The sequence below is a fragment of the Strongylocentrotus purpuratus genome, unplaced genomic scaffold (genome assembly GCF_000002235.5).
Source record: "Strongylocentrotus purpuratus isolate Spur 01 unplaced genomic scaffold, Spur_5.0 spur5_scaffold_17, whole genome shotgun sequence".
Lineage (NCBI taxonomy): Eukaryota > Metazoa > Echinodermata > Echinoidea > Camarodonta > Strongylocentrotidae > Strongylocentrotus > Strongylocentrotus purpuratus.
In genome coordinates, this window is record NW_022145602.1 from 20,591,219 (window position 1) to 20,879,576 (window position 288,358).

The following is a 288,358-nucleotide window of genomic DNA, read 5'->3' on the forward strand; positions in this document are numbered from 1 at the left end:
TTCTTCTTCTTCTTCCTCCTCTTCCTCTTCCTCTTCCTTTTCCTCTTCCTCCTCATCTTCCTATTCTTCCTGGGACGTAAGAGTCTCCAAAGAAAAAAAATATACTCTTATCACTTGTTTAGCTTCCAGGTAAGGACCGAATCGGCCTCGATCGCCCCGGCCCCTGCCCTTCGCCGCCTAACAATTATTGATGTGCTTTTGTAATTGTATGTGATTGAAGCGTCTACTTACATTAAGTCTGTCTTACATGACAAACTGCTCCTAACTCTATTCAAATGGCGAAAATGGAAGAAGAAGAGAGAGCAAGAGAGAGAGGGGATGAATGAAGAGAGAGAGAAAAGAGGAAATGTGAAAAACGCGCTTTGCAAGCCATGACTTGTCAACTTTTCATACAATTAATTGCAATACAACATACGGCAGATTAATTTTGTTCAAATATATATTCATGTATTAACCGAAAAATGTTTGTTTTGTTTTTCAATTATTACGATGCGGCAGCCACATCAATAATTTGTCAACATGAAAACACTTCTTGCTTTATATTTCAGAAAGTGCTTCTTTGATGATTGAGTAGAAGGTATCCCTCCCTCTGCCATCGACGTATACCGATATTGTTTCGTCCTTTCAGATATTTGTCCCTTTAAAGATTCACAAATTATGGGTCATCTTTTAAACGTTTATATATCCTTTTTAATCATATAAAATGACACAATTTTAAGAAAGAAACCTTTATCTACCGTAATAATATTAATAATAATACAGCATTTATTATGCGCCATCGATCTAGTAAACTATTCTGAGGCGCAGAGGGATCGAATTAGAATGAGATACATAGAGAAATGAGAAGGGGGGGGGGGAAGAAAAGAAGAAAAATGGATAGATGTACATTCAACATATAATTAACTAAAATAACATGCGAACATGTATGACTTTAGATTCGTTTTAAATGTTTCTAGGGATTCTAGTGATCGGATCCTCAGTGGAAGAGCATTCCAAAGAGATGGCGCTGCAGAAATAAACTTCTTTTCTCCCAGACTAGACATAGTTCTTTGGGCTGTTAACTGTTTAGTGTACCAGAAGAACGGAGATTTCTACCTGGGACATATTCTGTTTGTGTGTGTGCGTGTCTCTATCTCTCCCTCTCTCTCTCCCTCTCTCTCTTTCTCTCTCTCTCTCTTCTCTCTCTCTTTCTCTCTTTCTCTCTCTCTCTGACTATCTATCCCTATATCTTTCATTCCGCCACGTCTCTTTTTCGCCATCTCTCCCCGTCACTGCCAATAAACCCAATTTATCTTATTACTTCGTGTTAACATCGATCAATACTAATTTTGAAATTACGGTATTTTTAATGCTTTCATCTGATGGCATCCGTGCAAGCTGCTGTTCCGATTGTTTACATTGGACACAACGCAGCGCCATTTTGCTTTGATTGACAAGCACAAAGCGGGAAATTGCATCAGAGTGTGTCCAACTGAGTTTGCCAGTCGATTGGCTCTGTGCTAATGGAAAATGGGAAATAATACAGATATTGACTATTATAGCGGGATGTGGAATATAGCCGTTCTTTGGACCGCCGAAGGGAATTATTTTTTAAATCCCAAGGAAAATATGATGGCGAGGCTGTTGCCCCCTCCCCCTCAAAAAAAGATGTTTGAATTTATAACCAAATCACTAACTTACATTTATTTATAAAAGTATAACTAACTTAAATTTGGTAGCGTGTGGTTAACAAGGCCATTATCCATGTGACGTTGAAATCTGTTTCATGGTAAACAATGGCGGATCCAGGGGACCGCAAGCCGTAAAGGCTTCGCGCGCTCGCTATTTCGTACATTCACGTCCCCCCCCCCCCCCCCCCTTTTTTTTTTTGTTATCCGGGATCCGCCCCTGGTAAAGGGAAAATTGTTTTCGTCAAAATAATATATGGTTCCCCATTCACATTTTTGTTTTCTGCCACGGATGACTTAGCACCGTTTTGTTGTCGTCAAGAGCTGTAAAAATCTCCTTGTACCACGTTTAGGCTGATGCGCCAAATTTAGGGCCAACAAGTTAAGTCTTAAATCCTAAGTAAGATTCTACTTCAGTGCTTCATTGCTTAAAGCAGTGGCGGATCCAGGGGGGGGGGGCCCGGGCCCCCCGGCCCCCCCCCCCCCCCCTTGAGAAAAAAATCATGTAAAATCACGTGATTTTTACCTTTTTTGGGGGTTGGGCCCCCCCCCTGGCGCTCAAGGGGGGGGGGGTGCAAATTGAAATTCTTTTTGAGGATCAAAAAAAAAAAAATGTGCTCACTACCCCCCCCCCCCCCCCCCCCCCCCCCCCCCCCCCCCCCCCCCCCCCACTGAGCGACTTTTCGGCCGGCGCGATTTTCAAATTTTCGGGAGCAAAAAAAAAAAGAAAAGTTGGGCCCCCTCCCCTAAGAAATCCTGGATCCGCGCCTGGTTTAAAGTATTCCAACATTACGCTTTCACATGACCTTGTTTAATCCACAGGACAAACTGTATACAGCCTACAATAACTTCTTGCCTCACGATATTATGTAAGATCTCCCGCTCACTAAGTCCATTGAATCATATCAAATAATTTTGCATGAAGTGCATTCGGCGCATAAATTTATTTTGTCTCAAGTTCATTGTATTAACCTTGTTTCTCTGTAAGGCAAGAGAGAGACGACGGTAACCGAGCAAAATAATCAATCTGCGCATGTGCAAACCAGAATTTTCTCCGTCTTGTTGATTTTCACGACCGAGCTCAGCCATAATATAGCGTTCGTTCCCTATATTCGACTACGGAAGAGCTGTATCGCCGTACAATAGAGTGCCTCAATACAAATTATTTCATTCACCCGATAAGAATAATAGTATTTCAATAGACGGAATCCGAACTGCATACATTATTATTTTGATCTCGGTTGAGTGAATTCTCCCGTCCTCTTTGCCTTCCGTCTCGTTACTAAAGCGCCCTACTACCGTATTACACCGGCTCTAGGGCCCGCCCCCCTCTAACTCAGTGTTATTCAGGGTACGATATGCTTGTTCCCTCTTTTTGAAAGCACCCCCTATCTGAGGACTGCCAACATTTCCGAACCCCCCCCCCCCCTTTCGCGGGCTTTTCCTGCCTTGGAGACCCAATCATGAAAAATGCTCAATGTACCCCCCTAAATTCGGAATAATTTTTGAGGAGTCCAAAGAGATGAGAGAGAAAAAGAAAAAACACCCCCTTTCTAAAGAAATTTCCGGGTGAAAAGTTAATACACCCCTTTTTTTGATATTTTGAATTGGTTGATGTGTTAATGTTTGTGAAACGGACCGGTTTGGCCGGTGGCAGCCTACAACCTAGCCCGTGTAACGTCCCAGAGACGAACAAAGTCCAAACGAAGAAATGAAAGTTCTCGACAAAAGTCAAGTGTTAAAGTGAGTAGTGCATTTAGTACAAATAATTACATATAATCACGAGGAATCACGAAAACACGAAAATTTTTATCAAAATGATAAAAACTTTGGCCCAGTCTTGGTAAAGTCACAAGCACTGTACACAGAAAGATATTGATATGGGACTACACAAACATATGGCAAATCAAATCAGGCCTCATTTTAAAGCCGTTACTTGTCATACCTGGGATATGAAGTCATTTGAAATAGATTTTCAGGGAATAACTTTTTTCTTTGATGTTCTTCCACACTTGCATAACAAGAATGATAACAAACGCTCACAAATTATTGTTCACCTTTCCCCAGAACTCAACCTTCTCTTTAATTGATGTAACATGGTCGGCTTTCTGCTTTTTATCGGAGTAACAAAGCTGCTTATTGATTTTCTCCCAGACTATTTTATACCGCAATAGTAATCGACAATATTTTATTGGAACGCGCGCACTTCGGGAATGTGATGGGTTAGCATTGATAACATGGCTTTCTGCTTTGTTTCAGAGTATCAAAATACCAAGCCAACAAGAAAGTGGAATTGTCGGAAATATGCATTTATTGGAAATTACATATAATAGTAGTCATTGCCACGCAGTTAAAATGTCCAACAATCTTCAAAAGTGAAGGAGAAGTGGGGGGCGGGGGGGGGGGGGGGGAGGTTCATAGATATCTGATCCTATTTCGGGGGCTGTACTGACTTTTATTTTTATTTAATAATTACACCATGGAGCGACAACTCAGCCTATAAAACATGGCCAAACTTCTCGATTTTAGAAATCTTTTTCCCCAGAAGTTTGCTCAGTGTACTAGTACCATTTGCTTTTACAAAAGCATAATATACCAGTATATAAATATTGAATAAGGCAGACTAATGGGCAGGGCTCAAATTAATTTTTTGTCCACGGGGGCTCTTCCCCCCAAAAAGAGCCCCCGTGAGCCTTCTCACGGGGGCTCTTTTAGTACTGACGGGGGCTCTTTTTTATACAAATTTCCATTGAATTGGTACCTATGATACTCCTTAATTCTTTGCTATTTCATTATAATCAGCATTTTGCCTCTTACAAATTTACAAGCTACATGTACATAGCTGTTACTGACTTTCTTCTCGTTCTGCACATTACTTCCTCCTCATTATTCTGAGCAACCTTTACATTCTTTCTTTACTGAGCGATTCTGTTTTTGGTGCTTTTTTGTACAGGCGCGGATCCACGGGCCGATTCTAACGGCCCGCCCCCTAGCCTCCCAAACCGGTAAAAAAAGTAGGATAATAACGTAAATTTAACTTAACAACCCCCTCCCCCTGACCTGCCAGTGACGTAAATGCGGCATCAAAATATTTGTGCTTCTCTGACCGTAATTAAATGCCTAAAACCCCTGAGCTTCCGGGGCTCCACCCCCTGAGCCCCCCACACCAATTTACGCTCGCTACCCTCTACCTGATCGTAAATACTTTTTAGCCCCCCCCCCCCCCCCCCCACTTTGATAATCAATTTTGGCACAAAAGTCGTACGGGGGCTGTTTCAGTGACATACCGTACCACACTATGACATATCTTCTTCTCCCCTTGCATTAAAGAATGGAACAGTCTGCCTGATGATATAAAAAAAAATAGTACTGAAGCGATCCACGGCGAGACGGCCCGGTGGCCAAAGCCGCCCCGCCTAGTACCGACTCAGAAAATGTTAAAGTATAACTTTAGTTCTTGAAGTGTAGAAAACGAAGATAAATCAAAGTCACTAAAACAAATTCTTGATTGGAGTTGAAGATTTATTAAAATAAACGTAGAATTAATAAAATCACGAAGTTCATGTTTTGGGGCTGTGCAACCCAATTGAAGCAAATTAGCAACTCATGTCGGAATCGTAACGGAAAAGAGGTCCCGCTCCAGAGACGCAACTCGGTTTTTATCCCCCCGAACTGACACGCCTCGTCCTCCCAAAAATTGAGGCGTGTCACACAGACGCTTTGCGAAATATCAATTCACCCATAATTAGTTTCCGTAATAAAAGGTCCTATATTTCTTGGCGAATTTACCCCCTCGGATATAAGGCGCTCCGGATGATCCGCATCTCTATTCCTCACATACTTCTTTCACGCACCCACCTGTGTCTCTTACATTCTAATCTTTCAAACAAGAGATGCAAATCACCCGGAGACCCAACAACCCTGGAAATTAATTCAATCAATATAAAAAGGGATAAATGTTGCTATGTCTGTCCACACTAGCGAGCCCACATGCTTCTGGCTATATACACACCTGTAATCCTCACTTCCTCTCTCATACTATTTCGATAGTGTGAACAGACCCTGCAACAAGGAAAAACCCTTCCAATACCCCATTCACAGTGGCCTCAAACACCGCGACAGCAGCGGGACTGTCCCGCTGCTGTCGCGGTGTTGTCTTCAGTGTGAAGGCTCGGACCCGTTATAAACTATCGCGGGATAACACCGCCTAGCGATAACGCCGACACAAACTATCGCTAGGGACGCCTAGCTACAGCAGCGGGACAGTCCCGCTGCTGTCGCGGTGTTTACTCAGTGTGAAGGCTCTCCGCTATAACACCGCGACAAACACGTGTGATTTGTTTACTTACCTATCACTGACCTCTTTTCTACAGCAATGGGGAACATAAAGTGAAATAGAAATAAAGTAACCAGTGGATTCAAATTGATTTTATTATTATGTAGGTATTATAATTATCCAAATAAAAATATTTCACACTTCAAAAAATTAAAATATTCTGACTGGAAGCAATAAAAATGCTAGTTTTTTTAAAAAGTAATATGATCGAGGATACAAAAAGCAACTTGACATGTTTACCGCGCAATTTCAAGCAAGTATTTCCGGTCATATCGGGGTCACTCGCGGGTCATGAGCCATGCATACACGTGTTTGTTACGGAGGTAATAAAAATCACCCGCTGCAGCGTGAATGGGTACATGATATTTATCCCGCTGCTGCAGCGGGATAACTTTTCTACTGTGAATGCATTTGTAGCGGTGTTATGGCGGTGTCGCCGCTCCGCTACAACGCCGCTACAAATTTCAAAACCACTGTGAATGGGGTATAATTGTAATACAAATCTATTTCCCAAATTTGCCTAATTAAATTTAAGTCCACTGTGGCGACACGCCCAGCGACACCTAATCCAATCGGCCAAGCCGAAAAAGTAGAGCCAAAATTAAGAGCGCAACGTCTCGGAACAGGTGTTAAAAATAGCATACAAGAAATTCACCATGTATGTTTGTAAACATAGTTCTAGCGAAATCTACCAGGAATTTGCCTTGTACATGTACGTCAATGAACCTTTGAGGAAAACGTAAACACGAGAATATCCATATCATTACAGTACAACTCTTTCTAGGTTTAGAAGGTTATCTAAAACGTACCTACTTGAAAGACTGACATAGTTTTTATTTGCATCTTAGTATTTTCTTATTCTGAAATGTTTTTTGACCACTAAGGACCTACTTGTCAGTGTGTGTGTGTGTGTGGGTGTGTGCGTGTGTGTGTGAGAGAGTATTTGTATGTTCTATATTCTGTAGCTTAGTATTTTCATCCATGTATAATCATACGTAACATTCTTTTTACTGTAAATGTATGTACTTTGTTGACTATAGAGCCCCGCTCACAAGCTTAGCTTCTAAAGGGGTCCTATATGTAATCAAGTTAGAATATGTTGATTGATGTACTATTACCAGTCTCTTTATTATGTAACAGATTATATCATGCTTTGTGTGGTTTTGAATAAAATGAACTGAACTGAACTGGAACGAGCAAGAAAACAGATCATTAAAAGGGATTAAGCGACAAATTATGATTGTGATTCAAATATTTGTTTGAATAAGCACTGCTATTCACCAGAATCTTCTTTGTAAAAACAACTTTTACAAATCTCAGCCATGCTTACTGAGTTGAGACGTTCCATTCAATTTAAAATACTCATTGAAGAAATACACTTCTCCTAATGTGAAAGTGATCTTACAACACAGTGGCAGAATTGCATGGCTGAGATTTTTAAAAGTCATTTTTACAAAGAAGATTCTGGTGAAAAGCATTGCTTAATATTAAAAAAAAAATCCTTGCATCAATTTGAATCACAATGATCGTTTTGTCCCATGATCCTTTTATTAAATAACCTTGTTTTCTTTTTTGTTTGCAGGGGGAGAAGAAACTATGTCACGTTAAGAAATCACAAAGATCAGTTGTATTATGCGTATATACATATGATAACAGAACAAAATGTTGATTATCAGAATGTCATTTTGGAATACCTCTATACAAATACCCGATCTTACTGTGCCGATACCGGTTCTAGGACAACTACCCCCTGGGCAATCACCCCCCGGAAAATTACCCCCCGGAAAACTACCCCCAAAGGACAATTACCCCCTGGAATATTACCCCCCGGAGAATCACCCCCCGAGGACAACTACCCCCCAAGGACAATTACCCCCCGGAAAATTACCCCCCGGAGAATTACCCCCCGAGGACAATTACCCCCCGAGGACAACTACCCCCCCGAGGACAATTACCCCCTAGGACAATTACCCCCCGAGGACAATTACCCCCCGAGGACAACTACCACCCGAGGACAATTACCCCCTAGGACAATTACCCCCGTGGACAATTACCCCCCGAGGTTAACTACCCCCCGATGATAATTACCCCCGAGGACAATTACCCCCCGATGACAACTACTCCCGTGGACAATCAGGATTCAATAGCAAAAGACGATCTGACACATTCAAATACTCTAGCACGTTGTCTTTCTCATTACTACACATTTCCCTTTTATTATAATTTATGCAACGCCAGCGCGGTTGCTAATTTCCACGAAGGATGTAAGTTTTAGGTAATTGTCCAGCACTTTTCTAAATGCATAGAATTACATTTCTCTGGAGCAGCGTTATTTTAGCTTTTTGTTAGTCACGGTACCCTCTTAAGAAATGAAAAGTTTCTCCCAAATCCCAAAGTCTTTACAGACTATTAATTTTGCATGACTCTGGCTCTCGTCAAGTACTATGCACACACGTATGGGCACATTTAGGAATAAAACTGGTAAAAAATAGTTTGTAATCCACACACTAGAAATTATTTAAAGTACTGCATGCGGGCACCTTGCCGCACTGGCGTACTGGTGGGGGGGGGGGCTTGGGGGCGCCAGCCCCCTCCCCCCTCCAAATAAAATAGAACCATGACTTATTTTCAATTCCATATACAAGTGATGTATAAATGTTCGTGATATCACATGGTTTTCAACAAAATGTGCGTTTCTCCATTTCTGTTGCAAACTGACACATTCCCAAATGGCCAGGAAGAGCATATGTGTTTTTTTATAGTCACTAAGGGGCCGTGGCCACTAACAGTAACACTAGTAAAAAAATCCTTTCCAGAAGCAACTGTGACAAGCACTGCCGGGCGTTCCATACTTACATCATGTAACACTGCACATATGTACCGTTAAGGGGGCCCAGTGGGAAAATTGAATTCAGACAAGATTAAGAGTAGTAAAAGGTACAACGAATCGTTTTCCTTCTTTAATAATTTAATGAAGTGTCAAAGCTCCCGCGCTTTGCGCGAGATGGGCGAAAATGAATTGAGACAAGGATTAAGAGTCGGAACCGGTACAATGAATCGTCTTCTTTCTCTAATAAGTTAATGAAGTGTCAAAGCTTCCGTGCTTCGCGCGGGAGGGGGGGGGGGGGGAACTGAATTCAGACAAGAACACGATACAACGAATCGTCTTCTTTCTCTAATAATTTAATGAAACGTGAAAGCTTCCGCGCTTCGCGCGGGATGGGCGAAAATGAATTCCGACAAGGATTAAGAGTAATAATTTAATGAAACGTCAGAGTTTCCGCGCTTCACGCGAGATGGGCGAAAATGAATTCAGACAAGGATTAAGAGTCGGAACTGGTACAATGAATCGTCTTCTTTCTCTAATAATTTAATGAAACGTGAAAGCTTCCGCGTCTCGCGCGGGATGGGGGAGAATGAATTCAGACAAGGATTAAGAGTAATAATTTATTGAAACGTCAAAACTGCTTCGCGCGGGAGGGGGGGGGGGGGGGGGGACTGGATCCAAACAAGAAATAAGAGTCGAGAACGGTACAATGGATCGTCTTCTTTCTCTAATAATTGAATGAAGTGTCAAAGTTTCCTTTTCTCTAACTTCTAACCAATAAGAAGGCCTCATTTTTTCCAGAAAGTGCCGGTGGACATTAATGCGCCAAATGTGGTTCTCAAATTGCAAAAGATCCCTACTCTTGGAAGGGGTAGGAGAAAGCAATTTTACGTCATATTACTCCAGGAAGTGCCTAAAAATGCATCTAATTTGGTTCTAAAATTTCAAATGCTTCTTACTCTGGGAGGGGGCCAGAACCCACTCCCAAACCAACCCCCGCTTGGTCGCTCCGCTCCCTCGCCGCTAAAGCCTCGTTCTGTCGCTTCATCGTTTTACATATATTTAACCCCATGCCATTTGGTCCCCCCCCCCGGTAAGAAATTCCTGGATCCGCCACTGATGCCCATACCCCTTGAGCTTCGGGGGCTCCGCCCCTTGACCCCCCGCCGGGGCTTTGCCCCTAGACCCCACTTTGCGAAACGTTCAGCGGGGCCTGCATGTTAGAGTGGGGTGCTGCGGATTTTTTTGGTCAGCCCCCCCCCCCCCCCCAAACGTTTTTGCTCATTACGCCACTGCCGCCGAATGTACATACAAAAAGTGATATATTCGGTCATGACCTTGATACACTAATATGAGGATATTCGGGCCTCTAGTTGCCCTCATTTGCCTTGCTGTCAACAAATTGTCAGCGAGCGAGGAAGGAAGACACTTTAGTATCTTCCAAATTTTATTTTCTCTTGTAATTACATATTTTAACCGTTTCTGGTATTTGATTTTTTTTACAAAATCAACGTTTTACAAATCATTCTCTTGCGGCACCCCGGTTGAAAAACGCTGCGCTAGAGTAACAAAATCAAATGAGATGAATTACCAGAGAGCGGATATTTATTTTCTTTTGACAGGGCACTGTACATATAACTTGAAGGCAATTTAACGTACACGAAAACATATTATACTTGTCCTTGGGGTTGTTATCCTCGAGGGTAATAACAATAATAATAATAATAATAACGTTTTATTTACCCAGGGTAGCCACTTCAGTTATGAAACTGCTCTTCCAGCGGGCCCTGCATAACATAACATAATTATTACTACCCTTCTCCAATCTAATATGCTGAGCGCCTAGCTAGAAGGCAAAAGGTCCCATTGTTATAAGTCTTTGGTATGACTCGGCCGGGGTTCGAACCCACGACCTTCCGTACATGAGACGGGCGCTCTAACCTCTGAGCCACCAGGCCCAGTAGTGTCCATGGGGGTAATTGTCCTCGGGGGTAGTTGTCCTCGGGGGGTAATTGTCCTCGGGGGTAGTTGTCCTCGGGGGGTAGTTGTCCTCGGGGGTAGTTGTCCTCGGGGGGTAATTGTCCCCGGGGGTAGTTGTCCTCGGGGGTAGTTGTCCTCGGGGGGTAATTGTCCCCGGGGGGTAATCGTCCTCGGGGGGGTAATTCTCCGGGGGGTAATTTTCCGGGGGGTAATTGTCCTTGGGGGGTAATTGTCCTCGGGGGGTAATTCTCCGGGGGTAATTTTCCGGGGGGTAATCGTCCTACGGGGGTAGTTTTCCGGGGGGTAATTTTCCGGGGGGTGATTGCCCAGGGGGTAATTGTCCTGATACGGCCGATACCACATTGTATTTAGCCCGTATCAGTATTAGTATGAGCCAATTTAAAGTTATTATTCTTTATTCAGTTCAGTATAATGCTTTTCCTCAAAAATAGTTTCGCTATTTTTTTAGGGTTGAGACGCTAAGAAATGGTTTCAAACGTACATTACACAAACCCTGAACCATTGCATAATGATGGTGGTTCTCTCTCTCTCTCTCTCTCTCTCTATTTATTGTAATCATGCATTATCATCTACATATAAAGCAGCAACACAAAACTTAGGGTTATCTGGGATAGGTGAAAGTGAGAGTTAAAAAAAATAAAAAAATTAGTGGTCCTCCTCTCCAGCATCCCCCCACCGCTTTAATATTCACCGGTCGCCTGAGTCTGCTCAAAAATGTTAAACCCCCTAACCCCCCCCCCCCCCCCTGTAGATCTGCCCATGTTACCATATCATTCAACAACATCTTGGTCTTCCTCTTCTTCCCAACAGGGACTTTTAGATTTGCGTGGACGTGTTACGTCCTTTTAAGGCACTGGCAGTCACAATCATGTGACGTCCTTTTAAGCACTGGCAGTGCCTTAAAAGGAGGTCACACGTTGCAGTCAACGTTCTCGTCGTGCAAATCTAAAAGTCCCTAATTTTGGTTTACTGGTCGAGGTTCACTATTTGCTGGTCATTTGAAATCACCAGATTTCAGCGGGTATACGCTTTTCACGACGAAAAACTTCTCCATGACCATGTTTCTGCCCTTGCGCGATCGCCTCCAGCTCCAGCAGATATGGGGCGGCAGCGTGAACACGTACCGTTACTAACGGCGCAGTAGGCCTATAACCACTGCTGACTGCAGCACTGCACTGCGAGCTGAATCGTTAATAAATACTCATATAGAACGAGAAATCTTGCACGCTAATCTAAGTTCCATTTCATTGGTTTAAGGTTTGAAAATTGAAACTCAATATTGTGTTAAAGTTATAACAGAAAAGATAATCTTTATTTTATAATTCCACGGGGGCGATTTTAAATTTTGCAATCGCCCCCGTGTATTTTGAGCGCTGCTAATGGGACATGCATGGTTGCTACTCCGAGTTTCACGCCTTGCAAGCGTCTGATAGCATTCTTCAAAGTACATGATTCCTCTGCAACCTTGGTACAAATACACTCAAAATAAGACTTAACTAATACAATACCTGAATAAAATATAATAAGAATTACTCATGAGTAATTCTAATTGTATTTTATTAGTTAAGTCTTATTTTAGGGGTATTTGTACCAAGGTTGTATAAGATAATCATGTACTTTTAAGAATGCTATCAATAATTGCCTGATGATTGCTTGCAAGGCGCGAAACTCGGAACAGAAACCATGTCCCATTAGTCTGCCTGCTCTGCCTAGGCATTGACCACTGTTCAGAAGGATATATAGCAAAGCATAATATAAGAGGAAGGGGAGAGCAGCCGGGTCACCGTGCCCCAGAAGAAGAATACCCCCCCCCCCCCCCCCCTCGTCTTCCTTCGGCAATAATCGGGCAAAAAGTCACAATTTGGGACCGAAAGGTAAATAAATTTTAACTGGGAAAGTAGAAAATAAAGCAGCGGTGAAATAACGACTGCAGAATATCCCTCGCTGTTCTTTTTCGATAAGCCTAATATATGGCCCGGGTGTAACCATAACAAACTTGCCACATGATTTTGTTTTTATTTTATACCTCTCAGGCGCGGATCCAGGATTTTCCAATAGAGGGGGCCGGACATTTGAAAATTGCGCAGACCATTTTTTCAAGGTCATATTAGAAGCACCATACCGGTACAATTTTTGACATTTTCATCGGGGGGGGGGGGGGGGCTATAGCCTCTTGCCTGAAAAAGTAATTTTCTGATTTCACAATTCGGCTAGTGAGCGAGCAACAATTTGAGCATCATAATGTGAAAGTGTTATTTATCACCAAAATAAACGAGAAAAGATATCAAAAACGCATATTAGGGCAGCTCGCTGCCACCCCCCCCCCCCCCCCATTATGCGCGAAGCGCGGAAGCTTTGACCTTCCATTAATTATTAGAGAAAGGAGACTATTCGTTGTACCGTTCTAGACTCTTAATCCTTGTCTAAATTCAGTTTTCCCCCTCCTGCGCGAAGCGCGGAAGCTTTGACGTTTCATTAAATTATTAGAGAAAGAAAACGATTTGTTGTACCATTCTCGACTCGTATTCCTTGTCTGAATTCAGTGTTCCACCTCCCGTGCAGAGCGCGGAAGCTTTGACCTTTTATAGTTTAATGAAATTATTAGAGAAAGATGATTCGTTGTACCGTTCTAGACTCTTAATCCTTGTCTGAATTCAGTTTTCCCCCTCCCGCGCAAAGCGCGGAAGCTTTGACGTTTCATTAAATTATTAGAGAAAGAAGACGAATCGTTGTAACATTCTCGACTCTTAATCCTTGTTTGAATGCAGTTCTCCCCTCCCCCTCCCGCGCAAAGCGTGGAAGCTTTGACCTTTCATTAAATTATTAGAGAAAGAAGACTATTCGTTGTACCGTTCTAGACTCTTAATCCTTGTCTGAATTCAGTTTTCCCCCTCCTGTGCGAAACGCGGAAGCTTTGACCTTTCATTAATTATTAGAGAAAGAAGATTTGTTGTACCATTCTCGACTCTTATAACTTGACTAAATTGAGCCGCCGCCCTCCCCCTCCCCCCCCCCCCCCCCGAAGCACGGAAGCTTTGACCTTTGATAGTTTGATGAAATTATTAGAGAAAGAAGATGATTCGTTGTTTCATTCTTGACTCTTAATCCTTGTCTGAATTCAGTATCCCCCTCCTGCGCTTTGCGCGGAAGCTTAACGTGTCATTAAATTATTAGAGAAAATAGACTATTCGTTGTACCGCCATCAACTCTGCATCCTTGTCTGAAATGAGTTCCCCCCCCCCCGCGCAAAGCGCAGAAGCTTTGACGTTTCATTAAATTATTAGAGAAAGAAGATGATTCGTTGTTCCATTCTCGACTCTTAATCCTTGTCTGAATTGAGTTCCCACCCCCCTCCCGCGCGAAGCACGGAAGTTTTGACGTTTCATTAAATTATAAGGGAAAGGAGACGATTCTTTGTACCATTCTCGACTCCTTGTCTAAATTCTATTTTCCCCTGCGCTGCCCGCGCGTAGCGCGTAAGCTTTGACGGTTCATTATATTATTAGAGGAAGAAGACAAATCGTTGTACCATTCTCGTCTCTTAGTCCTTGTTTGAATTCAGTTTTTTCCCCTCCCGCGCGAAGCGCGGAAACTTTGACGTTCATTAAATTATTAGAGAAAGAAGATGATTCGTTGTTCTATTCTCGACTCTAAAATCCTTGTCTGAATTCAGTTTTTCCCGGCCCGCGCGTAGCGCGTAAACTTCTGACGTTTCATTAAACTATTAGACAAAGAAGACGATTCGTTTTACCTTTCTCGACTCCCAATCCTTGTCTGAATTCAGTTGCCCCCCCCCCCTCCCCAGCGATGCGCGGAAGCTTTGACATATTTTCATTAATTTATTAGAGAAAGAAGACGATTCGTTGTACCGTTCTCGACTTGTCAGAATTTTCAAAAATGTTTCTTTGTCTGCTCCTTTTTCGTCCTATGTCATCTTACTGCCCCTACCGCCCTTGGCTACGCGCCTGCTTTAAAGGGAAAATGAAACAATCATGATTGTGATGGCACACAATTAGGTTAGTAGAAATGAAATGGAAAAAAAATCTATTACAACAACCATGGATAAATCACGGCCGGGAGCATCATAGTTTTGTGTTATCGGGCGAGGGCCGGGGCGTAGCGACCAAGCGAGATTTTGCAATGCTGAATGCTGAAATTATGCATTCTAGAAAATCCCTGAGCCCAATATGTACGTTCTTTCCGCTATATTTCTAAATTTCCTGGGGGACGTGTCCCCCTATCGGGCCCAGGATTGCCGCCCCTGTCCATGATTACTACCAACATGAGTTCAAATACAAGCACAAGCGAATTGGTATATGAGCTGAATCCAAATGAAGGGCAAAATAAGAGTTGTGAAGCGGCCCTACCGTTAATTTAAAATTTGACTGTTGAGTATATAACTTCTATTTAAAAGACACCCAAAATATTGTGCCCTTTTCAAATTTCTCACTAAAGAGTGATGACCTTTGTAGCGCAGGGGCTGTTCTTAACGTTTAACTTTGAACCCGCGGCTCGAGATTTTATGCGGCCGGCCCGACCCCCCTCTATTCAATAATTTCGTTATCTTTTCTCTTCTCTTTTCTTTTCTCTTCTTTTTTCCTTTCTCTTCTCCTTTCTTTTCTCTTCTCCTTTTTTTTCTCCTCTTCTCCTTTCTTTTTTCTCTTTCTTTTTTTTTCTTCCTTTTTTTTTGCGCCGCCAATAGGGGGGGGGGGGGGCCGCGGCCGTTTCGGCCCCCCCCTGGATCCGCCACTGCCTCTAACATTTATACCTCTGACATTTTTACCTCTGACATTTTTACCTCTGACATTTTTACCTCTGACATTTTTACCTCTGACATTTTTTCCTCTGACATTTTTACCTCTGACATTTTTACCTCTGACATTTTTACCTCTGACATTTTTTCCTCTGACATTTTTACCTCTGACATTTTTTCCTCTGACATTTTTACCTCTGACATTTTTACCTCTGACATTTTTACCTCTGACATTTTTTCCTCTGACATTTTTACCTCTGACATTTTTACCTCTGACATTTTTTCCTCTGACATTTTTTCCTCTGACATTTTTTCCTCTGACATTTTTACCTCTGACATTTTTACCTCTGACATTTTTACCTCTGACATTTTTACCTCTGACATTTTTTCCTCTGACATTTTTACCTCTGACATTTTTTCCTCTGACATTTTTACCTCTGACATTTTTACCTCTGACATTTTTACCTCTGACATTTTTTCCTCTGACATTTTTACCTCTGACATTTTTACCTCTGACATTTTTTCCTCTGACATTTTTTCCTCTGACATTTTTTCCTCTGACATTTTTACCTCTGACATTTTTACCTCTGACATTTTTACCTCTGACATTTTTTCCTCTGACATTTTTTCCTCTGACATTTTTACCTCTGACATTTTTACACCGAGCCCAGGTGTCACATGCACATTCACCTTTTTACATAATAGCAGTGAAGGGATGTTCCTTTGTCTATACCTGAGGAACTGTATATTTTGTCCGCTTTCTTTGTCGTCATATTCATATTAGGGACTTTTAGATTTGCGTGGACTGATACGTGTGACGTCCATTCAAGGCAGTGCATTAACAGGACGTCGATCGTAACAATCTCCATTGTCTTCGTGCGAATCTAAAAGTCCCCAGTGTCTGTGTATATGCCCGTGGACGAGTCACGCGTCGATGCATCCCGGCCCCGCCCCCAGCCCGGCAGTGCGCCCAAGCAGCGGCCAGCCAGGGCATGTGAGTTAAATTCTCACCTCCCTGGGCCAGCGCTACCTAAATACCTGGTCCACAGAGCACGAAGCTCATCTCAGGCGCTATTGCTATCTCACAAGTTACGAAAATACGACTCGACTATCTCCTGATCAAACTTAAGAACCAGACTCCCGGCCCCCACTCAGTGTTATTTAGGGTACGCATATGCGTGTTCCAACCGACCCCCCCCCCCCCTTTTCAGCAAAAGTCCGGTGTGTAGAGTCAATACGGCCCGACCTTTTTCTTTTGTATACGAGCTTTTTTCAGCGCCCCCCCCCCCTCTTTTTCAGCAAAAGTCCGGTGTGTAAAGTCAATACGGGTTGACCTTTTTCTTTTGTTACGAAAAGGACATTTTAGCAACACGCATGGGGTCCGTCCGTTCTCGGAGTGGGTGGGCGCGGCCGGGACCAGACTACGCGCGTAAATAGTCAAATTTGACTGAATACCCAAACTACAACCACCAACAAGCAACAGAAGTTGTTAGGTCAATCAGGGAGTATAGCAGGTCCATATAGTATCTACGCCCGGTACTCGTACGGGAATTATTGGCGAGGACTAGTACTGCAGCTGGCCGCCCATCCAGCAGGCAGCCAACAGGTTGATGAACTATGGAAGGAGATGAAGTATTCGTGTCACCCATGATGGATGGAAAACAAGGACTCGTTGCTGTGGATGTCGTGGTGTTGGTGGTATACTTTGTGCTTGTTCTTGCTGTTGGTTTGGGAGTGAGTATCAATTTATTCTGCTTTTATTTATTGTTATGTTATGTAGGCGAATTAAGTTTTAAAAGCGCTGGTATGACCATATTGCCTTGCTCGTGTGGAGTACTAGAAAATGGTATCTTTATATGGGCCTGGCGGAGCCGGGAGCTACGTACGTTAACGCGCGTTGTTGCATATGCCGTATTGTTGCGTGCCTCAACGAATTGGGTATCTGGAGAGATCATATTTCATTTCATACAATTGTGGGTGATGCATATATTTTTAGTAAAATGAATCGGCAAAGTGAGTCATGAGGACATAGCCTACTCCACAACAGTTTTATTAGTTTAGTTAGTGAAATTTGATGCTACAAAATGTAATTTAAAAAGGATATATAGGGTATAGAACTTGAAGTCTACCAGTAGTACAGTACCTCGATCTATTCTAGATCTGTTTGGTATTTTTGTTTGTTTTATGTGTTGAAAGAATGAAAATCACTCCCACCGGTGAGATTGTCACTAAATATCTCTGAAACTTCCTGCTATCATCTAATGTATGTATGGATCAAATGAATGTTTCTGTCAAATGCCAACTTCCAGCAGCCTCCCCCCCCCCATCACCCCCATTACCCCCCCCCCCCAATTATCCCCCCAATCATCCCCCCATCATCCCCCATCACCCCCCATCACCCCCCCCCCCCATCATCCCCCCATCATCCCCCCATCATACCCCCCATATCACCCCCATCATCCCCCATCCCCCATCATCCCCCATCATCCCCCCATCATCCTGATTATCCCCCCTGCCCACATCCCCTGGGTCATCCCATCTAGCTTTTAACATTGTTCAATGTCCGTCCGTTTTTTACCCCTCCCTCATTTTGACTCCTCCCTCTTTTTGACTCCTCCCTCTAACATCAATTTTTAAAAAACATTTTAGTGTCAGTGGTGATATTTCTTAATGTCATTAATTGCTTTCATTGGAATTGATTGTCATGACCTTTGTGACTGATCCTCGAAGATGCTAGAGGCTGGTTGACTCATAATATGTGGGGTCAGATATTGTATCAATATTCGATTCCAGCTGCATTTAAAGAACAATTATTACTTAATTTCTTAATTATTTTTTTTACCTCTGATAATTTTACCTCTGCATGACATTTGACCTCTGATATTTGATGATTTGATCACTGAAATTTTAACCTGTAACATTTCGACCTCTGATTTTTTTACCTTCGTCATTTTTACCTTTGACATTTTCACCTTTGATATTTTTACCACTGATATTTGTATGCCTCCACCCACTGAAAGGGGTGCCAGAGGCATTATGTTCTTATTAAAGCGATATCTCAAGAACCACTTGAGATATCAAATTTGAATTTGATGATAGTGTGTTTCACTGTATGAAGATAATCTGATTGGATTTTGGGTTAGTGGGTCAAAGGTCATAGAGGTCAATTTCTGAATTTCCAGCTATAAGCCTCCTTATATCGCACATACTCTAGAACCATTAGAAATATGAGGCTCAAACTTGGTGATAATATTACTATAGGAAAGTGATAACATTACCATAGGAAGACGATATGATCAGATATTAGATTAGTGGGTCAAGGTCATAGAGGTCAACTTCCAAATTTCCAGCTATAAGCCTCCTTATATCGCACATACTCTAGAACCATTAGAAATATGAGGCTCAAACTTGGTGATAATATTACTATAGGAAAGTGATAACATTACCATAGGAAGACGATATGATCAGATATTAGATTAGTGGGTCAAAGGTCATAGAGGTCAACTTCCAAATTTCCAGCTATAAGCCTCCTTATATCGCACATACTCTAGAACCATTAGAAATATGAGGCTCAAACTTGGTGATAATATTACTATAGGAAAGTGATAACATTACCATAGGAAGACGATATGATCAGATATCAGGTTAGTGGGCCAAGGTCACAGAGGTCAATGTCTGAAATTCTAGATATTCGCAATATCTTAAGAACCACTAGAGATATGAGGCTCAAACTTGCCATAGGAAGATGATCTGATCAGATTTTGGGTAATAGGTCAAACGTCAAAGGTTACAGATGTTTAGATCAATACACCAGTTTACGGATCCATCAGTGCGCATGCGCAGACATGGGCGCCATTTTAATTGACGAGTAAACAAAGCCAATGACCTAGAGGTCAGTGGTATTTATGCATAAATTAAGATTGCGCCCATGCAAATGATGATGTGCGCGGACAACACAGCGCGCAGGCAGTGATTTCATCATAATTTGCATGGGCGCAGTCTTAATTTACGCATGACCTCTAGGTCATTGGCTTTGTTTACTCGTCAATTAAAATGGCGCCCCTAACTGTAAACTGGTGCATTGATAATCTGAATTACATGTATGTGCATTTTATTGTAAAACAGTAATAATTATTGAATTTTGTGAATCACAAAGATGTTACACTCACTTTGAATGTTATCATTCCAAGTGCCAATATGCTGAGAACAGCAATCGTTTACCCTTTTATCCCAATAATGGAGTTTACAGATAGCACATGGTACAAATGACCCCAAATATGTGCGTACCTCCGTTCCCGGAATGGGGACTGGAAGACCTCTATTCTACACTCCAGAAAAATAAATGATAGTAAAATTGCACCCTACCCATAAATATGCAAACAAATGAGTGCTTGCGTTAAATCTCATTTTACTTGTTTTGCATATTTTGAGTAGAAAAATATTTATTAATGTGACTCTCTAATAACACTTTTGAGTAGGGAATTTTGAATCTATTGTTTGTTTGTCATAAAACATTGATTTGTATTTCTTGTCCATGTTATCTAGTCGATGTGTCGATCCAATCGTGGTAGCACTGAGGGATATTTCTTAGCTGGCGGAGCAATGCTATGGTTTCCTGTGAGTATATGTACTTTAGTCTCTTCTGCCTGTAGCTCAAGTTCAAGTTCATTTCTATCAATACTTTCATTATAAAATAGAAATATACAATGGTTGCAACATACAAATGATATTGATATATTGCATGAAAATAAAACAGAAGAAAAAAGAAGAAGTTACACACAAACAGTAAAAAAAAAAAAAAGGGAATATATTTGGAGACAAGACAGGAAGGCCTGCCCTATGGGCAGGGGCGTCGCTAGACCTTTTTCACTAGGGGGGGGGGTGTAGAGGCCACCAATTACCAACAAATACATTAATGCCAATGTACCAATGTCTGCAAATTTAACCCTATGGACCCAGGGCCAAGTCAAGTATTAAATTTCTTACAAACTATAAACCCACGCTTGCGCACATGGTCATTTTCATTTACCTCATAAATATCTGCTTAATCTTCTTCAAGACTAGTCAGCATCGTACATGTAGCTATATCACAATGGGCAACTATGCGGTGTAGCGTGATCGGTAAGAGCGCTGCGGTTGTAGACAAATCTCCCAGGTCAGAAGCTTGATAGGGTGACTTTCGAACCCTTTTGTTTACATTGATTTTTAATGATTCAAGTACTATAAATCTCTCTCGAAGTTGTCACAGCCGATAAAAAGTCAAAATTTGTCGGGAAAAAAAATTTGCCGGCCATGCAACCGACCGACATTATACATCTCACTGAGTTCAAACTTCTGCATCAATTTAGTAAACAAGGATCGAGCGAGAATGCCTACACAGCTGACCAGACACAGCATTGAGCAACATGTCTATGCGTATCTTGACTCCCTCGACGAGATGACTTCACCCAACAACCCCGCCCTATTTCTCTCTCTTACTTACTCTCACCCCTCCTCTCTCTTACTCTCACTCCTCCTCTCTCAGGCTCTTACCCCCCTCTCTCTCCTCTCTCTCATCCCCCGTTTCTTTTGTTTCATTTTCTCTTTTTTTCCTTTTTGTTTCCTTTTCTCCTTTTCTTTTTTTTCCTCTTTTCTTTCCTTTCCTTTCCTCTCCTTTTTTTCCTTTCCTTTCCTTTTTTTTTTTTTCCTTTCCTTTTTTTTTTCCTTTCCTTTCCTTTTTTTTCCTTTCCTTTTCTTTTTTTTGTCTCCTTTCTCTTTCTTTTTTTCTCTTCTCTTTCTTTTCTTTTTCTTTCTTTTCCTTTCCTTCTTTTTCTTTTTTTTTTCTTTCCCTCTCATTTTTTCCCTCCCCCTTTTATCATTTTTCCAGATGGCAGTGCAGTTTTACAGACAAAATCCTGATAGGTGGGGGAGGTGCTTATGGGTAAAGGACTGTCTTCACTGATTATATCCAAATAACTATGTACATGTACATCATTCAAAATATTACATATTCAAATTATTACTTATTCAATAGAAAAAGACGGAAAAGAAAAGGACAAAGCATAATGAGACTTGATTAATATGTACCCATTCCCCTACCTGACATGGTGTTGTAAAGTCTGTTAAAACCAAACAAAGTAAGACTTAGTTATGTGAAATGTAAGCATGTGACTACTGACTGAATTAAAAGACTACAGACCTGTACCACATAATTTGAAGATTATGGAAAGGGTTGAAAACCAAGAGAGGAATACTACATATGGCAGGGCTTAAAGGTAAAGACCAGTTATGGTCATGCGATTGCATTGTGAAAGAAACGTTGTGGAATCGATCAGAAAAGGTTGATCATCTAGCATCTAGCATCTGCAAGGTTCTGGAATCGTCACAATAATAAGTAATTTGGCCCATTCTTCGTAAAGTTACAAGCACTATACACAGAAAGATGTATATGGGACTACCCTATATCTCTCACAGACCATGAGAGAAATAAATTTACCAAATATATGAATTAGTAGGCGGTTTCGCGGCAAATTTTTTATCATCATGTATTAGTCAAAACATATTCTTTCACAGTCATGATTGGTAATGAGAGCTTCCATTTCATTTTTTGAAATTGGGGCGTTTCCAATACTGGTCTTTACCTTTAAAGGGATAGTTGAGTTCTGTTTTCAGACCGCAAAGTGCATCGTTATTGCTCTTATTCTTATCTATGACATTCCTAGTGTCCTTTTAGAACCTAAAATTGCTATGAAGGTTTAGACCCCAAAATGTGTGAAATTTAGCCAATACGATCATACCAACTCAGCTCAACTTTTGCAAAAATATGGTGACCGTTAATTATTTAATCAAAAATAACAATACATGGGCCGGCTGGTTGTGCGTAATATAACCAACACGAAAATGCCTACAAAAAAGCCAACATCAGCATTGGCTGAAATATGGCGTAAAAGGGGCTATTTCGTTTTTTCGACGGCTTTTTCAAATGATCCAATATTTGTGGTGGTACACAAGTATTAGAAGTCATTATATCTATGGATATTTCAGCCGTCTCTGAACTGATTTTGATCAAACAAAGATGATTTTGTCATTAAAATTGTATGTTCTTTCAAATTTGACACTCAGTTTTTCATTATCTCACTAAAAATTATTTTGTGTAGCGCACTTTGCAACAGAACTCAACTATCCCTATAAACAAAATATCCTGATAGAAATGGTTAAACGAAGAAAGGAAAAATACTTTGGTCATGCACATAGACATCAGACTCAGAGTCTCTTGAAAGATTTATTGGAAGAAAAAGTAGAAGCTACCAGACCAAGAACCAACTGGGAAGGGAACATTAAAGGTAATACAAAGTTTTGGTATGGGGCCATGAATTTGGTTCGAATGAACATATCGGAAGCATATGCGATCCTACAATATAAAGTGATCGTTGTCGCGGTTGAAATCGAGTCTAAAGTTATGAAATTGTAAATAATAAACTCTTTATGTTGTATAGCTCCCTCTCAAGGTCAAAATATTAATTAAGCCATAAAACATTGTTTCTTGACTTAAATCAACCGATTGGCTATTCCCATTTGGAAATTATATATTACAACTACATATTCTGAGATTTTTATGGTCGCAGCTACCATAGTATGGCCGTAAGCGCTATTTGAAATTTATCAAAATTTACCGGGAGCACCGGTAAATTTCAATATTCAATTTTTCTCGAAAGCAGAAGTGTTTTAGGAGCTGAATTTTCTAGTGCTTATAATACATCCACGTGGGATTCCAAATATATAAAAATTGTGAAGAATCACTATCCAGCTAATTTTCAAAATTTCCCTAAACTTTGTATTACCTTTAAGACATGGAGTGGAATATGACACTGCAAGAGTGTACTACAGTAGATAAAATGGAGATGTGTTTGAAAATGTTGCAATCAACCTCCGAGCTTAGCAGAAGATACCTTGATAAAGTGTTATATAGTAGTTGTATCACTCCCCACTTCTCTCAGTCATTCACCTTTCATTCACCTTTCTCCCACCTGCTCCATGACAAAACATAACCCCATTATCCCATTACTTTTTATTATAAATAATTGACCATTAATGACCATTTAGATTCAAGGATCGAACCACATTCCAATAACTATGACTTATAGGCCCAAACCCCAGTCACTTACACTCTCCATAGCCATGACAACCCTGACCATTGACCAATGATAAGCATGAATAAGTCTCCCCTCCCAACATTGTTTCTCTCCCCAAACTTTCCTGAATGTAAAGTTGGATAATGATGGGGACTTTGGTTTCAGCCATCACACGCTGAACACGGGTTTTGAGATAGACTAGCTACAGGCATAGGGAGAGATAATATTGTGTATCTCGGATTCTAGAGTCGTCTACTAGAGAGTCATTGTGTTATGTACTTAAAGATAAAGTTGAGTTCTGGTCATGCGATTGCATTGTGAAAGAAACGTTGTAGAATCGACCAGAAAAGGTTGATCATCTAGCATATAAGAATTTGTGTGTATTGCAAGGTTCTGGAATCATCAAAATGATAGGAAATTTTGCCAAGTCTTGGTAAAGTTACAAACACTGTACACAGAAAGATGGGACTACACAAACACATGGCGTAAAAAGCTGGCCCCCCCCCCCCCGATTTTTACGATGTTACATGCATATTTAGAATATGAAGGCATTTGAAGAGCCATGCTTTTCAGGGAACATGTCTTATCTGATGTTCTTCCACACTTGCATAATAAGAATGAGTAACGCTCACAAAATACTTTTCACCTCTTCCCAGAACTCAACCTTCTCTTTAAGCAAGAAGATTGAATAAATGCTGCTGAAACTGTAAACAAGCTCCTCGCCTACAATCACCTATCCCTACACGACAAAAGATCGAGGCGATCCTGTCTCACAACAAAACTTGTATCTCTATCTCATCAAAACATGTACAGTTCTAATTGACTTTATAGTTATATTGTCAGACTTTCTGCCTATAGAGTGAACGTTTTAGTCTTTGTCTGAAATACCATGAAACCGGCTTTCCTTATAATGTTTAGGGTAATGTGAAGTACGGTTTGTTTCTCTCTTTATCTCTGGTTTAACAATGTCCATGTGAACATCCTGTAGAATATGACTATATCAAGTCGGAATAGAAAACACTTCCATGAGGGCAATCAAACCAAAACAGGGCATGAACCCTGAAAGATTGGTTTGGTTTTGTTAAATATTGATCACAGATGCCGATAATCATCAATAATACCATACAGAAAATGTTAATTTGCAGGATTAGGGTTTCTACCAACCTCAACAATTTGTAAAGTCTATCTATCTATCTGTATGTCCTATAGCTTGGACGCCATTGGGGCAACAATGAAATGGCCTTTGAGACACAGGTTCTCCATAACGTTCTGTCTTCAGCTGTCCTAGCTGCTTTTTGCTCAGTTTTCATAGCATTGAACTACCCTGTACTATTTTTTTCTCCCCTTTTCACAATCGGTTTATTTAGCCCCCTACTATTTACCTAACCCAGGCTAAGGAAACCCATGCTGTTTTCACTCGAATAACTAACCCTGGATTATATCTGATTGGACCCGGCATTTCCGCCTTTACCGGTTATCAGCGTTCTCCTTCGCCCCAGACTATTTTGACTTCTAATCTCACTCGAAGGCCTGTATTGCAAATGCACAGGCACATACATGTGTCATAACATTATTATCTTGAATACATTTTCAGTACAGCCCTGAGAGAATTCTTGATTGGTAGACTGTTTTGAAAGCCCATTTTTTGGTACCCATGTTGCAAAACATATTTGGGATGATATAGCTGAGTATAGCTAGACTCATAATGAATATTTTGCAAATGAAACAGTATGATTGCTCCAGCCCCAGCCCCAGCCCCAGCTTTTCACCTTCCCAGCCAAAATGCCAGTGCAAAGCTGAACCCTTTTCCTAAAAAGCGTGTGAACCCCTTCTAATGTTTTATTTCCATATGAAAATGTAAAGATCAATCATCAAAATTTCACTGCTTGAAAAATTCAGTACAATCCAAACGATCTGCTTTTAGGTAGGTTTAATAGCAAAATATAGTGACTTAAAAAGGTGCGTCCGGCTTCCCAAGTGCCAATTGCACATTTATTGAAAATCGTAATTTATCACAATGTGGTAAATGTAGAAGCAGATCATTCGGATATAGAGCTGGTAAGTGCATCTCGATGAGGCTTAATGTTAGCTAAACTTAAATTCAGATACCCTGGTTTAATACCAGGACATGTAGAAAAATAGAAGTTGTATTTAATAGACACCTCTATCTATTATTCAAATTTGCGCTCCAGATGTTTCTTTGTGCATGCAACGTTCATTTTGCCGAGCTACCTTACTATTTATTTTCATGAAGATTGAATACAAATTTGAAGTCAGATCAAGCGAAATAGTCTTTTAGAAGAAAATTCAGATATATATAAACTAATTAAACTTGAGTTCTGGTTAAAAAAAAGAAAATTAATTCTCACAGAATCAAACAAAACTTACACTGAATGTTCAAGATTACAAATAAATGTCGTGTGCCAAACAATTTTGGAAGAAAATGTATGCTGGCTGAGTAATGAGCATAGAAAGATGAGGAAATCAAGGTAGGTAGCCCGAAACTTTTTGTGTAGTCCCATATACATCTTTCTGTGTACAGTGCTTGTTACTTTACCAAGACTGGGCCAAATTTATTAAGATTTTGATGACTCCAGAACCTTGCATGTACACCAATACTTACATGCTACATGATCAACTTTTTTTGATCCATTCCACACTTTTTCTTTTACAATGCAATCGCATTACCAGAACTCACCTTTACCTTTAACTTCTTTTTTGTGGATACAGGTAGGAGCTTCCTTGTTTGCAAGTAACATCGGGAGTGAGCACTTCATAGGACTTGCAGGGTCAGGAGCATCATCAGGTCTGGGTGTGGGAGCCTTTGAGCTCAATGTAAGTCTCTCTCTAGTATACAGTAGGCTTGCGGGTGCACCATGTGAGAGAGAGAGAGAGGATTGAGGAGTCCTGAAAAAGGACTCTGACTCAGTAATCTTTCTTCGGGGTGTGTAGTCCTGAAAAGGACTGTTTGTTATCTTTCTTAGCTTATAGTTCTAAGGAGAACTATAGCGCTTGGAGAGGATGAGTGGTTCAACGTTTCGAACAGGTTGACTATCCGTCGTAAGGAGTGGAGAATAGCTGGCGTATAACTTACGATTACTCAATGTGTATAATAAAGAAAATAGCCATATTTGTATAGCACTTAAAAGTATGTTTGTATTCGCTTTCATCATAATTATTCTCACCCCATCATTTTAAATCATAGAATTCCACTGTTCCAGGTATTAGTTTTGTAGGTTGATTTTATACATTCTAGCTATAAAACATACATTGTATTTTCAAGTGATTTGTACCCTTAACCAAAACAGTGCGACAGGGAAAAAATTAATGAAAACATTTCGGGGGCTACTTTTCAAACTTGCTTGCATGAAAATAACACTCTTTAATTTGTTTTGCATTGAACTCTATGCAAATTTTTTGGGCTCTTTTTTTACTGTCGGGGGCTCTTATGGGCATTTCGGGGGCTAATTTGCCCCGATCCCCCGTGTATTTTTTCCCTGCAGTGTGATATTAATACACCACCCATGACGTTTAATCATTGTTGTTTTGTTGCAGGCCCTTATCTTGCTTCAAGTGATGGGATGGATCTTTCTACCAGTGTACCTTGCTTGTGGTATCTATACCATGCCTGAGTATCTGCAGAAGAGGTTTGGAGGCAGGAGGATCAGAATGTACATTGCTGTTGTCTCACTTATCTTATACATCTTCACCAAGATATCGGTAAGAACACTGTCTTCCATTGCTGTGCTTTCAGCTTCAATGTTCATTCCTCTTCACTAAGATAGCACCAATAATAATAATGATAATAATAGTTCGTCCTTATATAGCGCATTGAGAGGGCCTGAGTGATAGCTCAGTCGGTAGAGCAGTGGTCTCGTTATCCGGTGACCCGGGTTCGAAACCAAGTGATGCGCTAGTGCCCTTTGGTAAGGCATTAATCCTCATTACCAGACCCCTAGGAGTGGACCTTAAGCCGTCGGTCTTCTGGTTGCTTACTAACAAGCGTTTATTGCTTTCTTAGCTGCCAGGTAAAATAACCACCGCTATCACTATCACAAATGTGTTATTCTTGTGTCTTTAGGTTGATCTGTACTCTGGAGCTTTGTTCATCCAGCAAGCCCTCGGATGGAACCTCTATGTGGCCATCTTCTCTCTACTTGCTATCACAGCATTGTATACAGTGACAGGGGGGCTGGCTGCTGTCATCTTTACAGATACTTTACAGGCTATGGTCATGTTGATAGGGGCACTGTGGCTTTGTATTAAGAGTAAGTACAGACCTCTGCAGGCTGGTGCTTTTAATAGAGACCTTTTGGCTTTTATGTTTGGAGTAAATAATAATAATAATCTTTTATAGTCCACTCCAAAATTTATTAAGTTAAACCAAAAACGGAAATTCTTTTTGCCCAATTGATCGTGAGCCCGGCAGCCACTGAGCAGCGCCAGATCGACGTTGCTCTATCCCTTATTGTTGAACGCCAAACAAGGTAGCAGCAACTCCCATCTTTTAACGTCTTTTGGTATGACGTGGCCTTGGTTCGAACCCATGACCTCCTGGTTGTGAGGCGGACGCTCTACTGACTGAGCCAACACACCTCATATTCTGGTACTCTGGTCGTTTTTGATAGAGACTCTTGATCTTTATTGAAAATATTAGAATCAAGTTCAGTCAAACATGTTTTAGTGGCCACCTCTCTATAAAAGCCACCTGTCTATAATGGTCACCTGTATTGCCTCCCTCTAGAAGGAATTGTGTGTTGAAGGACCTGTCTAGAAAGACCACCCGTTATTAGTGGCCACTGTTTGTGTTTCCTGTAGACGGAATTGACTGTATAGTACCTTAAAGATTTATTTGATCCTGGTTTTGGATTGAGAGTACATGTATTAAGTACAGATCTTTGCAGATGCTTTTGATAAAACAACAGTTCTTTATTGAGAACAGATACGCTGCAGATTATGGATAGATTACATGATTCCATTGATTTTCATGTTGGAATACTTCTTTCATAATATTAGACTAAAATATTATTTCTGTAAGTACATTCTCTTGTGAGTATAGACTACTCAATACCGTCGTACTTGGTCTTATAATATAGGGCCCGCACAGAAACCTAAGTCAGACTTGAGAACCACATGCACATGCAGTTTTTATTCTTTATTTTCCCCATACTCCTTTAATATTATCCATAATTTGTTCACATAGAATGTCAAGTGACCTTTTGAAAGGTTGATTTTATACATACTAGCTGTACACAATTGATTTCTTAGGTGAATGATGGTTATATTAAAGTAACACTTTCTGTGTATTTTGTGTTCGTTTCTTTCACTGTCTGGTGTTGTTTCTATTATCCCCCGGTGGGATCACTCAATGTGACTTAGGGACCTCTTGACCGTTACCAAAATCGTGGAAAAAGGGGTCAATTTCATTAATTGATTAATAGGGGTCAGGAAAAGAGAAAAAAGAAAACCGGAAAGAAAAATTCTCGGAGCTGATTCTTGTCCTTGAAATATGGTAAAATAGGGGTAAATATGCGAAAGTGTCCTTCCAATCTTATAAATAGGGGTATTCCAAAGTACGATTTTGTCCTTGTTTTGACGTAAAAAAGGGGGGGGGTAAATTTCACAAAATGTCCTTGAAATTGACGCAAAAGGGGGTTATTTGCATTCGTGGTAACGGTCATATGTGTCACCCTCTGCGGAGGAGTGACCCCACCAGGTATTATGCCCCTTTTTCTACACTGTTTACTTTAGTTGTTCACTGTGTATTGACATTATTATTCTCTCAAGGTTTTCAGGCAATCGGTGGTTACCAGAATCTTGAACCACTGTATGCCCAAGCCATCGCCAATGATACCATCGTGTCAAACAATTCTTGCGGTCTCCCTAGAGATGATTACTTCAATCTCTTCCGTGACCCTGTGACCTCTGACCTTCCATGGCCTGGGTTCATCTTTGGACAGACCGCAGCTTCTCTCTGGTACTGGGCAACTGATCAGGTCTGTTTTATTTTCATTCTTGCCAGTCCAATGGGTTCAAATCTATGTATCATTTTCACTCATACTGAAAACTGTAAAATCAAGACCCATTTTTCCCCCTTCTCATAGTCTAGCTGTTACAGTTCATTTAACCTGTAGCAGATCAGGGATTTCTAAGAGTCTAAATTGATTAAATTTTCCTCCTCAAATTGACAATAACGTTTTATTCATAATTGATTATTTATATACCGGTATATATATATTGCAGCAGAAACAGGCTTACATTTCCAGTGATTTTATGCATTTTCTGCTAAATAGTAATTTCACAATTTGTAATTCCTAGCATTTCTGGATCAATAGATGAAAATGAAACTTGACTAAACTGTTATAATAATAATAATGGTGGTGGCTTCTTATAAAGGCACATGTCTATCAGGTCATCGCTCCTGGCGCTGCCCCGATCATTACCCTGGCTATAACAAGGCAGCCATTACGGCGCTCTAGCATTTCAAGGAATTAATTTCTGCCAGCTAGTTAACTACTTTGTTAACTACCAGGTTATGGGTTAACTACTTTGATACAGCACTAATCCATATACTAATCCTTGAAGTTCCACTCTGTATGCATTCTACAGAGATGGACAATTTAATCTTCATCGATTTCTCTAGTTGCCAATAATAGTTACATTAAGCCCAGTAACCAGTTTGTTCAATCTATGATGAAATGACAGAAACATGTTAATTTCTTTGTAGACATTTAGCCTTAGCAAACTTTCTTCAGGAGAAACCCTAGAATTTAATTTAAATGTCCATTTATATGGAAAATATGAATTTTCTAATATGACAAAAGCTATTTTGCATTTTATGTGCATTTAGTTGCTTTACCGTACTTAGATTTACCTAAAAATGTTTGTGGTTGTTTAGATGATTTTTGGTAAGACCACTGCAGTAAAACAATTTTTTGTTGCAAATTGTTTTGGGTCAATTGTTATTTGGGCTAGACTACTGTATGTTGCTGATTCCTGGAACTTGCTCAGAAGTCAGAAAAGCCACCCTTAACAATGACTTTTGTGTTGTGCACAGAACCTTAAAGCTAATCTTGGGCTCTGGTATGGGAATCGTATGTTGAGAGAACATGGCTATTATTCATTCTGGATTGTTTATCCTGCAGTAGATTGTTTGTTTGAACTGGTAAAAAAAAAAAAATTGCTGGAAACCATCTTCAATAAAAACCACAACTCTCATTTGCACGTAGTGACCTGTTTTTATGTGTCGGGTCTACTAAACTTAATTTCCTTATCTTTCTATGCTCATTACTCAGCCCCTATATATTTTCTACCAAAATCGTTTGGCACGTGTCATTTATTTGTAATCTTGAGCATACAATGCAAGTTTGTTGGATTTTGGGAGAATTTTTTTGTTGTTATCATTACCAGAACTCAAGCTTATCTTTAATGTCTTTAGATGTCAATACTCCGTTTATACACCATGCTCTGGTGATAGGAAAACTGTCGGTAATAAAACCTAGAATGTAATCATGATTTTTATGATAACAGAGTTCATGTTTAATCAGGTAACAGGCTATCATGCTGATTTTGCAGTTAATGCACAATCTGACCTTCATTATAAATGTAGGTTAAGCTTGTATTTTTTCCCCAAATTTTATTTACTTTGAGGCCATTAATAGATTTATTTTCTACCATTAAAAAAAAAAAGCCACATTCAGCATTATTGTGTATGCACATGATAATAATGTTTGTCTAGTATAAAGGGTAATGGCATATCAGTTGGGAGTGGAAACACAGGGTATGTGCCCCAGTTGGCACTTCAATTCAATTCAGTTTATTTGGCATCATAAAAACGCTGAAGGGGATGTGGGAAATATATTATGCGAAAGAGAGGAAGAGAAAGGAGACTAAAAGAAGAACACTAAAAGAAGATCCTCAGTGACAGGAGTGAGAGGGTTCACCGTGTGTCATATTTGTAAAACCTGGTTACTTTGCTTTCTCTCATGTAATTTTCATCAGGAACTTGTTCAAGAATTCAATTCAATTCAATTCAAATCATTTATTTCAAAATTCCAACATGAATTAAAACAATGTGTACAAAAACAGTCAATGGGCAATAAAAACATTATAACAAATATGATATTTCAATCAAATGATGAAGGAGATAAAAAAAAACAAAAAACAAACAAGAATAGCATTCAATGAGAAACAAGGTGAAGAAAGGATGAAAGTTGACCGTATAATATAAAATTCAGTATTAATAGTCTACATAAAAAACATAAGTGGATAATTGAAAAATGGTGAACACAATGAAAGCCGGGTTTGTGGCTCGTTATTTTGTGTGAACACCTAGTTTATGTATTTGTTTTCTTTACATTATTATTATAGAATTTAGACATTGGTCAAGTAATACATAAAACATAGAACATGAGAACATGGAACATAGACATTAAAAACATTTAGAAAAACATATAAGAGCATCAAACAGTATAGTATGGTTCTACATGATGATTTTTTAAAAGATATTGAACAAATTAAGTAAAAGTAATTAATATGAGCAAATTTAATGTGTCTTATATGTTGCCTCCTGAATGTATTATTAAATGAATTATTGAATTGTTCACAATTTACATTATTCCAAAGAAGTGGACTCGAATGTCTCAGACCCGGCCCCCCCCCCCCACTCAGTGTTATTTAGGGTACGCGTATGCATGTTCCCTCCTTTTGAAAACACCTCCCTAAGTCTGGTGTGTAAAGTCAATACGGTCGATTTTTTGTGTGTTAAAAGCCAGACTTTGCTGCGTGAAATGTACCCCTTTACCAGACATTTTTGGAACATGCATGTGGTCCCCTCGTTCCCGGAGTAGGGGGGGGGGGGCGGGGCGGGGTCTCAGAGAGTATCTTGAATAATCATTATTATAGGTCCATCGATGAAATTTGTTTGCATTTCTTGTAGGATAACTATGAATCTGAGAATTTAAAGAAAACATATTCATTAAATATGGAGACAAAGTGTGGGTATCGAATCTTTGCATAAGTTTTTTATATCTAATAACTTCAGTGTACATAATTTCTTAAATAGTGGGGATGAGGGTGTCATATAACTTGAATTAGTACATATATGTATTGCTTTTTTCTGTAATATAATTAATTTGCGTTAGTGTGTACAATAAATATTTTCCCAAACAGTATTGCAGTAACAAATAGTGGAAAATAAACGTATTGTAGATACTAAATAAGACATATGCAGGTAAAATATTTGTCAATCGATACATAATTTCGACATAGCGTGCAACCTTTAGGCATACACAAGTAACATGATCCTTCCAACTCAAGGATTCATTCAAAGTAACACCCTAACAAAGTACACTTTCACTTCTTCGCAAGAGTGTATTATCTATCTATATTTTTATGTTTCTACACTTGATTTCCTCTTTTGTGAAAATAATTATTTTGCATTTTATTGACATTTAATGATAAGTTATTGCACTTAAACCAAGATGATATTTTAGAAAGATTTGCATTTAAAAATTGAAGTAAAAGATCAATATCATAATGACCGGATAGAATGGTTGGGTCATCGGCATATAACATTAAATCACATCCAGGGCAAGAGTTGGTAATATCATATATGTACAATAAAAAATAATAATGGTCCTAAAATAGATTCCTGAGGTACTCCTGTTTTAAAATATGATGTACAATCATTAAAAACAGCACACTGTTGTCTATTTAAAGGGATCCGGTAACTTTGTCTCAGATTCTGAAACAAAATTCTGGATTTAGTTCATGATGCAATGATAATTATAAACCTTTAGGTCAGTCAGGAACCCCATGACTTTTACAAGCCGATCGCCTGTCTGATTATCAAGATATTTATGATTGGAATTACAAATTTTGAAAACCGTTCGCCTGACGGTTTTCATAACACTACAGTCTATTGGGGAAAACGAGTATGGTATAACCGGTCACTCAAAGATTTTTACTTTTTTGAGGCACTTCTTGATCATTTTGAAGCGCGATTTTTTTAGGGCTTCAACGTTACACCATATCACAGACACTGATAACATGTAGGACCGTGTATCTCAGATTTAACATAATATTGTTAAATGATCCCTTTAATAAGTAAGATTCAAACCATTTAAAAGTTGTGCTTCTTATAAGATAATATTGCAAAGAAAGCCAATCAATGGCCTTAGAAAGGTCCATAAAAACACCAATTGCATGCATATTATTATTATTATGTATTATTTTATCCTGTATTTCAGGTAAAGCCATGTCAGTAGAGTGGTTTGAAAGTAGATACATGTAGGTAGGACTTTTTTTTGAGGATTAACATAATACAAAATAAATTAATAATAATGCTAGTTGCTTTATTTTGTAACTAATTGGTTTTCATCAAGTTCATGTTAAATTTCAGTTTTGGATAAAGGGCAGAAAATAGCACTGTAGGTTCACCATTTGCAATTTATAATACAATTTTTAGTGCCTTGCTAAATTAATTTAATAGACAATTGCTTCAGTTAAATCCTTATCCCAAGATCATGGAATAGTTATATAGAATTTTTTTAGAATCAAAATTAAGAAAACACTTCAACTAAAGCTTAGTTGCTGTGCCCCTTTTCTACTTGTGTAAATATGCTGAAGGAAAAATAATGATGTTTTGTATTTCAGGGCTAAAAATGGCCAAAATATGTATTGTCGGTCGCTTTGTTTTCTTTAGGTTCATAGTACCAAGCTTTGGTCATCACTGTAGAAACATAAAGTACAAGCCATGTTAAACAACTTCCAAGAGGTACTACAAGTTCTGAATTAAAAGAAGGAAATAATCTGACGTTATGTTTTTTAAGTGATCATATATATTTGTCTCGCCCACCAAAGGTGGAGAGGAGACTCATTTCTCCAAATTGTGTCCATCCGCGTCCGTCCGTCCGTCCGTCTGTCATCTGTTAAAAATTTTAAAGTTTACCTGCAAGACTCTATTGTCACAAATAACTTCACTACCGTCAATCCTGTTGAAACAACCTTGGGTCACAGACACACTTGGGGGACTTTCACACTTTGGTGCTTTCAAGGGTCACATGCTAAAGTTCAAAGGTCTTTTGAGGTCATATAAATAACCATATTATTATTATTATATGTTAAAGTAGAATTTCATTGCAAATTACAAGTATGACCAGTAACTGATCACTATATATAGAAACCAGGAAACTTGCAGATACCGGTAGGACAATTGTATAACATCAACTGCGTATCTGACAACAACAGAATTTACACAAATTAAATCACCTCTCAGGATCCGGGATATACAAGTGCTTTAAAAAAATATCAGCAAATCCTAAATGTATAGCTAATAAACATATGTCAGAACAATTTTTTCAATAATAAGAGTTTTATTGACTTTAAACATGAACATATTTCACATCATTTTAACAGGGAAGTGATGCTGATTTTGATTTTATCAAATTTGTCTTGTCTCTTTTATGTAGGTGATTGTACAGAGAGCTCTATCAGCTAAGAACCTCTCGCATGGCCAAGGAGCAACGCTGTTTGCTGGCTTGTGTAAAATCACACCAATGTTCTTTATTGTCATGCCAGGAATGATTTCTCGTATTCTATTCCCAGGTAAGTTGATCCATTTATATGCTTTCAGAAGTATTTCATTCTCTTCTCTGGTAAGTTGACCTCTTGACTTCCATGATAAGTTGATCACATGACTTCCATGGTAACTTAACCACATGACCTCACTGGTAAGTTGACCACATGACTGCCATGGTAAGTTGATTACCTGACTTTGATGGTAAGTTGATCACATGAATTCCCTGGTTAGTTATTCACATGACTTTCCTTGAAAATTGATCACATGACTTCTCTGGTAAGTTGATCACATGACAACCATGGTTAGTTAATAATTGTTTTTTTCTTTTCTAGAAATTGATTACACTATCTACTCTCAAAGGGATTGCATTCTGTTTCCTGGTAAATTCATCCCTGACCTACTCTTTAAAAAAGAAAAATCTCTTTTAGGAATGTTGATCATGTGATGTATTCTCTACCTAATAATATTCTCATCTTAATAGTAAGATTGGCACGTTATAATATTCCATATTTTCCCAAGCATGCAGAGCTTTATGCCCTTGAAAGAAACATATTTTAAAGTGGGTTTAAGAATGTCAAATATCATTTCTGTTTTCTTCTCTAGATATTGTAGCCTGTACTGATAATTGTGAGGAGATTTGTGGCTCTAAGGATGGCTGCTCAAACCTCGCCTATCCTCTACTTGTTATGAATGTACTACCACAAGGTTTGTATGTCAGGCTATCATCACTGCTTTTAATCATTCATTACCATATTCATTCCATCTCATTCACATGTACATAGGATATCTATTTTGATGCTGTATATGTTCAGTGAAGATACTTAGAAGCATGTAGATTTGAAATGCTGCAAAATATATTGTTGTTATCATCACTGGATTCACACAAAAATTCCATGATGGATTGTGTTAAATGATAACAACAATGTAGCTTGCAAGATTTCACTTCTGACTTGTCCCCATATTCAGGTGTACTACATATTCCATGATTACATATCAATGCTAAACTTTTGACCACATAATTAACATGGTTCATTTAAAACAGGGCAGTGATGATGAATCAAGCTTGATTTGAGGTATGTATACTCTCTTAAGTATGGCACTAGTAGGCCTACATGTCATGTGAAGGTCTGTTCCAGATTAAGTTGAGTACTGGTCATGTCATTGCATTGTGAAAGAACTGTCTCAAAAAATTCAGGAAATGGTGATTATGTAGTGCTCAAGAAGAATTGTCTGTTTTGAGGTTTGGGGAGTATCGAAATCATAAGATGTTCTCTCAACCTTGCTGAAAATCCCATACACTGAAAAGCACTGCACAAACAAATGAGTGAGTGTACATGGATATATGCGCACATAACATTGAAACTATTAAGACTTGGTTTTTGCTGATTGTAATATTTAAAATATGGGACATATTTCTAGAGCAACCTGTTCCAGGGGATATATCTACAATCACATCTTTCCACGTAGGAACTAAAAGAATGAGCAAGCTCACAAGTGATCATACCAGAACTTTACCTTTTCTCTAAGTTTCTATCACGTTGCTGCTATGTTTAAAGAGAAGGTTGAGTTCTGGGAAGAGGTGAAAAATAATTTGTGAGCGTTATCATTGTTATTGTGGAAGTGTTGAAGAACATCAGGTTAATCATGTTCCTGAAAAGCATGGCTCTTTAATTTCCTTCATATTCTAAATATGGCGTGTAACATCGTAACAATCGGGACAGATTTTTACGCCACGTGTTCTTGTAGTCCGATATACATCTTTCTGTGTACAGTGCTTGTATCTTTACCAAGACTTGGCGAAATTTCTTATCATTTTGATGATTCCAGAACCTTGCAATACACACAAATACTTATATGCTAGATGACTAACCTTTTCTGATCGACTCCACAACGTTTCTTTCACAATGCTATCGCATGACCAGAACTCAACTTCATCTTTAATGTGCAAGTGAAACTCATTCAAGCAATGTCTGTCATAGAGCTTCAACGCATTTCTCGGTCAAAGATACTACGTCCCTTTTGCAGCCAACATCAAATTCTGTAGAACTTTGCAGGAATTATGAATATGTCATGTACCGGTAGGTCCTATCTGTGAAACTTAAATGTTAGCAGTGTCATAGTATTTAAATTATACAAGGAAACCTGTTTACTTTCAAGACTACACTGTCAGACACTATTGAGTGACTGACTGACATCTTTTTTTCCTTGGTAATAACATACATAAAATGAGCTGTAACAGGTACATGCACATTTGTCTACATCAATAACCCACTACTTGTAATGGCCAAAATTAAACTGATTGAATCTTTGCGCAGCACAAAACGTACGGCCATTCAGTAAAAGGGTCTGAAAATCAGACTATTACTTAAGTGATTGCAAATGGGACATAGTACCTTTAAAGCGTGCCAATCACCTAAAAAAGAAAAAAAAACTAAATTCCTAGCCCTCTATGGGTTCATGGTTAAGAAATATGACAAAAATGAAGAAAACTTACATGAGATGATTGGTATTACAAAATATAAGAATCAACAACGGATACAAACATTTTTTATACAGCTTTTCAACTTTCACTCATCTGAATAAATTGCTAGAATAAGCAGAAACCAAAATCGGACAATATGAACTTACGTTCCAAAAAAATAATGGGCTGTGATTATCTGATTTCAGCTTGATGTTCATTCTTGCGATTTACTCTGATGAGTGCGAGACAAAGAATTTCAGTACCAGTACATGTATGTCTGTGTTCTTTGTTATTCTTCAATAGCATAAAAGCTTGTGCATGGAACCAAACTTGAGCATGCATGCGTATGTTTGTCTATTAGTCTTACCAATTGCTTTTATGTTCATTTAGAATGCATTTAAACTTGAAATATCTCCATGAAGAAATAATATTTGAAACTCTTACTTTGATTGTAATACAATAAAGACATGGTGCCCTTGAAATACAGAACAAAGAATTTGCATGTGCTTAGTACAGTTTGCACATTGTAGAAGTCATGTGTTACTTGATTATCATTGTGTTTGTTATCTTTATTGGATTGTAATAATAGGGAGCACTGGGTCCCTCCCTATAGTCATACATTACTTGATTGTTATTGATTTTGTTATTTTTATGTGATCTTCAAGTAAAACAGATGTAAAATGTTTTCTATTCGTCAAATAACATTAACACCACTGATAAGCTACACCACAAATTCCATAAAATTTATTATAAATGTATTATATGACTCTTCAACATTATCTGAAAAGAGTACATTTGACAAGTCTATCTTACCTAGATCAGTAGTGAGAGATGTAATGGAGAAAGCTGTGATATCATGGGAAAAAGATTTATACTCGACATACTAAAATTCATACAAACAGGTGATATATGAAAGACGGGAAAGTGATCACTTATATCAGTAATACAAATTCCTGAAAATGCATCTTGATTAATTGAATTATTGAAAATATTGTCTAACAGTGTAAGCAGAATTATTAAAAATACGGGTTGGTTTATTAATTAATGGATACAATCCTAACGAAAAAAAATCCATTTAAAAAATCACTAATATAGTTGATGATTTATCATATTCCAATAAATTCAGATTAAAATCACCCTTAACATAGTTACTTGTATATTACTTGTGCATATTGTTTGCATAAGTAAAATTAATAAGTAAAAATAAGTAAAATAAGTACAATTAGTCGAGTTACTAGATGGTTTACGATAAACAACCCCTAAAATTACGTATTTCTTTCCACTACGTGTCAAATTTGAAAGAACATAATATTTAATTGACAAAATCATCTTTGATCAAAATTGGTTCAGGGGCGGCTGAAATATAACAATTTCTAATACTTGTGTACCACCACAAATATTAGACATTTTGAAAAATTTGAGAAAAAAAATGTTGAAAAAACGAAATAACGCCTTTTACGTCGTATTTCAGCCAATGTCGAAGTTTGCTTTTTTGTTGGCATTTTCGTGTTGCTTATATGACGCACAACCAGCCGGCCCATGTATTGTTATTTTAATTTAATAATTAATTAACGGTCACCATGTTTTTTTTAAAGTGAATTGGTATGCTCGTATTGGCTAAATTTCACACATTTTGGGGTCTAAAATTACCTTCATAGCAATTTTTGGTTCTAAAAGGGCACTAGAAATGTCGTACATAAGAATAAGAGCAATAACCATGCACTTTGAAGGCATTTGCGGTCTGAAAACAGAACTCAACTATCCCTTTAATGGGTGTACAAGTCTCAAAAACAGCGAACCCATAGTCCCATCAAGAAATACCCCTCAGAGAGTCTTCGGGTGAGATAAATGTAAGATAGTGACTTTCCCATTAGGGGGATGGGTGAAAAATGACTATTTAAGGCCCGTTGTTCATAAAAAAATGAAGGCTAATCCTGATGATTGACAACATCTGTTATACACCTGAATGGTGTTGAATTCCCCTTGAGATCGAGCCCACTTCTATGCAGACACTGTACAGATGTTTGAGTGCTGGCTCTTATATTTCCTACACCCTATATAGTATCATTTCCTAACACATGGTACAATTTATTTGTATGAAAGCCTTTTCTTTGAGTGCTGTGATTAACATTTCAAACCAATAGTCCTTTCGCTAGCTATAACCTGCATGCGTACCTTTGAGTATGAAAATGAACAAACACTTTGTTGTGGTAATATGAACCTTTGAGTCATGCGAAGGAAACTGAAACTATTTAGATTTAAACTGTTTAAATTCAAATAATCAAAATAGAAACGGATTAAAAATTAAATAAAACTAGTTTTTACCTAGACTTGCAGATCAGGCGTTTATAATAATTAAATCTATTAATTATTTCAATTAATATATGTCAAGTAAAAATAATATCCATTTCTTTCTATGTATAGAATTCATTTTTTGATGTAAAGTAGTCATACATTTATCTTTACAAATGAAATAATAAATAAATAAATGAATTACGGAGTAGGCCCATCGCCTTAATGCTTTTCTGAATTCCATACATAGAAAGAAATTGATATATTTTTTGTTATTTTAGTTAATAAATGACTGCTATGCAAGACTAGGTAAACACCTTTATTTGACATTTTTAAATATCAAAGTAAATTATTTGATTGTGTTTGCTGTTATTTATTGATTTAATTCTTATAAACACCTGATCTGCAAGACTATGTAAAAACTAGTTTTATTTAATTATGCCTCCGCCACCGAAGGTGGTGCCGGAGGCATCATGTTTTCGGGTTGTCCGTCCGTACGTCCGTCCGTCCGTACGTCCGTCCGTCCGTCCGTACGTCCGTCCGTACGTCCGTCCCGTTTGACCGTTATCACAATATCTCAAGAACCATTTAAGATTTAAACTTAAGACTCGGGAATAGTATTTATCACCATAGGAAGACGATCTGAGTAGATTTTGGAGTACGTAGGTCAAAGGTCACAGGTCACAGAGGTCAACTTATGAAATTCCTTGTATTGAGTTTGTTAGCGCGATATCTCAAGAACCATTTGAGATTTAAACTTCAAACTTAAGGATAGTATGTATCACCATAGGAAGACGATCTGATTAGATTTTGGAGCACGTATGTCAAAGGTCAAGGGTCACAGAGGTCAACTTATGAAATTCCATACATTGAGATTGTTATCATGATATCTCAAGAACCACTGGAGATTTAAACTTCAAACTTGGTGATAGTGTGTATCACTATAGGAAAACAATCTGATTACATTTTGGAGCACGTAGGTCAAAGGTCAAGGGTCATAGAGGTCAACTTATGAAATTCCATACATTGAGATTGTTATCATATCTCAAGAACCACTGGAGATGTAAAAACTTCAAACTTAAGGATAGTATGTATCACCATAGGAAGACGATCTGATTAGATTTTAGAGCACGTAGGTCAAAGGTCAAGGGTCACAGAGGTCAACTTATGAAATTCCATACATTGAGATTGTTATCATAATATCTCAAGAACCACTGGAGATTTAAACTTCAAACTTAATGATAGTGTGTATCACCATAAGAAGACAATCTGATTAGATTTTGGAGCACGTAGGTCAAAGGTCAAAGGCCACAGCGCACATTATGAATGCAAAAACAGCTTGTGATCGCGTTATCTCAAGAACCGATTGATGGATTCATGCCAAAATTAGGTCATGTTTGTTACTTGCAGAGCCAATGAACTGAGTAGATTCTTGGTTCATAAGGTCAAAGGTCAAAGGTCATGGGCCCATTATGTATGCAAAAATAGCTTGTGAACGCATTCTCATTAGAACTGACAGATGGATTACTATTTAACTCAGAACATCTTGCAGAGCCAATGAACTGAGTAGATTTTATGGTCATGAGGTCAAAGATCAAAGGGTCATATATGTATATGAGAAATTGCTTGTAATCACAATATTCTGAGAACCTGTCAATGGATTACCATTGAACGTGAATTCAATTTTTTTTTCTGTTTTGGTTTGTAAAATTGCTCTATAACGGAGGCATCATTTTCGACTGCGCGCAGTCGAATTCCATCTAGTTTTTAATCTGTTTCTATTTTGGTTATTTGTTGAATTTAAGCACACCCTTTCGGCACACCCGGGGGGGGGGGGGGGGGGGGGCTTTGGATGAATGGTCGCGCGTTCATAGCTATATTTTCTCGTTACCCAGGGTATTGATAAAGCATAACTTCCATTCCTTTTTAAATACATGTGATCATCGTCATTCTTTTTTTTTCAAACCAGTATGTAGGTACTTTTTTGTGATGTAAATAAATGTTTCTTGTATTGCATATTTTTTTCCTGTTACTTCCTACACCAAGCATTCAATGCCCTTTTTATTTCATTCTGAATATAAAACAAGTATTCTAAAAGTCTAGAATTAGAAAGTGTATGTGCATGTGCTAACAGTATTTTTCATATGTTTAGAAATTTATGATTTTGATTAGAAAAAAGCAAAAAAGCAAAAAAGTGAGGCCAAAATGTTAAATATATTGTAATTATAACCACTTACAGGGTGGTCCGAAAAGAAATGAAACCATGTAAATTACAACTTGGAAGGAATGTTGACTGATGTGCACTTCTGAAGAGCACAAAGCATCAAGTCCCTTGTGGTTGGGTTCCTGGAAGCTCTGAGGTTCTTCAATGTTTCTAGTGCAATTCATTTGAGCCATATTAGGCATTTTCAAACAAATTTTATGACTAATATTTCATAATGATTTTGGTTTAGGATATAAATTGATCTGTCATTTCGCACCTGTCATTTCAAAATTGAAACCTATTGCTGTCACCTAGTATCAGATTGATTTTGATGTGATGCCTTTTACAGCTAGGCTTGAAGGCAAGGCGATGCTATAGGTCCAATATGTATTTGAGGATGGCCTGTATGCATGTAGCACTCAGAATGCTTGAAGGCAAGGCAAGGTATTTTACTGACATCGCTACCCTGCTTTAATGTATCTCAATTGCTTCATCTTTCGTCAAAGGCATTCATAGAGCGATTTCCGGTTCCTATACCCAAGCATCCTCACGCTGCATCATTCTATTTGCGATGCATTGTGGGACATGGCTGTCAACACATCCCCACATTATGAACAACAGATGGCAGTATACTGAATCCAAAGTAGTGTCAGTAGAATACCCTGCCTTTAAAGAATTCCAATTAAATATATATAATGCATCTTGGCTGAGAAAAAATTATTGTAGATTTGAATGCCTTGTTCTGAACTATCACTATGAACATGACAGACAAAGAAAGAGGACAAAATATACAATTCCTCATTCTACCCTCAACAATTGCTATGGTAGACAAGGAACATCCTTTCACTGCTATTATTTAAACATGTGGAGAACAGGTGTCACATGCATATTCACCTGTTCTACGCATTTTTACATAATAGCAATGAAGGGATGTTCCTTTGTCTACCACAGTAATTGTTGAGGGTAGAATGAGGAACTGTATATTTTGTCCAATTTCTTTGTCCGTCATGTTCATAGTGTATGAGCCTCTGATTGCAAATTTACTAATAGGAATATCGGTTTTATTATTTGTTCCTTTAATACAGGCATTCGTGGCCTAATGCTGGCTGTGATGCTGAGCGCTCTTATGAGTTCATTGACATCCATCTTTAACAGCGGTTCAACGATCTTCACTATGGACATCTGGAGATTGATTCGTAGGTTTCCTACTGACCAAGAGATGACTCGGCTGGGCAGGAAACAAAACAGGAAATACGAGCTTGAACTCATGATTGTGGGACGGTAAATCTTGACTTACACTATGAACATGACGGACAAAATATACAGTTCCTCATTCTACCCTCAACAATTGTTTTGGTAGACAAAGGAACATTCCTTCACTGCTATTTAATTATGTAAAAATGCATAGAACAGGTGTCACATGTTCTACACATTTTTACATAATAGCAGGGAAGGGATGTTCCTATGTCTACCTCAGCAATTGGTGAGGGTAGAATGAGGAACTGTATATTTTGTCCATTTTCTTTGTCCGTCATGTTCATAGTGTAATAGACCCCTTTCTCATGCACTCACTTCCTGGACCAGTCTATGCTAGGCTGGTTCAGGGACCGGTTCAGCATGAAATTTAAAGTTCTTCTCCCTTTTTTTTAACAAGCACATACAACTTTTCCTTTATAGTACAATAACTTGCAGTAATGGTGATTTTGCACATATTCCATGAGGATTCAAGCCATATTTTACATTCCCTAATCGGAAAAGTAATTTTTAAAGTTAATTTTATGTATAAAAAGGATAGAGTGAAATTGAGGGGATGACATCACTGACTTGCCAATTTACATACAGCTGATGTGATGCATACATGTATCACTGCTGCATGGCTTCATGAAACTATGTGAAACTTTAGAATTCCATTACTTTCTCTTTTTTTTATCCAATTTTTTTTAATCCAATTTTTGACAAAACTTTCACTGTTTTTTGTTTGCTAAATTTTTCTCTCCCGGTATTTATTCAATTCAACTTGCAAATAGGCTGGACTTTCCCCTTTAATAATATGTTATTTATTCAAGAGCAAAATTGTAGGTGAATTGAACTAAATATTTCAGATGTAATAACAGTTTCTCTTTCTTATCCTTCTTTTACTAAATGCATTTGCACAATTCAACACCGGGGTAATAGTTTAAAAACACTGTTACGTAATGCACAAGGAATAGGAACCCGGCCCCCCCCCCCACTCAGTGTTATTTAGGGTACGCATATGCCTGTTCCAACCGACCCCCCCCCCCCCCTTTTCAGCAAAAGTCCGGTGTGTAAAGTCAATACGGGTCAACCTTTTTCTTTTGTTACGAAAAGGACATTTTGGCAACACGCATGGGGTCCGTCCGTTCTCGGAGTGGGGGGGCCGGGAATAGGAACCTTTTATCTTTTCAAAATGAACAAATGAACAGATGTTTGTTTATTATTTTGGTAAAGAAGTGTGAAATCAAATTTTCTGTCTGTTCTGCATTATAATCATTTGCAGAACAGTCGAGCTGAAATTTGCAACCCTTTTTACTTGTTATCAAAGCTCACCCCGACATTATCTTGGCTAAATAATAGTAACAAAATCCTCTAACTCTGACACGTGAATGGTGGTGGATATTTTACCTGACTCCTAAGAAAGCATAAATGCTTGTAAGTTAGCAACCAGACGGCTGACGGCTTTAGGTCCTCTCCGAGGGACCTGGTAATGAGGATTAATGCCTTACCAAAGGGCACTAGTGCATCGCCTTGGTTTCGAACCCGGGTCACCGGATTACAAGACCACTGCTCTACCGACTGAGCTATCACGCCTCCTCTAATATTGAACAAAGATTTGATCTTTTTGAAAAGATATACCGGTACTACTTTAGGTAGATTATTTCCAGAATGGAATAATAAATGAATGAAGTGATACATTTTGTTTCCAGGGTGTTTGTGGTCATTCTGGTTGGTATCAGTGTGCTCTGGGTTCCTATAGTGATGAGTGGAGAAGGTGGACAGCTCTTCCATTACATACAGCAGATCACCGCTTATCTTGCTCCATCCATTGCTGGTCAGTATAGATTTTCATTCTATTCACCTCATATTGGTAGTTTGGTGTTGAAAAATTAGTCCTTTCTTCCAGGCCGGATAAAAACCTGAATTTAAATCGGTTTCCTGATTTTTTTGATTTTTTTTTCCCAATTTTTTTGTTTTTGTTTACCTGATTTGTTTTCTTCCCGATTTTATCCTGCTTTTCTCCTTATTTTCTCTATTCTTTCCTATTATTTCCCAATTTGTCTTACTCTAAAGGGGGGAATGTTGTTAGATGCCCTCTTTTTTTTACTCAAGGGGGGCATGATTTAGGGGAGAATTTTTTTTAAATTTTTTTTAGCGTCTACTGTCACCCCCTTTTCTTCACAATCATCCAAAAAATGACCTGTTTCGACACGATTTCGCTTGCTATCCTGCAAGCTTCTTTAGACCTATGTCGTAGCTGTTGCTGAGGCAGCTAGTGCAGATGCAGTACGTGTGGTAGAATGGGAACGTACGTTGAAGAAAGAGTATATTGTCTTATGTCTTCGTTCATGGAATTGTCATGCTCTGGGGGATGTGTATATGGACTAGGTTATCAATCTGGTGAAGCTTGCAGCACAACGAGTGAGAGTTAACCAAAACAGATAATCTTTCCTCTAATTGTGAAGAAACAACCAATTTCAAGTTATGTCATCACCAATCAAATGGACATATTTAGTGATTTTTTTTGTAGTTCAATGGCTGTTGTTTCAAAATCTCATTTAATCAGATTCAGAGAACTGGCAATTTAAAGGTCCTATGCAATGCAAATGCATGTTGACTTGTGTCGATTTGTAATACCCTGATCATCACTTATGTCGCCAAAACAATATCTAAACATGTGCCATATATTTTATAATAATTGTTCTGCTATTTTTCTTCAGATTACTTTGATCCGCCCACGAAAAAGCTTCCAAACCAAGATTCTGCTGATGACATCTTCTGCCAATCACTGCTAAATTACTAATTTGATTAACAAAAAACATTAGAATGCACCTCCCCCTGAACTGAGCATAACTAGCATGTTCCCTCGCTACTAATATGAATCATAAAAGACAGTGCATGGCAACATGCAGGTTATGTTCAGTTCAGGCGAAGGTGCATTCCAATGTTTTTTGTTAATCAAATTAGTAAATTTAGCAGTGATTGCACATGTTAATATAACTGTAACATTGTTTTTTGTTTGTTCCGTAGGGCTGTTCACTGTTGCATTGCTATGGGAACGCATCAATGAAGCAGGTGCCTTCTGGGGATTAACAAGTGCCTTCATCATTGGTTTGATACGTATGGTGCTGGACTTCATCTACCCATCACCTGGTTGTGGAGAGGAGGATCATAGACCTGACGCCATCAAACATCTACTCATTCACTACATGTACTTTGCTCTATTCCTCTATCTATGGACTATGCTGATTGTCATCAGTATCAGTCTCTTCACCAAACCTATACCAAAGAAATATGTAAGCCTTTCAGTTTTTATATCACAACCAATCTCAAACCACATGACTCCTGTTTTAAAAATCATAACATTGGGTTGTAGACCACTGATGTTTTAAAACTCATCTTATTGAGTTGTAGACCACTCTTGTTTGAGAACTCACCTCAGTGGGCTGTAGATCACTCTCGCTTAATTTAAAAACCCCTCCTGTTTTAAAACTCATCTTGTTGGGTTGTAGACCACTCCTGTTTTAAAACCCATCTCATTGGGTCGTAGACCACTCCTGTTTTAAAACTCATCTCATTGAGTTGTAGATCACTCCTGTTTTAAAACTCATCTCATTGGGTTGTAGACCACTCCTGTTTTAAAACTCATCTCATTGGGTTGTAGACCACTCCCGTTTTAAAACTCATCTCATTGGGTTGTAGACCACTCCTGTTTTAGAACTGATCTCATTGGGTTGTAGACCCCTCCTGTTTTAAAACCCATCTCATTGGGTTGTAGACCACTCCTTTCCTAAAACTCATCTCATCGGGTTGTAGACTACTCCTGTTTTAAAACTCATCTCATTGGGTTGTAGACCACTCCTGTTTTAGAACTTATCTCATTGGGTTGTAGACCCCTCCTGTTTTAAAACTCATCTCATTGGGTTGTAGACCACTCCTGTTTTAGATCTGATCTTATTAGGTTGTAGACCACTCCTTTCCTAAAACTCATCTTATAGGGTTGTAGTCCCCTCCTGTTTTAAAACTCATCTCATTGGGTTGTAGACCACTCCTGTTTTAAAACTCATCTCATTGGGTTGTAGACTACTCCTGTTTTAGAACTGATCTTATTGGGTTGTAGACCACTCCTTTCCTAAAACCCATCTCATTGGGTTGTAGACCACTCCTTTCCTAAAACTCATCTCATTGGGTTGTAGACCACTCCTGTTTTAGAACTGATCTTATAGGGTTGTAGACCACTCCTTTCCTAAAACTCATCTCATTGGGTTGTAGACCACTCCTTTCCTAAAACCCATCTCATTGGGTTGTAGACCACTCCTTTCCTAAAACTCATCTCATTGGGTTGTAGACCACTCCTGTTTTAGAACTGATCTTATAGGGTTGTAGACCACTCCTTTCCTAAAACTCATCTCATTGGGTTGTAGACCACTCCTTTCCTAAAACCCATCTCATTGGGTTGTAGACCACTCCTTTCCTAAAACTCATCCCATTGGGTTGTAGACCACTCCTGTTTTAAAACTCGTCTCACTGGATTGTAGACCACTCCTTTCCTAAAACTCATCTCATTGGGTTGTAGACCACTCCTTTCCTAAATCTCATCTCATTGGGTTGTAGACCACTTCTTTCCTAAAACTCATCTCATTGGGTTGTAGACCACTCCTTTCCTAAAACTCATCTCATCGGGCTGTAGACTACTCCTGTTTTAAAACTCATCTCATTGGGTTGTAGACTACTCCTATTTTAGAACTCATCTCATTGGGTTGTAGATCACTCCTGTTTTAAAACTCATCTCTTCTTCTTCGGGAGTACTCCTCAACGTTCCGTTAGGAACCAAGCGAGGAGGAATGAGGGGGTGCGCACTGTGCTTGTTTAGTTCTTATTGCTTGAGTCTTGGTTGCGGAAAAAGTTGGTTGCTTGGAGTTTGAAGGTGTCAATGTTCGTGGTCCTTTGGATGTCGGAGGGTAGTGAGTTCCAGTCCTTGATGGTACGTGGAATGTAGGAGTGTTTAAAACAATTGGTGCGGGTGGAGTATTGGATGAAGGAGTTGGGTTGCAGACCGCTTCGGTTTTAAAACTCATCTAATTGGGTTGCAGACCACTCCTATTTTAAAACTCATCTCATTGGGTTGTAGACCACTCCTGTTTTAAAACTCATCTCATTGGGTTGTAGACCACTCCTGTTTTAGAACTGATCTCATTGGATTTTAGACCACTTCTGTTTTAGAACTGATCTTATTGGGTTGTAGACCACTCCTTTCCTAAAACTCTTCTCATTGGGTTGTAGACCACTCCTTTCCTTAAACCCATCTCATTGGGTTGTAGACCACTCCTTTCCTAAAACTCATCTCATTGGGTTGTAGACCACTCCTGTTTTAAAACTCGTCTTACTGGATTGTAGACCACTCCTTTCCTAAAACCCATCTTATTGGGTTGTAGACCACTCCTTTCCTAAAACCCATCTCATTGGGTTGTAGACCACTCCTTTCCTCAAACTCATCTCATTGGGTTGTAGACCACTCCTTTCCTAAATTTCATCTCATTGGGTTGTAGACCACTCCTTTCCTAAAACTCATCTCATCGGGTTGTAGACTACTCCTGTTTTAAAACTCATCTCATTGGGTTGTAGACCACTCCTGTTTTAGAACTCATCTCATTGGGTTGTAGACCCCTCCTGTTTTAAAACTCATCTCGTTGGGTTGTAGACCATTTCTGTTCTAAAACTCATCTCATTTGGGTTGTAGACCACTCCTGTTCTAAAACCCATCTCAAACCAGACTATTCCTTTTCTAAAACCCATCTCAAACCAGTCCATGCACTCCTGTTTTAAAACCCATCTCAAACTAGACCACTTCTGAAACCCTTGCAACGTCATGCCACAGGAAATGAAAAACATTCTATCCCGACAACGGATAGTCAACCTGTTCGAAACATCGAGCCTCTCCCGCCACCCATCCTCTCCAAGCGCTATAGTTCTCCTTAAAACTATATGCTAAGAAAGATAACCAACAGTCCTTTTCAGGACTACACACCCTCAAGAAAGATTACAGAGAGTCCTTTTCAGGACTCCTCAATCCTCCCTCTCTCTCACATGGTGCATCCGCAAGCCTACTGTATATTCTATTCAAGAGTTGTAAATTTGTGATACCAGTTCACACGTTTAAAGGTATTACAAAGTTTTGGTATGGGGTCATGAATTTGGTTCAAATTAACATATTGGAAGCATATGCGTTCAAACAATATAAATTGATCGTTGTCGCGGTTGAAATCGAGTCTAAAGTTATGAAATTATAAATAATAAACTCTTTATGTTGTTTAGCTCCCTCTCAAGGTCAAGATATTAATTAAGCTATAAAACAATGTTTCTTTACTAAAATCGACCGATTAGCTATTCCCGTTTGGAAATTATGTATCCCAACTATATCTTCTGAGATTTTCATGGTCGCAGCTACCATTGTACGGCTATAGGCGCTATTGGAAATTTATCAAAATTTACCGGGAGCACCGGTAAATTTTTATATTCAATTTTTCTCGAAAACAGAAGTGTTTTAGGGGCTAATTTTTTTGAGGGCTTATAATACATCCACAGGGGCATCCAAATATATCAAAATTGTAAAGATTCACTACCCACCCAATTTTCAAAATTTCCCAAAACTTTGTATTACCTTTAAGGGTAACAGGTTAACAGGTTATATAAATTGAAAGGTGCTTTGTTTTCTTGATTGATATTCTTCAGCTGTATCGTTTGACGTTCTGGACGAGGTTTAGCAAAGCTGAAAGATGGGACATCATGGCTTACCAGGCAGGCACGGAGGAGGAGGAAGAGGTGGATGGCAGTACACGCACCAATGACAAGTATGCACCTTTAGAGCTTGATGATGAAGCAGGACATGAGATCGACCCACAAGACAAGAATGACTCTCAAGGTTAGAATCATAAATATAAATATAATCACTTTGCATCAAACTATTCCAGATTTTCCTAACATATTCTGATAGATTATTGCACTTTTTATCCAGTTAGGATTGCCTCTCAAAAAGAAAATACATTTACAAAGTACCAGTTAATGGAACATTTTGGCAAGTCGTTGCCATGTTTTGCAGAAAGACACTTTTTATGCCTCCGCCACCGAAGGTGGTGCCGGAGGCATCATGTTTTCGGGTTGTCCGTCCGTACGTCCGTCCCGTTTGACCGTTATCACAATATCTCAAGAACCATTTAAGATTTAAACTTAAGACTCGGGAATAGTATTTATCACCATAGGAAGACGATCTGATTAGATTTTGGAGTACGTAGGTCAAAGGTCACAGGTCACAGAGGTCAACTTATGAAATTCCTTGTATTGAGTTTGTTAGCGCGATATCTCAAGAACCATTTGAGATTTAAACTTCAAACTTAAGGATAGTATGTATCACCATGGGAAGACGATCTGATTAGATTTTGGAGCACGTATGTCAAAGGTCAAGGGTCACAGAGGTCAACTTATGAAATTCCATACATTGAGATTGTTATCATGATATCTCAAGAACCACTGGAGATTTAAACTTCAAACTTAGTGATAGTGTGTATCACTATAGGAAAACAATCTGATTAGATTTTGGAGCACGTATGTCAAAGGTCAAGGGTCACAGAGGTCAACTTATGAAATTCCATACATTGAGATTGTTATCATGATATCTCAAGAACCACTGGAGATTTAAACTTCAAACTTAGTGATAGTGTGTATCACTATAGGAAAACAATCTGATTAGATTTTGGAGCACGTAGGTCAAAGGTCAAGGGTCACAGAGGTCAACTTATGAAATTCCATACATTGAGATTGTTATCATAATATCTCAAGAACCACTAGAGATTTAAACTTCAAACTTAATGATAGTGTGTATCACCATAGGAAGACAATCTGATTAGATTTTGGAGCACGTAGGTCAAAGGTCAAAGGCCACAGCGCACATTATGAATGCAAAAAAAACTTGTGATCGCGTTATCTCAAGAACCGATTGATGGATTCATGCCAAAATTAGGTCATGTTTGTTACTTGCAGAGCCAATGAACTGAGTAGATTCTTGGTTCATAAGGTCAAAGGTCATGGGCCCATTATGTATGCAAAAATAGCTTGTGAACGCATTCTCATTAGAACTGACAGATGGATTACTATTTAACTCAGAACATCTTGCAGAGCCAATGAACTGAGTAGATTTTATGGTCATGAGGTCAAAGATCAAAGGGTCATATATGTATATGAGAAATTGCTTGTAATCACAATATTCTGAGAACCTGTCAATGGATTACCATTGAACGTGAATTCAATTTTTTTTTTCTGTTTTGGTTTGTAAAATTGCTCTATAACGGAGGCATCATTTTCGACTGCACGCAGTCGAATTCCATCTAGTTTTCTCAATTATCTGATTTCTTCATTTTCCCATCACGTTTTATGTTTATTTAATTCATTTTTTGATCTCTTTTCACCCAAAAGATTATGGTTTCACAGTGGTACTTTTACCAGTAAAAATGTAATTGATGTATACACTGCACATGGAACTCAACTTTTCTCCTTTTTTTGTTTTATTTCAAAGGTTCAGATGAAGATGAGAGCTGGTGGCATAGATCTTTTAATTGGTTCTGTGGCCTCTCCAATCGGGAGTCCACAAGCAGCGTTCAGCTTAAAGCTCGGGAGTCCTTACAGATGGCAAAGATTGTTCAGACCAAGAGAGATAAGATTATTCTCAACGTCACATGTGTCTTTGTTCTCATGATAGGAGTAGTTCTATATGGGGTTTATGCTTGATCAGTGTGTATGTGTGTGTGTGTGTGTGTGCACACTGCCATGCACAAAGGAGACACTAGCTTGTTTTTCTGAAGGTTCATAAATCCAAAGGTTTGTGATACCGAACTAGAATTTTACCATAGGAGGAACCGCAATGGTTCAATGCTAAGCATTGTTCCCAAGTTTGAAACCAAGTCTATGCTCTAGTGCCCTTTGGTAAGGCATTAATCCTCATTACCAAGTCCCTCGTAGAGGACTTACAGCCTTCAGTCCCCTGGTTGCTCACTTACAAGCGTACATGCTTTCTTAGCAGTCAGTTAAAACAAACCATCAAACCATGAATATGCTAGGACTTCATAATTCTGCTTAATTGTTGCATTCTTCTGGTCCATAATTCCAAAAGTAAAATGGGTTTCACTATTCTGAGGTTTCGTAATTTCAAAAATGAAATGTGGGTATAATCCGGAAAAAAATGACACAGGGTTCTCCGTCTCTTTCAGTACTGTGAACCATTGGAATTATGAACCGTATTTCATTTTCGGAATTATGAACCCTTTTTCATTTTTGGAATTATGAACCCTATTTTATTTTCGGAATTATAAACCATGATCCTACAAAATGGTGACCTGGAAAACAACGAACCTTCGGTATTATAAACCTTCGTGAAAATGACTTACCCCATCACATGATAAACTGTCCAATGTTGCAAATTACATGTATGAAGTAAATAGCAAATTGAATTCTGTAAAGAAAAATTGATATTTTCAAGCCTTCCTCCATTTTTGACTACTCTTGAAAAATGTATAGCTCAGTATGGTATTAAATACCTCATTGTATAATGCAAGGAGGCTGTGCATTTGTCTTCCCTTGAAAAAAAAAAGTTTATCTTAGTTTTACTATGTGTTCTTGTGGGGCAATATAATATTTCAATATATATATATACGTATATATATAAAAGTGCGGCATTTTCAACTCTGACATATAAATATATAACATAACTAAAGCAACCACGGTTGTAATATCCTACTAATCATCTTTAGGCATGGTCATCTGTATTGACATTTTTTCTCTCAATTTCAAATTTTATAACTTTAGTAGAATGTTGCAAATTATGGCCTGTGAAGCACTGTTATCTCTATAACATCTTTTATTACTTGAGAAATGTACTGAACAACATTGAACTTATATTGTTGTAGAACCCACAATTCAATTAACTCTAAACTTTTGGATGTCAGGATGTATTGACCTTGACACCTAGAAATTGTTTTATAAAACTTGTTATCAAGAACAAGTTTCAATAACTTCAAGTTCAAGTTCACTTTATTCAATACTTTCATTAAAAATATACAAAGGAAAACAAACATATAAAAGTTAAAATATAATACATGTATCAATATATAACATCAGAATTACACAAGTGGAGAAGACATGAGGAACAAGGGGAAAACATTCAAAACATGTACATTAATGAAAGTATTTGGAGACTAGACAGGAAGGCCGGGTCTTATGTAAAAGTATGTCTCCAGGAATTATATAAGAAACTAAGTACATTATTTAAATTTGTTATTTGTTATAAAAGGAAGAAAAAAGGAAATAATTTGCATTCACACATACACTCTCTCCCAAACACACCAACACACACTTTTCTGTCTAATGAACATTAAGAATATTAGGTTATTGCACTATTGAGTATTGTCTTAATAAGTACAGTTTAAATTTTATTTTAAAACTATTTAGTGATGGGCTCAGTCGAATATCTATTGTTTTGTCGTTCCAAATTTTGGGACCCCTGAAAAAAAAATTGTATTTTGGGAAACTAGTGTCTAACAAGTTGTCTAACTGTTATAAGCTACTGAAAGTGTTGCATTTGATTGGCTGAGAACATATTTTTGTTATAGAATTGTAAAACTTGTTATCAATAACAAGTTGCAATAACTGTTATAAACTACTGAAATGTTTGCATTCGATTGGCTGGGAATGTTGGCTGAGTGTTGGCTCAGTCAGTAGAGCGTCCGCCTCACAACCGGGAGGTCGTGGGTTCGAACCCCGGCCGCGTCATACCAAAAGACGTTAAAAGATGGGAGTTGTTGCTACCTTGTTAGGCGTTCAACAGTAAGGGATAGAGCAACGTCGATCTGGCGCTGCTCAGTGGCTGCCGGGCTCACGATCAATTGGGCAAAAAGAATTTCCGTTTCGGTTTAATAAAATTTGGAGTAGACTATTAGGCTATTATTATTATTATTATTATTATTATAAATGTGAAACTTGTTATCAAGAACAAGTTTCAATAACTGTTATAAGCTACTGAAATAGTTGCATTCGATTGGCTGAGAATGTATTTGTTATATAAATATAAAACTTGTTATCAATACTGAAATGAGGCCTAGAGGTTTCATCATCTTTCTTTTTCACTGATGGTCTGTATTTACATTTACAGAGCAAGCTATTAATACGTTTTGATATGGCCGGTACATGCCTTAGTTTACATCTCATTTCAGAAACGAAAATGGAAATGTTCAAAATGTTTTAGCATTTGCATGTATGGTACATGTGTGCTAGAAGGTTAAAGATATGTTATTTTAATACAATTGATTTAAAGAAAGTACCGGTAAATATTTAGATGTGCCACTTCTACCTCTTGAATGCAATGCTGTCATTGTCCATTGCATACTAATTATTTAAATTTCAATATTACGTGAAGCACTGTATTTGTTTGTGCCTTTCAGGAGAAAATTATCAAGTCTGATAATCTTTAATTGTAGCAATTGCAATTGTAGTACTTTCATATATTGTAATATGTCTTGATCAAATATTCTTATCACTGATTGTAAGTTTTTTCCTTTTAATATTTTTTTGTGAAGCAATGTATTTTTGTTCCTTCCCTTCAAAGGAAATGGGTATATATAGAAACCAAAATCAAAACTATTTCTTCTTAGTATGTCTAAAAGCCAGAACAAAATGAAGCTTGCAGACATAAGGTATGGTCGGTGTGTTTGTTTATTCGAGACTCTGCCTGTGTCTCGTATATAGTACAAGGCTTGCCTGGGAAGCATGTGTATTCATTCATGCTACAGGTCTTATATTGAACCTCTCATGTATTAATTATAATCAGGTGTAGATGCACATTGTGCAGGAATAGGGACTTTCAGATTCGCACGACGGATAACGTGGACTGCCCTTTTAAGGCAATGTGACGTCACTGCCAGTGCCTTAAAAATATGTCACATTGCCTTAAAAGGGCAGTCCACGTTCTCCGTCGTGCAAAATCTAAAAGTCCCTAATGAATCTGAAGACCGGGCCAATAAAAATATCCGATTCTGTAAAGTGCTTTATATAGAGACGGTATTTCGTATTGGGCGCAATATAAATGCAGTTTTATTATTATCATCATTATTATGTGCTAAATTTGCTTTAGTTAGAGGAGTACAGTGTCTTGGTTTGGGATTTCCGTTTGACCCATGCAGTATTCACCAGCCAATAGTATGCTGTAAGATAGTTGAAACACTCTGTTTTGGTGGAGAACTTAAAATAATTATACAATGTCGAGTCACCTGTTGTTCTGAAAATTCCCACCCCAAACGGGAAACGTACTTTAAAAAATTCAGTTAGCAAGCTAATGTACTGTTTTGTTTTTGTGAAACTCAGTATATGCAAATAAACACACTGCCATGACATATTTTGAAATATATATAACAAAACCTGTATTAGTGGCCTCCTCTCTATACAGGTCACCTATCTATAGTGGCAATATATTTTCACTTTCAAATACAAAAAAACGTGTGTTGAAAAACCTGTTTAGTAGGGTCACCTGTTTACCGTGGCCACTTCTTCTGTTTGTCTTCAGTGACCTAAAAAGACAGGTTGGACTATACTCTGTAAATAGTACGTCTATTGTTCATCTTGGATTCTAAAACAGTAAACAAAAGCGGAAAAGAACATGCGCTAATTGTGCAAGTTCGTCAGTATGCTTGTATAATTTTTTTATTTTTATGTGACTCAGAATGCTACACATATCTGTTTTGCTTTGTTTTACATTGTAAAATGTTGTAACACATGGATTAAAGAGTATCGTTGGTATATTATTTTATTTGTGTGTAATGTGTTCATTGTTCCTTATTTTAGCATGACTCTGAATATACCCAATTTATACATTCGTCCTTTGGTTTAAAAAGTTTAAAAGTTGTTCATCAAATTCAGAGTGCAAAGTCTTCTAACAAGCATTTATGCTTTCTTAGCAGTCAGGTAAAATTACCACCACAACCAATTAAGTTACCATCACAAAGTTGAGTAATATTCCATAAAATAGAAGTGAAATGAAAGACGAAGCATCCACACCAACCACCGAACATGCACGCACGCACACACACACACGGACGCACCCACACATACGCACACACAGCGCATGTATAAATTACATGTTTGAGAATGCTGTGCTAACTGTTTTGGAGGTCAGATAATGTCCTACAAAATAATCAATTTAGACGTAATGTGTACACTTTGCAAATGGCAATTACATAACTAACAGCTTGTAAATGTTACTGGAAAAATACAAAAAAACTTATGACAAAATTTACAAGCTGCTAACTATTGGGTGGGGCTAAATCCCGGACCACGGAAAGTAAAAATAGTCATCCCATGGACTATGAAGGCTGGAATTCGTGATATGTTAACTGATCTTTAAGCTTCAAACATTTATCAATTTTATTATATAATTATCTGTCGGAAGTCATCACTAATATTGTTTTCCTTGCAATTCTCCTTTCCTCCGAACCAACTTTTTTTTTTGGGGGGGGGGGGGGGGGGCATGCAATTCGTGAGAAAAATCTCTTTTTTGTTTGTTTTTTTCTTCTAAATTTATCTGCATTTAGTATGTACATGGAATTCAGGGGCTCAAACAAGGCGAAATTGCATTATAGTAATGATTTGAGATAACTTGTGACAGACTTGATGTCCTCAGATTCTTGTTTGTTTGATTTCAGAACAAAAATGTCTAATAACAACAACTGCATAACTGAGGCGGGCTGAAAAGGGGGGAAATGAGGGGGCGAGAAACTGGGAATTTTTGTTTTCCTTATTTCTCACCAAATATGAAATGACTGCATAAAAAATCCCAATGAACATTCTAGGTTGACTTATTGTCGTGTCGACATATTTCACGGTGTGGTTAACGAGAACAAAGAACTATCACGAGGAATTGAACCACCCAAGCACCGAGAAGAAGTAGTTTGCCATTTTCCCCTCTTTTTGCACTTCCTAGCTAGCTTTATTCGACACTGTCCTTTTGTTTCCTCTTTGTTTGCTCGGTAGTGCTCCAAACCTTCGCTTGCATGTTGACATCATTATGTGTGTGCGTGCACCAGTGAATAACAAATTTCCGGAAAATCATGTCATTTCAGCAACATTTATTGTTGGGTGTACTTTTTGTTCAATTCACATGCACTGTATACCGTGTAAACCAGCTATATTAGGGCCATTTTGTGAGGCATAAATCCTCAATACTGTCAGTTATGACTTAAGGACGTAGGTCCCCCAGTTGATTAGCATAGTAGCGCACACATGCTTTAGCAATCACGTAAAACAAACACTTGCAAACTATTGTTCAATAACATCATAGAAGGTATACTATTATTTAGATCTATAAGGAATAAATCATTGTCAAAATCGTTCCATAAATTGGGGTAAAATTTTGTTATTCCACCATTATGACCAACAGTGTATATAATAGGTTTGGATGGGTGGTAGGAATATGGTAATCCCTATCGCACTTCAAAATGCTCAAGGGGTTACCATTTAACAATACGTCTTGTTTAGGAGAACACTTTTGTGAAATACCCGTTTAGGATGTGATTTCGGGGAAAACCACGCGAAATCCTCATTTAGGGTGCATTTTGGCTTTAGAAGAAATCCTCGTTTAGGGGGTGTCTGGAAAACCTGTGGTCACGCACGCTTACAGTATTTCTACATGACTGAGGCCCCCGGGGCTACATCCTCATCCCTGTATCAAGGGGACCGAATATATGAAATTTGTAGAGTCATGTATTCAGCAAGGTGCCCGCATGCATAACTTTATATCTGTCCTTGTGTGTAATGAATACAAAATAATATTTGCACATAACAAGTGTCATTCGTTTATCACCCGCGAATGTAATGTGCGTGCCCGTACAGGGGCGGCGATCCCGGGGGGATGGGGGACAAGCCCCCCCCCCCCTCAATTTTGTTTAGGGGGGATCGCCCCCTCCCCCTGAAAATTTGAAGTGCACACACAAAATTTATAGCAAATACGGACTAAAGGCTGCAACGTACTTTTAGGCTCTGGAGGGCCCAAGAATGCAGCGTTTAAACAATTAAAAATGCAAAAATCTTCTCACTCGGTAGCTATACGCTCCCTCGCATAATATCCTTCAAAGGTTGTAAAGATTGTAGAAAAGTGAGGTGTAAACAAAGTATTTTGCTTGTCTTATTCTATAATTTTGCTAAGGAATGTCATTTTTTCATACAAATAACTTCAAAAACGTGTGAGGAGGTAGTCACTTCCGCCACATACACCCATCTCGTTCACTAGGCTCCTTCGCCCTTGCCTACGGATGGGAGGGGGTGGGAAGGCTTGGGGGCAGTCCCCCCCCCCAAAAAAAAAAAAATAATTCGATACCAGTGATTTAAAAATGTTGCTGAAATGGCATGATTTTCCACTGAGCTTCCGGGGGCTCTGCCCCCTGGACCCCACCAAGTGCCCTAAGGCGGGCCCCTGTATGGATGCTCATCTGACCTTTATTAAATGCCTAAAAGCCCTGAACTTCTGGGGGCTCCTCACCCTGGACCCCAGTCCAACCTGGATGCCAGTGTCACAAATAAGGTATCAACATATGCTCATCTGCATGACCGTCATTAAATGCCTGAAACCCCTGAGCTTCATGGGGCTCCGCCCCTTGACCACACGTCAATTTACGCTATCCACTTGCTTTGCTCGCTTTGCTCTACCTGATCGTAAATACTTTAGCCCCCCCCCCCCCCAAACAAAAAAAAGGTTTTGCTCATTACGCCACTGCTCCCTCGTCCCTCGCGTTTCGTCCGTACCCTGGTAGGTTCCATTGTGGAAGGATTATGGTTCCAGGGTCGGCCAAAACAAGGAAACTCTAACAAGGAAACTGACGTGATCCTAAGTCAGCATATTATGACCATGGACGCATTGATTATCACGCGTCGATGCATCCCGGCCCGCCCCCACGCCGGCCCACGCCCCGGTCGCGTCTTTTTTTCCCGTAACCTAGCCATCCTAGAATGCATATTAATATTTGAATATATAAATGTTTGCGTTGGTACGGTGTGGTGGAGATCAAAATTAAATCAGCCAGTCGATTCTTTACTAAACCAGTATGTCGCAATGATTAAGGACAAGTTACGACCTGGGTAGTCATCATTCGTTTACGGTAAGCCTCCCGATTTTGTCGCAATGTCATTTATGTTAAGTAAACTTAGCTTTGCACTTGTAATTTTTGTATGAAATCTTATATTTGATAAATTATCGCGTCGGATTTTGTGTGCGTGCGTATCATGGATATTGATGACTAGCGCATGACGTATAGGTCATATTGAGCCAATCAAATGCAGCGACAGGATGTTAAGTTGCCCCAGCGCGCGAATTTGCACAGGCGCTTTCGCACAGATCGAGCTCTAGCTCCAAGCTACGAAATATTACGACTCGACTACAATATCTCGTCTGATAAAGAACCAACCAGACTATGCGTAAGTAGTCAAATTTGCCTAAATGCCCAAAATACAACCACCAACAGCAACAACAGTTATTAGGTCAATCAGAGAGTAACTACGTTGGTCAATAGTCAATGCAGTATCCCCGGGACGTGTTACGGAATTAAGAGCGAGTTCGGAGTTTATAATTGGCGAGGACTGTAGCAGGCCGCCCATCAGACAGCCAACAGGTAGATGAACTATGGAAGGAGATGAAGTATTTGTGTCACCCATGGCCAGCATGGATGGAAAACAAGGACTCGTTGCTGTGGATGTCGTGGTGTTGGTGGTATACTTTGTGCTTGTTCTTGCTGTCGGTTTGGGAGTAAGTATCATTTTCTTCTCTTTCTAAAAATTCGTATATGTAGGCCAATTATTATTTTTTAAAGTTCTGCAATGGCCCGGGCCGTGCGGAGTAGAAAGGGGTAGAGCTTCAAATATAGTCATGGGAGATGTGATGGGGATGTATGCAGTATAAATAAATAGAACAACCGAACAAGTAAATTTTCATTCAGTTTTATGCATCTTTCGAAATATATGTTGACGGTATAAATGAGATATAAATTGAGTACATTGTAGGTGAGGCTTAATTGATGCAATTATTTTTTGGTAAAATCAATCAGCAAAGTGACTCAAGATGACATGAGGAGATAATTGAGGGCATTCCGAAACAGCTTTATTTAAGATTTATAACAATAATAAGTTTAAAAAGTAATACTAATCATGTGAACTTTTGTGCTACATATTGTAATATAAAAGGAGGGGCCTGGAAGGGTAAACGTCTACCAATATATATCTATAGTTTTGTTTGTTTGTTTTGGGTAGTTTATTGTTTAATGTGATGAAAGAATGAAAATCACTGATTGTCATTAATATCACTGAAACTGTCTGCTATCATCCAATGTAGAAATGGATCAAAACAACGTTTTGGTTGATATTCGTTATGTATATCTTATTTCTGAACTATGATATGATATTCATTGGTACATGTGTTCAAATATGTTATTTGGAGATTGATCTTCAATAAAATGGCCTTGTTGGATGGTCCAAAAAATGAAGAAGAAAAAAAATAAAACGTTCCCGCCAAATGTCAATGTTTGCATGCACAAGTGCCAATGTGTCTAGATCAACAAGTGTGCAGATACCCAATTAAGGCTATTGCATATTATGTATTTATAATTGATGAGAAACCTTCAAAATTTCACTCCAGACCTCAACTCTATACTCCAGAAAAAATACATGTTAAGCACCCGTCCTACCCATACAATCATACGCAAACAAATTACCTTTTTTTCTTGAGTGCTTGCGTTCTCAATATACTTGTTTTTATACTTCTTTGAGTAGACAACATTTTAAGTAGTGTGTAGTTGCTCTCTAATAATATTTTTGAGTATGGAATTTTGTATATATTGTTTGTCCGTATGTCATGAAACAGTGATTTGTATTTCTTTTCCATGTTCTCTAGTCGATGTGTCGATCCAATCGTGGTAGCACTGAGGGATATTTCTTAGCTGGCGGAGCAATGCTATGGTTTCCTGTAAGTAGTACTTTAGTCTCTTTTGGTTTTAGCTCAAGTTCAAGTTCATTTTAATCAGTACTTTCATTAGAACTAAATGCTATCAATATATTTAATATAATCCGATCGTGGTAGCACTGAGGGATATTTCTTAGCTGGCGGAGCAATGCTATGGTTTCCTGTAAGTAGTACTTTAGTCTCTTTTGGTTTTAGCTCAAGTTCAAGTTCATTTTAATCAGTACTTTCATTAGAACTAAATGCTATCAATATATTTGATATAATCCGATCGTGGTAGCACTGAGGGGTATTTCTTAGCTGGTGGAGCAATGCTATGGTTCCCTGTGAGTATTACTTTAGTCTCTTTTGGTTTTAGCTCAAGCTCAAGTTCATTTCTATCAATACTTTCATTAGAAATAAATGCTGTCAATTATATTACATGGAAATAACAAAAACGGAGAAGAAAGAAGAAGAAGTTACACATATACAGTAATTATAGTACTGTATGTATTTGGCGACTAGACAAGAACGCCTGCCTTATGGGTAAAGGTCTGTCTTCACTGATTATATCCAAATAATCATGTGCATTATTTAAATTATTACTTATTCAAAGGAATCACTTCCTTGAAATGCTAGAGCGCCACAAAAGTCTTGTCTGGACGGAGGCAAGTTACCATAGGGTAAAGGTGTCGGGGTAAATATGGCGGGGTATATGGCGAGCCAAGCATGCCACTGTCCGTACAACTATACAACTATACGACTATACGTCTATCCAGCCGGCCAATCAGAACGCAGGAAACTGTACATCTATACAACTATGCTAGTGGCGGATTCAGAGGGGCACAGGGATCACGTGCCCCCCGGTAAACAAAAATGGGGTGACGGGCGGAAGGGGGGAAAGAAAAAGGAGGGGAAAAAGAAAGAAAAGGGAAGAGAGAAAGAAGAAGAAAAGAGGGAGGAGAGAAAAGGGAAGAGGAGAAAAAAGAGGGGGAAAGAGAGAAAGGGGAAGAGAGAGAGGGGAGGGAAAAGCCGGAAAGGAAGAAAGGGGGAAAGACGGAGAAGAGAAAAGGGGGAAAAGAAAGAAAAGGGGATAATATTATAAGAAGGTTTTTTTCCGGGAAAGGGCAGGGGGGGGGGCACACAATTTTGCAGTGTGCATAATATGGGGTCCCTCTTGCCAGGCGTATAGCCCCCCCCCCCCCAAAAAAAAAAGGGACAAGAAGAACAAAAAAAAGATGGAAAAAAGTGTTGAAAGAGAGAATTATTGTGAGTTAAAGGAGAAAGAAAAAAATGAAATAGAATTAAACAACGATAGAAGAGAGGTGTGAGAGCATAAAGAATTGCAATTCTTTTAAAAGAATAATGGGATAACAACCAAGGAGTCGCTAAAGGGGGGTGTGGGGGTGTGACACCCCCTCATCTGTCAGGATATTGTCGGTAAAATTGCGCTGCTGTCGGGAAAAATTAGAAAAGGGGGGAGTGAGAGGGAAAGGGAAAGAAAAAAAAGAAAAGAAAAAGAAAGGAAAGAAAGGAAAGAGAAGAGAAGAAAGAAAGAGAAAGGAGAAAAGGGGGAAGGAGATGAAAGAAAGGAAAAGAAAGAAAAGGAAAAAAAGAGAAAAAGGAAACAAAATAAACGGGGATGAAAGAGAGGAGAGAGAGAGCTAGGGAATAAAAGCCTGAGAGAATAGTGGTGGGAATAAGAGAGAGAGGGGGGATGTTGGCTGGAGTCGCCACGTCGACGGGGTAAGAAAGATACGCATCAGAGAAGATGTTTGTAATAAGATTAAAGCGAAAAAAAATCCCTGGAAATCCAAACATTTCCTCTGGATTTATAAAAAACATGGATATTTTTCAGTGAATTACCCTATAATTTTTTTATGAAGATTGTGTTTCTATCCATTTTTATTCCATTCATGCAATGAAATGAACTATCAGGAATATGTGAAAGCAATTTCATGTCAATAACTTAAAAAGTCCATGTTAAATTGAAAGATTTATCAAAATAAGTCACTTTTGCACTAAAACTGTGAATACGTAAGATTTTGCTGTTTTAAGGAGTAAATTAATACCCTTATTGTGTATACTGAACATTTTACTGAGGTATTCTTAAATGTATCATCTTTCAACAGGGCAAGAAAATAAATGAATAAACCACCAAAAATGAGTTTTGGCGCACTTTGGCTCTCTCGGTAAAAAAAAACACCTTCTCATAAAATCATCCCCCTTTCTTTCTTTTCCCTTCTCATTATTCTCCTTTTCTCCATTTCTTTCTTTTCCACCTTTTTCTCTTCTCTCCCTTCCCCTTTCTCTCTTTCCCCCTCCTTTTTCTCCTCTTCCCTTTTCTCTCTTCCCTCTTTTCTTTTTTTTCTCTCTTCCCTTTTCCTTCTTTTCCCCTCCTTTTTCTTTCCCCCTCCTTTGTCTCCTTTTCTCCTTTTTTCTTTCCCCCTACCCCCTTTTTTTACCGGGGGGGGGGGGAGGGGCACGTGCCCCCTGAATCCGTTGGTATAGTTGTATAGATGTACAGTTTGCTGCGTTCTGGTTGGCCGGCTGGATAGACGTATATTCGTATAGTTGTATAGATGTTCGGATAGTGGCACGCTTGGCCCACCATATTTACCCCCTACTAGCTCTTAAAGATAAACTTGAGTTCTGGTAATGCGATTGCATTGTGAAAGAAAAGGTGTGGAATGGATCAGAAAAGTTGATCATATAGCATGTAAGTAATGGTGTGTAATGCAAGGTTCTGGAGTCATCAAAATCATCATAAATTTGGCAGAGTCTTGGTAAAGTTACAATCACTTACACAGAAAGATGTATATGGGACAACACACATGGTGTCGGGGCTAGTACTACCCTGATTTCCTTATCTTTCTATGCTCATTACTCAGCCAGTATACATTTTCTTCCAAAATTGTTTGGCACATGATATTTATTTGTAATCTTGAACATTCAGTGTAAGTTTCGTTAGATTCTGTGAGAATTCATTTTCTTTTTTTACCAGAACTCAAGTTTATCTTTAACACGACCTTTACCCTAGGGTAACTTGCCTCAGTCTGGACAGGACTAAAGGCAGCCATGCTAAAGTCGGGGTAATGGTGTAGAGCGCCAATAGTGACAAGTCTGACACACAATAGGGACTTTTAGATTTGCACGTTGACAGCTTTGACTGCAACGTGTGACGTCATTTTAAGGCATTGCGCATGCGTTACGTCGTCTCAGTCGGCGATCGAGAATGTGTCAACCTTGATTTTCCTCAATCTAGTACCTACATACATACACATTGATATTTATATAGCGCCTTTACATGCTCAAGGTACTAGTATGCCGCGTGTGCATAAAATATACAGTTCCTCAGGTAGACAAAGGAACATCCCTTCCCTGCTATTATGTAAAAATGTGTAGAACAGGTGTCACATGCATAGGCCTATCACCTGTTCTACACATTTTTACATATCAGTGAAGGGATCTTTTGTTGAGGGTAGAATGAGGAACTGTATATTTTGTCCTCTTTCTTTGTCCGTGATGTTCATAATGTTACTTCCTGCATGCATGCATATCGTCGAGTGCAATCTAAAAGATTTCTAATTGTAGTCAACATGGCAGTTAAGTACGTTGACACGCATGATCAGTCGGCGTTCGTCGTGTTCTCGTCCACTCATTCTAAAAGTCCCTAATAGCGCTATACAGGAACCCAGGGCAGCGTTTATCGAAACCGTCATAACTACAAGTTCACCGACATCCCATTGAAACGCGTGTTAAACTTAATACACGCCTTTCAATGGGATGTCGGTGAACTTGTACTTATGACGGTTTCGAGAAACGCTGCCCAGACAGACAGAAATTCCTTTCAGACAATAGAAACTAGTTTCTTTGTAGACAGTACGTGATCAGAATTTTTAGATCATCGGCCTGAGGGGTGTTTTATGAAACAATTAGTCGGTGGTTTTCACCGACTAATATCATTTTCACCGACAATTTAGTCAGTACTGACTAAATTTGACCAATCAGAGACCTGGAAAATAGTCGGTGACAATAGAATTGTCGGTGAAAATGATATTAGTCGTTGAAAACCACCTACTAATCGTTTCATGAAACGCCCCCCTGATTACTTTTTCGATTATCTTAGCTATTTGATGTCTCTACGCCATGTAAAAGAATTTACTTTGAAATTGGATTTAATTTTTGTGACAGAGTGATATTTTAATAGGGTGGTTACATGGTTTTAATGAATTTCAGCAGCGTGGTGAGTTAGGTCAATAGAATAGCCCTGGGGGCGTTTCATTAAACAATTCGTCCCTATTTTTACGAAGTGACGGTAGTGAGGAAAATCGTAACGAAAAGTATATGCAATTTTCATTTACTACCGTCACTTCGTGAAAACAATGACAAATTAGTTAGTGGTTTTCAACGACTATATCATGTTCACCGACGATTCCTTGTCACCGACTATTTCCAGGCCTGTGATTGGTCAAATTTAGTCAGCGCTGACTAAATTGTCGGTGACCATGATATTAGTCGGTGAAAACCACCGACTAATTGTTTCATGAAACGCCCCCCTGATCTGGTGCAAGTTAGGCATGTCATGTAATCACAGCCGGCGAAGAGAAAAGTCCATCTTGACCTGTGTCAGGCGTCAAGATGTCCTGGCACTACTAACATGACGGACAAAGAAAGAGGACAAAAAAAACAGTTCCTCAGGTAGACAAGGGAACATCCCTTCACTGCTATTATGTAAAAATGTGTAGAACAGGTGTCACATGCATATTCACCTTTCTACACATTTTTACATAATAGTAGTTAAAGGATGTTCCTTTGTCTACCTGAGGAACTGTATATTTTGTCCTCTTTCTTTGTCCGTCATATTCACAGTGTGGTTTCATGCGGGTTCGGGACGTGTCAGTGGTTGGTGACCACTAGTAGGCTTTTTACTTTGGGGTTCTTCATACATGTATGCAAACTTCAATAAAGACTTGAAGCAAAGATCTGTTGTCCCTGAGCTCCCTAACATGGTCCTTCCCGGGTATCTCCTTCCAACCCACTACACAACATTATTATTATTATTAATAGAAGAAAAAAGGGAAAACAGGACAAAGCATAATGAAACTTGATGAATGTGTATTCCACTATTAACAGTTAAACCTGACAGTTTGTTTAAAGCGTGGTGTAGTAAAGTATATGTAAACAAACGAAGTGAGACTTATGTCTCAGTGCTTTTGTTAAACTAATTTTATCATGTGACTGAATAAGTAGACTACAATCCTATATCACATCATTTTAAAATTGGGTGTACAGGAGAATGATCGATTAGAATATCATGGAAAGATATCTATATGAAAACATAGAGAGGAATACTGCATATGGCAGTGCTTATACAAAATATCCCATAGGAATGGTTAAAGAATGAAAGACGAAATACTTTGGCCACATTAAGACATCCAAGTGTCTTGAAAGATTTATTGGAAGAAAAAGTATAAGGTACCAGACCAAGAACCAACTGGGAAGGGAGTGAAATGACACTGCACAAGTGTACTAGGATGGCAAAAACAGAGATGTGTGGAAAAATGGTGCAATCAACCTGCGAGCTGGGCAGAAGATAACTTGATAAAGAGTCAATCCTGTCTCAGAAAGAAAATGTTATCTCTTTCTCGACAAAACATATACAGTTCTAATTGGCATTCTTTAGCCTGACTTTCTGCCTATAGAGTTCAAACGTTTTGTTCTGTTTGTGAAGTATCATGAAAACAGCTTTTCTTGTTATTTACGTTAATGTGAAGTAAGGTTAATTTCTCTCATGATCTCTGGTTTAACAATAACAATCTGAACATCCTGTAGGATATGGCTGTATAAGGTCGGAAAAGAAACCACTTCCAAAATAGGGCATGAACCCCAAGTTATATGTTTAGTTCATTAAGAAGTGATTACAGATGCCAATAAACTATCAATAATACTATACAGAAAATGTTCATTTGTTGGAATGTGATTTATGCCTCTACCAACCTTACCAATTTTTTTATCTACATGTATCTATCTATGAGCCAGAGCTTGGAGGCTGTGAGGGCGGCAATGGCATTGCCCTTGAGACACAGGTTCTCCATAACTTTCTGTCTTCAGCTTTTTTAGTTATATACTTTTCACACTCGGTTTTCGTAGCACTGTACTATCCTTCGCCCTATACTATTCCCCCCCCCTTTAACACTCGGTTTTCTTGGCCCCCTACTGTTGACATTCTAACCCAGGCTAAGGAAATCTACGCTGTTCTCACTCGAAATCCTGGACTATCCTCGAAATCTTAACTATCTCTGGTTACCACCGTTCTCCTTAGCCCCGGCCGGGCTATTTTGACTTCTGATCTCACTTGAGGGCCTACTTGTAGAATGTGCAGGCACATACATGTATCTTAACATTATTATCTTTAATAGATGTTGAATACAGCCCTAAGAGAATTCTTGATTGGTAGACCTTTTCGAAAGCCAATTTTTGGTACCTACAATGTATGCAAGACATTTCGGATGGATGAGTATAGCTGAACTCATAATGATAATTTTGCAAATAAAATAGAATGATTGCTCCAGCCCCAGCTTTTCACCTTCCCAGCCAAAGTGCCAGTGCAAAGCTACACCCTGTCCCTAGTAAGCGTGTAAACCCCTACTAATGGTTGATTTCCATATGAAAATGTAACGATCAATCATCAGTAAAATTGTAAAAAATCAGTACGATCCAAATGATCTGCTCTTAGGTAGTTCATCAAAATGAAGTAGCATGAAAAGATGCTTCCAGAATGCAATCAGTACAATTGTGGAAAATCACAGTTTTATCACACAGCGATTCATGTAGAAGCAGATCGTTCGGCTAAATGTTAGCTAGACTTTCATTCAGATACCAGGGTATGTCAAAAAAGAACTTGTAATTAACACACTTTACTAACTATTATCTTATTTGTTTTTGTCTCTTTGCATGACACTACATTTTGCTGAGCTACCTTACTATATATTTTCATGAAAATTTAATACAAATTCGAAGTCATATTAAGTGACATAATTATAGCCTTTTAGAAGAAAATACAGATGGAGTATATATGTATATATATATTCTTTATTTTGTGGGTACAGGTAGGAGCTTCCTTGTTTGCAAGTAACATCGGTAGTGAGCACTTCATAGGACTAACATGGTCAGATGGAGTATATATATTCTCTTTATTTTGGGGGTACAGGTAGGAGCTTCCTTGTCTGCAAGTAACATCGGTAGTGAGCACTTCATAGGACTAACAGGGTCAGATGGAGTATATAAATATTCTCTTTATTTTGTGGGTACAGCTAGGAGCTTCCTTGTTTGCAAGTAACATCGGTAGTGAGCACTTCATAGGACTAACAGGGTCACATGGAGTATATAAATATTCTCTTTATTTTGTGGGTACAGGTAGGAGCTTCCTTGTTTGCAAGTAACATCGGGAGTGAGCACTTCATAGGACTGGCAGGGTCTGGAGCATCAGCCGGCCTGGGTGTGGGAGCCTTTGAGTTCAATGTAAGTCTTCTCTTCCAATTCAATGCCTAGATCTACTGAAGTCATACTGCAGTGTGTGTGTGTGTGTGTGTGTGTGTGTGTGTTCATGTGTGTGTGTATGTTTATGTGTGTGTGGGTGTGTGTGTGTGTGTCTGTCTGCCTGTCTTTGTTCAATGCACTGTTTTATTCCTCACCCAGTAAGTTGGCGCAAGTGAAATCTGGCAGTCTTGTAAAGATTGTCTGATGTTCAGTCATGCGTGAAGGGATTCAAATGAAAATGGTACCTACATTTACTGGGAGGATAACTCTATCAATTAAGACATATCATTTAACCCCTAATTAAATATTCATACTTCAAACAATACAACTTTTAAAAAATGGGACATTCTTTCTGACTCACCCTGTATAGAATAGAAGGTAATGTTTATGTAGGTTAATTTTATATATTCTAGCCATAAATACATTGTATTTTCAGGTGAATGGTACACTTTAACCAAAACAGTGTGCTATTTAATACAACACCCAAGATGCTTGATCAATGTTATGATGTGTTATTATGTTGCAGGCCCTTTTCTTGCTTCAAGTGCTGGGATGGATCTTTCTACCAGTGTACCTTGCTAGTGGTATCTATACCATGCCTGAGTATCTCCAGAAGAGATTTGGAGGCAGGAGGATCAGAATGTACATTGCTGTTGTCTCACTTATCTTATACATCTTCACCAAGATATCGGTAAGAACACTGTCTTCCATTGCTGTGCTTTCAGATTTAATGCCCTTTTGTCTTTACAAAGACATCAGTAAGAACACAATCTTTCATAGCTGTACTTTCAGATTTAATGCCCTTTTGCTTTACAAAGACATCAGTAAGAACACTATCTTCCATAGCTGTACTTTCAGATTTAATGCCCTTTTGTCTTTACAAAGACATCAGTAAGAACACTATCTTCCATAGCTGTACTTTCAGATTTAATGCCCTTCCGTCTTTACAAAGACATCAGTAAGAAAACTATCTTACAATGCTGTGCTTTCAGATTTAATGCCCTTTTGTCTTTACAAAGACATCAGTAAGAACACTATCTTCCATAGCTGTACTTTCAGATTTAATGCCCTTCCGTCTTTACAAAGACATCAGTAAGAAAACTATCTTACAATGCTGTGCTTTCAGATTTAATGCCCTTTTGTCTTTACAAAGACATCAGTAAGAAAACTATCTTACAATGCTGTGCTTTCAGATTTAATGCCCTTTTGTCTTTACAAAGACATCAGTAAGAACACTATCTTCCATAGCTGTACTTTCAGATTTAATGCCCTTCCGTCTTTACAAAGACATCAGTAAGAAAACTATCTTACAATGCTGTGCTTTCAGATTTAATGCCCTTTTGTCTTTACAAAGACATCAGTAAGAAAACTATCTTCCATAGCTTTACTTTCAGATTTAATGCCCTTTTGTCTTTACAAAGACATCAGTAAGAAAACTACCTTCCATAGCTGTACTTTCAGATTTAATGCCCTTTTGTCTTTACAAAGACATCAGTAAGAACACTATCTTCCATAGCTGTACTTTCAGATTTAATGCCCTTCCGTCTTTACAAAGACATCAGTAAGAAAACTATCTTACAATGCTGTGCTTTCAGATTTAATGCCCTTTTGTCTTTACAAAGACATCAGTAAGAACACTATCTTCCATTGCTGTGCTTTCAGATTTAATGCCATTTTGTCTTTACAAAGACATCAATAAGAATACTATCTTCCATTGCTGTACTTACAGATTTAATGCCCTTTCGTCTTTACAAAGTTATGAGTCAGAACTAAATGTATCTTTCATTGCTGTGCTTCCAGTTTTACCAAGATATCTGTAAGAACACTATATAATGTTTGCTTTCTGTTATCTTTACAAAGAGATTACAAAACATTCTATTATCTTGTATAGACCAAGCTTATGCCAAATTTTAGATTTAGCAAAATTTAAAAAAAACATTATCACAGATGTGAATTACCGGTAAGTAATTTGATAGAAAGTTCACAGTCACTTTTTTCTCATCAGAAATTGATATTATCAGAAATGACTTGCCTTACCGGTTTAACCACGGAGCCATAAGCTGTTTGCCAAGGTACTATATTTAAAGGAAAACATTTTAAAAAAAAATGTTTAAATATAGGTCACTGAGTTGCCATTTTGTGTTTGATTGATTGCACCTTCGAAATATTCGAAAAAACTTACTTTTAATTAATTTTTTTTCTCAAACTTTCACTGACCTGTTTCTCTAATTTGTCTGCGTCTTTAAAAACCCATTTGATATTAGGATGGACTCCTCCTTTGACAGTTTGAATAAAAAGTACCACAGTAGCAGGTTTTAGCACATTTGTAGTCTGGATATTTGGCTGTGTGAGAGACTTGACTTGGTGTGATGTGTTATTCTTGTGTCTTTAGGTTGATCTGTACTCTGGAGCTTTGTTCATCCAGCAAGCCCTTGGATGGAACCTCTATGTGGCCATCTTCTCTCTACTTGCTATCACAGCATTGTATACAGTGACAGGGGGACTGGCTGCTGTCATCTTTACAGATACTTTACAGGCGATGGTCATGTTGGCAGGGGCACTCTGGCTTTGTATAGTGAGTAAGTACAGCCCTCTGCAAGGTGGTGCTTTTGATAGAGACCTTTTGGCTTTGTGTTTGGAGTATATTCTGGTACTCTGGTCGATTTTGATAAAGACACTTGATCTTTATTGAAAATATTAGAATCAAGTTCAGTCAAACATATCTTAGTGGCCACCTCTCTATAAAAGCCACTGGTCCATAATGGTCAACTGTATTGCCTCCCTCTAGAAGTAAATATGTGTTGAGGAAATTGTCTAGAAAGACCACCTGTTAACAGTGGCCACCGTTTGTGTTTCCTATAGGTGGCCTTAATAGACAGGTTTGACTATATACTACCTCAAATATTATGGGTATACTTGTATACTTTAGTTGTTAACTGTGTATTGCCACTATTATTCTCTCAAGGTTTTCAGGCAATCGGTGGTTACCAGAATCTTGAACCACTGTATGCTCTAGCCATTGCGAATGATACCATCGTGTCAAACAATTCTTGCGGTCTTCCTAGAGATGATTACTTTCATCTCTTCCGTGACCCTGTGACCTCTGACCTTCCATGGCCGGGGTTCGTCTTTGGACAGACTGCAGCTTCTCTCTGGTACTTGGCTACTGATCAGGTTTGTTTTATTTTTTATTCTGGCAGGTCCAATGTGTTCAAATTCATGTATCATTTTTCACAGCAGACTGAAAACTGTCAAACATGTTTAATCAGGTGACAGGCTATCATGCTGATTTTGCAGTTAATGCACAATCTGACCTTCATCATAAATGTAGGTTCAGCTCGTTATTTCCCCCAATAATTTTTACCTGAGACCATTAGTAGATCCATTTAAAAATAAACATATTGAGCATTATTGTGTATGCACATGATAATAATGTTTGTCTAATAATGGCATATCAGTTCGGAGTGAAGAGAGGGGGTACGTGTCACAGTTGGCACTTGAAGGGGATGTGGGAAATATATGGTTCTAGGACAATTACCCCTGGGCAATCACCCCCCCCCCCTCCCCCGGCCAATTATCAGCAGGACAATTAGCCCCCAAGGAAATCACTCCAGGAAATACCCCTCGAGGACAACCACCCACCCCCTCCCCTCCCAGGACAATTACCCCCTAAGACAATTAGCCCCCTGAGGAAAATTACTCCTCGAAAGAAAATTATGCTTTAAAACCAACTTGTGCTTTAAAACCAACTTATTAACAGGGTAGTAGACTTCCCCTTTTAATGAAGAGAGGGAGGGGGGTTGTTGTCCTTGGGTGTAATTTTTTAGGGATGGGGGGGGGGGGGGGGAGGTAAATGTCCTTGGGGTCGTTGTCCTTGGATGTTCTTATGGGGGGGGGGGTAATTGTCCTTGGGGGAGGGGTGGTTGTCCTTTGGGGGTAATTTTCTGGGGGTAATATTCCGGGGGTTTATTGTCCTGATACAGAATTATATTATGTGAAAGAGAGTAAGAGAAATCTTAACAATAATAATACAATATTTATAAAGCGCATAATAAACGGTCTATTTCTCTATGCGCTGTACAAGCATGAATGACAATTTGAGAAACATAATCACAAAAAGAAATAAAAACAGAGAATACAAAAATCTTATAACTACTAAAATGACTAACTTAACATTATAACTAACATAATCAAGTTTTTATAACGTCACATTAGGGACCAATCCTGCGTAAGCAAACGACGTCCTATAACGAATGAACATATTTTCAGTCCAATTATTTCTTAATTGTAAATCAGAGTTTGATTGATGTTACACATGACATATTTCACACCATTTTCAAAGGGAAGTGTCAGATGCTGATTTGGATTTGACCAAATTTGTCTTCATTGTGACTGCTATCTAGGTGATGGTACAGAGAGCTCTGGCAGCTAAGAACCTGTCGCATGGCCAAGGAGGAACACTGTTTGGTGGCTTGCTTAAAATCACACCAATCTTCTTTATTGTGATGCCAGGAATGATTGCACGTATTCTTTTCCCAGGTAAGTTGATCACATGATAATGATGTGCTTTCAAAAGTATTTTATTCTCTTCTCTGGTAAATTGATCACATGATTCCCTAGTTAGTAAATCACATGACTTCCATGGTAAGTTGATCACATGACTTCTCTGATAAATTGATCACATGACTTCCCTGGTAAGTTGATCACATGACTTCCATGGTAAGTTTATCACATGACTTCCATATGGTAAGTTGATCACATGACTTCCATATGGTAACTTGATCACGTTACTTCTCTGGTAAATTGATCACATGACTTCCCTGGTAAGTTGATCACATGACTTCCCTGGTAATAGTTGCTCACATGACTTCCATGGTAAGTTGATCACATGACGTCCATGGTAAGTTTATCACATTACTTCTCTGGTAAATTGATCACATGACTCCCTAGTTAGTTAATCACATGACTTCAACGGTAAGTTGATCACTTACTTCTCTGGTAAGTTGATGACATGACTTTCCTGAAATTTGATCACTTAACTTCCCTGGTAAGATGATGACATGGCATATGACTTCCCTTAAATATGATCACATGACTTCCCTGCTACATGTAAGTTGATCATATGACTTTCTGGATGACTGCATTCCCTTCATTGATAATTGTATCACATGATACCCTCCCCATAGCATGGTGAATTCAGAGTCAAAAGGGCAATAATTATGTGGTAAAGGACATGAGTTTAGTTGTAATCCTAAATGCTCTCAAAGTGAATGTATTTTCTTATCAGTAAGTTGATTACAGACTCTCAAAGTGATTTCATTCTTTTTCTCTGAAGTTTATTACACCATTTACTCTCAAAGTGATTGCATTCTCTTTCCTAATAGGGGATTGCACTATTAATTTACTCTCAAATTGATTGTATTATCTTTGCTGGAAATTGATCACGCTTCTGTTTCTACTCTCAAATTGACTGCATTCTCGTTTATGGAAGTTAATTAGATTATCTACTCTCAAAGAGAGATTGCATTGTCTTTCCTGATAAATTGATTCCTGACCTACTCTCGAAAAAATTGTAATCTTCTCTTGGAATGTTGACCATATGATGTATTCTCTAATTAATAATATTCTCATCTTTAGTAAGATTGGCACATAATAATATACCATATATGCCAAAGCATGTGGACCTTTGTGCATGCCCTTGAAGTAACCATAATTTGAAGGGGGTTTAAGAATGTCCAAACGTCATTTCTGTTTTTTCTCTAGATATTGTAGCCTGCACTGATAAATGTGAGGAGATTTGTGGCTCGAAGGATGGCTGCTCAAACCTTGCTTATCCCCTTCTTGTTATGAATGTACTACCAAAAGGTTTGTATGTCAAGCTATTATTACTACATTTAATCATTCATTACCATATTCTATCTCATTAGCATGTTACATGGGATATCTATTTTTATTTGGTATATGTTTAATAGTGAAGATACTTTAATAGAAGCATGTAGAGTTGAAACGTTGCAAAATATATTGTTCTTGTCAAGAGTGAATTCTTCATTTTTTTCCAGGATGGATTGTGTTTGATGATTAAAATAATGTATTTTGCAACATTTCACTTTTGACTTGGCCCCATATTCAGGTGTACTGCATATTCCATGATTACATATCAATGCTAGCTGTTTGTAAACTTTTAACATGGTTCATTTAAAATAGGGCAGTGATGATGAAGCAAGGTTGGTTTGAGGTATGTATACTCTCTTAAGTATGGCACTAGTACATGTCATGTGAAGGTCTGTTCCAGATTAAGTTGAGTACTGTTCATGTCATTGCATTGTGAAAGAACTTTCTCAAAGATTTCAGACGAAAATTCAATTGAATCCCCATTGAATGTCCCCATCGAATCCAAATTGGCAATTTGGAGTACATGGAAAGTGAAACAGTGGGTACCTATTAGAACCAATTAGCAATTGGTCTCCATTGAAACCAACTGGCAATTGGTCTCCATTGAAACCAACTGGCAATTGGTTTTCATGGGGACCAATTGACAATTGGTTCCAATGGGGACCAATTGCTAATTGGTTCCAATAGGTACCCATTGTTTCACTTTCCATGTGCTCCAAATTGCCAATTGGTATTGAATGGGGATTCAATGGGGTTTCAATTTGTAAATCGATCCAGGTAGAAGAACCAGTGGTAAACTGATACTTCATAATCGATATTGGCAACTGTCCACCAATTAGGTACATTCTAATCTCAAATGCATCAACTCCCTGACATAGATCATTTGAAGTGAATTTAAGATTAACTTTTGAACAGATATAGGCTCGTACACACATATACAATGAACATACATATTTTTTTTTTGGTTAGTAATCATATAATCAATATATCTATTGCTAAAACGTGAATGTAATTGTCACATGATCAGACAAATAATCTATTGGACAATAATTCCTGAAGGAAAAGAGAAATCACAAAATTGATGTGCATTGTCATAATTTGCTTAACAAATCATGATAAATGTTTTCATCTGACCGAAGTTGCAAAATAACCCACTATTTTAACTAGCTAATTTGCGTCTGAAATCAGCCTGCAGTTGCAAATTAGCGGGATATTTGGTCGAGAAAATATCACGAGAAATCTTGGTCTTGTTTCCAAAATATCCCGCTATTTGGGCAATAGCGAGCGGGCTAGTTTGCAACTTCGGTATGATGAAGGCAGGTCTATGACTTTTCTTTGATTGCTGTGATTAACATTTTAACCCATAGTTCTTTCGCTAGTTAAACCTGTATGCGTAACTTTTGAGTATGTAAAGTAAACAATTAAACACTCTGTTGTGGTAATAAGAACCTTATATACATATATGTCATAATCCTTATTCTATTTTTTCTTTTGCATGTACTTTTTTATGATGTAAATAGATGTTCTTTTGTTGTATATTTGTTTGCCATTACTATGTTTAAGTGCTTTTACATAGACATTGCCTGTAAATGCCCATTGTATTTCATTTTGAATATGAATCAAAAGGTTTAAAAGACTAGAAAAAGTAGAAATAGAAAGTGTAGTGCACGTGCTATTAAATAAACAATATTTCCCAAATGTTTAGAAATTTATGATTTTGAAAAAAATAAACAACAAAAAAAGTGAGGCTAAAAATATGAAATATGTAGTAATCATAACCACGTACAGGGTGGTCCAGCAAAGAGAAAAACATATAAATTACAACTTGGAAGGAATGTGGACTGATGTGTGCTTTTGAAGAGCACAAAGCATCAAGTCTGTTGTGGCTGGGTTCCTGGAAGCTCTGAGGTTTTTAGATGTTTTTAAGTGCAATTTGAGCCATATTTAGAAGCATTTTCAAACAAATTTTACGACTGATGTTTCATAAATGATTTTTGTTTTTGTTTGAGGATAAACTTTAATATGTCATTGCACAATTGAAAACTGTCGCTTCACACATTAAAGGCATCGTTTAACAATGTTAAATCTGAGATGCACGGCCCTACGTGTTATCAGTGTCTGAGATATGGTGTAATATTGAAGCCCTAAAAAAAAATCTTACTTCAAAATGATCAAGAAGTGCCTCAAATTATTACCAAATAGGTATAATTGTGTAACAATCTCTTATATTTATATGATAATCAGTTACACGACAATCTCCATTTATTTGTAAAGTGCAAGCACACAAGATTGTTTTGGTTAAAATTTGGAGACATAATTCGAAAACTTTACAACGTTAATTTTTCTTTTGACAAGTTCGTTTTAATTGAAGGTTATAAATTGAAAAACAAAATATTTAAAACTTTAAATTTTCTTATCATATATGCAAAATACGCAGTTTATTTAATATTTATGCAAACAGAAATTCGCAAACTTATGTTTCATGAAGGCTCTATACTTTGTATTTTCAAAAGACTAATCCACAATCGATTAAAGATCGAAAGGAACTGTAAAACAAAAAAGATATGCATTTTTGAAAACACTGTTATTCAAGAAAACGAAACATGTTTCATTTGAACTATGCTAAGATGCTACGATATTATTTCAATTGATTGTGTATGATTGTTTGATTTGTTCAAATGCATATATTTATCAATAAATTCATTTTACAAAAAAAAGAAGAAAAAAAAGAAGTGCCTCAAAAAAGTGCAATTCTTTGAGTGACCGGTTTTACCATACTCGTTTTCCCTAATAGACTGTAGTGTTATGAAAACCGTAAGGAAAACGCAAAATTTGATTTCGATTTCCAATCATAATTATCTTGATAATCAGACAGGCGATCGGCTTGTAAAATTCATGGGGTTCCTGACTGACCTAAAGGTTTATAATTATTATTGCATCGAACATGAGCTAAATCCAGGATTTTGTTTCAGAATCTGAGACAAAGTTACCCAATTCCCTTTAAAACCTCTGTGGACCAACCAGAATCAGATTTAGGTGATGGGATGCCTTTGACAGGAGATACTGTACCCGGTAGGTTTAATATCTATTTGAGGGATGGCCTGTATGCATGTAGCACTCATAATATTTGGAGGCATTTAGGCAGAGTATTTTACCGACATCGACCACTGCTGTAATATATTTTAAATTGGGCCATCTTGCATCGATGGCGTACTTAAAGTGATTTCCGGTTCTTGTACCCATGCATCCTCATGCTAGCATCATGCAATTGATGATGCCTTGTGGGACATCAATGTCGACAAATCGAGACATTGTGAGCAGCATATACTAGATCTAAAGTAGTGTCAGTAGAATACCCTGCCTTCAAATATTTCCATATGAAATATATATCGCATCTTGGCTGAGAAAGGTGATTGTAGATTTGAATGCCTTGTTCTGAAACATATACCTCTGATTGCAAATTGACTAAAAAGAACATTGGTTTTATTATTTGTTCCTTACAGGCATTCGTGGCCTAATGCTGGCTGTGATGCTGAGCGCCCTCATGAGTTCCCTAACATCCATCTTTAACAGCGGTTCAACGATCTTCACTATGGACATCTGGAGAATAGTTCGTAGGTTTCCTACTGACCACCAGATGACTCGGCTGAACAGGAAACGAAACAGGAAATACGAGCTTGAACTCATGATTGTGGGACGGTAAATCTTGACTTAGACCCCTTTCTCACTCACTTCCTGGACCAGTCTACGCTTGATCGGTTCAGTTTGAAGTTTAAAGTTCTTCTCTCCTTTTTTGGACAAACACATACAACTTTTCCTTTATAGTACAATAACTTGCAGTAATGGTGATTTTGCACATGTTCCATGAGGATTCAAGACATTTTTACATTCCCTAATCAGAAAAGTAATATTTTTGCTAATTTTATGTACAAAACGGATAGAGAAAAACTGAGGGGATGACATCATTGACTTGCTAATTTACATACATGTATCACTGTTTAAGAAATTATGCGAAACTTTGATATTCCATATCCTTTCTCATCTTCAACTGATTTTAACAAAACTTTCACTGTTTTGTTTGTTCCATTTTTCTCTATTTAATCAATCCAACTTGCAGATGGACCTTTTAATATGTTATCAATAAAAGAGCAATACAGTATATATGCACATTAAAACAATTATAGATGGTTATTGGGATTATATGTTTTACATGTTTTACAAGTAATTCTGCACAATTAAATACCAGGATAATAGTTTTACAACACTTTTACGTACACTGTACAAGGACTAGGAACAGTATATCTTTTCAAAATTAACGAATGAACAAATTTTTGTTCATCATTTTGGTGAAATTTCACGTCTGTTCTGCATTATTTTCATTTGCAAAACAGTCGAGATGAAATTCGCTACCCTTTTTACTCGTTATCAAAGCTCAGCTTCACATTATCTCAGCTAAATAATAGAAAAAAATCATCTCACTCGGGCACATACCAAATAATGAACAAAGATTTGTCCTTTTTGAATAGATATACTGTTTAGGGTAAATTATTTCTAGAATGGAATAATAAATGAAATGATACATTTTGTTTCCAGGGTATTTGTGGTCGTTCTGGTTGGTATCAGTGTACTCTGGGTTCCTATAGTGATGAGAGGAGAAGGTGGACAGCTCTTCCATTACATCCAACAGATCACTGCTTATATTGCTCCGTCCATCGCCGGTCAGTAACGCTTTTCATTCTATTCACCTCATGTTAGTAGTTGTATGTTGTAAATTAGTACTTTCTTCACAATTGGTGGAAAAATGACCGGTTTCAATAAGCTTTCACTTGCTGTGCTGGAAGCTTCTTTAGACATTTGTCTTTAAATAGCTAGCGCTGATGCTGATGTAGTACGACAATGTGGTAGAATGGGATTGGACATCGAAGAAAGAGTATATTGTCCTAAGTCTCTGTTCATGAGATTATAACGTTCGGGCGTATAAGTATGGCCTTTCTTATCCATCTTGTGAAGCTGGCAACACAGCAAGTGAAAGTTTTAACTCATAGCCTGCTATAAGGCTGCATGCACGCTATTGTTATAGTGCTGTGTACACGCGAGCGAGCTACTGTTACTCTGCTTCTTGCATGATTGCACGCATTCGAAATAGCAGTTATTGTTCATGCATATTGGACTGTGGCTAGTGTTTTGCACGCGCTATTGGTAGTACCATCGCGTTAATCCGATTATCTTGTTATAAATTTGGCACTGGGGGTTTGTGGCTTAGCACAATGGGGATAAGCCTTTTGGCAGGATAAGAGTTAATACCAAAACAGGTAATTTTTCCACCGATTATGAAGAAAGAACCAATTTTCAAGTTACATCACCAATATTTAGTGATTTTTTTTGTAGTTGTGTGGCTGTTGTTTCAAAATCTCATTAACTCAATTTAATTTAGGTAAGCAAGGATAAGTTCTGAAAGAAAATTCTTTGATGTTCTGAATGCTGATGTGACTAGATAACAGAAATCTTGATTTTTTTTTTAAAATGAGAAAAGGGAAATGAAAAAGAATGAGAGACTCTGGTTGGACTAGTTATCAATAACCAAAGCTAAATTTCTATGACAAATTTGCTCTCAGCCAATCAAATGCCAATGTGGTGTCAGTAGGTAAACAGTTATTGTAACTTGTCATTGATAAAGAAAGTTTATGAAACAGTGCCCAGATCAGATAGCAGATTGACCGTTCCCTCCTATTGGAAATTAGGTTGGTCTGGAGCCCTGACTGCATAATTGTTAAAAACCACACAGAGGTAGAACCGCATCATTAAGAGAGGAATCAGAATGTGGAGCTGGTAATAATACATGTACCATCTCAAAGAGGTTGAATGTTAGCTAAATTTCAATCAGATATGTCAAAACGGAACTTGAGTAAGTTAACATCGCTAACTATTATGCAATTTGCGTTCTGAACGCATCTTTTTGTGCAACTACAGAGTTATATAATTGGAAGATCTTCATGAAATAGCAGAATTTTTTTCATTGCAGCATGAGTTTCTCCTTTTTTTTCTCTCTTCCTTTAATTTTATATTGCAGATGTTTACATAATCGTTACCACAATGTTCTTGTTTGCTGTTGTTCCGCAGGTCTGTTCACTGTTGCGTTGCTATGGGAACGCATCAATGAAGCAGGTGCCTTCTGGGGATTAACAAGTGCCTTCATCATTGGTTTGATACGTATGGTACTGGACTTCATCTACCTATCACCTGTTTGTGGAGAGGAGGATCATAGACCTGACATCATCAAACATCTACTCATTCACTACATGTACTTTGCTCTATTCCTCTATCTATGGACTATGCTGATTGTCATCATTATCAGTCTCTTCACCAAACCTATACCAAAGAAATATGTAAGCCTTTCAGTTTTCATATCACAACCAATCTCAAACCAAATGACTCCTGTTCTAGAACCCATCTCAAAGCAGACCATTCCTGTTTTAAAACTCATCTCATTGGGTTGTAGACCACTCCTGTTTTAAAACCAATGTCATTGGGTTGTATACCACTCCTGTTTTAAAACCAATCTCATTGGGTTGTAGACCACTCCTGTTTTAAAACCCATGTCATTGGGTTGTAGACCACTTCTGTTTTAAAACTCATCTCATTGGGTTGTAGACCACTCCTCTTTTTAAAGCTCATCTCATTGGGTTGTAGACCACTCCTGTTTTTTAAAAATCATCTCATTGGGTTTTAGACCACTTCTGTTTTAAAACTCATCTCATTGGGTTTTAGACCACTTCTATTTTAAAACTCATCTCATTGGGTTTTAGACCACTCCTGTCTTAAAACTCATCTCATTTGGTTGTAAAACACTCCTGTTTTTAAAACTCATCTCATTGGGTTGTACACCACTCCTGTTTTAAAACTCACCTCATTGGGTTGTAGACCACTCCTGTTTTATAACTCATCTAATTCGGTTGTAGACCCCTCCTGTTTTTAAAACTCATCTCATTGGGTTGTACACCACTCCTGTTTTAAAACTCACCTCATTGGGTTGTAGACTACTCCTGTTTTAAAACTCATCTCATTCGGTTGTAGACCCCTCCTGTTTTAAAACCAATCTCATTGGGTTGTAGACCGCTCCTGTTTTTAAAACTCATTTCATTGGGTTTCAGACCACTTCTGTCTTAAAACTCATCTAATTGGGTTGTACATTACTCTTGTTTTAAAACCCCTGTCATTGGGTTGTAAAACACTCCTGTTTTTAAAACTCATCTCATTGGGTTGTAGACCACTCTTGTTTTTAAAACTGACCTCATTGGGTTTTAGACCACTTCTGTTTTAAAACTCATCTCATTGGGTTGTAGACCACTCCTGTTTTAAAACTCATCTCATTGGGTTTTAGACCACTTCTGTTTTAAAACTCATCTCATTGGGTTGTTTAGATCACTCCTGTTTTAAAACTCATCTCATTGGGTTGTAGACCACTCCTGTTTTAAAACCCATCTCATTGGGTTGTAAACCACTCCTGCTTTAAAACTCATCTCATTGGGTTGTAGACCACTCCTGTTTTTAAAACTCATCTCATTGGGTTTTAGAACACTTCTGTTTTAAAACTCATCTCATTGGGTGTATAGACCACTCCTGTTTTATAACTCATCTCATTGGCTTGTAGACCACTCCTGTTTTAAAACCCATCTCATTGGGTTGTAAACCACTTCTGCTTTAAAACTCATCTCATTGGGTTTTAGACCATTCCTGTTTTTAAAACTCATCTCATTGGGTTGTAAACCACTCCTGTTTTAAAACTCATCTCATTGGGTTTTAGATCACTCATGTTTTAAAAACTCATTTCATTGGGCTGTACACCACTCCTGTTTTAAAACTCATCTCATTGGGTTGTAGACCACTCCTGTTTTAAAACTCATCTCATTCGGTTGTAGACCACTCCTGTTTTTAAAACTCATTTCATTGTGTTTCAGACCACTTCTGTCTTAAAACTCGTCTCATTGGGCTTGAGACCACTTTTGTTTTAAAACTGATCTCATTGTGTTGTAGACTACTCCTGTTTTTAAAACTCATCTCAATGGGTTGTAGACCACTCCTGTTTTAAAACTCATCCAATTGGGTTGTACACCACTCTTGTTTTAAAACCCCTGTCATTGGGTTGTAAAACACTCCTGTTTTTAAAACTCATCTCATTAGGTTGTAGACCACTCCTGTTTTTAAAACTTATCTCATTGGGTTGTAGACCACTCCTCTTTTTAAAACTCACCTCATTGGGTTTTAGACCACTCCTGTTTTAAAACTCATCTCATTGGGTTTTAGACCACTTCTGTTTTAAAACTCATCTCATTGGGTTGTTTAGATCACTCCTGTTTTTAAAACTTATCTCATTGGGTTGTAGACCACTCCTCTTTTTAAAACTCACCTCATTGGGTTTTAGACCACTCCTGTTTTAAAACTCATCTCATTGGGTTTTAGACCACTTCTGTTTTAAAACTCATCTCATTGGGTTGTTTAGATCACTCCTGTTTTAAAACTCATCTCATTGGGTTGTAGACCACTCCTGTTTTAAAACCCATCTCATTGGGTTGTAAACCACTCCTGCTTTAAAACTCATCTCATTGGGTTGTAGACTACTCCTGTTTTTAAAACTCATCTCAATGGGTTGTAGACCACTCCTGTTTTTAAAACTCATCTCATTGGGTTGTAAACCACTCCTGTTTTAAAACCACATCTCATTGGGTTTTAGACCACTCCTGTTTTTAAAACTCATCTCATTGGGTTGTACACCACTCCTGTTTTAAAACTCATCTTATTGGGTTGTACACCACTCCTGGTTTAAAATTCATCTCATTCGGTTGTAGACCACTCCTGTTTTTAAAACTCATCTTATTGGGTTTTAGACCACTTCTCTCTTAAAACTCGTCTCATTGGGTTGTAGACTACTCCTGTTTTTAAAACTCATCTCTTTGGGCTTGAGACCACTTTAGTTTTAAAACCCATCTCATTGGGTTGTAGACCACTTCTGTTAAAAACTCTTCCCAAACCAGTCCACTCCTGTTTTAAAACCCATTTCAAAGCAGACCACTCCTGTTCTACAACCCATCCCAAACCAGTCCACTCCTGTTCTAAAACCCATCTCAAACTAGACAACTCCGGAAATCCTATGCAACAGCATTATGTGCCACTGGAACTTTAAAGCATATTCATACATGTAAATATTTTCCGATTCACATCATTGTAGATTGAATATAGATGAATTAAAACAAACATACATGAAGAAATCCATTCAAGAATGGTAAATTAGTGATACCAGTTTGAACGTTTAAGCATTACAGGTTATATGAATTGAAAGGTGCTTTGTATTCTTGGTTGATATTCTTCAGCTGTATCGTTTGACCTTCTGGACGAGGTTTAGCAAAGCTGAAAGATGGGATATCATGGCTTACCAGGCAGGCACGGAGGAGGAAGAGGAGGATGGCGGTACACGCACCAAGGACAAGTATGCACATTTAGAGATTGATGATGAAGCAGGACATGAGATCGACCCACAAGACAAGAATGGCACTCAAGGTTAGAATCCTGAAACATGAATATAATCACTTTGCATCAAACTCTTCCAGATTTTCCTAACATATTCTGATAGATTATTGCACTTTTTATTCAGTTAGGATTGCCTCTCAAAAAGAAAATACATGTACAAAGTACCAGTAAATGGAACATTTTGGCTAATCATTGCCATGTTTTGCAGGAAGACACCTTTTTTCTCAATTATCTGATTTCATCATTTTCCCATCACGTTTTTATGTTTATTTAATTCGTTTTTTGATCTCCTTTCACCCAAAAGATTATGGTTTCACAGTGATACTTTTACCAGTAAAAATGTAATTGATGTATACACTGCACATGGATGGATGGAACTCAACTTTTCTCATTTTTTTGGTTTTATTTCAAAGGTTCAGATGAAGATGAGAGCTGGTGGCATAGATCTTTTAATTGGTTCTGTGGCCTCTCCAATCGGGAGTCCACGAGCAGCGTTCAGCTTAAAGCTCGGGAGTCCTTACAGATGGCAAAGATTGTTCAGACCAAGAGAGATAAGATTATTCTCAACGTCGCATGTGTCTTTGTTCTCATTATAGGAGTAGTTCTATATGGGGTTTATGCTTGATCAGTGTGTGTGTGTATGTGAGCGTGCATGTCCGGTGTTATGAACGGTGGTCACTCCACGGGGTATTTTGAAATAGAAAGAGGAGTAAGGCAAGGAGATCCATTATCGCCACATTTGTTTTTTGGTTGCCATCCAAGTTTTGGCGCATGCAATAAGGAGGGACAACGGTATTAAAGGGATTACATTTGGAAAATCTAAAATTAGGCAAGTGTTATATGCAGATGATATGACAATATTTTTGAAAGATATTGATTCGGTTAGAAGGTCGCGATATATTATTGAATCATTTGAACAAATTAGTGGTCTTAAAGTGAATAAAACAAAGACACATTTTATGTGGATGGGTGAGGATGAAAACAAACCTGATGGGCCTTTATTTGGAAATTTTGTTAAGGAAATACACATTTTAGGGGTTAGTTATTCATTAGATGGAAGATTAAAAGATGATTTGAATTATAAAGAAATTCTAAGTAAAATAAAAAAATTGCTTGTATGGTGGAAACAAAGAGATTATAGGTAAAATACATTTCTTAAAAACGTATGCGCTTTCAAAATTAAATTATATTTCATCTCTCATCTTATTGTCCCTCATTGGGTATACAAAGAAGTTGCAAAAATTTCATTTGAATTTATAGGGAGGGGGGAAGATAGAATTAAGCTGGCAATAATGTATCAGGATTATGACTTTGGAGGATTAAGAATGATTATTTTTGAAATGTCTGTTAAAATACAGCGCATAATGTGGATAAAACGTCTTTTATATGGAGAGAAAAATTTGGGATGGAAATTGTTTTGTGATCATTGCTTACAGTTTGTGGGTGGTAGATTTTTTTTTTTATGTGATTATTATTTAAAAAAGATAAAACCCTTTTAGATATTCCACCATACTATATGGAAATGTTGCAAGCATGGCAAGAGACAAGTAATTTAAGATATTTGGAGGGTTATATTAATCCAATTATTTTTAATAATCGGAATATATGTATAAATGGAAAGAGTATATTTGATAGATACTTGTTTGAAAGAGGGATAGTTCAACGGAATCACTTGGTTGAGAAAGGCCATGTTAAGTCTGTTAAATATTTTATGAACCTCGGTATGAAAGGTAATAATTTGTTTATGATTATTGATGTTTATGATGCGATACCCAGGTTATGGAAGGATGATTCAGGGTTAATACAATTCCTCGAGGTTGATTTGATAAGCTTTAATACTTATTTCCATATTTCTAGTAAAAAAATACAGTTTGTGGATGTGGGTTCAAGAACAATTTATGATTATTTTATCAAAGCACTGCAACAAACGTATGATTCGCAGGTAAGGGATGGGCAAAATGATTATGATTTTTTAGATAAAGAATTCAAAGAAATATTTGTTAGACCAAAAATGACTATACTCATCAGAAAACAACGAGAAAGTCAATTTAAATTATTGCATGGAGCCATATACACTAATGAGCATCTTCATAGATTTGGTTTTGTAGGTGATAATTTATGTTCGTTTTGTAAGCAGGAAATAGAAACATACAAACATTTATTTTTATCTTGCGGGAGCGTTCAAAGGCAGGCTTTAATATAACTTTTTGAGTTAGATGAAATTAAAGATTTAGAATGGCGAGATATATTTGTTGGGTTGGTAGGTACTTCATATAGAAGAAAAATGTGTAATACTATCATTTTCATGGTGAAGTATGTTACATTTATGTCAAGATCGGGGGGGGGGGCGAGTACCAACTTTAGAAAAGATGAACAAAAGCATTTTTAAGTGTATGGATGAGGAAAAGAAAAATAGCAATTAGAATGGGAAAGCTGGGATCACATTTTTGTAAGTGGGAGCAGCTTAAGATTAATTAAGATTTGTTTTCTTCTCCACCGTGAGCCTGTTAAAAGGGTAACTCTATTTTGCGGCCTGGATAACTTATTTAGTATATTTTTCTTGAGTTGAGAATGTTAGCAGACATCTACTGAGTGAGTAGTGTGGGTGTGTGGGGGATGAGTGGGTGAGTATGTGTGTGGGTGGGTGAGTATGTTTGTGTGATGGAGGGGGGCAGGGAGGGGGCAGGATTGTTCCAGTAAAATTACCTCCAGATTTGTTTAATTTTTTTTTTTTATATAAGTGAATAACATTTACAATTGACACATTATGTTTAGGTACTTATACATTTACTTTGTTGCTAAGTTATATATACTGCAAATAAGTTTGTGTTTAATTATGTTTATGTAAAAGCATCAATATTGAACACGTTTATTTTATTCAATTGTATGTTATGGTTTATATTACACATTTGGAGAAATAAAACAAAATTGTTAAAAATTTAAAAAAAATCGGGGCGGGTGGTGATGCTTCGTCTTTCACTTCATTTCTATTTTACGGAATATTACTCAACTTTGTGGTGGTAATTTAATTGGCTGTGGTGGTGATTTTAACTGACTGCTCAGAAAGCATAAATGCTTGTTAGAAGACTTTGCACTCTGAATTTGATAAACAACTTTTAAACTTTTTAAACCAAAGAACGAATGTATAAATTGGGTATATTCAGAGTCATGCTAAAATAAGGAACAATGAACACATTACACACAAATACAATAATATACCAACGATACTCTTTAATCCATGTGTTACAACATTTTACAATGTAAAACAAAGCAAAACAGATATGTGTAGCATTCTGAGTCACATAAAAATACAAAAATTATACAAGCATACTGACGAACTTGCACAATTAGCGCATGTTCCTTTCCGCTTTTGTTTACTGTTTTAGAACCAAGATGATCAATAGACGTACTATTTACAGAGTATAGTCCAACCTGTCTTTTTAGGTCACTGAAGAAAAGCAGAGGAAGTGGCCACGGTAAACAGGTGGCCCTACTAAACAGATTTTTCAACACACGTTTTTTTTTTATTTGAAAGTGAAAATATATTGCCACTATAGATAGGTGACCTGTATAGAGAGGAGGCCACTAATACAGGTCTTGTTATATATATTTCAAAATATGTCATGGCAGTGTGTTTATTTGCATATATTGAGTTTCACAAAAACAAAACAGTACCTTAGCATACTAACCAATTTTTTTTTTAGTACGTTTCCCGTTTGGGATGGGAATTTTCAGAACAACAGGTGACTCGACATTGTATAATTATTTTGCAAAGTTCTACACCAAAACAGAGTGTTTGAACTATCTTACAGCATACTATTGGTTTGTGTATACTGCATGAGTCAAACGGAAATCCCAAACCAAGACATTGGACTACAGATCTGACTAAAGCAAATTTAGCACATAATGATAATAATAAATCTGCATTTATATAGCGCTCAATACGAAATACCGTCTCTTAGCACTTTACTGAATCGGATATTATTATTGGCCCGGTCAACATGGTGTTTTTTTGTATAGTAAATAGCAAAAGGATTGTTCACATTTTGCTTCTATTTTGATTTAAAATGTTTACAATTTTGTTAACACATGTTAAAAATGAACACATGTTCCTACCGTTCAATGGAAAACGATTTAGACCATGTTCTTAGTTACAAGTATATACAGTGTATATATATATATATATATATATAGTTATATCTTTCCCTCTATCACTCTCTTTAATTTTCTTACAGAGTAACAAAATATATATATATGTATATATACGTCAGAAATCTATAGATATTTTTTAACAAATCTCCCATTCCGATTGTATGAGTCGCTGTCTTTAAAAGGACAATTTCTTTTAAAGAAAGAAAAAAAAAATCACATGTAAATCAGGGTTGGGAGATGCTTCCTTTCCTTAGATGAGAATCGCTTGAACCCTTTGGAACCCACTATCTCTCCTCCTCGATCTCATCCTAGATCTCTCTTTATAGTGTTCGTGTCATGTTGACGGTTCGAAGGAGTGTACCTATCATGTACCTCGTGAGAACTATAGTCGGGTGTTTACAGACCCCGAAGTTAATACAAACCGAATCCCTCTTTTTTTTAACTGCGCAAGCTCGGGAAAAACTTGAATTGAATGCCATGCAACAATCCGAAACAACAACATCAACGACAGCAGCAGCAACAACAACAACAACCACAACATTAACTACTATAACTTGTACTACTACTCATAATTATAATAAAGATAACAATCCTACTACTATACTACTACTATTGCTACTACTACTACTACTCCTCTACGTATTATACTACTACTTCTACTACATCACATTATATATCACATTTACATTCAGCTTTTCAACCCCCTCCCCTGCACCACCCCCCCCCCCCCCCCCCGGTGTCAAAGTGCATACGAGACACAAAGACACTATTGGTCAACATGCAGGTAACAGGAACTGCCCAGATGAATTTCAACTCCTTCCACTGTTTATCACATTAGACACTTTATTGGTGCATGATCATTGCATTGTCGGGCATTATGATTTTGTTGCATTGACATATTTCCAAAATAACAAGAAATATTCAAATTGTAAAATTCCAAAGAAATTAACACACGATCTACTTTAATGTTCTAAATAAAGATACTTTATATATTGGAAATTATTCATGCTGGTACTTTAATACCACTCCTACATAAAATACCAAATATAGTCAAAATGTATCGTTATGGACTGTATCAAAAGAATGTCACTTTATGCTAATATGTACAAGACAATTGTGGTTGTAACCGATAACAATATGAACTAGAAATGCAATCGTGTCACAACGATGTGCGTGCAATGACGCCATGTTTCTACGTGTCAAACGAAAGAGCTTCTCTCGCCCTATCCAGAGCAATTTGTACGAAGTCTGTAGCTTCTGTGATATTGGAGATAGGTAGGGCGAAAGAAAGGCCTCAACAGTGACCTTGATGGGATGGTAGTGACCAGTGGCGTAGACAGGTTTGTACATCTGGGGGGGATGACTCAGGGACGGATCTAGCTTTTTGCTAAGGGGGGGGGGTTGACCAAAATAATGACGATGCGGAGCATCGTCCACGACGAGCCGCGAAGCGGCGAGCCGATTTTTTTTGGGGGGTGTTTATTTGAACCCCGTAAGTGATGTTTTCCTGGCATCTATTAACACATGGAGACCATAAAAAGCAGTGCATGATAACGTCTTTTTAAATCAAGTAACAGTTAAATACACAGTTATATCCAGAGTTATCATGTGTTTGGTTAAGTTACCAGATGAGTTGAATATCTTCTCACAATATTTGCACTTGAAATGGTTTCTCTCCAGCGTGCGTTCTTTTTTTTTTTTTTTTTTTTTTCTTCTTTTTTTTCCCTTTTTTGTTTTGTTTGTTTTTTGGGCCGCCCAAGGGGGGGTTTAAACCCCTAAACCTCCCCCGTAGATCCGCGCCTGTTTAATCTTGTGGTTATCTTGTGGTTTCCAAACCACAAGATAACCACAAAATACTTGTAAGATTTTCTTTTTCTTACCGTCTGAATTGGCTTTCACCTTGTGAATGCGGCTAATAACAATAAACACAATTACAATAATGATGAGGATTATTATTATCATCATCATAATTATTATTATTATTAATATTATAATTGTTATCATTATTATTATTACTATTATTATCATCATTATAACTTATTAAGTAAGCAAATATCATTCCCCAAAACCTGGGGGGGATGATTGTACATGCCATCCCCCCCACCTTGTGAAGTGGGGGGGATGCATCCCCCTCATCCCCCCCGTTGTCTACGCCCTTGGTAGTGACTATGCCTACGAAGTTTGAAAGAAATTGGGATATGGGAAAGGACGTGGAAAGGGCTCGCAAGCACTGCGTGCAAAAACCAAGGGGATTTGGTGCATGTTCGTCATTGCAATAAAGATCGTTCTGGGGGTCAAAAGCGTGAACCCGATATGCCCCATAGACAATGCGTGTAATGCATGAGCGGAAAACGTACAGGATCTGTATTATGACCGGAGTTAAATTGTTTTTTCTCTCTCTCTTTATGTCTCTTTATGAGCCGTATTTGGTATCATTAGAAAGAGAATTTCATGAATGTTATTGTAAACCACTCTCTTTTTTCCCATGATAATCCTATCGAAACACGTGATGTAAAATAGATTTATAGGACAAAATGGCGTCTTAAATAGCCACATTGACCAATTTTAAAAATCCGGCCATGAGGTGCCCTGCGTATTGGAACTCGGCATGTCACTGCAAATTTTCAAGGAAAAAAAAGGACGTTTAAGGGGCGAAAAGCAGTCTGAAAAAATGACGTCATAGCCGATACGTGTTAGATTCGGGCGGAAACTCGGCGGAATTCGTGTAGTGATCTTTGTTCAAATGCGATTTATTCACAATTTTCTGTGTGAACATATACTATACTTGGTATCATTCGAAAGGGCACTTCATTGCGGTCAGTTTGACACCATTGTTATCTTCGCGCAATGTATTGCACGCATTTAACGCGCTATCACGCAATGCATAGTAAATACATCATTTTTTGAGATAACTTTGCGCTGACATAATCAAATTTTACCAAACTTTGCGGACAGTTGTCACGTATATAAATACATGTGTGTGCCAAGTTTTATTGACGTAGGTCAAAGGATCGTAATTTTAGAGCAAGTTGAAGTTATTTTGGAATTTTCTTGAAAATGGCGAATTTGGAGGGCAATTTTCTCAAATTTGGTCAGTGATAGGGTATATAATTTTGTATATGGCTGGAAAGGGCATATCTTCAAGTATCTAAATCCAAAAAAGGGTACGGGTTTGCCAAGCCATTATGGAGATACGGCCACAGAGAGAAAGCCAATTCCCAGAACTTTAGAGGGCGCTATTTATGTTGTGCAAAGTCATTGGAGCGTGAAATTTGGCATGGCTATGTGCAATTATGAGATAAGGATACTGTGAGATTTAAATACAAAACGGAATTTATATGAGAAAGTTATGGCAGTTTTAGATTATTTAGGTGTCAATTTTTCAAGAATTTGAGAGATAGTTGACGGAGTCGGTTTCAGATTTGAATTTTGAGTATGAAGATGGCATTTTGAAGGGCAGGTTATACGTCGCAGATAAAAGAACATCTCTTAGACTATCTAGAGGAATTTGTTAGAAATGTGTAGGATCTAGGATAGTGGAGATAGGAAGGAAGAAAGAAAGGCCTTAAAATGGACCAGAAACGGACAAAATGGCGCCTGGACGGTTATGCATGAGTGATTTCGAAAATCGAAGAATGTAGTGACCTTGAAGGGATGTTAGAGACTATGCCTATGAAATGTGAAAGGAAAAGGACATGAGAAAAGCACCTAACTAGGAATAACAAACATTACGTGCAAAACGAATGCGATTTCCTGACGATAAGGATAAGGATAAGGAAAAGGAAAAGGAGGAAAAGGAGAATACTAGAAATGCAATCGTGTCAGAACGATGTGCGTGCAATGACGCCGTGTTTCTATGTGTCAAACGAAAGAGCTTCTCTCGGACTATCCAGAGCAATTTGTACGAAGTCTGTGGCTTCTGTGATATTGGAGATAGGTAGGGCGAAAGAAAGGCATCAACAGTGACCCTGATGGGATGGTACTATGCCTACGAAGTTTGAAAGAAATTGGGATAGGGGAAGGAACCTAGAAAGGGCTCGCAAGCACTGCGTGCACAAACCAATGGGATTTGGTGCATGTTTGACATTGCAATCAAGTTCGTTCTGGGGGCCAAAAGCGTGAACCCGATATGCCCCCATAGACAATGCGTGTAATGAATGGGCGGAAAACGTGCAGGATCTGTATTATGGCCGGAGTTAAATTGTTTTTTCTCTCTCTCTTTACGTCTCTTTATGGGCCGTATTTGGTATCATTAGAAAGAGAATTTCATGGTTGTTATTGTAAACCACTTTCTTTTTTTCTATGATAATCCTATCGAAACACGTGATGTAAAATAGATGTATAGGACAAAATGGCGTCTTAAATGGCCCCCTTGACCAATTTCAAAAATCCGGCCATGAGGTGCCCTGCGTATTGGAACTCGGCATGTCACTGCAAATTTTCAAGGAAAAAAAAGGACGTTTAAGGGGCGAAAAGCAGTCTGAAAAAATGACGTCATAGCCGAAACGTGTTAGGTTCGGGCGGAAACTCGGCGGAATTCGTGTAGTGATCTTTGTTCAAATGCGATTTACTCACAATTTTCTGTGTGAACATATATAATACTTGGTATCATCCGAAAGGGCAATTCATTGCGGTCAGTTTGACACCATTGTTAACTGCGCGCAATGTATTGCGCGCATTGAACGCGCTATTACGTAATCCATAGTAAATTCATCATTTTTGGCGATAACTTTGCGCTGACATATTCGAATTTTACCAAACTTGGTAAACAGTTGTCACGTATATGGATACATATGTCTGCAAAGTTTCATTGATGTAGGTATAACGATCGCCATTTTAGAGCAAGTTGAAGTTATTTCTCAATTTTCTTGAAAATGGCTTATTTGGAGGGCAATTTTCTCAAATTTGGTCAGTGATAGGGTATATAATTGTGTATATGGCTGGAAAGGGCATATCTTCAAGTATCTAAATCCAAAAAAGGGTACGGGTTTGCTAAGCCATTATGGAGATACGGCCACAGACAGAAAGCCAATTCCCAGAACTTTAGAGGGCGCTATTTATGTTGTGCAAAGCCATTGGAGCGTGAAATTTGGCATGGCTATGTGCAATTATGAGATAAAGATACTGTGAGATTTAAATACAAAACGGAATTTATATGAGAAAGTTATGGCAGTTTTAGATTATTTAGGGGTCCATTTTTCAAGAACTTGAGAGATTTTTGACGGAGTCGGTTTTAGATTTGAATTTCGAGTATGAAGATGGCATTTTGAAGGTCAAGTCATGCGTCGCAGATGAAAGAACATCTCTCAGACTATCTAGAGGAATTTGTTAGAAGTTTGTAGGATCTAGGATAGTGGAGATAGGAAGGAAGATATAAAGGCCTTAAAATGGACCAGAAACGGACAAAATGGCGCGTGGACGGTCATGCATGAGTGATTTCGAAAATCAAAGACGGTAGTGACCTTGATGAGATGTTAGAGACTATGCCTATGAAATTTGAAAGGAAAAGGACATGAGGAAAGCACCTAACTAGGTATAACAAGCACTACGTGCAAAACGAATGGGATTCCGGACGACAAGAAGAAGAAGAGGAAGAGGAAGAGGAATAAGAAGTAAGAATATTAATAAGAAGAATGTGAACGAAAACAAGGCAATGACGAAGGTTCGTCATTGCAATTAATGGGGCAGAATGTGAACGAAAACAAGGCAATGACGAAGGTCGTCATTGCAATAAAGCTGTGAAGTCCGCATAATATATTTATACATGCTGATAATGTTCAAGCATACCAGGCGAAAAGAAATATATCAATACCAATCACACACACAGCTACGATATCAAGAATGATGACGTCACGCCTGGTCTGGACCACCTTCTCCATTTGCTCTTGCTCTCTTATCTTGATATCCTCATCCGAAATCGTCTCGTCGTTCGTAGAAAACCCACAGAACCACTGATAGGCACGTTTCCAACGCGACTCGACCTTTATCGGTTCTTCACCTAGATTAATGAGCAGTAACATAATATAATGGTAAAATAAACATTAACGGTCGACAGTAGGCCTACCTTATACATGTCAACTTACGATGATGGGGAAATAACTGTGGGATAAAGTTCCGAAGCATTTCACCTAACCGATATCATGAAGCTTATTATTTTTTATCTAGAAAACATGACTGTGTGTCTAACAGCTTACTAAGCATTTGCAGGTAATTTAACTGATAGTTTAGATAGAAGAGAAAGCATAGGAACTGGATCTGGATGAGTCATGTCATGAGAAGAAAATCAAACACTGAGCATCCCAAAAGTAGCCCGGCAGGGAACATAAAGTAGGTTGAAAAAGTAAAGAGGATGACCCAGGAACCACCTGGCGTCGAACCTTAGAAGATGAAATGAAGGTAATCGAGCCTGACCTGACCTGGGAAATTACCCAGAATAAAGCCGAAAAACAGACAAGAGTGGAAGACCTTCGTTGCTGCTCTTCATGCCAGGATCGAGGCATAATGGGCAGTAAGTAGGTACGTTTTTCAGTAAGTCAGTCAGTAAGTATGTAGGTAAGTAGGTAATGAATTAAGTCAGTCAATCAGTCAGTAATTATGTAAGTAGGTAATGAATTAAGTCAGTCAATCAGTAAGTAATTATGTAATAAAGTAAATAAGTAAGTAGGCCAATCAGTCAGTAAGTAATTATGTAATTAAGTAAACAAGTAAGAAGGTAGTTAGATAGGTAATTCAGTACGTCAGTCAGTCAGTAAGTAATTATGTAATTAAGTAAAAACGTAAGTAGGTAGGTAGATAGGAAATTCAGTACGTCAGTAAGTAATTATGTAAGTAAATAAGCAAGTAGATAGGTAGATATGTAAGTCAGTCAGTCAGTAAGTAATTATGTAATTAAGTAAATAGGTAGGTAGGTAAATAAGTAATTCATTAAGTCAGTCAGTCAGTAAGTAATCATGCAATTAAGTAAGTAGGTAGGTAAGTAATAATTAAGTAAAGTAAGAGAGCAAGGTAGTGAATAAGTAGATAGTTAAGTAGGTAAGTCAGAAATTAAGTAGGAAGGTATAGGTAAGTCAGTAGATAAGTAAGTCAGTATAGTTAGTCACTCATTATGTAATTTAGTCAGTAAATAAGTAGATGGAATAAGAAAATAACTATGATAAAAGACAGTAATAAAGGAGATGTGAATGCCCAATTCCTGATTCAATTGGCTGATGATAATCCTATGATGATTACATTACCTTGTCTCATGATATGCTGATCATCAGGAGATGTCTTTTTCTCTGACATTGTCACTGAGAGTTTAGTTTCATCCATAGGACCAGGCCGCGAGATCTGTGCATTCAAATACAAACAATTCAATGAGCTCACTTTCACACACTGTCACGCACGTTATAACGCACACATTTTGTGTAGCTCTAGGTAGATTTATCTTCCTATCTCTAAATAAAATTATGTTTGCACCCTTGTCGTTTAGTGGCTAGGAAAGGTAAATTTTACTCTATTGATTTATTCTCAATTAAGTATAGGTTTACCAACATCAGACTCGATATGATTCAAAATCATAGACAAGTCATATTACTTCTGGAGACAGACTAGGCCAACAGCTTTAAAGGTACTATGTCTCATTTGCAGGTCAAACAAATGAAAAGGTTAAAGCCCAACGGCATTTGAAAGACAATACTAATTTAAAACTTCCCTCAAAACGAAAGGGCTTGTACACGTCTTTAAGTTGGGAAATAAAGACAATTAGACTTTAGTGATTGCAATCATTAAAGTAATAGTCTGATTTTCAGACCCTTGTACAGAATGGTCGCATGTTTTGTTCTGGGCAAAGGTTCAATCACTTTATTTTGGCCATTACAAGTAGTGGGTTATTGATGACTGATGTAGAAAAATGCTTATTTACCTCTTAGTATGTTACAGCTCATTTTATGTATGTAATTGCCAAAGGAAGTCAGACAGTGAAGTCTAGAAAGTAAACTGTTTTCTTGCAGAATGTGAACACTGCTAACGTATAAATTTCACAGATATGACATACGTGACATGTTCATGATTCTTGCAAGGTTTTACAGAATTTGATGTTGGCTGGAAATGGAACATAGTACCTATAATGGTGTTTCCGCCAAGTCTCCATGGTGTCGGCGTATTATGCCCTACTCCACATGGAAATTGACTACCATTTCCGTCTAAGGCTCTGAAACACTGTTGCCCGGCCGTTAAGTTGGAATAATTTTAAAACCCGTTTTCATGCAATGATTGTGACAATATGGTTAATTATCTACTCAGAACTTTATTGGCAGGAATTAATTCCTTGAAATGCTAGAGCGCCGCAGTGGCTGCCTTACTAAAGCCATAGTAATAATCGGTGCAGCGCCCACCAGGAGCATCACAACGTGACGGACATGTGCGCTATATAAGAAGCCACCATTACTATTATTTATCAATATTATCAATAGCTATAACTCTTTTGATTGATCAACACATTTCTGAGAACATATAAACCTTATTTATACAAAAAATTGTCATAATTCTAACAATAAATTTTCATGCGAACCGGAAAATTATTCAAACTTTATTCCAACAGTGTAGCGCAGGAATTAAGTGAACAATACTTATATTACAATTGATACTCAATCACGTATCTGACTGAGGCAAAGTAATATTTATTATAAGTTATTACTTATCAAAATAGCTGACCGGTAACACTGTCTAAATAATTATATCATCAGCGACCTATTTTGAGCCACGTGCTTACCTCTTCTTCGATTGGTTGCTCTTCGCCCATGATATAAGTTTCTTTCATTGGATTGTTCTTTCCTTCTAACATCTCGTTTCTCTTCATATCACTGATGTTCTTCCTTTCCTCTCGATTGAATCGTGTCCAGAACGTTAAGCGATACAGCTGAAAGTCGAATAATAATAATAATAATAGTTAAACTTTGTGTTGTAAAGCGCATAACACATAGGCATTAGAGGTGTTGTGGTCTAGTGCATAAGTCACCCGACTGCAGATCACATGGTACGGGGTTTAAATCCCAACCCGGCACTATCTACATTTGCTACTCTCCGCCAGCTGTTAAAAAGGTACCCGGTAGGATGCTAAATTTAATGAAGTTCGCTAAGCATTGTGAGCGTCTGTAAAATTAAGCCTGACTGGGATGCTCCCCAGGGAGTGGTGAATGTGCACACATTGTGTGTGGGAAATTAAGCCTGAATCCGATGACCGGGGTAATAGTATATCTGTAAAGCGCTTAGAGACGTCGTCGATGTATCAAGCGCTATATAAATGCGGAATATCATTATTATTTTGATTACTTGCATGTCCGCTTTACAGAATAGAACATAGAAGGAGTGGAAATGGTGCCCTGGGCTCATAATTGTGAGATCTTACAAAATGGCAAACTAGATATATTTCCAAATGACTTCTAAACTTGTCATATCTTTCTATATTTCTAAGGTATTCTGGAACTTATTCCATAAAACAGTGACTGCATATGAAAATAACTTTCTTCATACGATTTTGTAACGGTTTGTGGGATATACAATAAAGACTTTTTACTTGAACGCAGCATTCTTTCTTGTATATATTTTACTAATATTTCAATGAGATATGATGGAGCAAATTACATGATGGAAACATTGACAAGTTAATCATAGTACTTTAAATTTGATGTGGGACTCGATAAACCATCATTTAGTGCATCACATCAAGGAGGTAGTACAACTGGATTTAAAGCCATGAGCTTGTCTTTGAAGTAGCTTCAAAACCGCCGCAACATGCATTTAATGCAGCTCACAGTATGTTATCATTGTTGGAATGTTGCATGCAACTTCCAAAACTATTTCATCTAAAGTAAAGTAAAGTCCCGGCCCTTTTCATTTTAGATAAAGTAAAATAAATATATGAATTAATTTAAAAAACTGCTACTTACGTAATCTTCTGGAATGGGTTGCGTTAGTAAACTAATGATGATAATAACTATTACAGTCCACCAGAAGAGAAAGAGTGCAAAGTACATGTAATGAAAGAGAATAGCGGCAGCAGCTTCGGGTCTCTCATCCGGCTCACCGCATCCCGGTTTCGGATAGACGAAATCGAGTACCATCCGAATAAATCCGATTACTAATGCACTCATCAACCCCCAGAATGCTCCGGTTTCATTCACGCGCTCCCACAGTATACCGACTAGAAAAAAAAACGAGAAATTTTTATACAGTAGGCTTGCGGGTGCACCATGTGAGAGAGAGAGAGAGATTTTTATATTGAAAAAAAACTTAATTTATAGCTTGAAATGAACACGTTTGGCCAATATGGATAGCTGTTACAGCATATGAATATAATCATGTTACTACCAGGGATCTATTTCGGCGGATTTTGTCCAACGCCAGGACGTTCATATTATGCAATATAATCAGTATGCCATGTCTAACACTAGGCCTTATTTTTTCAAATTGAATCGCAATTATCTATACAAATTCCTACAAGAGGCATGTAGAAATTGAACTCCATCTAAAATTGAATTATTTTACACGACCTTAAACATATGAGTTTTAAACAATAACTCGGATGGAGCTTCTCAGCAAATTTATTGCAATATTTACACTGAATTGTTGGCACTTTCTATTAAGGAACAGAAAATATATTACATTTTGAACAAGAAACAAAAAGGATAATGTTCAGGACCTGACCAGATTCCAAGAAACATTAAACAAAAAAAATCAAATTTGATACTTGTAAAAAAAAAAAAATCATTGTACCAATCAACTGTAAATCTCTTGCGACATCAATTTATATTTATTAGTTTCAAAGTTTAATCCTGAATATTAATCTGTGTTAATTGAAAGGAAAAATTACCTGTATACACTGCAGCGATAGAGGGAGCTAGATATGCAGATATTTGCTGGATATAGTCAAACAGTTTTCCATTCTGACTATTTTGAACAACGGGAACCCATAATACACTCACGACCACCAGAATTAGCACGAAAACTCTGCGCCATACAAAATGAAATAAAATGGCATATGTTTTATGTATTAGTGTGATGTACGAGTAAAATTAGTCTGTATGACTATTTATATGTGATTTTAAACTTAACTAAAATAATAAAGAACAAGGAAATGCCTAGCTTCATTCCTCTCTGTTTATTTTTGCACTATAATCATTGAAAAAATATGCTTTTCTGCGATTAATATTACATTCCAAGTCTGCACGACATATTGTAAATTCCGGTCGCTCCTTTCGAACTATAAATAAACCTTCGAAATTTGAATTTTATGGTCTGTGACCAGACATTCACTGATCTTCTTTAAAAATCCTAAATTCACTAGATAAAATCCGCAATTATGTTAACACTGTGTCTACTGTAGAAACGTGCGAGTTGAGCCTGTTAGATCTTTTTTCCATGCTTGTAAGAATTCGGAGAGAAAAATATACAACGTTTTGAGAATCTGAAAAAATTCCTGTGATCATTCATGATTAATCCAATGGTCAATCGGCCTTTTTTGTTTTCCTCTGATTTTTAATTGAAATATACAAACCTGCCAACGATCATAAGTTCGACTTCGTATTTTCTTTTGGCCTTTTTGTCCAGTTTCACCATTTCCTTTTCATCCGGGAACTTTCTAATGTGGCGCCATATATCCATGGTAAAGATGGATGACCCACTGTTAAAGATGGACGTCAGTGAACTCATGAGGGCGCTTAACATGACAGCTAACATTAAACCACGAACACCTTTAGGGGGTAGTGAAAGGGCAAAAGAGACTCGGTAAAAAAAAAAAAAAATTAAACCACCCACATGAATACATTTGTCCAAAAAAAATTATCTAAAAGTAGCAGGCGTATGGAAAATCAGCCTGCAAGAAGAACGAGGCTTTGAGAATGTATGTCTGGAGCTATATTTATGTTTTTAAATGAAATTTGTTTTATCGGTAAACTGAAATTATCAAAAGATCATCCGCAACATGCTGTTAACGCCAGGGTATACACTACTTTAGATTTACGCATATCGATCTGCTGCTCACAATGTTCCGATGCGTCGACAGCCATGTCCCACAATGCATCACCAACTAATAGACCAGTTTCGTAATGTAGCCTAATACATGTACAGTTAATTAATTTTTTGTGGAAAGTGCCTCGTTACAAAAGATTTCATTCACCTTTGTAAATGCCTCCGTTTTCGTTGAGGGACTGACGTCTTTTGCTAGAATATCAAATGTCCAAGTTTGCGAACGAGCAAAGCAAGTGAGCACTCTTTTTGCCAAAGTATTATAGTGTTGTGTAGGGGAAGTATAACCCCTACAGCCGACAGCAATTTACTCTCCGATCTCATTCGTTTAAGTCTCAATAGTCAATTACTTGTTGCTAGGTATGGCAGACATTATGGCTCCCTGAGGAGTAGAATAATGACTGAATAATATTTACCATCAGGCAGTACGTTCATAACCATCAGGGGGTAGGGCAGACATTATGGCTCACTGTGGAGTAGAATAATGACTGAATAATACTCACCATCAGGCAGTACGTTCATTACCATCATGAGGTAGGGCAGACATTATGGCTCACTGTGGAGTAGAATAATGACTGAATAATACTCACCATCAGGCAGTACGTTCATTACCATCAGGGGGCAGGGCAGACATTATGGCTCCCTGGGGAGTAGAATGATGACTGAATAATACTTACCATCAGGCAGTACGTGCATTACCATCAGGGGGTAGGCCAGACATTATGGCTTCTTGGGGAGTAGAATGATGACTGAATAATACTTACCATCGGGCAGTACGTTCATTACCATCAGAGGGTAGGGCAGACATTATGGCTCCCTGGGGAGTAGAATGATGACTGAATAATACTTACCATCAGGCAGTACGTTCATTACCATCAGGGGGCAGGGCAGACATTATCGCTCCCTGGGGAGTAGAATGGTGACTGAATAATACTTACCATTAGGCAGTACGTTCATTACCATCAGGGGGTAGGGCAGACATTATGGCTTCTTGGGGAGTAGAATGATGACTGAATAATACTTACCATCAGGCAGTACGTTCATTACCATCAGGGAGTAGGGCAGACATTATGGCTTCCTGGGGAGTAGAATGATGACTGAATAATACTTACCATCAGGCAGTACGTTCATTACCATCAGGGGGTAGGGCAGACATTATGGCTCCCTGGGGAGTAGAATAATGACTGCATAACATTTACCATCAGGCAGTACGTTCATTACCATCAGGGAGTAGGGCAGACATTATGGCTTCCTGGGGAGTAGAATGATGACTGAATAATACTTACCATCAGGCAGTACGTTCATTACCATCAGGGGGTAGGGCAGACATTATGGCTCCCTGGGCAGTAGAATGATGACTGAATAGTACTTACCATCAGGCAGTACGTTCATTACCATCAGAGGGTAGGCCAGATTAGAGCAACCATCTTTAGATCCACAAATCTCCTCGCAGTTATCTACACACGCGACTATGTCTGTAGATAAAGAAATAAAGAAAGAAACATAGACAGGGAAGATAGAGGGAGAGGGGAATATACAAAAGAATGAAAGAGGGAGAGAGAGCAAGAGAGATAGAACAAACGAGAGAGATATAAAGAGAGAGAGAAAGAGAGATAATGAGAGAGAGAGAGAAAGAGAGAGATATAAAAAGTAAGAGAGAATGCGAAGGAGAGGGGGATGAGAGAGAGAGAGACTGGGACAAACAGACACACAGAAAGAGAATGTGTCATGTTTAGAGAGAGTGTGTGTGTGTGTGTGTGTGTGTGTGAGAAAGAGAGAGAGAGAGAGAGAGAGCAAAAAAAAGGTAGATAAAGGCAAATAGAGGGATAGAGAGAAGAAAAGAGCACAAAAGAATAGTGTTAAAAATGACTGGAACCACGCTACGTCACAGTTTAGGTGTGGAGTGGCAGTACGGTTATCATGATGCAACCGATTAACCGATTGATGTATGATAGCATTGCATAAATTTATAAATGTCTAAATGAGTCAGAAATATTCTCCTCAAATGAGCTCCAACTATTTATATTTTCAGATCTATTACAGTTTTTTTTTAATGGAGAAAAAGCTATGCGGATGACTAATTAGAAAAAGAAATAATAATAAAATGACAATTTGTACTTAAAGGCCTAAACGTGTTTTGGTTATATTAAGTTAAAGATATATTTTTTTAAATCCTCTTATGAGGAACTCCATTTGCTCATATCATGAAATAACAGCTATTTACAACAATGTTTATTTACAGAATTCATTCAATTCGGTGTAACATATCATATATAGTACAAAACATGAAATTAATGTGACATATTTTTGTCACTTCTTTTGTATCGAATTTCTTTTGATTACATTTCATATCGAGCTGGTGCGAATTTCTACCTTTAATTCTTGTAGCAAATATACATGTGCTTTTCACTTCCCAAACATTTTTTAATTTTGTTTCTATAGATAATAAACTGAGCAAAGTATTAAACAAAATAAGATTGACCAGATTCATTTCTCTTCTCTCTATTTCATGACCTATTAAAATAGTTTTTCGTTCAAAAAGGCGAAACCTTCTTACAAGCCAGAAGAAGGTGGTTAGTTGTATTTGGGATCTTACAGATATCACATAGATTATAATGTTTAATCTTCCATTAACATAAATTCTCTTTACTGGTCAATATTCTATCAATAGATTTACAATTTAAAGGTAAAGACCAATTTTTGGAAACACCCCCTCTCAAAAAATGAAATGGAAGCTCTTATTACCAATCATGTGAATGTATATGATTTGACTAATACGTGATGATACAAATTTTTCCAAGAAACTGCCTACTAATTGATATATTTGGTAAATTATTATATCTAGTTGGACCGGATAGATATCGCGCACGTGTCACGTAGTCCAATATACATCTTTCTGTGTACAGTGCTTGTAATTTTACCAAGACTAGGCCAAATTTCTTATCATTTTGATGATTCCAGAACATTGCAGTACACACCAATACTTATATGCTAGATGATCAACCTTTTCTGATCGATTCCACAACGTTTCTTTCACAATTCAATCGCATGACCATAACTGGTCTTTATCTTTAAGAAGTTAAAGATATTATATACCCACCTGGATATAAAATCCTGGAGATCATTCCGGGCATCACAATAAAGAATAGAGGTGTAATCTTAAAGAGTCCCGCGAGGATAGTTGCTCCTTTACCGTGCGATAGATTCTTAGCTGCCAAGGTTCGTTGTACTATCACCTGAAAAACAACAACCACCAATCAATTCAATTCAATTCAATTTATTTCGCAATATAAAAATCAAAGTATATAAAGTAACAGTAAATTGTAACTATATTTGCAAAGGTTATATGCAGGGCTTTCCATGAAGGTTGCGAAAACATGTGAAGTTGGATCGCCCATTACAGAATGAAAAACAAAAATTCAAAATATTGTAAGCACACAACAATAAATCAAGTAAAATAAGGAAAGTACAAACACTTCAACTATGTATAAGACGAGAGAGAGATTTTAAAGCGGGAAAAGAAAACAACAATGAAAGGGGGTTCAGATATACAAAATCAAAGACTGTGATGATTAATAATTATTTAGTAGTAAGATTTTATTTTGTTTTCTAAAGGAAGATATGAATTGTGATTTCGTTATTACTTGGGGAATCATATTTCATTGTTTAGGACCTAGATACTGCATTGATTTAGCTTCATAACTTCATCACATGCTTGCTGTTATCACTGAAAATCCAAAGGATTCAATTCAATTTAATTCAATTTATTAATTTCATAAAACTTAAGGATATAATATATACTACAATTGTGCCTGGGAAATAGCATTAAAAAGCCGGTGGCTTGTAATAAAACATAGCGATTCCCCTTACCATCATAGTTATGAAGAAAACGAATACAAAATGCTACACCCTTCACCTTGATTTCAAGGCATGAATGAGTAAACTTAGTGCCAATATTTGCTGCTAATTCCTACGAAATGCTTTTTCTTATAAATTATTATTCCTAGACCTGTTGCACAAGAAGCGTTATTATCATATTGCGCCATCAATCAATAGCCATTTTTTTTTTAAAACTGTAATAAAGTTTTATATATAATTGTTTGTGAAGTGCCACTGTACATAATACTTCTTTCACCTGTTTCGAATAATTGTCTCTCGACAGTCAGGATGTGAATTTCATACAGTAAGTGCTGCTAGGAAGGACAAACATTATGGCTTGTCCTACCTATAACAAGACCGAATGATTGCAATTCGTATTCCGACTATTAAAATACAGTTATTCTTAACAGGTGTATTATGTAACATGGCACTTAACGAAGATTTATATATCAAATTGGATTCCATTACGATGGGTCAATTGGTTTGCATGAGGGCTCTGATGTATGTTTCTTTGTTTTATTTATACACCATTTAAAATAATTGCTTACAGATAATACAATTCAGTGGGTTACATCGAGATAAAATACATAGTAGGAACAGTGCATAAACAAAACATGTATGAAGCGCAACGTCCCCAAGATAATATAGTTGATATTTATTAGGTTGAGATAGAACATGGCATAATATAAGACGTCGTTTTGTGATGGTGGTTATTTTACCTGACTGCTAAGAAAGCATAAATGCTTGTAAGTAAACAACCCGACGGCCGACGGCTTTAGGTCCTCTCCGAGGGACCTGGTAATGAGGGTTAATGCCTAAATTACCAAAGGGCACTAGCGCATCGACTTGGTTTCGAACCCCGGTCACCGGATTACGAGACCACTGCTCTACCGACTGAGCTATCGCGCCGTTCTGTCGTTACAACAATAAAAACATATGTACCTGGTCAGTAGTCCAGTACCAGAGAGAAGCGGTGGTCTGACCGAAGATAAACCCAGGCCAGGGTAGATCTGAATCTATAGGGTCACGGAACATATGAAAGAAATCATCCCGAGGTTCTCCACATGTGTCATTACCATACTTGGTTTCATTGGGAACTGCTTCACTGTATAAAGGCTCCAGGTTCGAGTAGCCACCGATCTCGTTGAAACCTGAAATAATGGAAAAAATAATATCTCTAATTAACTCTAAACGTTATCATTCAATAGCCTCCTAATTTGTACATTGTAAATATATTTCATGTTATGTCAAATTTTATCATGAGAAGGGTTTTATTGAATTGAGTTGAATTGAATGAATATTTGACATCTTATGATTTTTGTTTCAATCGTTGAGCAGAATAACAACAATCTGTATTTTGTATATTGGGCAAACTATTCCACAAATTTTGCATGTTGGCTACAATGTGACACCTAAAAAGAACAAACACCCTAATTAATATTTGGCCCAGCAGTTTTCATGACGGAATGATGTCGAATAAGAAGTAAAGATTTTTAGATTTAAGAATTTGATATCTTTACAGATATTTGTAAAAATTGGAGAGATTTTCCATAATACTAAGATAGGCTTACGAGCATGAAAAACCAACAATTTTTTTTTCAAAACTAGCCTGTGTAATTTACACGAGCTTTCAGATATTTAAAAATGTTCAAAACCGCTAAAAAATGATAATTCTAATAATAATAGCTTTCATGATGATAATGATAATAATAGTAATGATAATAATGATGATTATAATAATATCAATACTTATTCTTCTAAAGTGCATTATCATTATCTTACCAAAGCTTTAAAGGTACTATGTCCCTTTTGCAACCAACCTCAAATGCTGTAGAACTTTGCAGGAATTATGAATATGTCATGTACGTCATATCTGTGAAATTTAAACGTTAGCAGTGTCCTCATATTCAAATTATGCAAGGAAACCCGTTAAATTGCTAGATTTCACTGTCAGACACTATTGAGTGACTGACTGGCTTTTTTTCTTCTTTGGTAATTTCATACATGAAAAGAGTTGTAAAGGGTACATGAGCATTTGTCTACATCAATAACCCACTTCTTGTGATGGCCAAGATTAAACTGATTGAATCTTTGCGCAGCATAAAACGTATGACCATTCTGTACACTTGTCTGAAAATCAAGACTATTACTTTGGGGCTCTATAGCCCTAAAGTCGATTTGACAACTAATAGTCGTTATTTTCCCACTTGAAGACATTTTCAAGCCCCACCTTTTTTTAGGGAAGTTCTAAATTAGTATTATCTTTCAAATGCAGTTGGAATTTAACTTTTTCATTTTTTTGGGCCTGCAAATGGGACATAGTACCTTTAACAGAATTATTATTCCATCACCATCAACATAAAGACAAATTTATTTTCTTACTTGCTATGCACAGCCATAGTGCACCTCCAAGCATGATGAAAGCTTGTAATGTATCAGTATAAATGACTGCTGCTAGCCCTCCCGTTACAGTATAGAGAGCAGTGATACACAGAAGTACAACGATGGCAACATATAGATTCCACCCCAATGCTTGTTCAATAAACAAAGCTCCAGAATACAGATCAACCTGGTACAAAATATAGAATATATTAATAATAATCTTTTTTTTTAAAGTCCACTCCAAATTTAATTCAGTTAAACCGAAAGTGGAAATTCGTTTTGCCCAATTGATCGTGAGCCCGGCAGCCACTGAGCAGCGCCAGATCGACGTTGCTCTATCCCTTATTGTTGAACGCCAAACAAGGTAGCAGCAACTCCCGTCTTTTAACGTCTTTTGGTATGACGCGGCCGGGGTTCGAACCCACGACCTCTCGGTTGTAAGGCAGACGCTCTACTGACTGAGTCAACACACCGGTATAACATTTACATGTAATCTTTGAAGGCTTCCATGAAGAAGGTTTGCGGTGACACATCGTATTCTTTCGAAAGGGTACATTGGCTCTGAAAGAGTATAACATTTACAGTTTTTAAATTTCATATTGTTTTATTCCAAAGGCAATCGAATAGTTGAAAGCCTCTATAAAATGAGTAGGGGAATGTCGATGAATCCTGTTCTCATTTTGTGCTCATTTGTTGTCACATGTTTTATTTTCATCTTCAAAGAAGTGCAAATTACAACAAAAAAACCTGTCTCTCAGTTTGCAACAACCATCTTAAACAATCAGATATATTTTGGATGATGTATATGGAAAGTAAATGAACATCAATCAAAATAACTAAAAAGATTATTCAGTACATCCCATTTCTAAGTGCTGAATATCTCGCTCCCTCTAACAAATTAAAGATAAACTTGAGTTCTGGTTTAAAAAAAAAAAACAATCTCACGGAATCAAACGAAACTTACACCGAATGTTAAAGATTACAAATACATGTCATTTGCCAAACAATTTTGGTAGAAAATGTATACTGGCTGAGTAGTGAGCATAGAAAGATAGGAAATCAAGGTAAGTGGGCCCCCGATATCATTTGTGTAGTCCCATATACATCTTTCTGTGTACAGTGCTTGTTACTTTAACAAGACCGCGCATGACCACTCATATGATTAGGATCTGGGAGTGAGTTGTATAATAAATATTGAAATATAGAACGAGTGACAGTGCTTGTTTTTCTTACAGATATCTTGGTAAAGATGTACAGAATGAGTGAGATTGTAGCTATGATCATTCGGATTCGAATCCCTCCAAACCGTTTCTCCATGTACTCTGGTAGAGTAAAGATTCCACTTGCGAGATAGACTGGTAGAAAAACCCATCCTAACACTTGGAGAATGATGAGCGCCTGTTGATATAATCAAAAGATATGTTACCATACAAACGGCAAATATATATATATATATATATATATATATATATATATATATATTTGTTTTAATGAATTATTAGGAAAAATAAAACAAAAGCAAGGAGCAAGAAATGAGAGGAAATTTCTGAAGATTCTTTTGATCAATGTAGGCCTACATGAACAAATCGAGAACTTACATGACATTGTCACGTTTAAGCATGCATGCTTGTCAAGCAATGAGTATAATTGTGCCATATACTTTTTCTCGTAGGCGTCAATCGGCTGTTATTTTTGTGTTTTATTTTTATGTATTTTTATCCAATATGTGAAGTTAAAGTGACGCCATATCGAAGATGTATAGACTAGTGACTGTGACTCTAACCATCGCTCTCGGATAATGATAATTTAACAGATAACCCCCCTCCTCAAAAAAAGGGGGGAGAGAACTATTACGATAAGTATTAAATAATATGTGATATTTGTTTTAAATTGCAACTTCCTTTGGATGTGTATGTTATGTGGGTGCATGTGTGTGGCGTGTGTGCGTACGTGAATGATTTCCTAAACACACCCGACCTACTTTAGGATAGTAAACCGAGAATTTACGAGATTAAATATTGATAGACGAGTCGGATTACAGCCTATTAACTGTGTTGACATGATCGGTCTCTTTACAACCCACACGATCTACTTGGCCTATAATTACGACATCACCACTCCACTACTCTTGAGCCCCGTTCAGATATGACGAAGCCAAACCCACGGCGTTTTTTTTTTGGTAAGGTTTTTTATGATGACGTAAAGAATAGCACGTTTCACATTTCTCACTGTGAATATGACGGACAAAGAAAGAGGACATAATATACAGTTCCTCATTCTACCCTCAACAATTGCTGTGGTAGACAAAGGAACATCCCTTCACTGCTATTATGTAAAAATAAGTAAAACAGGTAAATATGCATGTGACACCTGTTCTACACAATTTTACATAATAGCAGTAAAGGAATGTTCCTTTGTCTACCACAGCAATCGTTGAGGGTAGAATGATGAACCGTATATTTTGTCCTCTTTCTTTTTCCGTCATGTTCACAGTGTCTGTTTCTTATAACACAGAGCTAAGTGAAAACACGTAGGACCACTGTTGCGCGCTGTTGCCATTTTTTGTCATTCATTTAAACGTTGAAAAAAACATTTCTGAACGAACCTTAGAATGGGTAATTGTCTGTGGGTGGTACAGGAACTGGGCGGGGCGGGGCGGGGAAGGTATATGACTTGTTGTAATAAACTACTATTATTGCCATGACTATACTTAGAACATGTAATAAAATATTATAAGCATTCTTTGGTCTTACATTGAGTTCAAATGCTCCCACAGCTATGCCCGACGCAGCACCAGAGCCGGCTAACCCGACGAAGTGCTCACTTCCGATGTTACTCGCAAACAGTGACGCACCAACCTGTTTTTATGGATAGAAATACAAGCAAATAAATCACTCCACATTTCAAAATGTAAACTGTAATATTTATAAAAGTAGATAGTAGACTCTTTTTTATCAGTAGCTGCAATCAAACATGAACGTAAAAACACCTTAATAGCGCTATGCAATGTTGACATTGGATATTTTTTTTGATAACGAAAATATTGTCAGGATATTGGTAGCAATAACGTAGTAAATCTTATATTACACATTAAAATGATTATTCAGAGTTCATAGACGTTAGTCGAGGTTTAGTTCAGATACGGAGAAGGTGGTCAGTCCTCTTAATAATGAGGTTTAGGGTTCAATCCAACGCTCGATACTTATGCCATTTAGAGAATGTATTTTGTCTTCACGTGTGTCTCAATGGTTAATCAAAAAAGCAAAGGCTAGAGATAAAAACCTACGAAATAATAAAGATGTTATACATTATGAAAATCCGAACTCAAACCCAAATAGTAAATGAGCTGTGTGAAATTGACATGACAATTTTAAATTTTATTTGGCAGTTATTATATCAATAACGGTTTTTGTTTAAGTAAATGAAAAATATCTTGGTATAGTCTTAACAACATATAAGGCAGCACGAATTATGCCAAATTCATTCACTTTTTAATAGTAACGAAAAGCAATATGCAAATATAGTGATTGAAGAATAACTTACAGGTAACCATAACATCGAACCACCAGCCAGAAAATAACCTTCTGCACTGCCTCGATTCGATCTAAACATAGACTGAAAAGAAAAATTATTATTACAAAATAATATATTTACCTTAATAGACGACAATCAATATTATTGCAAGATCTTTAAAGTATTACTTTGAAAAAGTGAAAATCGTTTTGTCCTATGTTATTGCATACTTAGTATATGGGGTTGTAAAGGACCATTTTTGCGGCCCCTTTGGATTTGGGGGTAAATTCATTAATTTTCTTATCAATCACACTAGACATAAATGAGATAAATTATTGGTATTGGTAATTGGTAAATTATAGAGTTATATTGGTACAGAGATATCGTTTTAACATTTTTTGTGTGTGTGATTACATTAAACATAAACTCCCCATTTAACGTTCTGAAATTCAAGTTTGAGCGTTGATATATCTCATGTCACTATAATGTCATACTTGTATTTGGTATGACGCCCCATTTGTATTGATTATGTAATAATGTGACATCCACTACACCTGAATATAGGGCTAAGTCAAAAGTGAAGTGTTGCGAACTGCATTGTTATTGTCAAACGTGTTTTTGATACCTTATTCAAGTATGATGATAATAGAAAAAGGGATATATCAACATTCAAACTTGGTTTGCAGAAGTTTTGTTGAGGAGCTAAGTTTTAAACGCACACAAAAGAGTAAACAAATTTGATAAAGTTTGCACTAAAAGTCATATTTTTCAAATGGCAAACACAGTAATATTGTCATTTTCTTGAAATGAAATATGTTCAGAGTGACATGATCTTGATTTTCATACAATTTGCATAATATAATAATAATAATACAATATTTATAAAGCGCATAATAAACATATGTTTTTCTATGCGCTGTACATGAATGACGAGAAATATAATCACATAAAAGGAATCAACACAGAGAAATATACAAATCTTATTACTACTAAAATGACTAACTTAACATAGTAAATAACATAATAAAGAGATAGCTAACATGGATAGAACAAAGAACGTAAGTAAGGATAGTTTAAGCTAATTAATTAAGGCCAAAAAGGTGCGTTTTTCGTAAAGATTTGAACGTTGCAAAAGTGGGTGCCTGTCGTATGAAATTGGGAAGATTGTTCCAAAGGTTTTGTCCAGCAACTGCAAAAGATCTGCCCCATAGAATATAGTATTGGTTTCTGGTACACAAAGTAATAAGTAAGCATATATAAATAGTGTTACCAGGTAATTAATACCCCCTCAGGTTATATAAGAAATATAGCGGTTTTTAGGCATTTTTGGTGTGTATGTTAAATGAAACAAATTGAGGTCAAAGGTCTTTTTTTTGTTCCCTATATAACAGATAAAATTTTGTCAAAGATGATATGAAACCTAGACATATAGCATTTACATAAAGTACAATGTTGCCCTTAAGTCCCATTTGCAGGCCAAAAAATGAAAAGGTTCATTTCCAACGGCATTTGAAAGATAATACTAATTTAGAACTTCCCTAAATAAAAAGGGGCTTGAAAATGTCTTTAAGTGAAAAAATAACGACTATTAGCTGTTGAATCGACTTAAGAGCTATAGAGCCAGTAAGTAATAGTCTGATTTTCAGACCATTGTACCGAACGGTTGTAGGTTTTATGCTGCGCAAAGATTCAATCAGTTTATTTTTGGCCATTTCGAGAAGTGGGTTATTGATATAGACAAATGCTCATGTACCCTTTACAGCTCATTTTATTTATGTTATTACCAAAGAAGAAAAAAGCCAGTCAGTCACTCAATAGTGTCTTACAGTAAAAATCTAGAAAGTAAACGGGTTTCCTTGCATAATTTTAATACCGGGACACTGCTAATGTTTAAATTTCACAGATAGATCATACATGACATATTCATTATTCCTGCAAAGTTCTATATAAGTTGATGTTGGCTGCAAAAGGGACATAGTATATTTAAAGGAATTATTTTTAATTTTTACCCTGTCCATGAAATGATAGTGACAATGTGATTCATTCTTTGATATATTGTGGTTTATGTCTTCTCAGAACCTTTTGATCTAACTTTATTGATCAATATTTATTGAACAGTAGAGCTCTGAGAAGTTATGAATTTTTATTATCAGGGACCCGTTTCACAAAGCCTTTTTTCAATGACAAATGACAAATATCAGAGACAAATTTGTTGATAACCAATCAAAAGCAAGAACTTCAGTAGCTTATAACGACAAATGTCATTTGTCACTGATGACCAGTTCTGTGAAACGCCCCCCAGGAATAAATCATACTGTCACAATCGTTCCATGAAAACAGGTTAAAAAACTATTTCAACATTGTGAGCAATAGTGTAAAATATATGGGGGGAATCATTGCAAGATCGAAGGATATTAAACATCAAAATGAAATGAAATTTAGAGAGAATAACTAAGTTTTCTTACACCAAGTCCCACAGCTAGAACGAAGACAAAGTATATGACAAGGATCCCCATATCAAGGGGAACGAGCTCCTGACTGATACCCGTCGTCATCGTGGCCGTACGTGATGTCAACGTCCAGATCGTGAAAAACTTGCCACTTCTATTTCCTGAGTGAATCCAGAACAAAAGAAATCCCTTGTTCTTCCTCTTAGTTCCTCAATTTCCTAGAAAATGTGCAATAATTGATGTTTCATCAAAGCTGTTCGAATAGTGGACGACCAAAAATTTAAGCAGTGGCTGGAGCATAAAAACATGTATCATCGTGTATTCAGTATTCATCAGTATTCGGAGCTTTTTCGGTAGTTTTCAATGGACGTAGCTCGTCAAATTTGATTCCTTTTTTTGTTCTGGTAATTAGAGCATTGTATAACACAAGCACCACAAAGTCACTGCAATCGCACTCTTGGACTGGTATTTACTTCACAAATTCGGGGTCAGCACAAACAATGCTGTTACAGAAAGATCCGAATAGAACATTAGATAATGATGTTTATTTAATCAGTATAGAAGATCGCCGTTCTAGAAACCTGCCCAGTTGGCTCGCCCGAGAATGAAACGCAAGGTTTAGGCTTCAAAGTGAGGCTTATTCTAAAGAATAGTTACGGATATTTCCAGAGCTACGAAAGAAGTCCACATAAACTAATAAATTCTCCACATGGTGCCCTACAAATGCAAAGTCGGGATCAATATATTGAATGACTATTAGAAGCACACGTGGTCTTTGTTATTGCCAGGCGTTCAACGAACTATCGTCGTGCAGAGGCGTTATGAGCCAAAGAAAATTGAAGGGGCTAAGCCATCGCCAGGAACGCAATACAAACCACTTGTGTATCACTCCGTAGCATCGATGGTGGGGTGGGCTGGGGTGGGGGAGGGGGGAGGGGGGAGGGGTACCACCCTAAAGAATACATCTTTGCATATACGGCTAAACTACAGTCTGGATGAGGTTAAAAACCACCACTCTTCTCTAATTCTTTCATGGGGATATCATTATAATCACGAGACAATATTTCTGGCAGCATTCCTATTTGATCGTGACTCCTCTATTTGCATGTGATTTGATATGTTATACCTATGGTTTACAGATCTTCTTCATCTCACAGTAAACGTGTTTTATGCGAGAAGCGTAGGGACCGGGCGCGAAGATTTTTTTTTTTTTCATTTTTGAGCAGTGAAACTTTTAATTTTAGAGCACTTCAAAGTCTTTTCCTTCTTTCTCTCCTTTCTCCTCATTTCCCATTCCTTTTCTTCTTTTTGTTCTTTTCCCTTTCCGGCGTGGGACTTTAGGGGGCAGCTTTCCCCAAGCCCCAGTTAGCCCCTCCCCTGCCACACACACACAAACACCCACCAGTACGCCAGTGTCGTCGTGTATAGGATCGAACCATGTCAGGTGTTTATTATTGCCGTTAAGTATATTTAATTAAGGAGAGATAATTACGACCAAACCACACGAATTACACACACTCCAATGGCACACCAGGTACCCAATAATTTCAGAAAACTATATTTTTCGCCGATAATTAATGTGGATTTTTTTTTTTGATCGATAAACTGAGCTTTTTGCTCGATAAACAAATAGTTTTTTCGTTAATAATCTCTGCTCATCGAAAAATATCTATTGTGCGAAAAACACTATTTATCGGCTACCATAGTTATTTCTTTAACTTGGTTGAGCAATTGGCGTTCGTGCTATACACACCTATTCAATGGTATTATCTGATTAGTCATGCTTGTTTTATCGCTTGAGCCTTACTTGAGATACCAATGAAAGAATAATCATATCGTGTATAAAAGTAAAGTTTTGTTTATCTTCTTATGAAATATTAGAACAGTACAGGACGTACGTCCCAGGTTAAGTCTGATTGTCATGGATTAAATATGTTCACAAAACACACCACCAATTGAGGCTTATAGTAACACGTGCATCGGTAACTATTAAGACGGAAAATTTTCCATTAATGACATTCTTTTTTATTTGAGGAGATCACGCGGCGTGGTCTGGAAAATAAATGATATGTTGTTGGATATAAATTTCCCATAATGCTCTTTGAGATCATTGGAATGTTAGTCACATATATATACGCCTATACGAGCTTACTGTAGAGAAAAGGGCATGGCCAGGACTATGCCCCAAATAATTGCCCTTTAAAAGTCGACTTAATCTGTGACATGCTTATATATTTTGTATCCTAAAATGCTTTTATTACTTATCGACATTTAATGTTGTTTAAATACAAATAATTTTCTTTTTCTATGTTTTATTGCAAATGTCATTTTATATATTAGTTTTATGAAAGCACTTATTTGATGTTTTTCTTTTTTTTTGGATTGTGTTATGCAAATAGAATTATTGAATTGAATTGAATAATGCTCCTGCTGTTTGCTAGAGTTAGCACGATATATTAACTATTCGATTATAGTTTCCATAATTCCTCAATCCATAATGATTACACATACCACATGTTGTATTTATAATAATGCCTTCCCCCATGCAATCTCCAAACGGCCCTTCTCTCGAATCTGCACCTTGGTAACATACTTTTAGTTTCCTAATACCTGGTTGTTTTGCAACCCCCCCCCCCCCCCTAATCCAAGGTACGGGTACGCTACTACGGAGATGGTGTGTGTCAATATTTGCTACATTCTGACACACCCCTTCATAACCGGGGTCAAAGTATAAATGCCTGGAATAGAATCGAAGATAGGTGAGCGAAGTTTTCACTACAGTGGTCCGGTTACATGGAATAGGTTAACTTGTCAGTGAATTACGCTGTAGTATGTCAATTGAAGTACAACTGCATTACATTTTCTATGATATTTTTGTTGAGTTTTAATTCATTGATGTGTTTGTTTTATAAATCAGTTGTAAACGGGATATAGCGCTATGAGAAAAACAATATAATTATTAACCAATTCAGATTTACGAGTTGCTCTAAAGAGTGCCTGGAAAATCGATAAGGGAGAGGAGGGTAACAGGAACAGAAACCATATCAGGGGAGTGTTTCACAAAGACTAAGATCGACTTTAAGTTGGACTTAACTATGACAGGCCGTTCATGCCACTGTACTGTTTGCTCTCACCGTTATGATCTTCTTCTTTTTTCTAACTTTTTCCCTCCACAGGGATTTTATTGATTTTCATTTGCAACAAGTTAACAAACATACATTCGAGGTAATTAATATTTATGAATTATGATCGTTAGGCAATATTTTTTTCTTCAATAATGACTTATCAAAAAAAGTAAATGCTATTGTTTTGTGACCATGATTTGTACGTCTCTTGAGAGACCTATGCCAGTAAATGATGAGAGCAAACAGAGGCATGAACGGCCTGTCATAGTTAAGTCCAACTTAAAGTTGATCTTAGTCTTTGTGAAAACATCCCCCTGTTCAATGAGACTTCGAGTCCCCGCCATTTTTTTAAGTACCCCAAAAGTGCCTTTTTTCTTTTTAATAAGTGCCCCTTCCCCTTATCATGGGTGATACTTTTCCTCTTAGCAGGGTAAGAAATAAAGATAATGTTATCTAAATCAAACATGCCCGGCAATGGGCCTTGTTTGACCTGTTAAAGGAAACCTCACACCAAAGAAAAGGTGAAAGAGATATATGAATTAAGATATTCTTGGCATTAAGTAATATCTTTTAGCATGACACGTGTGCTGCCATTTTCTAGATAATGGTATGTACTAGGTAGACTTGAGCATGTATAATGAACCAAGTTCAAATGTGCCTCATTTATTTAAAAATAATAAATTATAACAATTGACAAATGTATTTCATCTATGAATGGGCAGGAATACAATAAATCTCTCAAAATATCTAAATTTATTTCTTGTGGTGTTATTTGGTATGTTAATTGTTATCCTAACCGATATAAATACACACCAATACAAATCTTCTTCTTCTTTTTTTTTATATCTTTGCTCCAATGGAATTTTTATTTTTATAACAAACAAAATAATCACATTAACATTTTATACAACCAATATCGAAAACAATATTTGTATACATCACTCAAATACATGCTTTAACATAAGCCATCTTAAAGTGAACTCTTTTCTTTTGATTCTGGGGCCCGTTTCATAAAACTTGTTATCTATAACAAATGTTAGATTTCTATGACAAATTTGCTCTCAGCCAATCAGATGCCATGATTTCAGTAGCTTATGACAGTAGCTTGTAACTTGTTATTGATATCAAGTTTGCTCTCAGCCAATCAGATGCCATGATTTCAGTAGCTTATGACAGTAGCTTGTAAGATGTTATTGATATCAAGTTTTATGAAACAAGGCCCAGATTGAACACAATAATAATAATAATAATAATAGCCTAATAGTCCACTCCAAATTTTATTAAACCGAAACGGAAAATTATTTTTGCCCAATTGATAGTGAGCCCGGCAGCCAATGAGCAGCGTCAGATCGACGTTGCTCTATCCCCTTATTGTTGAATGCCAAATAAGTTAGCAACAACTTCCATCTTTTAACGTCTTTTGGTATGACGCGGCCGGGGTTCGAACCCACGACCTCCCGGTTGTGAGGCGGACGCTCTACTGACTGAGCCAACACTCCGGGATACTAGGCAGATCAAAGGATGAAGAAAAAACTATACGACTCAACCAAATAAAAAGAATTGGGTCAAGGTAAGTTAAGATTTATCAAGGTGTCATTCAGCTTAAATTCATCATACACAAATCAAATATTTGACTTTCTTCCAATATCTGCCCAATTTGGCAATAAGCCTCGTTCAGATATGGCGGGAGTGGTTAAGATGACGTAAAGTGTATATACGTTTCACACTTCTTGATCTCATAACACAAAGCTCAGTGAATACGTTTAGGACTTGTGTTGTGTGTAGTTACCATTTAATAAAACGTAAAAAATGAAAAGAAATGAAAAATAAAAAACTGCGACGGCTTTTTAATTTTTTGTTGCGGCGGTAAACCGAATCATATCTGACCGATATAGTTAAGTACCAACAGTTCTTGCCAAAGACAGGGAACCAGACTCGACTAGCACTTGATCTAACTTCTGGTACCTCTTCTAACAACAAAAGTGTACACATAATCTTTTCTTTCATTTGTATATAACATACTTTGTAAATAATGTTTATCTTATTCATGTGTAATGTTATTTACCTTGTGTTATATTGTTATATTTTATGTAATCATGATTGACACATTATGTTTTACTTGTTCTTATTGTTGTTTTTAATAAACTCAAACTCAAACTCAAATCTAAGATCGGTGTCTTTATAAAATCGTAGAAATGAGCAAAATGTATGTATGTCTTTTTATTGTATTGTATTGCACATACTCCATGTTCTCACTACTTATCAATTTTGACATTTGAAGATAAAGAGCATTTAATCACTGTAAGCAAGCGAAGGACAGGGCTATTAGTCTATAAACATTTAACACGATCATGGAAGACCGCTGATTATTCTTCACTCATTTAATATGAAAAATATGGCGTATGAATCCAATGACCGGGGTAATAATATACTTATCTGTAAAGCGCTTTGAGAGGGCCTCCGGTCCTGAAAAGCGCTATTTAAGAACGAGCTATATTATTATTAGTAGTATGAATAATTCTAACCGTTTTTTTAATCACACAGTGAACAAGTATGAACGCGACCAGTTAACTATATGGCTTTAACCATACAGTGGAGTAGCCCTGTCCTTACTGTACCAACAAGCAGACGATTGTTGTAGTAAACAGCTGAAGAAGACATCGAGATGTTCAGACCATCTTCACTATAAATCTCCTCAAGGTCAAAACTTTGGTAGGGCTCATCTGACTGGTTAAACTTGATTCGTATAACCTAAAATAAGAGGGGAATAAGATTTAGCATTACTTGATGAATTGAAGAGTATAGTTTCAGCTCAATATTCAGATCAAGAACATTCCAGGTCAATATGGAAATCCATGTTGATGCAAAGTTATGAACAGAATGGGAGGCACTCATCTCCCCGAAGGTTCGGGGTTCCGAAGTATTATATAATAACAATTTGTACCATGAAATTCAATGTTAGAACGACAGGGAAATTATTCATTCAATATCACTGCTCTATCAAGTGGAGAAGAAAGCATTAGAAAGCATTTATCAAATTCGTGTTCTCTGCAATCTATGTGTTTCCATTTCAACTTACTTATTTATTAGAATACCAATAAAAGACTAATAGCTTCCAAATATCAGGTGGTCAACAGTACGTGTCAAAAAAGTACATACTTCGAACATATTCCCCCAAATTACAATTCCAAGATATCTGCATGATTTTTTTTCTTATAAAACCAATTTCCACGAGTCTTTCGAAGTTAGCCAGTGCTCAATCAAGCGTAAAATATTGCCAATGCTTTAGTGTTATGCGATTGAAGAGACTCTCATCTATCATGTCAAAGGTTGCTTTCCTGAGGCCATCATCACGTAATTGCAAGCTCTAGCTTAAGATAGCAGTCCCCTGCATTTTCCAATTTAGAAAGGATTTGTCAGCTATGTTTTTTTTAAAGGTATGATTATTTCATTGATTTGTATTTCATTATTTTGAGTATATTAATTTTGATTAAGTTGCAAAATGCAGAAATCAAAAAGAAGGAATCATCCAGATATCGTGAAAATTATAATTCTGGAGGATATTTTAAAACTTAGTACTTTTTGTCTTCAATACGCACTGTATACCCGTTAAAGATGATGTGATGACTAACCTGTGACGGTGCTATGTGTTTGGTGTCTTCCATATGTAAGAGAGTTCTAAAGCCTACAGGATGACATCCTAACCACAGATCACCTTCATCATCTACAAACACGTTATCTGGTGCGGTCCCAACGTGGATGCTCTGTATGGGCTGCAGAAGAAGTAAAATCAAATTAGAATACCAAAGTAAAATCAAAGTAGAATAATAATCAATTATTTTACAAGACCCTCTGATCTTATTTTAGTTCCCCTTTTCTCATTTTCGTCTGGTAAATTTGGTGTCTTTGATACTGTTAACATTTTTATTTGCATGTAATATTGTGTATAATTGTGTAATATTGTAATGATTTATTGTTTTTATATGAAGATGGAAATAAATAAATAAATAAATTAAATGAATACTTCTTGCTTGCTATCAATTCATCCGTAGACTTATCAAATACAGTATAATTATATAGCTTCGACATACAAGACGAATAATATATTATGCATACACTATTAAAGGCTTTCGACAAAAAGAACATCTAGTCTATGTGTATATATATATATATATATGCTCCACTCCAATAAATACAGTACACATGTATACTTATAAATATGATAGGGTTTTGTGGGGGGGGGATCGGGGTAGGGTTTGCTTCTTTTTAAGATATTATTATTTTCATTATTATTATTATTATTGTTATTATAACTTTAACTACTATTACTATCATTATTATTATTATCTTAATTATCTTCATCATCCTCATCATTGCAGGGAAAGGGCTATATCAAAATCAGAAACCGGAAAGTACAGAATTGTGTTACTTAACAAATATGGCAGCACTAATAATCTTTCCCATGTGTAATTTAAATGAGGAGCAGCATCAACGGTAATAGGTCTATGTATTTCATAACATATTACAGCTGTATTCTTCCTTAAGAAAATTTGTATAGCATAAAAATTGTAATGATTCTTTGTGTACAAGTCAGAACATGAACATTCTTTAATTGACATTATTCCACAGATCTCGTTACAATAGACCAATACCTTAGTTACACCACCGAACCAACTCCAAACCGATTCCAAACGGCTTACTTTGAATCATCGCGTCTTCGCGTCTGGTCAGGTGGTCGCGTTACACGACCTTTCGTGAAACGAAAGCGGAAGATCACGCGACCTTTTGTAAATTTTCCGTAGGGATTTCGCAAAGCGTCGGGTAAACTGGCCAGACCATTTGTAGGTGAGAGGGGTTTATTTCACAAACGTTACCCCCGACATTTGAGAAATAAAGGGGCAAGTTTTCACAAAAGGTCGGGTAGCGCGACAACCCGACCCGACGCGATGTTCCGATGATTCGAAGTAAGCCCCCCAAGCTGACCGATAGCCGTTCCGGGTACTAGCATATTTTGTTCAGTATGTTGCCGGTCTGGTATCGGACTTGTTTGCGTGACTCAGGTATAATTATACAACTTGTGGTTAAGAGCTATTAATGTCATTGCTCTGATCATTTTGTCACAAACAGGATGTAAACATAATAGTAGCTGGTTGACAAACCTTGTTTGTTTTTAGTCTCCAATCCTCTCTCTCATAGATCTGAATTCGTTCCTCGAATGGCTGTGAGACAATCACATACCTGGACGACAAAAAAAGTTCATATCAACCAAATGGCAATTGGCTGCAAGCCCTTTGTATTTTCCAGAAATGAATATAATGTATCACTTATCAATATAACTAAAAAAATCATGAAATAGATTTTACAAATCATTGTTCCATTTTTGGGCTAATCGATCATCTTGAAGGATTGTATGGCCAATTAACAAAAATGAAGTCTTCCTCGCCCGTCTTCCTTTTGGCCGCCATTTTCCTTTTTTTTATACTATTTACAATTCAGGACAAAAGCCCCCCCCCCCAAAAAAAAAAAATAAATAAATAAATAAATAAAAAATAAATTAATTAATTAATAAATAAATTAAACAAATAAAAATAAAAAATAAATAAATAAATAAATAAAAAAGCAACAAAAAAGCAACAAAAAGGAACAACAAAAAATATTTTTAAAAGCCTGTGACATTTGTGTTTAAATAGCTTCTAAAGTGATACAAATCATTTGTTTTGTCATACATTGCATCAGTATACTCACATAGCACAATATCTGTGAATAAAAAGGCTTGGCCAGCTATAATTAGCATGGCACCATCTTGGAATAAAATTGCAAAAAGTGGCATACAAGTTCCAAAACTAGTAAATAGTAAATGCCCTACCTCCTCCTACAAAAACAAGCTATGCTTTCCAGTAGGTTCCTGTTTCATTTCATAATTTTGAACTAACTTTGTCAACTGTGTTCTTTATTGTGCAAACAATCGATTTAAAATGGAATAAATTCGAATCAATCAATCAATTCAATCTACATTGTAGGGAGAAATAGACGTACCGTTGATCACGTGATAGCTGGATTCCATTCGGTTCTAGCAGTGGCTCACCGACCTGATCACATGATGTAACGTCACAATAGAATATTCCACCGGTTCTAAATCGTAAGAGTTGTTCTATAAGCCGGATACCTGGACTCAAACTTCGTCCATCGTTGGTAAAATAGAATGTGTCCTTGCTTACCGCGACGACGTCATTTATACTAGATTGAATAAAACAATCCTTTACATTATCATTCTGTGCAACAACAACAACAAAAAATATCATTTTTAATTTTTAGCCTACCATTCTTCTTACCTCATGTCTATGCAATGAACGAAGACTTTTCATCAAACAGATTATCAGAACCTTGTCTGTTTCATCAAGACTTAAAAGCGATCCGATCAATTATTATATAATCTACAATCTATTTCAGTTGATGAAATAATCCATATATTCCTCTCTTTTTTGATAATAAGCGGCAATTTTTATTTACATACAGTGACAAATTTATGAATCAGCGCCTGGCAATCATATTTATTACTTTCGTGTAGAATAAAAAAAATCCTATGCATTTTTTGTCATCATTCATTCATTGCTTGCAAAAAAGGGTTGGATTTGATTCTACGGCAAATTTAACCACTTTAACTACAATAAGTCCCCCTTAAAATCATCCACTAGGACAGGTATCCCCGGACAAACTTCCTTTCCAACAATATTATTGAGCCACTCCGGAGAAAGCCCTTGTACAAAATGACCCCAAAGTATTCACATATCTCTTACACATGGGGAAGTCACACGTTGTGCATTGGAATTATCTCTGCCAAATTGATTGGAGGTGCTTCATGAATACCTTTCGTTCGCCCTCTTGGAAAGAATCCTTTCACCTGTGCGTAAATGTACCGCCGGTGAAAAAATGAATTAAATTTCTTGAACCCGTATCCAGCACTTGTCTCGATAGGTTTTACAGTTTTGTACAAAGTACCTTTATTCTGCCAATGCGCAGATATAATTTTCGAAGTGGCTTATTAGTATATTACCCCCTCACAATTTAAGTGCAGTGGTGGGGCTCGAACCTTCGTCCTTCGCACGTAATGTTAATTGTTTGAAACCACTCGACCATACGACACCACTTACCTTTTCATGAGATGGTCATTGACTGTTCTAATAAATTTCAATGTCATTGACTGACGATGAAGCTCAAAGATCTCAATAACATCGATGACGCCATCATTTACAAGATGGTTTACAATGAGCACAAACGTTCTTCCTACAATCAAATCAAGAAGACATTAATATGTTATTATTATTATTATAATTATTATCATCATCATCATCTTTGTCATCATCATCATCATTGTTATAAAGTATTTGGCGTCAGCTGTGTCTGAGAGGTGAATCACTGTAACCCTAGGGTCTCTCCTCCTGGTATAATTGATTAGGGGTGTGCAGGTGGACCACTACACCGGATTTCCCCCTACTCGTATACGATCTATGCAATGGGTTTTTATCGTGCAAAGGTGATGACTTCCCTCTACATGGGACCTCTATTTAACATTTATCCGAGGGACGGAGTGTTTCTCATATAATATAGCATGCGTCTATAAAACAGGGAGGAGTACGTTGACACACAACGCTGGCTTCAGTCACCCGCCTAGGATCGATTCGAACCCATGCATGGTCTTGACTCGGCGACAGGCAGATGCTTTACCGAATGATCCATTCGCCTAATACCAATATAGAAAAGTCATCAACATTTTTGTTGATATTTCTGCATAACCAACCACCATGCAAGAAGATTGTCTATTCGATATAGGTTTCCGTGGCACGTTTTTTCCAACTTCTTCAGACGGACATCATTATTTTCTTTGTCATTGTGACCAAAAGGAAACGGAGAGGGCTGCAGTCCTATTTCCGACTCGGATGGTTCGGGATTTTTTTTTCTAAAGAGTTCCATTTATTTTTCGGAATTGTGAATCCATCATTCGGAATAACGAACCTTGATAGGAACGAAACTTTAGATAGTGATAGTGGTGGTTATTTCACCTGACAGCTAAGAAAGCAATAAATACTTGTTAGTAAGCAACCAGAAGACCGACGGGCTTAAGGTCCTCTCCGAGGGACCTGGTAATGAGGATTAATGCATTACCAAAGGGCACTAGCGCATCGACTTGGTTTCGAACCCGGGTCACCGGATAACGAGACCACTGCTCTACCGACTGAGCTGAATGAGCCATGGAAAAAAAAGGCCCTCACCATCATAACTACATTTATTTGATTCATATCCGAACATAAATGTTACCTGTATCCAGATCTTCGAACGAGCTGATTCCATGGGGGCGAAAGTCATCGGGGTCATAGTTCCCTGTGATCTTTAACCTTTTGACCTTGACGTCATCATCGTTTAGGTCAAATGCATAGATATGACCTCTGGGTGAGGATGCGACGCGATTCTTTAAGGTTGGGTACCCCTAATAATGAGAAGATAGTTGTGTTAATGTTCTCAAGAATCCCCTCGAATGGATGTGCGAAATATTAAAACAAAATAATATAATATTTTTGGGGATAATTATATTCGTCGACGTTACTGATGATGAACCGACGAATCCGTAGAGTCATATATATGTATTATGACGGATTATCCGGTTCATAATAACGCTGACGTATTGTGCAATTGCGAACAATAGCCAGTTCAGGTATCAACAGATAATAATTAGGGACTTTTAGATTTGCGTGGACTGATACGTGTGACGTCCTTTCAAGGAAGTGCATTAAAAGGACGCCGATCGTAGCAATCCACGTTGTCCTTGTGCAAATCTAAAAGTCCCTATTGTTGATAGTTTGTCACACCGGCAGTCCCTGTTATTAAAGATAAACTTGAGTTCTGGTAAAAAAAAAGAAAATGAATTCTCACAGAATCTAATGAAACTTACACTGAATGTTCAAGATTACAAATAAATGTCATGTGCCAAACAATTTTGGAAGAAAATGTATTCTGGCTGAGTAATGAGCATAGAAAGATAAGGAAATCAGGGTAGTACTAGCCCCGACACCATGTGTGTTGTCCCATATACATCTTTCTGTGTAAGTGATTGTTACTTTACCAAGACTCTGCCAAATTTATGATGATTTTGATGACTCCAGAACCTAGCATTACACACCATTACTTACAGGCTATGATCAACTTTTCTGATCCATTCCACACCTTTTCTTTCACAATGCAATCGCATGACCAGGGGGGTGTTTCACAAAGATCCTAAGTAGAACTTAACACTAAGTTGGACTTAAAAATTATGGACAGCCATTGGAGCCTTAAAATGAAATATATTCAAAAGCAGAAATTCAAGTATTTTAGACTTTTTATAAATTCCACATCAAGAACATAGAATCTCCCATGATAATAGAAAATATGAATGATTTGAATCAACATTTTATGCCTTTTAAAATAACTTTTACAAAATGTTTTCAGGGATGCTAATGGCTTTCCATAATTTTTAAGTCCAACTTAGAGATAAGTTCAACTTAGGATCTTTGTGAAACACCCCCCAGAACTCAAGTTTATCTTTAAGGGTAGTCCAAAATAGGCCAATCATATTGATTCCCTGCTCCTCGATCAGACCATAATATATCCCTAATGTATCAATAAATAAAAGTAACACAACCCACTGACTACTGCATTATCATATTACCACCCAAATCCAGTATAGGTGATGGGTTTACATTTCTAACACAAGACATGTAACGTAAGAAATAGGTGGAACATACAAGGTAATTATATGTGGTGGTATTCTCATCAGTTAAGCAGGATCTAAGTCCAGACTAAACAAGAATTTTAGTTTACACTTCCATGGAATGCTAGGTGTCATCTTCCTCCTTCAATATTCAGCTTGTCCATACACAAAAACAAATTTATGACAAAGATAATCTACCAAAGACTTTGTTGAAATTCAGTTCATACTCATATTATCTTTTTCTTCCCATTACATTGCAGAATAAATTTTTGGACACTTTTCATTGCAGGATTAAAATAATCTGTACAAGGTAAATGAGTTGGCAACAGGCACTCCATAAAAGTGTGGACATAGTTAAGCCAGGCTTGACTTAGTACGCGCTATCGGAATACCACCCATGGGAGTTTTAATCAGAGAAAGGCGATATGGGACGACACCAAATGATGTGATATTATTATTGATATGAAATAACCATGGATGTGAGGTCCACCGTCCATTTAATGACTTACAGATGAAATCAGGACCAGACCGTCTGAAAGAAGCTCCAAATCTTCTGATCCATTACCTGTATATTTGATATGATAAACATGTATGACATTCGTAGTAAGAATTACTAAAGTGTTTCACATTATGGGCAATTCAGAACTAGTCATTTTTACCCTCTTTTTTTTTTTTTTTTTTTTTACTACTACTACTACTAGACTACTTCTACTACTACTTCTACTACTATTACTCCTATTACTACAACAACTACTACTACTACTACTACTACTAGATCATTAATACTACTACTACTACTACCACTACTACTACTAGATCATTACTATTATATTCCATATACTAAGAATCTTGCTCTACGATAGGTCAAAAGTAAATCACGTGATGAAAGATAGTTCGCCCATTATTGATGGGAAAAGCAAAAAGTTCGTTACACTGTGTAGATAGTACCACTATCTACACAGTGCAACGCACTTTCACTGAAGATACAGGTACTATCTACACAGGGCAACGCATTTTCACTGAAGATTATCCAAAAGCGCACTAAAACAGGCGTAATTAAGTGCGCATTACCAATGAGCGCAATTAAAACAAACACATGCGCGCACCATACCCTCAAGGGGGTGGGTTAAAAAATTTTGATGTGAATTCGGGCATGGTGTCTTTTATGTAGATGGCAAGATGCATACACGTCCTTTTCTTTTTGTAGTTAAATTGTTTTAGATGTGGAATATAAAGCAAATAATCACCTTTTGGTTTCGGGCGATGGCAAACTATCACTTTCTCGTCGATCAGAATGTATACGCTATCTTCCTCAGCTTCGCTTCGGAAAGATATAGTTAAATCCAGATCGCCTCGGAAGTGATAGTTTGTCCCATCACCTTCACCAACGGTAGTTATTTGCTTACTAATTACTACTACTACTACTACTATTACTACTACTACTATACTACTACTAATATTACTACTCCTTCTACTACTACTTCTACTACTATTACTCCTATTACTACAACTACTACTACTACTATAATACTACTATACTACTACTACTACTACTTCTACTACTATACTACTACTACTATTACTACTACTTCTACTACTATACTACTACTACTATTACTACTCCTTCTACTACTACTTCTACTACTATCACTCCTATTACTACAAGAACTACTACTACTACTACCACCACTACTACTACTAGATCATTACTACTAATTACTACTACTACTACTACTACTACTACAGTAGTAGTAGTAGTGTTTGGTCAGTGGAGTGTGATGTAGTCACAGACAAGTCTCCCGTTTGTGGTGTCAAGAAAATATCACTAATTTTGTTTTTCCTCTCAACGCCTTCTCCCTTGGGGCACTACTCAAAATACTAAATAGATACCACGTTGATTATAGGTCCTTTAAAAACGAAAAGACATTCATGAGACATACACATGTACATTTTAGTAATTTGTCTGCCACCACATCACAGTGACAATAACCGATTCTGCCAATTTGAAATTCCCTCACGTATAGTGATTACAAATTTCAAAGATGTATGACTTCCTTATTGTTTGTCAACTTCCGTTCAAACTTTCACCAATCTGCTCTTCTTATTTTATCACGCTATATCTTTAAGAGCATCTTGCTTTAGAGGAGGATTGTCCTTTTTCTAAATTAAAAATATTTCTAGTAGGCCCCTCCTTTCTAACTATACTCACTTATCCCTGGTACGAGTGTACATTCTCCGGGTCGATGGTTGTATACAGTCTTGTGAAATCCCAGTGACTTCCTAAAAAAGAACACATCAATATTTTACTTAAATTAAGTTATTATATTATTCCTTGTGTTTAAACAATGCTATTGCGATATTTCTCTCATATTATTTTTTATATAATAATGTATCTATTCATCTATTCAAAATTGTCTGGATTAATACAACAATCGCGTTTCGTACCAGTGTAACATTTGTTTATTTGCACATATACATGCTATCAAATATGTTTTTATGATTGTGTATTTTTACTTATATTTTCTTTATTTACCTCCTTAGCATTTTATCGAAACTTCTCTTTTTTTGCTTTTATAATCATGTTTCTTATTATATCTGTGTATTTTCTTCAATACTTGTAATCGGAAATGCAGCCTTTTGTTGCATCCCTACACTGTCTGAATACAAATACTAATTACAGACCGTCAAATTTTATCCTTGGCCTACGGTGTGATCAGAAAGATCTCATGTATCATCATTATTTGTATTCGATCGTTGTTATTTTTTCAATGTCATCAATTTTGAAATAATGACACCTACTCAAGTCTAGGGGAACCACTTGGGATTCGAACAATAATAATAATAATAATGAGATTAATAATAGTAATAGTAATAATGATAATGATAATAATAATAATAATAATAATAATAATAGTAATAATAATAATAATAATAATGATAATAATAATAATGATAATAATAATAATAATAATAATAATACTATTACTACTACTACTACTACTACTACTACTACTACTACTACTAATAATAATAATAATAATAATGATAAAATTAACGATGATAATATTGCTAATACTTAAACTACAATTACAACTAATAATAATCATATGGTAATAATAAAGATAAGTCTTGCAGTAGTGCATCCAGAGACGAATTGGGGAGGAGGATGGGGCCACGTTTTCACCGGGGCGCATTATAACCCCCCCCCCCCTCTCTCTCTCCCGATAAAACTCAATCTGACGTTCCAAAGTACACAACGGCATTTTGAATAAACGGGAAATGTGCGTATATTTAGAACGTGTGTCCCAAGTTACATTTGATAACTTCCTTTTCTTCCGTCTATTTAATTTTAATGCATTGAATTGGACATTGGACTTTTCGTTTTTAAAGGCTAACGGTAAGGCAAACAGACTCAGCTAATCCATTGTCACAGTTTCTATGAGGCCTTGCAGTTTATATATTGTGTGAAGGCGTCGGGGGGGGGGGGGCTTTGCTTCAATCATACCTCCCTTTATATTGTCACGCAAAAATCACTATTTAATTTTCCACACCCCATCATTCTTCAACTTGGCGGGAGACAAATTTTTCAAATCGTTCTTCTGAAAAGTTGCATTCTAAATCACAATAACGCGCTTCTGGGGTGCATGGATGCGATGCTCATATGGGACCACAATAATCTAAATGCCTCGAACGTACTACATACATATGGTCCTAATAATGTGAAGATAAGAGCACCAGGGGGGGGGGGGGTAAAGAATGAACTTCTAATCTCACTCTGTTTGAATGTCACACGACTTCACCAACTTTACTAAACACTCCAGTTGGAGAAATAGGGAGACAATTATCAAATTCTATTATTTGATGCATCGATCTTCAGTCGTTGCTTTTATACGATCTAATGAAAAGTAAAATATTAATTGGAGCCAAGAAAGAAAAAAATAATTCAAATACATCCATTATCTAGTACCTTCATACAGAGGAACACGTAACATGAAATACAAATCATCTTTATTCTCTTGAATCGCTTCACAATAGTTTGAAAAACGCTCAACCTATTAGAAGAGACTAAAATCATCCGACAAATATACTGAAAGACCACATTCATAATGGTTGGATGCCCCTATTACCTTACTCACAAGGGGGTGGATCGAGGGACTTTGATAAGTGACAAAAGAACAAATGCTATATGTTATGAAGGGCAGTTTCTTCGGAGATCACGAAGGCCGCATACAAACCAGGGTTGGCTTCTCATACACGAACATAATAAGTATGCGAATTTAAAATACACAGTGTTATCCTAATGGAATTATGAGACTAGTCTACATAATATGAGGGAGGTCGCACCCCCAGAGTCAAGGAACTTTACACGCGTTAAAGGCAAGTCCTGCAATGGTACGAAACTGCTTTTTTGTACTATCAATATATTCACGGTTATATACTTACATGACAATGAATACATGTCGAAATACTAAGGCTAGCAATAAGGATAGTACAAACATACGCCAAGTCATGTTTTCGTCTCGCTTTAGATCTGATATAATGTGATCAACGGCCAATTACTGTAAGTCTTTGTTACGTGCCTCGTTATGCTTTGGTAAAAAAAGTGATCTATTGGAGCGGCATATCCCCGTATATCCTAATTTGTGAGTACCCCCCCCCCCCCCCGGGCAGGCGCGGATCAAGGATTTCTAAGGAGAAAAGTGGGTTATAGACAAATGCTCATGTACCCTTTACAGCTCATTTTATTTATGTTATTACCAAAGAAGAAAAAAGCCAGTCAGTCACTCAATAGTGTCTTACAGTAAAATCTAGAAAGTAAACGGGTTTCCTTGCATAATTTGAATACCAGGACACTGCTAATGTTTAAATTTCACAGATAGATCATACATGACATATTCATTATTCCTGCAAAGTTCTATATAAGTTGATGTTGGCTGCAAAAGGGACATAGTATATTTAAAGGAATTATTTTTTATTTTTACCCCGTCCATGAAATGATCGTGACAATGTGATTCATTCTTTGATATATTATGGTTTTATCTCTTCTCAGAACCTTTTGATCGAACTTTATTGATCAATATTTATTGAACAGTAGAGCTCTGAGAAGTTATGAATTTTTATTATCAGGGACCCGTTTCACAAAGCCTTTTTTTCAATGACAAATGACAAATATCAGAGACAAATTTGTTGATAACCAATCAAAAGCAAGGATTTCAGTAGCTTATAACGACAAATGTCATTTGTCACTGATGACCAGTTCTGTGAAACGCCCCCAAGGAGGAATAAATCATACTGTCACAATCGTTCCATGAAAACAGGTTAAAAAACTATTCCAACATTGTGAGCAACAGTGTAAAATAATATGGGGGGAATCATTGCAAGATCGAAGGATATTAAACATCAAAATGAAATGAAATTTAGAGAGAAGAACTAAGTTTTCTTACACCAAGTCCCACAGCTAGAACGAAGACAAAGTATATGACAAGGATCCCCATATCAAGGGGAACGAGCTCCTGACTGATACCCGTCGTCATCGTGGCCGTACGTGATGTCAACGTCCAGATCGTGAAAAACTTGCCACTTCTATTTCCTGAGTGAATCCAGAACAAAAGAAATCCCTTGTTCTTCCTCTTAGTTCCTCAATTTCCTAGAAAATGTGCAATAATTGATGTTTCATCAAAGCTGTTCGAATAGTGGACGACCAAAAATGTGGCACCATTTAGGTTTAAGCAGTGGCTGGAGCATACAAACATGTATCATCGTGTGGCACGCTCATTTTCAGTATTCGGAGCTTTTTCAGTAATTTTCAATGGACGTAGCTCGTCAAATTTGATTCTTTTTTTTGTTCTGGTAATTAGAGCATTGTATAACACAAGCACCACAAAGTCACTGCAATCGCACTCTTGGACTGGTATTTACTTCACAAATTCGGGGTCAGCACAAACAATGCTGTTACAGAAAGATCCGAATAGAACATTAGATAATGATGTTTATTTAATCAGTCTAGAAGATCGCCGTTCTAGAAACCTGCCCGAGAATGAAACGCAAGGTTTAGGCTTCAAAGTGAGGCTTATTCTAAAGAATAGTTACGGATATTTCCAGAGCTACGAAAGAAGTCCACATAAACTAATAAATGCTCCACATGGTGCCCTACAAATGCAAAGTCGGGATCAATATATTGAATGACTATTAGAAGCACACGTGGTCTTTGTTATTGCCAGGCGTTCAACGAACTATCGTCGTGCAGAGGCGTTATGAGCCAAAGAAAATTGAAGGGGCTAAGCCATCGCCAGGAACGCAATACAAACCACTTGTGTATCACTCCGTAGCATCGATGGTGGGGTGGGCTGGGGTGGGGGAGGGGGGAGGGGGGAGGGGTACCACCCTAAAGAATACATCTTTGCATATACGGCTAAACTACAGTCTGGATGAGGTTAAAAACCACCACTCTTCTCTAATTCTTTCATGGGGATATCATTATAATCACGAGACAATATTTCTGGCAGCATTCCTATTTGATCGTGACTCCTCTATTTGCATGTGATTTGATATGTTATACCCTATGGTTTACAGATCTTCTTCATCTCACAGTAAACGTGTTTTATGCGAGAAGCGTAGGGACCGGGCGCGAAGATTTTTTTTTTTTTCATTTTTGAGCAGTGAAACTTTTAATTTTAGAGCACTTCAAAGTCTTTTCCTTCTTTCTCTCCTTTCTCCTCATTTCCCATTCCTTTTCTTCTTTTGTTCTTTTCCCTTTCCGGCGTGGGACTTTAGGGGGGCAGCTTTCCCCAAGCCCCAGTTAGCCCCTCCCCTGCCACACACACACAAACACCCACCAGTACGCCAGTGTCGTCGTGTATAGGATCGAACCATGTCAGGTGTTTATTATTGCCGTTAAGTATATTTAATTAAGGAGAGATAATTACGACCAAACCACACGAATTACACACACTCCAATGGCACACCAGGTACCCAATAATTTCAGAAAACTATATTTTTCGCCGATAATTAATGTGGATTTTTTTTTTTGATCGATAAACTGAGCTTTTTGCTCGATAAACAAATAGTTTTTTCGTTAATAATCTCTGCTCATCGAAAAATATCTATTGTGCGAAAAACACTATTTATCGGCTACCATAGTTATTTCTTTAACTTGGTTGAGCAATTGGCGTTCGTGCTATACACACCTATTCAATGGTATTATCTGATTAGTCATGCTTGTTTTATCGCTTGAGCCTTACTTGAGATACCAATGAAAGAATAATCATATCGTGTATAAAAGTAAAGTTTTGTTTATCTTCTTATGAAATATTAGAACAGTACAGGACGTACGTCCCAGGTTAAGTCTGATTGTCATGGATTAAATATGTTCACAAAACACACCACCAATTGAGGCTTATAGTAACACGTGCATCGGTAACTATTAAGACGGAAAATTTTCCATTAATGACATTCTTTTTTATTTGAGGAGATCACGCGGCGTGGTCTGGAAAATAAATGATATGTTGTTGGATATAAATTTCCCATAATGCTCTTTGAGATCATTGGAATGTTAGTCACATATATATACGCCTATACGAGCTTACTGTAGAGAAAAGGGCATGGCCAGGACTATGCCCCAAATAATTGCCCTTTAAAAGTCGACTTAATCTGTGACATGCTTATATATTTTGTATCCTAAAATGCTTTTATTACTTATCGACATTTAATGTTGTTTAAATACAAATAATTTTCTTTTTCTATGTTTTATTGCAAATGTCATTTTATATATTAGTTTTATGAAAGCACTTATTTGATGTTTTTCTTTTTTTTTGGATTGTGTTATGCAAATAGAATTATTGAATTGAATTGAATAATGCTCCTGCTGTTTGCTAGAGTTAGCACGATATATTAACTATTCGATTATAGTTTCCATAATTCCTCAATCCATAATGATTACACATACCACATGTTGTATTTATAATAATGCCTTCCCCCATGCAATCTCCAAACGGCCCTTCTCTCGAATCTGCACCTTGGTAACATACTTTTAGTTTCCTAATACCTGGTTGTTTTGCAACCCCCCCCCCCCCTAATCCAAGGTACGGGTACGCTACTACGGAGATGGTGTGTGTCAATATTTGCTACATTCTGACACACCCCTTCATAACCGGGGTCAAAGTATAAATGCCTGGAATAGAATCGAAGATAGGTGAGCGAAGTTTTCACTACAGTGGTCCGGTTACATGGAATAGGTTAACTTGTCAGTGAATTACGCTGTAGTATGTCAATTGAAGTACAACTGCATTACATTTTCTATGATATTTTTGTTGAGTTTTAATTCATTGATGTGTTTGTTTTATAAATCAGTTGTAAACGGGATATAGCGCTATGAGAAAAACAATATAATTATTAACCAATTCAGATTTACGAGTTGCTCTAAAGAGTGCCTGGAAAATCGATAAGGGAGAGGAGGGTAACAGGAACAGAAACCATATCAGGGGAGTGTTTCACAAAGACTAAGATCGACTTTAAGTTTGACTTAACTATGACAGGCCGTTCATGCCACTGTACTGTTTGCTCTCACCGTTATGATCTTCTTCTTTTTTCTAACTTTTTCCCTCCACAGGGATTTTATTGATTTTCATTTGCAACAAGTTAACAAACATACATTCGAGGTAATTAATATTTATGAATTATGATCGTTAGGCAATATTTTTTTCTTCAATAATGACTTATCAAAAAAAGTAAATGCTATTGTTTTGTGACCATGATTTGTACGTCTCTTGAGAGACCTATGCCAGTAAATGATGAGAGCAAACAGAGGCATGAACGGCCTGTCATAGTTAAGTCCAACTTAAAGTTGATCTTAGTCTTTGTGAAAACATCCCCCTGTTCAATGAGACTTCGAGTCCCCGCCATTTTTTTAAGTACCCCAAAAGTGCCTTTTTTCTTTTTAATAAGTGCCCCTTCCCCTTATCATGGGTGATACTTTTCCTCTTAGCAGGGTAAGAAATAAAGATAATGTTATCTAAATCAAACATGCCCGGCAATGGGCCTTGTTTGACCTGTTAAAGGAAACCTCACACCAAAGAAAAGGTGAAAGAGATATATGAATTAAGATATTCTTGGCATTAAGTAATATCTTTTAGCATGACACGTGTGCTGCCATTTTCTAGATAATGGTATGTACTAGGTAGACTTGAGCATGTATAATGAACCAAGTTCAAATGTGCCTCATTTATTTAAAAATAATAAATTATAACAATTGACAAATGTATTTCATCTATGAATGGGCAGGAATACAATAAATCTCTCAAAATATCTAAATTTATTTCTTGTGGTGTTATTTGGTATGTTAATTGTTATCCTAACCGATATAAATACACACCAATACAAATCTTCTTCTTCTTTTTTTTTTATATCTTTGCTCCAATGGAATTTTTATTTTTATAACAAACAAAATAATCACATTAACATTTTATACAACCAATATCGAAAACAATATTTGTATACATCACTCAAATACATGCTTTAACATAAGCCATCTTAAAGTGAACTCTTTTCTTTTGATTCTGGGGCCCGTTTCATAAAACTTGTTATCTATAACAAATGTTAGATTTCTATGACAAATTTGCTCTCAGCCAATCAGATGCCATGATTTCAGTAGCTTATGACAGTAGCTTGTAACTTGTTATTGATATCAAGTTTGCTCTCAGCCAATCAGATGCCATGATTTCAGTAGCTTATGACAGTAGCTTGTAAGATGTTATTGATATCAAGTTTTATGAAACAAGGCCCAGATTGAACACAATAATAATAATAATAATAATAGCCTAATAGTCCACTCCAAATTTTATTAAACCGAAACGGAAAATTATTTTTGCCCAATTGATAGTGAGCCCGGCAGCCAATGAGCAGCGTCAGATCGACGTTGCTCTATCCCCTTATTGTTGAATGCCAAATAAGTTAGCAACAACTTCCATCTTTTAACGTCTTTTGGTATGACGCGGCCGGGGTTCGAACCCACGACCTCCCGGTTGTGAGGCGGACGCTCTACTGACTGAGCCAACACTCCGGGATACTAGGCAGATCAAAGGATGAAGAAAAAACTATACGACTCAACCAAATAAAAAGAATTGGGTCAAGGTAAGTTAAGATTTATCAAGGTGTCATTCAGCTTAAATTCATCATACACAAATCAAATATTTGACTTTCTTCCAATATCTGCCCAATTTGGCAATAAGCCTCGTTCAGATATGGCGGGAGTGGTTAAGATGACGTAAAGTGTATATACGTTTCACACTTCTTGATCTCATAACACAAAGCTCAGTGAATACGTTTAGGACTTGTGTTGTGTGTAGTTACCATTTAATAAAACGTAAAAAATGAAAAGAAATGAAAAATAAAAAACTGCGACGGCTTTTTAATTTTTTGTTGCGGCGGTAAACCGAATCATATCTGACCGATATAGTTAAGTACCAACAGTTCTTGCCAAAGACAGGGAACCAGACTCGACTAGCACTTGATCTAACTTCTGGTACCTCTTCTAACAACAAAAGTGTACACATAATCTTTTCTTTCATTTGTATATAACATACTTTGTAAATAATGTTTATCTTATTCATGTGTAATGTTATTTACCTTGTGTTATATTGTTATATTTTATGTAATCATGATTGACACATTATGTTTTACTTGTTCTTATTGTTGTTTTTAATAAACTCAAACTCAAACTCAAATCTAAGATCGGTGTCTTTATAAAATCGTAGAAATGAGCAAAATGTATGTATGTCTTTTTATTGTATTGTATTGCACATACTCCATGTTCTCACTACTTATCAATTTTGACATTTGAAGATAAAGAGCATTTAATCACTGTAAGCAAGCGAAGGACAGGGCTATTAGTCTATAAACATTTAACACGATCATGGAAGACCGCTGATTATTCTTCACTCATTTAATATGAAAAATATGGCGTATGAATCCAATGACCGGGGTAATAATATACTTATCTGTAAAGCGCTTTGAGAGGGCCTCCGGTCCTGAAAAGCGCTATTTAAGAACGAGCTATATTATTATTAGTAGTATGAATAATTCTAACCGTTTTTTTAATCACACAGTGAACAAGTATGAACGCGACCAGTTAACTATATGGCTTTAACCATACAGTGGAGTAGCCCTGTCCTTACTGTACCAACAAGCAGACGATTGTTGTAGTAAACAGCTGAAGAAGACATCGAGATGTTCAGACCATCTTCACTATAAATCTCCTCAAGGTCAAAACTTTGGTAGGGCTCATCTGACTGGTTAAACTTGATTCGTATAACCTAAAATAAGAGGGGAATAAGATTTAGCATTACTTGATGAATTGAAGAGTATAGTTTCAGCTCAATATTCAGATCAAGAACATTCCAGGTCAATATGGAAATCCATGTTGATGCAAAGTTATGAACAGAATGGGAGGCACTCATCTCCCCGAAGGTTCGGGGTTCCGAAGTATTATATAATAACAATTTGTACCATGAAATTCAATGTTAGAACGACAGGGAAATTATTCATTCAATATCACTGCTCTATCAAGTGGAGAAGAAAGCATTAGAAAGCATTTATCAAATTCGTGTTCTCTGCAATCTATGTGTTTCCATTTCAACTTACTTATTTATTAGAATACCAATAAAAGACTAATAGCTTCCAAATATCAGGTGGTCCACAGTACGTGTCAAAAAAGTACATACTTCGAACATATTCCCCCAAATTACAATTCCAAGATATCTGCATGATTTTTTTTCTTATAAAACCAATTTCCACGAGTCTTTCGAAGTTAGCCAGTGCTCAATCAAGCGTAAAATATTGCCAATGCTTTAGTGTTATGCGATTGAAGAGACTCTCATCTATCATGTCAAAGGTTGCTTTCCTGAGGCCATCATCACGTAATTGCAAGCTCTAGCTTAAGATAGCAGTCCCCTGCATTTTCCAATTTAGAAAGGATTTGTCAGCTATGTTTTTTTTAAAGGTATGATTATTTCATTGATTTGTATTTCATTATTTTGAGTATATTAATTTTGATTAAGTTGCAAAATGCAGAAATCAAAAAGAAGGAATCATCCAGATATCGTGAAAATTATAATTCTGGAGGATATTTTAAAACTTAGTACTTTTTGTCTTCAATACGCACTGTATACCCGTTAAAGATGATGTGATGACTAACCTGTGACGGTGCTATGTGTTTGGTGTCTTCCATATGTAAGAGAGTTCTAAAGCCTACAGGATGACATCCTAACCACAGATCACCTTCATCATCTACAAACACGTTATCTGGTGCGGTCCCAACGTGGATGCTCTGTATGGGCTGCAGAAGAAGTAAAATCAAATTAGAATACCAAAGTAAAATCAAAGTAGAATAATAATCAATTATTTTACAAGACCCTCTGATCTTATTTTAGTTCCCCTTTTCTCATTTTCGTCTGGTAAATTTGGTGTCTTTGATACTGTTAACATTTTTATTTGCATGTAATATTGTGTATAATTGTGTAATATTGTAATGATTTATTGTTTTTATATGAAGATGGAAATAAATAAATAAATAAATTAAATGAATACTTCTTGCTTGCTATCAATTCATCCGTAGACTTATCAAATACAGTATAATTATATAGCTTCGACATACAAGACGAATAATATATTATGCATACACTATTAAAGGCTTTCGACAAAAAGAACATCTAGTCTATGTGTATATATATATATATATATGCTCCACTCCAATAAATACAGTACACATGTATACTTATAAATATGATAGGGTTTTGTGGGGGGGGGATCGGGGTAGGGTTTGCTTCTTTTTAAGATATTATTATTTTCATTATTATTATTATTATTGTTATTATAACTTTAACTACTATTACTATCATTATTATTATTATCTTAATTATCTTCATCATCCTCATCATTGCAGGGAAAGGGCTATATCAAAATCAGAAACCGGAAAGTACAGAATTGTGTTACTTAACAAATATGGCAGCACTAATAATCTTTCCCATGTGTAATTTAAATGAGGAGCAGCATCAACGGTAATAGGTCTATGTATTTCATAACATATTACAGCTGTATTCTTCCTTAAGAAAATTTGTATAGCATAAAAATTGTAATGATTCTTTGTGTACAAGTCAGAACATGAACATTCTTTAATTGACATTATTCCACAGATCTCGTTACAATAGACCAATACCTTAGTTACACCACCGAACCAACTCCAAACCGATTCCAAACGGCTTACTTTGAATCATCGCGTCTTCGCGTCTGGTCAGGTGGTCGCGTTACACGACCTTTCGTGAAACGAAAGCGGAAGATCACGCGACCTTTTGTAAATTTTCCGTAGGGATTTCGCAAAGCGTCGGGTAAACTGGCCAGACCATTTGTAGGTGAGAGGGGTTTATTTCACAAACGTTACCCCCGACATTTGAGAAATAAAGGGGCAAGTTTTCACAAAAGGTCGGGTAGCGCGACAACCCGACCCGACGCGATGTTCCGATGATTCGAAGTAAGCCCCCCAAGCTGACCGATAGCCGTTCCGGGTACTAGCATATTTTGTTCAGTATGTTGCCGGTCTGGTATCGGACTTGTTTGCGTGACTCAGGTATAATTATACAACTTGTGGTTAAGAGCTATTAATGTCATTGCTCTGATCATTTTGTCACAAACAGGATGTAAACATAATAGTAGCTGGTTGACAAACCTTGTTTGTTTTTAGTCTCCAATCCTCTCTCTCATAGATCTGAATTCGTTCCTCGAATGGCTGTGAGACAATCACATACCTGGACGACAAAAAAAGTTCATATCAACCAAATGGCAATTGGCTGCAAGCCCTTTGTATTTTCCAGAAATGAATATAATGTATCACTTATCAATATAACTAAAAAAATCATGAAATAGATTTTACAAATCATTGTTCCATTTTTGGGCTAATCGATCATCTTGAAGGATTGTATGGCCAATTAACAAAAATGAAGTCTTCCTCGCCCGTCTTCCTTTTGGCCGCCATTTTCCTTTTTTTTATACTATTTACAATTCAGGACAAAAGCCCCCCCCCCCCCCCAAAAAAAAAAATAAATAAATAAATAAAAAATAAATTAATTAATTAATAAATAAATTAAACAAATAAAAATAAAAAATAAATAAATAAATAAATAAAAAAGCAACAAAAAAGCAACAAAAAGGAACAACAAAAAATATTTTTAAAAGCCTGTGACATTTGTGTTTAAATAGCTTCTAAAGTGATACAAATCATTTGTTTTGTCATACATTGCATCAGTATACTCACATAGCACAATATCTGTGAATAAAAAGGCTTGGCCAGCTATAATTAGCATGGCACCATCTTGGAATAAAATTGCAAAAAGTGGCATACAAGTTCCAAAACTAGTAAATAGTAAATGCCCTACCTCCTCCTACAAAAACAAGCTATGCTTTCCAGTAGGTTCCTGTTTCATTTCATAATTTTGAACTAACTTTGTCAACTGTGTTCTTTATTGTGCAAACAATCGATTTAAAATGGAATAAATTCGAATCAATCAATCAATTCAATCTACATTGTAGGGAGAAATAGACGTACCGTTGATCACGTGATAGCTGGATTCCATTCGGTTCTAGCAGTGGCTCACCGACCTGATCACATGATGTAACGTCACAATAGAATATTCCACCGGTTCTAAATCGTAAGAGTTGTTCTATAAGCCGGATACCTGGACTCAAACTTCGTCCATCGTTGGTAAAATAGAATGTGTCCTTGCTTACCGCGACGACGTCATTTATACTAGATTGAATAAAACAATCCTTTACATTATCATTCTGTGCAACAACAACAACAAAAAATATCATTTTTAATTTTTAGCCTACCATTCTTCTTACCTCATGTCTATGCAATGAACGAAGACTTTTCATCAAACAGATTATCAGAACCTTGTCTGTTTCATCAAGACTTAAAAGCGATCCGATCAATTATTATATAATCTACAATCTATTTCAGTTGATGAAATAATCCATATATTCCTCTCTTTTTTGATAATAAGCGGCAATTTTTATTTACATACAGTGACAAATTTATGAATCAGCGCCTGGCAATCATATTTATTACTTTCGTGTAGAATAAAAAAAATCCTATGCATTTTTTGTCATCATTCATTCATTGCTTGCAAAAAAGGGTTGGATTTGATTCTACGGCAAATTTAACCACTTTAACTACAATAAGTCCCCCTTAAAATCATCCACTAGGACAGGTATCCCCGGACAAACTTCCTTTCCAACAATATTATTGAGCCACTCCGGAGAAAGCCCTTGTACAAAATGACCCCAAAGTATTCACATATCTCTTACACATGGGGAAGTCACACGTTGTGCATTGGAATTATCTCTGCCAAATTGATTGGAGGTGCTTCATGAATACCTTTCGTTCGCCCTCTTGGAAAGAATCCTTTCACCTGTGCGTAAATGTACCGCCGGTGAAAAAATGAATTAACTTTCTTGAACCCGTATCCAGCACTTGTCTCGATAGGTTTTACAGTTTTGTACAAAGTACCTTTATTCTGCCAATGCGCAGATATAATTTTCGAAGTGGCTTATTAGTATATTACCCCCTCACAATTTAAGTGCAGTGGTGGGGCTCGAACCTTCGTCCTTCGCACGTAATGTTAATTGTTTGAAACCACTCGACCATACGACACCACTTACCTTTTCATGAGATGGTCATTGACTGTTCTAATAAATTTCAATGTCATTGACTGACGATGAAGCTCAAAGATCTCAATAACATCGATGACGCCATCATTTACAAGATGGTTTACAATGAGCACAAACGTTCTTCCTACAATCAAATCAAGAAGACATTAATATGTTATTATTATTATTATAATTATTATCATCATCATCATCTTTGTCATCATCATCATCATTGTTATAAAGTATTTGGCGTCAGCTGTGTCTGAGAGGTGAATCACTGTAACCCTAGGGTCTCTCCTCCTGGTATAATTGATTAGGGGTGTGCAGGTGGACCACTACACCGGATTTCCCCCTACTCGTATACGATCTATGCAATGGGTTTTTATCGTGCAAAGGTGATGACTTCCCTCTACATGGGACCTCTATTTAACATTTATCCGAGGGACGGAGTGTTTCTCATATAATATAGCATGCGTCTATAAAACAGGGAGGAGTACGTTGACACACAACGCTGGCTTCAGTCACCCGCCTAGGATCGATTCGAACCCATGCATGGTCTTGACTCGGCGACAGGCAGATGCTTTACCGAATGATCCATTCGCCTAATACCAATATAGAAAAGTCATCAACATTTTTGTTGATATTTCTGCATAACCAACCACCATGCAAGAAGATTGTCTATTCGATATAGGTTTCCGTGGCACGTTTTTTCCAACTTCTTCAGACGGACATCATTATTTTCTTTGTCATTGTGACCAAAAGGAAACGGAGAGGGCTGCAGTCCTATTTCCGACTCGGATGGTTCGGGATTTTTTTTTCTAAAGAGTTCCATTTATTTTTCGGAATTGTGAATCCATCATTCGGAATAACGAACCTTGATAGGAACGAAACTTTAGATAGTGATAGTGGTGGTTATTTCACCTGACAGCTAAGAAAGCAATAAATACTTGTTAGTAAGCAACCAGAAGACCGACGGGCTTAAGGTCCTCTCCGAGGGACCTGGTAATGAGGATTAATGCATTACCAAAGGGCACTAGCGCATCGACTTGGTTTCGAACCCGGGTCACCGGATAACGAGACCACTGCTCTACCGACTGAGCTGAATGAGCCATGGAAAAAAAAGGCCCTCACCATCATAACTACATTTATTTGATTCATATCCGAACATAAATGTTACCTGTATCCAGATCTTCGAACGAGCTGATTCCATGGGGGCGAAAGTCATCGGGGTCATAGTTCCCTGTGATCTTTAACCTTTTGACCTTGACGTCATCATCGTTTAGGTCAAATGCATAGATATGACCTCTGGGTGAGGATGCGACGCGATTCTTTAAGGTTGGGTACCCCTAATAATGAGAAGATAGTTGTGTTAATGTTCTCAAGAATCCCCTCGAATGGATGTGCGAAATATTAAAACAAAATAATATAATATTTTTGGGGATAATTATATTCGTCGACGTTACTGATGATGAACCGACGAATCCGTAGAGTCATATATATGTATTATGACGGATTATCCGGTTCATAATAACGCTGACGTATTGTGCAATTGCGAACAATAGCCAGTTCAGGTATCAACAGATAATAATTAGGGACTTTTAGATTTGCGTGGACTGATACGTGTGACGTCCTTTCAAGGAAGTGCATTAAAAGGACGCCGATCGTAGCAATCCACGTTGTCCTTGTGCAAATCTAAAAGTCCCTATTGTTGATAGTTTGTCACACCGGCAGTCCCTGTTATTAAAGATAAACTTGAGTTCTGGTAAAAAAAAAGAAAATGAATTCTCACAGAATCTAATGAAACTTACACTGAATGTTCAAGATTACAAATAAATGTCATGTGCCAAACAATTTTGGAAGAAATGTATTCTGGCTGAGTAATGAGCATAGAAAGATAAGGAAATCAGGGTAGTACTAGCCCCGACACCATGTGTGTTGTCCCATATACATCTTTCTGTGTAAGTGATTGTTACTTTACCAAGACTCTGCCAAATTTATGATGATTTTGATGACTCCAGAACCTAGCATTACACACCATTACTTACAGGCTATGATCAACTTTTCTGATCCATTCCACACCTTTTCTTTCACAATGCAATCGCATGACCAGGGGGGTGTTTCACAAAGATCCTAAGTAGAACTTAACACTAAGTTGGACTTAAAAATTATGGACAGCCATTGGAGCCTTAAAATGAAATATATTCAAAAGCAGAAATTCAAGTATTTTAGACTTTTTATAAATTCCACATCAAGAACATAGAATCTCCCATGATAATAGAAAATATGAATGATTTGAATCAACATTTTATGCCTTTTAAAATAACTTTTACAAAATGTTTTCAGGGATGCTAATGGCTTTCCATAATTTTTAAGTCCAACTTAGAGATAAGTTCAACTTAGGATCTTTGTGAAACACCCCCCAGAACTCAAGTTTATCTTTAAGGGTAGTCCAAAATAGGCCAATCATATTGATTCCCTGCTCCTCGATCAGACCATAATATATCCCTAATGTATCAATAAATAAAAGTAACACAACCCACTGACTACTGCATTATCATATTACCACCCAAATCCAGTATAGGTGATGGGTTTACATTTCTAACACAAGACATGTAACGTAAGAAATAGGTGGAACATACAAGGTAATTATATGTGGTGGTATTCTCATCAGTTAAGCAGGATCTAAGTCCAGACTAAACAAGAATTTTAGTTTACACTTCCATGGAATGCTAGGTGTCATCTTCCTCCTTCAATATTCAGCTTGTCCATACACAAAAACAAATTTATGACAAAGATAATCTACCAAAGACTTTGTTGAAATTCAGTTCATACTCATATTATCTTTTTCTTCCCATTACATTGCAGAATAAATTTTTGGACACTTTTCATTGCAGGATTAAAATAATCTGTACAAGGTAAATGAGTTGGCAACAGGCACTCCATAAAAGTGTGGACATAGTTAAGCCAGGCTTGACTTAGTACGCGCTATCGGAATACCACCCATGGGAGTTTTAATCAGAGAAAGGCGATATGGGACGACACCAAATGATGTGATATTATTATTGATATGAAATAACCATGGATGTGAGGTCCACCGTCCATTTAATGACTTACAGATGAAATCAGGACCAGACCGTCTGAAAGAAGCTCCAAATCTTCTGATCCATTACCTGTATATTTGATATGATAAACATGTATGACATTCGTAGTAAGAATTACTAAAGTGTTTCACATTATGGGCAATTCAGAACTAGTCATTTTTACCCTCTTTTTTTTTTTTTTTTTTTTTACTACTACTACTACTACTTCTACTACTACTTCTACTACTATTACTCCTATTACTACAACAACTACTACTACTACTACTACTACTAGATCATTAATACTACTACTACTACTACCACTACTACTACTAGATCATTACTATTATATTCCATATACTAAGAATCTTGCTCTACGATAGGTCAAAAGTAAATCACGTGATGAAAGATAGTTCGCCCATTATTGATGGGAAAAGCAAAAAGTTCGTTACACTGTGTAGATAGTACCACTATCTACACAGTGCAACGCACTTTCACTGAAGATACAGGTACTATCTACACAGGGCAACGCATTTTCACTGAAGATTATCCAAAAGCGCACTAAAACAGGCGTAATTAAGTGCGCATTACCAATGAGCGCAATTAAAACAAACACATGCGCGCACCATACCCTCAAGGGGGTGGGTTAAAAAATTTTGATGTGAATTCGGGCATGGTGTCTTTTATGTAGATGGCAAGATGCATACACGTCCTTTTCTTTTTGTAGTTAAATTGTTTTAGATGTGGAATATAAAGCAAATAATCACCTTTTGGTTTCGGGCGATGGCAAACTATCACTTTCTCGTCGATCAGAATGTATACGCTATCTTCCTCAGCTTCGCTTCGGAAAGATATAGTTAAATCCAGATCGCCTCGGAAGTGATAGTTTGTCCCATCACCTTCACCAACGGTAGTTATTTGCTTACTAATTACTACTACTACTACTACTATTACTACTACTACTATACTACTACTAATATTACTACTCCTTCTACTACTACTTCTACTACTATTACTCCTATTACTACAACTACTACTACTACTATAATACTACTATACTACTACTACTACTACTTCTACTACTATACTACTACTACTATTACTACTACTTCTACTACTATACTACTACTACTATTACTACTCCTTCTACTACTACTTCTACTACTATCACTCCTATTACTACAAGAACTACTACTACTACTACCACCACTACTACTACTAGATCATTACTACTAATTACTACTACTACTACTACTACTACTACAGTAGTAGTAGTAGTGTTTGGTCAGTGGAGTGTGATGTAGTCACAGACAAGTCTCCCGTTTGTGGTGTCAAGAAAATATCACTAATTTTGTTTTTCCTCTCAACGCCTTCTCCCTTGGGGCACTACTCAAAATACTAAATAGATACCACGTTGATTATAGGTCCTTTAAAAACGAAAAGACATTCATGAGACATACACATGTACATTTTAGTAATTTGTCTGCCACCACATCACAGTGACAATAACCGATTCTGCCAATTTGAAATTCCCTCACGTATAGTGATTACAAATTTCAAAGATGTATGACTTCCTTATTGTTTGTCAACTTCCGTTCAAACTTTCACCAATCTGCTCTTCTTATTTTATCACGCTATATCTTTAAGAGCATCTTGCTTTAGAGGAGGATTGTCCTTTTTCTAAATTAAAAATATTTCTAGTAGGCCCCTCCTTTCTAACTATACTCACTTATCCCTGGTACGAGTGTACATTCTCCGGGTCGATGGTTGTATACAGTCTTGTGAAATCCCAGTGACTTCCTAAAAAAGAACACATCAATATTTTACTTAAATTAAGTTATTATATTATTCCTTGTGTTTAAACAATGCTATTGCGATATTTCTCTCATATTATTTTTTATATAATAATGTATCTATTCATCTATTCAAAATTGTCTGGATTAATACAACAATCGCGTTTCGTACCAGTGTAACATTTGTTTATTTGCACATATACATGCTATCAAATATGTTTTTATGATTGTGTATTTTTACTTATATTTTCTTTATTTACCTCCTTAGCATTTTATCGAAACTTCTCTTTTTTTGCTTTTATAATCATGTTTCTTATTATATCTGTGTATTTTCTTCAATACTTGTAATCGGAAATGCAGCCTTTTGTTGCATCCCTACACTGTCTGAATACAAATACTAATTACAGACCGTCAAATTTTATCCTTGGCCTACGGTGTGATCAGAAAGATCTCATGTATCATCATTATTTGTATTCGATCGTTGTTATTTTTTCAATGTCATCAATTTTGAAATAATGACACCTACTCAAGTCTAGGGGAACCACTTGGGATTCGAACAATAATAATAATAATAATGAGATTAATAATAGTAATAGTAATAATGATAATGATAATAATAATAATAATAATAATAATAATAGTAATAATAATAATAATAATAATGATAATAATAATAATGATAATAATAATAATAATAATAATAATACTATTACTACTACTACTACTACTACTACTACTACTACTACTACTACTAATAATAATAATAATAATAATGATAAAATTAACGATGATAATATTGCTAATACTTAAACTACAATTACAACTAATAATAATCATATGGTAATAATAAAGATAAGTCTTGCAGTAGTGCATCCAGAGACGAATTGGGGAGGAGGATGGGGCCACGTTTTCACCGGGGCGCATTATAACCCCCCCCCCCCCCCCTCTCTCTCTCCCGATAAAACTCAATCTGACGTTCCAAAGTACACAACGGCATTTTGAATAAACGGGAAATGTGCGTATATTTAGAACGTGTGTCCCAAGTTACATTTGATAACTTCCTTTTCTTCCGTCTATTTAATTTTAATGCATTGAATTGGACATTGGACTTTTCGTTTTTAAAGGCTAACGGTAAGGCAAACAGACTCAGCTAATCCATTGTCACAGTTTCTATGAGGCCTTGCAGTTTATATATTGTGTGAAGGCGTCGGGGGGGGGGGCTTTGCTTCAATCATACCTCCCTTTATATTGTCACGCAAAAATCACTATTTAATTTTCCACACCCCATCATTCTTCAACTTGGCGGGAGACAAATTTTTCAAATCGTTCTTCTGAAAAGTTGCATTCTAAATCACAATAACGCGCTTCTGGGGTGCATGGATGCGATGCTCATATGGGACCACAATAATCTAAATGCCTCGAACGTACTACATACATATGGTCCTAATAATGTGAAGATAAGAGCACCAGGGGGGGGGGTAAAGAATGAACTTCTAATCTCACTCTGTTTGAATGTCACACGACTTCACCAACTTTACTAAACACTCCAGTTGGAGAAATAGGGAGACAATTATCAAATTCTATTATTTGATGCATCGATCTTCAGTCGTTGCTTTTATACGATCTAATGAAAAGTAAAATATTAATTGGAGCCAAGAAAGAAAAAAATAATTCAAATACATCCATTATCTAGTACCTTCATACAGAGGAACACGTAACATGAAATACAAATCATCTTTATTCTCTTGAATCGCTTCACAATAGTTTGAAAAACGCTCAACCTATTAGAAGAGACTAAAATCATCCGACAAATATACTGAAAGACCACATTCATAATGGTTGGATGCCCCTATTACCTTACTCACAAGGGGGTGGATCGAGGGACTTTGATAAGTGACAAAAGAACAAATGCTATATGTTATGAAGGGCAGTTTCTTCGGAGATCACGAAGGCCGCATACAAACCAGGGTTGGCTTCTCATACACGAACATAATAAGTATGCGAATTTAAAATACACAGTGTTATCCTAATGGAATTATGAGACTAGTCTACATAATATGAGGGAGGTCGCACCCCCAGAGTCAAGGAACTTTACACGCGTTAAAGGCAAGTCCTGCAATGGTACGAAACTGCTTTTTTGTACTATCAATATATTCACGGTTATATACTTACATGACAATGAATACATGTCGAAATACTAAGGCTAGCAATAAGGATAGTACAAACATACGCCAAGTCATGTTTTCGTCTCGCTTTAGATCTGATATAATGTGATCAACGGCCAATTACTGTAAGTCTTTGTTACGTGCCTCGTTATGCTTTGGTAAAAAAAGTGATCTATTGGAGCGGCATATCCCCGTATATCCTAATTTGTGAGTACCCCCCCCCCCCGGGCAGGCGCGGATCAAGGATTTCTAAGGAGGGGGGGGGGGGCCAAATTTGAAATTTAGTGTGCTAAAATTTGAAAATCTTGCCAGCCAATAATTCGCTCAGTGGGGGGGGGGGGGGGGGGGGGGGGGGGGGGTAGTGGGTACAATTTTTTGTTTGGCCCTCGAAAATTTGAAAAATCGCACCCCCCCCCCTCCCTTGAGCGCCAGGGGGGGGGGGGGCATCTCCAAAAATAGGTAAAATCTACGTGTTTTTTACACGGTTTTTTTTTTAGGGGGCCGGGCCCATTACAAATTACTTCATTCACCTAGCTGTTACGAATAATTGTATTTCAATAGTCATAATGAATTGCATACTGTTGTTAGGTAAGACAAGTCATTCTTTCCTTATTTACTTTTCCTTTGCAGGCGTTTTCAGTTTTCAGAAATGCGCCCTTGCTAAAATCCAAAAACTAGGCCCACCCCAGTTTGAAAATGTCTGGTGATGAGTACATTATTTTAATATCATTTAAAATATGCAGACAGGTTGAAGATATGAGAGAAAATAAATGTGCCTCCCTTTAATCTTATCGATCGAGGCTCAGCTGCATGGGACCGTCAAGCCGGGTTTTTCCACAATGAATAAATATTCAGTGTTTTCCATTTGTGTAGATCTCAATAAATGCTCACATCGTCTACTTGCCTTAATTTTAATTAATTAAAAATTAATTGCGATTAAAATAACCGGTGCACTTAAAGAAAAAGAAAAGAAATAAAAGAAGAAAAGAAAATAAAAGAGAAGAGAAAACGGAAAACGGAAGAAAGAAAAAATAAAATGGAAGCGAATAGGGAAGGGGGTGGGGAAAAGGAAAAGAGAAAAAGAAGGAAAACAAAGAAGGAAGGACGGAAGAGGAAGGAAGAAATGCACCAATTAAAGTCAACCATGCAGCAGCAGACAGCATTGAATGTTGGGCAGGCCCTCTACGACAAAGCGTTCTTCAACAAAAGGTAACCACGCCCACTCCAAAGTCTGTTTCAGGCTTGGTAGTATTATATTATATTTAAAAACATATATATATTTATGATTTTACCAGAAATATATTTGAAAAATAGAAATAATAAAGATTATATATATTAAGTGAAGAATAAATATAATTAAATATAACTGACAGGTTTTTATTTAAAATATTTATCGTAACATTATGATCGTCTTTTGATTTATTATTTTTAAAGACTTGGCTTAAGGTCACGCAGGTAATGTTTATCTTTTGTTCAGCGCATCGCTAGCAGAAAGACAGACTGAAACAAAAATGTGGAAATTCTTGTTGATTTCGTTCGTTGGACTTGTTGTTATACAACATATGCTGACCTTCATGTGAGTCTACTCAGTCAATACAATCTATGGCATGCCCAATCTATTTAATAACTCCAGGGAGCTATCTATTTAAATGCAAAATCTAAGCATAATTTAATTTTAGTTTAACACGTTCAAATCCTGGCTCAGCTCAGCTCACACAGTCATATCTGATATAGGTCTAGGTGCATTACTATCACACATAGGAGCATCACTATCCTGGGCTTCCTGGCTGTGTATTATTAAAAGCTGTGCTATTGATACTCAACATTTCAAACACCACTGTACAAAACTCAACTAATTTCACTCAAAATCGGTACTTTAGTAACAATTGATGACACCTAAATAGCAGTTAAATACAATTTTTCAACTTTCCGATGCTAAGGCCATGTAAAATTTATTAGACTAGACTAGTCTAGATCTAGAGCTAGAGGGTCTACATGTTGATCGTCCGGATTTTTTGAAAAAGAGGAGGAGGGTGTACCATGTTATTTGATATTTGATATTTTTCCCAAGATGGCTGCCGCGTGTACAAATAGTATATAATTGAATATGTACATCAACCAACGTTGCTGTAGTGAGTTTGATTTGCCCTAAAATATCAATGTTGGCTTTCTTCAACAGGTTTCTTTTTGTCTATTTTTAAATATTAAATGTTGCCTTTATTTTAAATATGTAATTTGTAAATATATTGTCATTTTTGTTTTGATTTTGTAATTGTTGTTTTAACATTTATGTAGATCTACATGAATGACATGATATTTAACATTTTCATTGGAAGCCTTGAAGGCGTACCTACAGGCTAGCTTTGGTCTATCCAAGTCTGCACTACAGGAAGCTGCCTCAAGCAGAGGACGCCAACTAAGTGACATGCATACTACCATCACGTCATGATATTGAATGACAAGTATTAAATCCTCACTTCAACATTGAAAGTACCAAGGGTGATGACCCATGCATGTATAAATCGAAATCCAGCTATGCTGTATATACCCTACCAAAGGAGTGCCAGAATGGGAGTATATGCCAGAAACCACTACCAAGATTTGTTGACTGTATCAAATGTTAAAGGCAAAATCCAATGCTCTCTCTTTCCTGGGGGGCGTTTCATGAAACAATTAGTCGGTGGTTTTCACCGACTAATATCATTTTCCCAGAATTTAGTCAGCACTGACTAAATTTGACCAATAAGAGGCCTGGAAAATAGTCGGTGACAATAGAATTGTTGGTGGAAATGGTATTAGTCGGTGGAAATGGTATTAGTCGGTGAAAACCACCGACTAATTGTTTCATGAAACGCCCCCCTGAAAAGAAAAACACTGAGAACACATATATATAGATCAAATTTCAACTTTATATTTATTTTTGACAAAGAATTAAAACAAGTTGCACTCGATTAGATCTATTATTATTATTTTTTTTTATTTAAAAAAAAAAAAAAAATCAAATCAAATATCAAATATAAGGAGGCGGGAGGAAAAAAGGAAGCGGGCGGGGGACGATCAACATGAAATCAATTTTACATGGCCTAAGAGGTCTAGAAAGAATAATTTAAAAATTCAAATTGTGAGTAGACCTACTGTCAACTTTGCCGATCAGCCGCATTGGCATGATTGTGTGTATATGCGTGTTGTGAGTGTATTGACTATTCATGTCTTCAAATGCTGCCTATATTAACACGTAAAGCATTGCTAAAGGTCAATACGCATTAGCATTGACTCTCCATGCTTTGCTGGAGTGGTTCAAATCCTGGCTCAGCTCACACGTTCGTTCGTTCGTTCGTGCAAAGAATATCAGGGAGTACATCATCTAGATAGGAAGATCCTTATTGAGCCAACAGATCGTCTCATCATCGAGCTCACGAAGTCCGGAAGCGCCGTGGGGGGATTTGTAGATCGGACAATCATCAATGACATGATCCATAGTTTGGATCTCTCCACAGGCGCAGTTTGGTGATGATTCAGCTCCAATTTTATGTAGGAAATATTGTGTGCGGCCAACTCCAGTTCTGACACGGTTTAGGTTGACCCAGGCTTTTCTTGGGAGGTCGCTGCCACTTGGTTTTGCACAGGGCTTTGGGATGAACTCCTTCAGGTTGGTAGTGGACGAATTCCACTGGTCTGACCAGCGTTTTGTTATCCAAGTGGCTAAGGTGGAGGGGGGGTTCTCAGGCCGCAGCTCAGCAGCCTGTGTTGCAAAGTGTCTTCTAGGGAGACGCTGTCCTTCAAAGGCAGAGGGGGCAGGAACAAGGCATTTATCTCTGTCATGCTTTTGGGCAAGCTTAGCATACTGCGCATCTCGTCTGAGCTGAGCTGGTGGTATGCCAGATAATATTGGCAGGTTGCTGACTGGTGTTGCAGTGAGTGTTCCGCTGATTAGTCTCATAGCGTCATTGAGGACAACATCAACCTTGTGTACATGGGTGCTGTGGCTCCATGCAGGTGCAGCATACTCGGCAGTGGAGAAGGCAAGAGCTAGAGTGGAGGTGCGAAGGGTGGTGAAATTAGCTCCCCATCCGTCCCTGCAAGCTTCTTTAGGAGAGACACTCTGGCTTGGGTCTTTTGGGCTGTGGCTTTGGCATGCTCGTGGAAGGTGAGGCTTCGGTCAAGAGTGACACCTAGGTACTTTGGTGTTGAGACGAAGTTCAGCCTAGACCCATCTAGTGAGATATTCAGCTCTCGGTTGGCGCATCGGTTAGCCAGGTGGAAGACGGAGGATACAGTCTTTGTTATGCTTATCTTGAGATGCCATCTGTTGAAGAACTCGGCTAGCATTTTCAGGTCCTTCTCCAGTGATGTTTCGATTGCTTCGAAGGAGTGGTTGTTGAACCCCAGTGCGGTGTCGTCTGCGTAGGAGTACTGCATGCATTCCCCTTTGGGCATATCAGAGACATAGATGTTGAAAAGTATCGGAGCGAGGACAGAGCCTTGCGGCACACCATTGCGGAGTTTCCTCTTCCTACTGCATTCGCCGTTTGATGTTTCGAGGACAAATGACCGGTCTTGTACAAGCAGCATGATGAATTTCACGATTCTTACATCTGGAATGGTCTGCAGGGTCTTGAGGTATAAGCCACGGTGCCATACTGTGTCAAATGCCGCAGTAAGGTCGACAAGAACTGCACCAAACTTCTGCTTCTTCTGGAAGGCCGTCTCTATGTCGTTTACAAGCCTGACTACTTGGTCGGTGGTTGATTTACCTTTCCTGAAACCTGCCTGTGTAGTAGGTAGCTTCTCTTCGACAGTGTCAACGATTCTGGCAAGTAGCAGCCTTTCAAGTAGCTTGTAGATGTGCGATAGCAGACTGATTGGACGGTAGCTCTTGGGTTCGTCTGCAGGCTTCTTGGGCTTCAGAATGGCAATAACTTTAGCGGTCTTCCATTTTGATGGAATAGTGGATGTTATCATGCAGGTAGAGAGAAAGGCTTGTAGCCAGGAAGTAGCTTTGCGACTCATGTTCTTGAGGAACTCTGTGTGGATGTTATCGTTGCCTGGCGCTTTGCCGGACTTTATTGATTTCAGTGCAGTTTCAACCTCATCCAAGGTGAAGGCTTCAGACATGGGGGTTGACTCTGGAGTGGACTTGAGGAGGTTCTTTATCTCAGAGTTCACCGAGCTCACACATAGCTGCATTACTATCCTGGCTGTGTATTAAAAGCTGTGCCATTGATTCTCAACATTTCCAACACCACTGTATGTCACTGCTAACACGTAGGGTCGTCCATCTGAGATTTAACATTGTTAAACGATGCCTTTAGGGCAATTAGGCTTTAATAAAACTCCCCATTCCCCATAAACAGACAGTGACCCATAGACTACAGCTCGTACAACGGGGGAGATTGAGCCGATTAGGAACCACTTTATACCTAGACTCTCTCCCCCGTTTTTCCTAATTTAAATCTAAATTTCTGATTTATAAGTCAGATAGAAATCTCGTAGGTCTATGTACATGCAGTTATCAAATTTTTGGCGCTTGTTCAGTAAGGTATCCAAAATTTGACCCATAACTCCGGCGTGGAGATACCCTACTAATACATACCCGAAATAAAGTTAATATTCATTAAATGTCCAAATAAAGATCACGAGTTAAAAGTCGTTATGTTTATTACCTGTTTCGTGTCAATTTTCGTGGTTTTTTTTAGTTTTTTTGAAAAACGTTGATATTAATATTTACTTTTTCACAGCTTTCAAGGCAAATTAACTGCTGCACAATACAAGTGCATACCGATGGTGGGTTGCCAGCGGGCGCGTGCCTGTGTGAAGTTATCTACCATAATGTAAGGATTTCAGTAGCTTATTTAACATAAACTGTCATTTGTCACTGATGACAAGTTTTGTGAAACCCCCCCCCCCTGATCTTTATTTAATGTTGCATGGCTTTGAGTGTGATAAAAGAATATATTGTCATAGTGAGAGCAATATATTCTTGTATCACACGAAAACAAAGCGATACAATAAAATTATTATAATCTATATCAGGCTGACTACCAAAAAAGAAAAATTTGACTTACCTTGGTAAATCTGGCTTTGTTTTCATGTGAAATTGATATGATAATCGATATCAATACTTGAAGTTCCTGGATGACTTAGCAATACAAAAAAGATATTGGTCAGTCATCCGGTTACTGCGCTAAAGATATTGAATACACTGATTTATTGTACCTGGAAGCCTTATATTGTGCAATATTATCTCACTCAAGGCCATTGTGTTTATATTTCTTGTTTTCTAGATACATCATGGGATATCACAAGTTTGTCTTTAAGCACAGACCAGGCAACTGTCAAGTTCTGAATTACATAGGTAAGATATCAAGGGCTTTGAGCCACCAGATAATTGATCCTCCGGCTTCCTTGTTAAGTATCTGGATCACTTGAAATCTTATCTATTGTCTTTAATAAAGGCATATGCGTAAATGAGCAAATCTTTGATAAATTGTGCAGTATGTCTTTGACAGTGGATAGGCTTATTTTAAATATATATATATATATATATATATATATATATATGCAAATCAGCTTCTTGTGCCTCATTGTATTACCGGTAAGCATGGGATAGATTTATACCAAAGGCTTGAAGACTATTTAGCTGTTTCAAGTGAAATATTAATCTACTCAGTATATGGATTCTAAAATGGTCTTTATGGAGCTTATCAAGACCTGAAATTAGTAATTTTGCAAAGTCATTGTTTTACACAAAGCCATCCTTCTTTCGATTGGTATTTATTTTTATTTTGCAAAATGGTCTGTTGACTAAGCAGAGAGGTGAAGAAAACATCCAAAGTGTTAATTTTGTAATTATATTTGTTATTTGTCCACTAGAGGTGTTGTGGTCTAGTGGATAAGTAACCCGACTGCAGATCACAAGGTACAGGGTTCGAGTCCCGCCGCAGCACTAATGTCCTTTGGCAAGGCGTTGATCTACATAGTTAGCCGCTCTCCACCCAGGTGTTAAATTGGTACCCGGTAGGATGCAAAAGTTAATGTGGTTGGATGAGCAAGTGTCTGCTTGTAAAATAGCAACTGGCCGGAATGCTTCCCAGGGAGTGGAAAATGAGCATACATAAGTGTGAATCGTATGACCGGGCTAATGATTTATCTGTAAAGCGCTTAGACACATCGTTGTATTTGGCGCTATATAAAAATAAAATATTATTATTATTATTATTATAACTAAACAAAAGGCTCTAGACGTAGTAGAGTACGTTGAGTCTCTGTGATATTTTTTTTTAAAGTGGATTTTCAAACTCTGAACTTATATTGTTTCTCATCACAGACTATGGAGTAGCAGACATGGAACTGATGGCCGATGGTCTTGTGCTCATTGCATCTGTGAGTTCATTATTGTCTTGTATTTCTAGTCTTAGTTACTCTAGTAAGTCATAATACCAAGTAATGTATGTTGTTGCATTGTAAACATAACAGTTTCCCTGTACTAATTATTATGAGATTGCTATCATTATATCCAATCCAGTCTAATAATAGATCCATAATTACAGATCAGTCCTAAGTTAGGAGTGAACTATACATTAATTTTATTCAGTCTAATTACAGATCCAATCCTAAGTTAGGAGTGAACCTTACATTCATTCAATTTATTAAGTTTAATTACAGATCCAACGCGAAGCTAAAAGCAATGCTTACATTCAGTCTTATTACAGATCTAATCCTAAGATAGGAGTGATTCATACATTCAATCTATCCAGTCCAAATGATGGGTTTACGAGAGTTACCATCAGCAGCAGACCTCAAGGATCTTTTCATCCTGTTGGACTCAGCAGCATTCATGATACAGGTAAGCAGTGTTCTCTTAACCCTTTGCCTACGGGAACTTGGTGGCCCCTGTATTAAGCCTATGGGACTTTGACAATGCAGAAGTCAACAGGTTAAAGGAAAATCCAACCGTAATGGTAAACTACTTAAAACACAAGCAACAAAGCAGAGAAACAGACTGGGAAAAGTATGAATGAAATTGGAATATTATTAAGTAATTTTGAGAAGAAAACAATTTGTTGGAAGTTGTAATCTCTATTGCGCATTTGGATTACAAATTTGCTGAATCGGTAATGTCACTGTACTGTGGTGGTGTGCCGTACAGCTTTTCCCTTTTTTTCCAACACTCTAAATGACTCAAATATAATTGGTTCCATTTGTGGCTTGGGAGGATCTATTTTTTAAAGGACCTGTAACAATATACTACCAGGATGTACAATGTCTTTTGAATAGTGGCCCAAAGGAGAAGGCACTTAAATGAGAAAGACAGAAATTAGTTACCCTATTTTTTTTAACTTGACAAACAGGAGAGAGGAATGACATACTAATAGAATATGGCATGAACGGAACCCAAGTCCTGGGTTCCATGCGGACATATTCTAAGGGAGTGTGTTCGGTTGCATCAAGTAGATTTACTCACAAGTCTCTTTTTTCACATTATCCATTTATACTGAAAGCTCTGGTTAAAAACATACCCCACCACTACAACACAGGAACCAATGTAATTCAGGTGGGGTATCACAACCCCACTTTCGTTTCTCTCGTTAAAACTTGGACAGAGCCTTGCAGCTCTGCATGAGAGATTATGATATTGGATTGCAGCTGTACTCTTCATTATCTTACATTATAGTGTAAACAAACTCTTACTGGGGCTCTGCCTGAAAGGAAATGAGAAGTAGGAAATATATATTTTACTTGTTTTAAGATATTTTCATGTCCAAAAGTCACTCTTAATTTATATGAATACCAAATAAAAGTCTTAACGAAGCAAAATGAATGACCAAGAATTGGCGATATAACAACAATTTTAGCTCTGAAAACTATCACTCTTTCTCCCTTCCTCTCTCCCTCTCCATCACCCCTTCAAGGTCTTGGTGGAGGGATTACATTGGACAGTGCTACTGCTTACCAATGTTATCTCAGCTCTAGTAGTGTTGAAAGTCAAATGAGGGGTTTCAATTTTAAACAAAGAGTTTTTCGTCATGCTCTTTATTGAAGTAATATTTCAAGCCCATTAAGCGCAACACAAAACCCTGTACATGGACATACAGAACAGATTGTTTCTGGTGATTGATACACTATCATGTGATCACAATATACTTACAACTTGAACCACAAATTTGTTGAAAGACATTTTATAATCTTTTTTGAATATACAGAAAGTAAAAGTGGTCATTGTGATTTGTGTTTTTCGATGCTATAGGTTCAACCTATGTATATGTAGTGAACCAGCAGACAGTAAGGGACTGTATAGAGGTGTATGAATGGAGAAGAGCTGACAAACCAACTATGAAGTACCTGAAAGAGATCCACGATCCATTCATGAGAAGGTTTGTATTATCAACTTTGTCTCATAGACAGATTCTCTGCTTGGTCGTCCAGTTTTAGGGTACAATAAAACTGGAAAAAATAGATATTTGATCAGTCCTACTAAAGGAAGGTATACTCATAGAGTAGAGAATACAGCTAATCATTAAATCTAATTATTGCATGACTCTTTAATAGATGAGTGCTGATTTCTTTAAATTAACAAGTACCTGATGAACATGTTGGACATTATCCAACAAAATCTTTTTGACAAGCAGTGATGCCACGTTAACCTCTGCATAGTCAATTAATGTAATGAGGACGTTTGAGTTGGTTAATCACAGAATAGCAATGAAAAACCTCACCAGTTTAGGTGTTACTGGCTCTATCTTGCCAGCTGTTTGTAGGTTTCTGTCCAATCACTCTTAATTAGTGAGGCATCAGAAAAACCTCAACATAGTTGAATCTCACTTGCGGAGTACCTCAAGGAACATTATTAGGCCCTGTCATTTTTCCTGTCATGGTCAATGACATGGCTCTGCCTTGCCAGCTGTTTGTAGGTTTCTGTCCAATCACTCTCAATTAGTGAGGCATCAGAAAAACCTCAACATAGTTGAATCTCACTTGCGGAGTACCTCAAGGAACATTATTAGGCCCTGTCATTTTTCCTGTCATGGTCAATGACATGGCTCTGCCTTGCCAGCTGTTTGTAGGTTTCTGTCCAATCACTCTCAATTAGCCCGTTTAACTCGGGAACCGAGATTTCTCGGGTCCCGAGGTACGTACAAACGGGAACCGAGATTTCTCGGGTCCGAGCAAGGGCTTCTTTTATTGCAGAAAAGTACATCTATTCACCTTCTAAATACATTATAAACTACCTGTATACAAACCTTGAACCTTTGGCTACATGCATCTCATTTTTTACTGACTGTAGATGCGTAATTTTTGTTTTATTACAAGTTTAGCATGATAATGCACGAGTCCTCTTTCAGGATATTCGTATAGAACACATGCAAGTCAGTTTACGTTATTTTCATAGATTTTCGGATTCGCTGCTGCTAGCTAGCTGGGTCTACTATGCCTAGGACTGTGTAAGCCGGACATAATGATTTTACAAGCAGCGAATTCCACACTCGCTCTGGATACCTTTGTACTCGGCACGCGCGGATACACCGTTCAATGCATGAGCCTTGGCCTTATATGGTCATTGACGCCTATTCATGGTAACGGGCCGATTATTGAAAAGCTTATAGTATATTACAGTCTCGTTCGACCTAGGGCTCTCAGTTCAGTTTACTCATGCGTACGTATACAGGGTACCGGGCCGACCTATTATTAGGGAGATTAGCTAGTCTCGATATAGTCCATCCCATTGTTTCGTTTCAAGGTTGTCGGCTATTATTTACTTATCGTGCTATAAAGTGTCGGAGTTTTACTATTTAGTTCAGCTTTTTGATTTTCGTGATAGTTGGTTGCACAAATTAGTTCTCAATTCTTTGCTTATAACTGCTCTTTATCTATGTAAGATAGTTTCTCAAAATGTCACGTCATCGGAGAAAGCCTATTTTTAGCGTTGAAGATGCTCGAGAAGCGATCCTTGACTCGGACTCAGAAAATGAATATGATAAAATGGACTTATCAAGCGGAGAAGAGTATTCGTCGGACGTAGAAAATGAAGAATGTGAAACAACGACATTCGATGATATTTCCATAAGTTATCTATAAAGCCTGTCGTCTCAAAAGTTTTGACTCCACAGCTATCTTTTACGTCATTGTATTTACATGACAATACGCTTTTCATTTTATCAACTTGACCAATTTAGCGAATCATTCATGTATGGACCTCCTCTTTTATGAAAGGCTTATCCAGGCTCCCTCAGCTGCCACACGCTAAGGGGGAACAAAAGAATGTAAAGAAGTAACTACTCTGGAAGATTGCCGTTTTGAAAGAAGAGGATGTAGGCGTAAATAGGTCAATTTACATTACAATACAAACAACCACTCTAACTTATACACCTTTACGAGGGCATGTAACAATTTTAGAGCAGGTTGAAGTAAAATATCTTGATCAACCTAAAGCCGGTCTTGGCTTGAGCGGGCATATGAAATGTTCAAATGTTATGTTCTGAAAAAAACGACCCCTTACTCTTCCTCTCTCTCCCCACGGAATATTACTCTTGTCTTGAGCAACTCCGACGGTAAAGCCACGAATATGAGACTTTTCCCGGGCAAAGATGCTACCATTGTTGAAAAAAATGCAAGGCAACATAAAACAAGTTTTCTGGCAATGAAGAAAAGCGAGTGCAAGATGAAGAAAATAATTGTTATTATTATTATTACTATTTTATTACAATATTGTAAGCATCATCATCATCATCATCATTATCATTATCATGATTGTATGCATGTACATGGCATTGCCATCTACAGAACTGATCATGAAACGAGGATTATCAAAGTTTTATTGACACCATAGGTTGAACAAGGACACAGATGGAGACGAAGACAAATAAAGTGAATTATCACGTTGTTTGCACTTCTTTCTTTATTGTTCCGTAATATAATGGATTACTATATTTTCAATATCATTTATTTTCGAATAAATAGAAGACTACCAATACTACGGCGATTAACTCCTTATGCACACCCTTTCAAAAAACAAAAAACAAACACAACAACGCGATACGGAAATAAAATACACTGAAGCACAATTCCAATTTCACGAAATTCCTGACGTATTCAGAGAGGGAAGGGGGAGGATAGAGACAGACAGACAGAGACAGACAGAGAAAGATAGATAAATAGATAGAAAGAGAGAGAGATGATTGTGATGAATTATGATTTTGTTCTAATCTCTGTCATTCATTTAGCTCTTTCCATTACATACAAAACAAATACAATATGCGTACAATGATATTTAATGATATTTGTCTCTCCGGTCACCCCCCCCCCCCCCCAACTCTGATTTTTTTTTCTTCTTTATTTTGTCTCCTTTTTGTTTGATTATATCTTTTTGCTAAAGTATAATGTCCGACGTATAACATCAAGGATATGTTATAAAAATTAATCTCAAGGAAGGGATGATGTCGGCATACAAGCAAATGGCGGAATAGACAACATTATGAAGATGAAGATGGAAAACGACATAGACAGAGAGACAGACGGACAGGGAGAGAGAGAGAGGGGGGGGGGGGGAGAGATAGAAAGTTGGACGTAGTCTGTACTGTATTTATTACTATGATATTTTTCTCACCGACTCCCCCCCCCCCCCCTCAAGCTCACATTTTTTCTTTCCATTTTTTTGTTTTGTTTTGTTTATATCTTTGGGCTAAAGTATAATATCCGACGTATAATAGTACCGTCAATATAGCATAATAAACAATTTTTGTATCAATCAGTTTGATGCAACAGGGATTTACAATCAAAAGTTTTACTTGGTATAATTGTTGTTCAGTTATGTTCTTCTCATTTCGACATTATCAGCCGCTCGTTCTCTATTTCGTTTCCTATAATAAATATAAGATATAATGTGTACATCATCAGGGATAATTACGTTATAATAATTAATCTCAAGGAAGAGATGCTGCCGGCGTACAAGCAAATGGAGGAATAGAAAACATTATAAAAAAGATGAAGATGGAAAACGACATTGCCAGAAAGACAGAAAGAGAGAGAGAGAGAGAGAGGGGAAAGAAAGAGAGAGAGAGAGAGAGAGAGAGAGAGAAAGGGGAGGGGAAAGCTAGGGGCGGGAGAGATAGAAAGTTGGACGTAGTCCGTACTGTATTTATTTATATAATATTTGTCTCTCTGATCACCCCCCCCCCCCCAGCTCCGATTTTTTTTTACCCTTTAGTTTGCCCTGTTTTTTCTTCATCATATAGATATCTTTTCACTGAAGTATAATGTCCGACGTATAATAGTATTGTAAATATAGCATTTTAAACATTTTTTTTATATCAATTTGATGCAACAGAAATTTTCATTCAAAAGTTTTACTTTGGAAATATAATTATTGTTCAGTAATATTCTTCGCATTTCGACATTATCAGTCGCTCGTTCTCTATTTCGTTTCCTATAATAAATATAAGGGATAATGTGTTCATCATCAGGGATAATTACGTTATAATAATTAATCTCAAGGAAGAGATGATGTCGGCATACAAGCAAACGGAGGAATAGAAAACATTTAATAAAAAAAGATGAAGACAGAGAGACATATAGAGGGAGAAAGAGAGAGAGGGGGAAATAGAAAGAGAAAGAGAGAACGAGCGAGAGAGAGAGAGAGAGAGAGAGAAAGAGAGAAAGGGGAGGGGGAAGGGGGCGAGAGAGATAGAAAGTTGGATGTAGTCCGTACTGTATTTATTTATATATTTGTCTCTCCGATCATCCTCCCCCCCCCCACCCCAGCTCCGATTTTTGTCGCCTTTAATCTGTCCTTTTTGTTATCATAAAGATATCTTTTCGTTGAAGTATAATGTCCGACGTATAATAGTATTGTCAATATAGCATAATAAACAGTGTTTATATCAATTTGTTGCAACAGAGATTTTCATTCAAAAGTTTTACTTTGGAAATATAATTATTGTACATTAATATTCTTCGCATTTAGACATTATCAGCCGCTCGTTTTTCACTTCGCTCCCTATAATAAATATAAGGTATAATAAAGTGTGTACATCATCATTATTTTATAATAATTTATCTCAAAAAAGGAATGGTGCCGGCATACGAGCAAACGGCGGAACAAAATTGGTAGATAGACAGAGAAAGCGACCGAGTGAGAGATAGAGGGAGAGAAAGACACACATAAGCAGAGAGAAAAAGGGAGAGAAACAATCATTTCTTATAATTATCTATTTGTCTGTGACATTTTATCTTTATCACATATTCTTGTCCATTCCTTTATCTTGCATGATTGTTGTCTTTGAATGAGTGTTTCAGATAGGGTAAAGTCTGGCTTTACGTTATATGATTTTTATTTATGAGAATGTCGGAACGTGATCCCATTTAAAAATTTAAAAAACAGCAACGACAACTGCAATAACAACAAGAGCCTTCCCTCCCCAAAACAACATAAACCAGGGTTATACATGAATACAAAGTCAGTTCATTGTTGTTGTTGTTGTTGTTGTTTGGTATTATCGGCGTTTCATTCTTATTTTAGAATATTTACACCTTTCACTTTATTTTTTTTCCTTCTATTTTTTGGTACTATTTGTAAATTCATACTCTTCTCTTTTTTTTTTTGATAATATAATCTCAGATCTGTCATCCAATTATTCAATTATACCCTTAACTTACTTCCGCTCTTTAGAGTTTATAGCCATGACAACGACCGTACCCTCAGCAACGTTAATTGTTCCTCTTACGTAACTCAGCTGTGGGAACATGCATGGGCCAAAGACAAAGACAAAGCTCTTTTCGCACATTCTATATAGGTCCCAAATACTTGCAGACATTTCTGTGTCGGTTTTATTGTATGTACTTTGTCAATACATATACTTACAAACTACAATTGTCAAAATTTGGCAATATATTCATACATATTGATATTTATATGGCATAAACATGCTCAAAGCGCTTTACATTAGTAAATAAAACAAACTAATTATTTTGCTCTCCAAATGGCACATCGGTATAGTCTGTACTGTATTTATTTATTATTATTCTATTTTATCTCTCCTTTCACCCCAACCCTCCCCCATTCTGGATTCTTCTTTAGTTTCATTTTATCATGTCTATATCTTTTCGCTATAGTATAATGTCCGACAAAATAATATTATAACCGTCAATTTAGGCTGATAAATTATTTCATATGAATATGATGCAACAGAGATTTACGTTCAAATCTTTAATTTCTTATAAATTGTGTATTTTTCTCATAAAATTGAGTATCTAAATAAAAAGAGTAAGAAGAAGAACAAAATAAGAATGAGGCGAAGAAGAAGAAGAAAAGATAACGAAAAAAAACCTACGAAAGAGCTGAAAGAACTGAGAGGCTTGGAGCACAGCAGAGAAAGGCCGTGCAACGTGTTCTCGACATGACAAAGCCAGATTGGCAAATGATCTGCGCATGCGCTAGGTTCCCGTTAGTCGAAGCCTCTGGCCGCTTGAACGCACACGCATTGTGGCGCGCGCTGAGCGGTCTCACGGTACGGCGTGTTCGATTTTTAATCTCGTTTGTGAGGTGGCTATCAGGCTGAATAATGCCGAGCTGAACGGGTTAGTGAGGCATCAGAAAAACCTCAACATAGTTGAATCTCACTTGCGGAGTACCTCAAGGAACATTATTAGGCCCTGTCATTTTTCCTGTCATGGTCAATGACATGGCTCTGCCCTTTAAAGTGACTCAGTAACATTGCATCAGATTCTGAAACAAAATCTTGGATTTAGCTCATGCTACAATCATGATTATAAACCTTTAGGTCAGTCAGGAATCCCATGACTTTTACAAGCCGATTGCCTGTCTGATTATCAAGATATTTATGATTGGAAATCAAAATTTCATTTTTCGTTTTCCTAACGGTCTGTATAAGACTACAGTCTATTGGGAAAAATTATTGTAGTAAAACCGGGCACTCAAAGATTTTTACTTTTTTGAGGCACTTCATATTCACTTTGAAGAAGCACATTTTTTAGGGCTTCAATATAACACCATATCACAGACACTGATAACATGTAGAGCCTGCATCTCAGATTTAACATTGTTAAACGATGCCTTTAAAGGGATAGTTGAGTTCTGTTGCAGAGGGCGCTACACAAAATAATTTTTTTTGTGAGATAATGAAAAACTGAGTGTCAAATTGAAAGAACATACAATTTAAATGACAAAATCATCTTTGTTTGATCAAAATCAGTTCAGAGACGGCTGAAATATCCATAAATATGACAATTTCTAATATTTGTGATGGTACACAAATACTAGATAATTTGAAAAAGCCGTTGAAAAAACAAAATAGCGCCTTTTATGTCGTATTTCAGCCAATGCCGAAGTTGGATTTTTTTGTAGGCTTTGTTGTGTTGGTTATATGACGCACCGGCAACTAGCCGGCCCATGTATTGTTATTATTGATTAACTAATTGATTAATTAATTGATTAACGGTCACCATATTTTTTGAAAGTAGAGCTGAATTGATATGATCATATTGGCTAAATTTTACACATTTTGGGGTCTAAAATTACCTTCATAGCAATTTTAGGTCCAAAAAGGGCACTAGAAATGTCATAGATGAGAATAAGAGCAATAAGCATGCACTTTGAAGGCATTTGCAGTCTGAAAACAGAACTCAACTATCCCTTTAACTATAAGCCTTAATAATTGCTTTCTTCCCTAATGAAATATCTAATCTCTTTTTTTACAGATTGAGTGATGTATTAGCTGTAGGTTCTGATCAGTTCTATGTCACCAACCAAGCATACAGCCTAGACCCAGGGGGCCGATTATTCGAACATTACATGATGTTTCCATGGGGTAGTGTACTGTACTGTGATCCATCATGCAGACTGGTGTCCAACGCCATCTTTGAACCAAGTGGAATTCACATGTCACCAGATAGAAAGTAAGATATTACACCATTCTTAGAAAGTAAGATATTACACCATTCTTCTGTTCTTGTATCTATTTCTCTCATAAGTTTAATCACTCAGACATGTACTGTAGCTCTCAAGATAGCTAGTCATATATAGATATACGAAATAATGATTTTAGGCAAACTAAGAATACTAGTTAGCTATCAATAATGAAGGCAAATTCAAAGACCTTTGTTTAAAGATAATAAATAAAAGAATGTTAACACACAATTTATTTGATTCAACCAAATGATAAGAAAGGATTGATCAATACGCAAACTGATTCCGCAACCTGACACAAACCAATGCGTTCGATCAAACATATTATAGTCTGAATTTACATGATTTTCATTTTGAAAAATGACATTGTTATCAGTCAGATCCACAAAAAGAAATAAAAATATCCTGAAAGTTCAAGCAACCAAATATTTATCGTTCAAGGACTAAAACTAATTATATTTATTGATTTTTAGGTATATCTACGTTTCTTTACTCTATGGTATGGGTGTACATGGTTACAAGCGAGATCCAGCATCAAACATATTATCACCTCAGGTATGTTGATTGGCTTTGCTAAGGAAGGAGTAGGGGTCTGGGTGTCGTTTCACAAAACCGTTATAAGTACAAGTTCGACGACATCCAATTGAAATGCATTTCAATGAGATGTCGGTAAACTTGCATTTAGGACGATTTTGTGAAACACTGCCCAGGTTGAACTTCGGCTTGTAATAATAATAATAATAATAATAGCCTAATAGTCCAGATTCAAATTTTCTTGTTTTGCTTTAATGTCCGTCAGCAGCACATGAATCAATATTCACCACTATCGAGTCTCGACCCAGGTATAACAAATAGGGCCTGGTAGGAGGAAGTGTAAGTTTCTTTGTATGATTTCTGATGTTTTTGTTAATATCTGAAGGCAAAGTCAAATAAAGGCTTTCATATTATAATCTCTGCAGTGCAGAATTATGCAGGTTTAAAATGAATGTGTGCGCCCATTGTTATCTGTTGGTTTTACACATAGCAGTTTCATATAGGAATTTAATTGACTCCAAGCCATGAATTAATTATAAAAATGTTCTGTTTGTCTTCCTGTGCTATCCCTCTTGAGGAGAATACTCTACATCAGCTTAGATTTTGCTTTGTTAGATTAAGTTGATTTATTCATTTATCTGTAACAAACTGTAATTTTGTAACCCAACATACTGTAATTTTGTACTGAATAATATTGTGTAATCGTGGTGCTGTCGTCCCGGCTTTTACATTTCTTCACTTAAAGGCTGCTGGGACAACAGCACCACAGCGCCTTTAAACAATGTATTAGGCGCGTTATAAATGTGATCTATTATTATTATTATAATTATTACAATCAAGTACCAATTAAATTTTTGCAAACAAAATATTGTGGCTAAGCAGAACTAAATTTTTTTATTTTTCTGTTTGTTTGTTTTTTATTTTTGTTTAAGACCGATAGATCCGTGAGTCTTTCATCATTGGTTGACAATGTGTTTGTTGATGCGAATGGGAATGTATGGACGGCCAATCATCCTGCTGCCTTTAAATATGAAGCTTATGAGAGACATAGAAGGAGTTTACCACCTTCACAGGTATGCTGTAACTATCATTGAATAGTTTTTATTTATTTGCTCTGAAACCAGTAACAATTCTGCAAAATTTTGATTTCAAAGTTCTACTTAGAAAGTTTTTAATGTGTGACAAGGAGAAAAAGAACTAATTAAAGAATGCTGTAGAAAAGCAAGAAGATGAGGTACTAACAATATGGTTAGGGTTTGATGGATTTTCAAATGTACTTCGGTACCATGGTTCATCTAATGAAGTATTAGAACCTTTATTCTCCAATACAGGCACTCCATATTCGGTACCATGGTTTATCTAATGAAGTATTTGAACCTTTATTCCCTATTTAGATGCTCCATATTCAGTACCATGATGCATCTAATATAGTATTTGAACTATTATTCTCCAATACAGGTACTCCATATTCGGTACCATGGTTCATCTAATGAAGTATTTGAACTTTTATTCTCTATGCAGGTACTCCATATACGGTACCATAGCATGGTTTATCTAATGAAGTATTTGAACCTTTATTCCCTATTTAGGTGCTCCATATTCAGTACTATGATGCATCTAATGAAGTATTTGAATGTTTATTCTTAATGCAGGTACTCCATATTCGGTACCATGGTGCATCTAATGAAGTTTTTGAATTGTACAGCGATGATGGAACACAGTTACCAGCTTCATCTTCAGCTGTCTTCCACAAAGACAAGCTTTTAATTGCGTCCAGGTATAAGGGCATGCTACTCTGTGAAACCAACATAAAATGGTGATGATCGGTCGACAGCAACTAGAGATGGACTTCAGAAATGAGCACAACCAATAAGATGTGTGGATTAGGTGTGAGCAGATAGATTGAATAACTGAGGTGGAAAATAGCACCCCTGCATGCCCATCAGTTTTCATCATTTACCTTGACAACAACTCATTATGTGTGCAATATATATGTGTTTGAATATGATGTGATGTGACATTTTAGCCAGGATTAATAAATAGCATGGTTAACAACTTTCTTGACAATTTCATAAATGTTTTTCTTAGAATGAATTCTGTCGATGAATGGGTCATACATGTTTAACCCTTGTTATTCATCTTGGATGGAAGATAGCCTTTAGCAATATAAATGTACACAGTAGCTTTCTTTGAATATGTATTCATTATTTATGTCTGTTCAACAGTACTAGAATATGTTAGCTTTTGTATCGAATAGAAACTAGATCTGTGTGTGATACTTTCATGTCTGTATAATCCTAAGACATCCCTTTCAAGATACTATGTCCCTTTTGCAGCCAACATCAAATTCTGAAGAACTTTGCAGGAATTATGAATATGTCATGTATGTCCTATCTGTGAAATTTAAACGTTGGCAGTGTCGTAATATTCAAATTATGCAAACCGTTTACTTGTTAGACTTCACTGTCAGACACTATTGAGTCACTGACTAGCCTTTTCTTCTTTGTTAATACCAGTAACATCCATAAAATGAGAAGTAAAGGGTACATGAGCATTTGTCTACATCAATAACCCACTTCTTATAGTGGCCAAATAGCCGCCAAAATTAAACTGAAAAGGTTAAATTCCAACGGCATAAAAACAGGGGGCTTGAAAATGTCTTTAAGTGGAAAAATGACGACTATTAGTTGTCGACTTAAGAGCAGCATAAAACGTACGACCATTCAGTACAATGGTCTAAAAATCAGACTATTACTTACCGGTACTAGCTCTATAGCTCTTAAGTCGACAACTAATAGTCGTTATTTTTCCACTTAAAGACATTTTCAAGCCCCCTTTTTTTTTATGCCGTTGGAATTTAACCTTTTCATTTTTTGGCCTGCAAATGGGACACAGTACCTTTAATACATGATGTACGTTGTGTACATAAAAGAGACGTTGGCCCTGATATCAAGCTTGGTATCATCCCAAAAAGATATTTTATATCAAATCAAGGCTGGAGATACAAATTTATTTTGTAAGAAAGTACTAGATGTACTTTATCCAGAGCAGGGGATAAGCAGATAATGTGAATGACTAGCTGGTATGCAGCAATGTTTTTTTTTGTACTTTCTTAATAAATGAATTTCTAGAAATGCCATTTGTTGCTGATCTTGTCATTGTGTCTTGATATTGATTGCCGCTTTGCTCAAATTTGGGTAAGTTGAAGTGCACCAATCGCCCAAGTATGTTATGTTCTTGATGCAAGGGGTTTCATGTGGCTACATCATTATTTAAAATATGAGCTTGATATATTAATTCTACAGAGATATATTGAAATATTTAGATACTAAAAAATATCTCGTTGAGTAAACTATTAAGCACACACAAAATCATTGAACAGGATGCACATTGAATGCAAGTCCTTTCCCTGCAAGCCCTAGACAATTCGTTTTATGTTATTCTTTATTTTCTTAATTAATAATAATAATAATATTTTGCTTTTATATAGCGCTTAATACAATGTCTCTAAGCACTTTACAAATATACTATTACCCGGTCATTGGATTCAGTGCTTGCCCGCGCAATCTCCACTCCCTGGGAAGCATTCCAGCCAGGCGTTACTTGACGCTCGACCAACAATGACGGTTGCATCCAACCGGGTACCCATTTAACTTTTACTTTTAGTTTTTTGAGGTTGATATACATTCAAGCTGTACAAAAATCATATTTTCAGGTAATTGGTACACTTTGATAGTAAGAATGTAAATTTATGAATTATAGTGTCCATATATGTATGACGGTTCAATATGAGACAAGTTTTGTGAACCTTGGGGAAGATTAATGTTATGTGATTGCTGGAGGGTGAATGAATGATCAATAGAATGTGCCCCCCCCCCCTTAGTACAGCCTTGGAAAGAAGCCATTGCAGGTCATCCATTATCACCATCATGACTATCATTATCATTACCAACATCATCATCATCACCACTACAAAGGCCTGATAATTACCAGATTAAAAAAAAAAAAAAAATCTTCCCGATGTTATCCAGATTTTCCCCAATTTTCTTACTCAAAAGGGGGAGGGGGAATGTTTTTAGATGCCACCCCCCCCCCCCCGAATCATTTTCTAACTTTTTTTTGTTTTTTACTTAAGGGGGCGTGGTAGAGGGGGAATTTTTTTATGTTTTTTTTAATATGTTTTTTTAGTGCTCACTATCGCCCCTGCACTACAACCATCATGATCCATGTTTCATACTACTTATCATCAACATCATCATCATCAAAACCACTTTCATTTACCTCTCATTATCATCACCTTGACTTTACTTTTATCAGGAAGACAATGAATAATAAAGGAAAAAGATTCGTTCATCATTTCCTATATCTCTACAAAGGAAATTGAAATTAATGGCAAGGACTTTGTAGGAAATCAAAATTAGGCATTTGAGGGAAATTCTTTCTTTTCTATTTTTGGACCAGATACATTAACAAAAAGAGAGAGTGGGCATTTCTTACCCTCGCCGTGTTAATCGATAAACACTAAAATTCTGAAATGCTGAGGAAGTGGCAAGTATAACAACAGAGGGGTCAATTAATCACAAGTGTTAAAGAGAAAAATGTGAAGAATGGTAATTAAGCTAAATCTGACTTTTAATCAACCTCATACAGTAAAAACCCATCTATCGAGGCCACCCAAGGAAACAGAAAAAGAGGCCACTTTTGACGGTTAGCCTTTCTGGTCAGCCTTTCTGGACAGGTCCTACCATGACAACACACATTTCTTAGAGGGAGACAAAATTCATGGCCACTATAGAGAGGTGGCCACAAAGACGGGTTCGACTTTTTTTGTATTCCTGCAGTACATTAAAGGGATAGTCGAGTTCTGTTGCAGAGGGCGCTACACAAAATATTTTTTTTTGTGAGATAATGAAAAACCGAGTTTCAAATTTGAAAGAACATAATATTTAAATGACAAAATCATCTTTGTTTGATCAAAATCGGTTCAGAGACGGCTGAAATATAACCATTTCTAATACTTGTGTATCACCAAAAATATTAGATATTTTGAAAAATTTGAAAAAAACCATTGAAACCGTTTTTTTTTTTTTTTAAAGTGGAGCTGAATTGGTATGATTGTATTGGCTAAATTTCACACATTTTGGGGTCTAAAATTACCTTTATAGCAAGTTTAGGTTCTGAAAGGGCACTATAAATGTCATAGATAAGAATAAGAGCAATAACCATGCACTTTGAAGGCATTTGCTCAACTATTTCTTTAATTCTTCTGACCCAGCTTGCATTCAAGTCAATCTGCTCACATCATAACAAATGAACCACAGAATTATCATATTCATAATGACCACCAATGCCAATTTATTTTTGTAAGACTGTACAGTAAAGGTGAACAGGGATACACTGTTCGGACGAGATGAAATTTATTTCAAACTCCTAAATAGAAATGTTGTAAGAAGGATCATTGTATATCAGAAGGGGTGTACACATACGTAAAAGGGTAGTGTATGAAGAAACATTGTGTAATTTACAGGTAAAAGCAACTTTTTATTCTTTAAGGCGGCTAAGCTACAGCCGGGTAATAATGTGATACTGTTCGTCTTTAATTAAGCACAGAGGTGTATATTGATATAGTAGCTGCGCTGTGTGTACATGTGAATGGACTTATTATTGTTCTTCATATTCAATCGATTAGTGTATTAAATAATGGAAGCCTTTTAATAATACTCCATAACTACCGGTACCAGCACAAATTATCACAATATTACTTGATGAACATGATGAAAGAGATTCACATTCATAATCATGCACCACATACCAAAACACCTGGCTTCAAAGTGACTATGATACTTATCAACCTTGGATTTTTCTTCATTATTGTCCAATGTGTGAAATCTTATACCGGTACTTACTATTTTTTTCTCTTCTTTTCTCCGCTTTCACACAAATTTTTTTTTTTTTTTTTTTTTTTGTATCAAGGTTGACTTTACATTTAGAAGTTTCTTAAATGTACATGTATCTAAAATAAAGAGGATCCTTAAAAGAAAAGAAAATTGTCCCATTAAAAAAAAAATCCATTTGGTTAAAATAATCATTTAAATTAAATAGACTATAAGTGTACATATTTACAGCCTTGTCATATAAGTAAGCTTCTTCGTAGAGCCCAAACTATAATGTTAATCAACAAAACAAATTTGATTGCATACTAATCATTATTACATGAATATTAAGTTTCTTTCTGGCATGACACTTTCAATACAAAACTATAACAAAATATTGAGAACAAAATATTTACATATATATCATAATATGCAACTCTGATACACAATACAAACTTTAAGTTATTCATAAATACATGTACTTGCATTTCTATAACCTTGTAATTATACAACTACGCAACGTTCGAATATTCAGGCAGAAAAAGATTTCTGCAGGAAAAAACAGCAAGCTTTTGTGACTAATTGTTTCTTTAGACTTTAGGTTTTTTTGTCCTCCCTATACATGTAGATGAAAAATATGGATAATGATTTGCAATGAGCACAATACTATTTGACCTACGGTAACCAATAAACCACATGTTGCAGGCAAATTAAAAAAGTACATTGTATTTTATAGGTTAAAGGTATAGACCAGTTTTGGAAACGTCCCCCTCTCAAAAAATGAAATTGAAGCTCTTATTACCAATCATGTGAAAGAATATGTTTTGACTAATACGTGATGATACAAATTTTGCCTGGAAACCGCCTACTAATTGATATATTTGGTAAATTATTATATCTATGCGGACTAGATAGATATCGCGTAGTCCCATATACATCTTTCTGTGTACAGTGATTGTAACTTTACCAAGACTAGGCCAAATTTCTTATAATTTTGATGATTCAAGAACCTTGCAGTACCCACGAATACGCTAGATGATCAACCTTTTCTGATCGATTCCTCAGTGTTTCTTTCACAATGCAATCACATGACCAGAACTGGTCTATACCTTTAAAGGTAAAGACCAGTAATGGTCATGCGATTTCATTGTGAAAGAAACGTTGTGGAATCGATCAGAAAAGGTTGATCATCTAGCATCTAGCATCTGCAAGGTTCTGGAATCATCAAAATGATAAGAAATTTGGCCCATTCTTCGTAAAGTTACAAGCACTATACACAGAAAGATGTATATGGGACTACCCTATATCTCTCACACGACCATGAGAGAAACAAATTTACCAAATACATGAATTAGTAGGCGGTTTCCCGGCAATTTTTTTATCATCATGTATTAGTCAAAACATATTCTTTCACATGATTGGTAATGAGAGCTTCCATTTCATTTTTTGAAATTAGAGCGTTTCCAATACTGGTCTTTACCTTTAAGAACAGTTTGTGATGGTCTGTCAGGTACCAAACAGAATGCAATGTAACTGACTACCGGTGAGTGCCTCGTTCACTTTGACTATCAATCATGAAGTTACAAGTTTACAACCTCGTCAGAGCACTGTAACTGCACAAAGCATTTTATCAACAATGTCTCTCTCTACCCATGTGTGTACAAGGTAGACTGTTAGGGTTGCTATGGTAGCGGGCTGTGACCAGGGTAATAGTGAAGCACTTTTGCATGACTGACATGAGCACAAAGCCACAATCATGGCGTTCTTCCTTTTTTTTCTCTCTCTCTCTCTCTCTCTATTGAAGCTCTTTTTTTGTATGAGTTGGTTAAGAATAAATAAAATACAAAATTTCAGACCATGAATGAGGTATATACTGGCAAGACTATATATACAACTGAAATCATAAAATTCAAAATAAAACTTTAAAGCAGCACAAATTGGCTAAAAATGATCTGTTTGCATAATACAGTAGTACACAAAACCTCACTACTGGAACAGTTATATAATATGGAAGATACTATGTTCACTTTCAAAATACAAATATGAAATCACCAATGTCGATATAAACAGATGCATATGTTTGGATAAATGAATGTTATAAATCTGCTATGCATGACTGACATGGTTATGCATACATCTTATAGCTCTTTGTATTATTTACAATTCTAATCGTAGCTGCCATCCAGCATGACTCAACCCTTGTCCAATATAAGTTTTTGTTCCTTCGGTCCCACATATACATCATTGAGATGGTCCACGAGATGGTCCTCAGTCCCGCATGTTAGATAATCAGGGGGCACAGGCACTGTTGTAAGCACAGCAAATGTTTCCATTCTGAAGGAAAACAAACAGAGTAATACGATGATGACATTGAAGTAACGGGAGTATTCAAGTTCTTAACCAGCATCAAGAGGAAAAGTACTTGGAAGAGCTTCTGAAAATGTACTGAATGATTTTTAATAATTCAAATATGATTCAAGATGAACATGTAAAGATGTAATCCCTGTACATGCAGTAGTACACTAGGAATTCCTCCAATTATAGTTTTAGATCAATCCTTCACTGAATAGGGATTCTGGCTATTCAATATATCACCTACCTTGCTCCAGTAATCTTGAGGCAGCAGACAGCAAGAAACTGTTTTAAGAATCACTTGGTTTGCAAAATTAACAGGGGTGGATGAAAGCTGTCCTACTAAATGTTAAGGGTGGCACAAGCCTTTATTATTATGATCACCCCCAACCAATGAAAGTTTTCAGTATCATTTTTGACTAGCCTTTACGTACTACTTACAAAACATATAATAAGCCTACATTTATCTAAAGAATTTTGAGAAATTTCCTCTCATTTCTTGCTCCTTACTTTTGTCTTACTCTTCCAAACACTTCATTAAAAAAAAGGTATTTTACGTTTGTATGGTAGCATATCTTTTGATATATCAACAGGCGCTCATCATTTTTAAAGTGTTAGGATGGGTTTTTCTACCAGTCTATCTCGCAAGTGGAATCTTTACTCACCTGACACACGCACTCTGTACACTGATCCTCATCTAAAAACCATCTTTCCTTATGAGAATACACCACTCCTAAATCAGTGATGCACGTGGAAGGAGAGCTGACCTTTGGCCCAGGGGTCATAAGGTCACATTCATTGTGTGGTTGACATCGAGGGCAGCATTCATCCACAGGAGTGTAGACGCTAGGACAGTTCAGCGCCTCACATTGTACAGGCTTACATTTGATGCTCCCTTCCTGCAAATTATAAACACTGACAACTTTACTACATGGACAATTATCATTATTATTCCTTTAATAATCCTTTGTACATGTTCTTCTTCATACAAATTTATACCAGCGTATTCGAAACAGTATCATCACTATCTTCTGCTCGTCTCTCAGCATCGTCATAATCATCATCAACATAAACATCATTATCATTCTCATCATCACCATAATAGTCATCACCAAGATAATTGCTACAATCATGATCAGCAGTAGCAGCATCACTGCCATCATCATCATCATCATCATGACTGTATCTGATATCATCATCGTCATCATCAATAATGATAATAGCAAGAAGGGTTAAAGTCTGTGTATCCAAACAAACGATACCATCATCATCTTAAAAACCATCAATACTATAATCATCATCATCATCATCATCATCACCACCATCATCATCATCTCCACCATAATCATCATCATCATCATCATCACCATCATCACCATCATCACCATCATCATCATCATCATAATCATCATCACCATAATCATCATCACCACCACCACCACCCTCATCCTCATCATCATCACCATCATCACCATCAGTATCATCATCCTCATCACCATCATCACTATCACCCCTGTCATCACCATCACCATCATCATCACCACCACCATCACAATCATCATCATCACCATCACCACCACCACCATCATCATCATCCCCATCCTCATCCTCATCATCATCATCACCACCACCACCACCATCATCACCCTCATCCTCCACCCTCATCATCACCATCACCATCATCACCATCACCATCATCATCATCACAATCATCATCACCACCACCACCACCACCATCATCACCCTGATCCTCATCATCATCACAATCATCACCAACATCATTATCATCACCACCACCATCATTATCATCACCACCACCATCATCATCATCATCATCTCCACCACCATGACTATCTGTTTGTGGTGTTCCCACTCACCAAGCACTGGCAATCTTTGCAGTCGTGGTTCCACCATTCCCGATGGTTATATGTGATAGCTGATGATTGATGCAGACACTGCTGAATCTCCGCTACACACATTGGACAGCAGACTGGATCAATCTCGGGGTCAGTGCAATCACAAACCTGAGGGGTACAGGTCACGACACCAACCTGGCAAGAGAACAACAACAATTATTGGAAGTGTTTTAAATAAATAAATCAAGTTATATGCCCGTTACCCACTGCCATTTGGTATTATACAACACCTAAGTAGATCCTTGTCATTTGATTGGAGGATTGTTGGTCACATGACATTCAATAGATATACTATTGCACGGGCATGCATTTTAAGTACTATTCGCCGTAGTACTATTCAACGAGCACACATTTTTGGTTATATGCAGACTGCGTACCTCTCTGCCCTGCACGTATCCCATTCTTATAATAGCTGCGTGCATCTAACATGAAGGCACTCTGAATGCAACTGAGAAGGCCTGACACAAACTTTAATTTGTCTTAAATATAAGGAGCAAAGCTTAATTTGTTGAAAGATTAACGTTCTATTAGAGCTTCGATGACGATGTTGTATAAAACAAATAATGAATGTTTTTCATTCGTTCAATATTGAACTCATAACCATTCATTATTTGTATACTAAGACATAAATAAACCATTGGAAATGAAAACCTTTGAAAATATGTGTTACCAATAATGTAAACATAAATAATGGCATAAAGTAAAAGTATATTTTTTCAATTTCATTCTTGATGTAATGTCATAATATTTCTAAGTATGAAACTTCTGTATGTTGCCCCACATTCATACATTGAACTACATAGACAGTACGTTTCAATTCTCTTGAAAGAGTCTACTTTTTGTTTGTAAGCGATGATGTGTGTAGTCATACAGTTTTATTTCAGATACAGATGTTTAAAGACCATCAATACTACTGGGCCAGAAGGAATTAGACCACCCAGCCAGGTCACTGACAGGTGGCTATCTCATCAACTCAGCTCTCAACTAACATAAGAAAAAGAGGATCATGGGGGACCAACAGGCACCGATTGGGGAATTTTTCTATATAGAGGGAGCAAGTAGCTACAAGCAGGACAGTGGGGCTTTAAAATGTGATGATGAAAGAATATGTTGCCAATTTGAAGGGAACAATATCTTACCTGGCAGGTACAGGTCTGACACAAGTGCGTGTCCCATGTAGCTCCGTTGCCCTTCTTGCCCCAATCAGTACGACAGGCTGTAGAGCAGCTACTAGCAGCTGAGCATCGGCACTCGTACGAACCCTCGTCGTTGATACATAGACGACTCTTGTCACATGTATTTGATGTCTCACATTCATCAATATCTGCAAAGTATTAGAATAATAATAATAATAATAATAATAATAATTATAAAAACATTACTTATAAAACGCTTACCACCCAAGTCTCTAAGCCCTATGACAAACAAAATAGACTGATAAAACATTACATATTAAACAAAACAAAAAAGTGCAAATGAACCTACAAATTACAATACATATGGAATACACATCAAAGTGCACAGAGTTAGTTGATCATCGAAGCAATTTTGAATACATGTGTTTTAAGACTAGTTTTGAATAAGGAGACAAAGGTCATTATCATGGTGTATATGCACAAAAATTGGAGGGAAATAGGTTTATTATTAAATAGATCCTTTCAATCCAAATCATAAACCAATAACAGGAAGGAATAAAGTGAAAATATTGTAAGACCAGAAATGTTTGTTTCCATGAAATTGCCATCCTTAACAGTTTGTGTAAGTTTTCATACTGAAAAAGTAGTCTGGACTACATTAGTATGTTAGTTGATATTAAAAGAAAGGGGTGTGTGCAGGCCTGGATGTGTGTTAAAGAGAGAGACAGAGAAAGACAGACAGAGACAGAGAGAGGCAGAGAGTGAGAGACAGACAGAGAATGCGCCTTTTTAATAGTTGAGTAACTAGTATGTTACTTTATACTTTTTCTGGCTAGTCGTTTTTCATATAGCACGTTCATGTATCATTTTTAATCTTACAATCTTATGTAATCTATTAAATTTACTGCTCTAAATGACTGAGATCCATGTACAACTAAAGTGGAACTTAAAAAAAAACATTTTTGATTGAAGAAATAGTGAAATGAAAGGTGTGCATAAAATTAAGAACAAGGTGATATCTAGATTTTGCCTATAAAGAACCTTTTATGCAACTTGAATTCATGTGAATGACTAATCTTATAGAGATGTAATAAAATCACTCAACGACAATGCATACCTGTGCATGAAGCACCATAGTCGACATGAGCTGTTTGGCTGTAGTATCCTGAATCACAATCACAGTGATAGCTTCCTGGGAGATTGACACAGTGAGATTGACCAGTACATTGACTCTCTCCATTCGTGCATTCATCCTTATCTAGAGAGACAAGAAATTGTGGTTCACGTTGGTCTCTCTAACTATTGTAAAGGGATCCGGTAACTTTGTCTCAGATTCTGAAACAAAATCCCGGTTTTAGGTCATGCTGCAATGATAATTATAAACCTTTAGGTCAGTCAGGAACCTCGTGACTTTTACAAGCCAATCGCCTGTCTGATTATCAAGATATTTACGATTGGAAATAGAAACCAAATTTTGCGTTTGGCAAACGGTTTTCATAACAATACAGTCTATTGGGGGAAATGAGTATGGTAAAACCGGTCACTCAAAGATTTTTACTTTTTTGAGGCACTTCTTGATCATTTTGAAGCGTGATTTTTTTTGGGGGGGCTTCAATATTATACCATATTACAGACACTGATAACATGTAGGGCCGTGCATCTCAGATTTAACATTGTTAAATGATGCCTTTACACAGTGTTTCTCATCTTACATTTATAACTTATTGAATGGTATTCTGGCCCACAGTCAGCTTCTAAAATGAAAGGGTTGCCTTGCAAATTTATTCACAAACGACACAATGTATTGCAACAGATATGAATTTATTCGGTTCATTCAAACAGGGTTACTCACTCAGTATTAAAACCGTTTTCCTGAGAGGCCTTGTATGCATTATTGGTTACAAATACAGAGGAAAGTGAACACAGTTTGAATACATACAAATCGTATCATGGATTATTTGGTTTTGTTTTTGTTTTTATACACCATGATATAAACATGAAAAGAATAGGTATTTGACCAACTTATACAATGTGATACACATCAATGACATTCTGATTCTTTTATTTAAACATATTTGTGGCTTACACCCAGTAAATAAGATTGATTGATCAATCTGTATTGAAAAACAAGTCAGAAAAAATCTTGGAACCAGTGGGACTTGAACCTGCATCTAATTTGTGGCTTACACCCAGTAAATAAGATTGATTGATCGATCTGTATTGAAAAACAAGTCAGAAAAAATCTTGGAATGAGCGGGACTTGAACCTGCATCTATACTGGGTGTAAGCCACAAATATGTTTAAATTATTGAAATTTCTCCCAGGAAGCATTACATTTATTAAAAAAATTCTGATTCTTGTATTGGGATATCTGTGTGGAGTCTACTCACCCATTTCACACGCATCTCCTTCATAGCCCGGGGGGCATTCACACACCGATGGTCTGATACACACTCCACCATTCTGACAAACCTTGCTGCAAACCGCTGTATTAAAGATAGTCAGACAATCAAGAGAATGTGTCATGATCAAGCAATTAGGAAATCAATCAAAGCAGTCAATAACTTAAGTATTCTAAGACAGGATAATATATGAATTAAAGATAAAGTTGAGTTCTGATCATGCAATTGCATTGTGAAAGAAACGGTGTGGAATCGATCAGAAATGGTTGATCATCTAGCATATACGTACTGGTGTGTAATGCAAGGTTCTGGAATCATCAAAATAATAAGAAATTAGGCTAAGTCTTGGTAAAGTTACAAGTACTGTACATATAAATATGTATATGGGACTGCACGACCATGTGGCATAAAAATCTGTCCCGATTTGTATGCCGTTACATGCCATGTTTAGAATATTAAGGCATTTGAAGAGCCATGCGTTTCAGGGAACATTTTTTATCTGATGTTATTCCACACTTGCATAATAACAATGATAACGCTCACAAATTATTTTTCACCTCTTCCCAGAACTCAACCTTCTATTTAAAATTTCTGATTTCGTCTGAAAATGACAGACATTTAGATGTTCTCTTCCCACGTAGGCCTCAATTTAGAGAGCCACGTAAACCTATGTGAAAGACTAATTCACCTAATATCCCTAGCCCACAGACTGACCTTCTTTGCAATATAAAACAGGCCTTTAATACAGTGTCATAAAAATGTACAGATCTCAAGTTAAAGCACTTGTACTACTGAGAAAAAACACAGAAAGATAACAGTACCACAGAAAGCTTTAGATAGGCTAGATGTGACTTACGGAAGCAGTATGTCCCATCTCCATGATATCTATGCTGGCATGTACAGGTGAAGCTACCATCAGTATCTGTGCAGTCAGCATTCTCATCACAGTTGTCTGTTCCAGCAGTGCATTCATCAATCTCTGAAATACATCAAGTTGATTTGATTTGATTTGATTTGATTTGATTGGTTTGGATTGGATTGGATTGGATTGGATTGGATTGGATCGGAATGGATTGGATTGGACTGGACTGGATCGGATCGGATCGGAATGGATTGGATTGGATTGGAATGGATTGGATTGGACTGGACTGGATTGGATTGGATTGGATTGGATTGGATTGGATTGGATTGGAATGGATTGGATTGGATTGGATTGGATTGGATTGGATCGAATCAGATCGGAATGGATTGGATTGGATTGGATTGGATTGGAATGGATTGGATTGGACTGGATTGGATTGGATTGGATTGGAATGGACTGGATTTGATTTGTTTTGATTTGATTTGATTTGGATTGACTTTGATTTGAATCAAATTTGTGAGTTCCTGAGTCCATTTTCCTGAAAACTATTTTATCTTTAACACGATACGTGCTGCAATCACCAAAACGGCATCCTTTGGCGATCGGAAAACTAGTGGCTAACTTTAGTCTGCAGCCAGCAGCACACATCTGTGGAAGGTATCTGAACTAAGCCATCGAAACTGCCACACAGGTAAACAATTCTGGATGTGTCGTAAAACTCTTTTCTATCTTCCATGATCATAGTGAGAGGGATTTAACTTGTCATAACAAATTGAAACCATGCATGAAGAATGTTGATGCTTATCATTGGTACTACGGAAGATATATCTCTCTGAACTATTCACACGTTAGCCAGCTAAGAGTTAACACTAACCAGTGACCTGTCACAATGTAAGTTTGTTATGACAAACGTCTCACACACATTACAGATAAAACATTTTTCAGAATACCATGCCATGCCTCCATCAATACAGTCATGAATGTTGGGAATACAAAATTTGATCTAATTTGTCACTAGCTACGATCTGGGGGTCGTTTCACAAAGCCTTTTATCAATGAAAAATGACAAAAATCAGTGACAAATCTGCTGATAACCAATCTGATGCAAGGATTTTAGTAGCTTATAACAAAAACTGTCATTTGTCACTGATGAAAAGTTTTGTGAAACACCCCCCAGGACTACCGGTATAATATTACATGAATTACATACCACTAATGTAATAGTTTGAGTCCTGATAATTCAGCGATAAAATCAAATTTGAGTTATCAATTTTCTCTCACAAAGTGCGATTCTTTTTATACAATCATCATTTGAGATTCAAAATTTCTTGGAAGCAACGATCAATAGAAGAATGCCAAATTGCATTCATTAGGTATGTCTACATCAGTATGAGATTGCCAAATAGCCCGCTTTTTCTGGGTTGGGAAATAGCCCAAAATTACAAATAGCGTCTTTATCAGCTCGAGACTCGACCTCGAGAAATTAGCTGAAGATATTTTGCTCAGTGTTTGCGCATGGTGCGCGTCTTCGGGCTGGTGGAGACGCGCCGGACAAATAACGGGATATTTTGCAAACTAGCCCAACATATCTTGGGATGATTATCTCGACCAAATATCTCGCTAATTGCAACTGCGGGCTGATGCAGAGGCAAATTAGCTGGATAATTTGCGATCAGGATAGTTAAAATAGCGGGTTATTAGGCAATCTCGAGCTGATGAAAACAGGCCTATTGAGGCCTACATTGCAATTAAGGATGATATCAACTTACGTCTGCATTGTGTGTCTGTGACCGTCTCGTATCCTGGCTTGCATCCACACTGGTAACCTCCCGGTGTGTTCACACACAGAGTACCTTCGTAGCAGTGTGGATCAGGCTGCGTCTCACTCACCACGCATTCGTTGATATCGGTGCAGTTCCCATTAGCCTCCAGGTAACCCGTCGGACACAGGCATTCGCTGGATGTAGGCGTGTTCACACATACCTTGGGAGACACACAGCTGTGACCCTGGGCACAGTAGTCAGTGCCTGCAACAATTAACATTGGAAAAATATGTCAATGTTTTAAAGTGGGTAGATCTTCAGTTTCTAATTGCAGAAGGCCATATCTCGCGAATACCAGACTTGATGGAAATAAAATGGGTGTACAAGTCTGCACACAGCAAACCCCAGGTCATATCAAGAAATACCCCCTTTGGAGTCTTCGGTGAAGGAAATGCAAAGCATTACAGGCCTGTTGTTCATAAAACTGAAGGCTAATCCTATTGATTGACAACACCTGGTATCAGGTAAATACGAGAACAGTGTCGAATTTCCCATTCTATTATACCAATTCAAACAGAATGAAACAAATGCAATCCCTATCTCATACATTTTTACAACATAACATACAACAATGGTAAAAAAAACTGACAATATTGAATATCAAACCAATCACCTTGGAGTTTTCAGAAACCCATTCCAAAATACAAAAAAGGTGTTATAGAAGATGACACATTACAGAAGCATGTAAAAAGGAGGTTTACAACTAGCCACTACCCTATTAATCAATCAATTCAAGGTATAAAAACATGTGTCGCAGCCCAATGGCTGAATTGGTAATGTGTAAAATTTCAATTAAAAGGCTCATTGCATATTTCAAACATAATTAATTAATAACTTGAGTAGTTGCTACAACCGGCCGTGTCAGACACGTTGCCCCGGGGTGCAAGATAGGACTCTTGTAGCATGCCCCCACTAAACACAATTATACATTTATCATTACATTTAATAAAAAGAATGAAACTAAATGAACTAATGAAATTAAAATTACTCTCATTTTACGGGGGAAAAAAAATGTATATATTATGAATCAATTGAATCAATTGCAAAGAGTTTAAAGACCATCAATACTACTGAGCCAGAAGGGATTAGACCACACAGCGAGGTCACTGACAGGTGGCTTTCTCATTAACTCAGCTCTCAACTAACATAAGAAAAAGAGGATCATGGGGACCAACAGGCACCGATTGTGGAAGTTTTCTATATAGAGGGAGCAAGTAGCTAGAAGTAGGACAGTGGGGCTTTAAAGACCATACCTTGACAGTATTCACAGCAGCTACCCGGTACGGTGAACCTCTCTGATACAGCGCAGGAGGGTGTAGGACACATGTTACTTACACTGTCCTGTCTCTGGGTCACTGTTCCACCATTCTGAAATGAAAAGAAGAAAAAAGAGAGTAAATATCCTAAATATTTACTTCATCATCATACATGTAGGAAGAGGTGTCGTGGTCGAGTGGATATGTCACCGGACTGTCGATCACAAGGTCCACGGTTCGAGTCCCGCCGCGGCACTAATGTCCTTTGGCAAGACATTGATCTACATTTGCCACACTTAACCCAGGTGATGTAAATGGGTACCTGGCAGGAATTAATTCCTTGAAATGCTAGAGCGCCGTATGGCAGCCGTGCTAAAGCCAGGGTAATAATCGGGAGCGCCAGGAGTATCACGTATGACAGACATAAGCGCTATACAAGAACCCACTATTTATATTATTATTATTATTATCATCTAGTGCCGTCCCTTCGGAAGGGGTTGGCGGCTATGCACCTTTATCGCTTCTGTCATGAACCCTTGTTCTAACCTCTCCGTAGTTAAGACCTGGGGGCCCATTTGTACGCACTATTGAAAAATGAGCATTGCTGTGCCCAGTAAATGCATCAAACTGCTTTGTCATCTCATTGGAAAAATAATGTTTTCTAATTCACTTTTTGATATTTTTTAGTAACATTTTGTAACTGAGAATGTAACTTACATTGCATTCTTTTACGCTGCAAATCTGTAGAGCACCTCTAGAAGTCTTCTGTTGGAACACGTCGCCATGGTGATACGTCACTCCAGATACTGTGCAGTTAGCTACAATACAAGATATATGTATGAAACTTCATTACTTTGGTGAACAATTAATCCTTTCCTCTTCAGTGGTTATCAAACTCGAGTTTATCTTTGCTATTTCTTTCTGTACTGTACATACATACATGCCAACATTTGAAAAGAAGAATCAGGAATTTCTAGCAGGGTTCGCACGGCCTTACCATGTCCATGTATGTAGCAGCAGTGTATAACCTACTGCATGGCAATAGCGGTAAATCCGTACAAAAAAAAGAGAATACAAATTTGATGCTCGATACTCTCAAATCGTGGCACATGATAAAACAAGCTAAATTTGGCTTTAAAAATGAAATGGTCTTTCAGAATTTTGAAAAATCACAATATTCTGGATAATTTGGAAGGGTTGGCAGTTTGTACATACGCGCTTATCTTGAATGTTCAGTGTTGAAGGGATTTGAAATTCAAAAACAAAACTAAAATCCTTTTCAGGACCCCTCAATCCTCCCTCTCTCTCACATGGTGCACCCGCAAGCCTACTGTACAAAACTAAAATTGATTACCTCGGGAAACAAATTAATGTGGTCTTTGTAGTCCCTAACGCAGGTTTGACTTTACTGTACGTGTATATCAATGTACAGGTACAGTTCACTCTGCATAACTCAAAGTTGCACAAGATAAAGTCAAATCAATTGTTTTGTACCAAACCATGCAAAACATGTGTATTTACATTTCCTATTAGTCAAATATTGAATAGGTCAAACTATTTGTTGTGTTCCCAACATATTTACAAGTAGCTCTGCAGAGATAACTGCAGTTCTATTAGTAACAGTAGAAAAAAGAAGAGAACATACATTTCTCATGAGTTTACTATGGGCTTACTTCCCAACAGGTTTGTTATCAACCTGAATATTTTCTGCTAAGAGTATTAAAGGGCCTTGGTAACATTGTTCAGATGAGAGATAGTGGTGCTAAGGTAGTGACTTCAATGCTAGATATACAATTAAGGATAACTTGAAAATTTGAGTGAAAACGGACCATTATTCATGGTACAAATTGGGAAAAACTGATCTGATCGATTCCTTAATTCTCCCAACTATATTATTACAATTTAATTACATTTTAGGTGAATGTAAATCATCACAAAGCAATAAAATGGCTCTACATTCCATTCCAGACAGTTACATGTAAGTGTTGACAGATTTTTTTATAGCCTGTTTTATGCATTGTTTTCATGGAAAAACGGTTGGGAAAATTCAAAAATGGTTGGGAGAATTTACTTTCAATCACTGTTAGAGGGTGTCGTACATCAATGCCTTCAAAGAAAACCATAGATGTCTTCGTGGTTTGAGAATTTTTTCAGGATTTGCATGTCAGAGGGTTAGTATAGTAGAAGGAATATAGTAAGAAACATTTTATACAAAAATTAAGTAATGTTTTTTCATCAACCTTCAACAATGTTACTGAGTCACTTTAAAAAGGGTGATGTCTTTACACTGAGTTAAGATCCAATTAATAATAAATAAAGATGTACAAACCTTTACAAATTGGGCAGCAGTTGCCAGGTTGGTAGATAGGATTCTTACAGTAGACGGGTGCACAAGCTACTGGGTTACAACTCACATGACCCGACTGAAAAACAAAAACAAAATCATTGCCTCATTACAAAATCCTTTCTTCTTTTCTTATATTCTATTTTACTTTCAATAAAGTACACACCACTGTGATATAACAACTTGCCTGATATATGACAAGTAAATGTAATATAATAATCTCCCATTTCTGTTTTTTCTCTAAATTCCTACTTACATTGTAACATCTATTTTTGCTTATTTATTCATTTATTTTATTCTTTTTTTTTCTTTTTCAGTTCTATCTTTGGTTTGTTCATAACGTAGCTAATTGCGCCCTCGAATAGCAAACAATGCCTAATCCATGACCATTGGTCCCCCATGATCCCCTTTTTTAAATGTTAATTGAGAGCTGATTCGATGTGATAACCCCCTGTCGGTGACCTTGCAGGGAGGTTGAATCCCTTCTGGCCAAACTGGTGCAGAGGGGCTTCAAACTTTAATAGTCTCAAACAGTTTGTCTATCTTTTCATTGTTTTAAAATATATTTTCTCATTTTGTCTTTATTTTTTATCCAGCTGCTGCTTTAATTTATAATTTCACAACCTTCAATATGATCCATTATGTATTATTTTCATAGATGTTAAAACACGAATGTGCTTCTCAATCTATATGAATGACTCATAGTATTTAACAAGAGATACTCTTTCTTTTATGTGGTTTCGTGGCTGCTGTTGTTATTTTCAATTTCTACTGGTTTTAAATCGTAAGGTTTTTTTTCCACACAACATGGCATAAATACATCTATTCTTTCAAAATTTATAAACAAAATGAGGTGGTTTTGACAATTTCTCAGAAGTACGAAATGCACAAACAAGTGAGATCAATATTAATTGCGTTGGTTGTACGTACGCTTGCTTGCTCCTATTACTGTCTATAGGCTATCAACCCACACATACTGGCATAACAATCAGACTGGTTGACCTGCTTTCACAGGTATGTACTTCAACACACCCTCCTTCCTACACACCATTTGTACATGTACACGTATGTATTCCTGTGTACATACCTAATCTTTGTGACTATATGTGAAGAGTTTAATTCCAAAAGGAGCTAAATCCATTTTTGTAACTTCAGAGAAAAGAGGATTTGTTTACCAGATTTTGTACAGGCATTAATTGAAAAGTGATATTAGAAGGTGCATTTTTTCATAATTGCTCCCAAAATTTAGGTTTAATACTTTTGTTGAAAGACAGTTAGGCCTACTTATTGTGAACAATGCTCTAATATCAATAATCAATTTTCATAAAAAAGGGGATTTACATGGTAGCTCCTTTTGAAATTAAACTCTAAATTTGTAAACATCCACCCAGACAAAATATTCCTTTGTTCTGTGTTTATGAATAACATGATGCCTATTACCTACCATTCATAACAGTAACTTGTATTTGTTCTGTTTATACAGAAAATGCAATATTCAAATGAGAGATCAGCTGAATAGGTGAAGGCGGCTCTATTTTTGCACTTGTAGTGTTACATGTACTTCTCAACACAGTGCATTTCACATATGGCTATTTCCAACGTTGCTGAAATGCAATGTGAACGGGTCAAATTGTATTGTTGTGACAATCTGTACAAGGCATTTCATCTGTCCGTGAAAACTGGGCCTCGTTGTTGAGGAGCAATAGAGAAATATCATATCGCCTGAAGAAAGAAGCATCTTCATCTACAGTATCCCCAGAGTGCATTCTAAATGAATTAAACTGTTCTTCTCCAATCCTTTCCTTAGAAAAAGCAGCTGAACATTCATGATTGCATTTTGTTTGTTTGTGTTTTGAAATTTCCATCTGATGGCTTGAGTTCATGGATGGTCAAACCCCTAAGGTCAGTTAATTCCCTTGCTGTTAAAGATAAAGATCAGTTATGGTCATGCGATTGCACTGTGAAAGAAACATTGTGGAATCGATCAGAAAAGGTTGATCATCTAGCATAAGTATCGGTGTGTACTGCAAGGTTCTGGAATCATCAAAATGATAGCAATTTGGCCCAGTCTTGGTAAAGTTACAAGCACTGTACACAGAAAGATGTATAACGTGCTTTATATCTATCAGGTCCAAATAGATATACTATTTTACCAAATATATCACTAAGTAGGCGGCTTCTCTGCAAAATTTGTATCATCACGTATTAGTCAAAACATATTCTTTCACATGATTGGTAATAAGAGCTTCCATTTCATTTTGTGAGAGGGGGGCATTTCCAAAACTGGGGCGGTATCCAGAACCCTGTGTTATCTCTAATATTGTTGTATCTTTGAAGATAAGATAAAGTTGGTATTCTGAACATTGTTGTAACTTTTGTATCTTTTGTTGTATCTTTTCTCTCATCTGTTAAGTCGCGCCTACGTTCAAACTTTTGTGCGCTTGTAATTGTGCTTATTAGTAATAAAATGGCGCTTAATCCTCATTTGCTTATGCACATGAAAGATAATATGACAAGATAATTGGTATTCTGAAAATTGTTGTATCTTTTATCTTATCTTATCTTGCATGGTATTTACAACAATATTTATGACAGGTAGGGGGTTGTTGTATCTTTCGTGGTGATAAAATGGCGCCAATCTTTCTTGCCCAGAACCAACTTTGTGCCAATAGACAAGTTAGAAGATTGTGTGTTGACCAGAAACATCACAGATGAGTACTTTCTAAGAAATTACATGCTAGGATATGACGATTTTAATGCTTTCATCTTAAAAAATATGAATAAAAGCGTGACTTGTGTTCCTGATCCACATGCCACAGCGCATATGATGACGCGCGTAATAAGCACTCAATAAGTAATTACGCCCAAGACTAGGATGAGCTAGGCGCATCTTCAGATATGGAATAAAGTATTCCTATTGGTTGACCTACTTATCATGCTTATATAAAATAGATTTTGATTGGTAGGGTCCATTCAAATGGGCGTGTCAACAGTGGTCGAAGAGAAGATAGAGGCGGTCCTTTAAGAGATAACACAGGGACAAAATGATGTTCAGAATACCAACTTACAACAATATTAGCAATGTGTTATCTCTGTGAGATACAACAAAAGACAACACAAAACTTACAACAATGTTCAGAATACCACCCCTGGTCTTTACCTTTATAATGTCATACCTATGTAGACAGTGAACATATATATATATATATTACATATTGTTTGATATAACATAAAAACATATGGAAATAACTGTATTCATGACTAATGCAGTATAACTTTAGCCTCATTTAGATTTGAAGTGGTAAACCGCTGCACTTTTTTCTTGTAAAGATGTAACTAAAATACCTTTCACATTTCTGCATCTTATATTAAACATAGAGCTTAATGAATACACAAAAGGCCCCTGTTGCATGCATTTGTCATTCATTTATACGCTTTAAAAAATGATGCGGTTTACCGCTTCCTAATCTGAACGAACCTTAAAGGTTTGAGGAAAAGAGATAGAAATGGTAAAACAGAAGATCATGGTGATGATAAAATGAAGACGTATTAAAAACAATGAATGGTAAAAATGATAAATGGTAAAAATGATGAATAGTAAAAATAATGAATGGTAAAAATGATGAATGGTAAAAAGAATAAATGGTAAAAATGATGAATGGTAAAAATGATAAATGGTAAAAATGATGAAAGGTAAAAATGATAAATGGTAAAAATGATGAATGGTAAAAATGATAAATGGTAAAAATGATAATTTGTAAAACTGATGAATGGTAAAAATGATGAATGGTAAAAATGATAATTTGTAAAACTGATGAATGGTAAAAATGATGAATGGTAAAAATGATGAATGGTAAAAATGATGAAAGGTAAAAATAATGAATGGTAAAAATGATTAATGGTAAAAAGAATAAATGGTAAAAATGATGAATGGTAAATTTAAAGAAAGGTAAAAATGATGAGTGGTAAAAACAATAAATGGTAAAAATGATGAATGGTTAAAATTATGATTTGTTAAAATGATGAATGGTAAATTTGAAGGTAAAAATACTAAATAGTAAAAATTATGAATGGTAAAAATGATGAAGATAATTTACCTCACAAGTGCAATCCAAGCAATCTTCGGTCCATTGTGCGCTATGTTCCATGTGTTCACCATTAACTTGACATCCTTTCACACATGAACACGATTCTAACTCGTCAATCCGTGCCTCAGCAACTTGAAACTAAAAAATAAACAAAAAAACAAGAAGGCTTAAAGTCAGGATATGAACTGAATATCTATTCACAATAGTTGCTTTTCAGTCAAAAGATGTATGATCCATCATAATAAATTACAACCCATTGAAAGAAATAATGTTGAACAGAGGAAATTTGTCAATTATATTGGCTTTGAGAGAAGTCTAGGGGTAGGCTATATTGGCAACAGCCCCCATCATAGTTTATTCTCGTTTTCCCTTTCCATCTTTCCATTTCTTTTTCTGTCATAATGTAGCAATTTATTTTTGAAAATTCATCATAGATTTCAAGTTTTGAAGAATAAAAAAAACATATTAATTGAGCATACATGTATACCATAAAATTACATTTCTTTACAACAGCTATAAGAATCCCAAAGATAAAAATATACATATCACATTATACAGTAGAATTTTTTTTTGAATAATTGGATATTCCAACATGTAGAAACTACAATGTACATTGTATCAAATTTAAAAAAAATTGCTTTCTCTGTACGTCTCTCTCTGTCTCTCATTCTCTATCTCTGTCTGTCTCTGTCTGTCTCTCTGTCTCTCTCTCTCTCTCTCTCTCTCTTTCTGTATGTTGTCCTTCATCTGTCACAAACAATCTTTAGATCCAAGACGGGTTACACAATTACTCCATTCAATAAAGCAACATGTAAATAAATATGATTTGTAAAACAAATTCTATCACTATTAAGTTGTGAAAATGTACATGTATGTAAACCCTTCAGCGACTAAACCTCCCGAAACCGCCCCTCCGTTTTCAACGTGCTTTAGTATCTCTCTGTGGGGTCCACCGTGATAATGTTATACATCCTTACGATGTCTATAGTAGGATTCTTCACAGAAAAATAGGGCATGTTACATATATTGTTCAGAACTATGTCAAAATGAGGGCAATATTGCAACTTCCAGTGAGTAATAGGCCATTTTTACAAAATCTCCAGTTGCTAATGGGTTAAATGCATTTACCTAATGTACAAGCCAAGTCTATATTATGGTTAAAAAAAAGTGTACAGCCCCTGAAAATGACATTTTATTTCTGGACTAAGATCTATTCCGATCTATTCCGATCTATTCCCCTGGTACCAGCGAATAGCAACTCAGAAGCCATCATTACATCCTGGTACATGTAGTATTCCTGAAATGATGAAGGTCATCAAACAAAAGTACACGACCTTCACGTACATGTGTACAGTAGCAACCTTCACGTAATGGATGGAAATCCATTCCAAAAGCTGACTGTCCTACTTAACATCCTATTATTGATAAACCGATGAATCACCAAAGTGAATTCTATGCCAAAATCGATAAAAAGCCTGTTTACGTTTAATTTGTAGAGCACACTTTTAATAGTTCATATTCCTCATTTCCCCTAATAGTGTGATGACTGTGCCCTGTACGGTGCATTCATGTATCTCTTCCTCTCAACATTACTTCCAAACTTGTTTCAAATCATTATTTATATTGAACTTTTTATTTGCTATGGATTGAGGGCCTGGAGTGCCACATTAACTCTTCATATGCCTCACAAATGATCTACCTGTGCCCTATTTATCAACAGGAAGATATACCAAAGACTTCAAGATTATTGGGCGATATTTATTTTGACAGCTCGGCTATAACCAGGGTAATAATGTATTTATTAAAGCACCATGACAGTTGCGTGACGGATATGAGCGCTATTCAAGTGGCTAATATTAGACATGAATTAATGTACGCTTCATTTTTCCTCCACTTTATCTCCCTCTTTCTTTCTCAGCATTCTCTGTTTCAGTTTCGTTCCATTATCAATATTATTTCAAGTTTCCAAAACAAAAGGAGACCTTCTGCAACCCCTAAGTACTTTCTCGTGACAATAATTCCAAACAAGTAAAACAACACAAATCCAAGATTCAAAACTATAACACTTTATATAATGCATATTCAGAGAACAATAGAACAAAAAGCTAGAAGTACAAGTACTGTACATACTGTACATGAAGGTCTACACAGAAACTTCATAAAAGCTTCATAGAGGTCTAACAAGAGCTCTTTAGCAATTTTGTCTATCTTTTGAGTATGCTCAACATAATACTTCCAGAGTTTTCACTAAAATAATCTAACAAAATATATGTATACCCCCATTAAAATTGCAAATGATAATACCCCGGAAAGATCTTTGAATATATTTATGTTCCTACGTATAAATTGTTTTGTTTGAACAGATGTCAAATATGTTATCAAATTGAATGGAAGAAAATAAATGTTCATTTGAATTGAATTGAAAAATGAAAGAGAAACAGAAAGTGATCCTCTCTTGATAACCCTCAAAGGGTCGAGTATGCTAACCCTCCATTCCTATTCAGCCTTCAATGCAGGTGACGTAAGCTTCCCACTAAACAATACACACTTCCTAACCAGAAACCAGTTTAATTACTCTCCAAACACGCAAACATTGCCTTTGTTAACTTGCCTGTGCTTGCATAGACCTGCTCCAACACACAAACCATACCATGCTCATCAAACTAATCAGTGTGTATAGTCAGGGCCCATATTAAGTACTTGAATTATGCCAGTATTTTAATTAGCTTTTTGTTTTAGCTATTTCGTATTCAAATCATATCTAGGTAGTTAACTTTATCAAGCCGACTTTAAAGGGATCTGGTAACTTTGTCTTTGTCTTAGATCCTTTTAAAAAAATCCTTGATTTAGCTCATGCTGCAATGATAATTATAAGCCTTTCGGCCAGTCAGGAACCCCATGACTTTTACAAGCCGATCACCTGTCTGATTATCAAGATATTTATGATTGAAAATCATAATCAAATTTTGCGTTTGCCAAACGGTTTTCATAACACTAGTCTATTGGGGAAAACGAGTACTACAGTAAAACCGGTCACTCAAAGATTTTTACTTTTTGGGCACTTCTTGATCATTTTAAAGCACAATTTTTTTAGAGCTTCAATATTACACCATATCACAGACACCGATAACACGTAGGGCCGTGTATCTCAGATTTAACATAATTGTTAACTGATGCCTTTAATATTAATATTGAAAACATTTATTTTGTTATTAAATTGTACGTTTTAGTTTGTATCACTCATTTGGAGGAATAAAACAGACTTACTATAAAAAAGAAGAAGAAAAAAAAGAGATGACTTACCTTGAGTTCCATCTGATGTAGCAGGTTATCTAGTCTTGTTATAGTCTCAACCATTGTGTGATATTCAGCACATGTAGGGCAGGATCTACCCATGTAAGGACATTGAGCAACAAAGCCTTGAGCAGAGGCTATCAGCTTCACGTCTTGTAATATGCCCTAAAAGTTGAAATCAAAACAAGAGTTAGTTGTAGAACTACAATAGCCAGAATCTTTCACGACATCATTCTAGCAAATTGTTAAGGATAGCCATGCATTTTCAAGGCAAGAAACTCTAGGGAATTGCAAAATTGTAGTGTGAATCAATTGTTTCACGGCATCAAACTTGTGTGAATCTGGAAAATATTGTAGTAGTAGAAGGAGTAATAGTAGATGTAGAAGTAGTAGCTGTAGTAGTAGTAGTAGTAGTGGTAGTAGTGGTAGTTGTAGTAGTACAATATAGTAGCAGTGGTAGTAGTAGTAGTAGTAGTAGTAGTAGTAAAAGTGGTAGTAGAAGTAGTAGTAGTAGTAGTAATAGTAGTAGTAGTAGTAGTATAAGTGGTAGTAGAAGTAGTAGTAGTAGTAGTGAAGTAATAGTAGTAGTAGTAGTAGTAGCAGTAGCAGTAAAAGTGGTAGTAGAAGTGGAAGTAGAGGTAGTAGTAGTAGTAGTAGTAGTAGTAGTAGTAGTAGTAAAAGTGGTAGTAGAAGTAGTAGCAGTAGTACATGTAGTAGGAGTAGTAGTAGTAGTAGTAGTAGTAGTACAGTAGTAGTAGTAGTAGTAGTAGTAGTAGTACAGTAGTAGTAGTAGTAGTAGTAGTAGTAGTAGTAGTAATAGTAGTAGTAGTAGTAGTAGTAGTAGTAGTAGTACAGTAGTAGTAGTAGTAGTAGTAGTAGCAGTAATAGTAGTAGTAGTAGTAGTAGTAGTAGTAGTAGTACAGTAGTAGTAGTAGTAGTAGTAGTAGTAATAGTAGTAGTAGTAGTAGTAGTAGTAGTACAGTAGTAGTAGTAGTAGTAGTAGTAGTAGTAGTAGTAGCAGTGGTAGTAGAAGTAGCAGTGGTAGCAGTAAAAGTGGTAGTAGCAGTAGCAGCAGTAGTAGGAGCAGGAAGAGGAATAAATACAAGAATACATGTAGCAGTATTAGTAGTTCAATGCAAAATAAATTGAAGAGTGTATTTTCAAGCAAGCAAGATTGAGAAGTAGCCCCCGAAATTGTTTAAGAATTTTTTTCCCTGTTCAAAATGTAATTGAAAGGGTATTCAAGAGAAACATGCATGTAATACAAATAATGTGTAATACGCACCTTGAAGTATGTTCTATCCGATCTCTGTCCAACGTAAACCTTTAATCCTGGTTTATCAAAATCTAAATCTGGTAATCTGATTTGTCTAGTGGTATTCTCCTGGCAATCTACGGATAGTTTGAGTTGAGATCCACTGACGGTAACGGCAAGCTTGTACCAGGTCTCAGCTTTGAATGGGTACGGGATGGACTCGGTCAGGACCTGACCGTTGTGCGTGTAGTACAGACGGAATTCATGGTTCCTCGTGCTGGCAAAGATTTCCATGTACCTATTAAAAAGGATCAAATAACATGCCAAAAGTTGCACGAAATAATGATATAATGACTACACAGTGAGCAAGAAATTTTCAATACAGTATAAATACATTTCCTTTATATACAGTTAACAAATGAATTATTCATACCACTTGTAAATTTAGTGTTTTTTGTGTTATTCCTATAAACTCAAGAATGAAAGGTGGACTGGTTGAATTAGGACCTTTGTTAAATACTTAAAATATAAGCTTTATATGTCACATTCTTTTTTTTTTTCACATCCTTTATAAAGTCTAGATTTCATTGTACAAAATACTAACCATGACTAATTCATTCATTTTCTCTTGTTTTAACCTGAGTAGCCTCATCATAAGAATAAAGGCCTCCATATAAAAAAAGATCTGTCTTTTTGTTTGCCAAGCATGTATGCGTCATGCACCATCTCTGTCCACCTTACACTGAATTGTTATTGCTTTGCTCTTCAAAATATTTTTTAAAACCGATTCTGTGAGCGTTTCTTTGTTGACGAGGTTCTTCCATGAAAGCATGGACCCTACCACAAAGGTCCATGATGAAAGCTACATGATGAAGCAACGAGTTACATCATCATCTATAAATAGCTCAAACTCATCCCCAAGAGAGTGATGCTGTTTCTATGGCAACAGGTGAGTAAGAACACTCCTCGTGTGATTCATAGATAGCCTGACAATTAAACGGCATCGGTTGGTAAGTCACATCAAAAGGACAGTATGATGATGAGCGCTGGATAATTAGCAGTTTCCTTCCGTGGTACAAGACCATGCCAACTCAACTGTGGAGGGGAGGGGGGGGGGGGGGGGAGGGGTACATGTACGTTACAAGAGTGCAGTACAGACAGTGTACATCAATATCAATCAGTGAAAAACAGAAGCAGTGAGCAATTTCGCTCTTGCAAGCTCTAAAATAGCTCTGGTAATCTAAAAAAAAACTCTGGTACAAAAAAAAAAGTACAAAATAATTGGCCAAAGGATACAACACAGACCCTGTATGTCAATATTAATCAGTGAAAAACAAGAACGGTGAGCGATTTTTAGCTCTTGTTCCCTTTTTTTTTTGTTAAAGCTACAAAGAGAATACAACAAAATAGGCCAAAGGGTGACTCATATCTTATTCTGCAAATTCAGAAATAATTCCTGCAATCACGAAAAAAAAAAGTGAAATTCACTGATATCTACATGTACATGTACACTGTACATGTACATTGTACAACTGTACTGTAGTGTTGGCTTTATTAGAAAGAAGTCTGGGAGTGAAAATAAAATGTTTGTAGCCCCATTGTACCAGTCAACTATCCCCCTCAAAATATCACTTTATTCATATGTTTATAACTTTCTATATCATTATTTTAACAGCCACAGAGGCCCTTGACAGGAATATAGTGCCTGTCTGAGACAGGGTTGAGTTTTTTTTTTTTTTTAATACTGGAAAATACTGGAAAATACTGGGAAATACTGGGAAATACTGGAAAATACTGGGAAATACTGGTACTGTATTCTACATAAATTGATCATTCTCTCACCCAAGCTCTTTTTTAAAAATTATTTGTGCATAGCACAATAATTCATTCGCAAAGGTCTTATTGATGAATTTGCCATAGCTTTGTTGGGATTTTAAGCACTCTCTTTTTGTGGCTGCATCCAGTAGCAAACATGCCAGGGAGACCTACAACTATACAGTATTTCTCCTGTAGTCTGTCATAAATGCATTAGAGCTGGGCCCCGTCTTACAACGAGTTGATATCAATCGCAACTTATTTGCGATCGTAATCCATCGCAACTATGTACATTAGGAGACTGCAAACTTGCGATTGATTGGAGGACTTACGATTGATTTGGATCAATCGCAACTCTTTGTATTAAAGACAGGGGCCTGATGTCAAAGCAGAGTTAATATAACCTGTATACACGGAAGCATACTGACCTACACGTAATTAGACATTAATTAGTCAAACTAATTAACTCACATCACAATCAGGATATCACAAGTTTCACAACTACAGGAGCTAGATGCTAATCAGGATAGCTCCTAACACAGGTACATTGTGTATTGTGGCTATTAAAGGTAAAGACCAGTTTTGGAAACGCTCCCCTCTCAAAAAATGAAATGGAAGCTCTTATTAATTTACCAATCTTGTGAAAGAATATGTTTTGACTACATGTAATACCCGATCATACAAATTTTGCTGAGAAACCGCCTACTAATTGATATATTTGGTAAAATATTATATCTATTTGGACCTGATAGATATGTCCCGCATGTGTCGCATAGTCCCATATACATCTTTCTGTGTACAGTGCTTTTAACTTTACCAAGACTGGGCCAAGTTTCTTATCATTTTGATGATTCCAGAACCTTGCAGTACACACCAAGACTTATATGCTAGATGATCAACCTTCTCTGTTCGATTCCACAACGTTTCTTTCACAATGCAATTGCATGACCATAACTGGTCTATATCTTTAAAGCATACTAAATTATGTACTCTCATGCACAGTACTTCAGGGAACAATTCTCTTAGACAGCTTATGTTTCAAATCGGTGATGAACCTTTCTTTTAATAAGGGAGGCACAGTGGGCAAAACAGAAAAGTCATTACTTTCTTTCTTTTAATTTGTCTATATCATAATTTCCCCACAAGAAATGGAGTGACTGACTGGCAAGACATGATAACGCACCCCTAAGGGTTTATAATTATGATTGAGGCAATGTTTACAGAGTCATTTTAACTTACCGTATTCTGCCCACAGTAATGGACATGATACTGCCACTGTTTCTCTTCTTCTGATTCACCGTAGCGATAACGGTGAATTCAGGAACCCTCCCTGACAGCAGATTCTTCAACTTCTGATATGTCTCCTCATTGGCTTCAATGGTCCTAGATTCCCCTACAAGAACAAGAAATTAACTCAAAAATTTCATTTCTAAATTTTAATTAAAGCCCCACTGCACTACTTGTAGCTTCTTGCGCCCTCTATATAACAAACAATGCCTAATCGGTGACCATTGGTCCCCCATGATCCTCTTTTTCTTACGTTATTTGAGAGCTGGCCAGTGACCTTGCAGGGTGGTCTAATCCCTCCTTTACACTAGTACGGATGGCCTTTAAATCACAGTATCCTTTTTTCTATTCATCCGCTTACATTTTCCACTCATTTTGTTTGGAACCTCTTCTGTTTTATGATACTATAATATCAACCCTCTTTGTAACTTTTTCATCTACGGGTTAATTATTTTCTGAACATGAAATTATATCATTGAATCATCATTCAACAAGCACCATACATGTACATACTTTACATTTCCCTGAATAATGTTTTCCTCCATTTCCTTCCTTTCGCTCTATCTCTCTCTCTCTCTCTCTCTCTCTCTTTCTCTCTCCCTCTCTCGTTTTTTTCACAAAAACCTGTATCATCATCTCACTTCATATTAAAATCTCTTTCTCTTTCACTCTATACAAAACACATCTTTTAATGAATAAAAAAATTACTTTTTCTATCCTTCCACCTAAATACTGGATGTATCACACTCAATTCTGCCGTCTTTGTTTTTGTTTTTCCCCTTCTTATTACCTTTATCTCTATAAGTTTCTATCTTTCTGATTCTTGTTTTCAACCTTCCCTCCCTGACATTCTGTTTTCTTCTTTTTCCTCTCCATGTCTGTATGTGCACCTCTCCCTCTCACCCCCCCCCCCTCTTTCTCTCTTCCCCCCCCCCCTTTCTCTCTCTCCCTCTCACCCCCCCCCCTTTTTTTCTCTCTCTCTCTCTCTCTCCCCCTTCCCCCTTTCTCTCTCTCTCTCTCTCTCTCTCTCCCCCCTTCCCCCTTTCTCTCTCTCTCTCTCTCTTGTACGCCTTTCTCCCTCTCCATACTTTGCCCATTAGTCTCTCTTCCAGCACAAATGTGTTTGTACATACCTTCAAAATTAAAAGCTGGTCCATAGCTATGTGGGTGCCCTGCAACTTGCGTAACGTCCGGTGAATCTACAGCACTCATATAAACTCCTTGAATCAAGTCTACCTCCAGGGATGGGTCAACTCCAATACTGTGAACTGTAAAATAAAATAATAACAGTTGTTTTATTTAGCACTCAACTGAACTCCAATACTGTTAACTGTAAAATAAAAATAATAACAGTTGTTTTATAAGCACTCAACTTAACTCCAATACTGTGAACTGTAAAATAAAATAATAACAGTTGTTTTATAAGCACTCAACTGAACTCCAATACTGTGAACTGTAAAATAAAATAATAACAGTTGTTTTATTTAGCACTCAACTGAACTCCAATACTGTTAACTGTAAAATAAAAATAATAATAGTTGTTTTATAAGCACTCAACTTAACTCCAATACTGGGAACTGTAAAATAAAATAATAACAGTTGTTTTATAAGCACTCAACTGAACTCCAATACTGTGAACTGTAAAATAAAATAATAACATTTGTTTTATAAAGCACTCAACTCCAATACTGTGAACTGTAAAATAAAATAATAACAGTTGTTTTATAAAGCACTCAACTCCAATACTGTGAACTGTAAAATAAAATAATAACAGTTGTTTTATAAAGCACTCAACTCGAATACTGAGAACTGTAAAATAAAATAATAACAGTTGTTTTATAAGCACTCAACTCCAATAATGAGAACTGGAAGACGAAATAACAAGTTTGTGTTTTTTAAGCACTTAACTCAGGAAGGGAAATATATATTTTTAGACCTGAACTCTTGCGGTCTGTTACATACATGTATGTACTGGTGTCAAAAACTTGTATTTTTATAGATCACCATTGTCCATAGCATAGATACAGTAACATTACACTACAGTATACAGTACATGTAGACAGTTATAGACATTATAGTGAACTACATTATTTCCATGAGATATCGGTACATGTAGTTTGTAGTACAGGTATGTACTACCTCCAAAACTTAAACAGTGTGCATCATTAAACATTTTTAAGCATAATCTAAAACTTCACCTGATGCGGAAGCTTTGATATGACAACTGGACTTTTTTATGAGTGTAATTACTATTGCATTATGTCTTTCTGTGAATTCTGTCTCTCTTTTTATTTTAAGGTGTTAGTTTTTGCATTTTTTGTAGGATGATCTACCTTAAAGTTTCTATAACTTTTAGATAACCCAACCACTTTGTAGTTTCCTTTAGTGTGTTTTCCACTTTTATTGTCTTATCCATAATTATTAAGAATTTTTTATTGCATTCTTCAGAAATTCTGCAGAAATAGACACAGTACATACAAGTTTCGTAGCCCTATAATATACGACAAGCAAAATAATTTTTCCTTCTTTCTTTCCTTTTTTTGAAAAGGGGTAAAGTGACAACCTTTAATTATACATGGTTAGCCCACAGAAAAGTGTTGGCTTGCTAGCCCACCTGTCCAATTAGTTCCTTCTTCATCTCATCAGTGAGATTGTATTGCAATGCTTCCCTGTAATGCAACCCCATGTCTCCCACAATCCGGTCCAATTAAATGAAATGCATCCCTCCTACTCCCACACACTCACCAGTCAATGAGAGCAGAAACATTGGATGGACGCTGAAGAGATTGGATCGACATGGAACAAAACATCTCAATGATCCCACGGGGGCGAATTATCTTGATCAATAGATACTCGAAAACCTTCAGTTTGAGTCAAATTGAGGCGGGGGAAGAACATAAAAACTAGATTGTGAAAGCTTCGCAATCTAATTCTCACCCACTCATGAAATGTACCATACATGTACATGTACATATACGTTTGATTTGATTTGATTTATTGGTTTCTGCATCTTTTTTCTTTTTTTCATCATTCATTTTCATGAACATAATATGGTTTGATACAATATTTTAAGTGTATATAATTTTATACAGATAATAAACGAAATTAAACATATATATTGAATGCATGATTAACATACATGAGATGCAGGAGGTTTACAGAAATAAGCAAAGTAGCTTGACGTGCCCGCAGCCCTCAAGATACAACAATAAAAATAAAAAAGAGTGACTTGCAGAGAAGAAACGAAAGGGGAGAGAATAATACAATAAATCTAATACATCTGCTGATTGAATGCATGTACATGTAATGTGAGCACGCACTGATGATTGGCAAGCTGACAGGTCAATTGACCTCTTCACATTCAATTTCTTTACGTTATTTCCTCGTCTGTACGGTCCTTTCACCATACAATGATTCTTTTACAAGTTTATGAATCAAATTTCTTTAGTCTGAACAGACTGTTGAGGTTTTAAAGATAAAGTTGAGTTCTGGTCAAGCGATTGCATTGTGAAAGAAACGTGGAATCGATCAGAAATGGTTGATCATCTAGCATATAAGTATTAATGTGCACTGCAAGGTTCTGGAATCATCAAATGATAAGAAATTTGGCCCAGTCTTGGTAAAGTTATACAAGCTCTGTACACAGAAAGATGTTTATGGGACTACGTCGGCGACACATGTGCGATGTCTATCAGGTCCAAATAGATATATTAATTTACCAAATAGTAGGCGGTTTCTCGCCAAAATTTGTATCATCACGTATTAGTCAAAACATATTCTTTCACATGATTGGTAATGAGAGCTTCCATTTCATTTTTTGAGAGGGGGAGAGGGGCGTTACCAAAACTGGTCTTTCCCTTTAAACTATAATGGTCTCATGTGAACACAGCTACTGATACAATCATCTTGTCAAGAAAGGGTTGGTATGTGAAGGAGTGTTGGGGGATTACCCTTCTTATCTTACAATCATCTCAGTAGGAGTTCACCACACAAACCACAGAAACCACGAAGAAGACGGCTAGACTTCAGCATCATTTTCAAGGAAATGAGGAACAAATTGATTGAACCAAGACAGTCCTTAAATTACCGTTCCATGATTGAACGTTCTTGTAAACAATACTCTTGTGGTCCTTGACACCTATAGGCATACCTGCCAACTTTCCAAGGCAAAATTAAAGAATCTCCCAAAGCCAAAATTAAGAATACAATGAATTCCACATGCTTTTATACAGATGTTTTCAGGAAAACAAGTTCAAAATGGGTTCATAACACTAGTTTGGAGGCCGACAAATACATGTAGGAATCATTCCTCCAAAGTAGGAAACTAGGAATGGTTGGCAACCATGCTGCATGTATTCCTGTTCGGATATTTTCTCAGTCAACCCTCTTTTCCTTCCTTAATTTTGCTACTTTTTATAGCCTTTTGTCTACAATTAAAATACATCATATACCAAATAAAGCCTGAGTGATTTGATTGTAGATGAAAGAAGGCTTTGATATATGAGAAGATGAATGAAGTAAGCTCATTTAGATGAGCTTACTTAATCTCATCTTAGATTTATAGGATTGATGTTATTAAGTTATAAAAAAAACTTAGTGAGGCACTCAAAGAGGAAAGAAATAAAAACACTCAAGATACAGCATGAGAATACATAAAGGCCAATAAAACTTGATTGAGAGTTTCCCAGTCACATTTTTCTTCAGCCCATAATGAGGCAACTGTTTCATTATTCATTGTTTGTAGAATTCCTTTATGTTAACCTTTTTATGTACATGTACACTTAATTCACTTTTGTGAATATTAGACCGAATGGGTAGTACTACATGTACTGGTACAGCTACAGGTGTACAAGTATGTACCTGTAATTAGACCTACATGTATATTAGACAAAATGAATATTAGTCTACATGTAGATGATTACTACTTATTAGACCAAATGATATTAAGTAGACCAAATTATTATAAGACTAAATGTATATGTGGAATGTAGTCTGCATGTATGTAGACGCAGGCGCGGATCCACGGGCCCAATTCTATCGGCCCGGCTATGGCAAGCCTATTGTGTAAAAACTAGATATACTCAGTTTATCAGAAAAACTGTGTTTATCAATGATAAACTCAGTTTATCAACTAATAAACTGAGTTTTTCTGATAAACTGAGTTTATCAACTGATTAACTCTGTTTATCTGATAAACTCTGTTTATCTGTTGATAAACTGAGTTTATCATTGATACACTGAGTTTTTCTTGATAAATTGAGTTTATCAACTGATAAACTGAGTTTATCAACTGATAAACTGAGTTTATCAACTGATAAACTGAGTTTTTCTGATAAACTGTGTTTATCTGTTGATAAACTGAGTTTATCTGAGAAAAACAGAGTTTATCTGAGAAAAACAGAGTTTATCTAGTTTTTACACAAAGGGCTTGCCATAGCCGGGCCGAAAGAATTGAGCCCGTGGATCCGCGCCTGTGTAGACGGCCTAGGAGCGGGAGTAGACGGTAGACCATATGTATGGGAATAGACCCATTGGATAGTAGATGAACTGGTTGTAAACCAAACAGCAATAAACCAGCATGTACAGCTACACATGTATCATATACATGTACATATACTGTATGTTGAGAGAGCCAGAAGGGCAGTAACTCTCTGTTACAAATTACTTACAATAAATTACATTTTATGAGTTAACACCTTTCTGCTTCTCAACAGATGATATGGAGCCAAAACAGGGTATTTTTAACTGCATGTGTTGTCTTGAATCTAAGGTACATGTATGAAAATAAATCAAGAAAAAAAAAGAAAGTTATGATTCATCAAAGTTCATTTCTATTTCTAAGGAGAGCGAAACAGAGTGAAACTGATTGAAATCTTCCTGCCACAAACACCAGACATGGTATAAGCCACTCATAAATCATGGACTCTAATAACCCCTCATTTTGAATGACATTTCCAAGATATTGATCTTCTGAACCGGGATTAGATTTCATTTCTTGCTCAAGAGAGAGAGAGCCCACTTCATACTCGTAATATAAACATACAGGGGCCAAAACATGAGGCCTGCATGTCTTCATCAGATCGAGATTACCGAATAGCCCGCTATTTCTGATTTGGGAAATAGTCCCGAAGTTACAAATTGCGTCTCAGCTCGAAAGTTGAAACTCGAGCTCGAGAAATTAGCTCAAGATATTTTGCTCAGCATTCGCGCATACATGTAGTGCAAGTCTTCGGGCTGGTAAAGACGCACCTGACAAATAGCGGGGAATTTTGCAAACAAACTAGCCCAAGATACCTTGGGATGTTTATCTCAACCAAATATCCCGCTTATTGCAACTTCGGGTTAATGAAGACGCAAATTATTAAACTGGATAATTTGCGATCGGGGTAGTTGAAATAGTGGGATATAATTTGGCAAATCTGAAACAACCATCAAAAATTTACAATGTCAATTTCAGTGATATACTGTACATGTACACTGTATGGAGGTTTATGGGTTAATCAGGAAGATGGAAATCCACCATCGCTTTTAATCAACTAGTTATTGACTATCCCACCGATGAGTTCTGTTCACACTCAATACCTAGATTCGAGACTAATCACATGTTGTGAACAGGTCTTTTCATTTTCCCTGGAGCATTCTTCAGTTCAAGTGATTAGAAATGTGAGGAATGTCAGCCAGCTAGCTACTGTTCTTTTCAATCATGCAATTTCAAAGGTGTGCTACAAACAAACGTATGAACGATATCATTATGTACATTTCATTATGACAAAATCTAACGTGGGAGGGGGTCATTTTCATATGCAGCTACTGTTTTATGGAATAACTTGCCGGAATACCTTAGAAATGTAGTTCTAAAGTCTGAACATATGAAAATTTCAGAAGTAATTTGAAAACATACTTATTTAGCACTTTGTAAAATCTCAAATTCATGAACCCAGTGCACTATTTCCACTCTTTCTCTATTCTGTTCAGTAAAGCGCAATTATGCCTACTGGTACATGTGTTAAATGTGGCTATGCACTATATACAAAAACGTTTAGTTATTATCATTACTTGGCAATTTCTTTGTTCTAGGAGTAAGAGCAAATCCTCAGTCAACTTGAAATCACTTTTAATACATGGAGATATTAAATACATTTGACTTTGGTGTACGAAATCCTGATACCGGTATGCAGTTTCTTCAATAAACTACGGTAGGCCTTATCTCACCCTTTCAAAACAGGATTCATTTTTTAACGGGCTAAATTGATCACATATTATTCTTCAAATAGGCAACAAAAATGTGTTTGCTTTATTGCTACAAATTTACATGTGTGTACAATGTTAAAATAAAAAGTCAATGTATCTGAAAACAATAAACATGGGCGAGAATGTCATAGAAAAGTTGGAACAAATGTCCAAATTTGATCTGAAAATAATGACTTAGAATCGCTCAATATGTTACCCATTTAAGGATTTTTGAAGCTTATTTTCTTCTTACAAAATCCTGGCATGAAACACAATATACATCATTAACAAAAATAGATGAATTTTGGGTCATTTCCGCTCATGATGCATCTCACCTGGCAGATTTGTTTTAATATCAAAGGGCTCTGAATCAAAAGTTATTAAGCCAAACCACAAAATATGGAATGATTTTCTCAAACTTTACTGTCCAAAACTTGTTAAAGCCCCCCCCCCCCCAAAAAAAAAAAAAAAAAAAAAAAATCCTTAAAGGCCATTCCTCAAAATTGATTTCCCTTTTCAGATTGGATCAAAGAAATTATAAAACAAATGCTCTCTCATCTCTGGTATATAGCCATGCTCCAAGTTATCTTGAATAGAATGGATGTCACAAGTAGCACTGTTCAATGCAAGTTTTGATTTACATGTACACCAAGTATGGTCACGGTGTTCAAATAAATTGCACAGTGTACATGTATTTACATTGTAGTCCTGCACATAAAATCTCCCTGGGTTTGTGCTTTGATATCGTGGACTCTATGGATAATGGTACTAGAAGAACAAACAAATCTCATGTCTAAGTCTTCCATAGTATAACCTTCACTCAGTCATCATCAAACTACCCCCTTTATATAGCCCTGACAGTGATTGGAAGGCTGAAACGATCTCCTCAATTAAAATCATAATGGGTGACTGGATGTCACAAATGCTAGCCAGAACCAGAGTGAGTACTCTCACTTTCAGGCTCACAGACTTTAGCCCTTCTCATCAGATATACAGTAACTATGGTCTTCATCAAGACTTGTTGATTAGATCATCTACTTTCACTGATCATGAAAGACACAAGTACATGTAGAAATCACAATCACAAATAATGTACTAATTATGGGAACAAGCATTTTCAGTTAACTTGGGAATATATACGAGGCTCAATAGACTGGTTTACTTAATATACATGTACGTACATGTATTCAAATGTTATGCATACTGTTAAACGAAAGTTGTTCTTGACAATCCAAAAAGCTTGCCTCAGGCTTGCCTAACATAGCCATAAGTAATGTATGGAGATTGGATTCAAAGTATGTTAGTTCATCATACAGGTTAATGGAATAACTTGTCAGTAAGACTAAGTCCTCAGAAAAGATACATCCATGAATTGAAACATATTATTAAACCAGTCTATTGGTCTGGAGACAAGACTAATAAGAAAGGACTAATTGAGGTAGGGATAGATTGACCAAGTTCAATTTCATGGAAGAATAGCGTGAGTAATCAGTTGAGAGGCCCCATCTAAGGCTTGCAAAACTCATACAAAGCACACTGACAATGCATATACGCTACCCTGACTAGGCCATACTCATCTACAATACTCACAAATTCTAATTAAACAAAACTAATACAGTACCGGTATGTATTCACCAATTTCCTTTTATAATTTGACGTTAGTCTTGTTTAAGAAATAATAAAAATAAAAACACAATACAGTATAATAGAACTTGGTAGTACAAATGAAGGCTGGAGTTGAGGTGTTTGAGAGTCAAGTATAGATTTAGGATGTGTTGCAATAATTTTAGCAATAATTCACAATGTGACATGCAACAACATACAACAGCAAACAATAAATGAACATTGTATGATAGCTTTTCCATTCAAATAACAACTTCTGCAATCAAAAAGTAAACTGGAAAATGATGACTGAGACATTCAATAGGACCAGTCAATCAAACTGATACTAAATCTTACATAACATGAAGGAGAATGCAATCTAAATAGTGGTGTGACCAACCAAAGAGATACCTTGGACCAACTGACCCATAGACACAATCGTTACTTGGTAACTACCAGTCACAGATAATACAAGCAGTAGTGCAGTACATGTACCAAATTCCATCGACTGAAATGTAATTTCCTCGTAGCAGTGATCAATTTAATTCTACATTGCAAACACAATAGGTGGGCCATGGGTAGGTCATTTGATCTCGGGGGAATGAACGCACAACAGGAGAGAGAGAGTTTATATACAGTATGTATGGGGGTGACTGTGACACTGACAGAGACAGAAAAGAGACATAATGTAGAGAGAGAGAAAGAGAAACAGACAGACAGAAACAGAGAAATAGAGAGACAGACATAGAGAGAGACAGACAGACAGACACAGAGACAGAGAAATAGAGAGACAGACGGACAGACACAGAGACAGAGAAATGGAGCAGACGGAGAGAGACAAAGAGAGGGGGAGGGAGAGACGGAGGGGGGGGGGGGGAGAGGGAAAATAATATCGAAAATGAGAATGACAGAGAGAAGGGGAGAGAGAGAGAGTGACAGACAGTAAAGGATTGAAAGGCTAGAGAGCTATATACTGTACATGTATAGAAAGCGAGGGAAAAAAAGACATGAGGGCAGAACAAGTGAGAAAGAATCGAACAGAAAGAGAGAGAAAGAGAGGAAGAAATTGGCAGACAGAGACAGAAATATGGGGAGAGAGAGGCAAAGGGATGAAGAGGGAGAGAGGCAAAGAGGAAGAAATGGACATTCACTGTATAGTGAAAGGGGGAGACAAAGAGATGAAGGGGGGAGCACAGAGAGGGAGAAATGGACATATATAGTGACAGAGAGAGGGAAAGAGGGGTGGGGGAGAAAGAGAGAGGGAAAGAGGGAGACAAAGAGATGAAGAGGGAGAGAGACAGAGAGGGAGAAACACTGAGGAAAATGAAGGACTTTTGCCATAATCCTGTTGAGTCTTCCCACAGATCCAGCAATGGATCTATTGTATTAAGGAACGAACTCTTTGCAGTGGTGTACTGATGAACTATGGGAGGGCATTACAAGATATTGTCTTACTAAGGAGCCCGAAAAGACAGGTGAATACAGGTGAATATATGTATATGCCTCTAGGCCTCTGGCATAACATCGTGACATACATTTTTTGTGCAAGTCTGAAGAAATGATATAGACAAAGTATAGCCTGTCACGTCTAATAATTTAGGACAAAGTACATGTAGGAGCATGTCACATCAATGTAGTAACTTAAGAAGGGTCTAACTTTAAAATGTATATGCATTTTTAGTCTTAGTCTACTAACTTTAGTGTGGGTATATACATGTACATCCACTAATTGCACTGGCGCTGGCCATGGATAATTTTGTGCACTTCTCCGACTCATTACGATATCAATATGTCACTAGACTTTCTAGACTAGGTTAGGCCTATAAATTACATTTACTTTGTAGTCGTACAAAACTTGGTTTTAAATGGCAATTTTGAAATGGAAAATATACATTAGTAATCTTATTTACTGTAGGGTCTACATGAAGAAAATCACAAAACACTTTTTTTAATTATAATTTCAGAGCTGAATTTTACAGGAAATTGAGAAGAAGAAAAAATTGCCTCTGGCTCTGCAATGTTTTCATTGAATCTTTGCTCACGTCACTCTACTTAATTGCTCTGCCTGCATACTAGACTACTTGTGAAGTTGTGTCAATCAGTTACAATTAATTTAGCCCAAGACTCACTGAACAACATTAGAATTTGAAAATATACCACATACAATTACAACAGACACATGTTATGGTACGTGTGGGACCGAGTCCATACATGAAGGTGCCAAACAAGTGACTTGGCCCCCTCGAAACCGAACAATCTACAGTAGGGGTCTAGTCTCGTCTTACCTGTCGTAAAAAGACAGCAAACTGCCACCATAATCCCTATCATGGTGGACATCCTCGATTTTCCTTTTGTAAGCAGCAAACCACCCCAAAATATTAGATCCTCTCTAGATAATGGCCCAAGTCGATGATTTTTGGTATAGTCCCAGTAGATAAATGTCCTCAGTTTGTTCCCATCAACTGGTCTCAACGTCGATTCCTCTAGCTCTAGCTCTTCCAACTGCAGTGTAAACTTCAACACTGCATTGTTGTCTTGCTAGCTGTACTGTGTACTGCTTTCCGCACCACCGATCTACATGCAGCACGAGCAGGTGCTGGAGTTACGCTCCGCGGACCGGTTCATTATTATACAGGGAACTCATATCAAAAGCTAAACATTTGCTAAATTTAAACAAAGCATCTTCAATCCAACAGTCTTGTATAGAGTAAAAATTGTATTAAAGAGAGGATAGTGGTTATTTTTTCTTTAATATAAATCTTGTTATCCCAATTATCTGAATTATATCATTTCACTACGTCTATGATCAAATGTACTAGTCCGTTTGTTGTGAGGCGTTAATGGAAATCACTGCGTTGTGATTGGATGCAGAGTTGTAAAGTTTTCATACGTCATAGTGACGCCAATGTGTACAGTAAATTCGAGTGATCTATTTGTCTGTTTTCAAGTTAAATCAAATCTGGGGGTTTAATCTGGTAAATAGCTTTTATGCAATGAACGAAACATGGGGGTATTAAACAAAAGTGAGAGAGAATGAAAGATACCTATGTCGATGGGTCAGGGGACTGTGATTGAATTTAGATGGAAAGCTACGATAATGCTGAGAAAGAATCAAATTCATTCGTATTTTAACTTAGCTAATTGTTATTGGCCTCATTAGACAATACACTTGACATGAATAGACAACCAGGAAAGGGTGTTTATCCTACCAAAGAATTCTGACCCCCTTGATCATACCAGATTGCAATATACAGTGAAATTATTGGAGTTGGACCCGGTGGTGACCACCTGCATAATTATATAGAAAGACAACCTGTCTATCAAAGACAACTCTTCTATATTTCCTTTGAATCGTGAACCGAAGGAACCTGTACATAAAGACCACTTGCCTGTAATTAACAAAAAAAACTTCTATTTTTGTCTCCCTTGGGTGCAGGCGCGTAGCCACGGGGGGGGGGGGGGGGGCACGGGGGGCACGTGCCCCCCCCCCCCTAAAATTTCCAGGATCGGTTGAAATTTTGTAGACCCCTTTTTTGACCTCGATCGATTACATGTATGTGCCCCCCCCCCCCCCCAACATCAAACTCTGGCTACGCGCCTGCTTGGGTGGTCTTTATGTACAGGTTAACTATAAATTGTAAACTGATGAGAGAAAATGTACTGACATCGTATAAAGGGCACCGGAAGTCGATAACCGGGTATTGGATAGATACACAATCCGATTAATCCCATGAGCATATATAACTCTGGTCTCCGGAAGTTATAAGGAACAGACTAATTTGTTTTTCCTGGTTTCAATGCAAATGAGTTGTATAAGTTGGTGGCTGTTGATAAGGGGTTATCATAAAGCCCACATAATTATTTTACAAAAGGGTGGTGTTCTGGAAAAAAAAAACTACTGTTTGTGGAAATGAATATTTCTATTTTCATATAAGAATCATTGAAATAAATTATGATACCTACCGTTTATTTAGATATATATAAGTTAAAAGAAGATTCCTATATATTAAGCAAGCTTTTATTTATTTGCTGCAATAGTTTTGAATTTAGTAACATCATCTATTGTAAGGTATAATGTATTTTGCATTCCTTCTCGTTTGATTCGAAATATAATATAAAACAAAATTATCACCAACAGGGTAATCAACTTAAAACAAATTTGTCAAATTTTATCAATAATTATTACTAATTTGATATCCAACAATTTGGACAAACAAGCTTGGAGGCTTAATTCGCTATGCCGACAGCGAATCTCTCTATTAATCAACACGAGAGAGTGTTGAAACGGTATCAATTTATAATACAATAACGGCAACAATAACTTTGGAAAGAGAATGACGTTTAAACGAAATTAACAAAATCGTTTACCAAACATAGTCACCATTTGCAGTAAGAGAGTGGTATAATTAATGCCTAACAGGAACTAAATATATAATACGAGAGCGGAGCCACTGCTGCCAATAGACTAGGTCTATGTGCAAAGCGTAAGCTAACGCACTTAAATTCTCAACTATTATCCAGGCGTAAATAAGGCGAATAAACATTCATGTTTCTTTAAAACATTATTCAAACAATTTTCAATTTAAGTGGCATTTCCTAAACCATTTCCTATTAATGGCAGATAATTTCGTTCGCACGCAAGCGCCATAAAGGAAATGAGATTCTTTTGTATACGTGTTTCATTATTCATGGTATATCTGATAATGTTTCCGTGTTGTCATTTTACTGTACTTTTTATGATGATAATTGAGAAAATGCTGATTTGTTTCTAGGCCAAATTCATTCCATATTTCTAAAGCGGTTTATAAAGCGGACGTGGTAAGTTTCAACCACAGCCAACATTATCGGAATGCCAATTATTATTTTGGTCTATACCGCAGACATGACTATTATTGAACAAGTTAAATTAAAAATGATGATCTAGATCCGTGAGCAGTAGATCAATGCTGCCAGCAGTATTTCTATTGTAAACAAAGGTAAACTGTTTTGACTAATGACTCTAGACCTGAATCGGCATTAAATTATCATGGTTATGTTACCCAAAAGCTGTGTGGATGTGTCTAATATCATGGATAGGTGGGCGGGATATACACTCACAAGTAATAACATAATGAAGAATTTAATATAAAATATTCATTATTTGGGATAACATAGAAGAAGGGGTCCCCGTAGTTAAAATGCATCTGTAAAACTATAGGCCAAGTGCCAACTAACAAAATTATAGATTTAGGACAGATAATTTTCTATTCCTTTAGTTATGGCGCTGAGATAGATAAAAGGCCGGAGGTCGAGAAACTGAAGGAGAGCGAGGGGAAAGAGGAGAGGTTCGACTTGAGAGGGAGAGATAGAAAAGAGAGAGAGAGAGAGAGAAAGAGAGACACAGAGAGAGAGAGTTATACCGAAACAGTACCGTACAATTTATTTTGTTGACAATGATAATATTGATTTTGGTTGCAATAACTCTCCTATACATCTAGTTACCTAGTCCAATCACGTTTATTGGCATTCATTGACAAGGCGTTTACATGCTACATAATATTATATGCCTATATACAGTGTATATTATAGTTCCTCTCCCCATCCAAAATGTTCTTTTCTCTAAATCTTATATTTCTGACAACATTAATCATACATGCCAACATTTGAAAATCAGAAATCTGTACAAATTATGCTATTTTAAAAAAAAAGAGGAACAATCCTAACTCTCCTATTCAATACTACAGACAAATTTGTACAGGAAGAGGAACACCTGCATTAAAATGATAATTATCTTCTCCCAAAAAGAGGAATATTCCTCTTTAATCTGAACAGTTGGCATGTATGTATTAATGCATGCAGGTAGTAAAGGAAGGCACATCCTTCTTTCCCCACCACCGCCGTGACCACTATCATCATATACCACTGACCATCATCACCACCACCATGATGGTGGTGGTGATGATGGTCAGTGGTATATGATGATACACTACTACGACTAGTACTATGGTGATGATGGTGCTGGTGATGGTGTGTGGTTATGATGATGATGATGATGATAATGATGGTGATGATGATGATGATGATGACGATTGTGGTGCTGCTGCTGATGATGATGATCATCATCAGCAGCAGCACCACAATCGTCATCATCATCATCATCATCACCATCATTATCATCATCATCATCATCATAACCACACACCATCACCAGCACCATCATCACCATAGTACTAGTCGTAGTAGTGTATTGACGTAGTCGTAGTAGTCATGGTAATGGTATAATTTGTATTATTATTATTATTATTGATTATCATCACCGCCACTATCACAACCACCACCACAATCATCATCCGCAGCAGCACCACAATCATCATCATCATCATAATCATCATCATTGTCATCTCTCTTTCTGAGTACTATCATGACAGTTTAAAGGTAGGCTCATATAAACTTTACTTTTTATCAATCTCGAAGTTTTTTAAATGAACTGCTAATATGTAAGTGTGGATGATTATTTTGTGAAATTGAAAGAGGTTTTAAAAAAAATTTGAAGGGTGGATGATATATTTGGAATGTTGCTAAAGTGAAAGACCAGTGTATCTTTTTATAACCCCTGCTTCATCATTCACCGAGTATTAAAAATGAACCCCGCATGTATTTTTGAAATACTTTCTCGTCCTTACCGATATTTACTTTACCTACTTTCAGATCCACACTCAGTAACCTTTCTCCAATTACGACAACCTTTGCCTTTACTTTCCTTACATGGTTCTTCTTCGTCGACCGATACGTCTTTGTTTCGTCCATGATTATCTTTCTAAGTGTTTTATTTATGGTTATATTATTTGTTCTCATTATTATATTATTACTTGTTTTATTTATTGTTATATCTTGTTTTTAATATTCATGATTATATTTTTAATTGGTTTATTTATGATTACAGTTGACGGTGATCAATAACGCATCCATAACATCACAAATGGAGTCTAACCGGTGCGTTGTTTGTTGTGGGATAATCTATTATTATTGCAAATTAATCCATTTCAATTCAAATAATGTCTTCGGCTAACTACCGGCCTATATGGGTTGTACAATATTCGACCCATAAACAATTCCACTCGCTTGTTGATGTGTAATGATTCACAACGATCATAACATGTTAATACGAGACCGAGGCTTGCCTGATTCAAACGTGATCGTTAAAATCGAGAAAATCTTGCAATAATTATTAATCACATCTACCCACGTTCGGATCTGGCAATATTTGATTTCTTTCAATTAAGAAACCCGGTCTACGTGTTAACGGAAATAGTACGGGTTTAACCTTATTTTAAAGATAACAACTGACAGATCCGGTAAGTGGGTTCATTCGCACGCAATTTTGTATTAATCACTTTACAAATGGCTAAGTTGCGTTTGATTAATGACAGTGACGTCATTATAGTTTCACACGAACATTTTGTACAAATATTGCACTTTTTTCTCTTTTTAGTTCCGTTAAATAATCATTGAGCAAAACGTTTTCAGTTGATATTTGACACACATGTATCAAAAATACCAATATTAAAGGGGGATCATTCCATTTGAAAAAGAGAAGGCGCATTTTATGCATATAAAGTGATTGAAACGATTCACGCTTCCCCCTTTTGAATAGAAAACGTCCAACCAAGTATCATAATCAGGGGCGATAGTGAGCCACAAAAAAAAAAGGGGGGGGGGGGGAGGTTTCCCCCTCAACCACGCCCCCTTGAGTAAAACAAAAAGAAAGAGGATTCGAGGAGGGGGGGGGGGGAGTGGGATTTAACAACATCCCCCCCCCCCCCCCCCCCATTTGAGTAAGAAAAATTGGGAAATTATAGGGGGCCTGTAGAATACACTTTGATGAAAAAAAATTGATGAGTTTACACAACTTTTATTGGCACATCGTCCACCAAGGTGGGTTCAAATTATATCCCTTAAACTGGAATGCAAGAATGAGAAGTCAAAAGGAAAGAGAAGAAGAAGAAGAAGCAGAAGAATGAGAAGAAGAAGGAGAAAAGGAGAAGAAGGAGGGGGAGGAGGAAGAAGGAGAAGAAGAAGGAGGAAAAGAAGAAGCAGAAGAAGAATGAGAAGTAGAAGAAGAAGAAGGAGAAAGGGAGAAGAAGGAGGAAGAAGAAGAAGAAGAAGAAGAAGAAGAAGAAGAAGAACAAGACGAAGAAGATGAGAAGAAGGAGGAAGAAAAAAGAAGTAGGAAAAGGAGGACGAGGAGAGGGAGAAAAAGAAGGAAAAAAGAAGAAGAAAGAAAAGAAAAAGAAAAAGAAGAAGGAACAGAAGAGAAGGATGAGGAGATGGAGGAGGGGAAAGAGGAGAAGAAAAAAGAAGAAGAGAAGACTGAAATTAATAAATGAAAGACAAATAAGTAAGGAAGGTACATGAAACAGGAGTGTGAGAGAAATAACAAATTGATCGTTCACAAGTACAAACTGATATAGTTAATGACAAGCCAAATGACTCTTTATTTACAAATTGTCACATTAATACATAAATATTACTCACACATGATATGCTCATCAGGGCCCAGTTTCACAAACCCTTTTTTTAATGACATAATCAGTGACAAATCTGCTGATAAGCGATCAGAAGCAAGGATTTCACTAGCTTATAACAACATATAGGACAGCTTTATAACGATTAAAAATCAGATTTGCCAGTAGATGGTGTATGTTCTACTGATACAGCCATACAGCATGTTATGAATTGGGGGAAAGGAGCTTGATGATCTGCTGCCCTCTATGGTTACAGACAGTACAACTGAAATCCAGTACAATCCACAAAATATTCAGTAAATTACCCTTTTTGCTCTATGCATAGTCATTATTGTATTGGTGGCTTACACAATAATGTACTTCTTATGGACCAGTTAAGCCAATAAAAACAGATAAAACTCAATGTCATTTAACATAAACCAATGGTTGTTGTTGTTAGTTTAATGGTGATTGTTATTATTGAAAAATAATTGCACTGAAAATATGTTCATTTCTTATATAGGACCTTGTCTGCTTATGCAGATTTTGTCCCCGCTAAAACGTCATCAAAACAATGCTAAATTTTCTGGCGAAGGGCTTGTAATTTGTTAAATTTGTATACAATGTCCTCTTATACAATTGTCATCAGTAAGATTCCTGGGTCTTAGTGAAAGATTATTGGCCATTTAAAAATTTTTTCTTTGAATGTCTACTTTAAAGAATCGTCTGTTCTTTAAACCATCTCTTTCAATAGGCTATGTATTGATGAGAATATAGTTATTTGACATTTTCTGCAATTTTCAGAATTTTAAAGTCTTGTTATTTCTAGAAATCCTTGTACATGTAGCTGGAATTACTCCTGGGAACAGTTTTTCTAGCAAAGATCCTGGCTTTTCATGATCACTCTAATGCACTTGTCATTTGTAAGACGCACCTCTTGACCCCCGGGAATGGTGCGTCATGGTTGCGTCATGTTCCCCAAAATCGCGACGCACAGTACCGTCATGGCCGCAAAATGTCCGTCACAATACTGACCCCTATGTGCGTCATAGTAAGTCACTTTACCACGTTGCGTCATTTGGTGTGTCAATGGGACCATCACTTTCTCCAAGCAGAAGTGTTTCTCAAATGTGCGTCATTGGCTAGTCATTTTCATGAAATGGTGTGTCATATGTTTGACTCAAATGTGCGTCGATGGAATGTAATGGTGTGTCACTTTCTGTGACGGAAGGTGCGTCATGGTATCAAAATGTACGACTCACATCGGTACAATGACGCACCATTCCCGGGGGTCAAGACGTGCGTCTTACAAATGACAAGTGCATAATAATGTCAATCCTTTTCTGCTGCCAAGAGACTGTGACATGATACAGCTTGCTCTCACATTCCTTTATGATGTCACAATCAGCCTTTGTGACATCTCCAATGTCTTTGTGATGTCATCACTACTGCTTTCATGATGTCACAATCACATCATTTGTGATGTCATCACTACTGCTCTTTGCATGATATCACAATTGCATATTTATGATGTCATCACCAGTGTCTTCGTGATGTCACAATCACATAATTATGTCACTAGAAATGTCTTTATGATGTCAAAATCACATATTTATGATGTCAAAATCACATATTTCTGATGTCACAATCACATATTTATGATGTCACAAACAATGTTTTTATGATGTCACATGCATTGTCTTTATGATGTCACAAAAAATGTCTTTATGATGTCACAAACAATGTCTTGATGATGTCACAAGCATTATCTTTATGATGTCACGATCCTTTGAGAGCCATGTCTATCATAGTGTAGATAGATGTTGGTGTCCAGTCAGTACCTTGCTGGACATATGAAACTCCTCGGTCAATGTACATTAGTAGATGGCCAAAGTTATAGACAGTCGCTCCTGCTTGACGACGCTGGGTGGGCGCAAACAAGATTCCACTCTCAGCCGCCTGCCAGGAAGAAAAAAAAACACAATTTTAATAATTCATTTTTATTTAGGTTTTATTTTATTGTGGCAACGTGGCAGGGTATTCCTTGTAATGCACTGTGTGCTGATAATGGTTGCGTGATATTAAGCTAGGTTCATAATGATTATTCAAATCCCTCAGGTTAGCACACTCTGGCACAGGGACCTTACATCATGTGTGATAATGTCTACTTGGAGCCAAAAAGACGTTAGACCATCTAACCTTTGTCATAAATTCATTTGTATGCAAACATAAAAGTCAAAGAAACAAAATGGCGAAAGTTTGAAATAAGTTGAACCAAAAATGAGAGAGTAACAAATGGTTGAAATATGATATTGCTAAATCTATGCGAATCTCAAATATTTGTGTGTACAAAAAAATAATCAATTTCTATTTATCTAAAAAGTGCCTGATCCTTTGAGGAACTACTAAAAATATTTTATGGATAGAATATTACTTTAGGTCTGTTAAAAAGGAAAAAATTCCCAAGTTATACACTTCGAAAAAATGAAACTTTAGTTGTTTTAAAATAAATGGGAAACTTGTTCAGCACTACGTCACAGTGAGATTACTGATTCAGCCAATTTGATGTGCTCATATATATTGATTACAAATTTAAAAAGTTCATAACTTTCTTCATATTTGTCTGTTTCCAGCCAAAAAGTTCAGCCCCTTTTGGATCTGAACAGAGGATATTTGCGCTGTACACAACTGGTTTATAAATCAATATCATTATAAAAATATATTTTTAGCAGTATTACATGTATTATTTATATATTTTCTTAAACCATGGGACTCTTACCTTTTTCTCAACAAGATCTTTGAAAGTTGTTGGGATCCCTGTGGCCGAGCTCTTCACCATCACAGGCTTAAAAATAGATAGAAAAAGAGCAGAATACTGGTAATCAATCATAACTGTTGACAAAAATCACTGACATCAATCTTGCTTTGAAGACACAATAAACAAAGACCGCTTCCTTTCATTTTTGGGGTTATCCCTGAAGCAAGTATGTCATTAGATTAGACTATCAATCGATTTGACATAGGGTAATACAGTAGTTTCTCACCTTATAACCCCTTCACAGCTAGCAAACCTGATATTAAAGCCCAAGTCCACTCCTATTTTCAAAATTATAGCATGTTGTTAATAAATCAAAGGTTAAAACTACCAAATATCACGGGCATACTTCAATCAGGTGATTTTTAAGAGTGATTTTTGTTTCAGTTATTTAGAGCAAAACATCTGAATTGCCACACGGATGTGATACTCACAACGAAAGTGCTAGTAGTATACATTCTGACAATAGGCTATTTCGTACCGTAACCAAGTTTAATGCATACGTCTTTGTGAAGTGCCTCGATACAAACTATTTCATTCACCTGATAAGAATAATAGTATTTCAATAGCCAATAGAATCTGAACTGCAACATTAGTCGTTGCCAGGTAGGACAAACATGAATTAAATAAGCATTTAAGAATTCATACAACACATTAGAAATCAGATTTTTACCCGAAATTCCAGTGTAAGATCAGTTTCAACTAATACAGATACTTTTAGCAATGAGATAACACCACACCCAAACAGATGTCTTACCTCGTTGCTCCATTTACTGGCTGGTTGTGATGGTAGAGGGGGTGCTGCAGGGGGAGGCCCTGGGGGTGGAGGTGGGCGGGGCACCTGGACCGGTCCTGATCCACTCACTGCTCTCTTCATTACATCCAAAGCTTGGTTGAAAAAGGCTGTAATCAGGCAGTAATGATGAGGATGATTATTACTATAATGACAAAGATGATAATGATATCTTTCTCTCTGTCTCTCTCTCTCTTTCACACACACACACACACACACACACACACACACATATTGTCTATCTCTGTCTGTCTCATCCCCCTCCCCCCCGCCCCCTCTCTCTCTCTCTCTCTCTCTCTCAATCTATCTATCTACAACTCACATTTGATGCCTGGTTCGGCGTGCAGGTATTCAGGGAAGAGTTTCTTCCAGCCACTATTCTCTCTCCCTCTCTCTCTCTCTCTTCCACTCTCTCTCTGTCTCTCTCTTCCTCTGTCTCTCAATCTATCTATAACTCACATTTGATGCCTGGTTCTGCATGCAGGTATTCAGGTAAGAGTTTCTTCCAGCCACTATACTCTCTCTGAGAGCGTCTCTCTTTCTCTTTCTCTCTCTTTCTCTCTCTCTCTCTCTCTCTCTTCCTCTGTCTCTCTCTCTCAATCTACAACTCACATTTGATGCCTGGTTCTGCATGCAGGTATTCAGGGAAGAGTTTCTTCCAGCCGCTATACCAGGCCACCACCTCCTGGTAGTTTGGATTGTTGTTGAGCCAGGAGCACAGGACTTGGAGCCACTTGGGTAAGAAGTTGGACTCAAAGATTTTCACCAGAGTGGGACGAGGCATGAAGTCTTCCCAGGCCATCACCCATTCAAAGGGTTCTGAAGGGGGGGGGGGGGGGGAGGGGTAAATGAACCATAAGTATTCAATTAAAAAATATATGCATACTATCCAACATTTGAAAATAAGAATTAGGAATTTTTTTAGCATGGTATGTATTCGAAAATGAGAAATCGCACTTGCTGCGGTAGTGTAACTGGCAATACGCAGTAAATCTGTACAAAAAGCGAATATAAATTCGCTGATCGATCACAAATCGCGGCACATGATAAAAAAAGCTTTATTTGGCTTTACACACACACAAACACAAAAAAAAGAAAGAAAGAAAAAAAAGAAGGAATTTAAAAATTGATGGCTGTTAGATTCAATATTTCGAGAGTTGTTCTTGATTGTGTGTTTTGGGAAATCATGTAGAAAATGAACAGTTTCCTTGAATATCAGGTGGCTTGACATTTATTGCAAGCCTCTTTGGTCCTGATGAATCATAAGTGCATAAACTGGTCTATATGTACAAATGACCTACATTTAGCAATTTTTGCATATTTAGTGAGCTGTGACCTTTGACATACATACTCATCAACATTACTTACGTTATTGGATGAAAACCACATTTTTAAATATATAATTATACATTTTCGCAAATTTAATGAGATATGACCTTTGACCTACATACTCCAATATCAAATTTAGGCTGTATTTTGATACCATGTACACTGTTCCTTTAAATCAAATTTCATTAAAATCTGTTAAAAGTTATCGAACAGAAACCAGATTTGTTATGAACGGAGGGACGGACGGAAGGAAGCGTTACTATGTCGGAGAGGGGATAATAAATAAATGACCGACATTACCACCACCACCACCAACATCATCATCAGCATCAATCACTAACCCCACAATCACCATCATCTTCAACATCATTATTATCATCACAACCATCATCATTATCATCAAAATTGTCATCATCATCACCATCACCATTATCATCGTCACCATCACCATCATCGCCAATTCACCATCATCTTCACCACCATCATCATTATCATCAACATCATCACCATCATCATCATCATCATCACCATCATCATCATCACCATCACCACCATCATCATCATCACCAATTCACCATTATCACCATCACCATCACCACCATCATCATCATCACCACCACCACCACCATCATCATCATCATCATCACCACCATCATCATCATCATCATCATCATCATCACCACCACCACCATCATCATCACCAATTCATTATCATTATCAAACTCATTATCATCATCATCATCATCATCATCATTATTACCACCATCATCTTCAATTCACCATCATCATCATCATCACCATCATTATCATCATCATTATCATCATCATTATCATCATCATCAAACTCATCATCATCACCATCATTATCATCTACATCACAACCATCGTAATTACCAGCAATATCTGAACCATGTTCTAGCCCCCTGAGCTTACCTAGATGCTGCTGGTATGGGTTGACCACAAACTGCTGCAAGCACATAGCTAGCTTGGGAACAATGTGCCTGATTACAAAGGCCTCCATAGTTCCTTTGGAGAATACTGGTTTCCATGGTAACAAGATGGTTTTAGCAGAGCTATCACTAGGATGCCAGTCTCTCAGAGCTGAACCAAACTTCTGTCTGATTGGGATGTAAAGAGGAGCAAGCTGCTCTCCTGTAGAAGTCAAATCAAAATCATTCAAACAAAACATTTATCATTAAAGTTACATTCTATGACCTGGGGGTGTTTCACAAAGATCCCAAGTCAAACTTAACTCTAAGTTGGACGATGGAGAGCCATTTGTAGCCTTAAACTAAAATATATTCAAAAGCGAAAATTCCAAGTATTTACGACTTGTTATAGATTCCACATCAAGAATATGAAATCTCCTTGATAATAGAAAAATATGAATGATTTAAACAACATTTTATGCATTTTAAAACAAATCTTACAACTTTTTTTTATAGATGCTAACAGCTTTCCATAATTGTTTAGTCCAACTTAGGATCTTTGTGAAACATCCCCCTAGTTTAGTGGATACATCACCAAATTCTAGATTACATGGCTCACAGTTTGAGTACTGCGGTAGCACTAATGACAAATGACAAAAATCAATGACAAATCTGCTGATATCCAATCAGAAGCGAGGATTTCACTATACTAGCTTATAACAAAAAATGTCATTTGTCACTGATGACAAGTTTTGTGAAACACCCTCGAGAACTTGTTGCAATTATATTTAAAATATTTTCTCTTCTTTATATATGGTTCACTTGGTGTACAGATTTGTATTTTCGTCACAAATCTTACCTAACAACGGTAACCATGGGTGGAGCCAGGAGTGTATAGGAACGACATCTGTTAGTGGATTCCAACTCTCTACCGCCCTCTGTAGTTTAGGGAAGACGAGTTGGTCCAGAATGTTGTCTAGAATCCAACGAGGCGTGAGAGGGAGCCAGTTCTCTAAGAACTCTGTCAAGAAAAAAACATTGACATCAAGGTTATGCTACAATGGCTTGGAATGGCTATCCCTGAAACCAACTCACTAAATAGAACTTATAAAAATAGAAATTCAGGGCAGATTTATGAAATCTTTGCTTAAATTACTGAGAGGGAAAAAAGTATGGTAAGGGGGTTATTTAATCCACAATACATTAGTTGGGCTAAACTTTAGACCACTAATGTGATTGTGTAAAATATGGTGAGACCAGCTGTCAACAATTATTTGCTGATACCTGGGCCCCGTCTTACAAAGAGTTGCGATTGATCCAAATGAATCGCAAGTCCTCCAATCAATTGCAAGTTTGCAGTCTCCTATCTCTTATGTAAATAGTTGCGATTGATATTAACTCTCTGTAAGACAAGGCCCTGGACCCAAATAAAGAGTTGATATGTATGTAGAGATTGTAGAGGACTGCAAACTTGCGATAGATTCAGATCAATCACAGCTACTTATAAGACAGAGCCCAGAACTGACTATTGTTCTCAAATTACAATATATACAACTCTTTCTTTCTCTCTCTAAGTACCATATCAATTGACTTTCGCGATCATGCTGCTCCACAACCCTCGGCTCCTAGCCTTCTATACTAGTGCCACTCTCAGTTCTTAAACTTCTCTCTCATCAAACAATTTCTGAAGACTGTCCATCCAAAATATCCTTCTTCCCCTACTTCTCCTTCCCACAATTTTCCCTGTCAAAGCAAGATTCTCTAGGCCTTCTTTACGTGTAATGTGACCAAAGAACTTCAACTGCCTCATCAGCATGTCACGTATCATTTTCCTTTGCACTCCAGGGGAGTGTTTCACAAAGATCCTAATTTGAACTCATCTCAAAGTTGGACTTAAAAATTATGGAAAGCTGTTAGCATCTTTAAAAATATTTTGTAAAAGTTATTTCAAAAGGCATTAAATGTTGATTCAAATCATTCATATTTTCTATTATCATGGGAGATTTCATGTTCTTGATGGGGAATTTACAAAAAATCTAAAATACTTAAATTTTCACTTTCGAACAATTTTTATTTTAAGGCTACAAATGGCTCTCCATAATTTTTAAATCCAACTTAGAGTTAAGTTCGACTTAATATCTTTGTGAAACACCCCCCAGCTCTTCTAAGAACATCCTCATTACTAACTCTGTCAGTCCAAGAACAACAAATGAATGTACTTTACCAATGAGTGGATCACAGTCATGCACATTCCATCCGGTCACTCCTCGTCTAACGACCGGCATCCATTCCTCCCACACCAATCTCTCGTAAGCTGTGATGGCGGGATGATCCTGGATGATCATCTGACAGTCTACGCAGTCTAAGATATCCTTCCAGGTCTGGAACAGGTCCAGATGAGTCTTAGTCTCACTTATAGGCTTCCAATCACGCAGCTCTGTGCGGATCTGAACAAAGAAAACAAATAAAATTTGAACTTCCCGCACAACTTAACATATCTAAATTATTTAAAGGTCAATTCCAGCTGAGGGCTTTTTATAAAAGCGAAAAACACAACAACAACAAAAAAGCAAAAAATAACAGGAGAATGAAAGATTGAGGAAAATCAGATAATTATCAAGAAGATTATGAAGATTATTATCCCATGAAGACAAATTGGCAACTTGGTCATAATTTTGCGATGCTGCTCCCTCATTATTCACTCATGTAAGTATAAATTTATAAAGCACTGATAAATAGTACGGGTATGACATCCCAAGCTCATGAGTAGAAGTAGAAGTAGAAGAAGAAGAGTCGTAGTCGAGTGGCTTAAGCACTTGACCTGAAATTCAAAGGTTGTGGGTTCGATCCCCGACATGGCACTAATGTCCTTTGGCAAGGCATTAATCTACATTTGCCACTCAATACCCAAGAGAGAAATGGGGACCCGATAAGATGACAAAAGCATTTGTGTTAGTAATTGCCATATGCCCTCACGGTGACCATATGGTAGGAATACTCCCCATGGAGTGGAGATGGTGCACATTGTGCATGAATAAATCTGATGACCGGGGTAATAATATCTATAAAGCGCTTAGAGACGGTACTTCATATAACGCTTTATATAAATCTAGATAATTATTATTATTTTGACCAATTTGGAAAAAGTTTATTTAATTTTCAAAAAGTCATCAATTATTCATCACTGGTTATGACCTTTTATGACCCACTTTTATTAAAAATGATATTTTTAGACCTGATTTGTCTTCTTTCAACTGCTTTTGGCAGCAATAAATAAATAAATAAATAAATCAATAACTAAGTAAATAGCTCTATAATGCAATGGCTTACCAGTGGGAAGACGAGTGCTACTGTGATGTCAACAAGCTGAAAGGCTTTCCATTCTTGAGCCATGTCCTCCCGAAGTCTTTGAAAACTGTCCTCAAAGTCACTCAAGGTCACTGGGTTAGGGTGTCCTGGGTTTGACCTCTCCGCAAGACTAACAATATAAAAAAACATTGCAAGATTTTTTCTTTCTTTTCCTTCTCTTTCCTCCTCCTCTCTCTCTCTCTCTCTCTCTCTCTCTCTCTCTTTCTTTTCCTTCTCTTTCCTCCTCCTTTCTCTCTCTCTCTCTCTTTCTTTACCTTCTCTTTCCTCCTCTTTCCTCTCTCTCTCTCTCTCTTTCCTTTTCTTCTCCTTCCTCCTCCTTCCTCTCTCTCTCTCTCTCTCTCTCTCTATCTTTTCCTTCTCTTTCCTCCTCCTTTCTCTCTCTCTCTCTCTCTCTTTCTTTTCCATCTCCTTCCTCCTCCTTTCTCTCTCTGTTTCTCTCTAGGGATTCCAATTCTCAAGGTGTGTAGTTTGTAAAATCACATACATGTAAAGTAAGATTAATATTCAACTTTGAGGAAGCGAGTTGGCTCAGTCGGTAAAGCATCTGCCTGTCAAACCATAGATGGCGAGTTTGAATCCAACCCAGGCGGACAACGTGCCTCTCCCCAGAGCTGCCAACCTTGTGCGACCAAAAAAAGGAATTTCAAGCAAAAAAAAAGGAATTCATAAAAACGAAACTTACAACCATGCGCGACACACTTCCAATGCAGAAATGTTCATTCCTCATGCTCTTTTTTCCATACAAGCAGGTATTTTTTGTTTGGTTATTTTGGTGTTATCGGCATTTCATTCTTTTTTAGAATGTTTTTCTCTTCAAGTATTTTTTAAAATTAGTTTTTTATTGAATTTGTGATCAAACCACAATTATAAGGCAGTTGTTTGACGTGCAGTATATAACAAACAAAAACAAACAACAACAAAAAACCAAAAAAAATTATAAAAAACCATATTTTACGTAGAAAAAACGTAATACCGTAATTTGGAGGAAAAAACGGAGTAATTCCGGCAAAAAGGGAATGGTTGGCAGCTCTGTCTCCCCTATTTCATAAACGCAGGCTACATGTATCTTACAGTGTAAATCACCCCGTCCCTCGGATACAGCGTTTAATGTCCTGTGTAGAGGAGAGTCACTATATTTGCCCATTACAACCCCCCTGCACTATTCGTATAAGAGTAGGCGAAACCTTGATGTAGTGGTCCACCTGCACAACCCCAATCAGTTATACCACGGAGAGAGATCCCAAGGGGTATTTTTGCCCATCTTAAGTTGTTTTTAGCCTCCCAGGCACAGGTGAAGTCAAATACTAAATGATAACTTTTCTGCTGAAAAAATTATAGCAAGATCAAATAATAATTATAATATATCATCAGTTGATAATCTATTAGTATCGAAGCATATATTTATAAAAAAAAGAAGAATTTATTTTAAGGTGTCTCAGTAACATTGCCTCAGGTTCTGAAACAAAATCCTTGATTTAGCTCATGCTGCAATCATAATCATAAACCTTTAGGTCAGTCAGGGATCCCATGGCTTTTATAAGCCTGTCTGATTATCAAGATATTTATGATTGGAAATCGAAATTTAATTTTTCGTTTTCCTAACCGCTTTTATAACACTACATTCTATTAGGGAAAATGAGTATGGTAAAACCGGTAACTCAAAGATTTTTACTTTTTTGAGGCACTTCTTGATCATTTTGAACCGCAATTGTTTTAGGGCTTTAATATTACACTATATCACAGACACTGATTACATGTAGGGCCATGCATCTCAGATTTAACATTGTTAAACGATGCCTTTAAAGCAAAAGAGCTCATACCTCTCTATAACCTCAATAACAGTGGATAATCTATCGATGACTGCTTGCTCTTGCTCTAGGATTGAACTTGTCTTCTGATTCTCATGTTGAAGATTCACTATCGTGTCATCTTCATGATGCAATCTGTTCAAAGTTAAAAGAATATATACAAGTTAGGTAGCCCAATCGGCATGAAAATTAAAACATAACTTGATCAAATAATAGTTTTAAAAATACGACTGACGCAAAAGTGTCACAGGAAGAAAGACATCAAATCACAACAGTAATAGGTTCAGTTAAGAAGGGAAAAAAGAGAGAACAAGAACAGTGACAGCAACAACAATAACAAACACTATTTGCGTTAGCATTTCATAATATCAATAACTTTAAAGGTATAGACCAGTTTTGGAAACACCCCCCCCCCCTCTCAAAAAATGAAATGGAAGCTCTTATTACCAATCATGTGAAAGAATATATTTTGACTAATACGTGCTGATAACAATTTTGCAGGGAAACCGCCTTCTAATTGATATATTTGGTAAATTATCATATCGATCCGGCCTGGATAGCATATATATTTTTGGTTTTTTGCAAATTTAGGTTAAGTATTGCCATCTAAACCTCTGAAGGCAATATTTAAACAAAAGTGAATGGATCTTTTGCACCCCAAAAACCCTTGAACCGCAATTTAACCACTACCGGTCTATATCTTTAATCTTCCTGCAATTACAATATGTAATTCTCTTTAAAAAATAGAACACCCAGAATGTCATACTTCTGTACAAGACGGATATTATATGCAATAAACTAGATCTCAACGCTTCATGTTTGTAATAGGCCTGAGTCATGTCGGGATTTTCATAAACCGGGTCCCGACGGTCTTGCACCGGTCGGGACCCGGTGTCCCGAAATCAGCTCGCAGGATTTGTCACTTGCCTCTATAAAAAGCGCATATCATCGGTATGTCCCTTAAAAGTGACATTTTTATCAGTCAAATAAATCAACACATGCATACCTCGGCACAGATTGGTATATTCTTCCATTTGACATTATATTCATCCATGATTGGCGATGTTTAGTGCCATTATCGTGCCTCTAAAAGTAAAAAAACTCGAGCAAAAATATAAAGACTACAATCGAGCCGCCATTTTGATTTATGCAGGTTGAATAAATCTGGTCAAAAAAATATGAATGTTAGAATGATAAAACGGCTTTCTAAAAAATTCTTCTGTACAATATACCGATCATATAATATTTTAAAGACAAAAATAAATATTTATCTCTTATTTTAAACATCGCATGCTTTTTTTTAAAAGCTGAAAATTACTTGGTAATCACAAGAAGTTTCGATACGAATAGCTGTTGCAAGGCAAGTTCAGACTAGTCTCGGAAAAATGCGCAGTGCTCCTCGTTATCTGTAATGCGTGCCAGAACGAACCCAAACAAAGACGTGATCGTAACGAGAAAAAAATCATTAAAAACTACGAGAGCACAATTGGAAAGATATAATGCTCAAAATTACCATAATCAGATACATAACTTGGACAAAGAATTCAATAATCGCCCAAGAAATGCCACAGAAATTGTGATAATCAAGGAGTAACTGGGTACATTTTTATCGCAAGGGGCCTGCTGCAAATACTCGAATCCTTTGTTATACTGATTTTTACCGTAGAGGGCGGTATTTGCCTCGTGTTCAATTTAAACACGTTTAGATATATTGCAGCAGGCCCTTCCGATAATGATTGTACCTATAGTAACTCATTAAATATCACTATTTATGTGGCTTTTCTTGGACAACTATTGTATTCTTCCTCCAAGTTATGTATCTGCTTACGATAATTTTGAGTAGTTGTCTTTCCAATTGTGCTCTCGTAGTTTTTAATGATTTTTTTCTCGTTACGATCACGTCTTTGTTTGGGTTCGTTCTGGCACGCATTATAGCTAACAAGGAGCACTGCGCATTTTTCCGAGACTAGTCTGAACTTGCATTGCAACAGCTATCCGTATCGAAACTTCTTGTGATTACCAAGTCATTTTCAGCTTTTAAAAGAAGCATGCGGTGTTCAAAATCAAAGAAAAAATATATATTTTGTCTTTTTAAAATTATTCGATCGGTATGTTGTAAAGAAGTACTTTTTAGAAAGTCGCACATTATTCAAACATTAATGTTTCTTTCAACCTGATTTATTAATTCTGCCGAGAGACCCGGCCAGTACAGTAGCTAGCTAGCAGCTGGCAACAACAACCCCATGGGGCGAACTGCTTTGCAACCCATATTTATATCAGCAGTTCGGATTGATTCTGGATGAGCTAGAATACGATTGGTAACAATTAAATACTTAAGTTTTAGGGTGGATTGATTTTAGTGGTGTGCAAAACTGCAATTTCTTACATATTTCATTATTTTTTCCGGAGCGCCGGTTCTCAAAAAGCGAAACCGGGACCCGACGGCAACGGTCGGGTCCCGGTGTGATCGACCGTACCGACTCAAGCCTAGTTTGTAAAATTGATTATTTGTACGCTTTCTTATTTCAATAATTCATTTGGAACTTAATTTGATACTTTCTGTTTGTACTAAATTGACTGTATTCATGAGTCTTCTTTTCTGTGTGTATTGAGCACTAATTTATTTTGTTGGTCCTCGAAAATTTAAAAAATTGCACCCCCCCCTCCCCCTTGAGCGCCAGGGGGGGGGGGGCCATCTCCAAAAAAAGGTAAAATTAACGTTAAAAAATGTAAAATACACATTTGCTATATTTATATATTTTTTTATATACCGTATTTGCCGGCGTAAAGGCCGCACCGCCGCATAGGCCACACCCCCAACTTTGACATTTCGTAGAGAGAAAAAAAAAGAAAAAAAAAACGGACCAAAGAAAATAATCATAATTTTCTCGTAGAACTCTATTTTTCCTACAAACTAATACCAAAATTATCAATCATTTTATAAATTTACAGGAAGTTTACCTAAAAAATTATCGTAATTTAGCAAATCTTCATCGATTTTTAGGCAGATTAGCACATTCATTGGACACTAGAGGGCGCTTCGCACGCATACAGAAACATGAATGGCCTGCCATAACCAAGCTGTGGCCATAATGTTATCCGGTCTTACCCCTATCGTACCGCCAAATGGAGAGAATAAACAAGCTTTTGTATTGTTATTAGAGATCTACCAAGGTTAGTTTGTTAGTTTATTTAATTAATTAGATAGTCTCAATTATAATTCAGAATTATCTTACTGAAAAGTTAAGAACACCGACGATTGCGCTGTGAATCTCCGAAGCTGCGTTGGATTTGTTGCAACTCCCAGCCCGGTAGCTCCCCACCACAGAGTGTGTGAGCGAGGTATGATTTTGGTTACCGGGCCATGCGCTGTCTAAGCCAAGGACATTTTTACAAGTACGATTTTTAGTACGAGTTTCTGGTCAGTTTTCTTCTTATTTCTTTGGTTGCACAACGATTAAAAAGATAACTTCTTCAAATTTGCTGCTGACGTGGTTCAGACTAGATCTTGTCCGATGTGTTTTCAAGTCAATTTTGTTAATATATTTTTTTGTATGAAGTTGCCTACAAATAATGGACGTGCTGTTTTGACTTGCGATTTTTACTGTTTCGGCGTATACGCCGCACCCCGACTTTTTGATATTTTCTCTTCCAAAAATACTGCGGCCTTTACGCCGGCAAATACGGTAGCACCTCCATTGCTGTAGGAGTGATTATTTTAAAATGTACAAAGTGGTTTGTCACCATGTATACAAGATCTATGGACATGTGGGGGGTCATTTGTACCACAGCCAACTACGAACTGGTCAGCTGAACTGAATTGAATTGAATTGCATAAAATGAATTACTCACTGTCGATCGTGCTTGATAATCCTCTGCTCGGCCATCTCAACTAGAATATCCAAGTTGTGCATCAACTCTGGCATCTCAAACACCTTCTTCCCCGCCTCGAGGGTCTCAAATGTTTCTACTGGTTTATCGTGCCCTTTGGAGATCTCGGAGTACCCAGAGAGAACACGCTGTTCCGGGCCGGTCATGTCAATCACTTTGACCTTAGTTAGATGCTGGTTTGGGAGAGACTTGGGTTGTTTCTTAGATACGCCCGTCCTTTTAACCTCATCCACTGTCTTGTATACATAGGTCTTCTGACCTTTGACCTGCTTTGAACAGAGAAAATACATACACCACATGACCTTTGACCTGCTTTAAACAGAGAAAAGACATACACCACATGACCTTTGACCTGCTTTAAACAGAGAAAAGACATATTGTACAACACATGACATTTGACTTTTTACAGCCCCACTGCACTAGTTTGGCCAGGAGGGATTAGACCTCCCTGCATGGTTACTGATAGCTGGTTATCTTATCACTTAAGCTCTCAATTAACATAAGAAAAAGGGGATCATGGGGGACCAACAGGCACCGATTAGGCATTGTTTGCTATAGACAGGGCGCAAGTTACCAATAAGTAGTGCAGTGGGGCTTTAATAGAGAATAAAAATGCACCACATGACTTTTGCTATTATTTATAACATTACGAGCCAGAGCAATATAACACTGAGTTCCTATAGGATATCTAATTATTCAGATGGTCATATCTCAGCCAATATTTCACATATTCAATTGGTTTTTCGACAATTGGACATTATTTTTGATGCTCTTTCGGAAAATGGGGAAAAAATTAAGAAATACCCAAAATACATTTTTATGATGTCACAGCTTCAATACTCTATGAGCCATTGAACACTCTATACTCACATCATTCTTCTTCCATTTGGATGTCCCTTTGACTGGGGCAGGTTCACCAAGCTTTCTAGCGATCTCTTCATCGTCGATCTCGTCATCGGAGACGATGGTCTGTCGTAGCGGTCGACCATGGCCAATAGCACCTTTGCCTTTATGCTTGGTGGCCTCCACAGGGCGTACTATACCTTGGTTAAATTTACCTACACCTTTGCCTGGTATATATCCCATCTATGGAAAAAGGAGATAGAGGGCATAGTAATAGGAAAGTGTGACATTGGGTTAAGACTGGTAGCTACATCTTGGCCCTGCCTGGTATATATATCATCTATGGAGAAAGGAGATAGAGGGCATAGTAATAGGAAAGTGTGACATTGGGTTAAGACTGGTAGCTACATCTTGGCCCTGCCTGGTATATATCTCATCTATGGAGAAAGGAGATCGAGGGCATAGTAATAGGAAAGTGTGACATTGGGTTAAGACTGGTAGCTACATCTTGGCCCTGCCTGGTATATATCTCATCTATGGAGAAAGGAGATAGAGGGCATAGTAATAGGAAAGTGTGACATTGGGTTAAGACTGGTAGCTACATCTTGGCCCTGCCTGGTATATATCTCATCTATGGAGAAAGGAGATCGAGGGCATAGTAATAGGAAAGTGTGGAATTGGGTTAAGACTGGTAGCTACATCTTGGCCCTGCCTGGTATATATCTCATCTATGGAGAAAGGAGATAGAGGGCATAGTAATAGGAAAGTGTGGAATTGGGTTAAGACTGGTAGCTACATCTTGGCCCTGCCTGGTATATATCTCATCTATGGAGAAAGGAGATAGAGGGCATAGTAATAGGAAAGTGTGACATTGGGTTAAGACTGGTAGCTACATCTTCGCCCTGCCTGGTATATATCTCATCTATGGAAAAAGGAGATAGAGGGTATAGTAATAGGTAAGTGTGAAATTGGGTTAAGACTGGTAGCTACATCCTGATTAAATTTACCCAGACCTTTGCTTGATATATATCCCATCTATAGAGAAAGGAGATAGAGGGCATAGTAATAGGAAAGTGTGAAATTGGAAATCTCATTTTTCCAAAAAAGAGATATAACATTGGTTATTTGGTCTTGTTTATAGTTTAGGTGTTTATTTTGGGGGGTCAAAATAGTTGAATTATAATTAGAATCGAAATAAAACAAGAACAACAATAAAATACACAAGTTAAAAACACAAGGAAATACATAAGATATTAACAAAACAATAGATAACCTTGAGCATTTAATCAGAATCGGTAATGGCGCCAATGTATATAAATCTCATGTATTTTTATTATCATACCATTTTTAGCTCCCATTCATTTAATGATAAATAATGACATTAATTACCTGTATCAAAAGCTTTTCTCCAAATCCTGAGGTATGTTTCTGCCATTTGGCAAAGTCCTTGTCTGTTTTCATAAGCTTAGCGTGTCTTCTCTGGGCCTGGGTTTTAGATGCTTTACTCGTAGAAGGTTCAGGATCTTTCTCATCCCCCTGGGTTAAAAGGATCAAAAGAAATAATAATATGAAAATATTGCCTTCTTACCTAGCACTGAGTACCAACCACAGTACTCCAGGCACTAAAAGAAATACCCCTGCTTTAGCTGGGCTTATCAATGATTTTTTATATCGTACCAGTATGTTTTAATGATATTGAATTGCTATTACTTTTAAATTTGAATAATTATTTCAAATATTACTGTGTCACGCCTGACTGCATGTATTATTCCATAGACTATGGTGTGACTTGGTGGTAATGTGTCTACTTTATTTCAAGCAAAACTGTACCACTGCTCTTGCCGCTATCCTTGATTATTTTACCACTATACCCACAACTGCAATATTTTAACATGAAGAATTGTTGTATGATTTGTCTTAGTCCATATATGTTGGCATATCATTATGTTTGTACATTTTTTATTTTTTTTTGGGGGGGGGGGGGGGGTTGAAATCATGTTCATTAACTGTTTATGGTATTTAGGCAGTAGTAACATGACACGATTAACCAATTTTAAACTAAATGTTATGTAAGTTTTTTACAATGTATATATCCAGTTCGTGTAATTCAGTTGTGAAACTGCCATTCATGAAAGATGCATTGGAATAAAATACCATTTATCTATCTAACTATCTATAACAGAGCTCACAGTATATTCCTCACTGCCAGGTACACATTTACTTTACTCAATTTTATACCTCTCTTTAGAAATCTACCGTAGTCATCTGATTGGTCGAAATTGCAGTCATGATTTTAGTCATTCTCCCGTAAAGAGACGAACAATGCCAGTAAATAGTAATGGTCAATAGTTGAGTGATATAGTAGAGTGACTCCGGGTACCACGAAATAGTTAAATTTTGCTTCAATCCCCATTCATAAGTGATATTCCCGCAAGACTCCGGGTACCAGGAAAAAAAGTTGCGATCCCTATTGGGTTACTTAGTTTGTGCGCAGCGCTGCTACCATACAGTTTTTGTGCAATCAATTTGGTCGCTACAAACACAGGCAATAAAGGTTTGAATCTCGATTTGGAAATAAAAACATTGACCAACTTTGCATGATCGCGCAATGCAAGTAGACTGCATAGGGATGCGTGCAATCTCAATGGGAAGGATTTTAGCACACAAAATCGACTGAGCGTTCAGACACCTTAGACTAGGTTTCTACCTGCAAGTTATCAACACAGACCTCTATAGCGTAAACAAACTTGATAACCATGATTGGTAAGTTGCACATGTATTCTATGACCTCTTTTCACGGTGCATAAAAGATATAATGCCTGCTTTAATATTTGAGGAATGGTTTGTTTTATGGGCTCTCGGGATGTTGCATCTTGATATCACCTGTCGGCATGCCTCGGGGTGATATCAGGATGCAACATCCCCTTGAGCCTATAAAACAACTATTCCTCTCAATGCAGTCATTATATCTACAATATTTTGCATGTGCTCGTACTGTAGTATGTGCTCATGCAAAATAGGACGCATGTATACAGAAATGTCAGACTTGGGTTCATTGCATAAGGTGTTATATTAATCCTTTTTTTCTGGATACTCCTAAACTGTTAACCTATAGGATGCCAGGAAAAACCTTTTTTATGTTAATTTTATAAATTATGATTTTTTTTTCTTCTTCTTCAAGTGATGGGTATATTAAAAATCAGGGGTGATAGTGAGCACTCCCCCCCCCCCTCAACCACGCCCCCTTCGAGTAAAAAAAAAGAGGACTCGGGTTAAAAATATGACATCCCCCTCCTCCCTTTTGAAAATAGGGAAAAAATAGCGAAAAATTGAAAAGAATAGAGAAAATAAGGGAAAAATCTGGATAATTATTTGTATGCGCCTTGAGCATCTCTAGAGGTGGATATGTTGCGCTTTATAAATATTGTTATTATTATTATTGTTTATAAAATGGTGAAAAAAAAAGAAGGAAAAAGAAGGAAAAAGAAGGAAAAAGAAGGAAAAAGAAGGAAAAAGAAGGGAAAAAGAAGGGGAAAAGAAGGGAAAAAAAAGAGAAAAAAAAAGAAGGAAAAAAAATGGTGAAAAAAAAAACAAATCTGGAAAAATTGGGAAAACTGATTTGAATCGGGTAATTATCAAGCCTGAAAAAATACAAGGATGACATACCTCTCCGTCATCCTCTTTCTTGTCACCTTTGAACCCTCTGCTGATGAAGCCCATATCTCCTAGAGGATCAAATCCTCCTCCTTTTCGTGATCCTCCTCCAAATCCTGTTCGTTCGTTCTCATCATCGCTATCCTGGGCCCACATACCTACACAATCACAAAATGGTTTAATCATAATAAAAATGTATCGATTTTAGAACGAATACAACTTAAAGGGAGTCACTCGTCAGTTTCCATGTGCAGAAGGCCATAATTCTCTGACACCAGACTTGCTGAAGAGAAAATTGTTAACATATGTAGTTATCGAGTTATACCCCCTCGTCTCTCGGAACTCTCCGGGTGAGGAAAAAGTGAGATAATGACTTTACCATGTGGGGGAATGGGTGGAAAACGCAGTACATTACATAAGGCCTGCTGAAGGCTAACTTGAGAAAGAAATTTGTGTGGTACAACCTGTTTAGAAAGGCCACCTGTTAAGGCCTACAGTAGCCACTGAATCCGTTTCCCCTGGGTGACCTACTAGAGAGGTTTGACTGTACTAAAATTGGTTACAACTTTAGCTAACCTATCTTTTCATAATAAATGAAAAGCTATATATGACACACACACCAACAAAAAAAAAGGGAAAAGAAGAAAATGTACAAAGTATTGTAGATTAGAAATCTTACCATAGATGGCTTGAGCTTTAGTCTGCCTTCCTTGTGGTCTATTAATATTGAACTCGTTAGCCAGGTCATAATCAGTGACCTCAAACGCCTCCTTCTCATCATCACTATCCATCATTGATGTCAGTCTAAGGGTCAGGCTACCACAGTCTGTAATGGGGACAAAAAATAACACGCTTTGAAATATAAATTTAATTTTGAATTAAATTTTAAAGTAGAATTGTACACAATAAATAAATTTACAAATCAAGAATTAAAACTATAGGAAGGGGTATAAATTGTGATATATGCAACAACAAAAAACACAAAGTCCTTTGTGATCTTGCTCCGGTGCTTGCAAGCTACATGTAGCTCTATGCCTATGGTTCTTACAATGGAGATGCACTCTGGCGTAATCTGAGCCATGATTTGAAGCATTTTTTAAACAAATTTCATAAATAATTTTGATTGAGAATGAAGATCAACCTATTGCTGACTTTCAAACTGTATCATCAAAGTTCAAACCTGTTACAAGTTTAAAACCACTTGTGATCCACCCTGTTTCAATGCCTATTAATTATGATCAATTTAAAACTTGCTGATGATGCCAGCAGCAGGGCCCAGCACACGTAGAAAAGTGGCTCACATTTACGCGCATGCGCTCTACTTTTGACCGGTCTCATCCATATCTCGTTACGACATATTAGTGCAAGGAGAAAGCTTGCGATTTTCTGTTTAATCTGATCCCAAAATCATGATATTCCAGTCAAACCTTGATTATGTACAATTTTTTCAGCATCCTTAAACAGTTATTTATTTAAACTTAAATTTAAGCCTGGCTTACTTAAATTTGATGAATTCTCATTTTCGTCATATTTGAGTGAGGTACAAAGTTGCAAGTTGAACTGGAATTTTCGGTTAATTATTTTATTGTACATGTATGATGTACGTGTGTACCTAACCTATGCTTCAGTTATATGCGTCACCTGACATGACCTGGCTGTATAATCATGACATGTCAGTGTGTTTGGTACGATTTTGTATGGTCAGCACTATTGCGCTCTCTGCTTAAAGGGGGTGTAGCTAGCTGACGAGACACAACGTTTGCTTAGCCATGGTTACGATCACACAAAGTCATGCCTCGTTCAGTGACGCATGCGCACAGCTGTCCGATGGTACTGTAGCAGCCGACGAAGATTCGCTATCGGTATGATATCGTTATTTTATCAGATCATTATTGAGTTCTTTCTACCCAATTCACTGAAAGCCTGTCCAACAATGCAGTTTAGAAATGACATCATGCCTTTCAATTTCATGGCGTTATTTACCTCATTCCCCATCTAGAGGTCTACGTTGATACCAGGCAAGATCGTTCGTTCGAGCATCATTTACGAAAGCCTATCATCAGTATCATTTTTCTGAACAATTCTAAGCAGTTAATGTGAGTTTTAGCAGCCCTAGCGTATACAAAATGTACTATTGTAAATGTATTCGTTGACCTAGTCAGCACTTGCGTCGCCGTGCGCCAAGTCCCTATTCTGCCGCCAGTTCAGCGCCAAAGGAGCCGAGTCATATCAGCGGCTAGCGGCGGCGCCCAGCGCGTCGGCCGCGGCTCATCTTACTCTCAGTCTCAGTCTCACTCTCATCTCATTCTCACTCATTAGTTTATCATCCGGCTTAAAGATTATATCTATGTTACGCAATGAATGGAATTATTACCAGGATATTATTCTTCACTCTACAGCACGTGGCTAACAGGTAACGTTGGTCGTTTCTGTACAGAAATATCGTAGAATTATTTGGAACCCATCATTAAAATCGTAACGCATTAACAACGAAATGCATGCAATCGCAGTAAATTTTACGGTGTCTTTGAAGAGAAAAAATGGCTAAGGGCTAAGAATCATGTACATGTACATCCAAGCATGGATATAAGATAGACATGCAGTGGCGCGCGGATGCAGGTGGGGCGCCCCCCCCCCCCCCCCCCCCCCCCCCCATTTACTTTTTGGGGCGGCCGAAAAAGTAGGGAAAATAGGAGAGCGACTGAAGAAAAAGGGGTGGCGTGAGGGAAGAAATGAAGGTTTAAGAGAAGAAAATGAAAAAGGAGAGAGATCGAGGGAGGGGGTAGGGGTCGGGAGAGAGAGAGAGAGAGAGAGAGAGAGAAAGAGAGAGAAAGAAAGGGGGAAGAGAGAGAATTATAAAAAAAAGAAGAGAGTATAACAAAAAATCGCTACCATTAGGGCAACGTATTTTATAAGATTGGTAACTCCACCCCACCGCAAGCTGTGATTCTACAAATTCATCATTATTTTCCTCTTCTTCCTCCTCCTCTTTTTCTTCTTCTCCTTCTTCTTTCAGTCTTCTTGTACTTATTATCATTTCTATCATAAGTTTAATGTTGGAATTATTATTATCTTTAATAAGTAATTATTTAAATTTTTATTATCTGTCTGCAAATATTACTTTTTCAACTTGTTAATTTTGTACATCATATTCTGTAGGAGACCCCACTGGAAATAAGCTCTCGAGCTTTCGTGGGTTATCCTGTTCAAGCTGACTTATTTTTGATCTGTTATTATTGTATATTTTTGTATGTTGGAAGCTTGTCGAATGAAAACCAATCAATCAATGAATTAATGCGTGCATAAATATATAAATGCATACAATAATGTATACATCAGTGGCGGATCGGGGGGGGGAGCCGGGTGGCGAATCGGCCGTGACTTCGGCCCCTTTTGATTTTGGCGTTCTAAAAAAGGGGGAAGGGAAAGAGAAAAAGAGAGAGAGAGAGAGAGCGACCGCCGAGAGAGCGACCGCCGGAAGAAACTGAAGGCGGAAGAGAAAGAGAAAAGAAGGGACCCTAAGAAAAGAAGATAAAAAAAAAAGGAAAAGAATAATATAAAAAAAAGAAAAAGAAGAAGATAAAAAAGAAAAAGAAAAAGATACAAAAGAAAAAGAAGAAGATAAAAAAAGAAAAGAAGAAGCGTCTCTTTTCCTGGTGCAAAAGTGAGAGACATCTTCACCTCTTCACCTTGCGAGTTTCTCAAGCCAGGGGGAGAACTGATCATCCACGCTGGCACCAACAACATCTCTGAGGGTGCTGGTGAAGTTTGCCACCAAATCACAGACCTCGGCAAGTCTGTTGCTGCCGAGGGGTTTAACGTCTCAGTCTCCACGATCATCCATCGTAGAGGGGAGAGTGAAGCAGACAAGAAGCGGGTTGATGAGATCAACTATCTGATAGAGTTGGCAGCCAGCGAGAACAGATGGGGCCTCATCATCAACAATGATATCAGCGAGCAGCATCTCGGGCGTGATGGCGTTCACCTCAACAGAGCCGGTCAACGAATCTTGGCAGGCAACCTGAAACACCTCATCAACAGTGCTGACCAATCGACAACACGAGGCCATGGCTGGATTCAACGGTCGTCCGATAAAGTTACAGGCAGTGAACCTGGAGCAAGGCGGCATCAAGCCATCTACCGAGAAAACCAGAGTCTTCATTCTGATGAGGAAAAAAGCAGCCCCGTAAAGTCCTACGCCGAAGCTGTTTCTGGGAGATCTTTGGATTTCAGTGCAGTCAAACAGAGGTCACGACTGAAACCAGCCTTCAGACCATCCAAGGTGGACATGAAAGACTGGGCGAATTATCTTCAATTTGTAAGAAGGGTATTGAATTAAGTGAAAGTTTGACAAAATCTAGTGATGATCCGAAAATTATAGTTGACGGTCGAAAATATAAGTTCCCTTGTGGGAACTGTGATAAGCCAGTCAAATGTAATCAACACGGCCTTCTGTGTTCTTATTGTAAAAAATGGTTTCACACTAATTGTCAAGCTATCAGTTTTTCAGAGTACCGCAGGTTATATTATGAATGCCCTGATGAGAAGTGGAATTGTTTAACATGTTGTCTGCCATCTTTTTGTGAATCAATATTTACTGACGATTGTTTAGAGAAAGAAAGCCAAAACGAGGATAGACTAAAAGAAAACTATTTTAAGGTAACGCGCGTTACACCTGAAAAGCAAGCGATAGCAAGAATAATTCAGCCAAACCTCAAAGATGAAAACACTTCTCTTTTTCAAGAATTTGAAGAAAAGTTTAAAATTAAAGGTCTTCATTTTTTACACCTCAATGTGAGGTCTATTCTAAACAAGATATCGGAACTTAGAATTCTTTTTAAAAGAAAAAGGCTGTCTATTATTGCTTTCACTGAAACATGGTTAAACAATTCCATAAATGATGAAGGAATTGAAATAGACGGATATAAAATCATACGCCATGATCGATCCTCTGGCTCTGGAGGTGGTGTATGTTTCTATATCAAAAATGATATTGCATTTAATATTATGGATGCTATAAGTACTGGAGATACGGAATCCCTGTGGATAAATTTGCTTATACCAAGATCAAAACCAATTGTTGTTGGCGTTCTGTATCGACCTCCGAAAAACAATTTGTTTATCGAGAAATTGTCCAATATTCTTGATACATTAAAGAAGGATGACGAAATAATTCTTTTAGGAGACATGAATATTTGTCTTCTTCGCAAATCGCCACTAGCTAAAAAATATATTGACTTGTTGAGTCTTCATGGGTTTAGTCAACTCATTAAAGAGGCAACACGCGTTACACCTACATGTTCTTCTCTATTGGATCAAATTGGTTGTACCAAAGAAAATAAAATAAGTCAAAGTGGTGTCATTGATCTAGGTATTAGCGACCATTATTTTACTTTCTGTACACGGAAAAATGTTAGACTGGCTATAGGTCATCACAGGACTAATGATATCAGATCCATGACAAAATATACAGAAGAGTCTTTCAATCTTCAACTATCTGTTGTTGATTGGTCACGAATAACTGACTGTACAGATGTAAATGAGGCATGGTCAATATTTCAACATGTTTTTATCTCAAATTTGAATATGATAGCGCCACTGAAACGGATGAGAATAAAACAAAGATCAGAAACTTGGGTGACTAAAGATATTCTTTCCCTAATTCAAGAGAGAAATATAGTATACAAAAAATGGAGGAAAAGAGCAAAAGATGAGAAGCTCTATAAAAGATACAGAGTATTAAGAAATATGGTCCAAAGAGAGGTGAAAAAGGCTAAACTCGTTTACTTACAAAACAAGATAGAAGAAAATAAACAAGATTCGAAAAAACTTTGGCAGAATCTAAAAAGCTTAGGATTGAAAAATAAGAAGCGAAAAGAACAAGAATCTGTCATTAAAATTGATGGGGAATTATGTCATGATAAGATGGCCATCGCTGATGAATTCAATTCTCATTTCACAAATGTGGCTGCCAAATTAGTAGACAAACTCCCCCCTTCCAAAGACTTTTTCAGCGCAGACAATGATTGTATTCGTGACTTTTACGAAAGAAAAGGTGTACGTGAAAACAGCTTCGAGTTATTACCAATCAGTGAACAATTTGTTTTCAAAGAGTTACGTAAGTTGAATGTATCAAAAAGTACTGGGTTAGACTTGATTCCAGCTAAATTTCTAAAAGATGGTGCGAAGGTTTTATTTAAGCCTCTAAGTTACTTAATGAACCTATCTATCTTGACGAGTACTTTTCCAGAGGATATGAAAATAGCAAAAGTGACTCCACTTTATAAAAAGAAAGATAAAACTGATGTTAGCAACTATAGACCTATTAGTGTTTTAAGCGTAGCATCAAAGATTCTAGAAAAATCGGTCTGTGTTCAAATTGAAAGATACTTCAAAGAAAATGATATAATTTATGAATTTCAATCTGGTTTTCGACATGATTATTCGACTGAAACATGTCTAATTCATTTGACTGATTATTTGAGGAGAGAAACTTCCCAAGGGCGCTTTGTTGGTATGGTGCTCCTTGATCTGCAAAAAGCTTTTGATACAGTTAATCATTGCGTCTTATTGAAGAAGTTACAACTAATGGGTTTTGATAAGGCAAGTTTAGATTGGTTTAGATCCTACTTATCTAATCGGCACCAAGTAGTGGCCATTCATGATATTCGTTCCAAACTAATGCCTATAACTTGCGGTGTTCCTCAGGGAAGCATTTTAGGCCCAATTCTATTTTCAAGTTATATAAATGATATGTGTATTTGTATAAAAGACTTCAAACTATTATTGTACGCAGATGACAGCGTACTACTCTATTCAAATCCTGATCCTAAATATATTGAGGAAAAGCTCAGTGAACAGCTGTCTACGTGTGTCGATTGGATGACTGATAATAAGCTTTCTTTACACTTGGGAAAAACAGAAAGCATTTTATTTTGTTCTAAAAGTAGTTCTAAAAAGTCATTTGAATTCAAAGTGACACACAATAATCAAGCAATCAAGAGAAAAGAGTCTGTGAAGTATTTAGGCATTGAGTTGGCTAGCGCAATTTCATTTTCATCTTTAGTAGAATCAGTTGTAAAAAAAGCAAATTCTCGTCTGAAATTTTTGTACAGATATCAAAGTTGTATGGATTTAAAAGCAAGACGTACACTCTGTTTTGCTCTTATTCAATGTTTATTTGACTATGCTAACCCTGCATGGTATAGTAACATAAACAAGTCAGATCAAAAGAAGTTGAAGATTATACAGAACAAAATGGTGAGATTTATCAACTGTTCTGGTCCAAGAACTCATGTTGGCTACAGCGAACTTTCTAAAGCTGGTTTTCTTGAAGTCGACCAAAGATCAAAACAACTCGTATTGCATCATGTGCATAAAATATATCATACTAGGTCGAATCATTATATTCGATCCAACTTCGATCTTGTTACTGACGTACATGATTATAATACAAGAAATAGACGATTCAACTTTAACTTACCTGAAAGAGTAGGTAGTATTGGAAATTCGTTTTATTACAATGCCATAAAACATTGGAATTCCCTTCCCAATGGTGTAAAAGAAATAGGAAACTATGATCATTTTAAGAGGAAATTAAAGGAATACCTAATACTTGACAGTCAGAGAAGAGAAGTGAATGACATGTTATATGATTGAAATTTTTATTCTTCTGTCGGTTCATACTTTTTCATGTTGTATATACTTATGTTTTCGTACGTTATAGAAATTCTACAAATTCATCATTATTTTCCTCTTCTTCCTTCTCCTCTTTTTCTTCTTCTCCTTCTTCTTTTTCTTCTTGTACTTAATATAATTTCTATCATCAGTTTAATGTTGTTATTATTATTATCTTTAATAAGTAGTTCTTTTAATTTTCTTATCTGTCTGTAAATATTACTATTTTAACTTATTAATTTTTATACATGTCTGTAAGGGACCCCACTGGAAATAAGCTCTCGAGCTTTCGTGGGTTATCCTGTTCAAGCTGACTTTTTTTTTTTTTTTTTTTTTTTTGATCTGTTATTATTGTATATTGTTGTATGTTGGAAGCTTGTCGAATAAAAAAAAAAAAAAAAAAAAAAAAAAAAAAAAAAAAAAAAAAAAAAAAAAGGTTCTGAAGTGGTAAACCTCAACAGCGTGCCCCAGGACGCCACCTAGAAGGGCTCGCGCACATTATGGAAAATCCTGGGTCCCGCGCCGCTGATCTTTGGAGATATCGATGTTGTTTTTTCTGCTATGTATATTCAACTAGGAGTAATTTCAATATTTGTTTTAAACTGGCTCACAATTTTGAATAAGATTGTCAAATAATCGTATGCCGACCTTTATTATGAAACTATATATGTTTTGCTCTTTCTTAAAGGTACTATGTCCCTTTTGCAGCCAACCCCAAATGCTGTAGAACTTTGCAGGAATTATGAATATGTCATGTATGTCCTATCTGTGAAATTTAAACGTTAGCAGTGTCCTCATATTCAAATTATGCAAGGAAACCCGTTTACTTGCTAGACTTCACTGTCAGACACTATTAAGTGACTGACTGGCTTTTTTTCTTCATTGGTAATAACATACATGAAAAGAGTCTTCAGAGATGCATCGGTGAAAACCAATCACCAAACAATCAGCATTTCATCATAATATTTCCATAATTGCTTGTGGGAAATATGTTAGTCATTATTTGCCACATTATCATAACTTATTTCTTGTTGTAGGTACGCAAAGTAATCTTATGTTATGTCGAGCTAGGGCCTATATTCCTAGAAACCGTCATGAGTCTATAACGAGACACAACGTTTGCTTAGCCATGGTTACGATCACACAAAGTCATGCCTCGTTCAGTGACGCATGCGCACACTGTCAGCTGTCCGATGGTACTGTAGCAGCCGACGAAGATTCGCTATCGGTATGATATCGTTATTTTATCAGATCATTATTGAGTTCTTTCTACCCAATTGCAGCCAACCCCAAATGCTGTAGAACTTTGCAGGAATTATGAATATGTCATGTATGTCCTATCTGTGAAATTTAAACGTTAGCAGTGTCCTCATATTCAAATTATGCAAGGAAACCCGTTTACTTGCTAGACTTCACTGTCAGACACTATTAAGTGACTGACTGGCTTTTTTTCTTCATTGGTAATAACATACATGAAAAGAGTCTTCAGAGATGCATCGGTGAAAACCAATCACCAAACAATCAGGGCCTATTCCTAGAAACCGTCATGAGTCTATACCTTGTTGACTATCCCATTGGAATGCGTGTTAATTCGAAAGGCGAACTGTTCGCGGCTGGGGTACATGATGGCCATAGAATTCACTGAAGGTCATTCGCAGTTACATTTTTTAATTAAGGCATGATCTGTTGTTTCTTTTATAATCTTTTTAACTTAGGCTCTGTCATGTTTTTGTCTGCTCCTTTTTCTTCCTACGTCTCTTTCTCTTTCTCTCTCACTCTCTCTCTCTCTCTCTCTCTCTCTCTATTTGGCCTGCTTTTTTGTGGGGCGACTGCCGGCACCAGAGGCGGATCCAGCCGGTGGCAGGGGAGGGGGCCCAATTCGTGAGAAATATTTAGCAGCGAAACAGCCGGCCGAAAATTGGCTCAGCGGGGGAGGGAGGTGGGGGGGGGGGGGGGGGGGGGGGGGGGGGGAGCTCTAATTAAAAAAAAAAAATGTGTTTGTTGGCCCTCGAAAATTTGAAAAATTGCACCCACAGTATACGTAATAACCATATTTTAACCCATATTTTAACCCATATTTTAACCCCTTGATCGCCAGGGGTGGGGGCCCATCTCATATGGAAAACTTTTAGCCCTAAACGCGCATAAAAGAATACAGCACTAAACAACCGCTTTAACGAAGAGAGCGCGCTCAAGTGCACTCTTGCGTGAAAGTACACTGATCGGACTAGTTCAATGCGACAAAGCAGGGGTGCGAGCGCTTGCTCTCGTTGACTACTTACTAACACTAACAAACTAGAATTAGAAATGAAACTCACCTATAGTTGAATAAATGCAAAATTACGGTAGACTACACCAGCAGAGGCTTGCCATTACACCGTAGACGAAATCGAACTCATTCCCTTTGCCAATGATTATACTGACTTCCCTCTAGTTGGAGTGCAATGACCCATTCGGGTGCGCATGTATAGACATGATGCGCGTAATGCGGTCTCCGAGATTTTGAGCGCAACGCTTAACGCACACACTCTGTACGCACTGCGTTAAATACACACACTGACCTCTACAGCGATTGCACGGAAGCTATAACTGTGCATTGTTTGTACGGTACGGGCGCACTCGTTGTGAGTAGCTATAGCGCTACACTATCCCAGTCACCTTGGTTTACTATGAAAAGCTACCTTTTATTTGTTGGAAAATTGCCACCGTTTCCCCTCCACAAATGAAAACAATCGTTATACCAACGTAAAGGTGGGATGTCAAGGTTTCTGAATCCGTCCGAAGATTTTTTATACGTCACTCGTGTAAGATTTGCCGACTGGTTGACTGAGCGAAACCCGACAAAAAAGGGGAAAAACAGTGCAATCTCCATAGGCAGGCTGAAAAAGTCAAAACTTTTAGGGGAAAAGTGCAACCGTTTCCCCTGAAAGAATAATCCCAAATTTAGTATCATTTTTAAGACGACATTTCAAATTATAAGAAACCGTCCGAAGATTTTTTTAAAAAAATTCCATTTTCCCGTAATACCAGCAATTATATCAAAACATGGCTTTTTTGGTGTACGTTCCCCGTGCTTAACAGGATAAGCGACGAGGCGCAGAGCAGATGCGCGTAAGTTTTCCATATGCCCCCAATAAAGGTTAAATTAACACGTTTTTTCCTGGGGGGCCGGGCTCCGGCGCCCCCCCCCCCCCGGATCCGCCACTGAGTCCCACCGCGCCCTGGCTATAAGCCTGAGACATTCGGAAATAAGAGATTCAAAAGAGAAGGGTTCTCCTGAGGAACAAAATAAAAAGGCCCTTGTCCTCGGAATGTCAACAACAGAAAAATTATGATATATTTTAACCCTGCCTACCCCCGTAACAAAAGGAGAGACAGGGAGTTAAAATCTCGTACGCTCAAATTTGTAATAAACTTTTACTCTCAAATCCAAAGCTTTAATCTACAAAAATACAATTTTCTAGCTTTTGTCACAATTTCATAAGGGCATCATTAGAATGGAAAGTTGGGTTTGTGTGTGGGGCAAGGGTGCAGGGCAGAGGTATAGCTACACCCCCTCCCCCCAATTAATTGCTTGGAAATACACGCTCGACCCCCTCAAATTTTTAGCGCATTACGCCACTGATGCAAGATTTTTATATTTTTATAATTTGTTTCTTGAAGGCCGAGCCTTTTTCAAAAGACTGAATTTTTGCTAACTGTGAAGATTATCAGAAATGATGGTGGTCCGTCGGACATTTTTTTTTGTTTTTAAACTTTCGACTTACAAACACCATCGATTTCATGTGTGCGGAAAGATTTCTAAAAATTGCACAATTACGTCAAGAAAAAGACGAAAATGGCAGCATTCTTGCGTTCTCTGAACGCCTTTCGTGGAGGTACTTTATGTCGGTTAAATGCAGATATCGGTAAGAATATATAAAACTTTGCGTAATATTGCGAAAACACTGCCGTCCTATCGAGTCCTAGAAAGATTATGCAAGTTCGATTGTTCAGCCCCACGTATAGAGTTTTATGTTGTTAATATAGTGTGAGTGTTATTGTTAACTCGGCTCAGTCACTCCAGCAAAGCATATTAGAGAGTCAATGCTAATGCGTATTGACCTCTAGCACTGCACTACATGTTAATAATAATAGGTAGCATTTGAATACATGAATAGATCTAGACCTAGTCGATACACTCATAACACACAGATGCACTCATGGCGTCATGCACACAATCATGCCGATGCAGCTGATCGGCAGGTACAGGTTTGACGTCGGTGGAATCACAATTTTAATTTTTGAATTATATTCTTTCTAATAAAAATATCAGTGAGTTGAAAAAAAATTGTATTTTACTGCTATTTAGGTGTCATCAATTGTCACTAAACAACTAAAGTACCGATTTTGAGTGAAGTCAGTTGAGTTTTGTACAGTGGTGTTTGAAATGTTGAAAATCAATAGAGTAGTGGCTCCGGTCTGCGGCCGATCGGCGGGAACTGCCGATTCTATTTTTATTGGAATACTCACAGAATATTTCAATACCCTCAATAAAGAGTCCATATACTTACTTATTAAATAGAAGTCACAAATAACCTAACTGACCCACAGCGTGGTCAGCATGGACCACGTTTCGAAATGCTTCAAGTTCCCCGGTTTGTGGGCACGCATTACCGGTTTGCGGCACGCGTACGTCACAAAGCTTTATGCGCTACGTCACGATGAAAGCATGTACCAAATTACAACGGGTAACCCAAATTCTCATGTTTATCTGTTGCTACGGTAAATTTGTCAAGTTTTAAACAATTTCACCTTTTCCTCGAATGAATCATCCCATACGGGGGTACGTACTACTAGAAACTATCGGGTCATAGCGGGTACACACATCAGCACACAAACCATCATACACGATCCTGCATGTTATGTGTGTATTAACACCCCCCGCCGCAAACCAGAAAAACACGTAATTACGTGCCGGTTTGCGGCCACCCCATGCAACTGGCCATGCGGTGGCACAATCAAAATATCTGCGATAGGAGACAGACCACAGCCATCATACTTCCACAAAAACATCAAATTTCACCTCCAATCGGACAAATATCGGACAAATAGAGCTACAATATTGATCTAGTCATGCCTTGATCTCTTAACTTAAAAGTTAGCACCTGCTGGAATTTTCATCGGCGACTGGTGCCGTAGATTTCCGACATCGCTGACGGATACTCCGTACCGACAGGAGCACTTGCTACGGACGTTTTCGGCAAAGCAGAACTTACCGTGGAATCCACGGTAGGTTTCAATGATTATTATCGCGTCATATTCATTTTATTTTTAAAACAAATACCCCTGGCCGCAAACCGGGCGATGCCGCAAACCGGAGACTCTACTCTAGAGGTCGTCTGAACAGTTTTTAATACACAAAAAGTAGTTTTAGTATAAATGCTGCTAGTATGGATATTGCTTTATCTATGCTAGCAACTTGCAAAACCACGTGAGTGCGCAATTTTTTGACTAACACAAATATGTCTATTGCCTAGTATGGGAGCTTGTGACGAAAAAGCTAGAGAGTACTGAGTAGAGTTTCGCCTTGCCGATAATTTTTGGTTGAATGCCCCATTCCATAACGAGAATAATATTTGATTATTTTCTGTCAAAACAAACTGTAAATAGAGAATTTTCCGGTCATTATTGGTACCCAATAGGCAATAAACAAAAAGATGAAAATAATTTAAAATTAGAGTGTAAAAATTGCTTGAAGTTATGTTCAAGACGCTACATCCGGGCATTTTGGGAGTATTGGCGATAGCGAGAATTGGAATTTTGCGGCCCTATGGCTTTGTACAAATTTAAACAGAAAAAAAGAAAGATTTGTAACTGCATGTCTTTAGCCAAGGTACTATTTTAACAAGGGATTGCATGAGAACCAAAATGTTACTAAAAAATCTGATTTTTCGTTGCAGGTAAACGCTCATTATTTGAGCAGTCGAATCGAGCTCCTTCCAGTATGAACCCTGTAGCACGATATCAGCATACCACACAGTATCCTTCTGTACTATCTAGGTGAGAGAAAAAATGCATTTGTATGATATGCATGTACCCTGGGTAGTGAGCATAATTTTTTTTTCTTGTTTTTGACCCCGGAAATTTGCAAATCATGCAGACCGTTATTCGCTCTCAGTGGGGGAGGGGGGGTGGGGTTGTGTGATCACGTATTAAAACAATATATATAATTTAAAAAAAAAATTATTAAGAATTTATTTATTTAAAAAAAAAAATGCCAGGGGGGAGGGGGAGGTCCGGCCCATCGGCCCCCCCCCCCCCATCCCCATCATCAAGCTGCCTGGCACTGAGCAATTTGGAGATGTCTTGATCCTGCAAAACAACCTGACTTTGAATTCTCTTTGATCTTTGTTCTTCTCTATTCATTCATCTTCTTAACCCAGATTCATGTCCACCCAACAACAGAACCCTTCTCTCCCTAGTGCTGGTCCTCCTAATACAGCAGGTAAGTACCTCATGCAAAACACTCAATCTTAAAGATAAACTCCAGTACTGGTAAAAAAAAAAAAAAATTCTCACAGAATCAAACGAAACTTACACTGAATGTTCAACATTACAAATAAATGACATGTGCCAAACAATTTTGGAAGAAAATGTATACTGGCTGAGTAATGAGCATAGAAAGACAAGGAAATCAAGGTAGTACTAGCCCCGACACCATGTGTGTTGTCCCATATATAGCTTTTTATGTGAGTGCTTGTTACTTTACCAAGACTCGGTCAAATTTATTATGATTTTGATGACTCCAGAACCTTGCAGTGCACACCAATACTTACATGCTACATGATCAACTTTTTCTGATCCTTTCCACACCTTTTCTTTCACAATGCAATCGCATTACCAGTACTAAAGTTTATCTTTAAATATGGAAAAGGAGTGCATATCAAACAAGCCTTCAATATTCTGGGAGCATAATAAGATAAATGCAGTGCCATTATGAAACCATTCAAAACATGGAAGCACAAAGTGCTATGAGATACATTTATCATCTTTAAGTGGGCATTGTTGGAGCTCCATATACTAAGGAATTTTAAATGAAAACACAGCATTTAGGAGGTCTCCACCATAGCATTCATTTAAAAATTTTACTCTTGTGTGATAGATTTTCAATTCTATGTGTATTTGCACCTCCGGGGGGAGTGTTTCAGAAAGGCTAAGATCAAGTTGAAGTTGGACCTAACTAAGGCAGGCTCTTCATGCCACTGTTCGCTCTCACCATTATGATCTTTTTGGTAATATTTTTTTCCTCCAATAAAGAATTGTCACCAAATGTAAATTCTGTAGATTTGTGACCATGATTTGTACGTCCCTTGAGAGACCAATTCCAGTAAACGGCCTGCCATAGTTAAGTCCAACTTAAAGTTGAACGTAGTCTTTGTGAAACATCCCCCTGGCTTCATGTTGCAATCATGTTGCAACGTTGGACTTTCTGGGCTAGTTTACAGACTTTGGATTGGCTAGACATAACTTTGATCGATGAACATGTATTCTAAGTTAATGCATTTGTTTTTTCCGCACAATTACACAAATTTGACCGTTGGGGTGATAAATCCAAAAAAGCATGATCCATTTATTACGAATAAGTCAGGACTCCGTCAAATAAACTGTTGTGATTAATTGCAACTTATTTGTGATTTGTATCAATTGCAGCTACATGTATGTTCATAAGAAATAATAGACTTTAAACTTGTGATTGATTCGGATCAATCTCAACACTTTATAAGATGGGGCCCTGTTCTTGTATATTCTATTACATGTAGCATCAAACTTGTACGTATGCCCGACCTAAGTGTACCGTAAATAAATGATATCTCTGTATTTTAGATGTGGTATCAGTGGTGAGCAGTGATATGAATCAAGGACGAATGTTTGCTATCGTCTATGTATCTGGTACCCAACACAAAGTGACGTCGGGTGATCTTATACTACTACAGAACGACCTCCCAGCTGATGTAGGAGAAAGAATCAGATTAGAGAAGGTAAGATATAATCATAATGATACCGGTAATGATGATAATGATAATAATAACAATGATAATAATAATAATGATGATGATGATAATGATGTTGATGATAATGATGATGATGATGATGATGGTGATGGTGATGGTGATGATGGTGGTGGTGGTGGTGGTGGTGGCGATGATGATGATGATGATGATATTGGGTACTTTTATAGGGCACATATCCAACATTCCAACACTCAAGGTGCTTATTAAAGGCACTCCAATATTACCCCAGCTCTGCTAGGCTACCGTTTTGATGCTCCCAGCATTCCAGGGTTTCTACCAGTATCCATTGAACACCTGGGTGGAGAGTGGCAAATGTAGATTAATGTCTTGCTGAAGGATATTAGTGCCACGGTGGGACTCTTAACGATGAACTTTCTTTGCAACATTTTTTTCAGGATTTATTATTGTGAAGATAGATGTCAAGGGTTAGTGTTGTCATAAATTGGCATTATTGTTCAGGAGGTTACCCCCCCCCCCCTCATGTAGCAAGTGTTTAGTATGGATCCCTGAATATTTTCATGTTTCTTGACTCATGAATATAAATTTGAACCTTTCGATTGTCCTCTCTCCCTGAGAAAAAGTAAAAATATGCATAATAATTAATTAGTTATTAAATCCATTTGTAATGAGGAATCTAACATACATATTCATGGTTATTCTTTTATTTGTCATTTCTCTCGAAGGTACTTCTGCTTGGAGGGGACAATTTCACTCTCATAGGCAAGCCTATGTTAAGGTAAACTTCTCTCTAATTCTGCACCCTTTTTAATCTATCTAAAAAATGATATTGGCCTATTGCTCTTTCAGCGCTTACGTAATTTAAATGACTGTAATGTTATTGGTACATGTATCATGTATCAACAATAAATAATTATTCAAAAATCTACAGAGTCTTTTGAGGCAAAAGTAAGGAAACATTTTTTGACTGATTTTGCCAAATCATTCAAAGTAAGGATAAAAAGGAGGGGTCCCAAAATACTCTCCTGTGGTGGGACTCCCCGCTGTCGATAGCTCCCTATCACAGAATACATATAAACACTTTTTCAGCAGAGAAGCATATATGTTAAATATGTTGATGCCAGATAACGAATTGAATTAGTTAAAAATATAATCTGCATTGTGAAAATTATCATATACTGCAGAATCGATGTGAGTTATACCAATATCAGGGCCCCGTCTTACAAAGAGTTAATATTGATCCGAATCAATATCAAGTCCCTAAATCAATCACAAGTTTGCAGTCTATGATCTCTTATGTACATAGTTGTGATTGATATCAACTCTTTGTAATACAGGGCCCAGGTTGTGATATCATCAAATATACAAAGGTCACATCCATATCAGATATGAAATTGCCATTGCCTATGGGAACCAGGCAGCGTGGAACGTGAGAACTCCTCATTAAATGGGTTAAACACAATGGGTGGTATTCTGGTAGCGCGTACTAAGTTAGCGCGCACTAAGTTAGTCCACACTTTTATGGAGTGCCTGTTGTCAACTCATTTATCATGTACAGATTATTTTAATCCTTCAATGAAAAGTCTCCAAAAAATTAATTTTGCAATGAAATGGGAAGAAAAAGATAATATGAGTATGAACTGAATTTCCAAAAAGTCTTTGAATAGTCATGAATATTGAAGGAGGAAGATGAAACCTAGCATTCCATAGAAGTGTGAACTAAAATTCTTGTTTAGTCTGGAGTTAGTCCCGGCTTAACTTATGAGAATACCACACAAGATCCCTAATCTCCCTAATTTATTAACCCATGGGCCATTGCTGGCTATCGAATAAGAGAAATCAGTAAATCATGGGTTCGAATTTGAATTTGAATTTATTAACAACACATCACAATAATGACAGTATATAAACAATCACACAATGCAAAGAATAATACTGATACATGTATACATAACAGAAGAGTATTGTTGATTGAACAGTAATGGTTTTAAAAATGATATTTAGAGATAGATCTGCATACTATTATTAAATGTACAAAAGATATACAGGTACACGTAAATATGTGTAATACTAATATAAGCCAGTTTACAGATACAATCTGCGCATGGGCAGATAAAGGTCATTTGTACCAAAAAGGTAAAACCCACCAGAGATGAACACTGGATATGCCCTCATGAAAGTTAGGTAACATTATTCATTTATGCACCAACGGTACATTCTAAGATACGCAGGTGGAAGTATTCTTTTCAAGAGGGCAACCAAAAGGTATTCACGAAGCACATCTAGGACTTTGGCAGTTATTATTCTAAGATGCTCAAAGTGGAACTTCTCCATGTGTAAAAGATCTGTGGATATTTGGGGTCATTTGTACCATGTGCTATCTGTAAACTCCCTTATTTAGATGAAGTTGTTCATGGGAACTAGAAGTGAGCACAAGTGCTAGTCAAGCCTAGCTCAATCCTTTGGCAAGAGGGTTAAAATATAATATGTAAAGACTGAAAATATATGTACATGTACAAGTTTGTTACGTTCATGTTTGATTTTAATTAACTCCTGATTGCAGCTTGGACACAGTGCGTGTAGAAGCCACAGTGATTGAAAAGACGATCAGTGAAAAGAAGGTCCACTTCAGGTTTAAGAAGAGGAAGAGAGTAGCTAGATATAGAGGTAAGTCAGTTTTAAGAGGAGAGAGAGTGTATCAGTGTAGCTACATTAGATGTGGAGATAAGTCTAGTTCAAAAGGAGGAAAAGAGGAGCTAGATATCTAAAGAGGTAAGTCAGGTTTAAGAGAAGGAAGAGAATAGCTAGATATAGATATAGGGGTAAGTCTGGTTTAAAAGGATAAAAAGAGTAGCTAGAAATAGACATTAGTCAGGCTTAAGAGGAAGTAGAGAGCAGCTAGATAAAGAGGTAAGTCAGGTTTAAGAAGAAGAAGAGAGTAGCTAGATATAGAGATAAGTCAGATTGTAGAGGAGGAAAATAGTATCTAGATATACCTCTCAGTAAGTTGGGTTTAAGAGGAAGTAGAAAGTAGCTAGATATAGAGATAAGTCAGGTTTGAGAGGAGTAAATGAGAGTAGCAAGATGTACAGATGTACACAATGCAATCGCATGACCAGAGCTCAACTTTATCTTTAAGTACTATCTATGATATATGATTTTTGTAAAAAGCTCTATTAGTTTTCCATACAGATATTTTAAATCATTACACACAACACAGATATTAAAAATGCAAATTGTTTTTCTTTCTTTCTCTTCACCCCCTCTTTTCCTTCTGCCTTTCATCTGTTGTGGTCACTCCCTTTTTTTTCTTTCTCTCCCTTCCTCTTTATGTGTGTCTCTTTGTTTCTCTTTCTTTTTCTTCTTTTCTCTTTGTCCACACCATTCAGAGACGTATACAAACTTGACGGTTTTGAGGATAAACAGCATAGAAGCCAAGTTGAGATGACAGTAGCCGCACCCATATACGGTCATATACGTGTAATCCTGAGAGCGCCATCACAACGACTTTGAAGACATCGACCCATCGACTATTTCAATATTATATTGTCTGCCTGAATAATCTGGGAACTGATTCATGAAAATTGTTATCAATAACAAATGCTAAATATCTATGACAAATTTGCTCTCAGCCAATCAATTGCCATGATTTCAGGAGCTTAACCACTTGACTGCGTGCCACGTACATGTACGTGGTCTCGCTCTCACTTGCCTGTGCGCACCACGTACATGTACGTGTTTAGAGCATTGCACTGTCAAGACTGTAGCACTGCATAATACCTAGCCCTACTGTGTAATTAGCACTGCAATGATGTTATACAGGTCTTGAACAGTAGATGGCACCTTTAAAAAAAAAAAGGTTTTTGTACAGTACAAAAATGCTGTAGCACAGGGGGTTTGAACGTGTTTTAAGCCAATAGCAGTCAAGTGGTTAAAACAGTTGTTGTAACTTGTTACTGATAACAAGTTGTATGAAACAGGGCCCAGATCATGTTATATGTTCATACATTTCAAAAGATGGTGAGCATGTATTTAGATTTTCAATTCTTCAAATCTGACCGGGCCTCCACACACATTTACATATCATATGCGTAAATGTCTTTGTAACACAAGGTCACTGAACTTCTCATTAGTAGTTTTTTTGAAAATCTTGAGATCCTGTTCTCTTAAAAAAGACATTGTCTTTATCAAACTGTTTGTGAGTGACTTGAGTTATACTGCAGACCTTGTTTTGGATGAGCCTAAGATATTTATCATAGTTAAATTTGTGCTTCATCCAACAAGACTCTATTTTGTTTCATTCCGTCATTGAAAAACATGTTATATTCTATAAAGCCCACAACACAAACCGACTACATTTTCTCATGAAGAAAAAAAAGAATTGAAATTGTCCCATGTACAGTAACTATTCAAAATTTTGTAAGTTTGCTGGAGACGTCGTGGTATAGTGGTTCAATCGCTTGAGGCTTAATCCAAGTGTTGAGGGTTCAAATCCCAGCCCGCCCTAATGTCTTTTGGCAAGACATTAATCCACATTTGCCACCCTCCACCCAGGTGGAATTGGGTACTTGGCAATTGCTGAGGTAATAATAATTGCAGGGCCCTCTGGAAGAACAACATTGGAGCCTCTGAGGGTTCCTCTGGTAAACAAAATTATTATTATCTTTAAAAGGGTCCTTATATTCAATTCAAGGTTTATTAAAAAATATCTTTGCAGCCGTAAAAGGCTGAATTGCGATACAATTCACAGATAAAAACATGCAAAAATTACAAAAATATACATATAAATGAACATAGTTTGACATAAATTAAAAATAAAAAATAAAATATAAACAACTTATCACTTATTTTATTATTAGATACGTTGGGAGTGTGAAGTTTTTGAGCAGAGGATATGGGTTAGTTTGCTGCTAATCTTAGTGTCACATGACCAGTCACATGAACATCAACTGACTTGTAACTGATTCAACCATAAGTTTTTGACCCCTTGTGTCAGGTATTAAAGGGAAATCCAACCTTAAAGAGAAGATTGAGTTCTGGGAACAGGTGAAAAATAATTTGTGAGCGTTATCATTGTATTATGTAAGTGTGGAAGAACATCAGATAAGAAGTGTTCCCTGAAAAGCATGGCTCTTCAAATGCCTTAATCATATGGCATGTAACATAAAAATTGGGACATATTTTAATGCCACATGTTCGTGTAGTCCCATATACATCATTTTGTGTACAGTGCTTGTAACTTTACCAAGACTCGGCTATTTTTTAAAATCATTTTAATGCTTCCAGAACCTTGCAGTACACACCAATACAAATACGCAAGATGATCAACCTGTTCTGATTGATTCACAATGTTTCTTTCACAATGCAATCGCATGACCAGAACTCAACTTGATCTTTAATTGCAAACAACTCTTTAAAAAAGCAGAAAAATCAGAGAAGCAGGCTGATATCACTTTGAACAAAATCTGACAAAAAATAAGAGTTAGGAATCGTTGATAGTTGTAAGCACATGTATGGACTCTTCAAATTGGCCAAATCACTACTGTCACTGCTATGTAGTGCAGGACAACTTTCTCATTTGTTCCAACACAAAATGAAGGAACAGACACCACTTTGCACTATGCAAAACCATTGTGAGCATACATTTTATTTCTGTTTGAAGAAAATTAAATGTAAATACAATCAATAAGCAATCCCAATGAATTCTATATGCAGTTTTGTTGTCCCACATGCATGTTGTGTTTTCTGAGTGAATGAGCTTTAAAGGTACTATGTCCCATTTACAGCCAACATCAAATTCTGTAGAACTTATGAATATGTCACGTATGTCTTATCTGTGAAATTTAAACGTTAGCAATGTCCTAGTATTCGAATTATGCAAGGAATCCCGTTTACTTTCTAGACTTCACTGTCAGACACTATTGAGTGACTGACTGACTGGCTTCATTTTTTCTTTGGTAATAACATACACTGTCGCTCATATAGGTGGAATATTTTTGTTTTACCCCATTTTATGGAATTATTTTAAAAATAATTTAAAAATAATAGACTTAGATAAAAGTAAAAAATGAAAAACAGAAAATGCAATAATTTTTCAATAATTTATTGCATTTTACACTGGTTCCCAACATAAAAAAATCCTCTGTGTGCCCATGCCTTGAGCCATAATGCATGGCCATCCAGAGGATTTGTTTATGTTGGGGACGGGGGTAAAATGCAATAAATTATTGAAAATTTTCTGTGTTATTTTTTATTTATGGAAACTGCCCCCTACCCTAGCCCCTGCTGCTACAGTCATGGTTCAGTGACAAAGCAATGGCCTCGTAACTGTGAGGCTCCAGAATCAAAACCTTGTTGATGTGCTATATTAGTGCCCTTTTGTGGGGCATTAATCCTCATTACTGTCATTTATGACTTGTGGGCGTAGTCCCCTATTTGATAAGCATAGTAGCATACACATGCTTTAGCAGTCACACAAAACACACATTGTCAAAGTATAATTCAATAAAATCTGAGAATGTATACTATTATCTAGATCTATTATTAGGTGGGCTGTATCTTATACAGACCACCTTATAATTTTGTTAAAATTGCCTTTATTATTATTTATTTATTATTTATTTTTCTTATTTCGACCCACTTTTTTGTGAGCAAGATAACTTGAAAATGGTTCAATCAAATACCTTGAAATTTGGCACACGTATGTATAGGCATTAGAACGAAACACAGACATTTTTTCAACCTTGACCTTGACTGATGACGTCATCTAGCCGTCATTTTGTGAAATTTTCTGAAAATCAACTTATGATCATATCTTCATAACCAAAAAACCATTTCTCATTCATATTTATCATGATCAAGTTCAATATCAGTCCGGTCAATTTCAGGTCAAAAAACGCGCGCGTGCGCGTACGTCCGCGCGTCAGTGCGCACGCAAAATTTCGAAATTCTCAAAATCGTCTTAAATTTATTTTACATACGTTTCAGGCCATTTTAAGCATTTCATAAAAAAATCCCGCACACGCGCATGCGCGCGCGTTTTCGCGCGTAACACCATTACATAACATAGAATCGCCATTTTTTTTCTTTCATGATATTTCATATATTTGTTTGTACAATTTGATACCACGTTCATATCTTTATGACCATTAATAACAAGATGAGCGTCCATTTAAGATAAATATCCGTGCGCGCGAGCTCTTATAATACATAGCATATATGGGCAAAAACATGCCTATACAAAATCCACTATAGCTCTTTGGAATGCACCGGGATCCTCAATCTTTTTTCATATTTAGATAGAGTATGAGTCGGAGATATGATTTCATGTCTCATTTGGCCATTAAGTGTATCGTGACATCATCACAATGGCCTTGGAACTCAAAATACGAATTTGCATATTATGACGTCAGCATATTTATGTAAAATTGATTGTATCTCTGTAAATGTTGATCAATTTTCTTCAAAATTTCGATATGTTGTAGCTAAGACAATTCTCTACAAGCTTAAAAATAACCATTTTTCATTTTGATGACGTCATCATAGTGAAAATCTCGATTAAAGGCCTCATGTCAAACATTTCATAATTTGCGTTATCCCTATAGTAGGTGAATTTCGTTTACGTCATGAAACTACATGATATTGTTTTTTAAGAATTTAAAAGCAGTATCTCGCTTATTTTTGCTCTATTTTGTTTAAAATTTAAGTTGACCAGCCCACCTATACTTGTTCCAAACAAGTATTATATGTCTAGTTTTTCTTATTTCGACCCACTTTTTTGTGAGCAAGATAACTTGAAAATGGTTCAATTAAATACCTTGAAATTTAGCACACATTATGTATAGGCATTAGAACAAAGCACAGAAAATTGTTCAACCTTGACCTTGACTGATGACGTCAGCTAGGCGCCATTTTGTGAAATTTTCTGAAATCAAGTCATGGTCATATCTTCATAACCGAAATCCATTTCTCATTCATATTTATTATGATCAAGGTCAATATCAGTCTGGTCAATTTCAAGACAAAAAACGCGCGTGTGCGCGTACGTCCGCGCGTCAGTGCGCGCGCAAAATTTTGAATTGCTCAAAATCGTCTTAAATTTTTTTTTGCATACGTTTCAGGTCATTTAAAGCATTTTATAAAAAATCGCGCACACGCGCATGCGCGCGCGTTTTCGCGCGTAACACGATTACACAACGTAGAATCGCCATTTTTTGTTTTTCATGATATTTCTCATATTTTTTCGAGGAATTTGATACCATGTTTATCTCTTTATGTCCATCAATAACAAGATGAGCGTCAACTCAAGAAAAATGCCCATGCGCGCGAGCTCTTTTAATACATGGCATATATGGGCAAAAACATGCCTATACAAAATCCATTATAGCTCTTTGGAATGAACTGTGACCTTCAATTTGTTTTCATATTTAGATAGAGTATGAGTCGAAGATATGATTCCATGTCTCATTTGGCCATTAAGTGTATCGTGACATCATCACAATGGCCTTGGAACTCAAAAAAGGAATTTGCATATTATGACGTCAGCATATTTATGGAAAATTGATTGTATCTCTGTAAAAATTGATCAATTTTCTTCAAAATTTCAATATGTTGTAGCTAAGACAATTCTCTACAAGCTTAGTAATAACTATTTTTCATTTTAATGACGTCATCATAGTGAAAATCTCGATTAAAGGCCTCATGTCAAAAGGCCTTCATAATTTGCGTTATCCCTATAGAAGGTGAATTTCGTTCACGTCATCAAACTACATGATATTGTTTTTTAAAGAATTTTTAAGCAGTATCTCGCTTATTTTTGCTCTATTTTGTCTCAAATTTAAGTTGACCAGCCTACCTATACTTGTTCCAAACAAGTATTATATGTCTAGTTTTTAAATTATTTTTAAAAGAATTCCATAAATTGGGGTAAAATGAAAATTTTCCAACTATATGAGCGACAGTGTACATAGAATGAGCTGTAGAGGGTACATGAGCATTTGTCTACATCAATAACTCACTTCTTGTAATGGCCAAAATTAAACTGATTGAATCTTTGCGCAGCACTAAATGACCACCATTCCGTACAAGGGTCTGAAAATCAGACTATTTACTAAAAGGACTGCAATACCTGAAGTTGATTCGACAACTAGCAGTTGTTATTTTCCCACTAAATGACGTTTTCAAGCCCTTTCGTTTTGAGGGAGTTCTAGATTAGTATTATCTTTCAATTGCCGGTGGAATTTAAACTTTTCATTTGTTTACCCTGCAAATGGGGCATATTACCTCAAACATGAATTATTACTTGATTGATTGATCAGATATTCACAATATAAGAAAACGGTGTCGAAGTACAAAAGCAATACAACAAGATAACAATGGTAACATTACACACTAATATCATAAAAGATTTAGAAAACTGCATCAAAGATGCAGATAACCAGTCACCAAAACAATCAAGGCAATGTCATTATATTCAAGGATAGATTCAATTAATCATATGTTCAGGAATATTAGGCTTATTGCACGAAAATATAACTTGAGACAAACAATTTTACTTCAGTAAGAGAGGGGGATTAATTTACACAGATGTAGCCAGTGGCGTACGCAGGATTTTTTCAAGGGGGGGGTTTTAAAATCGGGTCCAAAATTTCGCAACGACTCAGGAAAATTTGAAAATCGCGCCGGCCAAAAAGTCGCTCAGTGGGGGGGGGGGGGGGGGGGGGGGGGGGGGGGGGGGGGGGGGGCTTTCACTTTTTTTTTGGGGGGGGGGGGGAGCCCAAAAAAATCGCAACGACTCAACCGACCGCTGAATAAGCGGGGGGGGGGGGGGGGGGGGGGGGGGGGGGGGGGTTTGGTAAGAGGACACTTTTTTTTTTTTTTTTTTGGTCTCAAAATTTGAAAATTTGACATTTTGCTCCGTTGGGGGGGGGGGGGTAAGGTCGCCTTTCTTAGGTCAGCCATGGGGGTAATTTTTTCTTTTTTTTTTTTTTTTTTAATTATTAAAAAAAAAAAAAAAAATCCAAAGGGAGGGGGGGGGGGGGGGGGGGTTTTAGGGATTTTTTAGGGGGGTTTACACACATAAAAATACCAAAGGGGGGGGGGGGGGTAACCCCCAAACAAACCCCCAAACACCCCCCCCCCCCCTGCGTACGCGCCTGGATGTAGCACATTGATGATGGCAAGTTTATGTTTCCAAAATTCCTTTGATAATATGGAATGTAAATACATTGTACAAACGGTGTGCTAACTATATTGTTGAATAATCATACTACCATTTTACGATTTTCTCGCCGAGGTTTTATAATCACCCGAGATTGTTTACATTTAGAATGTATGGAATTACGAACAAGAATTCCCTTGATCTTGAAGTCAATTATAACGTCAGGGATCTGGGACTAAATGATTCGTATACGAAAGCAAAATCATAGACAATATCACAAAGAGAGAGGGGCCGGGGGGGGGGGGGGCATAAATAGTGGCAGTACAGAAAGGAGAGAAAGAGGGGGGGGGGGTGGGGGGCGACGGGGAGTAACTGAAATGAGTATACAATTATTCATCTGCAATTTGTTTCTCACTATAGTATCTACAAATAATGAAATTCATACATTCAAAAATATGTTCCTGTATTGCGGTAACAGTTGCAATACAAAATACACAACTGTAGAATAATAATAAGATTTAGGCTAATCTTTATCCCTGAAGAGGTGAATAAAAATCAACAGAAAACGAGTTTGTGTATGTGTGTATGTGTGCGTGCGTGTGTATATGGTGTGCATGTGAGTGTACATTTTGGCCCGAATTGACCAAGGAGGTTTGTCGACAAACCTATGTTTTCGTGCGTCATATGACGCGTTTCGACGCGTTTTTACAAACCAGGTTTGCTCAAAACGCGTCATATGAAATACATAAACCTAGGTTTGTCGACAAACCTCCTTTGTGAATTCGGGCCTCTGAGTTTGTCGATTTACTCCAGAAACGTGATGCGGGCGTGTGTGTAGGAGTCTGTGTGTGTTGTGGTCTGGAAAGAAAGGAGGCTGTAGGAGGAAGAAGAAGAAAAAAAAATCATAGTAAAATTATCATTACAAGAGTAAAGGAGGATTTAAGTTGATGTAAAATAAAAGAAAGATGGGATTATGGGTTATAGAGTTGGAGAACAACAGAACAAGGAATATAGTGAGAGAGATTGAGAGAATCGTGAGAGAGAGAGAGAGAGAGAGAGAGAGAAATTAAATGTTTTAAGTTTCGAGATATGTATCTTAATATGTAGAACCATAAGAGAGAGTTGATTTCCTTTTCTCCACCTTCATTTAATGTGAGCGCTATAGGCCAGGCCTTCTCAACTGGCGGCGCGCGCGCCACTTGTGGCGCTTGCGGTCAGTCGGAGTGGCGCGCGACTACGTTGCAACAACAACAACAAAAAGAAAGAAAGAAAGAAAATATATATTTTAGAATTAAATACTCAGCTAAATCAAGAAGTTGCAGTCAAATTTGAGCCCAAAATGCTTGCTTAACAAATAGGAAGAACGGGGAAATTCATCGTTTTTTACCATTTTATACGACTCTAAACCTAATCTCTGAACAACAGTAAGCTTACTATGGGCTACTAATTTTACCATTGCCAATCTCTGGAAACATCATGTTTTTGTTTATTTGATTTTCACTTTATTGAGACATTTCCCGTGTTTATTGCACCCAAAACACTACATATAAATTTACCTCCAGTGTAATTGTACCCAGGAATTGTACTAATTTTCTCACATCAATATGAAATTAGGCTTGATTATATTGTGGAATGAAATGGTGTTAAAAATGCCCCATTTGGGCCTTTAGAAAGCCCTAAAATCCACCAGCTTCAAAGGGCTCCGCACCCTGCTACCACCCGTTGGGGCTTTGCCCCTCGACCCCATCCGTTTTCGGCTCGGTCGCTACGCTCCCTCGCAGCATAGTCAAACATACAGGGTGGCACTTCAGCTGCAAATACTTTTCGTTTTGGCACTTCTAATAAACTAGTTGAGAAGGCCTGCTATAGGCCTTATAGGCAAACTCGGCATCGCTTATCGATAATAGGTCATCTAAGGGACGGAAAAACCGGCCACTCTACGCAAGTGGCCACTGTAGACAGATTCTCCAACACATGTTTAAGGTAAATGTTAGAGGTACTATGTCCCATTTGTAGGCCAAAAAATGAAAAGGTTGAAAGACAATACTAATTTGAAACTTCCCTTAAAAATTAAGGGGGACTTAAAAAATGTCTTTATTTAAGTGGGAAAATAACGACTATTAGTTGTCGAATTGACTTAAGAGCTATAGAGCCAGTAAGTAATAATCTGATTTTCAGACCATCGTACTGAATGGTTGTACGTTTTATCAAGCGCGTAGCCAGGATTTTATTTTAGGGGGCGGTAGTGAGCACGCGAAGCGTGCGAATCACATATGCCTAGTTCACACCGACGCCGAATATGTCGCGCTTTAAATCGGCGATCAATTCGGCGTCATTTTTTCAAAAAATCTCACGATCTCCTGAGATATGTTATGCTAAGTTCACACCGACGCCGAATTGATGGCGAATTAAATCGGCGAGCAAAGCGGCGGCAAAGCGTAAACGAAGCTTAATTAAAGCGTAAAGACCGTAATAGAGCGTGAGAAAGCTTTGAGCAATTCGGGACATTCGGCAAGAGCGCCAAAAATTTAAACTCTGTTAAGCTTTCCTACGCTTTGAGCAAAACTTTGATAAGCTTTGTGACGCTTTGATAAGCTTTAATACGCTCTCCCCGCTTTACGCAATTCGTGACAGATCGCCTCAAATTTTTAAACAGTTTAAACAAAAATTGGCGCTCTTGCCGAATGTCCCGAATTGCTCAAAGCTTTCTCACGCTCTATTACGGTCTTTACGCTTTAATTAAGCTTTGTTACGCTTTGCTGCCGCTTTGCTCGCCGATTTAATGCGCCATCAATTCGGCGTCGGTGTGAACTTAGCATTACAGAGCGCGCCCAGCGCGCTCCCTATGGGTGTGGGTGCAGGGAGGGGGGAGTTTCCCCCTCCCGCGCGAAGCGCGAAAGCTTTGACGTTTCATTAGATTACTAGAGAAAGAAGGCGATTCGTTGTTCTCGACTCTTAATCCTTGTCTAAATTCAGTTTCTATTGACGTTTCATTAAATTATTAGCGGCCGGACGCTCTGACGTTTCATTAAATTATTAAAGGAAGAAGACGATTCGTTGTACCATTCTCGACTCTTAATCATTGTTTAAATTCAGTTTGCCCTCTCCCGCGCGAAGCTTTGACGATTCATTAAATTATTCGAGAAAGAAGACGATTCATTGTACCGTTCTCGACTCTCAATCCTCATCTGAATGCAGTTCCCCGCCCCTCCCGCGCGAAGCGCGGAAGCCTTGACGTTTCATTAAATTATTAGAGAAAGAAGACGATTCGTTGTACCGTTCTCGACTCTTAATCCTTTTCTTCCTACGTCGTCTTCCTTTCTTTTTTCTGTCTCTCCTTTTTTCTTTTTTTTTGGGGGGTGCGGCGTTTTTTGGGGGGCCACCGCCCCACCGCCCCCCTGGCTACGCGCCTGCGTTTATGCTGCGCAAAGATTCAATCAGTTTAATTTTGGCCATTTAAGAAGTGGGTTATTGATGTAGACAAATACCCATGTACCCTTTACAGCTCATTTCATGTACCATATTTAATTACCAAAGAAGAAAAACAAGCCAGTCAGTAACTCAATAGTGTCTGACAGTGAAGTCTAGCAAGTAAACGGGTTTCCTTGCATAATTTGAATATTAGGACACTGCTAACGTTTAAATTTCATATATTAGGACATTCATGACATAATTGCTGCAAATTTCTCCAGAATTTGATGTTGGCTGCAAAAGGGACATTGCACCTTTAAGGGATACTTGATACATGTTCACTTTAAACAGGATGCCTTTATATAGAGAGGTGGCTACTATATTAGACAGGTTTGACTGTACAAGGTTCAAGAGTTGAAGTGCATGCTTGTTCCATACCGGCTCTTTATGCAGCCATAAATATTGTGTTTGGTAGAATATGATCTTTTTGTTATAAATTAACCTTCGTGCTAACTGTTTTACCCATTTGTCATTTCTATCAGGAAAATGTAATAATGAATGAGGGCAGGGGCGGCCGAGTGACTTCCAAAGTAGGGGGGGGGGGCACCAAGAAAAAGGGCACTTTCTGGAAAAAAGGGCACCTACAAAGGGAAATCTCAAAGCGCACATACAATCTTTTAGACATTGATATATACCCCTACATTGTGATAACAATAATTATCAGGGATGATTTCAATATTTGTTTCACTTTATACATTATAAAAGATAATTTCCTTAACATCATGCATTGCAGTTGGGTTTGATTGTCTAAAAAAATTGTTTGCGAGCGAGGAATTTGTTTAAGATGTGTGAGGTCGCAGTGTGAAAAATTACATCTTATAAAGAAGAAAAAACCCAATCCTAATGGGGTTATAAGCACATTCTCATAACGGAAGACTGAACAAACCTTTGATAAGTAACATAAGCATATCATCTATAGATGCGTGCGAGCGTAGCGAGCGAGCTTGGGGGAAATTGCTCTTAGTCGCTTGAGATTAGCTAGTGTGCGTTTAATGATGAGAGGAAAAGGGGAAACTTATCAGGAAAGAAAAGGAGCATGTGCCACAGTAAAAAGAGTAATTATCAGAGGTGAAAATGGGGCACCTTTTACACCCTCTAAAAGAGGCACTCACCAGGGATGAAAAAGGTCAGTCAAAAGAATAGGAAATGGGCATTTGTCGACGGAAAAGAGGCCCCCATCAGATTTTGATAGCGGCATTTATAAGATATCATATATTGTTAAAAGGGACATTATCAGAAGTGAAAAGGGGCACTTATCGCACCTGAAAAGGGGCAATGACCAGATATGAAATGGGGCACTTATGTGAATGAAAAAGGGGCACTTGGAATAAAGGTAAATGTGCATTAGTTAAAAGAAAATGGGCACCGATCAGATTTTAAAGGGGCATTTATCGGAGGTGAAGGGGGGTACTTATCTGAAGTGAAAAGGATTAACTTCTCGTACATGAAAAGGGTCATGTACCAGAGATGGGGCACTTATGAGAAGGGAAAGGGGGCTCTTTATTAATGGGGGCACTTATCATTAGGAAAAGGGGCACTAATTAGAAAGGAAAAAATGCACATGTGAAAATATAAGGTGCGCTTATCCGAGTTAAAAAGTTTAGATAGTTATTAAAAGGGGAAGGGGCACTTCTTACATAGGAAAAGGGGCACTTGTCGAAGTAAAAGAGGTACCTCTCATATTTAAATAGGACCATTATCAGAGGTGGAGGGGCACTTATCAAAAGCGAAAAGAGGCACTTCTCGTACCTAACTAGGGGCACTTACTAGAGATTAAAAAGGGCACTTTTGAGGAAAGTGGACACTTATTGCAAAGGAAAATGGGTAATTGTCGATGGAAAAGGAGCACTTATCAGAGCTGAAAAGGGGAAGGGGCACTTTTACAAATTAATAGGGGCACTTTTCGGGTGGTTGAAAAGGTCGGGGACTGTGCCTCCCCCCCCCCCCCCCTCCGGAGGGCCGCCTCTGAATGAGGGTGTTCTCAAAAACTAAGCTACGATTTTCTGCCTCGTCCAATTCAACACAACTCATTAACTCGTGTTGAATTAGCCCGCGGATCCTGAATACATCCAACTTTGTGGACGGTGTCCAGTATATTCGGTAAATGAACGATCTCCTTTTCTCCACCGCCATTTAACCTGAGCCTAGCTAGTCACTCTCCCAAAATGATAATATATGTGGGCCCATAATGCTGCACTAAAAAAGTCTGCCCCTCGTAGAAAATGTCAACGCCCCTGCCCTTTCCACCGAAAAAAAATATCAGTGGAATTTAATTAATCCGTCTTGCCAGAAAATGCAGCTTCTTGAGCTATTTCTTCAGTCAGCGTTATACCTTTCTACTATATTCAGTAATACAATTTTTTGTTGTCCTTAATTGTGAAGCACGTACGTACAGGTCAATGTTTCGCAAATAAAAGTGTTGTTTCCGTAATGATTTTGCCTAATGTGGACCAGGCACGTAGCCAAAGTTTGATGTTTTTTTGTTTTTTGTTTGGGGGGGGGGCACATACTTGTAATCGATTTTGTAACCTCCAAAGGATTTACCTCTCACAAATTGGAAGGCTAATTCCTGCGCAACCTAATTTTCATACCCTTTACAAAAGTTAGCAGTGCTCACCCTAGCATGAATTATTTTAGGACTTTTTAGTGTCATATGAAAGTTGAGTTTACGAGTTTTCCATACATATAACACTTTCCCCCAGAATAACTAAGACTTTTTTTTATTCGGCAGCCATTTCAAAAGTGTGTAGTTTTTTGGGGGACGCACGGTAGCCTAGTGGGAAAGAGGAAATACAATACCGGATCCTTCATAATTAAGTCGGGCTATGAAATTATTGCACGCGCCGATCAACACACACAGTTATCATGCAGCCTTTTCACACACAACTATAATTCTATAAACATGATTAGTTCAAAGGTTTAACTGTGAAACGGCTAACGAGCACTCATTTCGGAGAGCGTGTACGTGCACTCCGATCGGTTGGTCTATTCAAATAATGTGCAGCAATCGTTGGACATGGCGGCCCAAAATGTCTCGCGCTTTTTGCCTGTCCTTTTCTTTGTTTTGGCGTTTTGTATGTTGCTCTACATGTGCCTCTTGTTCGCGGAAGATACCTTAGACAGGTCTCATCACAAACCTTCAGTAATATCACCTGGAAGCGTCATTATAAGAGGTGGGTCAATTGAAAATTCGATATTCAATCTTGAAAACTGATTTACACAGAGGTAACTTGGTTGAAAGCATACCATAACTTAAACTTAGCGTACATCATGTAACAGAAGCTTTTGTTAAATCATTTTTGTGTGTAAAAATCAAATGTAATAGTGACGAAATTATGCACTTTAATAAGCTCAATGTTTATTGAATTGTAATGAAACTCAGCCACCGAACAGCCGTTTTACTTTCAGTTAGAGCTGGTTCAATTTCAGACATTACGTTACGGAAACTGAATTGTAACTAAAAGATGTATGGATGTTACTAAATTACATGTTTTGATAGCGTCTAATTCCAAATGAGTATCATTCTATTCTATATTGATAGCAATTCTGTAAAAAGAAGAAGTTTCGATTATTTTTTACTTCCCTTATTACAATGCATAATTACAGCAAATGTCTGTATTCCATTCTCGGTTCTATTTCATATCAAATATTATCTACTACAGTTTTGTATTTTATATTCCTCTATATTATTGACTGTGGGGCAAAAATCCTAAGCGATGGATGTAGACTGTGTAATTGTGAGGGTTGCCATTGCAACAAGATATACCTACAGACATACATGTAGTAAAAACGTTTTACATTATTTGTTATCGTAAATGGCTCGGGGATAAAATGAAATGCCATTGTTTCATTTTCGCGGATCTGCTCGGTCATAGACTAAAAGAAAGAGCAATTCCCCTTAACATCATGCCTATTTTATTTTAAATGACAATGATTTTTCCAAAAAAAGACAACAAGATAAAAGATATCGTAAAAACATTCAAAGGAGTGAGACACGCCGAAAGTTATTGCTGACTGTTCCTTTCGAACAAAATATTCTTTGAGACAGAGCAAGTTATAGAGCGTTATGATCAAGTGAACAAGAATATTTGGTCAAATAATTGAGAGTCGCACCTTATAATGTTACCAAGTAGGAATCAAATGCGTTGTAACTAAGGAAAACAACAGAAACAGATCGAGAACATCTTCCGCCATAAATGTAAATCCTACTATAAGATAAGACTTAATTGACCCTATAGATATCGATCATGCGTATGCGAGTACAAATAGACACTGTTTACACTGGTTATGTAAAAAATATGAAGGTTGCAATGTCATGAGCAAAATAAACAGAACAAAGTCTGAAGCCCAACGCACAAAATCCACATCCGATCCGATTTTCTGAAAATGGCAATTGTATTACATTTGGGGGGTGTTTCACAAAGATCCTAAGTAGAACTTAACACTAAGTTGGACTTAAAAATCATGGACAGCCATTGGAGCCTTAAAATGAAATATATTCAAAAGCAAAAATTCAAGTAGTTTAGACTTTTTTTTTTTATAAATTCCACATCAAGAACATGAAATCTCCTTGATGATAGAAAATATGAATGATTTGAATAAACATTTTATGCCTTTCAAAATAACTTTTACAAAATATTTTCAAAGATGCTAATGGCTTTCCATAATTTTTAAATCCAACTTAGTGTTAAGTTCTACTTAGGATCTTTGTGAAACACCCCCCTGGAAATCTAATACAACATCATTTTGATTTGATCCTTCTAGTCAGAATAAAAGACGAATCGGTTTCAAATAGTAAACAATAGCAAGTCTGACGTCACTACGATTCTGAGCCGATGTAGCGTTTCCTCATCCAAGGAATTAATCGGAAAATCCGTTGAAATTTTGATTTTATTAATCATATGACTATCCAGATCCTTCATCATTAAGATTTAAGAAGTTTGAATGCTCACATAAAATGTGTTTTTTTTTCTTCAAATTCTTCCAAAGTGTGAGGTTGGCTGCTTTTGACTGTCTGGCCTACCGTCATGTATACCCAGTTGTGAAAGTTTATTATTTGGTTCTCGATCCAGCCTCATCAAAATGCAGTACAATGATCCTGGCAAAATTGGCTAGCTTTTTCAGTTGGCAAGTTGTTGCATGAAGGAAGAGCTTGGTCCACTTAACCCACAATAATCACAATTATACAAATGTATTTTATTCTTTTATTAAGAGATGGAAAACAAAAATACAATTATTACTTTTTCAAGAATATTATACTTATGTTGGAATATCCCTCACCCAGTTAAAAGAAGGAGCCTGGGGGCCGTTTCTCGAAACCGTCATAACTACACGATCAACGACATCTCGCCACTGTCACGCAACTTGTCAGCTAAGTGTTTCACGAAGCCGTCTTTGCCAAGATGAGCGACAACTTCCGCGACAAGCGAGTTGTCACTGCTCCGAACCTGTCATATCTTTTTAATTGCTGTAAAGCGCCATCACAAGTCAGTTTGTTGCCATTCCATGGGCCGCGAAATGGACGATTAGTTTCACTATCATTTTGAGAAAAATATAGACGAGTTCGGTACGTAATTCTCTGGGATGCGAAATGCAAATGTACAAAAGTGAGAATACAAATTATACAGAAACTTTAAAAAGCTGAATATAAATATAAATCACAAATCATTAAACTATAACATATAAATAAGAGAGGTAAGAATGTTACACACCGTTTTCCATAGTCGATCTATAGTCTTTTCTTAGGATACCGTCATACCTTTGGGGCCTATGTGCATTATTATTCCCTCTCTAATTACTTCTTCCAAATTATATTTTCAATATCAAATCAATTATATAACGAGTATTTATGAGACTCTAGAATAAAAACTGGCTGAGAAAAGACATTTTGCCTAAAATTCCTCGTCACAATAAACAAAAAAAGTACGTATTGATAAACTATCACATTACGGTATCCTTCAACTAACTTTTCATTCGACCGTCGAAAAAAAAAACACTCACCGGTTTTTCTTCAATTTAAGAATCTTTACAGAAATATGCAAATCGTTTGATGATGTAAATATGATAATGACACTATTTATCATTTATTTCAGGAGAATTTATATGTAAATATTTATTTTTGAACAATTTTAGCCCCAAAACTTGTTTTGGGTTATTCTTGATAAATCAAATGGATCCTGACAAAGACTATGTTCTTGAGTTGCTAGTATCGCGATATATCGATATCATGTCTGTCATGGCTTTGTGAAACGGTTTATCCGCTTCATGACATCTCCGTAGGTCGCCGACAAAGATATGACTGTCATGGAGTTGGTTTCGAGAAACGGCCCCCTGGTCCTTTAAAGCTCTTTGGCCCGAATTCACAAAGCAAGGTTTGAGCTCAGACCAAGGTTTGAGCTCAAACCTCCTTTTGTTTCGCCAAACCTCCTTTTATTCTTTACAAACCATATGACGTACGAAAACCAAGGTTTGTTGACAAACCTCCTTTGTGAATTCGGGCCTTTGTGTCTGCAAAAAGCTTCAGCTGAGCTTGAAGTTGATTTGGGGGCTTTGTTTTGGTTTCGTCTGATGACACAATCAAATGATAGAGTAGTCATTATACACAACGTCTACATTTTCCTTTATTGGAAGTTTTCAAACAGTAAATCGGCTCACATAGGAAGTAAATGTCATTTAACCGCTCCGAGAGTATGAATTACATGTATGAATATCAAGCTAACGAGCACTCATTTCGGAAAGCGTGTACGTGGACTCCGATCAGTTGGTCTATTCAGAAAATGTGCAACAATCGTTGGACATGGCGGCTCAGAATGTCTCGCGCTTTTTGCCTGTCCTTTTCTTTGTTTTGGCGTTTGGTATGTTGCTCTACATGTGCCTCTTGTACGCGGAAGAAAACTATTTTATTTTAAATGTCAAAGATTGAAAAGAAGAACAAAAAAAAAAAGATATCGTAATAGGCCTACATTCAAAGGAGGGAGGCACGTCGAAAGCGATTTTTGCTAAAGCTGATTGTTCCTTTCGAACCAAATATTCTTTGAGATAGAGCAAGTTAGAGCGTAATGACCAACTGAACAAGAATATTTTGTCATATAAATTGATAATTGTGAAGCACACGTAATAGGCCCAGGCGCGTACGCAGGGGGGGGGGGGGGGGGTGGGGGGTTAACCCCCCCTTTGTTAATTTTATGTATGTAAACCCCCCACCCCCCCCCTTTTGATTTGATTTTTTTGATTTTTTTTATAAAAAAAAAATATATATATATTCCCACGGTCGACCTAAAAAAGGCGGCCTTGCCCCCCCCCCCAACTTAGCAAAATGTCAAATTTCCAAATTTCGAGACCAAAAAAAAAAAAAGTGTCCTCTTACCCCCCCCCCCCCCCCCCCCCCACGCTTATTCAGCGGCTGGCTGAGTCGTTGCGAAATTTTCGGACCGATTTATAAATGTTAACCCCCCCCCCCCCTTGAAAAAATCCTGCGTACGCGCCTGCATAGGCCTATGTTACTAAGTAGGAAGCAGAGGTGTTGTAAGACAAGGTTCTATATTAGGCCCGTTGTTGTTCCTGGTTTACATCAATGATATTTATAATGTGTTTTCGAAGATATTAATATCACGATGAAACAGGAAAACACTTGTATCAACGGCAAACAATATGAAATTTAATATCCTCGAAAACACGTTAAAAATATCATTGATGTAAACCAGGAACAACAACGGGCCTAATATAGAACCTTGTCTTACAACGCCTCTGCTTCCTACTTAGTAACATAGGCCTATGCCGTGTGCTTCACAATTATTTGACCACAAATTTCGAAGTAATATGTTGCCTTTCAACATTTTGAAAACAAATTATATTAATTTCAAAGGTAGGAAACCGTTTGATAACCTAAATCTCAGTGTGAAACATAACAATGTTTTACTATAGAAAGAAAGAAATCCATGAAGTTTCTTGGAATTTACATTAACGACCATTTTAACTGGAGTGATCGTTTGAAGCACATAAGTAAGCCAATTTCTCGAAATATTGGTATATTATATAAAAAGCGAAATATCTTGTTTCTGGTAAGATATTATACATGTTGTACAAAACATTTATTTTACCTTACATTTCATATTGCAATGGCCTCTGGTCGACATCAAGGAGTGCCACGAATACAATGCTGTTGTTACCCTAAAAAGCCATTTGTATACAGTTTGTGTTGGAGCTGGTTTACGAGACCACACACGGCCTATATGTTGTTTGTTTGGTAGTAGTTTAATAGAAGCTAAGTTAGCCTAGTATGTATTAGCTTAAAGAAATAGTTAAGTTCTTGTTTCAGACCGCAAATGCCTTCAAAGTGCATGGATATTGCTCTTATTCTTGTTTAAGACATTTCTGGTGCCCCTTTAGGACCTAAAATTACTATGATGGTAATTTTAGACCCCAAAATGTGTGAAATTTAGCCAATACAATCATACCAATGCAGCTCTACTTAAAAAAAATACGGTGGCCGTTAATCAATTGATTAATTAAGAATAACACTACATGGGCTGGCTGGTTGTGCGTAATATAACCTACACGAAAAGCCAACTAAAAGCCACCGTCGGCATTGGCTGGAATAAAACGTATAAGGCGTTTTTCAGTGTAAGGCTCAGTGAAGTAAACAATGTAGCCCAGCCTACTTGTTCCCCGACTGCTCATATTGTAAACAACTCGCATTCTTTTTTCTGTAAATTTATACATAAAAGTGAAATTATAAATATTGTAGACAAAATGAAAGGTGGTACAAGTCCAGGATATGATGATGTTCACATATCTGTAGTTAAGAAAATTATTCACTTGATTAGTAAACCCTTATGTGCAATATTTAATGTTTCTATTAACAATGGAATATTCCCTGACAAGTTAAAAGTTGCGAAGGTTATTCCAATATTTAAGAAGGGTCAATCTAATCTGTATTCAAATTATCGGCCAATTTCTCTCCTTCCTATATTCTCAAAGATTCTTGAGAAATGCATGTACAATCGACTTATCACTTTCATTGAAAGATTTCAGTTGCTTTTCAGTAATCAATTTGGCTTCAGGTCTAAACACTCAACCTCTTCTGCTCTCATTGAATTTATTCATACAATCACAAGAGCTATGGATGCTAAAGATATATCTATCGGTGTGTTTTTAGACCTTTCAAAGGCTTTTGATTGTTTAAATCATAAAATATTATTAGCAAAACTATTTTGTTTAGGCATCAGAGGTATCCCTTTGAAATGGTTTCAGAGCTATTTAGATGACCGAAAACAATTCACTGTTTACAATAAAAACCAATCTGATATGCAAAAAATCTCATGCGGAATTCCGCAAGGGTCAATTCTAGGCCCTCTACTTTTTCTAATATATATAAATGATATTCATAAATGTTCTTCCAAACTTAGTTATGTCATCTTTGCAGATGACTCTACAATTTCTTTATCAAACAAAAATGAAGCAACCCTTATTCAAACTTTAGAACATGTCGCCCATTGGCTCAAACTTAACAAGCTACTACTTAATACAAACAAAACTCACATGATGATTTTCACCAAAAGAAATATTGATATTTCCAACTATAAGATATATCTAAATGGCTCTGAAATCACAATAGTATCTAACACAAAATTTCTAGGAATTCAAATTGATGACAAATTGCGTTGGCATGACCATGTAAATTATATATGTACAACAATTTCACGAAATATTGGTGTAATGAACAAACTAAACTATCTGCCTAGAAATATTTTGTTATCTCTTTACTACACACTAATTTACCCTTTTCTTATATATTGCAATATTGTCTGGGCCTCAGCTTCTCAAGTAAAAATGTTGAGAGTATATAGATTGCAAAAAAGAGCAGTGAGGATAATTTGTAAAATGCCTTTCCTTGCCTCCACTAAACCTTTATTCACTCAATTAAAAATCTTGAATGTATTCGATTTGTATAAATTAAGACTGGCCATTTTTATGTTCTCTTGTCAGAGACAGATCTTGCCATTATCCCTGACTCGCTATGTTTCCATTAACTCTTCAATCCACTCCCACTGTACTCGTTCAAATGCAGACTTTCACATCCCATACGCAAGAACTTCAGTTTCTCAAAAGACAATTTACTATGCAGGTCCCAGACTATGGAATGCATTGCCACCTTATCTAAAATCTGCATGCTCTCTGAATGTTTTCAAGAGACAATACAAAGAAAGACTTTTACAATCGTATCCACATTGAGTCACCTGTTGTTTGTTGTTTATGTTAATGTTAATTGTTAGGTGATACGTAACGAAGTCAACGTATCACCTTTTGATTTCGTCAAGATTTTTATTATTAGGTGATACGTAACGAAGTCTACGTATCACCTATTGATTTCGTCAAGATTTTTTTAAATTTTTTTAGGTGATACGTAACGAAGTCAACGTATCACCTTTTGATTTCGTCAAGATTTTCTTTATTTATTATTCTTCCTCGAATTTGTTCGCAGGATATCTCAAGACTGAATAAAGCAATTGTTATGAATCTTTCAATGATAATAGATCTTAGTCTAACTTAGAACTGCGTGACTTTTCAAAGACTCAAAGTCATCGTGACGTCATCCAGGCGCCATTTTGTAAAAATCAACTTATGATCATATCTTCATAACGGAAAGTAATTTTACATTCATATTTATCAAGATTAAGATCAATATCCGTCGGGTCAATTTGAGTTCAATAAATGCGCGCAAAAATGCGCGTACGCGTAGGCGCGCGCGTTAATGCGCGCGTAAAATTTTAAATTGCTCAAAATCGTCTTAAATTTTTTTTGCATACGTTTCAGGCCATTATAAGCATTTCATAAAAAATCACGCAAAACACGCATTTTTGCACGTTTTCGTTCGTCACGGCCGAACGAAAAATAATTTCTCCGCAAAAGCTTTTGGCCGAATATTCCTCATATTTTTCCGGAAAATTTGATACCATGTTTAGCTCTTTATCACTATTAAAAACGGAATGAGCGTCCGTTCAAGATAACCGTCCGTAAGCGCGATTTTTGTAATACATTGCATATATGGGCAAAAACATGCCTACAAAAAGTCCATTGGGATGAATAGGGATTGCCAATTTTTTTCTTCATATTTAGATAGAGTATGAGTCGGAGGTATGATTTCATATCTCATTTGGCCATTAAGTACATCTTAACGTCATCATAATGGCCTTGGAAGTCAAAAATACAAAATTGCATATTATGACGTCATTGTATTTATGGAAAATGTAGTGTATTTCTCTCAATATTCATCGATTCTCTTTGAAATGTCGATATGTTGTAGATAAGGCAATTCTCTACAAGATCACTTTTCACTAACTTTCATTTTAATGAGGTCATCATAGTACAAAATTCAATTAAAGGCCACATGTCAGAATTTTCGTCATTTGCGTGTTATGTCTATGGAAGGTGAATTTCGTTCACGTCATGAATCTACATGGCATTCATCTATGAGCACTATCTATCTTATGTGTGCTCTGTTTTCTCCCAAAATGGGGTATGTTATAGCTGAGACCATGGGCTATAAAAACGGTGCTTTTAGTTTTTCGATCAGATGATGGGATCATATCACAATTTTCAGTTGAATGTTGAAATGATGAATATGTCACGTATGTTCTATTTGTGAAACTTAAACGTTAGCAGTGTCCTCGTATTGAAATTATGTAAGGAAACCCTTTTACTTTCTAGACTTTACTCTCAGACACTATTGAGTGACTGACTGACATCTTTTTTTCTCTGGTAATAAAATACATAAAATGAGCGTTATAGAGAACATGAGCATTCGGCTACATTAATAACCCACTCTGTTCTCATTGTTCATTTCCTATTCAAGACTTGAATAATGACGAACTTCAGTCAATATTTGGTAGTAATACTACATATACTTATACTGATATCAATGATTTAAACTATTTATCCGAAAAAGAATATGAGTTTCATTTCAGTAGGTTTCTGAACTGAAAATATTATATTGATGAGCATTTTACGACTGAATTCAGTAACATTAACTATCATTTTAGTATTTTACATTTTAATTCGCGTAGTTTAAACATACATTGTAATGCTTTATCCAATTTCATCTGTACTTATGTATAGAAACTTGGGTTAATGATAGTACGCCACTATTATTCAATGTGTCTGGTCATTCATTTATACATTTTAATCGCCAAGTAGAAAAGAGTAGAGGTGTTGGTCTATTGGTCGCTGACAATTTTGAATATGAAATACGCAATGATATATTTATATTATACCCATCATACAACTATGAATCACTGTTTATTGAAAGCAATTTGCCGAGACATAATAATATTATTGTAGGTGTCATATATAGGAAACCCCAATCAAATATCAATGATTTCATCCCTGTCTTTGAAAATGTTTTACAAAAAACACATACTGAACATAAACAGGTTTATATAATGGGAGATTTTAACATTGATCCCGTGAAATATACTGGCAATGCTGTATGTAATTCTTGAGCGAAATACATTCAAATCTTTGTATTTCTTTAATTGACAAGCCTTCAAGAAAGACTGACGGATCAATATCTCTCTAATCCACACTCCTTATACAGTGACAGTATATATCCATCCGATATTTAAAGATTTTATTTTCAAGCAACTAGTGAATCTCACGTCGACAACTCAAAATGATTGCTAATGTATTCTCACATTTATTTTGACTTTTCATTTACGCCGGGACATCGTGACGTCATACACTATTCATTTTTAATTATTCAGGCATAAGCTCTTATTTATCAATTACATTTTCATTTCTATGAATAAGATAAAAATCGTCAAAATGCGTTCTTCATGATGTAAATTAGAGTCAAAGGTGTAAATGGTTACTGCACAGAGTCAATGGTCATATATTGTCTCAATCTATCTTCCCTAGATCCATAATGATCAAGGGATCGACACAATTTAAACTTGACATATGGATAGATCATAATGGGAGAAGCATTTTACAAAATAACATATCGTGTAATGCATTATTCGTTATGTAAACCATTATCATACGTATCACCTAATTCGTCTAAGTGACGAATTAAAGTCTAGTTAGGTGATACGTACGTAGACGTATCACCTTTTGATTTCGTCAAGATTTTTATTATTAGGTGATACGTACGTAGACGTATCACCTTTTGATTTCGTCAAGATTTTTATTATTATTTATTTATTATTATTCTTCCTCGATTTTGTTCGCAGGATATCTCAAGACTGAATAAAGCCATTGTCATGAAACTTTCAATGATGATAGATCTTAGTCTAACTTAGAAATGCGTGACTTTTCAAAGACTCAAAATTATCGTGACGTCATCTAGACGCCATTTTGTTAAAATCAACTTATGATCATATCTTCATGACGGAAAGCCATTTCTCATTCATATTTGTCATGATTAAGGTCAATATCCGTCCGGTCAATTTGAGGTCAATATATGCGCGTAAAAATGCGCGTACGCGTAGTTGCGCGCGTTTACGCGCGCTCAAAAATTTAAAATGCTCCAAATCATCCCAAATTTTTTTTGCATACGTTTCAGGCCATCTAGAGCATTTGACAAAAAATCGCGCTCACGCGCATGCGCGCGCGTTTTTTGCGCGTACTAGCATTTTGCAACATAGAATCGCCGTATTTTCTCCGTCATCGTATTTTGTACATTTTTCCAAGCATTTTGATAATTTGTTCACCTTTTAATAACGCAATGAGCGTCCGTCAAAGTTGACAGCACGCGCGGATTTGCGTGATCTTTATCCACAATACATGGGCAAAAAAATGCCTGTACAAAATTCATTGTAACTCTTCAGAGTAGATAGAAACTCCCAATATTCTTTCATATGTGGATAGATTATGAAATGGAAATATGATTTCATGTCTCATTTTACTCTCAATTAACTCATAATGTCATCATAATGGCCTCCGAACTCGAAATTTAAATTTGCATATTATGACGGATGCATATTTTTGGAAAATTGATTGTATCTCTGTAAATATTGATTTTTTTTCTTCCAAATTTTGATATGTTCTAGCTGAGACAATTTTCTACAAATGCAGTGTACATAATTGTCCAGTTTGACAAAGGTATCATGGCGTATTTTTGCGATTAAAGGAGGCATGTCAATTTTTCACATTTTGCGTGTATTGTCTATGGGACATGACTATTTCTCAAAACTGCATTCTACATTTCCGTCTTTCGCGAGCAACATCTCCGTTTTTTAAACTTTGTTTTCCGTGAGCTTCGGATATGTTGTAGCTGAGACAATGCGCTATCTCCAATGTGTACTTCATTTTTCGATCATATGCCGGGATCATGCTCATATTTTACTTGCAAAGTGGGATTTTAGAATTCCATTTTCGTTTACGTGTAATCGCTATGGGAAATGTTTTGGTATATCGGTAACGCACTTGACTTCCGACCTTGAGATCCCGGGTTCGAGTCCGGGTGTCTCCAACAATTTTTTCTCCACTTTTTTTTTCCTTTTGACCTTTCACTGTACCATCTCCTTTGATTATTTAAACACGTAGAATCGCAAATAATGTAATAAACAACCCTATTTACTTTAGTGTTTCCCTATTTTCACCTAATCCATTACTTTTTGCGTGTAATCCCTGTGGGAGATAATTTTTTCTCAAATCTGGATTCTACATTCCTGTCTTTGGCGAGCAATATCGCCGTTATTTCTGCTTGGATTTTGTTGATTTTTGAGTATGCTATAGCTAAGACTATGTGCAATCTAAATCACCCCTCATTTTTTTCAATAAGATGTCAGGATCCCGCTCATGATCATGATCTTCATCATGATTATCATGATCATCATTATCATAATGATGATAATCATTTATCAATTACATTTTCATTTCTTTGAATAAGATAAAATCGTCAAAATGTGTTCTTCATGATATAAATTAGAATCAAAGGTGTAACTGGTTACTGCGCAGGGTCAATGGTCATATTTTTTCAATCTATCTTCCCTAGATCCATAATGATCAAGGGGACACAATTTAAACTTGACATATGGATAGATCTTAATGGATGAAGCATTTCATAAAATAATATGATATCGTGTAATGCATTTTTTATTATGTAAACCATTAGCATACGTATCACCTAATTCGTCAAAGTGACGAATTAAAGTCTAGTTATTTATTTATTATTATTCTTCCTCGAATTTGTTCGCAGGATATCTCAAGACTGAATGAAGCCATTGTTATGAATCTTTCAATGATGATAGATCTTAGTCTAACTTAGAACTGCGTGACTTTTCAAAGACTCAAAATCATCGTGACGTCATCCAGGCGCCATTTTGTGAAAATCAACTAATGATCATATCTTTATAACGAATAATAATTTTTCATTCATATTTATCATGATTAAGATTAATATCCGTCCGGTCAAGTTGAGGTCAATAAACGTGCGTAAATGCGCGCGTGCGCGCTCGTTCGCGCGTTTACGCGCGCGCAAAAATTAAAAATGCTCTTAATCATCCCAAATTTTTTTTGCATACGTTTCAGGCCATATGGAGCATTTGATAAAAAAATTACGCACACGCGCATGCGCGCGCATTTTCGCGCGTACTGGCATTTTGCAACATAGAATCGCCGATTTTTTTCTGTCATCATATTCGGTACATTTTTCCAAGCATTTTGATAATTTGTTCAACTTTTATTAACGCAATGAGCGTCCGTCAAAGTTGACAGCACGCGCGGATTTGCGTTATCTTTATCCACAATACATGGGCAAAAACATGCCTATATAAAATTCATTGTAACTCTTTAGAATAGATAGAAAATCTTAATATTTTGTCATATTTGGATAGATTATGAGTCGGAGATATGATTTCATGTCTCATTTGATCCTCAATTAACTCATGACGTCATCATAATGGCCTCCAAACTCAAAATTTTAATTTGCATATTATGACGTCAGCATATTTTTGGAAAATTGATTGTATCTCTGTAAATATGGATCAATTTTCTTTTTAATTTTGATATGTTCTAGCTGAGACAATTTTCTACAAATGTAGTATTCACAATTTTTATTTTTGACAAAAGTATCAGGGTGTATTTTTGCGATTGAAGGAGGCATGTCAATTTTTCGCATTTTGCGTGTATTCTCTATGGGACATGACTTTTTCTCAAAACTGGATCCTACACTCCTGTCTTTCGCGAGCAAAATCTCCGTTGTTTTAGCTTTGTTTTCGCTGAGCTTTGGATATGTTGTAGCTGAGACAATGAGCTATCAAAAGTGTGCTTTTTATTTTTCGATTAGATGCCAGGATCAAGCTCATATTTCACTTGCAAAGTAGGATTTCTGAATTCCATTTCCCGTTTACGTGTAATCGCTATGGGAGATGTTTTGGTATATCGGTAACGCACTTGACTTCCAACCTCGAGATCCCTGGTTCGAGTCCGGGTGTCTCCAACACTTTTTTTTCCTCACTTTTTTTTCCTTTTGACCTTCACTGTACCATCTCCTTTGATTATTTAAACACGTAGATTCGCAAATAATGTCATAAATAACCCTTTTTACTTTATTATTACCCTATTTTCACTTAATCCATTACTTTTTGCGTGTAATCCCTATGGGAGATGACTTTTTCTAAAATCTGGAGTCTACATTCCTGTCTTTTGCGAGCAATATCGCCGTTATTTCGGCTTGGATTTTGTTGATTTTTTAGTATGTTGTAGCTGAGACTATATGCTATCTAAATCAACCCTCACTTTTTTCAATAAGCTGTCATGATCGCGCTCATGATCATGATCATGATCATCATGATCATCATTATCATAATGATGATAATCATTTATCAATTACATTTTCATTTCTTTGAATAAGATAAAAATCGTCAAAAGGTGTTCTTCATGATGTAAATTAGAGTCAAATGTGTAACTGGTTACTGCACAGGGTCGAAGGTCATATATTGTTTCAATCTATCTTCCCTAGATCCATGATGATCAAGGAGACACAATTTAATCTTGACATATGAATAGATCATAATGGGAGAAGCATATGAATGGGAGAAGCAGTTTACAAAATAATATATCGTGTAATGCATTATTCGTTATGTAGACCATTATCATACGTATCACCTAATTCGTCTAAGTGACGAATTAAAGTCTAGTATTTATTTTGTTTTTTTGTATGGAAGAATTTATTATTATTCTTCCATAAACTTGTTCGCAGGATATCTTAGTAATGGAACAAGCCATTGTCATGAAACTTGGCCTGAAGATAGATCTTAGTCCAACTTAGAACTGCCTGACTTTACAGCGACGCCAGGTCATCGTGATGTCATAATGACGTCAGTATGTGAAATGTCATTAATGGTCGTACCTCAGCCATGCAAAATCAATTTCAATTCAAATTTGTCATAAAATCATGCTCAGGTCATGCGTCAGAATTTTAGCCCACGCACATGCGCCTTCCATTTCAGACGTGCGCGTACGCGCGCGTTAAAAAGAAATAAGAATTTAAAGTGCTTAAAACCCCAAACCAAGTAATTTTCTATACGTTTCAGACAATTTTAAGCGTTTCAAAAATTTCCGCGCGTGCGGGTCGGTGCGCGCGTATTTGCACGCATAGTGTACGTGGAACGGAGAAGTTCCCTTTTTTGCATTTTTTGGATTCCTGATACTTTCCTCAACAATACCTGTAAATTTCAGTCAATTTTGACACATAATGATGGAATAAGCGGGCGTCAAAGATAACGCGCGCGCACACATTTGAAATTTTTTAAAACAAAAACATGCCTATGTTTAATTGATCATAACTTCTATAAGTGCCCGGATAATCCAATTTCTTTTAATAACTGGATTAAGTATGAGTTGTATATATTATTTCATACATCTTTTTGGCTTATCGGATTTTCCGATATCATCATATTGCTCGTTCAAGTCAAAACTTTTAATTTTAATAGATTTTAATTGATTAAGTAAATAATGACAATGCACGTTGGACCATATATCGTTCATCTTTATTCGAATTTCTCCAAATTTTTTTTTATTGTGTTGTTGCTGAGGTTATTTTTTAAACTACTTGTGACATTTATTTTCCATTTTGATGACGGGATCATGACGAAATTTGTGGTCAAAGACGACGAGTCCAAATCAAACTTCAGTTTTTACACGCACTTATGATGACGATCGAACTCAAATGATCGCAGTAAAATTTTAAACGTCCCACAGAAGTCTGCCGTCACTATAAACGCGTCTCAGATTGGTCTTCACTTGTGCTCGTCATCAATTGTCTTACCGCTGGAGACTTGGAGATGTCTTTTCTCTAACTGCTTTTGATTCTTTATTTATGCTTCAAATTTGTCAGATCAAAATTGGATAAAATGACCCTTCGCAAGTCTGATCTTAAATTTATCGACCTTTGATACTCCAGACCTACAGGCAAACGATTTGGATTACATATTTTATGATCCCATGGGCAGTGCAAACTACCTCGCACTTTTGGTCATCTTAACGTGTATTCTTTGCTCAAGGCCCCAATTCAATTCCAAATTTCCAACGTTATTTAAATTACACGAGGGTTTGTATCTTTTTACAAAATACACGATAAACAATTAGCCGAAAATAACCTCGTGTCAAGTTTAGCTGAATTAATGCGGGTATTATTCGATGGTAAAAAGTTTGTAAAACGACTTTGAATTAACCCTACGTTAACTGGGGGGGGGGGGGGGGTCAATTTGACCCCCCCCCCCTGTAAAAATTTTGCGACTACTCCGAAACCGCGGCAGATGTAAAATTTTCCTCTCATGACTTTTTACTTTCGAGTCTTACGCATCTTTTAAAACAATTTTTTTGAAAATCGGACCTACGGTTACAAGGTCGCGTGACCTTTTGTCTTTGCATGTCAGTCCGAAAATCGCTCATTTTCGTGATTTGTGTACAAAACATATGTAAAAGTCATTTTTCCTAAAAATAGATAAAACATTGGTAATTCAGTCTTGTTTAAAGTTTAGATGTTTGTTTTGAGGTCAAAATAGTTGAATTGTAGTTATAAATGAAATAAAACAACAAAAACAATAAAATACATAAGTTAAAAAAACAATGAAATACATAAGAAATTATAAAAACAAGAGATAACATAAGGAATAACCTGGCTCTTCCTATTTTTTGTGTTGTATTATTATTCCAAATGGTCTAATAAATATATGTAGTGAAAAGGAATACTTAAATATGAATAATCTATGATTTATGGGCCGAAATGTGAATTTTATGACCTTATTTGCATAAATTACCATAAATATGCAAATGAGTGAATTTTTCAAAAATTTGAAATTACCATAGTATTCTATACACTTCACTTGACATGCATGCAAATTTTCGCGGCGATCGGCGGTGAAACGGCCGAGATCTTAGGGGGGGGGGGTCAAATTGACCCCCCCCCCCCCCCCAGTAAAAACCTGGTCTGAAATAGCCCAGTTAAAATAGGGTTAAAGGGAGACAAAAATCTTTTCTAAAAGTTTGTTTGTTGATTCAGGGAAGCAGGGTGCGATCCAGCCGGGAGCGATTCTCAACAACATGAAGCAAATAGTAAGCATCTTAAAAACTTCAGATGCCTGTTTGATTATGATTTAAATTTGAGTGTATGCCTCAATCATAATATATAGAGAATATAACCACTAATTTCGCTGAAACGATTCTCCTCCCCGTTCTTCTTCATCTTCTACTTCCTAGTTGTAGTAGTTGGAGTAGTAATAGCAGCAGTATCATAATAATCATTGTTATAGTTATAATTATAGTAAATATCGTAATTATAATCATTATTATAGTAAGTGTGTGTTATTGTTGTTATTCTTATAGTTATTTGTATGCTTTTTCTTCTGATCATAGTTATCGTACAGACAATACGTCATGTGCCAATAATTTATTGCTATGATACATCCAAGATGTCTACCAAAACTGTCAATTCGTTGCTGAAATAATCAAGCCAAAAGAAGAAACATTAGAATTTCTACTTTAAATTGAAATAAATTATATAGGAGAAATAAATAGAGAATACAATCATGATTTTGAACTAGGGGATTAACATGGACATAATGCACTTGTTTACATGACCACATTATCTCTTATTCATTCTACCTCCAATTTTTCAGACTGTTTTCAAAACAATATCATGTTTGTCGGTCATAGTTCTATGTAGCTTGATGTCTCATGGTAATTTAAGCAATCTAAGCAACAATTTCTGAATTTTAGCGACAATCGTTCGCCTTTGCTGCTCTTTAAAGGTGAAATTCAAAGAAAATCACAAATATGTCAACTAATGTATCACTAGAAACTGGTAAGCTAACAGATTGCCATCGTACAAGTTTTAGGTCAACTACATATCGGGTGATTTATAAAAATACAAATACAACCACCTCCATAGCAGCTGGAATATACGAGAGATTCGCCGGAAAAATAACGATGTTTTAATGACGTCACTATATGGACCAATACTGCCCAAGCAGACGACATCCCAAAAAGAATGAACATAATCGCAAAGCTATTATTTGTCAAATTATAATGAGTTTAGTGTATAAATGTAATGGCATGTCAAACCATTCAAAAGGGATATGACCCGATTCTGATAACTAAAATCTTTTGCTTGTAAATACACAGGATAGGGGTTAATTAACAATCAAAGAAACCAGACTTTCAAATTGAAAAACCCCCGGAATGATATTAAGGACGGCATTTGTTCCCTCTTGAAACGCCAAACATACCGCGTCGTGTGCAGCTGAATATACAATGGCGTCTTATTTTGCTTACAAGCGACAGATTCCTTTATTTTTGTATCGCTGCATTTGTCATCAAATTAAACCATGCGCGGGGTTTAGAGTGAGGCAATAGATTATACATTTAGCCTGACGGTAGTGAAGTAAGAGAAAGAACTCAAGAGAAGATGAAAACACAGGCACTGAAAAAGTGTGAGATGTCATGGGACATCGTCTGCTTGTGCAAATCATGTCCATACTGTGATCTCACACATCTCAGCAGCGTTCGGAGAGCTCTTCAGGTGCTATGCCGGGGCTGTATTTAAGCGTTTTGTAATTTATAATAATCATTACTTCGAATGTGTCCACGCATTGAATTTTGATAACCTTGTCGAATCAAAGCTTCAACTTAGCAATAATGAAAATAAAGTTAGTTTTTAAAATTAATGAATATCTACTTTAATACTATTATGACGTGCAGTAACAAATTGAAATTTCAGAACTCATGATAAATTCGTTTAACAGTTCAATCCACTTGGTTGATTCTATTGTTCGGGTTATTTAGCAGAACGAGATAGAAATTGACATTCTCATGGCTAATGTTTTTTGCGTTAGTAGTTGTTCATCGTCTCTACAATGCTTTTTGAACAATATTTGGTGACAAAAGACGGCATTTCTATGTGGCGTCAAAAGCCGTCAAATAACAAAAAACATGGCACATAAAAAGATCCTCAGTACTGGGTCTGATTTAAAGGAAACTTAATATGAACCCGGCCCATATTCTGTCTCTCTCTCTCTCTCTGTCGCTCTCGTTTGTCATTGCCTTCATTTTCCCTCGCTTACTTCATTCTTACGACGGAATATGTACACGTGTATGCCTCAATCATTGGGAGTATACTCACTAATATCGCTGAAATGATTCTTCTCCTACCACTTTTTCTTCATTTACTTCTTCTTAGTAGTTGTAGTTGTAGTAGTAGTAATAGCAGCAGTATCATAATAATCATTGTTATATTTATAATTATAGTAAATATCGTAATTATAATCATTATTATAGTAAGTAAGTGTTATTGTTATTATTCTTATAGTTATTTGTATGCTTCTTCTTCTTATCATTATTATCGTATACACAATACGTCATGTGCCAAGAATTTATTGCTATGATACATCCAAGATGTCTACCAAAACTGTCAATTCGTTGCTGAAATATTATCAAGCCAAAAGAAGGAACATTAGAATTTCTATTTTAAATTGAAATAAATTATATAGGAGAAATAAATAGAGAATACAATCATGATTTTGGAACTAGGGGATTAACATGGACATAATGCACTTGTTTACATGACCACATTATCTCTTATTCATTCTACCTCCAATTTTTCAGACTGTTTTCGAAACAATTTCATGTGTGTCGATCATAGTTCTATGTAGCTTGATGTCTCCTGGTAATTTAAACAATCTAAGCAACAATTTCTGAATTTTAGCGACAATCGTTCGCCTTTGCGGCTCTTTAATACTATTATAACGTGCAGTAACAAATTGAAATTTCAGAACTCATGATAAATTCGTTTAACAGTTGATTCCACTTGGTTGATTCTATTGTTCGGGTTATTTAGCAGACCGAGATATAAATTGACATTATCATGGCTTACGACTTTGCATTAGTGTTCAGCGTCTCTACAGTGCTATTTAAACAATATTTGGAGACAAAAGACGGCATTTCTATGTAGCGTCAAAAGCCGTCAAATAACAAAAAAACATGGCACATAAAAAGGTCCTCAGTACACGGTCTAATAATTAAAAGAACACTTAATTTGAACCCGGCCGTATTCTCTCTCTCACTCGTTTGTCATTGCCTTCATTTTCCCCCGCTTACTTCATTCTTACCACAGAATATGTAATGTGTATGTGTAGGCCTCATTATGTTAATTAGGGACAATGGTCAAATTGACTCAATATATCTTCCATACATCCATAATTATCAAGGCTAAACAGTAGAAACTTGACATATGGATAGATCATAATGAGAGAAGCATTTTATATACCAATATGACTTCGTGAAAATGCATTCTTCATTATGTAAATCATTAGCATACGTATCACCTAATTCGTCAAAGTGACGAATTAAAGTCTAGTTATATTTTTGGTTTGTATGGGTATTTTTTATTTTTAGGTGATACGTAACGAAGTCTACGTATCACCTATTGATTTCGTCAAGATTTTTATTCCTAGTATTCTTCCTCGATTTTGTTCGCAGGATATCTCAAGACTGAATAAAGCCATTGGCATGAAACTTTCAATGATGATAGATCTTAGTCCAAATTAGAACTGCGTGACTTTTCAAAGACTCAAAGTCATTGTGACGTCATCCAGGCGCCATTTTGTGAAAATCAACTTATGATCATATCTTCATAACGGAAAGTAATTTTTCATTCATATTTATCATGAATAAGATCAATATCCGTCCGGTCAATTTCAGGTCAATAAACGTGCGCAAATTAGCGCGTGCGCGTTTGTCCGCGCGTTTACGCGCGCGCAGAAATTTAAAATGCTCTAAATCATCCCAAATTTTTTTTGCATACGTTTCAGGCCATATGGAGCATTTGACAAAAAATCACGCTCACGCGCATGCGCGCGCGTTTTTTTGCGCGTACTAGCATTTTGCAACATAGTATCGCCGGATTTTCTCTATCATCTTATTTGGCACATTTTTCCAAGCATTTTGATAACTTGTTCATCTTTTAATAACGCAATGAGCGTCCGTCAAAGTTGACAAAGCGCGCGGACCTGCGTTATCTTTATCCACAATACATGAGCAAAAACATGCCTATACAAAATTCTTTGTTACCCTTCAGAATAGATAAGAACTCCCAATATTTTTTCATATTTAGATAGATTATGAGTCGTAAATATGATTTCATGTCTCATTTGACCCTCAATTAACTCATGACGTCACCATAATGTCCTCCAAACTCACAAATTTAATTTGCATGTTATGACGTCAGCAATTTTTTCAAAAATTGATTGTATCTCTGTAAATATTGATTGATTTTCTTTCAAATTTCGATATGTTCTAGCTGAAACAATTTTCTACAAATCTAGCGTCCACAATTTTTCATTTTGACAAAGGCATCATGGCGTATTTTTGCAATTAAAGGAGGCATGTCAATTCTTCACATTTTGCGTGTATTCTCTATGGGACATGACTTTTTCTCAAAACTGGATTCTACACTCTTGTCTTTCACGAGCAAAATCTTCGTTGTCTTAGCTTAGTTTTTGCTGAGCTTCGAATATGTTGTAGCTGAGACAATAATCTATCACACGTTTGCCTTTCATTTTTCGATCAGATGCCGGGATTATGCTCATATTTCACTTGCAAAGTAGGATTTGATAATTCCATTTCCCGTTTACGTGTAATCGCCAAGGGAAATGTTTTGGTATATCGGTAACGCACTTGACTTCCATCCTCGAGATCCATGGTTCGAGTCCGGGTGTCTCCAACAATATTTGTCTTCACTTTATTTTTTGACCTTTCACTGTACCATCTCCTTTGAGTATTAAAACACGTAGAATCGCAAATAATGTAATAAACAACCCTATTTTCTTTATTATTACCCTATTTTCACTTAATCCATTACTTTTTGCGTTTAATCCCTATGGGAGATGACTTTTTCTCAAATGTGGATTCTACATTCCTGTGTTTTGAGCAATATCGCCGATATTTCTGCTTGGATTTTGTTGATTTTTGAGTATGTTGTAGCTGAGACAAGTTTCCACGAGATTTATGTAGACTATCTAACATTATCATGACGTTATCATAGTCAAAAATTCAATCAAAGGTGACATGTCAATTATCATATATAACAATCCTCAATCGGATACCTGAAGGGGGCGCTATACCACTTTCAATCATGGTCATCTGGAAGGCATTGTTCTCAATTGCATCTCTATCTCTCTCCTCTCTCTTGCTCTTTTACTTCTCC

At 37.0% G+C, this 288,358-nt stretch overlaps 9 protein-coding genes across 11 annotated transcripts; 4 read left to right on the forward strand and 5 right to left on the reverse strand.

Annotated features, from left to right (window-relative positions):
- The first annotated feature begins 16,933 nt into the window (after positions 1–16,933).
- On the forward strand, positions 16,934–52,333 carry LOC583473 (sodium/glucose cotransporter 4). Its single transcript, XM_030987894.1, has 13 exons — positions 16,934–17,318; positions 20,130–20,201; positions 26,426–26,530; positions 27,251–27,415; positions 27,777–27,963; positions 29,483–29,691; positions 35,167–35,302; positions 35,880–35,981; positions 43,318–43,513; positions 45,178–45,302; positions 46,499–46,764; positions 50,201–50,390; positions 52,038–52,333. Exons 1-13 carry the CDS (start codon positions 17,202–17,204, stop codon positions 52,247–52,249), a joined length of 2,082 nt encoding a protein of 693 aa, XP_030843754.1. The 5' UTR covers positions 16,934–17,201; the 3' UTR covers positions 52,250–52,333.
- Positions 52,334–59,499: 7,166 nt separating this feature from the next.
- Positions 59,500–85,444, forward strand: LOC752999 (sodium/glucose cotransporter 4). Its single transcript, XM_030987895.1, has 13 exons — positions 59,500–60,299; positions 61,440–61,511; positions 68,904–69,008; positions 69,553–69,717; positions 71,419–71,605; positions 71,992–72,200; positions 73,430–73,565; positions 74,790–74,891; positions 78,422–78,617; positions 79,512–79,636; positions 81,039–81,304; positions 84,287–84,473; positions 84,857–85,444. The coding sequence occupies exons 1-13, from the start codon at positions 60,177–60,179 to the stop codon at positions 85,066–85,068; spliced, it is 2,085 nt and encodes a 694-aa protein (XP_030843755.1). The 5' UTR covers positions 59,500–60,176; the 3' UTR covers positions 85,069–85,444.
- Positions 85,445–89,342: 3,898 nt separating this feature from the next.
- Positions 89,343–113,136, reverse strand: LOC589848 (sodium/glucose cotransporter 4). The gene is made up of 15 exons (XM_030987896.1): positions 112,841–113,136; positions 110,406–110,477; positions 109,616–109,720; positions 108,096–108,260; positions 106,863–107,049; positions 105,423–105,631; positions 103,702–103,837; positions 101,975–102,076; positions 100,132–100,327; positions 99,448–99,584; positions 98,525–98,778; positions 97,348–97,494; positions 95,831–95,924; positions 94,327–94,593; positions 89,343–89,737 (listed from the first exon to the last, which is right to left on the reverse strand). The coding sequence occupies exons 1-14, from the start codon at positions 112,928–112,930 to the stop codon at positions 94,373–94,375; spliced, it is 2,115 nt and encodes a 704-aa protein (XP_030843756.1). The 5' UTR covers positions 112,931–113,136; the 3' UTR covers positions 89,343–89,737; positions 94,327–94,372.
- A 5,305-nt stretch (positions 113,137–118,441) lies between these two features.
- LOC100889706 (serum paraoxonase/arylesterase 1) lies at positions 118,442–130,251 on the reverse strand. The gene is made up of 9 exons (XM_030987897.1): positions 130,139–130,251; positions 127,905–127,975; positions 126,205–126,260; positions 124,267–124,435; positions 123,102–123,234; positions 121,987–122,187; positions 121,110–121,188; positions 119,583–119,723; positions 118,442–118,701 (listed from the first exon to the last, which is right to left on the reverse strand). Exons 1-9 carry the CDS (start codon positions 130,204–130,206, stop codon positions 118,522–118,524), a joined length of 1,098 nt encoding a protein of 365 aa, XP_030843757.1. The 5' UTR covers positions 130,207–130,251; the 3' UTR covers positions 118,442–118,521.
- Positions 130,252–136,744: 6,493 nt separating this feature from the next.
- Positions 136,745–148,549, reverse strand: LOC115918103 (serum paraoxonase/arylesterase 1-like). The gene is made up of 9 exons (XM_030988213.1): positions 148,437–148,549; positions 146,201–146,271; positions 144,506–144,561; positions 142,569–142,737; positions 141,404–141,536; positions 140,289–140,489; positions 139,413–139,491; positions 137,886–138,026; positions 136,745–137,004 (listed from the first exon to the last, which is right to left on the reverse strand). Exons 1-9 carry the CDS (start codon positions 148,502–148,504, stop codon positions 136,825–136,827), a joined length of 1,098 nt encoding a protein of 365 aa, XP_030844073.1. The 5' UTR covers positions 148,505–148,549; the 3' UTR covers positions 136,745–136,824.
- A 1,330-nt stretch (positions 148,550–149,879) lies between these two features.
- Positions 149,880–168,272, forward strand: LOC105443412 (serum paraoxonase/arylesterase 1-like). Of its 2 annotated transcripts, none has more exons than XM_030987899.1 (9): positions 149,880–150,005; positions 154,714–154,784; positions 155,757–155,812; positions 156,131–156,275; positions 157,677–157,803; positions 165,143–165,340; positions 165,824–165,905; positions 166,817–166,957; positions 167,537–168,272. In XM_030987899.1, the coding sequence occupies exons 1-9, from the start codon at positions 149,941–149,943 to the stop codon at positions 167,702–167,704; spliced, it is 1,053 nt and encodes a 350-aa protein (XP_030843759.1). In that variant the 5' UTR covers positions 149,880–149,940; the 3' UTR covers positions 167,705–168,272. The 2 variants fall into 2 exon arrangements, with proteins under 2 accessions (XP_030843759.1, XP_030843760.1); XM_030987900.1 differs by having other exon boundaries at positions 156,142–156,275.
- Positions 168,273–173,541: 5,269 nt separating this feature from the next.
- Positions 173,542–208,965, reverse strand: LOC589496 (protein kinase C-binding protein NELL2). Its single transcript, XM_030987901.1, has 17 exons — positions 208,705–208,965; positions 198,721–198,855; positions 197,540–197,693; positions 194,516–194,783; positions 193,240–193,395; positions 189,946–190,074; positions 185,834–185,927; positions 184,222–184,322; positions 183,502–183,616; positions 182,195–182,452; positions 180,420–180,542; positions 179,552–179,647; positions 178,279–178,419; positions 177,165–177,349; positions 175,987–176,160; positions 174,775–175,008; positions 173,542–174,091 (listed from the first exon to the last, which is right to left on the reverse strand). Exons 1-17 carry the CDS (start codon positions 208,754–208,756, stop codon positions 174,047–174,049), a joined length of 2,460 nt encoding a protein of 819 aa, XP_030843761.1. The 5' UTR covers positions 208,757–208,965; the 3' UTR covers positions 173,542–174,046.
- A 7,615-nt stretch (positions 208,966–216,580) lies between these two features.
- LOC585686 (tuftelin-interacting protein 11) lies at positions 216,581–236,840 on the reverse strand. Of its 2 annotated transcripts, none has more exons than XM_030987902.1 (15): positions 236,708–236,840; positions 235,013–235,159; positions 234,346–234,491; positions 232,069–232,215; positions 230,707–230,922; positions 229,798–230,105; positions 225,958–226,080; positions 224,099–224,246; positions 222,993–223,215; positions 221,628–221,789; positions 220,773–220,991; positions 219,123–219,329; positions 218,475–218,620; positions 217,682–217,747; positions 216,581–216,861 (listed from the first exon to the last, which is right to left on the reverse strand). In XM_030987902.1, exons 2-15 carry the CDS (start codon positions 235,125–235,127, stop codon positions 216,682–216,684), a joined length of 2,406 nt encoding a protein of 801 aa, XP_030843762.1. In that variant the 5' UTR covers positions 235,128–235,159; positions 236,708–236,840; the 3' UTR covers positions 216,581–216,681. The 2 variants fall into 2 exon arrangements, with proteins under 2 accessions (XP_030843762.1, XP_030843763.1); XM_030987903.1 differs by having other exon boundaries at positions 216,582–216,861; positions 229,798–230,102; positions 236,708–236,839.
- Positions 236,841–245,771: 8,931 nt separating this feature from the next.
- LOC577881 (39S ribosomal protein L21, mitochondrial) lies at positions 245,772–254,733 on the forward strand. The gene is made up of 7 exons (XM_030987904.1): positions 245,772–245,918; positions 247,953–248,052; positions 248,436–248,497; positions 249,877–250,031; positions 250,748–250,800; positions 252,586–252,689; positions 253,412–254,733. Exons 1-7 carry the CDS (start codon positions 245,849–245,851, stop codon positions 253,468–253,470), a joined length of 603 nt encoding a protein of 200 aa, XP_030843764.1. The 5' UTR covers positions 245,772–245,848; the 3' UTR covers positions 253,471–254,733.
- The last annotated feature ends 33,625 nt before the right edge of the window (positions 254,734–288,358 follow it).

Bases quoted from the DNA above. Each gene is read 5' to 3' on its own strand.
- LOC589496 (XM_030987901.1), bottom strand. From the start codon at position 208,756: ATGTCCACCATGATAGGGATTATGGTGGCAGTTTGCTGTCTTTTTACG. The intron at 194,784-197,539 runs GTAAGTTAAAAT...CCTTTTTAATAG, and splicing joins ATTACTGTGGGCAGAATACG to GTACATGGAAATCTTTGCCA. The intron at 184,323-185,833 runs GTTTGTACATCT...CTTGTATTGTAG, and splicing joins CTGCTGCCCAATTTGTAAAG to CTAACTGCACAGTATCTGGA.
- LOC100889706 (XM_030987897.1), bottom strand. From the start codon at position 130,206: ATGACTTGGCGTATGTTTGTACTATCCTTATTGCTAGCCTTAGTATTT. The intron at 124,436-126,204 runs GTAAGTCATTAA...TCTCATTATTAG, and splicing joins GTCTGGTCCTGATTTCATCT to GGGTACCCAACCTTAAAGAA. The intron at 122,188-123,101 runs GTAAGTGGTGTC...TATTCAATCTAG, and splicing joins AATGACCATCTCATGAAAAG to TATAAATGACGTCGTCGCGG.
- LOC577881 (XM_030987904.1), top strand. From the start codon at position 245,849: ATGGCAGCATTCTTGCGTTCTCTGAACGCCTTTCGTGGAGGTACTTTA. The intron at 245,919-247,952 runs GTAAGAATATAT...TTTTCGTTGCAG, and splicing joins TCGGTTAAATGCAGATATCG to GTAAACGCTCATTATTTGAG. The intron at 248,498-249,876 runs GTAAGTACCTCA...TCTGTATTTTAG, and splicing joins TGGTCCTCCTAATACAGCAG to ATGTGGTATCAGTGGTGAGC.
- LOC752999 (XM_030987895.1), top strand. From the start codon at position 60,177: ATGGAAGGAGATGAAGTATTTGTGTCACCCATGGCCAGCATGGATGGA. The intron at 72,201-73,429 runs GTTTGTTTTATT...ACTGCTATCTAG, and splicing joins GGTACTTGGCTACTGATCAG to GTGATGGTACAGAGAGCTCT. The intron at 84,474-84,856 runs GTTAGAATCCTG...TTTATTTCAAAG, and splicing joins AGACAAGAATGGCACTCAAG to GTTCAGATGAAGATGAGAGC.
- LOC105443412 (XM_030987899.1), top strand. From the start codon at position 149,941: ATGTGGAAATTCTTGTTGATTTCGTTCGTTGGACTTGTTGTTATACAA. The intron at 154,785-155,756 runs GTAAGATATCAA...TTCTCATCACAG, and splicing joins TCAAGTTCTGAATTACATAG to ACTATGGAGTAGCAGACATG. The intron at 155,813-156,130 runs GTGAGTTCATTA...GCTTACATTCAG, and splicing joins GTCTTGTGCTCATTGCATCT to TCTTATTACAGATCTAATCC.
- LOC589848 (XM_030987896.1), bottom strand. From the start codon at position 112,930: ATGACGACGGGTATCAGTCAGGAGCTCGTTCCCCTTGATATGGGGATC. The intron at 110,478-112,840 runs GTAAGAAAACTT...TTTTCTTTTCAG, and splicing joins TTCTAGCTGTGGGACTTGGT to TCTATGTTTAGATCGAATCG. The intron at 102,077-103,701 runs GTGGGTATATAA...CTTTATCTACAG, and splicing joins CTCCAGGATTTTATATCCAG to ACATAGTCGCGTGTGTAGAT.
- LOC115918103 (XM_030988213.1), bottom strand. From the start codon at position 148,504: ATGACTTGGCGTATGTTTGTACTATCCTTATTGCTAGCCTTAGTATTT. The intron at 141,537-142,568 runs GTAACATTTATG...ATTTGATTGTAG, and splicing joins GTTCGAAGATCTGGATACAG to GAAGAACGTTTGTGCTCATT. The intron at 140,490-141,403 runs GTAAGTGGTGTC...TATTCAATCTAG, and splicing joins AATGACCATCTCATGAAAAG to TATAAATGACGTCGTCGCGG.
- LOC583473 (XM_030987894.1), top strand. From the start codon at position 17,202: ATGGAAGGAGATGAAGTATTCGTGTCACCCATGATGGATGGAAAACAA. The intron at 29,692-35,166 runs GTCTGTTTTATT...TCTTTTATGTAG, and splicing joins GGTACTGGGCAACTGATCAG to GTGATTGTACAGAGAGCTCT. The intron at 35,303-35,879 runs GTAAGTTGATCC...TTTCTTCTCTAG, and splicing joins TTCTCGTATTCTATTCCCAG to ATATTGTAGCCTGTACTGAT.
- LOC585686 (XM_030987902.1), bottom strand. From the start codon at position 235,127: ATGATGGATAGTGATGATGAGAAGGAGGCGTTTGAGGTCACTGATTAT. The intron at 221,790-222,992 runs GTAAAGTACATT...TTTTCTTGACAG, and splicing joins TGACTGTGATCCACTCATTG to AGTTCTTAGAGAACTGGCTC. The intron at 220,992-221,627 runs GTAAGATTTGTG...TGACTTCTACAG, and splicing joins CCCATGGTTACCGTTGTTAG to GAGAGCAGCTTGCTCCTCTT.